The 288,358-nt window shown below is 35.9% G+C and overlaps 2 protein-coding genes, 2 long non-coding RNA genes and 1 pseudogene across 21 annotated transcripts; 2 read left to right on the top strand and 3 right to left on the bottom strand.

Moving 5' to 3' along the window:
* Positions 1–59,114: 59,114 nt before the first annotated feature.
* On the bottom strand, positions 59,115–117,951 carry ETNK1 (ethanolamine kinase 1). Its single transcript, XM_012457137.2, has 8 exons — positions 117,535–117,951; positions 99,755–100,014; positions 84,890–85,030; positions 82,873–83,015; positions 73,059–73,142; positions 71,127–71,287; positions 62,277–62,350; positions 59,115–61,960 (listed from the first exon to the last, which is right to left on the bottom strand). Exons 1-8 carry the CDS (start codon positions 117,688–117,690, stop codon positions 61,888–61,890), a joined length of 1,092 nt encoding a protein of 363 aa, XP_012312560.2. The 5' UTR covers positions 117,691–117,951; the 3' UTR covers positions 59,115–61,887.
* Positions 117,952–118,074: 123 nt separating this feature from the next.
* Positions 118,075–152,499, top strand: LOC110567434 (uncharacterized). The gene is made up of 4 exons (XR_002477849.2): positions 118,075–118,446; positions 131,845–132,022; positions 150,890–151,009; positions 152,420–152,499. It is a non-coding gene; the product is annotated as an uncharacterized LOC110567434 (long non-coding RNA).
* A 14,055-nt stretch (positions 152,500–166,554) lies between these two features.
* LOC105720528 (leucine-rich repeat-containing protein 34-like) lies at positions 166,555–170,753 on the bottom strand (annotated as a pseudogene).
* A 3,732-nt stretch (positions 170,754–174,485) lies between these two features.
* Positions 174,486–191,586, bottom strand: LOC135275406 (uncharacterized). The gene is made up of 3 exons (XR_010343016.1): positions 191,508–191,586; positions 180,105–180,244; positions 174,486–174,536 (listed from the first exon to the last, which is right to left on the bottom strand). It is a non-coding gene; the product is annotated as an uncharacterized LOC135275406 (long non-coding RNA).
* A 289-nt stretch (positions 191,587–191,875) lies between these two features.
* C2CD5 (C2 calcium dependent domain containing 5) lies at positions 191,876–287,855 on the top strand. Of its 18 annotated transcripts, none has more exons than XM_064377332.1 (29): positions 191,924–192,098; positions 192,239–192,357; positions 201,862–201,948; positions 208,866–209,037; positions 215,902–215,997; positions 216,968–217,123; positions 218,238–218,436; positions 223,710–223,861; positions 228,515–228,600; positions 229,251–229,283; positions 234,812–234,920; positions 238,561–238,626; positions 248,165–248,279; positions 251,268–251,363; positions 254,997–255,188; positions 257,178–257,364; positions 261,444–261,608; positions 263,892–264,032; positions 266,220–266,283; positions 266,680–266,741; positions 266,951–267,049; positions 267,843–267,932; positions 268,433–268,520; positions 269,676–269,762; positions 279,118–279,168; positions 280,077–280,178; positions 281,510–281,700; positions 284,657–284,803; positions 286,544–287,855. In XM_064377332.1, the coding sequence occupies exons 2-29, from the start codon at positions 192,268–192,270 to the stop codon at positions 286,673–286,675; spliced, it is 3,255 nt and encodes a 1,084-aa protein (XP_064233402.1). In that variant the 5' UTR covers positions 191,924–192,098; positions 192,239–192,267; the 3' UTR covers positions 286,676–287,855. The 18 variants fall into 18 exon arrangements, 17 of the variants coding, with proteins under 17 accessions (XP_012312557.1, XP_064233407.1, XP_064233408.1 ...); XM_064377333.1 differs by lacking the exon at positions 223,710–223,861 and adding an exon at positions 222,606–222,730; XM_012457134.2 differs by lacking the exons at positions 223,710–223,861; positions 229,251–229,283 and adding an exon at positions 222,606–222,730 and having other exon boundaries at positions 191,876–192,098.
* Positions 287,856–288,358: the final 503 nt, after the last annotated feature.

Below are 288,358 nucleotides of genomic sequence, written 5' to 3'. Positions count from 1 at the left end.
CTTTCTGTAGGGCTCCAGCAATCCTCCTACCTCAGCCTCCAGAGTAGCTGGGACCACAGGCATACACCAACACACTCAGGTAATTTTTGTACTTTTGGTAGAGATGGGATTTCTCCATGTTGCCCAGGTTCCTTTGAACTCCTGACCTCAATCAATCCACCCCCGTCAGCCTCCCAAAGTGCAGGGATTATAGGCGTGAACCAACGGGCCCAGCTTTGCAGGAATTTCCCCACTAAGATAGACTTGTCTGCTACAGTCTATTCTAATGTATTGTCCAAGAAGTACACATTATAAGCTGTTTTCTCCTGGGAAATCTTTATGGGCATCTTGGGGTGAATCCTAAGGGCAATATATCTTTTCCTTCATTGAATCTCTGTTTTTTATTCTTCTGATTTTGTGTTTTTATTTTTGTTTTTGGTTCTTGGCCGAGTCTGGTTGCTGTTGCTGTGGTGGTTGTTGTTGCTGTTTGTCTGTATTTCATCTAATTTATGGTTTTAGCCATGACTTTTTCTACCATCAAGGCCAGTGATTAGTAAATAATAAATCTTTACATAGTATCTAGATCATCTTGTGTACACATAAGTCTGGTCTATATATGGCTGATAAGTTATTACCCATTGGAGCCAATAATGATTGGAAATCTGATTTTATGGTATGACCATGTGACCTTTTTCAATATAATGAGGACCTATTCTTGTCAGGTAAGAGATGAAAGATCACCTAAATTGTTCAACTTTTTGTTTTGTTGCTTTGGCTTTTTGTGAACTTGGCCTACTTAGGAAAAACTTTATGCTCACTGGAAAGGAGAAAATTTCTTTAAGATTGTTACTAGTAAATTTTCATTTTTCTGTTTACTTTAGACCTTTGTCTGTAGTTGTAGAATTGAAGCAGCAAGCTCTCTGTGTGTCTTAGTGTCAATAATTGAGAAAGGCATTTCCTTTTTATTGTGTGCGTATGGAATATTTTCTACCTCTGGAGGGTATTAATACATTAAGCTATAAAATCTCTTAAATTAAAGCTCTGTTCTGCTTGGTTCATACAGAACAATAAGAACTGCATAAATACAATGTTTATATTCTTATAAAGAATTCTTATAAAGAAACTGAACTTCTAGTGCTGAGTGTGTTAGCCTTTAAAAACCAAAAACAAAACCTTTTACAGAAACTGTTAACTCAGAAGCATTTTTATATAAGCATCCAAGTTCATGTAATAAATGTGAATATCATTGGACAAATCAAAATAAGTTTTCATGATTTTGCTTAAAAAGAGCTTTGCATCTTTTTCCTAATTTTATCATTATGGAGTATAATTTAAAAATACCTTTTAAAAATCATATTGCTTTTCACTAAGAAACTAGGAATCTGAAGTTCCTAGTCTTTTTAATTGCTCTATAAGTTCAACTAAGCTACTATTCCTCTCATACATTTTTAATTGAGAAAAATATAAAATTATATGTTCAATGAAATAAAATTATAATTCTGATAAGCATTTTATATCGAGTTATTATGTCCTGTGTCCATTACAACTAATTTTCCAAGATAATTTTTAAAGTTTTAGACACAAAACTAATACTAAATTGAGTTAATTCATGGAAAATTCTTGGATATCTACAGTTTCTAAGTAAGCATAGTTTTAATACACGGTATACACTTTTGTTACTTATTTTTACACATTGTAGGGAAGCTATGCCTCTGAGCTCTGTCAAAAAATGTATTCATTCATTTGTGCTATTTTAAGAAAGTATAAAAGGGAGTGTGTGATCATACAAGTTGCATGTGCTCACGTGTTTTGTAGTTTGCCATAGAGCTTGTATATAACAGACAGTTGATATTTACCTACCTTCAATGTTTTTCTGATTAATAGAAGTTAGTTGCTTTGTTAAATGCTGAGTGGTTGAAGCTATACTATAATAATATAGAAGAGATGTACTAATGTATTAGAAAATAAAATGTGTGTGAGAGAGTTTTTTTTTTCAAAAGAAGAATGGTTTTGTTTTGAAGTAAAGTGTTTGAAAATTTGGAAGGAATTAATGAAAAACAAAATTTAAATGGATATAGAAAGTCGTAGAAGGCTACAGAAAGTAAATATTATTTGGTTTGGTTTTGAATACCTGCAAACAATGTCTAAAAAGAAGAAATGCAAAAACAGCATTTTACTGGTATGAAAATAGACGCACAGATCAATGGAACAGAACAGAGAACTCAGAAACATAGCCACACACCTACAACCAACTGATCTTCAACAAAGTCAACAAAAACAAACAATGAGGAAAAGACACCCTACTCAATAAATGGTATTGGAAAACTGGCTAGCCATATCCCGAAAGAAATCGGACTCCTACCTTCAATGAACACAAAAATTAACTCAAGATAGATTAAAGACTTAAGTTTAAGACCTGAAATTATAAAAATCCTAGAAGAAATCCTAGGAAGAATTCTTCTGGACATTGGCCTGGGCAAAGAATTTATGACTAAGACAGCAAATGCAAATGCAACAAAATTAAAAATAGGCAAATGGGACTTAATTAAACTAAAGAGCTTCTGCCAGCAAAATAAACAATCAACAAACTAAACAGACAACCTACAGAATGGGAGAAAATATTTGCAAGCTGTGCCCCTGACAAAGAACTAATATTCACAATCTACCAAAAAAAAAAAAAAAAAAGGAAATCAACAAGAAAAAAACAACCCCATTAGAAAGTAGACAAAGGACACGAACAGAGAGTTCTCAAAAGAAGACATACACAGGGCCAACAAACGTGAAAAAATGCTCAACATTACTAATCGTCGGAAAAATGCAAATTAAAACCATAAGGAAATACCATCTCACACCAGTCAGAATGGCTACTATTAAAAAGCCAAAAACTCACAAATGTTGGCAAGGATGAAGAGAAAAGGAAACACACTTAATACATTGTTGGTGGGAATATAAATTAGTTCAATGACTATGGAAAATAGTATGAAGCTTTCTCAAAGAACTGAAAATAGAACCACCATTGATCCCAGCAATGGGTATCTATCACTACTAGGTATCAACTCAAAGGAAAAGAAATCATTTTATCAAAAAGATATCTATACCCATATGCTAATTGCAGCACTATTCACAATATCAAAATCATGTCCATCAGCAGTAGGTTGGATAAATAAAATATGATACATAATGCACCATATACATATACACAGCCATTAAAAAAAAAAAAGAATGAAATCATGTCCTTTGCAACAACATGCATGAAGCTGAAGGTTATTATCCTAAGTGAAATTATGCAGAAACAGAATCAAATACTAAATGTTTTTGCTTGTAAGTGAGAGCTCAACCTTGAGTACACATGGGCATAATGATGGAAACAAGAGACACAGGAGACTCCAAAACGGGGGAAGGAAGGAGGGAAGTTAGGGTTGAATAACTACCTCTTGGGTACTATGTTCACTATTTGGGCAATGGATTCACTAGAGGACCAAACCCCACCATTACACAATATACCCATGTAACAAATCTGTACATGTAAACCCTGAATCTATAATTTTAAAAAATTAAATTAAAAAGAAGAAATGCAGTATGTAAAAAGAATGTCAGCAACATTTGCTTAGTTTGATGCACTAACTCCAAATATATGCTTTAATGAAAGGCTAAGAATTAGGTTTCTTTCTCACTTTGAAAATGAAAAATTATTCTTAGTCTGCTCTTAATAAGAGATAGTTAAAAAGTATTCTTCATGTTTTATGTTATCTGCCCCAGTAACAGGATTCTGTATCTCACCAAAATAACTTTATCTACTTTGTGCTGAATTTTTATACCCTTAACAATGTTTTACAAACAGAATCAGCAAACTTAGAAGACAGGCAATAGAAATTATTCAATTTGTAGCAGTAAGAGAATAAAAGATTGGAAAAAGGTAAGCAAAGTCTCAAGAGCTTGTAGAACAATATCGAATTGTGTAAATATGTACAATTGGCGACCCAGGAAGTGATCAGAGAGAAGTTAATTCTCTAAATACCACATGGCTCTAGATTTTTTGACTGTACTCCCAAGAGACCTATATATGCAGATTAGTATATCTTGCTGCATCAATATAAATGAAAAGGGACAAAACACAATGTAACTAACCTTTCATGTGATCAAGAATAATCTTCAGAGATTATTTATAATTGGGAGAAAGGAGGATTGTTAAGAAACAATTATCCAAAACTTGTAAATAAAGCAAAACAATGACAACTAACTGTTTTACTGTCCTACCATAGCATTCTCTCACAGGTCCACCCAAAACCTATTTAATTCTCTGCAAAAATGTATTTGTGCTTGACTTACTATTTGCCATTGATTGTAACCCATGTGAAGTTACATGCTAACTTGTAGATATATATTCAGCAGAAAGACAAATGATTTGTTTGATGTATGTTCATTTTGTACTTATTTATGTTCTATTTTTCATCTTTTGAAATATATAATTCTTGAAAGATGAAATGCCTGAAATTCAATTTTTGAAAAGTCAAATGACCACATATGAAGCTTTGATTATAAGCAGAAATTGACACCAACTCTTCTCCAAGGAGTAATTTTGTATGTTTGTTTTTAGAGGATAAACTCTATAGCCTTAGACAATTTCATGTAGTAGCTGATTTCAGGAGGCAAACAAAGCCTAGATGTATAGGATTAAATGCTGCTTTATAAATCATTAAAACCATCCTAAAATCAATTCAAAAACTGACCAGAAGCCATTGCACTTTGCTCCAAAGAGAAATAACATGCTGAGTAAGCAACACAAATGCTACTCACTCTTTTCCAAACTGAAGTGGCCTGCTGGGTCAGCATGGTGCCTGCTAACACTCTAGCCAACAAAGGCAGTAAAAGTCAAAGAAAGCAAAAACTACTGAAGAGAAGCCAAAATATTGGAAATTTCATTGAGTGCCGTGTTAGTAACTGTATCAGTATTCAGTTCTGGGAAAAGCAAAATGGTGGAATAAGATCATATACAAAATGGTAAAAGATCATATACAAAATGGTATAAGATCATATACAAAAAAACGATATTGAAATCCGTGCTAGGAAGTGATTTCAAGACTAGGAGAGATGCCACAAATTTCCATAAGATAAGAAAATCAGGTTTTTCATATCATCTGATATTGATTCAGAGACCTAAACTCAAATCAGTTATAGATTTTTACTTCAAAGAACTTCAGCATCCCTGGCACCAGAAGCTGTAGCTGTCTTCCCATGGAAGATTTAGCCTCTTTCCACTACTCTTTCCAAATCATTTCTTGATTCACCAGAACCAGCTCTTTTATGCTCATGTAAACATAGTACGGTCCTGCTGTAATGTTATCCTTGGAGCCCATGCCCTATGATGCTAGTGTCAATTATATTTTACAAAAAAATAACCTTCTGGTATCTCCAAAACCTAAATAGGCTTGGCTGGGTTTAATAAACATGTTCGATCATTCCTTTTCTCCCTACCCCGCAATAAAAACAAAACCAAAACAAGAAAAATTCCAGAAGATGCCCTGTAATAATGGGAGAGGCATTGCTAAATGAAGATGAGATACATACATAGAAAATCACCTGAGGGCCGGGTGCGGTGGCTCACACCTGTAATCCCAGCTACTCAGGAGGCTGAGGCAGGAGAATTGCCTGAACCCAGGAGGCGGAGGTTGCGGTGAGCCAAGATCGTACCATTGCACTCCAGCCTGGGTAACAAGAGCGAAACTCTGTCTCAAAAAAAAAAAAGGAAAATCATCTGAGAAAACAGAACACAAATACTCTCTTAAAATCCAATTTTTAAAACACTGTTTATTTGCCTTTCCAACTGGGCCTGAGAGTTCTACTTCTAGAGGCTTGTGCCAGCAATGCAACAACAGCACTGAAATGGATAATAAGTGGAAAGAGGGTAACATTTCAAGTCAGATTTTTTTCTCACAGAGAACATGGATTCTGGAAGACAAGTGAAAGATGTGAAGAGATAAGATATCATTCATTGGAGGGCATAACTTTGTACAAATGGAAATACAACTTTGTGATTTTTGAGTGTTTTGTTATGTTTTTATAAACCCACTACACTGAGAGCTCTGTGGGGATACTATTATATCCCCAACTTCCAGCACTTGTAGTACAGTAGGCACTTGCTGAAAACATGATAAAATTAACTAACACATGAACTATTTAAAAGTATAGTGATGATTACCCCACTGTAAATCATGGTATCATTATAAATCATGATTACCATTATAAATTAGATTTCAGTTAAGGCTAGATATGAAGAAGTGTTTCAGGCCAGAGCTTCTCAAACTTTAATGTTCTAACGTTCATACAAATCACAAATCATCTGCATATCATATTACAATGAAGATTCTGACTCAGTAGTCTAGGTTGGAGACAAATTCATAGGTGACACTAACTCTGCTGGTTCATGGACCTTATTTTGAGAACCAAGATTCTGGGCAACTCAATGCTTTGTGACAAGAGGAGACTCCAGAGTGGGGAGTTGGTGTGTAGAAGTCTTGGGGTAGGCCAGGCATGGGTGCTCACGCCTGTAATCCCAACACTCTGGAAGGTCCAGGTGGGAGGATCACGAGGTCAAGAGATCAAGACCATCCTGGCCAACATGGTGAAACCCTGTCTCTACTAAAAATACAAAACTTAGCTAGGCATGGTGGCATGTGCCTGTAGTCCAAGCTACTCAGGAGACAGAGGCAGGAGAATTGCTTGAACCCAGGAGGCAGAGGTTGCAGTGAGCCGAGATCACACTACTGCACTCCAGCCTAGTAACAGAGTGAGACTCTGTCCCAAATAAAAAGTCTTGGGGCAAGTGACTAGCAAAAAAGAAGGAAAGCTTGGGCCACACAGACATCAGTGGGGGACAGGGTGATTAACCATTCAAGGAGCATGTCCACTGTCTCTTTCCCTTTTCACTCCAGAAAATAAAAGCTTTGCCTTCTGTTTATTTTTTAAAAAAAAGTTTCAAGAATCAGTGAGCAAGTGGGAGAAACATGCAGGGAACAGGGCTGCTTCCTTACCCTTGAAGTCATGTTATAGCCATCCTCATGGCTTTATGAGGCTGGATGAGATGCCTCCCTTCTGGCACCTTCTCAAGGATCCTCATGTCCTGGAGGAGAGACCTTGGCTCCAAACACAGGAGATCAGTTCCCCAAGGACTCAAGAGACTGTTTAAGCATCGCAGATTCAGGCATCACAGATCACACCAATTCGCTGCCCCTTTCCCTCTCCCTCTTTCTACCCAGTCCTTAAGGCTAGTTAATGCCTACCCCTCTGCTCCAAGACTTGCAAACATTGAAGACACAAAGATGGTTCCCACCTCGCCTGCCCCACCCCCATGCCTGGTTCTTCGTTCTTCACCATGGCCATCATACCAATGTAGCACAAGATGCTCTCAAATAGATTGCCTCTTTTTGAAAATATCGTTTCAGGGTCAGAAGGACTGAATCTATTCAAGTAGACTACTGGCCCAGAGGTTAGGTAAATCTCTCATTTTAGCCCCTAAAATTATCTTTTAAGCTCAAATTTTACACAAACACAAAAAAGTTAGAGACTGGAGTTCAAGATATGGACAAGGAGGGTCGGGTGAGACACGTAGACACTGTGGCTATGTCCCATTTCTCACTCTTCACCCGAGATGTGATGTTTAATTGCTTCATGTCTCCCCTTTTCCTACAGTAGCTCAGATTGTCAGTGAGAGCCCCAAGGCTTGGGCCACAAGCCTCAGACGCCAGGTAGAACAATGCGAAGCAGGATGCGCTTGCCACACTGAGCTGCCACCCTCAGAGCAACCCTGAGGCACAGCAGTTGCAGGGAGCATTATAAATATAGAATGCAATGTGAAAGGGGTCCCTGGAGCTGTGCAATTCTACAGTCTAGGAAGGGACATTTGAGAGAAGAGGACCCACAGGAGAAGACTGCAGGAGGCAGAAAGCAGGAAGGCCAAGGAGGGTGAGTGGATTCCAGCTCAGTTTGATCTAGAACGTTTATCTTTAAGGCCAAGTGCAGTTGCTCAGGCCTGTAATCCCAGCACTTTGGGAGGCTGAGGCGGGCAGATCACTTGACATCAGGAGTTCAAGACCAGCCTGGCCAACATGGTGAAACCCCATCTCTACTAAAAATACAAAAATTAGCTGGGCGCAGTGGCGCAAGCCTATAATTCCACCTACTCAGTAGGCTGAGGCAGAAGAATTGCGTGAACCCAAGAAGAGGAGGTTTCCAGGAGTTGAGATGGCACCAATACACTCCAGCCTGGGTGACAGAGCAAGACTCCATCTCAAAAAAAAAAAAAAGACAGAGAGAGAAAAGAAAAGAATGTTTATCTTTAAATCTATGTGGGTATACAGACAATAATGGTGATGAAAACATAGATTGCCTCAAGAAAATATTGATGCTAGAAAACGAATGAGGTTATCCCTTGGCTCTGTAAAAACAGCTTAAATGATTGTCTCATGTTGTAAGCTTCTACGCATTTCCCCAATTATCATGCTTTTTTTTTTTTTTTTGGAGACGGAGTTTCGCTCTTGCTACCCAGGCTGGAGTGCAATGGCGCGATCTCGGCTCACCGCAACCTCCGCCTCCTGGGTTCAGGCAATTCTCCTGCCTCAGCCTCCCGAGTAGCTGGGATTACAGGCACGCGCCACCATGCCCAGCTAATTTTTTTGTATTTTTAGTAGAGACGAGGTTTCACCATGTTGACCAGGATGGTCTCGATCTCTTGACCTCGTGATCCACCCGCCTTGGCCTCCCAAAGTGCTGGGATTACAGGCGTGAGCCACCGCGCCCGGCCTTATCATGCTTTATAATAAGGGGTATTCATAACATTAAATGAGTCGTTACCTTGTTGGGATTCTTACTTTATTACAACAATAACCTACAGAGTGTATAGTTGCTGTGTCGCTGCTAAAAAAAATTAATTGGGAGGGCATTAGGCTGAGACAGCTCCAATGCTTTGGGTTCTTATAGGAGCAAACCAAAACCCAATGTAGATAGTAAAACAGCACTTCAGCTGAAGTAACAAAAAACTGCCAGCTAACCTCCAACTAGGGACTTTCTACTTTCACCAATAAATGTATTTTCTTTGTCTTGGTTTGGCAAATGCCTTATAAAAGTTTTCTCTCTTGTCCACCTCCACCCACCCAGTGGAGCACTGAACTGATCCTGGTCTGGCACTGCTTGGTTCATAAGCCACTGAATGCTCAAATAAACCTGTTAAAATTTTAATGTGCATAAATTTATTTTTTAACATGTCCATACCAGAACTTAACAAATCCAGAGGAAAAAATATTTTAAGTATCAACAAGAAATGCATGACAAGTTGGATACATAATTACCAAAGAGTACAACTATAAGGGATAGTTGAATTTTGGAAGAAATAAAAGACCAATCATGATGGACTAGTGCAATCTCAACAAAAATAAGCAATATTAAATGCACGCTCAGTGCCATTGTGCTTCGTCTCCTTTAACCCTCGATAATCCTGTAAGATTGGTCCAATTATTTTCTCCATTTTATCCCTAAGTAAAGCAGAAACAGGATAAGTAACTTGTTCAGAGCCATACAACCTGAAGAGGAAGAACTGGAATTCAAATCTGAGCTTTGTCTGCAGAGCCCAAACTTTTGCCCCTAAGCTGTAGACTCCCTAGCACCAGTAAGCAACATTTATTCCTTGATACCTGGCACCAAGCTGAGTGTTTCATATCTATTATCTAAACTATTAACATAAATAAATGGTCATACTCAGTTCTACTCCAGCCAGTCTGAAAAAGCAACATCAAGAAGCCTAGAAAATGGGAGTCCAAAGAGGGAGGATTTCTTAAGGTTTACTCAGGATACTCCAGGGGAGACAGCAGTCTAGCCAAACGGTGTGAGCAGTCCAAACGGCTTGGTCTTAGAGAGGGATGTTTCAGATCAAGGCCATTCAACCAACCCCTCTTGCTCTGATACCATAATTACCAAGTTTCCTGGTCATGGTCTTATTTTTTTGAGTTTGTTTGTTTTAAGACAGAGTTTCACTCTTGTTGCCCAGACTGGAGTGCAAACTGCAACCTCTGCCTCCCGGATTCAAGCAATTCTCCTGCCTCAGCCTCCCGAGTAGCTGGGATTACAGGCACCCACCACCATGCCCGGCTAATTTTTTGTAGTTTTAGTAGCGACGGGGTTTCACCATGTTGGCCAGGCTGGTCTTGAGCTCCTGACCTCAGGTGATCCACCTGCCTCAGCCCCCCAAAAGGGTTGGATTACAGGCGTGAGCCACCGTGCTCAGCCCATGGTCTTATTTCTCATGTTTTCTTTTTTTCCCCTACAAGAAGGGAATGAAGGAACCACTGGCATCACTTCATAGCTTTCTCAGAATAAATTAATAAATTGGCATCTGGCTTATACATCAGTATTTTGTGAGTTGGAATAAATCAAGTCTGTTCACGTGACTAAGCTGTCAAAGTTGAGTTATTCGACCTAAAACGTGGTAACCACACCAAAGTATTGCCATCCGGAAACTCTGTTGGGAAGGTGGCTGACCTCGTCACCTCTCTAGATGACATAGCTCTTATGTATCTAACTAAATACATGTGTGTTCATTTTTTTTTTCCATGCATCGTGTCTCCAAGCCAACACAATTTTTAAAACTTGGGAAACACATCTTTTGACTATGGGCTAGACGCCATTAATTCTAAATTACACAATGCAACAAAAAGATAAAGAAAAGGGTGGAAAAGTAGGAGAAATAACCACTGATTAACTACCAATGGGAGTGCTATTGGGGAAAAAAGACCCTGAACAAAAATTATATGTTTCCAACTGAAAATGCTGAATAGAAATACAAATCAAAGTCATGGAAAATCAACTAAATAAAGGCCTTAGAGAAAGTCAGAAGTTCTTTGGTCTATTCCTAATTTCCAGAAAAATGCTTTTACAAATGGTCAGGCAACTGAGCATCTGAGATCTAATTGTGTCACGTCAAACAAACTAGTTTGATGTTCTCCTTTTAGAAGAGCAGATGGAGTAGTCAAAAGACTATGAGAAACCCCTTAAGAAAGATGTGACAGTCTGAGGGACAGACTTAAATTAATGTTTAAAAAAATATAAATGCTTTGATGAATTAGAAAGGATTTTTCATCCCAGATCTAAATGAGATTTTCATCATTCTTTAAACAATGCCAAAGTAACTTTCTGGTTTCAAAGAAGAAAAAAGCATAAAACTTTATGAATTTAAACAAAAATTAATTCCAAGAAAGATTTCATTAAGAATGCATCATCAAGAAAAACATTCCAAATCATTTTCTTCTACTGAAAATTTCTTAAGAACATAAAGAAGTGCAAAGAATGATATTATAAACATATATATATCTACTATACAGTTTTAATAAATGCTAATCTTTTGAGATACTTTTTTAAGAGAAATAAAACCTTCCACATATACTTGAAGTTCCTTCTATTCCCCAGACTAGTCCAATTCTCCTTCCTTTCTCCCCAGAAAAAAAAAAAAAAGCATTATTATGAATTTTGGTGTACACTTCATCTACTATATATGTATGTGATATAAAAATACATAGTATTATATACACATAGTATACATATGAAGTATATGCAGTATTAAAATACAGATTGGGCATACACAAAACTTGTATATCTCATGCAACTCATGTATCTATCTTTTAAAATAGATTTTTAAAATTGCTTCTTACAATGAGATATTTTAAAGAAAACTTTTCAGAAGTAGTTGATATGACTAAAAACCAGTGACCATTTCTACTCGGAAAATAATTAGAATCCAAACAAAATTTAGAGAAAGGAACTTATTATAGTGAATTCTGAAATCTATTTTATAAATTCTGAGAAGATACTATGAATGGGAAAGAATTTATAACATGGTGAGGCGATTAAAAATGCTACCAAGAAGCTCATACTTTATAAACTTAAAATTAGAGATAAAATAAGTCCAAAATAGATGTCAAAGGTGAACCCAGATTCGGTAAAAGATTATGATGGTTCATTGAATTCCCTTTCATGCATGTGAAGCTACTCTCTGGGAATAACTTACACAGGTTCAGAAATTACATTAACTCTTCAAACCTCCAGGGTACCGTTTAGTAAGTTTTCATCTGATATACTAAATTTTCTTAGCACCTAAATTATTCTCAGAACTTCATCTATTCCCTGGGCTCAGGTTACGGCTTCCAGAAACCATATAGTCTCCTGATCACTCAAGAGTTCCTGTGACTTCCAACAGTGCTCATCAACTTATTGATAGAAATAATTTAGGCCACTTGGAAAATTCAACGAAACAAGTGAAATTCAATCTTAGGTCACCATGTTCACTTGCTTGAAGACAACAGAGTGGAAAAGGGTCAATCTGATATATTTAGATATATTAAAGATAGAACCTGTTGATCATATGGCCAGTCCAAATAGCCATTATGATTGGCAAGCAAAGCTAATTAAAAAAAGAATGGCTCACTTATTGGTTTTATGTAGTCAGAGTGTTAGTAAATAATACGTGCTCCATAAGTCTGGCTTTTAGTCAGACTTCTTGGGATTATTAACAGTCCCTTGGTAATTATATTAAAAAGAAAGGTATCCATCCTAGTATTCCAGCCAAATTCTAATTTATAGATTTATAGTCTACCCTTCCCAAATTCCCTCAGATTAAGTGACATACTCCCAAAGGACAACCAACTTGAGCTAATATGCTTCTCCCAACCACAAGCTTCCCTTGTGGGAAAGCCCCCCAAAATAAACTTTCTCTGGTCTAATCCAACAACACAGAAGTATTAATGGGTTTGGATAAGCCTCTTCAACTATCATACACCCAAAAATATAAATATATATATTTTAATCCTTTTTAGCAAGAGATGTATCTTTAGTCCATTGGCAGGAGCGAATGAACAGGACATTGATGTTTATTTACAGCTCTCTAATTTCTCTATAGACCATTCCATTTGTGATAGAGAGAAGGGGAAGTATGAGGAGCAAAGCTGTTGAGTTTTGACTCCTTCTGGAAGAAGAGATAATAAATAATTAGCCTTGCTGTTACTCCCCTTGGAAACAGACATCAGCCTTACTGGTTCAGAAGTAGAGGTTAGAAAACACCAATCAATTTCATTATTTTACCTAACTCAGAAATACGACCTTTACTTTTTTCCTAAGACAACCAAGGGTAGATATTCTTTCTTTTTCCAGTTCATTTTATATATATATATATATATATATATATATATATATATATTTTATTGCACTTTAGGTTATGGGGAACATGAGCAGAACATGCAGGATTGTTGCATAGGTGCATACATGGCAATGTGGTTTGCTGCCTCCATCCCCATCACCTAAATCTGGCATTACTCCCCATGTTATCCCTCCCTAACTCCCTACCCCCCACTGTCCCTCCCCTAGTCACTCTCCACAGACCTCAGTGTGTGATGCTCCCCTCCCTGTGTCCATGTGTTCTCGTTGTTCAACACCCACCTATGAGTGAGAACATGCGGTGTTTGATTTTCTGTTGTTGTGTCAGTTTGCTGAGAATGATGGCTTCCAGATTCATCCATGTCCCTACAAAGGATATGAACTCATTGTTTTTTATGGCTGCATAGTATTCCATGGTGTATATGTGCCACATTTTCCCTGTCCAGTCTATCATCAATGGGCATTTGGGTTGGTTCCAAGTCTTTGCTATTGTAACCAGTGCTGCAATGATCATATGTGTGATACATCTTTATAATAGAATGATTTATAATCCTTTGGATATATACCCAGTAATGGGATTGCTGGGTCAAATGGAATTTCTACTTCTAGGTCCTGGAGGAATCGCCACAGTCTTCCACAATGGTTGAACTAATTTACACTCCCACCAACAGTGTAAAAGCGTTCCTATTTCTCCACATCCTCTCCAGCATCTGTTGTCTTGAGATTTTTTAATGATCACCATTCTAACTAGCATGAGACAGTATCTCAATGTGGTTTTGATTTGCATTTCTCTAATGACCAGTGATGATGAGCATTTTTTCATATGTTTGTTGGCCTCATATATGTCTTCTTTTGAAAAGGGTCTGTTCATATCTTTCACCCACTTTTCAATGGGTCTATCTTTTTCCTGTAAATCTGTTTTAGTTCTTTGGAGATTCTGGATATAAGTCCTTCGTCAGATGGGTAGATTGCAAAAATTTTTTCCTATTCTGTTGGTTGCTGATTCACTCTAATGATTTTTCCTTTTGCTGTGCAGAAGCTCTGGAGTTTAATTAGATCCCATTTGTCTATTTTGGCTTTTGTTGCCATTGCTTTTGGTGTTTTAGTCATGAAGTCCTTGCTCATGCCTGAATGGTTTTGCCTAGGTTTTCTTCTAGGGTTTTTATGGTGTTAGGTCTTATGTTTAAGTCTTTAATCCATCTGGGGTTAATTTTAGTGTAAGGTGTCAGGAAGGGGTCCAGTTTCTGCTTTCTGCACATGGCTAGCCAGTTTTCCCAACACCATTTATTAAACAGGGAATCCTTTCCCCATTGCTTGTTTTTGTCAGGTTTGTCAAAGATCAGATGGTTGTAGATGTGTGGCGTTGCCTCCGAGGCCTCTGTTCTGTTCCATTGGTCTATATCTCTGTTTTGGTACCAGTACCATGCTGTTTTGATTACTATAGCCTTGTAGTATAGTTTGAAGTCAGGTAGCATGATGCCTCCAGCTTTGTTCTTTTTGCTTAGAATTGACTTGGCTATGCGGGCTCTCTTTCGGTTCCATATGAAGTTTAAGGTGGTTTTTTCCAGTTCTGTGAAGAAGGTCATTGGTAGCTTGATGGGGATAGTGTTGTATCTATAAATTACTTTGGGCAGTATGGCCATTTTCATGATATTGATTCTTCCTAACCATGAGCATGGAATGTTTCTCCATCTGTTTGTGTCCTCTCTTAGTTCGTTGAGCAGTGGTTTGTAGTTCTCCTTGAAGAGGTCCTTTACATCCTTTGTTAGTTGTATTTCTAGGTATTTTATTCTCTTTGTAGCAATTGTGAATGGCAGTTCATTCTTGATTTGGCTCTCTTTAAGTCTGTTATTGGTGTATAGGAATGCTTGTGATTTCTGCACATTGATTTTGTAACCTGAGACTTTGCTGAAGTTGCTTATCAGTTTCAGGAGATTTTGGGCTGAGACAATGGGGTCTTCTAAATATACAATCATGTCATCTGAAAATAGAGACAATTTGACTTCCTCCTTTCCTATTTGAATACCCTTTATTTCTTTTTCTTGTCTGATTGCTCTGGCTAGAACTTCCAATTCTATACTGAATAGGAGTGGTGAGAGAGGGCATCCTTGTCTAGTGGATCGAGGGTAGATACTCTTTATGGGGGTGCAGACCAACATGACATCAAGCAGCTGGGCCAGTAAGGTAAATATATGTAGTGTATTTACCACCAATCTGCAATATAACTTGGAATAAAAAGCTATGGACTAGATAATTTTTCAAGTCATCCCCAGTCTTACAAGCATGATAGTTGGATATTTTTTTATTTCATTTGAAAAATCAGTTGATTCAGTGTGGAAAAATAAGTTGAGGCTATGGGTTGACATCACATAGGCATTAAGGTTGACAGGGTTTGGTTTTTCATATGCTTATTTTGGTGTCATGGGCACATAGCTCAATATATCTATGAAATCTAGGGGGAGATTTCTTTGGTAATAAGGTTAGAGGCATTATTGTAATAGAAAACAAAAAAAATGACCATAGCTCAGAATGCATTAATGTCATTTCTATGCATTTAAATTACAGCATAGTTGTTTGTGAAAAAAAAAATACATCTAGTCAACACATAAGCATGTATTTTGGGTCTAAATAATAATCTTTTCTAAGCAATACTGACACTCATTAGCCCCTTTGAATATAATTTTATGCAATTTAACTTTTTATTTATAAAACTTTCCAGGTGTGAATACTTTTCATCCATCACAAGATGTATTTTTTAAAACAAAAAATGACAGCATTCACTTCTAAAATTTATGTATGCTGGTAGAATATTCTAATTATAAAACAAAGTAATTTTCTTCATGTAATTTTTTTGGTATTAGTTTACATTGCAGATGTTTGCAAAGTTAAAATAAATTAAAACTCCAAAGTTCAGGTATTTTCTATTAGCACGATTCACTATTTTCTTATGGATTATAACTATGTAGCTTAAGGGAATGTTTGCTCATTCTTCAAGTCTTTTTCTCAATCTGCCTAACAAGAAACCCCAAGCACAAGGAGAAACATCATCTTTGCAGGAGTATTGTTACCAGAGCCAACTGTGACAGCAGAGTATGAAAGAGTTACTTCAAAAATAGACTCCTAAAGTTGAGAAGCTCATGAAAATTGAAGACAGGCTTCATTTATTCGTGATTCTGGCAACAAAAGCACAACAAATTACCCCTAGTACTAAAGAACTCCAGAAAAATATTCCACTTTAGGTAGAAATACTATTGCAATCATTCATTCATTCATTCATTGAATTAATTCATTGAGCACCTACTAGATGACAGGTAATGTCCTGTGGTGGTGGGGATCCAAGAATAAACAGGATGGGTCTTTGCTGTCGTCTGGTGGGGTACACAGACACACAAGAAATTTGCTAGTGGTGATTAAGATTGCATGTGGAAGATGACCTTCTCCTGGGAATGATAGTTATTCAGGAAAAACATTAGTCAGGCCTGCTTCAGAGGAATATGGTCACCTTTAAGAATGACAAAGGGCAAAAAGTCTAGTTTCAGAGCTCCTGTGCAGCAGCCTGAGAGCATTAGAGACTGCCAGCAGAAACTCTGTGGTTTCCAGCTTAAAAGTTACCCCCACCCCACGCATTATGAATGCCCAAAGACAATGCCATCTATAGGACACTGCCTGACTGTGGAGCGTGGTGACATTTTCTGTCTACTGCATTGTTTATTTTCCCTTTCTCATAATTAAACCTCTTTCTAATCCTATAAGGTAATAATATTTGCAAATGGAGAACACCTGGCTATCCAATATGATGAATTTTCCAGGCTTCTGGGGAAAGAGTTGTTCAAGCCAAAAGAAATCTAACACGCCCCAGAAGTAACTCAAGCCCTTCATAATATGAATACATGGGTGCAGAGGTTAAATGTTATTTAAAGCAAAGAAACCATGAATATTGTGTCTCTGTATGTGTGTGTGTGTGTGTGTGTGTGTGTGTGTGTGTGTACGTGCAATCATAGAATTCTAAGCTTGTAGGGTGTGCTTTATATCTATATCATATGTTATCCAGATACCAGTTGTATATTATAAACTGCATATGCAATACCATATGGACACCATAAAATATCACATGTGTTGTCAAGATAATTTTATATTTAGTGCATGATTAAAATGTCCTATATTATATACCTATCTTTTCTGTGTGTACATAGATTTGTCTAACAAATTGCCTTCATTACCAAATTCAGATATAAATCAAAGTTAAAGTCTCTTTACTTAAATTTAATAAAAAGCAATATGGAAACGTGAATACAGTTTGTTTTTTCTTCACTAGATTTTTCTGCCATGCAGCATTTAACACTGGTGCAGCTGTCAATACCCATTCATCTGCTATCGGGCAGCTTTTTCCTTTCACTCACTGTGACATTTTTAAAGTGGCAAAAAAAAGCTTAAAACAGCATATTTGTCACTTTTTTCTTTCTGGTGACCTTTTAAGCACTAGGGAAAATTACTCTATATGTACTAAACCCTTTAATCATTACACATACATTTCACAATAGTTCTTTATATAAGGGTATCATTTAATTAAATTTAAGGAATTTACATTGTACACGCTGCTGTTCATTTAATTATTCAAAAATTTAAACATAAGAAAACCTCATAGCTTTTAGCTATGGCAACCCTGTAATGCAACTGTAATTTATATTAAGACTCATTTTCATAAGTGGAATTTCAGAAATAACTTGTGCATAACCTCAGCTTCCAGCTTTTAGATTCTGATAAATAGCTACATGAAATACACGTATTCAGTAAATAAAAAAGATGTGTTGATAGTGAGGCATGACAAGGGAGGTTTTGAGAGGGAAGATGTAAGATTGAGTCTCAACTCTGTTTTAGATCACTGTGTGACCTGGAGGGAGTTGCTGAATATCGCTGATTTGCACCCGGAATCTCATCATGTGGAAAATAAGATACTGATAGCCACCTCTCTCCAGCATGGTGTGATTATGAGGAACAAATTAGCAAATATTTGTATATATCCTCTGAAATCTATTTAAAAAATGAAGAGGAACATGATTTTTAGTTCAAAAACACAAATATTCTGTTTTCTAGAAATGGTGGAGAAATTAAACATTCTTATAACATGCCAGAAAGAAATTAAATATTTAAAACAAACTAAAATAACATTAGCAACATATTATTTAGTTACTGTCCTTTCTAAAACTAGAAACAGAAATACTGCTGCACCTGCTATAGAATGGCTTAAAAATTGCAAAAGATAATAATTCTGGATTGCCTATTTCGTCTCAGCTTTAGTCTCATTACTTTGAGATAATTGGCATATCTTTTAAAATGACCAGGTCTTTTTCCTCCTACCCTCTAAACTCCGTGGCCTGGCATAGTAGAAAGTGGATGAATTTTTCATTGGCAGCCCTAGTACAGAATGATTTCCTTCACCATTTACAAGTTGGTCACCAAGAGTAACTTAGCTTCTCAAAGCATCAGCTTTCTCATCTCCACAAAACAAAACATCATATCTACCACAGAAGGTTTTTTTGTGGGTCATAAATTGTGTACCAACTTATTGCCTGGTACACAATGAGCTCCTGATGAATGGCATTTAGTATTGCTGTTCTGGCAAGAAATCTCTTGGCACACTTTGCTGTAAAAGCAACCCAGTGAACTTATGGATTCTGCCATGCAGCAAAAATCCAGGCAAAGATCAAGATGCAGGTGTCCTCTTCCTCCATGAAGTCCTCTTGGAGCCCTCCTCATTTGTCTTTGACATGCTGGGAAAGCAGGATCAGGAAGGGTGCCCTCCCCTCGAGGCAAAGGATCCTGGTGTCTTTCTCTCCTCCCCTCCCACTCCTCATATAAACAAATTAGGGGTGGGGAATGGGCTCAGCTGGTGCCTGGCGGTCATAGGCCTGTTCTAATACAGTACATTGAGCATCGTAATAAAGATAATTACACAGATCACTTGAAACCATTCAAGTCGGTGAGGTTTGGAATAGAAACTTGGAGTAAGTCAGAAAGAATGAATGAAATTTTCCAGGCTGGCAGGAGGGAGGAGAAAGCTTCCTCAAAGACAATAGCATGCTCAACCCTCAGACAAATGAAATGGCATGGGTGGTCTGGTCACTGTGGCTGACGCATGGCTTGAGGGCAGATGAAGATCAACAGTGATTGTCTTATGTGCCATTCTGAGAAGTCTGGGTTTCATCCTCTATTCAGCTAGGACCCAGTGATGTTTTCAGCAAGGAAATAACATTCCCTGACTTGTGTTTTAGGAAGATCACTTTAACATGTATCTGGAGAATGGGCAGGAGTGATAAAAGACTGTACCGGCCGGGCGCGGTGGCTCAAGCCTGTAATCCCAGCACTTTGGGAGGCCGAGGTGAGAGGATCACGAGGTCAAGAGATCGAGACCATCCTGGCCAATATGGTGAAACTCCATCTCTACTAAAAATGCAAAAATTAGCTGGGCGTGGTGGTGTGCACCTGTAGTCCCAGCTACTCGGAAGGCTGAGGCAGGAGAATTGCTTGAACCTGGGAGGCAGAGGTTGCAGTGAGCCGACATTGTGCCACTGCACTCCAGCTTGACGCCTGACAACAGAGTGAGACTCTGTCTCAAAAAAAAAAAAAAAAAAGAAAAGACTGTACCATGAGGTACAATGAGGGTAGACTTTGGAATCGTCAAGCAAGAAAGAGTGTGAGCCTAAACTAAGGTAGCACTGGTAGAAGCAGGAGAAGGGGAAACCAGGAAATGGAACCAACAGAACTTAAATGATTGTGAGGAGTAAGAAAGAGAGAGAGATTGAGGATTTCCTAAGAGTTTGAGCAGATAGTAAACCAATTAAATATAATAACATTACATGTATTTCAAAAGGAAAATACTCAAACACAATTATATCCATAACATAAGGAAGCAGTCAGATGCCTGCACTTACTTGTAATAAATGTTTGCATTTAAGAGACACTTTTTAATTTATATTTGACATTTTTAAATGAAGGGTAAACAACTGTATCCCTATTACTTAAAATCACCTTGAATGTGTAACAACTACCAATGCTGGGTCATCTTATTGACAATGATATGCTTTTCCAAACTGGGGGATAACCCTTAAACAGGATATCATACTCAATAATGTTCTCAACAAAGTGTAGGGTAGTTTCCCTTCAGTTTACATGGCAGCTGCATTCTTAGAAAATTTCATGTATGTTTAGGTGGCACAAGCTTACTTCATGTTGACAGGTAAAATGAAATTACATTCCAAGCTTAGCAAACTGTAAGTGGCTTTTTTCACCAACATGAACGGCTAGGGGGAACATTTGAAGTTGTACAGAACACAGGACATTTCTTTGAGTGAGATTGTCCTGTGCTCCACAAGATCCTCAGCATTCCTGCCTTCCAGCATGCTATTGTTAATAGCCAAGCCATTGAGACACGTAAATCACTGATTAAAAATCTTCCCAGCGAATTTCCAAAACATCCTTAGGGAATGGTATCACTCTGACCCCACTGAAAACTAGAGTGTTTGGGGAAAGTTCCAGAGAAAACACCATAGTTTCCTCTTTTCTTAGCAGCTGGAGAGACCATTTTAGCTCAGAATTTTTTTTAAAAATCAACTCTTTAAAAAGAACTTTGATCCTGCTAGTTGAGAAATCTTTGGTATGACTCAAACTCTACAAGACACACTGATGGCCAATCAAAAAGGATGAGAAGGAAAAAGACAGTATCACATCCATGCTTCCATTTTTAAAGTTTCCTTTCTATTTCTGGGAGCTTGTGTTACCATAGGCAATTCATGAACTGTAACAGGCATTGCTTCATGCCCTGAATGTCCGGGGTAGAGCTGGGAGCAAGATATAGTGAATGGCTCTATCCTTTATTTGATGGGTGGGACTTGCCCGCTGGTTTGTTGGATCCAGTATTGCTCTGGAGCCAGCTTTCACCAGCTTTTGAGAGCCAATTTAAATCTTCAGGAATTTCATGAGCCAATTGACAATATGTTGGAAGCTTAAAATTGGCCATAGCGATAATATTTAAACCATGGAAATTGGCAAACACTAAAAATCAGGGTTCTCCCCACTCCCCAGAGCCAGTTGTTAAACATTTACCAGCATACCACTGGTTGAAGCTCTCCTCCGTCTTGTAAGAAAGGGAGAGGTCGTCACCCGGCAGGGGCCATTTTACATATGCCGATAATCCTCTGTGTTCTATCGGCCTCATAGGCTGCTCATTATACCCTAATGCTTGATAATAATGCTACAGTAATTTTGTTACTTATGGACATGCTGATGCAATTTTTCTGAAGTACCCATGCAAGTGTCTCATGGGTGGGCAGTCCCTGTGCTGGGCACTGATATAGACAGCCAAAATGGCTCGCCCTAAATAGACACCTCTAGAAAATCTCAACACCCCCATCTGTGGAGGAATGCATTCCAGTCCTCCCCTCCTAATCTTCTTACGGTAGCTAAGTTTTACTCAAAGCTTCAGCTTAGACATAAACACTAATTCACTCACTCTTCAATCAATCTGCCACTATGGCAAGACCAAGCTTGGGGAAAAGCCACAGTAGCCTCAAAAGCAACTTGAAACTGACAAATCCCTTAGCTTCCGTTTCTGGGCCAAAAAGAGTTAAGAGTTTGTCAGCTTCAAGTCACTAGAGGCTTTAGAAGTCAGTCAAATCTGCCGACTCAACACATTTTGCTTTAAATAGGAAAGATGCCAACTGAAGCTGAATGGTAAAAGAGATTTCCAGGGCGTGGTAAAACTAAGGAGAAGGCAGGAGGAAAGAATATGTAGTGATAGTAATAATTCCTTTTTCAAACAATGTGACAGTGTTTTTACTAGATATTCCATCTCCTTTCTCCATTATGTATTCTACGTTATGTATTATTTTGGCCATTTTGACAAGTGGCAAAGTAAGAATGGTCAGATAAATTTCCCCATGCGTTTGGGGAAATTAGAACTAAAATCTTGGTCTTCCGATATCTTCCTCTCAATCATTCTTTCTCTAGATATATGTTTCCCATTTGGTAACAGGAAGATAACATAACTAAAACATCCTTTGAGCCACATCCATACTTATGCTTTTATGCACATGAATCTGTTAAAAAAATAGTTGAAAACAGTCAAATATCCATTTAGTTCAAGTGAATTCTAGTATTAAATATATATATAATTGATAACTTCATATGCTATTTTCTCCTTATATCTTTTTTCTTTTTCTTTTTTTAAATTTTTACTGAGGTATAATATAACAGACATACAATAAACACAGTAAGTGTACAATGTGATGTTTTGATATATGTACAAACCTATAAAATAATTACCACATTCAAGAGAGTCAATACAGTCATCCTTCAGTATTGTTGGAGGATTGGTTCCAAAATCTCCCTCAGGTACCAAAATCCTCAGATGCTTTAGTCCCTTATATAAAATGATATAGTATTTTCACATAACCTATGCACATCCTTCCACATACTTTAAATCATCTCTAGATTACTCATAATACCTGATACAATGGAAATACTATGTAAATAATTGTTATGCTATGTTGTTTAGGGAATAATGACAAAAAATTCTGTACACGTTAAGTATGGACATAATTTTTTTCTGAGTATTTTTACTCTGCAGTTGCTTGAATTCACTGATGCGGAACCCACAGATGTGGAGGGCCAACTGTAGGTCCAACACATCCAGAATTCCTCACACCCTTTGTAATTCCCCTGTCTACCCCTTCCCACCCACATTCACCCCAAGAAACACCTGATCTACCTCCTTCTGTCAACAAAATAAATTTTCATTTTTAATGTTTTATGAGAGTGAACTCATATGATATGTGCTCTATGTCTGACCTCTTTCACTGCGCATAATAATCTCAAGATATTGCCATGTTGTTGTATTACCAATAGTTCCTCCCATTGTGTTGCTGTGTAGCATCTCATTATATGAATATGACACAATTTGCTTATTCATTCATCTATTGATGGACTTTTGATTTTTTCCAGTCTGGGGCTATTATAAATAAAGCTATTGTGAACATTCATGCCAAAGTCTATCTATTGATATATGACTTTAATACATCAGAGTGGAATGGCTAGGTCTTATGAGAAGGTATGTTTAACTTTTTAAGAAACTGCCAAACATTTCCAAACTGGCTAAGCCAATTTACATTCCCAAAAGCATAGTATGAGAATTCCCATTCCTTCACATTCTGGTCATCACTTGCTATATCAATCTTTTTAATTTTAGCAGTGCTAACAGGAGTGTAGTGGTATCTCATTATGGTTTTAATTTGTATTTCCCTAATGAATAACGACATTAAGCATCTGTTCATGTGCTTATTTCAAATCTATATATCTTTGGTTAAGTCTATCTACTGTCCATTTTCAGTTGTCTTATTTTTATATTATTGACTTTTGAGAGTTCTATACATATAATGGATACATGGCCTCTCCAGATATATTCTTTGCAAATATTTTCTTTCAGTCTGTGGCTTGTCTTTGCATTCTCTTCATATCCTTTGGAGAGCAGAAGTTTTTAATTTTAACGAGATCTAATTTATCCATCTTTTTGTTTTATAGACCACGCTTTTGGTGTCATATCTAAGAAATCTTTGCCTAACCAATGTCACAAAGATTTTACTTACATTTTCTTTTAAAAGTTTTATAGTTTTAGATTTTACATTAGGTTTATAATTCAATTTGGGAAACTAAGTTAATTTTTGTATATAGTTCAAGGTTTGGATTGATGTTTCTCTGGTTTCTTTTGCATGCAGATGTTCAATTTTTCCAGCACCATTTGTTGAAAAGACTATTCTCTCCCTACTGAATCATCTCTGCACCTTTGTCAAAAATCAGTTGTCCATGTACATGTGGGTCTATTTCTGAACTGTGTTCTGTTTCAATGACCTATTCGTCCAACCTTATGTCTTCATCATTGTCTTAGTTAGCTCAGGCTACCATAATACAAAACCCACTGTGTGGCCACACACTGAGAGAATTACAGAAAACTCGAATAACTGGAGAGCTCTATCTTGTTCACAGGTCTGAAGACTCAATATTGGAATGATTTCTTCTTTCCTTTAATAATGGAAGCTGCTGCATTTTCATTTCTCTTAGAGATAGGTGAGGCCACTTGACTCTGATCTGCCTAAAAGAATCTCAGCAAAAAAGTGTATATTATCTCCAGGTCGTATCTTTTTCTCTGTTTTTCTCTTTCCATAGGCTGGTCCAGATGAGGACAGCATCATAGTATAGTGCATTTTCAAGTGTAGTTCCCTGATGAGCAGCATCAGCATCCCCTGAACACTTGAGAATGCAAATTCTCAAGGCCCAGCCCTGAACTATTCAATCAGAAACTCTGGAGTTGGGGCCCAGCACTCTGTTTAACAAAAACCCACCAGTTGATCCAGGTACAGACTGCAAAGTGTCAGTTGGAACCTCCAAAAATATATCCAGCCATGTTGGAACCTGCAAAGTACCAGGTTCCAACATGGCTGGATATGTTTTTGAAGCAGTCATCTACTCTCCCAGGACTATCTCCACCCTCTTATATGATGGAGAAATAAACTTGTCTTGCTTGAGACTTTGTAATTTTGATCTCTTAATCTATCTCTAACTACACCTCCATTGTGCCTCTGTGTGATATTATCCTGACCTTGTATAGACAAGTTTCTCTTTCAGGACATATGGTGTATCTCAAAGATAGTATCAAGATTACCACTACATATCAAGGATTATATTTGCCTATACTGAGGGATACATCATGACAATTGGTAGTACCTTTCCTATATAGCTTGTGTTGTTTTGATAAGTTGGATAAAGAATAGAGCAACATAATATGCTATATTCAAAGAGATTATTTTATAAATTTTCATCTTTGTTAGTCTTAAAAATTTTGAGACTTACATATTTTCCCTTTCTGCATAATTTTTTCTCTAACTTTGAGGAGAAAATACAGGATCTTTTCCTCTCCAAACTATTTACTTTTTCCAGTCTGCTCTCATCATGTAGGTACTTTAGTTGTCAATAGCAGCCAGAATTACCCTCAAGACTTGTTCAAGGGAATTGAAAAGGGATGAACAGGCCTAGTGCTGAAAGTAAGAAAAATAATGTCTTAAAAAATATTCACAATAGATTGTTCTTCAATCAAGAAAAAAGAAAAAGAATTTTAACCTGGAAAAAATTAGTTATTTTATATATAAAATTATATATAACATTATTTTATATTTCTTATATAATCTGATCTAGATAGCTCAAAATACATACACACGTGTGTATTTTAAATATATAGATATAGTTAAAGTACAGTCCAAAAACTCTTGGTGGAAATTTTTCAATGGTATCATGAAACACTTCTTACAGTACTTCAATAAGCCTGTCAAAGTTGACTTAAGTACTTCCTGGTGACAGAAAGATTCAAGTGTTCACAGCTCATTCAATATTCTACTTATTTGCTAAGCACCTCCTCTGTATCAGACAGCCTCTTCAATTTTTGAACAGCTGTAATTGTTTAAAAGTTCTAACTCACATTAAGATGAAATCCTCCTGTAAATAACTTCAACAGAGCTCCTTGCAGAAACGCATACTGCTAAGTGCTGGGGATAGAGACACAGGGAACTCAAGGTGTCCTGGAGATAGGGACAGAGGGTCTGATGACAGAATTAATAAATGCGAATGTATGGATGTGCAGAGTGCTTTGAGAAACTGGAGGAAGATGCCCTAAAAGATGAATAGGAATCAAAAGAGAAAGAACATTCTGGTACCAGGAAGAGTATGGACACAAGCACAGAAGCAGAGAAGAGCAGGACATTTAGGAAATCTCTAGAAGCTTTGTATGTACAAAACTAAAGGTTGTGGAGTAGATGCCAAGACTGGCAAATATCTGTAAGATGCGTATTAAGGAGAGACTTGTACATCATGATGAGGGGTTCAGACTTTGTTCTCCAGGCAATGTGGAATCAGCAGAAAATGTTATATGAACGAGTGACATGATTCATTTTCTGATCTGAAAAATTATTCTGACTCAAGAGAATGAATCAGAGAAAAGAGAAAACATTAGAAAGAACAAGAGGATACCTGTAAAGAGTGTATGAGTTTCTTTCCCATTCTTTCTCCTACCCTTTCTCTGTTTTCTCCTCCTGCAAGAAAAAACATGTCTAGGCTAAGGTAGCAGAAGTAAGGATGTGGATGAATCAACAGATCCAAGAGTTATGGAAATAAGATTCTCATCAGTACTTCGTAGTCAACTTAGTATAAGAAATAGAGGAGAGGGTTGTAGTTCTGCCCCCAGAGCAGCATAAAAGTCTTTCCTATGACAACCTTTCAATCATTTAAAAATAATTATCACCTTCTTTCCCTTACCACTCAAACAAACCAATTCTTGTCCTATGATAAAATGCCATTCCCCAGCCCCTTACCTCCCAGTGTTTAATTGGGTATAGAAGGTGCCTTATCTAAAATTTCTCAACTCAACAACCCACTCAAAACTCAAGAAGTAGATAAATTTATTTCTCTAAAGCCTATAAGAATTCACACCAGCCAAAAGATCTTCCTCACTGTTCAGTTGTCAAAAAAATATATTAATGCTTCTAAATCAAGAACAAAAATAAAGTCACTCAAAAATAAAGTTTAACATTTCATATTTTTGGCACTTAAAATATTCTTCTATTTGTGCTTTCCTAACATGAGCATATGACTTGCAAAGCAAAGTAGCCATAAATCAGGCTACTCTAACACCCTCTTCACAGACATTTGTCAGGAAAAATAATTAGTATACTGGCTAAGAGAACACTAATAAAGTAGTGCATTTCATTTCATTTGGTCCTTATTCAACAATTGCAGAGTTCCAAAGAAAAAGACAAAGAAAATTAGAATTATTATTATCCTCCACCCAGCTTTCCTGATGGAGCATATTTCTTGATGCTGGCAAAACTCCTGGACCTAATCTTTATTTTTTAACCTATTGATCCTTTTCCATTAGTGACAGACTTGTTCTGCTACAAGGGATAGGTTTCCAAATTGGCCTGAGGGAGGCATGTGGGTTAGAAACAATATTGTCATTGGCCTAGTTTTGGCAGGATTGGTGGAAAGTCAGACAACTGTTATGTTTTGGAGTTGCAGGCTAATAGTGCCCTCTGTTTTCCATTTTTGCTCCCATCAACAGAATTACCAGATGGCCAAGAAGCCACTAGAACAGAAGTAATGTTCCAATACAGTGGAAAAAGACCAATCCAGTAAACACTCTAACATCCATCCAGTGACTTAAAATAGCAATCTAAATGTTCTAAAGATGAAGGGAAAAAATAGAAAACATAGCAAAAACTCTTTAAGCCTGACTCCTTTCACCAGAATACATGGTCTTTTCAGAGCAATAAATTTACCGCAGATTCCAGCACCCTCAAAATGTCCCACCCAACTTCCCAAATGCCCAACCTTGTAGCCCAGTTGACCATGATTGCTCAAAAGGTTTAGAAGACATTTCCTAAAGTTTCCAGAGATTCTCAGTCAATGAATCCAGGGTGAAGCATAGTAATCTGTAATTTTTTTTTAATCCAAAATATGCTTATTGGGATGGTTTCCCATTCATCTTGATAGAGGGTACTTTTAATGCTGCTTCCTCCTGAAGGAACATTCTTTTGTGAGCCTTGTTTTTTCTCCTGTAAGCTGGCAGAGAACAGTGGAGCCACCAACACACCAAACTACTATTTGTGCCTGGCTAAAGACCGTGGTGATTTTATAGCATCCCAGGCATTTCATATCGATGAAGTACCTGGGGCTCTGCATCAGGCCCTCCTTGTGTTTCCTCTTCTGGAGAAGGATAAAAGAGATCTTTTGTGAGAGGCATGTTCTCATGGATAGGTAGTCACCACTAGAAAGGGAAATATGTCATTTAAAAAAAAAAAATCTTTCCAGATGATTCTGACGGTCACATTGGGGAACCATTTAAAGGAATTTTTAATGGTCTATCTGTAGGAGAGATTTTCAAATGAGGTGCTAGACATGGAAGTAATCAGTTGGGTAATTTCAATTTTCATACATCCTCTGCTCCCACCTTCAATATCTTCCATGCTTCCCAGTGGATAGGGAGTATAGTGCATGGGGTGAGTAGGAATTGAAAACCAACTGTCTTTGGAATGGAAAGTTGGGGAACTTCTTGGAGAAAAATGAAGCAAAACAAAACAAAACCCTCTCACTCTGATAGTGTGAACTAGTTGGGTGCAAATATTAAACAACTGTCTTCACCACCCACCTCAACCCTGGTTCATTCTATGGGGCAAGTTCTTCCTCTGCTCCTGGAAGAAATTCTGAGAAGGTAAAACTGGTTTTTCCTGGCATTTTCAGATAATAAAGTCATTTTGCCTGAAAAAGTCTCATGTTTTAATTGAAAGTCAAAACCATAGAGTTTAAAGTTAAAATTTCTCTTCTCCTTCACTGAGGATCTGGTCCCCAAGTTTGGGCCTGCACATTCAGCCTCTTCTTAGTTTCTCCTCCTGCTTCTCCGCCTCCTCTAAGTCACTCAATCAGCATCCTGTTGCCCATGCAAGATTGAAGGTGGGACTAGGGGCTGGGATATGCAAGGGAGAGAGGTAAAGTTACAGAGAGAAAGGTCTTATCTGACTGATATTGATGCAACCTGACCCTCATTTCCCCTGGCTGGCTAATTCTTGCTCATGAGAGGCACTAAGCATTCTTTGAAGAGCTCCTGTCATCACTGGAGACATCTCACCTGCAGAACCGGGTGGATTCACTTCCTCTAGCTGGTGATTCATAATTCCCTGAGTACCTGACTTTCACTGTGCACCTTCAGCCTTACTATGGAGGTCTCCTCACCTTCCCTCTACGAGGTACACGGGCATGGCTTAAGGCAGTTCAAGGGCAGCTCTCTCTCTCACATGTAGCCCACATTTGATCCATGAAAAAGACTCATGTGTCATTTCCTGTCGTACCAACAAAGCAGGAAGCTTTGGCCAGAGCCTCTTGCTTTTTGGTGCTTTAACCATGTGTCCAATACCAGTCCACTGTATCCCTCAAACAGCAGGGAATCCTATCAGAAACCTTAATTTATCACTGTGAAGCCTATTTTACTTGACTTGAGGTAAGGAGGAAGCCCCTTCCTCTTACTCTACAGCCAAGAGGGCAGGGTATGAACAGCATACTAAAAACTCTCTCTACAATTTTTTCTTTAATCTCTAACCGATATCTTTTGATCTCTTCAATTTCTTTCATCGACTGAAGATAGATGGTCTGCAAAATCAGTTTATAGCACCATCTTCTCAAAATTTATGTGGTGCATCTATTGTCTTGAGGCCTTAAATGAAACAGGGATTTGGAGAGTCCCGTTTTACATTTTGATGGCTAAAGTCCTAGTCCTTTGGACTGCCACACCAAGACGGTCAATGGATTTCCATTAGAGGATCTGAACATGCCCTGGATTCCAGTTGGCTCTTTGACATCCAAAGTCTGGGCAGACTGGCAGGCCCCATTTGCCAAGGAGCAATTACTTCTGTAGTAATTAGGTCTGAAATCATGTTGCCTGTTTGAATCAAAAGCAGTTATCTGCACAAGATAACATTCAACCAGTGCAGACACGGAGGAGTAAATAAACAACCCATGTTTCCTCAACCAGGCACAGCATTGAATTTTACAGCAGTTAAAGATTCTAAGGGTATTAAAGAATACAAGAGTGTAATCACACAAATACCAAAAAGATTTGTAAATTAAAGCCAAAATCTGAAAGTATAAGCTGAAGTTATTATTGGTTTATAATAGAAAAGAAAAAGAGGCACAAGGAAGGGAAAAAAAAGAAATCTTAAATGGTAAACTGAAAAGCAAAATCATAAAAATTTAAATATATCGAGGATTCTAAAAATCAACTAGTATATCTTCGTCCTACATAAAATAATAAAAATAACAACAACCCTACTGAGCATTTGCTATGTTTTAAGCACTTTATAGTAATAATAAATGTTATCTCATTTAATCATCACATATGAATGGCTGTGGTAGATTAGATTATTGCTCTCAGGTCTTTGTTTACTCCCTTTTCCTGCCATGCAACTTTCTTTTGCACTGTAGTGGGCAGAGTACATTTCTCCACCCAACTGATGTTAGGCTTGATCATGTGACTAGCATTGATCAATGGGATGTTAACACATGTCACACAAATACAAGAGTAAAGTCTGCTTTCTAATTTTGTAAATTGTGTAATTTGACTGATCATCTTACATTCCTGAGACTGGTGTTGGACAAGGAGAATGAAGAAACATATGAAGCAAACCTAAACTCAACCTGGACCCTAGAGCCAAGGCTCACCAATAGGCATCCTGAAGCAGATCTCCCTGCAAACACTTGCAGGCCCATGAACCAAGAAAATTAATGCTTGTGGAAGCCACTGAGTTTGGGGCAGTTTGGTATATGGCATTATTTAGCAATAGGTGACTAATACAAAGGTCTAGACAAAGAGAAAGAATGTCTACTTATCGCCAAGACTGAAATAAATTTAAAAATCCTCGTATTCCCAGTTTTCTTTCATACTACTTCTTTGTCTCAGTTCAGATACCTTGGCTCTAACCTGTACTCATTGCTGGAAGTTAAGGATTTTATTGAAAAAGAGTTCTAAGAGTAACTCATAAACGCTCTGAATTACTAAAGAGCTAAAAGTTTACACACACACACACACACACACACACACACACCCCTTTTTGGGTATGCTTGCTTTGTCTGAGATGTAAAGAAAAACAAATGGACATCTATAATAGATCACCTTCAGGATGAACAATGTTAAGCTGACTAACAAGGGTTTTTCATACAAAATGTACCATCAACTCCCAGGATTAAAAGCACATAAAAACCTAGGCATTAATCAATGGGTGTTTATTGAGTGCTTATGCATTATTAGGCTGAGGGAAAGGTGGCGCTTGGGAGTGGGGGTTTGAGGAGTGGCTAAAAATAAAAATATGACAGACACCTTCCCCTGAGAAATTGTATTCTCATTCTCACAGAAACTCTTATAATTTCAAACTCCAAAACACTTAGAACTGCATGGGAATTCATAATTTGTTTCAAAAATAAATGTCAAATTTGCTAACAAACAAAAACATCTACCCCCCAAAAAATAAACTCTACAGCAAACATTTACTCAATGCTAAAAAAGTAAAAGCATTAACTTTAAAATTAGAAATAAGACAAAAATGCCTGATATCACTACTTATGTTCACATTATACAAGATATCAGAGCCAGTGAAATAACAAAGAAAAAAGAAGTCAAAAGTGTGATAACTGGAAAAGAAAAACGAACAACTATCATTATTCACAGAATATATGGCTGCATATATAGAAAACTAAAAAGAATATATAATGTTGGAACCATAAAAATTTTTTTTTTTTTTTTTTGAGACGGAGTTTCGCTCATTACCCAGGCTGGAGTGCAATGGCGCGATCTCGGCTCACTGCAACCTCTGCCTCCTGGGTTCAGGCAATTCTCCTGCCTCAGCCTCCTGAGTAGCTGGGATTACAGGCACGCGCCACCATGCCCAGCTAATTTTTTGTATTAGTAGAGACGGGGTTTCACCATGTTGACCAGGATGGTCTCGATGTCTTGACCTCGTGATCTACCCGCCTCTGCCTCCCAAAGTGCTGGGATTACAGGCTTGAGCCACCGCACCCAGCCCCATAAAAATTTTTAAATAGCCTGATACAAGATTATTGGTGTGAAGATCAATATTAAAAAGCCAACTGCACTTTTTTTTTTTATTTTTTTAAGTTTTTTTTAAAACTTTTAGGTTCAGGGCAACATGAGCAGGTTTGTTATACAGGTAAACTTGTGTTATGGGGGTTTGGTGTATAGATGATAATTTTTTACCAGGTAATAAGCACAATTATAGTTCTGTATACCAGAAATAGACCTTTAGAATGTATAACTTTTAGAGCTAGTTGTGGTGGCTTATGCCTGTATCCCATCACTCTGGGAGGCCAAGGCAGGCAGATCAATTGAGGCAAGGAGTTCAAGACTAGCCTGGCCAACATGGTGAAACCCTGTCTCTACTAAATATTCAAAAATTAGCCAGGTGCACTGGCATACTCCTGTACTCCCAGCTATTTGGGAGGCATGATAATTGCTTGAACCTGGGAGGTGGAGGTTGCAGGGAGCTGAGATCACACCTGCACTCCAGCTTGAACAACAGACCAAGACTCCATCTCAAAAAGAAAAATATAGTATATAAATAACTTTTTAAAATGCCACTTAAATCCAACAAGAAAACAAAGTTGTGTGAATTAACTTAACAAAAGCTTTCCAAGATTTCTATGAGGACAAACATAATACCTTACTGGAAGGCATGAAAACTTACAAAAATTAGAGACATACCATGTTCATGAATTATATAATAAGTATGTATTATAACAATGTCAATTATCCCTAATTATTCTATATATTCTATTTAATTTCAATCACAGTCCAATAAGATTTTTAAGGGACATTAAAAGCTAATTTTAAAAAATCTCATGTAGCATTAATGGACAGATAGAAAGATGGATAGTTATGTGACAAAGAAAAATAATAAAATATTAATGATAGATTCTAGGTGGTGGGTTCATGGGTGTTTGTTTACTGTAAAATCTTTTTAACTCTACTTTTTAACTTGAAAACCAATAGCTAAGAAAAGCCTAGATGCTCCTAAAAAGGAAGAACAAAGTGCTTTCCCACATGGGAAAACTCTGGGGGAACATTATACTAACTAATACAGTGTGGTATTGGTATGAGAACAGACAACTGAATCAATGGAATATGATAGAGAGCAGGCATTTATGAAAACCTAATTTATATCAGAACCTACATTAGAGATCACTAAAAAAAGGATAGACTATTCAATAGATGGTGTGAAGAAAATTGGTTATCCATATGGAAAAGAAAACATTGAAGACAAAACTTCAAAACTTTTAAGAAAAAGTTAAGAGAATGTCTTAAAAATATCTTTATAAAATAGAAAGATTTTTGAATAGCAAAAAGGTATAACTCATAAAGGAAAAGATTGATCAATTTTATTACATTAAAATTTAAAACTGCTATTGAACAAAAGTGGGCATCAAGAGAGTAAAAGTTTATCCCCCAATCTGGAAGTAGTTATTTTCAACTCATATAACTGAAAACAGATTAATATCCATATTTTATAAATTACTCTTATAAATCCTTGAGAAAAAGACAACTCTACAGAAAAAAATGGGCAAGTGCAGAAGGATGAAAGGATGTCAAAATCCAAAAAGCCTATCCAAGGGGAGGAAATACACAAACTCCTTTAGGAAAATTAACATTTTTAGTGGCCGTCAACTTTAAAAGAATCAAGCTAAACCAAAATTGGCACGTGCTTATGATATACTGCGGTAAATCTGCAAACCTCCCGTAAACTATAATCTAGAAGCTTACAAACCACACAGGACTTCATGAAGACTTATTTATTACTCTACCAAAAAAAAAGTATGAATTATGGCTAAGTATGCTTTTCTGTCATCGGAAAGGCAGCAAGGGAGACAAAATCATAACCAAATAACCTTTTTTTCTCCCTCCCTTCATTTCTTCTTTCATTCCTTCCTTTCTTCCTTTATCTCTTCTCATCTTCCTTTTCCTTTCCTTTCATTTTCCTTCTCTTCTCCTTCTATTCTTTCTCTCTGTCCTTCTGTACTAGTTTTCTAATACTGTATAACAAATTACAAAAAACTTACCTGGGTGCAGTGGTGCATATCTGTAGTCCCAGCTACTCAGAAGGCCAAGGAAGGGAAGATTGGTGGAGTTTGAGGCCAGCCTGGGCAACATAGCAAGACCCCATCCCTAAAAATACAACGACAACAAAAACTCTTAACAATACAAAACAAAATTATTTTTTCACAATGTCTGTGAGTCAGGAAGCCAGTAACAGATTAACTGGGTCCTCTGTTCAGGGTCTCACCGAGCTGAGAGTAAGCTGTCAGCCAGTGCTCTGATCTCATCTGTGACCCAGAGTTTCCTTCCCAGCTTATTCAGATTGTTGTCAGAATTTAGCTCCTTTCATTGATAGGACTAAGCATACCATATTCTTGCTAGATGTTGGCTAGGAGTAACTCTCAGCTCCTAGAGGCTGCCCTGAGGTTCTAACTACCTGACCCTCCTACAAGGTGCAGCTTACTTCCTCAAAACCAGCAGGAGAAGCTGTCTCATGCTTCAAATCTCTCTAACTTCATTTAAGAGTTCACCTGATTAGGTCAGGTCCTCCTAGGAGATCCCTTTTGATTAACACACATTCAACTGACTAGAGACCTTAATTACAGCCAGAAACCACAACTTATTTAAAATGCCTGTGGTATAAAGTGACAGGTGGCCGTGAGTAGGAGAGAGCTAGAGAAATAAAAGGCCAAGTCGCCGAGGACTTCACAAACCACATATGGAATATGACCTTCATCCCAGCAACAGAAACCAATGAAGCCTTGAAGGTTTTTAAGAACAAAAAAGTCAGAATCAAATGGTCAGAGCTGCGTTTCAGAAAGACGGATCTAGGGGGCAGTAAGAAGGAGAAAGACGGAGGCTCCACGTGAAAGGGGAGCGGGGGACAAAAATAACTCTAGAAGCTGCCCTCAAGACACTATGGCATGCTCTTAGAAATTCTTTAATTTGAAAAACAATCGCTGGACATCCATTCTATACCCCGAGACAAAGCTTATAACCAGAAAAATAGTCACATGCCTGTCTTCCTCTAACATGCCACAAAAGTACACGCATGGCTTTTGATAAAATGGTTGAGAGATGGCAAAATTCAAAATGCAGAAGAGAATCAAATTTAGGGGAGAAGGTTAGGACACCAAAATGTATACTGTATCTTCATTTATGGTTTCCACTTAGGATTAAATATTCCTAAATTTTTTTGAAGTCAAAGGGGTACAAGAAACTTGGTCAGTTACGAAGACATTGGGTCCACAGGATCAAATTGTTTAGTGGAAGAACCAACATTTTAGAGAGTGAGATCGAGCAAAACTTTTCACATGGACCATCTGCATTATTTTAAGTAGTCAACTAAGAGCTGGAAGAGGTCAGAATGAGGGAGTGAGCCATGCACAGCAGGGTTTGCTGAAAAAGGTCTTCTGATGAAGGGAAGACGGAATACAGCTCTGCAGAGAGGAGGGGCAAATCCTAGTAATGAATTTAGCTCTATACACAGCGTTCGATTCGTTCTCATTTGATTTGTCAAAGGGCTTAGGGGTTATCTTGTGATTGGAGTGCCCTGCATGTATAATAAATTGCTAACTTCATCTCTTGACTGACTTGTAAATCTTGAATCTTTTCAGGGATTAACTACTTGCTAAAATCATTTATCAAAATTAAAACCAGGTTTTCAGATGCTGCCCTCCAAATCCCAAGAAACTATGAAAGATTAACCTTTTGCTGAGCCTTCCAGGCTGCACCCCAGTGGGTGACATCAACACAAGTGATTAATAGTGGGTATCTAAGGTCTGGGGGAGATGCTGACAGACATTTCCCCCTCATGATGGCATAAGTCAGCTACTAATCCACCTAAGAAAATACACACCCTGATACTCTTCATACTAATGAAGCATTTCCAATTAATATTTAGAACATCCAAAGGAATTGTTTTGTACTAGAACCAGAGGTTTTAACAAATGTATCAGACCTGCTGAATGTTGTAAAACAGAATTCATTAACTCAGCCATTTTTAGTCATTCTAGAAGCATCAGGAGCAGTGGCAGAATTAAACCTCAAATCCAGAGTTGTAGTTTTTCTGTGATGCTGTTTTGAAAACAGAGCTTTCATTAACATTTTTTATATCAGAGACGCTTGCACCATTTGAGCCACATAGAACCTACGTGCTCATCATGGAGAAGAGCACCCCTCTCTGTTGTCTTTCTCCCTTGTCTATTTACAGCCTGTGGTGTCATTTTGGGGCCTTAGAAGCATTTCATCCAAATATCCACATTCACACAAAATGTTCCAACACCTTCCCAGTACAATCCTTGACATTTTCTCTTCCCTCCCTGAGTGGCATATGCTGTGAACCTGCTCCTTCTTGCATCTGAAATGGCAGCTGGGCCAGTTAATGGTCTCCTCAGAGCCTCTACCTCCATTATTCTTCTAACACAAACTCTTTGCCTCAGTTCATAACAGGCCTGATGATGCCCTAAAAAACGTGACACTGAGACTTTCCCTCCCAATAAAGAGTATAGGTTACACCCAGATGGAGGTATCAAATGGCATGAGGGCCAGGCACGGTGAGTCATGCCTATAATCCCACCACTTTGGGAGGCCAAGGCAGGTAGATCACCTGAGGTCAGGAGTTCGAGACCAGCCTGGCTAACATGGTGAAACCCTGTCTCTACTAAAAATACAAAACTTACCTGGGTGTGGTGGTGTGCACCTGTAATCTCAGCTACTTGGTAGGTTGAGGCAGAAGAATCATTTGAACCCAGAAGGTGGAAGTTGCAGTGAGCTGAGATCGTGCCATTGCACTCCAGCCTGGGCAACAAGAATGAAACTCCGTCTCAAAAACCAAAAAATAAAATAAAATAAAAGTAAAATGGCATGAGCCCTATCAAAGTATTCCCAGATTCCCTTAACTGTACTTCATGAAATCATTCCCTCTGAATTCTCTACATCAGTGGTGAGTAATCTTTTCTTTTTCCCTTGGGGACTACTAGCTTACAGGATAATCATTTAACAGGGGATCATAAGAATACAGGTCATACTAGTTCCATTCATTTTATAAGCATCTGGTAAAGCCAGCATTACTGAGCATTTATGGCTACCATGCACCATGCGAAGCAATTTATATACATTATTTCTACCAGTCTTTACAACAATTCTCTGAGATATGTTCAATTACCAACACCCATTTAAACATGAGGAGACTGAGACACTGGAGTGTAAGTAAACTGCCCAAAGCTAGCAAGTGCCAGGAGCGGGTCAGACCCTGGTCTGCCTGGCCCCAAAGCCTGGGCTGTCCTCACTGATGACTGCCTTCTCTTTCACCACTGGTGAAGCCCCCCAGTAGGCCCTGCAGTCACATGGATGATGAGTCACATGGATGCAGAAGATAATATTTCTGCTCCACCACCACCTGGGCTTATATTACAAGAAAAACAGGTTAAAACCTATTACAGAGCTAAGAACAGAGTCATAGTCCAGCATGGAGGATGCAGATACTAACTCAGCCTAGAGGATTGAAGAAATATTCGCCAGAGGAGTGACCTTCAAGCCGTGAACGTGGGGGAGCGTACTTAAAGCAGAACAGGTGCTGTACTAAAACACGCTGTTAGAAAAGGCCATGTGCTAGGAAAGGCAAGAAGCTCGACCTGACTATAATAACGGTGACAGAGGCAGGAAGAGGAAAGGGAGGAAGAGGAGGAGAGTGACAGGCAATGGAAAATGTTAGCTTAGGCCCTGGTGTCAATGCTTAAGAGTCTAGATGTTATTTTTAAGGTAAGGGTACCCATTGTTTTTGAGCAAAAGCATTGCATTATAAAGCCCTACTTTTGGGGTTCTTTAAAAAAAAATGCTAACTAAATTGAAGTGTGGTAGAGAAAAAGGCCAGAAGCAGAGGCACCTGTTTGGAGTCCAGGACAACAGTGAGAGCAGGCAGAAAGGAAACATCAGACAAGGTACATGCCAAAGTTTCTCCAATGCACTTATCATTGTATTTTATACCATACATTTATTTAATGATTTATTTTCTGTCTCCCACAACATTATATGTTCCATGACAGCAGGGATTTTTGCTGAATTCTTAGTGCTGAGGACACTGCCTCACAGCACCTCCATAAATGAAGTAAACTAAAAGGAGTCTAGGGGTTGATTGGATTTAATACATGAGAGAGTGGGGTGACTGAGAGATTACTATAAAATTTCTAGTCTGGGAAACTGAATGGATGGTGACGGAGATCAAGAATACAAGACAGAAGGGTTTTGAAGTATCTACAGGATTCCAGACTGACATAGGTGGAAAGCTGTTTGAAGTTTGGGGCGAGCACAAAAGAGAAGAGTGGAGACTGGTTTTAGAGATCTTGGAATCATCAGTATAGAGTTAGAGATGGTGCTGAAGCCATGGAGGTGGATTAAACCAGGCAGAGCCTACGAGGAGAACAGGGGAGAGGAGCAGAAAAACTATAAGCTAACACAACATTTATGAGATAGGAGAAGCCAGCAAAAGAAGCAAGCAAGAAACAGTGAGAAAGATAAAAGAACTGGGAGAGAAGGGTGTTCCTGAAAACAGCAGAGGAAAGTGTCCTGAAAAGATGAACCCATTGCATTTGGGGACAATCAGTTGTGCTATTAGCTACATACAGGAAAAAGAGAAGGAAGACAGAAGATAGACCATCTGTATTTAGAAAGGAGATGATCATTAGAGTCTTTATAGAGGATATTACGGGGCATGGAGAGGAGGACTGAATGTAAACTGTTCAAAGTTACAGAGAAAGCAAGAAAAGGGCTACCACTAGCTCACTAACCCATTTGTGTAAATTAGAGAAAAACACCCCTTCCTGGCAGAGGCACAAAGGCACAGAGACTGACAGGCGGAGCACGCCCTTCTCTCTAGCTAAGTACCTCTGTGCAGAGTGCAACCTGCCCGGCGTCATGCAGTGGCCCTTGCTAGGATTTAGGCAAGAAATTCATTCAAAATTGTGAGACCAGAATGCAAGGACCGGTGAAGAGGTCAACGTAAGATAAACAGAAGAGGTAGCAAATGGAGAATAGTGCAGGAAGAGATTTAAAAATAAAATGCACCTCAGAGTTTTGAGAAGCATGACAAACGTTTGAAACAGAAAAAAATAAAATTTATTAGCGGCAAGAAAAATGATGCTGTAATCCATATTGATAGTTCACCTGAGGCTAAATACTAGTACCACAAATTGTACAGGTATATAATTTTTTTTCCCCTGCAACATTCAGAAGCCAAGCTACAGGAACAAAGAAAACAAGTTGTTAGCTTCATCTGAAGTTTTTTTGGAAAATTGCAAAATGCTTCACTAACCATTTTAAAAGTTGACAGCAATCAGAAAAATCCAGACAGAAGGAAACTACAGAAAAATAACTGTTCCCTCAACAAATAAATTGCAAGTTGAAAAAAAAGAGACAGAAAGTGGAAACCTGTAGAATAAAAAATATTAAGAGAAAAACCAACCAATCACAAATTGAACTCTATTTGAATGCTGATTCCAATGGACAAATTATAAAATCATTTTTAATTGACATTAAAGGACAGTTGGCAATTTGAACATTAACTGGATTTTGTGATACTAAGAAATTGTTACTAGTTTTAGGAGCAATACTGGCATCATGGTTAGGTTGAAGAGTCCTCATGAATGATGAATATATACAGATATATTCACAGGTGCACTTGTTACAGAACTGGAACTTGCTTTCAAATAAAACAGGAAGCAGGAAAGTGAGTGGGATACAGGTGAAATTAAGAGGGGCTGTGAACTGATGACCTTCACTCTGGATAATTGACCTATGGTGAAGGCTGTGATCAGTTCCTATGATAGGTTGATAGGATTTATTATACTATTCTGTGCACTTTCATATAGGTTTTAATGTTTCTATAATAAACTGTTTAATGTAGTGACAAAACTAAATTCTATTCAGTGAATAATGGAAAAATTCCACTAGTTGTAGTGATTGCCAGTTAAAGAGATAACATGAGAAGTGAAGGAAAGAAAAAATTTCAAAAGAGGGATACATAAATTAGAAAAAGGCTGAAAAATTTAAAAGGCTAAAACACAGAGAGATAAAGGCATAAACATTAACAGAAAAGAGGGCACTACCAGAGTGAAAGCAACCACAAATTCAAAGACTCAAAAACAGACGTGAAATTACATTACCACCTTGTGGTCTTTCAGGATATTGCCCCTAAGTAAAGAATGATGTTTTTTCACACCTGTAGGCATTTGTGGGGGTATCGTCCATATGCTTGAACGAGGTGTAATTTAGTTAAAGGCCATATCTAAGTTTCAGATTGGAGCTTTCTCATTTGTGATGTAAACTTTTTTGACTCTTCTAATATTTTCATACTCTACCCCTACCTGTTACAAAGTCTCAATATTTCTATGCTTCATTGTCCCAATTTTTTTCCTTTATATATTCAGAGTTAGCTTCTAATTTGTTACTTCAAGACTTTATTAACAAATTCTTATTCACCTTCTATAAATACTAAATAATTTCTTTCTTTCTTTCTTTTTGAGATGGAGTCTTGCTCTGTCGCCAGGATAGAGTGCTGTGGCTTGATCTCAGCTCACTGCAAACTCCACCTCCTGGGTTCAAGCGATTCTCCTGCCAGCCTCCCGAGTAGCTGGGACTACAGGCGCACCACTACAGGAGGGCTTGCGCCTATAATCCCAACACTTTGGGAGGCCGAGGCAGGTGATCGCGAGGTCAAGAGATTGAGACAATCATGGCCAACATGGTGAAACCCCGTCTCTACTGAAAATACTTTATGATTTCTTGCCTTTGGTTTTATCGTATTTTCTTTTTACCATTATATTCCCGCCTGACTGATCTTAGAATACTTTCTGACTCTTGTCTTTTCGAGCATTCTGCTCACCTTTCTCTTACCCTCTCAACTCCATAGCAGTTACTTTCTTCCAGTATGTGACAAAGCAGCCTAATATATTCATATAATGTGGTACCATAAGACAGGAAAGGATTGGACTGTGGAACCAAAAGAAATCTATGGCTGTAATGGCCCTGCTATTCAGCCAGATGACCCAAGCCAGGACATTCTATTTCTCTTATACTCAACAGTCCAAGTAGCCCAAATGCTGTTATCATCCCCATGTAGTATCTTTTAAATTCACCCTCCTGTCCTCTCCTCCTGTGTGAGCCTCTGCAGTCCTCGTCTCTGGGCTGGACTGATGCACTAGGCTCCTAGCTAGCTCCGCTACTTCCAGTCCAAAGCCCCTCCAACTGACCCTCTGCATCGCACCAGTTACTTCTCCAAAATGCACAAGGAATCATGTCTTTCCGCTTAAGATCTTCCAGCACTTCTTAACTCCCACAAGAAAAGAACTCTAAATGCTGACAGCCAACTTCTTAATAATACAACTCCTGCTGCTTTCTAGGTTCATTCACTGCTGTTCCCCCAACTTACGCAGGCTGCTGCAGTCATACCAGGCCTTGCAGTTCCCAACTAGGCCACCATATACTCCACAGCTCCTTGCCTGGGTACAAGCTGTATCCCTGTCTGAAAACCCACTTTTATGCCTGGTTAATTCCTAATCTTGATTTGTCTTAATTCAGAGTTAACACTTGTGACTCAGCTCGCTTCCTGACTATTTCCACAGCATTCCCACACTGTTACACTTACCTCGCTGGATTGTAATGATGTATTTGCTGGTCTCTCTATAACTTCCTGTCCCCAGCTCCCCTAAACTCTAACGCAGGGTAGACTGAACTGTGCCGTATTTATTTCAGTAGTCCCGGAACCTAGTCCCGTAAGACATGGGTATGTAAGGAAGATTGGCTGCCTTCTACTCCGCAGCTGTTTGTAGGATTTGATCTCCACAAGACACAGGTGGCCAGAGCCTTAATGAAGAAAAGGTGATAACTTGGCTGGGCGTGGTGGCTCACACCTGTAATCCCAGTACTTTGAGAGGCTGAGGCGTGCAGATCAACTTGAGGCCAGGATTTTGTTGAGACCAGCCAGGCTAACACGGTGAAACCCTATTTCTACTAAAAATCACAAAAAATTAGTTGGATGTGGTGGCACATGCCTATAATCCCAGCTACTAAGGAGGCTGAGGCATGAGAATTGCTTAAGCCTGGGAGGCAGAGGTTACAGTGAGCCGAGTTTGTGCCACTGCACTCCAACCTTGGCAACAGAGCAAGACTCTGTCTCAAAAAAAAAAAAGGAGATACAATTTGTTGCTCAGCACACTGAACAGGTATTTTTTAATGATGATTAGGTAGTGTTAGTAAGGATTCTCAAAGTTCAGGTAAGAGTAAAAATTTGTTTAAGTCTTCTGGAAGTAAATACAGCAAATTATATCAAAAATATGCATCTCATTTGACCCAGAATTCCACTCATTGAATGTGAAATTGACAACGGATGCAAAGATTTAAATATAAGACTATTTTCCACAGCAGTGTTAATATGATTTAAAAAAGAAAAACACTAGAAACCTAAAATGTGCAGAACAGGCACTTACCAAAGTAAATCACGGTATAACATATAATAAAACTCAGGCAGCTATTAAAAACGAAATGAACATTTTTCTGAAAAGCAAAAAACAATGCTGTTATAAAACAACTTTGGTCAGTTTTTTAGTGTGCATCTGTATAGGTATGTGGGTTCGTTTCTATCATGGCCTAATGCAATAAAATGTACATATATGACTTCTGTATATAAACAGATACCCAGCATAACAAAAGGTTGAAAAATACGTATACCAAAATAAAAATACAGTTATAAATAATTTAATTTTTGGTTTCTCTGTAGTTTCTGATTTTTCTCACATGAGCGAGTATCACCTTTATAATAATAAGGGGGAGGGAGGTAATAAAGGTTATATTTTTTTAAGAGAAGAAGAAGAAAAGAAAGGAGGCTGAGTCCCTAAGGCCATCAAAAAAGAAGACCATAGGCAGCTCGCCTGAATTTTAAAAAGCATCTGAATCTTAATAACAGAAAGACCCATGGAGTTTTACAGGTTAAGCCAATTGGTCATGTGAGCCTTAGTGTCAAGTCCTCAAATCAATATGTACTTGAGGTCAGTGTCAGTGAATGGAAATTATTTGGAAAGGAGGAAGGTAGGGGAAAGAGGTGAGATCTGTCAATATTCTGGGTCAGATTATTCACATAACCCTTCTTTCCTTTGTTGCCCAACCCCTATCCCACCACTAGGCCTCCACTCTGACTACAGGGACTAGGAGAATAGTAAAGACTTGCCTTCTTCATGGAGAATAGACGATATCTGTGGAAGTAGTGCAAGAAGAATATCTATGCCACACACCTGCCCCCTCTATCTGGGTCTACATCACCAGCCTTGGACTTTCCTCCCCTAACTAGAGGACAGATTCTTTCCAAGTGCCTTGAAATTTGAGTTTACATTTCATCAAAAATTTTCCACTGATTGATTTACAAATAAAATATTTAACACAAAGAATCTCTGGTCTTATTAGAATAAATATAAATAAATATAAAATAGTTATGTGGAGAATTATTTTGTTCAGGCCAAAAAAACAATCACTGAAACCATAATAGATGAAAGCTGATGAACAAATGGAGATAGTAAGAGTACACTGAGTTTTCATGAGCTTCAGCTATGATGTTGAAAAGGGTGCAGGTAATGGAAAATATTTATTTCATGTTTTGTGTTTGTTTTAAGAAGAGAAATTTGCATTTTCCTGTCTTATGAGGAATGTTATTAAGAGGAAAATAATTGAACAAAGAAGAGAGGACGCAAAGGAAGTCACTGGTATTGAATGGGATAAAGGGCATTTTCACTTCAGTAGTTGAAAAGTAGATGAGGAGGATGCATAATATTTTTAGTTTTGAGGATGGAATGTGGTGGGACATTTTAATTGATTGTGAAGTCAGAGGCAAGGTCAACTGCTAGAGAGTGAGGGGTACAAGGGTCAGACAGTGGTTTTAGAAGAATCACAAGTTTTGGGGGGAAACACAGTAGATAATGTCTTCTTGAGAAAGATGTGTTGTCCCAGGTGGTGTTCTCTGGGAAGCAGAGACTGAAAGAGGGTAGAAAGTACAAAAGGTCATCAGGGAGTAAGACCTGTGAAACAGGAATCACGTCTTACAAGGGGCTCAGGGTTGTTTTCTATTGTTGGCTGATCAGAGCTTCAGAGGCAGCAGATGAGGCTTGGTAGGTAGGAATTCACGGTACAGAGCCTAAATATAGCCTCCATCCCTGCTAACGTGGCCACTTCATTCATGTGCCCATCATGTCAGACCTGAGGTGGCCACTGATGAAAGCTGGCTAATATGAAATGGCCCAGCCGTTTTGTCTACTTAGTTGTTTAGTGGCTCTTCCATGGTGGATTTCATGTTTGGGGCATGTTAGTGTATGACAGAAAAATCCTTAAACTTTGTGCCCACTCCCGTATGTCCAACTATATGTCTCTTGTCACTAATCTTCACATCTTGTCACTGATCTTCACGTCTTCTTTCCTTCCATCTCTGACCAGCTCATCATTGCCCATGAGTCCCTGTACAGCATAACCTCCTTCCACACAAACTGGATAGCCTAGTAAACCACCCAAAACTCTGTCCACTAAGAATATTTTCCTTCACTACTGTCTTTCAAGACCATCCTCAGTGGAGAAGTAAGTCAGCTGCTATCCACATCCAGCTTACATTCATATGAAGCCACCTGTTTATAAAGCAAGCCCAGGCTTTCTACTTTTCCTTCAGCTGGCGAGGTAAGACCTCCCATATATAAAGTGTGGGAAGGGTGATGGTGCCAATACGATGAACAGCATAGGGAGATGGATTGACCACCCATTCAACTTGTTTTTATCTTATGTCCTATTTATATCTAGTCCCCAATTTCCTATTTTAAATTTAAAATGAATTGCCATGGGGTCTACCTGAGTTTTTAATCTGGTAGGACCAACAGAATCCAGATCATGATGGCAAGTTCAAGATGCAAAATAATTGGGGGGTCCCAAAATCAAGTTCCCCATCTCTTGATTATTTGGGCTCCAATAGCACACCAACAGCTGTTTTTCAGAAGGTAATTAATTCTATGCTGCAGATGGCAAGACTACTCCAAAACCTCCGGGGAATGATTTGACATTCCTCCACTGGGAGAAACTCCACATTGCATCTTTTTCCACCATTGGCATCTCCAACACCATAGGGTCTACAACCATCAGTTCAAGTAGCTGGGCTACTTCCACCATAGGCTTGGCTTATTGAAAAGGGTTGACAGTCTTCCATATCATCAACGATGTGAGGAGAAACAGTATTCCTAGGTTTAGAATATGTTATCTCTGCAATTCAGAGATCTCCCAGGCACTATGATTTCTTCTTTGTAGGCAAAGATGCACAATAAAACATTTGAGGGGATGTCCCAGCATGGTCTTTACCATTGAACTCCTATTTAAGTCGTAGGTCCCTAAATGTTCTTCAGGATGATCACACAAGGCCTCTAACATGCTAGCTACCTCTTGTTCATCCTGCCTGATCAGCAGGATATCACTGATGTGATGGATCAGTATGATGATTTCTGGGGTGTCCAGATGGTCTAGATCTATTTGGACTGTATTATGGTACATCATGATGATGTTAACAAAACCTTGGCATATGGTTGACTCCCCATGCAGTATAGCAAGTCAAAGGGGAGAAATGAGAACTGGAACTCACGAGGGTCCTGGTCTAGTCTTGGGGCATCCCACCTGGATGGCAGTCCCAGTCTCAGTTGGTCCCAGCACCAGACAGAGACTTTTAAAATTACCAGTATGGTACACCAAAGCATGGGGACCACAGTGGGGGCTCTATTTGCTCATATCTAATGATGATAATAGTCTCCATAATTCTCAACTGGTCAGGCTCCCTAGACTGTTAATTCAAGCTTGTCGATTGTGTTGATAATCATTACCCCTCATTTCCAGGAGTTAAGCACCACCATCTGGCCTCTACACTTCAGAGCACTATCATTTCCAATGCTACCAATGAGACAAGTTCTATGATAGCCTCTCCTACCAACAGCATTGGCTAACAGAGAACTGTCATTGAACCTTCTGGCTAGTGGCTCTTCCATCAAATTATTCCTGATGGCCTTGGTGAATGATGTGTCCTCTGTGCGTCCCTGTAAAACATAACCTTCTGAAGTGTCTTCTGGCCTTACACATACAATGTTATATGTCCAGCATGTCCACTTTCTCAACCCTTTACTGTAGTATCTTTTTCTAATGCATGTCATGGCAATTTGGGCATTTCAACCTCATTCATTTGGGCCATCATTTTTTGCCCTGGTAGCAAGTTTGCTTCACCCCCTGGAGCCTTTACCAGAATGTTAAATTGCATATCCTAAGAGAGTACCATCAAGTCAATAAATTCATTGTAAGTTACCAAAGAGATCAGCTGTGTTATTTAGTTTTCAATTGTTTGCTAATTGACCTCAGCTTTTCTTTCTCCATCTACAGGGTATCAATGCAATTTATAACAACAATACAATTCAATTATCTTTGTATTTATCATTATCCTTATTCATTTCAAATTCCCAAATAATCACACTACACCAATGGATTTCAATCCACTAGCACACCATCCTAGTTCATCATTAGTGAAAGTATGGTCACAAGTTGCTTAACCATGAGGATATGTACTGAGAAATGCATTGTTAGGCAATCTCATCATTGTGTGCACATCATAAAGTAACTACAAAAACCTAGAGGATACAGCCTACTACACACCTAAGCTATGTGGTAGAGCCTATTGCTCCTAGGCTACAAACATGTACAACATGTTACTATACTGAATAGTGTAGACAACTGGAACACAGTGGTAACTGTGTATCTAAATACAGCTAAACATTAAAAACCTACAGTAAAAATATGGTGTGAAAGATAAAAAGTAGTACACCTGTATAAGTTACTTACCATGAATGGCGCTTTCAGGACTGGAAGTCGTTCTGGGTGAGTCAGTGAGTGAGTGGTGAGTGAATTTGAAGGCCTAGGACATTATTGTATACTACTGTAGACTTTAGAAACACTGTAGACTTAGGCTACACTAAATGTATTTTAAAATATTTTTTTCTTCAATAATAAATTAGCTTAGTGTAATTTTTTACTTAATAAACATTTTAATTTTTTAACTTTTTGACTCTTTTATAATACTTAAAACACAATCATTGTGCAGCTATACACAAATTTTTTCTTTATATCCTTATTGTAAATGCTTTTTTCTGTTTTTATTTATCCTTTTTTTTACTTTTTAAACTTTTTTGTTAAAAGCTAAAACACAAACACACACATTAGCCTAGGCCTACACAGGGTCTGGATCATCCAGACTAAGTCATAAGAATTTTTCAGCTCCATTATAATCTTATGGGACCACCATTATATTCTTTGTCCATCATCAACCAAAACATTGTTATGTGGTACATTCCTTATGAAATAATGATAACAGATATATTTAGTAACATTATACAATGATAAAAAGAACATTATTCCCAGTAAGATTATTACTTATATCCATTAGGAGGTATTTGATAAGGACATCCATTATTGTTTGTGATATCAAAAAGTTGCAGGCAACCTGACTGCCCTTTCTCCTCACTGGGAGAAAGGATAGGTGAAATGTTTTCGACGCACACTAAACGCTTGTACAGCTAACAGAAACAATACCTTAGAAACACATATTCACAGAGCTACAAAAATTAATCTTAAAAATGTAGTACTTGGTGAAAAAAGTGAGAATAAGAATGCCATGAATAAACTAACGTTATATGAATTTAAACGGCCATAAAACTATACACATATGGTAAAACTACATTCAAATTTAAAAATATATACAATAAAATGGCTGCTTATTAGGAGCAGGGGAATAAGAATGGAAGACATGGGTAAAAAGGAAATGAATTAATAAATTAGAGAGCAAACTGACTAGAAGTGCTTTACAAGGACAAACAATGATAACATGGCTTTAACAGAAGAGTATGATTAACTCGGCCCTCTATTCCTAAAGTCAACTGCTCTTAAAGGCACAGTCTACGGTGGAGACTTTGGAATAGAGGAGCATCAACTAGCAAAATTGTCATGGAGCAGGGCCAGCCCCAAAGGCAGGAGTGTTTGGATACATCCAAGTCTAAGAATTGGCTGGATATTGGTGAGAGAAAAATGATGGTGGCCAGTAGTTAAAAAGGCTGGCAGAAGGACCTGAGGTGACATGCCAGAGTCTAACCTAGATTATAATAGGCCAAAAGAGGGATATTTGGACAGAAATGAAAGTGGTCCGAAGTCTGGAGATTTTACGAGGTAAAAGAAAAGGTGAAGTGAAAGGAAAAAAATGAAAAAAGCTGGATGAAGAGAAAAGCATAGCTAAAGAGTGATGTTAGCTTTTACGTTTCAGTGGTGATGCATTTTTCAGGTTAGGAGTTAGGCACAATTATGACCATGCACATGGGATATTGATATAAAACGGATATGAATAATACTAAAATTCGAAGAGGCCCAGGCGCTTTCAGCCTGAGTTGCTGAAAGGGTCATTCCCAAGCAAGTTGCCGGTGGTGATGGCAGCAGTGGGAGATTGGGACTCAGAGACACTAAAGCTCTACAGCAGGAAGAAACAGCGACCTGAATAGGAAATGAGCAATGGGAAAGACAAGTCAGGTGTGACATAGCCATGTTTCAGGAACTTCACACAGGGCAAGTGTTTGTTGGCAAGAAATAGCAGTGGGAGGCTAAGAAAATATCCACAAGCCTCTGGCCCTAGATAAATGGTTAATGAAAGGATGAACAGACTTTGGGGACTGTGACTAAGTAGTATCTTCAGGAGAAACACTGTTCTCAGTTAAAGCAAGCAAGAAAGGAAAGTACTTTGCAAAATATTTCTATACTGCATCCCTAAACACCACCTTCAACATACACACATTTCTCTCATGTTCTTACAATAGAGAAGTCCCAAAAGAGTCCACATTGCTACCATCTCTGCTCAGGCTGCCATAACAAAATACCATGGGCTGGGTGGCTTCCACAACATAAATGTATTTCCTTACAGTTCTGGAGCCTAGAAGTCCATGAACAAGGTTCCAGCCAATATGGTTTCTGGTGATGGCTCTCTTCCTGGCTTGGAAACAACCACCTCAATGTTGTGTAGTCACATGGTCGTCCCTCAGTGTGTGTGATAGTGGGGCGGGATTATAGGCGGAACGCTCAGGTGTCTTTTTTAATAAAGATGATAATCCTATCAGGGTCCCACCCTTTATGACTTCATCCAACCTTAATTGCTTCCTAAGAGGCCCTGTCTCCAAGTATAGCCACAAGGGGAGTTAGGGGCTTCAACATTTGAATTTGTGGGGGACACAAACATTCAGTCCATTATACCATTAAAAAGCTAAGTGAAAATGACCCTTACTCAGGAAAAGCCTACCTAATATTTAAGACAGAAAAAACTACAGGAAATAAAATTCAAAGCCTGAAACCTCCAAAGTGATTTCCTTACGGTAGTCAGTGTTCCAATACAGCAGAGGCCACAGGGTCAGTCAGCTCCTGTATCTTCTGAATGAGTTGAAATTTTAAGTAGGGTGTACAAAGGAAAAGAAGTGATATATACAACAGTAAAAGAAAAATATTAGAAGATCTCAATTTCTATATTAAAAATTTTTAGTATTTTTGTCAGAGATGTTTGAACCAGAGTGACTCCATCTTGAAAAAAGGCTGGGCAAAACAAGGCTGAGTGAGACCTATTGGGCTGCATTCCCAGGAGGTTATGCATTCCTAGTCACAGGGTGAGTTAGGAGGTCAGCACAAGATACAGTTCACAAAGACCTTGCTGATAAAACACCAAGCGAAAAAGAAGCCAGCCAAAAACCACCAAAACCAAGATGGCAACAAAAGTAACCTCTGGTCGTCCTCACTGCTCATTATATGCTAATTATAATGTATTAGCACCCTAAGAGACATTCTCACCAGTGCCATGACAGTTTACAAATGCCATGGCAACGTCCAGAAGTTACCCCATATGGTCTAAAAGTAAGAGGAACCCTCAGTTCTGGTAATTTCCCACCTCTTTTCCAGAAAACTCATGAATAATCCACCCCTTGTTTAGCATATGATTGAGAAATAACTCTAAGTATACTAAGTCGGGCAGCCTATACCACTGCTTATGGAATAACCATTCTTTATTTCTTTACTTTCTTAATAAACTTGCTTTCACTTTACTTTATGGACTCACCTCAAATTCTCTCTTGCAGGAGGTCCAAGAACCCTCTCTTGGGGTCTGGATTGGGACCCCTTTCTGTTAACGTTTTGGTTACTGTATTTTAGCATGTTAGAACTAGAAAAGACTCTAGAGGTACTCTTATTTAATCTGATCATTTTATAAATGAAAATATGAAGCCAAGAAAACCCATGGTCATTAATAGGACTTCTTGCCACCTGAACAGAGCCTATCCACTACTTAACACTTTACCTCTACTTTCAGTCTCCAATGAGATTCTCAGGGTTGACAAGGATAAACAAGAGAAAACTAAACTCCATTCGACCTTTACAAAGACTGGTGCAATTAGCAAACCCCTCTCATCCTTCATTTGTATTGCAAAGGTAAATGAGCTGCTATTGTCAATACAATTACCAGGTAATTTAAGACAAAGAATTCTGCTCCTCTAACCAAGGAAGGAAACTCACTGGCAAATATGGTCAAATGGCTACATTTTCTTTCTTGTTAATGACTTTTCTGTTTTAGAATATTTCAAAGCTGTAACTCAAAAATATTTTTTAGCAAGATTGCTTTAGGTTCTTGTTAGGGATGTCACCAAGACAGCCTTTTACAAGGCACCTACACAGCCTTCTGTTTCCATGTGGAAAAAAAAAAAGAAAAAAGAAAACCTGCAAGAAGCACAATAACATTTTAAATTCTTTCCAAGTGTTACAAAACTAGAAAAAAAAAAAGAACAGTTTTAGTTAGCTTCTTGAAATGTGGTGAGAGGATTAAAATGGCAATCCTTATCAACTAATTGCTAAATACATATTTTTTTAAAAAAAGTCTAATTTTTCAACTATTAAAATTCATAATATAGTTGAGAAAACCAACTAGAGAAATTGCAGTAGAAACCAGAATGTTTGATTCATGATGTTGTGTTGAATTAAAATAATACAGTAAAAATACCTGATATGTCAAAGAAGAGTTTTAGGCTGATTCTTCTTTTGTGACATTCTCATTGAGAGAAGGGGTCAGAGGAGATAAAGCAGTGCAACTGCCAAATCTTAATGAGAGTCATTTTTAAAAACAAAGTTTTGGTATCAAAAGTTAATAATGCTTGACTTGGGTTTTATTTACTTTTATGTAATAGTATGAGAAAAACAATTATAGGCTTTGGCTGAAACTCATAAACGATAAAATCATTTAATGCTTGTTTCAATGTTATGGACACACATTTTTAAGACTATACACTGGTGGGACTTCAAAAGCTGCTGGGATGCTAGATTCTAAGAAGACTGAATTCTAGTTGCCTCTAGGAAATCAATTACAAAGTATTTAAATACTTCCCTCAATTCAGGCTCAACTAAATAAATTAAAACCAAACCATGTAGAAATATGTGGTTAAGAAAAATGAATTCATGACTTCCAAAGTAATGAAGTATAGGTTCCTCAGTAGCTTTGAGAGCATCATATCAACTCAGAAAAAAATTATTCTGGACAATTATTTCCAGAGTTTTTATCTCTCTCCAAAATCAAATCTTTTTATTTTATTTTTTTATTTTTGTTTTTGCTTGATTGGAAATATTTTCTAATTATTCAATACTTGTATTCATTTATTAACAAACATATATTGAAGCTCACTACCTAGCACTATGTAAGGTTCTGAGACTATAAACATAGTACATGTAATTAGAAGTCTACTCAGGTAGACAAACTCAAACAGAAAATTATAATATTAATATAAGTTTCTTGATAAGAGGTATTCCTAGAGCACTGCACTGAGACAGGGGATGAGGCCAAAAGAGGCAGCTGATGAAACAGAAAGCTAAATCTCTGAAAGTGTTATTTCCAAAGCAATTTGAGCAGAGTTTTTAAAAGTTTTTACAGATTAAGAGTTAACCTGATCAAGAGGAATAGAAGAAAAGGATGAACAACAACAACAAATGTATTTAATATATATAATTGTGGAGAGGTAAGAATCAAACAAGGTAGGGACATTGTTTGACTGTATGGAAATGTTACATGTTCTGACATATAAAGAAAGTTAATTAAATAAAATGGGAGAAAAGAGAAAGAGAGAAGTAGAGTAACATAACCAACTGTTCAACAAATAATTTGGAATCAAAGGATAGAATTTAAAACTGGCAAGGAAGACAGGAAAAGCTAAATAAGAGAAAAAGCTCCTATAAAAATTACATACACAAAGAAAACCACTAGAACAAAAATACAAACCTTCCTGAATACAAAAAATAGTAAAATAACAAGACAAACTATGTAGAGAAAAAAATAACAAAGTAAAATACATAGTAATTTTAACACAGACTTTTATGGCCAGAGTTGAGTCCAAACATATCAGTCATACAAAAAAAATGAATGGGTATATTAACATGAAAATTGACTCATAGGCAAAAATCCAATTACATATTGTATTTAATAGACACAACTAAAACAGTAACTCAAAAAAGTTAAAGGGATGAGCAAACATAAACCAGCAATTAGAAATAAGAAAGGAGGGTTATGATCCTAATGTCAAAGTAAAATTCAGACCAAAAAGTATTAAATGAGATGAAGATTGAAACATTACAATGGTAAAAGCCACAATTTACAATGAACACATAACAATTATGTATACTTATGCACCAATTAACACAGCAACAACCTATATGAAGCAGAAACTACAAGAGATACAAGGCGAAATTGACAGAATCACATAACGATCAGGAACATACCACTACCAGTGCAAAATAGGTCATAGGGACAAAAAAATGAGAACGACATTTTCCCAAATTCCACGAAAGACATAAATTTATAGATTCAAGTGGTTCAAAACCCAGCAAAGATAACAAATACAAAGTAAGTTGCACCAAAGCATACCATAATCAAATTGCTAAAAACCAAATGAAAAAAGAAAATCTTTAAAGTAGTCACTAAAAAGTAACACACTATATACAGAGTGACATTCATTTGAATGATCAACTCCTCATCAGAAACAATGGAGGTCAAAACAGTGTTTTTAGAAAATACAAGAATTGAGGAATAAAGGAGGTTTATGTATACAATTTGCTCTCAACTCACAAAAAGAAGAGAGATGTAGAGAGAAAATGACAAAACAAAGCAAATATTTATTGAAGGACATGGGGAAAAAATGGTTCACTAAATGATTCTTGTGACTTTTCTGTATATTTGAAATGAGTTCAAAATAAAAACTTACAAACACAGATGAAAACGTATAGAGGCATGTATGTGTATATTATTCTTCACATATTTACTTTCTAAATGTCCCCTGATGGAATGTAGAAGTAGCAAGAACTCAGTAGTAATAAGCACACCTGGCACCCAGGTTTTGGTTTCTAAGTACCATTCTCTCATAAACAGGAAAAAAAAATCAGAACTCCTTAAAGAAACAGCTGAATTGAGGGTTGGGGCAGGAAGGTACAAAATGAACCTGAAACACCTCATGTTGTTAGAAAAAGGAGTGCTCAAAAAATTACATAGGCTTATAGTGTAGGTACTAGAGGTTAAGAAATAATAAGAAATACAAAAAAATAATTATGTAGGTGAAGTGGCTACATTGTCTGGGGTAAATACCTGAGGTTCGCTGTCTCCTGCCAGAAAAATTTAGGATGCAGACACACACGAGTAGTTTAGGAGAGGAAGTTTAATAGGCAAAAGAAAGAGAAAGGAAAACAGCTCTCTGTCTAGTGAGAGAGAGAGAGAGAGAGAGAGGACTTCCCAGAGAAAAAGGCCCACCAGCTGTGGATGTCCCGATTTTATAGTCTGGCTTGAGGAGGCAGTGTCTGATTTACCTAGGGCTCACATATTGGTTCCATCATATTGCATGGGAATGCTGGCTGCCCCACCCTAATCTTATTATGCAAATGAACTTTCCCCTTGGCCAGCACCATCTTGTCTGCTCCTTACTGTACATGTGGCTGGCAGAGAAGGGAGCATGCAGCTGCCATTTTGAACATGACTGGCACAACTGCTGGCATCTATGTCTGCAGCTCAATTTTACAGGCTGCTCCTTGTTAGAAAGGAAAATGATTTGGGGCTCCTTTTCATTAAAAGGAAAACCTTACTGAGGACTTCTATACCCTCAATATCTGCATCAGGAATTTCTTCTTAACTACTGTATCATAGGCATGTTGAAAGGACACAGAAGCCAACTTGAAAAAGTTCCCAATTGCCAAAATAAAAAATTTGAGCAACAAAATTATTTTGTTGGTCAGCAACTTGATCAAAAAAATTACAGTAGTGGATTATAGGCCAGTGAATGGTATTTGAGTCCTTACTGATATAAATAAATAAATAAATGTAAAAAAGGTATAACTCCTTCCAGCAAAATTCCAAATGTAGAAGAGGGAAATGAAAAATCAATGTTAGACAAACACAATAATTGTTGCAGACAAAATGCACCAATGGATGCTAAAATAAACGGCAAAAGATTTGCATAGTTTCAAAGTATCCCCCAACATACACAGAATATTAATTAAAAGGAGAAAATAGGGGAGGAAAAGAAGGAATGAGGGAGAGGGAGAATTGGGAGGAATCCAGCAGATACCACTTTAATCAAATGATCAAAGTTTACAAAAATGATTAATTTGTATACTAACATCTTATACACTCTCATATGACACATTCTGAACAAGCCTATCAATTCTGTGGCATTCTTCATACACAAACATAATCATAGTGGATGCAGGGAGAAACAAATATAAATGGGAGAGGCAAGGAAAAATTCTACAGTTAGAAGCTGGAGGTATAACTTGGCCTTTTGGCTAAGATCAAGTATAGAAATTGGAGGTATCAGTATGAACTTAATATCTCTAAAAAGGAGATTTATATACAAATGAGTGTGTGTGCTTTCTTGCTCTGCAAGCCAAAAGAACCTAATTAAGATGGATCAGTGATATCTCAGGAGCAATAAGAATACCAAATTCTCAAATCTTGGTTTCTAAATACCATTTCTCCTAAATGGAACCTCTAGGTTCTTTGGAGTAATGGCTGATTTCAGGGCTGAGGCAGAAAAGGTACAAGATGAGTCTGGAATGTCTTCTTTTGCTAGAAAGTATGTGCTCAAAACATGCTGGGGACACAGCAAAAGGAACCAGATTTGAGGGGCTCCCTCAAGACCAATCTCAGACAATTTTAATGAAGACATGAATAAATATAGTATTGAGCAGATCATAATCCACTGAATAAAACAGAAATCTGTGAGCCTATACTTAAAATACAAATAGCTGATTGATAGGTAGGTAAATAGGTAGATAGATGCAAGTAAGAGGACAATTCCTTTCAGTAAAATGCTAAGAAAAGGAGAACATAGCAAAATTTTTAAAACACCATTTTGCAATCATCATAATAAAGATTGGATTGGGTAAGAATTATCAAGTATTGCTAAATCAGGGGAGGAAAACGGGATGTTTGTAGGGGAGCAAAATACTCAGTCTAAAGCACTTTCCCACAGATTGCCTATTTGTTGCAAGGGGGATATAGCTATACAGTGAAGTCACAGAATAACACTTTAACCAGGTGATCAAAATTAAAATCAACAAGTACTTCATCTCAGATGTGATACCTTAACAAGGACATATCACTTCTGTAGTATTTTGGTTGGGGATACATAACTGCAAGCTAATCATTAGAAAGACTCAGACCCAAACTGGAAAACATTGTACAAAAAAACTCCACACACAAACACAAATTAATGACTACTTTGGTTATGGACAACTGATCTTCATGGCAAATAAACATCACCTGAAGACAGAGATCATCTATCACACTGTCTGATAATTTTAAGAGTTTGTTGGTTGAATGGATAATCCCTGCCTAAATCATAAGACACTACGTCTCAGTGTCTTTATTCCTCTATGTTTCCCAACTCTGGTTCTAAAGAATAGTAAAGACGCAAAGCATAATAGTTAGAAGAATAATGAATTTTTAAACTAGGTAAACAGAAGGTTTATAACTTATATAATATTCCATAGTCTCATCTCAACCAAATTTTTCCAAAGTAAACATTTTTTCAAAACTTTTTAATGTATATTATAAAACCAAAAAAAAACAAAACACTAGAATTTAGAATTTGAATCTAAAGAATCACTCCACATATACATTTATATACTAACTTTGGAAAGTCTTGTGTTTGCAGATATTCACAAGGAGGAAACCTCAAAAATAAGTTGAAATAAGGATAAAATTTATGAATACACTGTAGTTAGAACTCAACTTTATTGTTACAACCAATTTTTATTTACAGAATATAAATCTCTTCAAAAAGATACATTCCTTCATTTAATCAATGGTAAAAAGCCTTATTAACAGAAACAAAGCCTAAACATCACTTATATTTAAACAGAAAGACAAATAGCTTTATTAAAAGTTTATGAACACACAGTGAAAATGTATTTTTACTTAAGCAGTTACATGAATGGGGCTGTTTTTAATTTTCCTCCTGCCAACCCCATTTTATCCACAGAACAAATTTTAACTTAAATTAACAGTAGTAAAAATGTAAAACTTAAATTTTAAACATGAAATTATGAAACAAAAAAAACAGGAAGTATCTTCATTACCAAACAGATTAACAAATTCTCAGACACTCAGATATTTTCTGAGGCATATCAAAACACCTACATCAAAAGTTGCATTCATTTAAGAGGTATCAATACATTTTCAGTGCTGAGACTATTCGTAGCACTTACATTATATACAAAGCAGCATTATACTACTATGGTTCACATTTGATAAACACGAATTTAAGCTTTATGCCACAATTTCCCAATTCAACATACAGCTAACGTATTGACAGTTACTCAATTTCATTTTTTTCTTCTGAAACTGAATAAGAATATTATCATTTAAGCACACGGAATAATGGCTATGTCTTCTTCCTTTTAGTAACAGTATATTTTAAAACTCAAATACTTCGTATCATGGAGATTTGACTAGCTGTACAAAGCCTCCTAAATACAGTACAGTCAAAAAGTATCCTCTTTGCAGACTCACTTTATAGTCAATTTAGTACAGATAAATACAGGAAACTACTTCAGATTATTGGACAATAAGAATTTCAATGTGTAACTACTTATAATTAAGTAGCAGCACACCACCACAGCAAGTAAACACTCTAATCTCCTCCACTGCCTTTTTGGGGTCTTTTCTAGTCACAGGAGCTAGTTTACAGGGATACCACTGGGTTTCAACCTATCTCAAAGTTCCTTTATTATGAGTTTTGAAATTTAACTAATTCAATACCTACAATTCTGTTGGTCATTTTTTTTCTTATTCTTCACTAATTAGTTCCAAATACAATATGTAATGTTTTCAAATTTGTATAAATATAGGTGTTGTACTAAAATGGATAATGTCATTCAAAGTACCATTAATGGGTAAGATGTTAACCAAAAAAAAGGGATTCAGATTATTTTAGAAAGCAATTTTTTGATAACTAGAAAAGCTACAGGATTTACCATGAATACAGATACAACATTTTTAACCCTGCTCTTCTATAACATCAGTAGTATAGTAAGTGCATAAAGTACAGAAAAGAAGAAAAAGAAAATTGCAGGAGAGAAACCTACAAGAAAACTCCAAGTTTGATGCATCAAACAAGAGTTTACAGTTCTGATAAGCACTATCAATTTTTTTCTATCCAAATAATTCAGGTCTTCATTCTATTTCAAATTGTAATCCAGAAATGAAGATTTTCAGTGTAAAAATTGTTCAGAAAAATCTGATGCATTATGTAATACATCTTATTAATTTCAGTTTCCAAGTATTCAAGTAAGGTATACCCAAGAATTTCCTGTTATAGCAACTCATTTACAGACTGAGCCTCAAACATGGGAAAAAATTCATTAAAAATAATTGATATACTTTTCTGTCCAATGACATCAACCCAAGACATGACACTGGAATCACACAAGTGGTATATAAAAGTTAAAAATTTTTAAATAAGGTGGTTCAATATAACCAATAATGTTTTCTTTTCAAAAAGAATTAAAAATAGGTTATCTTAATATGTAATTAAATTCCCAGTAAAAGGACATTCTGAAATCTAACGGACTAAAGAAAAAACAGAGTAAATCCATTTTGAAAGATGAGGCTGCTTTACCACATATATAAAATTATTTTTCCTCTGTGCATAATAATTATTGGCATTTGTCTTCTGCATAAAATAGCACAAGTTGCTGTCAATAATAACTTTCCTAGTACAAAGCATAGCTAACTTTGTCTATCAACGGAATGACTGATTGATTAAAAGCGTGTACCACTTTGGAATGCTTATTTAAAAGCAATTTAAAGCAAAAAATCGAAATGACAGTATTTTCATTTATATTATGAAGACAGGAATTCATAAAATGGTATAGAAGCCTTCTGTGTAATGTAAAAAAGAAATTTCTGTATAATTTTAAAAGTGGAGCGTTCTAACTTTTAATTGAGAGTGTTTGGGGGAAACTTTTTTCTTTAAATCTGGAAGCTGTAGTAACATATATTTATGAAGTTAAATATTTTTAGTTCAGCAAAAATGGAAATAGTTGTCATTACAAGATTACTTGTGTCTTTTATGATCCTATCATGATCAACTTTAAAATTAGAAAAGTCATTTGAGATATGCTTAAGTTGAACTAAAGACTTATTATTTGTCTTATTTCTGTATATATGGAACTTAGATTCACATGGGGATATATAAAATTTCAAGGTTTTCTTTTGTAGAAAAAGATTAACAACCCTAAAAATAGGAAATTACTAAATTATGTTTTTAATTTCCTTTCGCTTGGAATCATGACTCAAAGAATGGAGCTCTATTAATGTAACAGTGTATAAATTCACTGCTTCCAGGAATCTAACCTCACAAAACCTAACAGCTAACTAAAAAATAAAGAAAAGTCTTATTAGGCACTGAGAGGCTAAATAAATAAGTACTGACATTAACCAAAGCCAACAAACCCTATTTCCAGTTCCTGTGATCTCACTGTGCAGCCACAACTGTTGGTTATTTTTAGTCTAAAACCAACAAGCTGAATCATTTCCTTACAGAAAAATTTCTACAAAAGGGAAGATAATGCAAAACAATACACAATCTCATATGCAAGAAACAATTCACACTAATTTACAAATGTTTATTTACATTATTTTATATACATTCCAGGCAGACCTACTTGATGAGTTTTGTGCTCATATTGATCTCAGATGATCATGTGAACTGTATGATTTACTACCACGTCTCTTTGATTTCCAGAAAATGGTGGTAGCATGGGGTTAGGAGGGAAAGAAATCATCACTGGTCAGGTGAGATCATACAAGTATGAAGGGGAAGAAAGGAAAAAAATTGGGGAATTTTGCTTGTTAAAGCATCCAGGCCACTATGGTCTATTGACTAACATTGAATATACATGAATGCCACTTCTAACAGCCATTTTCATATTTACAAAATGAGCTCACTACTAGTTGAGTTATTAGGTAAGGCATTCAAGTTCCTTAGTTTAACATAAAAAGGCAACAGACATCTCAGCACGCCACAGGACACATTTCAGAGGGATGATTTTAGAGCACTTTGAGATTTACCCACTTTTAGAATTCCTTAAATGGCCGATATAAAAGGAAAACAATTCTGAACCCTATTGCTAGCCCACACCATGATCCCAAAAACCTATACAGGAAGTAAGAGCATCACAACACCCAAAATCTAGTTAGAGTGGGGAAAACAGATTAAATATCTTATTTTGTTCCCAAGATCCACTCCATAGTCCCAGGACTAAAGTGAGAGCCTTTATTCCTGGTTACATTCACTTCCCTATGAATCTTTCTAAAAAACTGACAATAGTGTGACAGCTAGCAGCTATGCACAGTTTATCAGCAATGGCTCAGTGAATCTCTATTCAAAACAGTTCAAAGTGAGAATATGCAGTAAGGTAGAAAAATTATCTTCTCTCCTCCCACGGTTCTACAGGATATACACTGTTGCACTTTAGAAGGCAGAAAGCAAAAAAAAAAAAAAAAAAAAAAATCAAGAATATTACACATTCTTTATGTTTTATGAAAATGTTCCAACCATAGACAAAAATTCCACCAAAAACAATTTTTCAAGTTCACATTAACATTAAAAAATGCTACTAGTTGTTTAATTGGTTTCATTCATTTAATCAACTAGGCAAAATTCTATTGATCTTACAGTAATAAGGTTTATAAAAACAAAAGTGAACATTTATAACATTGGGGAGGTAGAAACCAAATCTGGTCTAACACTGTAATAGATACAAACATATTTTAAGATTCTATTTACGTAACTAGAATTTACCATTTAAAATGGCCTGTGTTTCTATTTACTTTATTAGCTTTAAAAATCTTGAGATAATCCAAGTATTTTAAAGCATTTGTCTGAGAATATAAGTTATTTGGAATACATCAGACTCCCCAGAAGATTTCTCAGAGGATAAATTTGTAGTTGCATATTTTGAATATGCAGATCCAGTAAGCCAACTTTGTACATGGGCACCTATGTGACCGAAGTGCAAAGCTTATCAGGCTAATTTTCTAAGTAAAGTTAACCATGACTGCTCAACCACACACAGCACACTTCAAACCCTGAAGCCTGCTTATCTATCTGAAATATCTAACTCCTTCCCATACAATTACCTCCCTTTTACCATCAAACAAAATAAAAAATACAGTTAAACAAAAACAAGAGAAATAAAACAAACAAAAGCCCTCCTGCCATACTATTTCTGCTTAATTCACATTTTGTCATTTGTCAGATTTTAAGTGTACAAGATCAATGCCCTAAATGTTCCTTATCTAATTACTTAACTGCCTCAACATATAACTCTGAACTTACATGTATCAAGTAATCATTTGCTATCACTCTAAAAACACAGAACCAAACTAAAACATGAAACTGAACTGTAAGGAATGACTCTGGATAGGTAACAATTAACCTAAATAATATTTTCTTATTTCCACATATGATAAATTTTGTATATTTGTTTCAAAAATTAGCAATACTAGTGACTACTTAATAATAAAAAACACAGAGCATCTCTATAAGTAAAAGAAAATTTTTGGTTAGAAACGATTTGATACTGTAAAATTTTTAAAACTGAAAATAGTAACTTGACCATATTTAGCATTTGAAACATTATTTAATACAGATTTTGGTAACATTAATTCATACTTATTCCAAGATTATATGGTAAATATTCATATTTATACTACCATACTACATAGAGAAATGGGGATTTAATCCTAAATTATATTCCCCCCAAAAGAAATACTTTCTAATATTCAATTCAACAAGATGTACCTCCAACAGAGACAGTGAATGTATTTCACCTAAACAGATATTTTTATATGAAAATTCTAAGTTATCTACATCAGTCAATGACTGGCATTTCAAGAGTAAATGATTCATTTTACTTACAATGCATCAAGATAAAAAGGTTACAATGAACAACTAGAATGTTTACTGAAATTAATCTTACTAAAGTAAAACTTAAAAAAAATTATCTGGGACGTTTTCATTGTTTACACTTAACAAACATGAAACAAAAAGTCACAGAATTGTGTTAAGTTTATAATAAATAATTCACATACAACATAGGTTAAATTATCAAAGAAATGCTTAAACTGACATCTTTATACCTTTTGCAGATTTTACACATTTCAATCCACCACATACTGACAGCAGTAGGTATATTTCTTGACATCATTCAGTCTATTTAAAAAATAGATTGATTGTTTAGAGGCATAATTTATAAAGCAAGATAACCAAATTAAATAACAGAATTTAACTAATATTGGCTTTTTGGAATTTCTTAAGAAAAGATTCATAAGCGTTGCTCAGCTACTGGAGAATAATGAAATCTCTTCTTTACTCAGGCACTTTTAATGCAGTAACCTCAGGCTTCATTTTAAAGTACTGGTTAAAACGAACGATTGCATACCTAGTGAGAAAAGAGAACAACAAAAAAATTAGTCAAAGCTGAAAAACTTAGTTAGTCCTTCCCTTATTTCCACTCAGTCTTCTAGGCTGTTTTTTTTAAGAGTTTAAGATTTTCAAAGGATGTATTTTTAGTTTATTGCACCACCTACTGGACACTTTTCTAATCCTACAAGCACTTAACAGCTTATAGCAATTTCTTTACAGACCAATTACTATATATTTGATTGAAAATAACTACAATATTCCCTATGATTTCTAAGTGTTAATCCAAACAAAAGTAGAGACAAATGTAATCCATATAATAAAATTTAACTTACCCAAGGAAATCAAACTCAATAGTGGAGTATTTGGCTTGAATTAAAGCCCACAATCCCCAAAAGAAATGGGAAGCCTTAAAAGAAGAAAAAAAATTAAAAGTTATTATAATGAATCTCTCTGTAAAACACATATGAATCGTTAATTCTATCCTCTAAATCAACTCCATGCACACTTTCTTTCTTGCTGTTCTTTTTAAATAAAGTATCAAAAACCCAGATCATACCAAAGTGTACCATCTGTTGATGACTGCAGATCACTTTTGTCAACACCAAAAGAGGTTATGGTAAATTATAATCACTTAAAAATAGAGCCCAATTCCTCTGACCTGCTTTGTATGAAGCAGAGTTTACCATCGGCACTGATAGATGTATGTTAGTGTTTTTAATGGTTATAATTGCTAACAGGCTAAACACGTTATATCAAAGGCCTTTGTTTCTTGACATAAAAAATATAAACACAAAAGAAAATCCAAATCTCACAAGCAATAAATATATTTAAATGTGAAAAATGTTCTAGGGGTGACAAACATCTGGAAATTATTTTATTGGCTTAATTCTGCATAACTGACCACAACATAAGGTAACACAACTTATGTCAGGAAAAATATGGATTTTAGAACTTAAAGGGAAATTAGAATGTAATCAGTAATTGTAAAATAATTACGTGTACTTTACAATCTATTTTCAGTTAAACATGGTAATATTTTAAAATTTGAACAAGATTTTATTTCCCAAGAAATACTATATTCTAACTAGAAATACGCTAAGTAGAAAAAGTTTTAAAGACAAGGTTTTTGTTTCAGCTAAATTCATTATAGCGACACTAGCAAAGGGGCTTTAACTAAAAGGTACTCAACAGCCATGACTTCGGTATTTTTAAATACGAAGGTGAAGCGGCACAGTATACCAAAAAGAATTCTTAATTTGAATTACAAAATGCAGAGGTTCCAGTCCAGGCTCTATCTCTGAGTACCTTTGCAACTTTCAATAAGTCACAAATTTTAGTGTCACATCTATCATTTACAAGATGGGAATATTAGCCATTCTGTATTCTACATAGGATTGTTTTAAAGACTAATAAAAATAATATATGTAAAAAAAATTTTTTTCAACCTAAAGATCTCTATTTAAAAAGCACATTGCACTTACCTAATAAGATAAGTGCACTTATCTAATAAGATAATGCTCTTCTAAGAAAGTATATTAGGTACTGAGAAATAAAATTATGAAATTAGATGATTTCCTTCTTTTCAAAGTCTATATCAGAAGTTCTTAAAGTTGTCAATGAACCCATGGGAGGCTTCAGAGGCCCAAAATTATTTTCATAATTAGACTGATATGTTCCTTGCCCTTCTGACTATGTCAACATTTGCACCAATGGTTCAAAAGCAGTGGACGGTAAAGCTACTGTTACCTTAAGTCAAGGCAGTGGCAGCAAATCACCTAGTATAATAGCCTTATTCTTCACCATCACACAATTACAGTAAAAAGCCAATGTCACTAAAGAATGTCCTTTGTTAAGACATTAAAATTATTAATTTTATTAATTCTCTACCCTGGAGTACATGCTGTAGTATATTCTGTGGGAAGAAATAGGCAGTACATATAAAGCATGTCTACTGCATATCCAAAGTACAACGGTTGTTCAGGAAAAACACTTAGGTAACTGACTTTTGAGTTGAATTTGCATATTTTTAATGGAACATCATTTTTATTTAAAAAAAATGACTAATACACAAACTAGAGTTATCAAACTAGAGTTATCAGACTTTGGTATTTGGCAGACATTTTCTCAAATATAAAAAAGATAACTTGTACATTTCAGTGAAAATAACTGACAGTATTTGTTGCCAATGATAAAATTCAAGTTTTCACCCTAAAATTAGAACTTGAGAAAAGCTGTATGTGATTCTGTGAGCTTAACAGCTTCTCAATATAATACTATAAGTTTTTCTGATGACACTCGTGGTGATGTCAACATATGTGATCTTTAGCTATTTTATAATGAGATGTGTCAACATTTGGAAGATCTATACAATTCAATCAATTACTTTCCAAATAACTAATACTGTTAAAATTACAAAATCACATACAGGTAAAATAATCATTCAATCTGCAAGATAAACCAGAGGATTTTAATGTAATAGAGTAAAAAGTTAATTGACTGTTAAGATTATTCATGGCAACTAACCTTTAAGAAACTATCACTTGTTGAGTTTTGGTCTAGTATCAAAAAAGAATATCCACAATTATCTGAAAAGGCAAAATATTCCTCCTTTCCAACATGCATGTGTGAAATTTTTTTTCATATACTTCAAATGAAACAATCCATCACAAAAGATGTAATACAGAAGCAGATACGGGAAATCCCATTGTATTCTATTAGGCCAGACATTAAAGAAATTTGCAGAAGTATAAAATAATGCCATTCTTCTCACTGTTTTTTATTTTGAAAAATAGTTATTCTATTTATGATATTTATGTTAATGAGTTTATTTTAAATATATATACTTAAATGTTTTGAATTTTGACTTCTAATATGATAAATAATGCTAATTAATTCACAAAAACAAAAGCTTGTAGAGGTCTTCAAAAAATTTTTTAAGTGTGAATGGGTCCTAAGATCAAAAAAGTTAAGAACCACTAGTCTAAATCACCTTGGCATATTTCACGTTGATATAAAATCACCTGTAGATGTTATCCTAATCTCTTCTTCCTACTAAATTTGTTCTGTAGTGGAAAAGATTAAAAAATCAAGTCATTCTGCATTTTAAAAAACACACCAACTTAGCTCTTCTCACCATTGTCAAGCAGAGATGGTAACTATATTTCTCAATCAGTTTTATTCATATACTTACATAAATTAACTAAATAATTCTATACTTCTCTAGAGAAGCATTACCTATAAAACCTCACTGAAATCTCACTTTTGTAGGCAACAAGTTTTATAGGGGGGAAAGTGATAAATATATAACACTGAATTAAGCGAAGGCAGAAAACAGCATACTCATCATTGCATTTCCCAAAAATACAAGTACATAAAAAAAAAATAAATTCTGTAATTATACTATTTCTTTCACATTTAGAAGTTATGGATATGTTAAATCTCTCTGTTAAAGGGTATTTTAATTTCTAGACTACTCACCCCTGTTGCAAAGAAATATTCAAAGCTTTATATGGTAAATAACTAACTAAAAGAAATCCCCAGTGTTCATACAATGGGAAAAAAAAAAAAGAAAAACTCCTTAAAGCCATTAAGTATACTCTGTTTGGTTTTATAACACATATACCTACTTTTGTTCGCCACCTTCTCAACATTAAACAATCAAGGATGGGTGAAGTCTTATAATCTCATGGCCTGAGCAATAAACATTTTCTAACCATTTATAATATTTCAAAACATGTATACCCTGATCTTATTATTCAGACCTGCTTTTCTTTTAATCAAAGCAGCTTCATAATGTATATATGCTATCTTCTTAATGACAAGTGAGCAAGGAAGGAGGAAACTATTTAAGGAGGAAGCAGCACTTAAGACACATCCATAAGGAATAAGAGAAATCTGTCAAGGGATGAAGGGAAAAGGACATTCCAGGTAGAAGGAATAACCTAAGTATACAGGCATGAAACATCATGGAGTATGCAGGCACAAAATGACTCTGCTAGGGCAGAAGTAGGAGGTGTGAAGTAGTGAGAAATAAGAGTTTATAGATGCTATCATTTGGATTTCATTCTGTAGGTCACAGGGAGCCATAAAATAGAAAGTGACACAATCTAATTGACAAATTCAATTCTAGTTACTAGAAAGGATCACTTTTTTAATATAGATAAATTAAAGACAGAAAAAAAAAACAAGGTAAAAAGAGCAGCAAAGGCTAATGTAAGAGATTAAGTCCTCAATTAAAGGTCAAGAATAAAGAGAGAAGGAGCTGAAATCAAGAACAGAACTTGGAAACAAAAAAAAAAAAGTGAGGATGAGGAAAAGAAACACATGAGAGAAAATTTTCTGGTTTTGGTATATAATAAGTAAATTATATAAATAATGAGGTAAATAATGAGGTAGAAGAGTAAATAATGAGGTAGAAGACAGGGTGCACAAAATAAAAACTCACTGGATATATGGTTAGATACTAATGGGACTATGGATAAAGATAGTCTGGAGCTCAACAGTGGGAAGAAACTCAACTTGAGATCATTAATGGAAAGAGGAATAAAATTCTTGGGACTAGATCAGTAAATGAACACTATAAAGTGAAAGAAGGGAGTAGACCCAAATCAGAACACTACAGAATACTATTAACACGTAAGAGGGCTGAAAGAAAAGGAGGAAAGAGGAGCCAGATTAAGAGACTGAGCAAGACAGCAGAAAAAGAGAATTTGTCACACAGCTTTAAAATGATGTATTCTCCCTCCCTTCAAGAATATGGCCAGGTGTGGTGGCTCACACCTGTAATCCCAACATTCTGGGAGGCCGAGGTGGGTAGATCATTTGAGGTCAGGAATTCAAGACCAGCCTGGCTGACATGGTGAAACCCTGTCTCTACCAAAAATACAAAAATTAGCCGGTTGTGGTGGCAGACGCCTGTAATCCTAGCTACTCAGGAGGCCAAGGCTAGAGACTTGCTTGAACCCAGGAGGCAGAGGTTGCAGTGAGCCAAGAATATGCCACTGCACTCCAGTCTAGGCAACACAGAGACTGCATATCAAAAAAGAAAAAAAGAATAAGAGACATATCAGATCCCATTTGTAAGAAAATGCAACTACTCCCACTCAGGAGAATGTGAAGCCTTATCAGACTCTACGATAACTAATATTAGGTGTCAACTTATTTGGATTGAGGGATGCCTAGCTGGCTGGTAAAGTATGGTTTCTGGGTGTGTCTGTGAGGGTGTTGCCAGAGGAGACTTGACATTTGAATCTGTGAACTGGGAGAGGAAGACCCACCCTCAATGTGGGTTGGCATCATCCAATTGGCTGCTACATGGCAAAAACAAAGCAGGCAGAAATATGTAGGATAATTTTGCTTGCTGGGTCTTCTGGCTTCCTTCTTTTTCCCCATATTGGATGCTACCTCCTGCTCCTCCTGCCCTTGGACATCAGAGTCCACTTTCTTTGGCATTTGGACACTTGGACCTATGCCAGTGGTTTGCCAGGGGCCTGGGCCTTTGGCCACAGACTGAAGGCTATACTGTTGGCTTTTCTGGTTTTGAGGCTTTCAGACTTGTACTAAGCCACTACTGGTTTCTTTCTTCCTCAGCTTGCAGATGGTCTATTGTGAGACTTCACCTTGTGATCATGTAAGACAATTCTCCCTAATAAACTTCCTTTCATAATATACATATATCTTATTAGTTCTGTCCCTTTGGAGAACACTAATAAGGACTCCACATGTGAGTACTTGGAGTGAACTCCTTTCTCCTCTTGGGAATGTTACATCACACTTTCTCAGACCCATGTGAGTAGCCGACCTCAACTAGTGGACTTCAAAAGACATATAAACATAACAGTTTGACACTCTGAACACTAAGGCTGTGATAGGCTCCACTTTGTCAGCTACTTCTCCAAAAGCAGAGAGTTCAGGCCTATGCAGGCCTTGGAGCTTTATATATAGTCTCATCCTGACAACACTAACACTACCTTCTTGGGTCCAGGAACTTCAGGTGTCTACATGGATCTCTCCCATGTTGGTCAAGCTTGAGAAACTAATCTTAAAAAGGTACAGCTCAATCCTCTTCTGCTTTCATCCTAATTGGACTAGACTTTTAATAATTTGGAACTCACTCATTATATAGTTAATGTACCTCATCTGCTGAGTATATTCCCTGTGAGACTTGTTTAGGTTGTTCTTTTTCTCTTTAAGCACTGTGAACCTATGGGGAAAAGTTATCTTTGAATGGCAAAAAAGTGTGTGACTCGTGAAGCCATACTTTGATCATTTCCTTGTTTTTACCATACAGAAAGCTATCACAAAAGTCAACGAAAGCTTTTTAAATCAATGTTAAATACTGCCAAATGCTATAGACAGATCAAGTAAGATAAGGACTGAAAAACTGAAATTGGGCTTAGCAATTACATCATGATTGGTAAACCTTACCTGATTTTCTTTTTACAGTAGTGAGGGAAAAGGCAGATTGCAATGTCTGAGAAATGCATGAAGAATAAGGGAGTAAGATTGAGGGTTTCCTTTTATTTCACACTGCAATCACAATTATTGATTCATTCAAATACTTGAGATGTGACAGGCACATACTTAACATAACAGTGGGAGGAAATTAATAGTTGGTAAGAGAGGAAGGTAAACTGGTTAGCTAAAAAGAAGCTACAGAAAGTTTTGAAAAAGAAGAGAAGACATATCCAAAGAAGATAGCAACAGAGGCCCTGATGCAAGAAAGCTGTGACATCCCAGGACAGGAAAAGAGCACAATAGACAATCAGCAGAATTCTGATAAGAACAGAAATCGAAACAAAAAGCTGACTTAATAAATAAAGGGCTTTTAATGTTTCTTAATAAGGAAGAACTGGTAATTGGTATCAGAATCTCAGAGTATAATACTTACTATATGCCTTTATGCAAAAACTAAGTATATGTAAATTCAGAGGATGTGTTAAATTATTCGGAAATGTCATTTAAAAGGTACTAAAGTTTTATGTCTCTATCAATTGTCCTTTATCCTTTTTATCAGACCTTCTACTGAATATATATTTATTAATATATAGTATTTATTAATATATCATACATTCAGTAGGTCTGATAAAAAAGATAAATTAATAAATATTAATATATCTGTTGTACATTTCATGAAGATATTCTTTTTCACTTCAAATCAGAGTAAGTTTCCTTTTAATTCCAATTTACTAATAATTTTACACCAAAATGGGTGTTATGACTGGGCATATGGCTCATGCCTGTAATCCAATACTTTTGGGAGGCTGAGGCTGGAGGATTGCTTGAGGCCAGGAGTTCAAGACCAGCCTGAGCAACATAGCAAGACCCTGTCTCTACAAAAAGTTTTAAAAAAATCAGCCAGGCATGGTGGCGTGTGCCTGTAGTCCTAGCTACTCGGGAGGCTGAGTTGGGAGGAACCCTTGTGTTCAGGAATTTGAAGCTGCAGTCAGCTATGATTATACCACTGCAATCCAGCCTGAGTGACAGAGCAAGACTTTGTATCTAATAAAAAAATAGGCCTGGCAAGGTGGCTCATGCCTGTAATCCCAGCACTTTGGGAGGCTGAGTGGAGGAGGATCAACTGAGCCTAGGAGTTCGAGACCAGCCTGGGCAATACTGAGACCTCATCTCCACAAAAAAATTTAAAAATTAGCCAGGCATGGTCCTTGGGAGGCTCAGGTGGGAGGACTGCTTTAGCCCAGGAGGTTGAGGCTGCAATGAGCTGTGATCACATCACTATATTCCAGGCCCAGATGACAGAGCAAAGACGGTCTCAAAATAAAAATTAAAAAATATAAAAATAAAATTAAATTAAAAAGAAATGAGTGTGAAATTTTACCACCAAAAGTTATTCTGTACATCTTATTTGCCCTTCTGAATTATAAGCATTTTGAAAGAATGCACTTTATTCCTTTTTTATGCTTCCAATCTACCTGACTTAGAATAACAATAAGTACTTAGTATCCAATTAATGAATATTTATAAACAATTTGGTGATCAAATCAGAAGCAAAGGTTTTCTTCAATGCCATGTACAGATATAATCACAGTATCCAAAAAAATGTTAAATGTCATCAGAAGTTTGCAAGGGAATTCAAATTAGCTTTCTAATAGCAAACAGTGGGACCGATGACTAAGAAAATTAACAAATTCAATGCATAAATGAAATATTAGGTTGATTCTGAAATTCACTAAATGACCTAATGAGAAAGAAAACCCTACATTCTCTAAGATCATGCTTAAATAGAATAATAGAAACAGCAGGCATCCTCAGACCAGCTGTAGAGCATGTCATTAATTTAACTAGTAGTTGTACTGAAAACAGATTTAAGAACAGCAGGTAAAGGAACATTTCCAGACACCCTTACTTGAGATGTAGTGTGAGTGACTCTGGGCATACAGTACTTTAAGACTATGAAAATGGTATACTTGTGAACCACCACCACTAGGGTCTATTTGGATAGATAACAAATATTTCTCATGCTAACTGTACAAAATTATATTAAAAATTAAAAAGCAAAAAAAAAGAAAAAAAAAACTAAAAAGCAGCAGCACCTTAATTGAAAGATCATTCTAATATATCATATTCTCAAAAGATAATTTAATGAACTAATTTTTAAAATATAAATGCATGTAAAGAGAAGTAGGTCTTAATAATAAAGCTTTAAGACACCAATGAAGCTGTAAATAAATGCCTATCAAATGAAGGTCAAGAAGACAAAACACTGGATAATTCATGAAAAACACAATCCTACTGGTTCTTCCAACCTACTTTTATCACAATCCTATAAGATCTAACCATGAAATGTGTTGTGGAAAACCTCCTCTTCTGTAAAATCTGACTTTGATGTAAAGAAAGGAATAGACTAAGAAATTGTTTTATGCATCAATCTTAACCCTAATGAGAATCCACTCATTAAACAAATAATTATTGAGTACCTACCATATGGCCAGGCATTGTTCAAAGGGATGGGGATATAGTAGGGAATGAAACAAAATTTTTGTCCTTAGAAGTAATGCATTACCCATTGGTAATGCATACTGTAAATGATCATGTATTTTCATTATTTTGAACAAATATTCACAAAACTTAAAATAGGAAATTGTCTCATATGATGATGAAAATTTAGAGGCATTTTAAATTACAGTCAGAACCTTTCCTTAATTGTATACATTTAAACTTACCAATGCAAACTGATTGACTTGAATGAAGAGTATTTCTACCTCCTTTTCAGTAACTTCTGTCCCAAAGCCCTTAAATTCTTTGTAGGCTTCAAGGTAAGAACGCAGCCACTGGCTCTGTAGTTCTCTATCTGGATACAGACTATAGTCTACATCACTTACACCTGTAGAAGAAAAAAAAAGACACTGAAAAATTTTAAACCATATATTCTTCTGCTTACCTTAATAATCCCTAAAACCGCCTTTTTTTTTTTTTTTCATTAAAAAAGTTCCATTTTGGCTGGAATACCACATGTTAAGTAAATAGCATTTATTAAAATAACAAACTAAATAATCATTCTGTATTTCAGCTTTAACTCTAAGGCACATTACTGCTGATCACCAAATCAATTCTCATAGCTTCAATTTTTCCACAGAGTGTAGCTCCGAAGCAGCTGCATCACAAACCTAAAATATGCATTTTTAAGAAACATCCCAGGAAATTCTTAAGTATGCTGACATTTGGAGCACTATCTCAAAGTGTAGCTATAACACTTTTTAAACCATGACTCATGGCAAAAATACATTTTTATTGACACCTTATACATATAACCAGCTGAGACTAAATTTCACAAAACAGTATTTACCCCAACAACATTTTCCTACCTTGATATTTTGTTTCTCTTTTCCATTCCTTGCTTTAAAAAAAAAAAGTCAGTACCCCACAAATTTAATTTCATGATCTATAGTTTGGAAAATACTAAACTAGAAGACAAAGTTCATATTATTTTGCTTATCATCCAAGGTTCTATATAAGTTGGTCTAAATCTACCTCACTAGTCTTATAACCTTCTAGTCTCTTTCATGAATTTTATATCCTATAAAAATAAGTAATTCATCTTTAAGTTTTTTCCCCTTTCCTTCTCTTCTGTTTGCACATCCAAATTCTACCTAACTCACAGGGTTTAGCTCAGTTTTTCTGTCCACAAAACCATTAGAAGATCACTGGAGTTTTCTATTTCATATCCGTAGCAGTGACTGTCTATATTACTCACATGGTAATATTTCATTATATGCACAGCTAGGTTTCCTTTCCATAGATGAGATACGTAAAAACACGTACAGCATATATGTGGGGTTATGGCATGTATATGATAAGGCTGGTAGTCCAAAATAACTGGAAATGTCAAATTAAAAATTTTTCCCAAAGTATTTCCCAGTCTGGTAATCTGAAGTATATAAAAATACATAAATACATAAACTTATGCAAATATAAATTCAACAATAAAAAATTCCTAGTAGATATAAACCATCCAGGGGAATGTTCTAATCTTTAGTTTTTAGAACATTTTATGTTTCTAAATAAAGAGTGATAAAATGGATTTTAAATTATTTCAACTTACATTTAAAAAACTAGTAATTTTAGATTAATCTAATTGTAGATTAATAGGGGTAAAAACGACGGACTGTTCAATATTCATAGCCAAAGACAAAAATAAAAAAGGTTGAGCTTTTTAGTGAACCAACACTCCAAAAGCTCAAGTTTACAATGGAAACAGCAAAGGCTTTTCAAATGCTTAAAAATTAGCTTCGAATCTTAGTTTTCTGTATTTTACTGCAACCTTGGTGAGTTTCTTTCTTGATATGTAAACTGGGAATATTACCTTACAGGACTGTTGTGAAGAAAAAATGAGGTAAGATTTATGAAGCACCTTACACTATGTCTGGTCTCAACAGAAGCCACAATCATTATTTTTCTCCTATTACTTTCTAATGGCAATTAAGGAAGAAATTTTGGTCATCTCTGCTTTCCTCCAATAATAAACAAAAGCAAAGAAAAATGGTCAATGCATGGAAAAATGTTGCTCCTGCTCCCAGTTTATCTACTTTAAAGAAAGAATAAAATATTCTGAAAACATCATTTCAAAGCTAAATAAGTTACTCCAATTGTTATACCTGCAAATTCATTGAAATGATTTCCAATATCATATGCCAGGTAGTTGTATCCAGAATATTCATAATCAATGAACTGTACATCACCTATGTGAGACACAAAAACAAAGACATTAAGAAATCATACATAAGATCAGAAAATCCCTATGCTATTTGTAATTAAATAGCTTCCAATATTTTGTCTCATTGTACGTGCTTGATTACATGCACTTCTGAGACAATACAGGGTAAGGCTGTGAATTTTATGGCAATGAGCTTTACAAAATTCAAATTATGTCTCTTGGTCAACAGCTTCTTTGTAAACACTAATGTCCACTTTATTAAAAAAAAATGAAAAAAACAGTCATTGTCCAATGACTTTTAAAATACTTTTGTATTTTAAACAAAAGTAAAATACATCTTTCACCACATGGGGGCATCAGTTAGTTAAAAATTCAAGTTTAATTAGAAATGAAATTTTTATCTTTGGAAATTGTTAATAATCTGTGTAATTTTAACGAAAATACTGTTACTCCAACAGTAAATTGACAAGCTTATCTACATATGGAAATAAAATATAAACTTTTAAAGATCTGAATTCTGTAAATCTTGCAGAATTGCTATAATACTTGCTGAGCAAATTAAGTAAGATCACTAACAAGAAGTTAGTTACTATCATACTCTTACATTTTCCTGTAATACTACATAACTAAGGTTTCCATAACTGAACAGTGTTAAGATGCATTAAGGTGGTGGTTTTATCTTATAAAAAGCAAAAGTATGGTTTCTTTTAATGTTTATAAATATGAGAAATATTTACATAAGCTAAATAGATTCCTATTCTAAATTATTGCTACATATATAGGCATGTCATAATTCTCCAAAGATAATCTAGTTTTATCATACTACTACTCAGGAACTTTTAATTTTTGAGTAATTAATATTATAAAGGATTTGTGTTAACAAAGATATAGGTCCTACGTTCAAGAGAAAAAGAAGAAAAAAAAAGAGAGAAAACTTAAAAAATAAAAATCAATGTGGGTCACTGTCTTCACCAAGGATCACAAACTCAAAGGCTTACAGGGGCGTGGAGTTAAAATGGATATATGAGCAGAGATGGCTATAAGAATATAGAAAATGTTTAACACCTGTATAGTTACACGGTCTTTTAATCATCTGAAGTAAGAGAACAAACTCCTGGTCTTAACACATCGTTATGTATTTCTCAAATGAAAACAGCTTTTGAATTAGAATGTCTTGATATACATTTCTAAGTTTAATTTTGGGAAGTATTTGATCATCCCCTCAAACACAAAGAAAAAAACTGTATGACAAAAAAATGTCATGGCAAATAGTGTTTTACATAAAAGCAAATTTTTAAAAATATAATTGTATTTAATATATACTTCTAAACTTGTATAAGTCACATCTAGAATAAGTGAGAATAATCAAAGTATAATCCAGTTATCAAAATTAAATGCATATTATTATAATAAATATAACATTTAAAAATATTAGTGACAAATCACAGCAATTCAACTACCTTGAGTATATTTTTTTCTCTTTTTGTTTTTTGTAGAGATAGGGTCTTGCTATGTTGCCCAGGCTGGTAATGAACTCCTGGCCTAAAGTGATCCTCCTACCTTGTATACTCCAATTCACAGAACACTATTCCACAAAAAGTCTTAGAGTTAACCAAATTGCTTTACTAAACTGTAGAATAGGAAGCAGAAACATGTTTTAAAGTTTCTTTTACAGAAATCATTGGGAGGGGGAGAGTGAAGACAACCATTAGGATAAAATACTTGCGGGCATGAAAATAAAATAAAGCCATGAAGAAATCTCATTTTCAAAAATAATGACCAGGGAAATTACAAATGTCACATGAAAAGGAGACATTAAGTAGTAAACTGTGATCCAAATTATTAAAATATGCCTACAGAGAAAAAGTATATATGTAAATAATGCATGGGGGAAAAGATGAATGGAAATAAACCAAAATGTTTAAACTATTAACAGGTGATAGACAAGTGACTTTTTTCTTTTATTTTTGTTATTTTCAAATTTATTTACAATAAATAATAGAAATAAATTAGAGGAAAAATGTTATTTTAAAAGAGAGTAAGATAAATTCTCTATACAAAACTATCAGTAAAAAGACTAAAACACAATGATTTTGGAGATACCTATCTATCCACCAGCCTTCAGAAACTCAGGATACAAGACTTACTAAGTTATACAACTGAGCTAACCTAACAGTTTTAATATACATATATATTTTTAAAATTTGCAGCTGTTGATAGCTTTAGCTCTTTAAACCCAAATTCTTGTAGAGCTCATATTAACTGTTACATGCCAATAAAAATACACAGCCCAGTCCTGAAGCTTACTTTTGCCACATAAATAAAAGCTTCAATTTTAATTTTCAAAATTCTATTTAGAATTTGGCAAATACAGTTAAATGGCAGGTAAAACATGCCTGCTTGTAAATACAATTTAATTAAAGCATAGCATATTTTAACAAAAGTTAAAATCTGTTTCACTATGAAAATTTTAGCAATGACTTTTTGTAGTTACATTAATTCATTAAAACTAGCCTTTATTTTTAAATGCTATGTTGAGTTTATAAATAATGAAATTTTAAAAGTAAGAAAATGAAGCTAACAAGATACAGATGAGGCTGTTACCAGGCTCCGTGCATGTGAACAAGTGATGCGATAAACCTCCAGTCAGTGCGTTTAAGAAGCACGGGGTGCGCCGCCACATGGCAGCAACAATGGCATACCTAATCTGTAGCAGATGAAGAAAATTTGGCAAACTCACATTGTACAAGACACAAAGCTTAAAAGGAAAAAAAGTTTAAAAAAAAATCTGCATTAACTATTCTTTTTCAAACTATTGCAAACAAAGTGGAACTCAACCTTAAATTTAATCTTCTGCAACAAAGTAAAATTTAAAAAGCCAACTTCCCTTAGTTAGGGTGCCAGAAAAATCAAATTACTGGAAAATGCTTTCCTAACAACAGAAAATACACTTTTTCCTTCTATAAATTTAACTTCTGATTTCTAAAATTTCACTTTATTTAAAAGAATATCCACATCAGCCTTAATTTAATAATCACAAGTTCATATAGCATGACCATCTTGTCAGTTCTTTAAGACGTGAATTTTTAATTGGGCTTTCAAGGATGAAAAGACAATGAGAATACTCCCTAAAACTTTATGTGCATATACATTTTCTTTGGAGGAGATTCTCAATTTTTCAGATTCTCGAGGGACCCTTGACCTTTTAGAAAGTAAAGAACTACTACTTTAAGGACTAGGAGTGTTATTTTATTTATCTTTATGTAATTATCACAATGACAGGCACATAATAGGTAAAGTATACGATTGATGAATAAAAACATAATTTGAATTTTCCAAAGCTACATTTTGTTTTTTATTACTTTATTTCTTGTATATCTTTATCATAGTATTCCAATCCCCACACTACTGGTTAAACTGTTCAAATCTTAGTATACTGAAAACAGTCTGCCAATTTTTAAAAGTACTTTAAAACCAAAAAATAATAATGTATTACCTAAAGCTATATAATTATCACATGATTATGTTTGTCTGAATTCCTTTATTTTGTTGTTAGGAGAAATGAATTTTAAAAAAAGCAAAATAGTCAATATGATAACCTGAAAATCCTTCCAACTCACCCTACTTGCTCTGCAGTGTTAGACAGGTGGAAAGAGAACAATAAGAAAAGTAACTATAATCCTACTAATGTTAGAAAACTGTTTTCTATGTTATTCAGAAAAAGACAGGAAGTATTCTAGTCTGAAACACTTTCCCTTCACTCCTCATGCTGGTGTCCTGTAGTACTCTGCAGATCTTCACCATAGCACTCATCATTCTAAATGTAGGTATCTGACTCCTCCACTACATGATACACAGCCTCCTGGAGGGGCAGTAGGGTCCCTTTCCTCTTTCATCATGCAATACATAGAGCAATCCCTAGGACACAGAAAATATTTAAATGCTACCAGAAAAAATGGAAGTTTTGCAGAAAACGCTGACACACAATAACACATTTGCTAGGGGGATGAGGGAAGACAAAATAAGCATGCAAAACTAAAGAAAAAAGTGTGGTGTTTCTGACATTTTTATTCAAGTACAGGACTGAACACAGTGGGCTAGAATACATGAATTAAAAAAAAAAAAAACTAGTACCTATTTTAGGTCATTCTTTCTTAATAAGTTAAGATTTTTATGGTTCATTTAAGTTTTTTATTAACTGACTTACAGGTATTTTATTTTCTGCTAACTAGTGGTTGAGAATACAAATTAAACAGAGTTAAAGATTATACTATATTATACTATATTCAAAAAACCACTCTAGAAAACAGTTTACCAAACACAAAAATCAATATGTATTTATTTAAATGTTTAAATATCAATGAAAAACTCTTCTCAGTCATTAAGATATTAATAAAATGACAACTACAAAGCCTTCTCAGGAGTAGTATAGAATAGATCAGATTTAGAGCCAATCAAGTGACTATGGGGACTCACTCATTTTCTATTTATATTGTGTAGAATTGTTAAAACAAAACAAATAAAACAAAACCTGGTTTACTCTTTAATTCCCAGAAAAAGCTTTCCTTTTCTTCTACTCATGTGTATTTCCTTAAACAGCTGTAAATCAGCTTCTTATATTTTGCTAATAGAGAAAATAAACAGTGATTGCCATTACTGAAATTTAAAGTTATATATTAGGTATTTGCATGAGCTTTTATGAAGAAATGGGGGAGAGGAAGAGAAATGAAACAGTCACCAAAAGTCATGAGACCACTAAACAGTCTGAGAGAACATCAAGACATGAGATAGAAATCTCAACAGCTTTAGAAATTTCTTGACGTCAGTAGTTAAATGATCAGTTGAAATTAAAATATTAGATTTGAAGTTAGTCAATAGGTAATATTATAATTTGTTCTGCTTAATCCAAAGTCTATTAAATTAATGATTGATTTAAAAGATGACTGATAAGTCCTAAAGTTCTGGAGCAAGAACCACTGCCTTTGGTTTCCTTATTATACATCAAATTCTATCACCATATCATTAAGTATTCTTTTCTTATCTTTTTAGGATGTCATTTCATTGAAGGCAAGGAATGGGCCGCTGCTTACCAATCACCTAATTCCTGGCACTAACTTTTCAAAAATCTTGACAGCTACCATCAACTTCAGAAAGGAAGCTCACTCTTCTCACATGTCCTGAGTCCTGTCAACTGACATGGTGAGAGCAGGTGGAAGCGAAAGTTCTTCCTGTGATGTCTATCGGTTCCTATAACATTCGCATGTAAAAATGCCTACAAACTGCAGGCTGCTCATAGTGTGTGTGCCTTGTGTATAAAAATATGTTTTGTATGCACATACCCATATATATACACACATTTTTAATTCTAAATTAATCTCTCAAATTATACTTAAGATAGAAACTAAAAGTTGTACTTAAAGACAAACTGAATTATCATGTCATGTCTATCTGTTAATTAAGTCCTATAACGAGTAGATACTAGCCTATAGTAACCATTTTTATTTTTTTCAGAATCAGGTACATTTTGTAAAACAAATGCTATAAACATAATACAGGGTTGGCGAACAATGTACCCTCAGCCCAAATCCAATCCACCACCTGTTTTTGGAAATAAAGTTTTATTGGAACACAGCCACACTCATTTCTATATGTATGGTCTATAGCTGTGTTCATGCCTCAACACACAGCTGAACAGTTGCAATGGAGACTATCTGGCCCACAATGCCTAAAAGTTGTACTACCTAGCCCCTTACAGGAAACGTTTGCCAACGCCTATGTTAGTATAATAGCTACAACTAAGAGCTGGTAAGTCCTTGGTCCAGTGCTATATATTTTATATGCATGATCTAAAATCTTGTTAGCATTCTTCTGAAGTAGATATTGTCTCTAAGTTACAAATAAAGCAAACTAAAGTTCTAGACTATCAATAGTACAAAAACTGCATCAGAATCTGTTAAACACAAAATTTCTAAACCTAGCTACAAAAATTCTTCTTCAATGGGTCATGGGTGGGGCCCAGAAATCCAAATTTTTTTCCCAAGTACCATAGGTGACTCTGAAGTAAACTGCCAACAACAGTCTGTGTCTTTACATAAAGACATAAAGAGATAAAATGACATGTCTAATACTACTTACTTCTGTAAGTAACTGGGTAAGGATCTAAACTCAAATGTGCTTGGTCCCAAAATCTATGCTCTTTCTGACTTCTCTCGGTAGTAACTAAGCTTTAAATACATCTGCTTTTAAGAGTTAGAGATTTTCTAGTACAAAATCTAAGTTACTGTGGTTTAAACATATATGCAGAGACATCAAGATGATCCAGTATAAATTAAAGAAGTTTGCCTAAAATTTGTACTTCTGAGAAGAGTCTGAAACATATCGCGGACAAATATTGAGCGTGACGATTTCGAGGCCAGTCCCTTGGCTTTCATTGTATTATGTTTTATCTATTGGTAACTCAAAGTTGGGTACATAATAATGAATCCCAGAGCTCAAGTCATATGAATGACTTAAGAAGTAAGAACAAATCAAACATGTTTATGAATATGCAGCTTAATCATTTATTCTATATGGAAATTATCTTAATCTCAAAAAGACTCAACATGGCATTTATATGCTATAATAAAGCAACTAGTTTAAGAAGGTAAATAACTGCAGTCTGTATCTCTAGTTTTAATTAACCTTTTCAAGATTGCTGCCATAAGTGTTAATGCTATGCTACAACCCCAAATATATAACTGTTTACATATTAAATTTACTGAATTTTTGCCTATTAAGTTTCTTAAGTTATATAATTTATACTTTTTAAGTATGAGGCATGGGATATTCTACTTACAGTAAACACTCAAATATGTCATACAGTTAAATTACTTCAAAATCGTTAGCTCCTAATTTGAAACATAACACTAAAGACTAGACTAAGCTTCTTGCCATACTTTAGTTTTAGATTTTTATTTGAACATTCTAACCATATTTCTTAATGCTTATGTTTCAACTAATCACATAGAAATTACTTTTTTAAACAGATACCATGGGATCAAAACTAGCCTTCCTAATGAACATTATAAACACTGGTAAGGAGAGAAAAAAAAAGAACATTTCTGTAACTAAGATACATAAATAACCACAAAGACAAAGAAAAAACAAATGACACAAAATAGACTTCAATAAAAAGGGAAAATTCTTTAAAATGTATCAAAATAGTTCATCTGTGGAGCTGTAAAATTTTTCTGTGTAGGAAAGGAAAATTAGACACAAAAGTATGATTCAAGTAACTTGGCACAAAAACAAATAACAACCTTGCATTCTTAAAGCCAAACTGAACAAAGACTTCATGTGAAAACATGGGAACTTAGCACATAAGTGATCAACAGTTTAGAGGATAGGTGACCATTTAAATAAAAAAGTGAAATTGTATTTTTTAATACCCAAGACAAAGTAATCTGATTTTTTTGGTCCCTTATTTTTTGGTTTTATAAACAAGTTTGTTCTGTGAAATGAATATGCAAAAGAAACTTAAAAAATAAAAATATGAAAGTTTAAAATTATATTCCAAAGGAAATAACAGATTCTCTTTGATCAACTTGCAGTTAAAAATAAAGCTGAGTGTCCACTTCAAATGTAAGATGAAGTCCCTCACTTGAAATTCCATCATATAAAATGTGTTATTAGGTCCTGCACTGAATTTACAAGCTCATACACTGCTTTTATGCGTAACTAATGCTCTAGTCTCACAAATGGCATTGAGATTTGGTTACCAGTAAATAATGTAGTGCAAATGTACTATGATAATTATATATGATAAATAGACAACAAAACATTAAAGGACACTGTCAAGTACTTAATGTTTTAGGGTATGCCCGAAATTTTAAAAATGATTCCACACAAGCATTTCAAGATGATACAAAACAAAAATGTTAGCTCAGTATGTTTTTGAAAAATAGAATCTCTAATTGACATTGAAGTATCAAGCATAACAAATTCTCAAATGTACTTTTGGAAATATGTGCTTAAGCCTACTACTCTTGACAGTGTACCTTGGGTTTTCTTAAAATGAAAGTCAGCTGTATCTAACAACCTTTGCATTTTAATAGTCCCGCCTTACACTGTAAGAAGGGTCATAAATAGTAATTTAATATAATTATGACCATGCTAATGTGAATTCTTAGGCTTTAGTATATTTACAACAGCACTATTTTGATTCAAAACCTGGTCTTCCAACTATAATAACTATCTTCAAAAACTGGTTTCCAGGCCAGGCACAGTGGCTCACACCAGTAATCCCAGCACTTCAGGAGGCCAAGGCATGAGGATCACTTGAGGTCACAAATTCAAGACCAGCCTGGGCAACATAGCAAGATCTCATCTCCATACATACACGAAACTTGAAATTAGCCAGGCATGGTGGCATGCACCTGTAGTCCCAGCTACTTAGGAGGTTGGAACAGGAGGACTGCTTGTGCCCAGGAGTTGAAGGCTGCAGTGAGCCATCATTACACCATTGCATTCCAGGCCTGGTGACATAGTGAGATCCAGTCACTTAAAAAAAAAAAAAACATACACCAAAAAAACGTAAGGCTGAGTGTGGTGGCTCATGACTGTAATCCCAGCACTTTGGGAGGCTGAGGTGGTTGGATCACCTGAGGTCAGGAGTTCGAGACCAGCCCGGCCAACATGGCAAAAACCCCATTTCATCTTTATTTAAAAAAAAAAATACAAAAATTAGCAGTGCATGGTGGTATGTGCCTGTAATCCCAGCTACTCAGGAGGCTAAGGCAGGAGAATCACTTGAATCTGGGAGGTGGAGGTTGCAGTGAGACAAGATCACGCCAATGCACTCCAACCTGGGCAACAAGAGCAAAACTCCATTTCAAAAACAAAACAAAAAGGTGGGGGTGGGGAACTAGTTTCCTATAAAATGAAAACACAGTTTCAAAAACATTTTTTAAGTTAATAAGAATCCTTCAACCAAAATTATATTTTTAAATTTCAATTTAGCATTGAAGGACATCTATCATTTAGCAACCAAACCTCAAACCACTTTACCCAATAATATAATACAACCAAATGTTTCTTAAATATGGAAACAGAAATAAATTGAATACAGTGTACAAATATGAACACTCACAAAAACATTCCACCAAAAAGTATCAGTCTACCTCAAAAAATGTTGAAATTATTTACTAAGGTTTCGATTATTACTTTAGTAGATATAAACCTGAGCAACTGCAAATAGTATCTCCTCCATCTGTGGCTCTGTCCTTAGCATCAAAATATCTAACAAATCAACATAATAAATAGATAGTGAGAAACCTGGAGACACATTTGTTTTTAATACTGTTTTCCTTCCCAACACTGTGTATTTATAAAGCAGTTTAATCAATGTTGACTTGTTGATTTTCCACATCCCCCGTTACAAGTGGGTACACATTCAACTCATTAATAACCAAATAAGTTTTGCAGTTAAATTTATGAACAAAATCATTTCATCATTTTATATTTTAAAATCCCACAGAAACCACAAACTGTTTCTAACAAACCAATTCTAAAAAACATATTTTATACAAATATAAAAAGAATATATATTCTCACTTATCACAGTTACTGTAACTTGATAACCTAAAAGAAAATCTTTAAAGGTTTCATGCATGATCTTACTCCTTGCATTTGAATTTGTTTTTTTGATACAAAAATCAAATGACCATTAAGAACATAAAAGAAATCAACTTTACTTACTGCTAAGGTCAAATACCTACCTTGTTTCTCATTGTAGATTATATTCTTACACAATAGGTCATTATGGCAAAGCACAACAGGTGAGCCCAGGTTGGAAAGAATCTCCTTCATCCAAGTCATCTCTTCCTGAAGAATCTGAGAGCTTGGGATATCACTTAGGAACCTTTTAGTTTTAAAAGAAGAGTTATATCTTGTGTATCTTAATGACGTTTATTTTCAAGTTTGAATAAGGATTATAATCTATTTTTAATAAATCCCTTCAATTTAATTGCATATCCTGCTGAATTCAAAAGGACCAATTATTCTATTTCAAAAGTTAGAATAAAGAAAACCTTTATAATAAGCTTAGACATGAATAAAAGAAACTGAGCAGCAATTAAAATGTAGGACAAAAGTTAAAAAAAATCACTAAAAAATTGGGGAGAAAGTACTAAGTACTATTCTAAGTAATTTACATTTATCTCCATTTTATAGAAGACAAAATTAAAACACAAAGCATTTAATCAACAGAGATTTAAGTATATTATTTAAAGTTACACAGACTATTTTAAAAATTAAAAATACATATTTCAAGGTTGAAAGAGTGAATGCAATATAAATCTAAATTCTCAGAAAAGTCAATAAACTACTGTCTACAGTTGATAAGAAATACAGTTATCCTTATTTATATAAGGATATAAATTACAGTTATATTAACTACAGTTAAGTCAAAACAGAACTATTACAGAAATTGCCTCAGGGTAGTGAGACTGTGAAGGGTGGGAGGCAGCATGGTGAGCTGGACTAGAAATCATGGCTTTTTATCCTATCTTCATCTATACTGATTATTATCTATATTTGTATTAATTTGATTTAAAAATCAAAAGAAACACAAATGGGCTGCTACCGCTAATTTCCCAGTAGCACCAATCAGGCTTATAAAACTCCTATACTCCTTCCCTCCTTCCCTTAACACTGTAAATCACAATTTCTTGATTCTTTTTCCAAAGTCTCTCAAATTACTCCTTGCTTCTCCATTAACAGTATAAAACAGATTCTTTTTACGTTACTTAATTTGCCTGTTCAGGTGGTTTCTACCTACATTTTCCCCACTACTGCATTCAAAAGTAACCCTTGTACGCTTTTCTCAAAACGGTATGACTGGTCAAAAATGTGCTTGCTTTTTTTTTTTTTTAAAAAAAAAGGTAGTATTGAATGAAAATTGTGGGATTCAAAGGATTATAAACCTTATAACCATGAACAAACAAAATGGAATAAAAGAAATAAAAAATGCATTTAATATTTAAATTGTGTCTTTTGTTCTAGCTGTATTATTTTCTATTGGGGCAAGTGTTTTCTTCCTGTTTTTTACCATAGTACCTCTCCAGCTTTTCCAAAGCATCATTAACCTCAAGGATTTAAACTATATGTTGGAGAGCCTAGGAAATATAACTCAACCTTCTCTGAATAACAATAGTAATTATTAAAACAGCAGCTACCTCACTTAAGTGATGACCAAACACTGTTTCAAAGAACTTTACATATACTAACTCAATCCTCACAAAAACCCTATACGGTTAATATACTACTATTATTTCCATTTTATAAATAAGAAAACAGGTAAGTTCCCTAGTTGAGTGAATTACACGAAAGAAATGTTAACTAGCAGAACTGAGATTTAATCTCAGTTTGGCTCCAGGCTCTTGTGCTCTTTATATAATATTAGACTTGCCTCTCAACTCTGCAATATCTTAAAAAGTCAAGAAAAATCTTGCTTCACCATTACCACCTACCTCTTTATTTTTAAATAGTGTTCCCCTACTTCCACCCCTGACCCTTGCTGTTGTAGGGTGTATTTTTTGGGAGGGGACGCTGAGGGGGATACAGAGGCAGTTATTTCTGTAGTGCTATCTGCAGCCAAAGAATCAATGCTAATTTTACTTCAATGTAAAGAAAGAAAACCACATTTTCTACAATGAAACTTTACAATTACCTTTGAAACCCTATCATACAGCAAAGCAACGTAAAACATAATTTCAAATGTAAACATAATTTTACCTTTTATTAATGTCTTCATCTGCAAATCCTGTGGGAATGAGAGAGAAATACTTTCCCATCTTTAGCCATAGATTAGATTTGGGGATCCAGCCATTGTGTGCATGGATAGCATGGATTTTAGCAAGCTGACGAGCTATTAGCCTGTTTAAAACAAAATGGGTAAAAAGAAAAAGTTAAGCATCATAAAGGTCATGTCTATTGACAAAGATTCTGATCAAACTTTAGTCAGTCTCCTGAATCTTCTTGTAGGACCTACCTGTGCTTTCCCTTATAAAAAACAGTTTTAGCAAGAACCCTACTAAGTCTGTTTAGCAAGGGTACCCCCAGCCTTGACATCTGATCAGGTTCCTTATCCTCCACCATTCCCCAGATTAATTACTCTGATTACTCTGGCCATCTTCAGCAAAAACCATTAGGTTGTTTTACCCAGAAACCCCATAGTCTGATGTTACTCTTAGTAATTTTCCATCTGCCAACCTTACCCTGCCCCTTGGGGATAAATTCCCACTTGCCCATGCTGTATTTGGAGTTGAGCCCAGTCTCTCTTCCCCAGTATCAAAATCTTACTGCCGTGGTCCCTATACCTGTATCTCAATGATTCTGAAGAAAGTCAGCCTTATTATGCTTTAAGAAGTATCACTGAATAATTTTCCCCTTAACTGTTGTGATGCTGTGATTCAGAATCAGATTCATCATTGGACCCAGGACCCTATGTTTGCACTCCTGAATTCACTTCTGACTGACTGATGGGGATCCACTGGTGAGTCAGATTCCTGAACCACTGAACATCCACTAAAGCTGGCAAGAACTTTGATTCTTCAGATTTTGAGTGTACTCTTTAAAACTAGATCAGAGTCCCAGGCTTCTTTTGAAAGGTACCTCCTAGGCTGGAGGTCCTTCTCCTGTCTTTCTGTGAGGCCCCTCTGTTCTCTTCATTGGATCCTTCTTCTCCCATGTGAACTTCTCTGTCTCCTGAAATCCCTCTTTTTGAACCTTGGCTCTACCAACTCTGTCTGCCTAGTTTCTGTTAGCATGATATTCCTAAGGAACTTCAAAACAAATTACACAGGCTTAGGTACTAAAGAAACTCTGATTTAACTGGCCTGGTGTGCAGCCAGGACACTGAGATATTTAATACCTTCCCAAGTGATTTTAATATGCAAAAACATTTGAGAACCACTAAGTAAGGCATACAGAGAATCTAGCATTATAGCAATCCTTAAATAGCACATTTTTATTATTACATTTCTATATTATCGTCTGAATATTCTTGTTTTTATCTTACTCCTAGTAACTAAAGAGTCCTGATTTTCCTTTGGAGAAACTTGTATCCCTCTCACTTTTAGTTCATTTCATTACTGCAGAGCTGATCTCAATCCTAACTGCATCCCATGTGCATCACTCACTTCAGTAGCGAGTGAACATATGGTCCAGACTTGCTCAGAGTATTCTATCATTCAGGCCACAGTGACTGGTTTAGCACATTTACCCAAGCTAAGCCAGAGACTTGATCCTACTTTTGTTGAAGCTATAAACTTTATTTGAAGCTATTAGAAAATTGGAAAAATTTCCCCCTGGAGTGGTTAAAAACAGTTAGAGAAACCTACTCATTATTATTATAAATAGTCCTAAGGAAAGTTTGTCAGGAAATAAAAAAAAAAGCTAAAACAATAAATGAATAAAGTGATATTCTTAATGACATTGCTACAGTCCCTTGATTTACCCCATGTTTGAAATCAGTATTCTTAATTATATGTACCAATAAATTCCTTCTCCTTTATGTCAGTGTAAATTGCCAAATTATCCTCAATCAACAGTATTAGCCTCATCCTTAATCTGACTAATGCATTATTAAAATATTAAAACCCATAATCTTTTTATATGTGTACTTTGGTTCATACCTTTCAAACAAATGAGTAAATAAACATTTATTTCTATAAACTAAATCATTTTGACTGACCCTCCCTAAGACCACATACTCATGCCCACAAGAATACAGAAAACAAATCTATTTTTATGTCAGTCTCATAATATACACAGAAAGCTAAGCCCTGATACTTAAGCACCAGGTAACTTGATGAAAAGGCCAGGTGGTGATAAAATCAAAAAAAGGAAAGTGCAAATGCATGCATGTACACACATGCACACAAAACAGAAACACATACACACTTTAAGCCAGTTAAAGCTGGTTTTAAAACCTCAGAGAAGAGGGGGAAACAAAAGACCTGAAGAAAGATAAAATCTGTGTTACATGAAACACAAGGGGTGATCTATGTCAACAGAATATTATGTCTTAGAAATATTTACTGAACAAATGAAACAGATGATTTAGGAGAGGGATCACATGTATTTAACTCTAACAAATTTTATTTGCTGTGATTTTTTAAAAACAAATGAATAATAATACCATTTCTAATAGTTTCACCCCAGGGTTTGTAAGAGACTCTGATTTGGGGTCTCTTACAAAATATAATTTTCCCCTTTCCAAAGGGGACACTCGTGCTGGAACCTGTCAGAACTCCATGACTTCCTCGAGTGCACTATGCCGGAATCTGAACAGGTGTAAAGAGAAGCAAATGTCTGGGACAGCAGAAGGCCCATGTCACCAAAGGGCTCGGCACAATAGTTCTGGTTTCAATGAACAGGCAAAACTCAGGGAAGTAACAGTCATCCAATGCTGCAGCTATTTGGAAATACTTTCCGAACAGTCTCTTTAGAACTCAGTTGTTTCTGCTCTTATGGTCTGAAATGATCACTGTAAGCTTACTGAGATCAGAAGACGAGGAGGTCCTGTACATCACATAGATAAAGTCAGACAACTATAATACTTTTGCTGCCTAAAGTTGTTTTTTAAATAAAGTATTTTGAAATGCATGAGAATCATGCTGCAATATGGTCATTCCAGAGCAAATATATATTTCAAGATGAAACTAAAACAGTTTTAAATTACTTTAATTTTCTGTGTATTAAAAAATATATATAATCTTAGAAGTTGTCCAGTTTCAGCTGATAGTAACTGAAATGACAATTCTACAGTAAATACTTCAAAAATGAATAAAACAGTACGACCACAACTCCAAGGGGCATTTACAGGTTAATGAAATTTGTTGAACATCAATAGCTCCTAGAAGAGAAAGTATTAACTAATTTTGAATGTCCTGCCTTTTCTAGCAAGAAGGTAGCTAACATGCTAAGCTAGGATTGAACTGATAATGTGATGCAAAAGGCAATTTGTACCACTACCGACCACCCCTATGACGCTGCACAAAATTAGTTGGGTTTTCATTGTGACTTTGCCACTGTATTTGCATTGTGAACTTAAATAATTTATCTGGTTATTGGGTTCCTTACAAGGAAAGCAAAATATTTGGTCCATTATATAAAGTTATCTTTCAGATCTAACGTCGTATGTCCCCAAACACCAGGAAAAAAATTAACATCTACAAAAAATTTGATCTCTTTAAACTTTAAAGTTCAATAATGACAATATGAACTTCACATTCAGATTCATATATAAGTATCTTATAGACTACTCATTTCTCACTAAATTCCTACAAGTTAGCCGGGTGCAGTGGCTCATGCCTGTAATCCTGGCACTTTGGGAGGCCAAGGAGGGTGGATCACCTGAGGTCAGGAGTTCGAGACTAGCCTGGCAAACATGGTGAAACCCCATCTCTACTAAAAATACAAAGAATTAGCCGGGGTGGTGGCAGGCGCCTGTAATCCCAGCTACTCGAGAGGCTGACGCAGGAGAATCACTTGAACCCAGGAGGCGGAGGTTGCAGTCAGCTGAGAACCCACCATTGCACTTCAGTCTGGGCAACAAGAGCAAAACTCCGTCTTGAAAACAAAAACCTACAAGTTACAATAGAAAGATTAGATGCACACAAACCATGGAGCGACAGAGGTAAAATTTTTCCAATGATAATAATTTTTATTAAAAATGTACCAAATTACTCCTTTGAACAAATTTCTAAAATTATAAATGATGAAAATTACTTTTATGTAAAATTTTAAAACATCTGCCACATAAGATGATATATTGTTATTATTTTAAATGCTAGGCAGCATTTTCTTATATAATTCAAAATAGAATTGCAATAATAATAAAGATTGCTTTATTAATACTATTGATAAATACAACCACTAAGTCATCCTTCAAGGGGCAAAGACCATGTCTTATTCTGTTATCTGTTCTAGTGCTCAGAACTTAGAGGAGGTACTTAACAGGTATTTTCTAAATTAGAGTCAGTTATCTTAGCAACAGACTTGAGTACATTTAGAAATTCACCAGAAGACCAAGGAAGTCTTTCACTATTAGGTTTATTGTCAGGTGGATTAAAATTTCTTTTGGAATTTTTAAAATCTCACGTATTAATAATTGTAACAAAAGTAATGTTTTCTTATAATACTGTCTATTCTTTGATAATAAAGTCACATCTTCTTCTCACACTCCAGAATTCAAGCCAGTATCTACAGGTCTCAGAATTACGGGTCTTTTTATCTTTTAAATAACAAAATTAATAAGTAAAGTGTCTTAGTCCTTTCAGGCTGCTATAACAAAAATGCCATAAACAAGGTAGCTTATAAATGACATAAATTTCTTTCCCACAGTTCTGGAACTGGGAAGCCAAGATCAAGGCATTAGAAGATTTAGCATTCAGTGAGAGCTGTTCCTCACAGATGACAGCTTCTTGCTGCATTTTCACATGGTAGAAGGGGCAAGCAAATTTCTTTAGGCCTTTTTTATAAAGACATTAATGCCATTAATGAGAGCTCCACCCCCATGACTAATACTGCCAAAGGGCCACACCTCTTGGTACTATTTCATTGGAATCAGGTCTCAACAAAAGGTTTCTGAGGGGACACAAATATTCAGATCATAGCAGAATGGAAGGCAGTTGATTTACAATACAAATCTTCTCAGGAAACAAGTATACTTCAATTGTAACCATGGCACCCACCTATATACTTAAAAACTAGGCTTTGTGAAGAGATTTAAAAAATTGACTATGGCCTAATCACAAGTTCCTTACTCATCTAAAATTTCTGATAAATAAGGATTGAACAAAGCATGAAATTTGTAAAGAATGATTTTAAGAAAATTAAGTTTTTACTAAAAATCAAATTCAGCAAAGTTGCAGAACAGAAAATCAATACACAAAAATCAGCTGCATTTCTATACTAACAATGAATAATCCAGAAAAGAAATTAAGAAAACAATTCCATTTACGATAGTATCAAAAAGAATTAAATACTCAGGAATAACCGTAATCAAGGATGTGAAAGATCTGTAAACTGAAAATAATAAAACATTGCTGAAAAAAATTAAATACATAAACAGAAAGACATCCCATTTTCATAGATTGGAAAACAATGTTGTTACTATGTCAATACCACCAAAAGTGATCTACAGATTCAGTGCAGTCCCTACCAAAATCCCAAAGGCAATTTTTGCAGGAAAAGAAAAACCTATCCTAAAATTCATGGATTCTCAAGGAACCCAAGTAGCTAAAATAACATTGAAAAAGAAGAGTAAAGTTAGAAGTCTTGCACTTCCTGATTTCCAAACTTATTACACAAAGTTACTGTAATCAAAACAGTGTGGTGCTATCACAAAGAAAAACATACAGATAAATGGAATAGAGCAGAGAACCCAGAAACAAATCCACAATTATACAGTCAAACAGTATTAAAAGAGGGTGCCAAGAACCTTAAATGAGAAAGGACAACAATGGGAACAGAACAATGAGGAAAGGACAACAAAAAGTACTGAGAAAACTAGATATCCACATGCAAAAGAATGAAGCTGGACCCTTTCCTTATACCATATATGAAAATTAACTCAAGATGGACCAAAGATCTAAATTTAAGAACTAAAACTATTAAAACTCTCATGAGAAAACATATGGGGAAAGCTTCATGGCACTGGATACTTGGCAATGATTTCTTGGATATGGCACCAAAAGCACAGGTAATAAAGTAAAAATAAACTGTACTGCATCAAAATTAAAAAACTATGTCCCAAAGGACACAATCAACAGACTGAAAAATCAACCCGCAGAATCAGATAAAGTATTTGGAAATCATATATTTAACAAGGGATTAATATTCAGAATACATAACAAACTCCTACAACTCAGCAACAAAAAGTAACAAATAATCCCATGAGAAAATAGGCAAAAGACTTGAATAGGTGTTTTTCCAGAAAAAGTAAACAAATGATCAATAAGCATATGAAAAAATGTTCAACATTACTACTCATTAGGCAAATGCAAATCAAAAGCACAATGTGATACCACCTCATAGCCATTAGAATGGCTACTGTAAAAAATAAAATAATTGTTGGTAAGAATGTAAAGAAATCGGCACCCCTGTGCACTGTTGATCTGTTGGTGGGAATATAAAATGGTGTAGCTATTACAGAAAACAGTATGGTGGTTCCTCAAATAATGAAAACTAGAATTACCATATGATCCAGCAATTCCACTTCTGGGCATTTATCCAAAAGAACTGAAAGCAAAGTATCAAAAAGATATTCACAGCAACATAATTCACAATAGCCAAAAATGACTACAGCCCAAGTATCAATCCATGGATGAATAAACAAAATGTAATACATAAAAGAATATTATTAAGCTTTGAAAAAAGAAGAAAATTCTGACACATGCTCTATAACATGGATGAACCTTGAAGTGTTCATGCTAAGTGAAATAAGCCAGTCACAAAGAGACAAACATTACATGATTCCACTAACATGATGTATCCTAAGGAGTCAAATTCCTAAGGATAGAAAGTAGATTATGGTTGCCAGGGGCCAGAGGAAGGAGGGAAGAAAGATTTTTAAAAAGCACAGAATTTGCCAGGCCTGGTGGCTCACACCTGTAATCCCAGCACTTTGGGAGGCTGAGGCAGGTGGATCACCTGAGGTCTGGAGTTCAAGACAGCCTGGCCAACATGGTGAAACCCCATCTCTACTGAAAATACAAAAACTGACCAGGTGAGGTCGTGGGCACCTGTAGTCCCACCTAACCTACTCTGGAGGCTGAGGCAGGAGAATCGCTTGAAGCTGGGAGGCAGAGGTTGCAGTGAGCCGAGACCACCACTGCACTCCAGCCTGGGCAACATGGCAAGACTCCATCTCAAAAAAAAAAAATAGTAAGTATAGAGATGAGTTTTACACTATAAAAAAAAAAATTCAGGAAATTAGCTGCACAACCATGTGAATGCAATAACACTACTGAGCTGTACATTTTAAAAAACAGTTAAGATGGTGATACAAGAGCCAGAAAGAAATTATTTAGCAAGAAGAACACAAGAGCCAGAAAGAAATTATTTAGGCAGATAGTGAGGCTAAAGAAGTCCTCAGTAAAGGGCTCCCCTTTAATAGAAAGCAGCCCCCAATCACTTCTAACAAAGAGCAGCCTGAAAATTCAAGCTGCAGACATAGATAAGCAAGCTAGAAGCTTGCACGGGTGAATGCCGGCAGCTGTGCAAATAGAAAAGGGTTACCTGGAAGCCAGGTATGTTTTACATGGAGCCTCTATCTTCCTTTTTGTCACCATGTGTCCAGTAAAAGAAGCAGGCAAAATGGCACTGGCCAGGTAGAGAACCATCCGCATAATAAAAGATTAAAGTGGGGCAGCCAGCTCCTACGCTTTATGCAAAAGGCACACCTAGTCCGACCAACATTTCGTGCCGTATGCAAATCAAACACTGCCTGCTCAAGCTAATCTATAAAACCCTGTGCATTTCACCACACAACTGGCAACCCATTTTCTCTGGGACCCCTCTCTGCACAGAGAGCTCTTCTCTTTCTTTTGCCTATTAAACTTCGGCTCTTAACCTTGCTCTGGTGTGTCCACATCCTAGTTTTCTGTGGAAGTGGGACAATCAACCTCAGGTATTACTCCAGACAAAAATGGCTTCAGTGGCAAATTTTATGTTGTATTTACCATAATCGAATTTTTTCAGAACAGCTATAAAAAAATCAAATTTTTATTAACCAAATAAAATGCTCATTCAAAAAGAAAACAGTTCTTAAAAACACTTGAATCAAGTGTACCTCAATTGTTTTCTATTAGCAAATATTATATACAACAGAAAATGCTACATTTTCATATTTCCTATTTATTTAAAAGATTATTTTCAAATTTTTTAACAATATATTTGTTGACACAAAATGTAAGCAAATCAAATCCAACAATGTATAAAAAGAAATTATGCACCACAATCAAGCAGGATTATCTCAGGTATACAGGGCTGGTTGGATATTTGAATATTAATGCAATCCATTAAAAAAGAAAAATCACATGAACCTATTGACAAGTGCAGAAAAAGCATTTTGCAAAATCTAGTATCAGATCAGAAATAAAGAAAGAACATCACTTTTCACCAGTCCTTCTTAATACTGTACTGAAAGTCGTAGCTAATACATTAAGAAAAGAAAAAATAAATAAGAGGTAAGGGGAAAAAAAAATCAAACTGTCTGTTTGCAGATAACATGATTTTCTCTGCAGAAAATCCAAAATAGACCAAAAAAACCTCCTAGAATAAGCAATTAGAGCAAGTTTGCAGGATTAAAAAAAAAAAAAATGAAAGTCAATAGCTTTCCTACATGCCAGTAATAAGTAAGTGAAATTTGACAGTAAAATGCATTCCTTTTACAGTAGCACCCAAAAACCTACAATACTTAGGTATAAATCTAACAGATGCACAAGATCTATATGAGGAAGACCAGAAAACTCTGATAAAAAAAACCAAATAACTAAATAAGAGATATTCCATGTTCATGGATAAAAAGACTCAATACTGCCAAGATGTCAGTTCTTCCCAACTTGATCTACAAATTCAGTTCAATCCCCATCAAAATCCCAGCAAGTTATTTTGTGATATTGAAAACCTGATTGTAAAGTTTACATGAATACTATATCTCAAATATATACAATTATCTGCCAAATAAATTATTTAAAAGTTAATAATTTTAAAATGTAAAAAATAAAGTTTATAGGGAGAGGCGAAAGGCCCAGGATATCCAACACAATATTGAAAGAGAAGAACAAGTTGGAGGACTAACATTACCTGACTTCAAGACTTACTATAAAGCTACAGTAATTAAGATAGTGTGACATCTGCAAAAGATTAGACAAACAGGTGAAGAAACAGAATAGAGAACCCAGAAATAGACTCACATAAATACAGTCAACTGATTTTTTAAAAGGAGCAAAGGAAATATAAGGAAAAAAAGATAGACTTTTCAATAAATTGTGCTGAACAACTAGACCTTCATGTGCAAAAACATGAATCTAGACATAGACCTTACATCCTTCATGAAAATTTGTCAAAATGGATTATAGATCTAACTATAAAATCCAAAACTAAAACTCTGTGAGAAGATAACATAGGAGAAAATGTAGATAACCCTGGGTTTGGCAATGACTTTTTAAATAAAACACCAAAGGAATGAGCCATGAAAGGAAGAACTGATAAGCTGGACTTCATTAAAATTAAAACTTTCTACTCTGCAAAAGACACTGTTAAGAGAATAAAAAGGTAAGGCACAGACTGGAAGAAAATATTTGCAAAACCCATATCCAATAATTTATTATCCAAAACACACAAATAACTCTTAAAATTCAGCAAGAAGAACACAAACAACCCAATTTAAAAATGGACCAAATATCTTATCAGACATTTCATCAAAGATACACAGATGGGTAAATAAGCATATGAAAAGATATTCCATATCACATATCAGGGAAACGCAAACAAAAACAATAAGAGACCACTACACATCTATTAGAAAGGCCAAAATCCAAAAGACTTACAACACTAAATGCTGGTGAGGATGTGGAGCAATAGGAACTCTCATTCATTGCTAGTGGAAATGTAAAATGGCACAGCCACTCTAGGCAACAGTTTGGCAATTTATTACAAAACTAAACATACTCTTACCATACAATCCAGCAATCATGCTCGTCAACATTTACCCAAAGGAGTTAAAAACTTGTATGTCTACATTAAAATCTGAACAGAGATTCTTATAGCAGCTTTATTCACAATTGCTAAAACTTGGAAGCAATCAAAATGTCCTTCAGTAGTTGAAAGGACAAAATAGACTTGGTGTACCTCCAGACAATGAAATATTAATCAGCACCCTAAAACAAAATCTGCCAATGAGCCATAAAAAGACATGGAAGAAACAAAGTCAAAGAAGCCAATCGAAAGAGGCTTTTACTAAGTCAAAGAAGCCAATCTAAAGAGGCTACTTAATTGTATGACTCCAAATATATGACATTCTCAAAAAGGCAAAACTATGGAAGCAGTAAAAAGATCAGTGGTTGCTACTGGTTAACAGGGAAAGAAGGATGAATAGGCAGAGCACAGAGGATTCTTTTTTAGAGCAGTGAAACTACTCTGTATGATACTATTAACAGTGGATACATGGTTTATATATTTGCCCAAACCCACAGAATGTACATCATCAAGAGTGAGCCCTAATATAAACTGGACTTTAGGTGACAATGGTGTATCAATGTAGGTTTATGTATTATAACAAAAGCACCACTCTGGTATTGATAATGGGGGAGGTTGTCTGTGAAGGAAGGAGGGGATCTGGGAAATCTCTGTACCTTCCCCTCAATTTTGCTGTGAATCAAAAGTGCTCTAAAAAACTAACATTTTTAAAAGGAAAATCTCTTCAGATAATTAGCATTAATAACCATTAATTTATGTTTTGTATATATAAGAAGGTAATCAAAAATCATTTAAAAGATATCTGATTTTCACTATCATATACTGATCCTTTTCCTACCTAGTAAAGCAAAGCTTTACTACAGTAACATCAAGTCAAAATGCTGCTTTAAAATCCCATACTCTTTAAAGCCAAACGTCTAAAACTCTCAAGGTTGCAGAGTATTTCTCAAATATTCACTAATATTAATTGCTACTTCTCTTGAAAGCTTAGCTTTTAAAAAATTAAAAGTATTCTAACAATAATATTTTGAAACTGAAAAATCTTTAATCCTACCATCCCAATAGTATTTCATTTTCATATACACCCTCTGAGTTTTTGAGTTTTTGCATGAGCAAATTATTGCCTAATGGTAGCCACAGTTAAGCTATTTTTTTTTTTTAAAAGATGGGGTTTCACCATGTTGGTCAGGCTCACCTTGAACTCCCAACCTCAGGTGATCCACCTGCCTTGGCCTCCAAAGTGCTTGGATTTCAGGCGTGAGCCACCACGCCCGGCCCAGTTAAGCTGTTTTTAAAGCTGATTTTTCCTCTTGGCCCTGCATCAGTCATTTTTCATGTATTAGACAATAGTCAAAAAGTAACATTTCAACAGTAGCATAATACTCCTTTGTGTTGAGGTACCTTATATCTGAATATAGGAGACTTCTAAATTGTTGCTGCCAGAAATATAGCATAAAACTTTCTTTTGAGTTATTATATATCATCCTTTTGATTTCCAAGAGAAAATACTACCAATTTTACATGCACGCAACCCACAGGGTGCCAGTTCCACTACAATACCCTCAGTATGCTGTTTTATAAACTTGCAACAATTGATTTGAAACTGCATTTCTACTATTATGTCTGTCACTGGGTGGTCTGTAATTAAACTTCAGCCAGGATTCTTGACAAGAGGCAAATTTCTGAGAAATATCTGATAAGAAATTGGAAACATTCCTAAACACTTTTGAATTTTAAAAAATGTTCTGAAGGTCTCCATAATAACTGATTGCTACAAAAAAGTTCAAATAAAACAAAGAATGATAAATTTCCCTAAGTGGAATTACCAGTTAGGCACTAACAGCGAAAGCTGCTAACTTAGTATAGCTCATTGTCTTTACTTATACCATTCCTCACCTCCTGCAGGCTGTCTTGTCATTTAAAGTTCAGTTCAAATGTGATCACAGTGAAACATACTAATTTCCCAAGTATGCCCAAAATCAACTACCTGTACTTTTTCTCAAAACCATTTCTGTTCTTCTTGGTATACTACTTAGCTCATTTTTTCCCCAAGGTTACTGTATGTCACAAACTGTAAGTTACTAAGACAGTGGGGACAGTTTAGATTCTTCTTCCTCCCCCAAACTAGTCCAAACATAAACATATGCCTTTTACATTCAAATGAGATACCTTTGTCATAATCATAATATAAACCATACAGCTATGGTTGAATGAGCCAAATCAAGAAAGTAGTAGACTTTGATCTAAATCACTCATCAACATTTACTGATGAATCAGTCCAGATCACTGGATGCATATTAGGCTGACCAAACAATCAATAGTGTCTTGAAATTTTATGATTATATTCAAATATTAAAGCTCATTATAATGATGAATCAAAATGTGACAACTAATCCCAAATTGTCAATAAGCCCCTATTAATTAAAAACAAAGATTATTTTTAACCATAGAATATGAAATTCATTTAAAAGGAGAAAAGCTAAATGAGCACATCAACCTAAATTTACATCTCTAACCTCCTCCTGGGGCTCCAGACCAACGTTTATTAATTTGCTTCCTTGGTATTTCAGAATTATTTCACTGTATATATTTGAAAACAATAAAACCACACTCCTATTTAAAATCATGTGTAATTTAGATGTTTTGTTAATTAAAACTTGCCTTTTCCTCCCTTAGCTTTTCTTTTAGTATTTTCTGTTTTATAGTGACTAAGACTTGCATAACAATAAAAAATGCCATAAGAATTAGAATACAATCTGAAATAAACTTAACAGCAAAACAAATTAAATAGCAAATGTTACTACTCATAATGCCAACTAACAGTAACCTATCACACAAGGTTCTTCACTGTCATTCTTTTTCTCACATTCTCAGTCTCCACTCTGCTTCTCCTCTGCAAAATTGTGGGGCAATTCAATATATCACTTATTACAAGCCAATTCACAGAATTGAGAGGATTGATGTTTTGTTTCCAACAGAGTATATTATTTTTATGAAATGCATACATGCCTGCATTACTAACACTTATATATATTCTAACTAAGTAGATCTAGGAAGAGGGTGATGAAAAGAGGTTGGTTAATGGGTATGAAAGTACAGTTAGATCAAAGAAATAAGTTCTAGCATTCGATAACACAGCAAGAAAATTATAGTTAATAATTTATTTTATATTTCAAAATAGCTAGAAAATGAGAACTATAATGTCCCCAACACAAAGAAAAGTGTTTGAGATAACAGATATACCAATCACTCTAAATTGATCATTATACATTGTATACATGTATCAAAATATCACATGTACCACAAAAATATGCACAACTATGATATAGCAATAAAAAATATATTTTTAAAAAGATATAAGTAGAGAAAAATAAAAAAAGGCTTTGGCACTTTGAAAAGAAATAATAAGTAGATCTAACAAAAAGTACAGAGAAATATATTTTTACTGAAAACATGTTTATAACATTGTATCAAATATCAAAGTCAGCTCTGACAAACCTTTCTTGATTAAAAACTATAATTATTTTATTTTTTCTACTTGAGGTTACTAAAAAAGATAAATTGTGTTTTACTCTCTGCTTCAGTCACAAGGAAACTCATGTGGCCCTTCTCTAGGAACTTTATGAAATATTTTATATATATATATATATATATATATACACACACATACACAAAACCAGCTTGTTGGGAGTCCAATTTATGCATCTATTCATTTTTAATGCTGTTACACAGGCATTTCTTAACCATTGTGAATAAGATTGAGGATTTATAAATATATGCATGCCTAAAGAAGACCACTAAAAAATTGACACAAAGAGTAAACACAAATATATTAATCAGGATCTTTCAATACATCTAAAGACTAGACTCATATAAAAGAAGAAAATATATATAATGGCTAAAAACTAGGGTTTGAACGATTTCTATGCCAAAATATTTTAATATATTATTTGATATATGGTTATAATAGGTAAGCAATACTGGTACATTCCACTTTTATCAGTGTGTTAACTTAGCAATTCTTAAACTACAATCCAGAAACCTCTGGTGACCCAAAACCCTTTCGGGAGGTTTGTAAAGTTGAAACTATTTTCACAAAATGTTATTTACTTTTCTCACTCTCATTCTCTCACAAATGTACAGTGTAGTTTTCAAGAGTTATATGGTATGTGATAATTTCATCACAATGATAGCTAACGTATACTTCATATTCTTGTATTCTAAAAAAATTGTTTTAATAACTAATATGGTAAATATTGATAAATGCTAATCAAATATTAAAACAACACTCTTTGGACTCAGTCTCAAAGAGATCTGGAAACCAAAATGGTTGTGAACTGCTGATTTAACCTAAGAATTAACCTGCCATTTTCAACTCAAGCCTATTTTCCGGAGTTTTCAAGATCAGAAAGAGAATTTTTAAGGTTGGCAATTTTAGAAAAATGATCAAGCATATATGACAATATTCTTTTTAGAAAATATAATAAATTAAATATGAACAACTAAAAGAACAAAGAATTGTTAACCAAATTAATAAAACTTTAATAAGTATCTCTGAACAGTTAAGTAATAAGCAAATGGCAGTAAGAAATATATAACACTTCAACTGAAACACTAACTAGAAAAAATTATGCAGCAGCCTTGACAGCTGGTTAATCCAAAAGCTCTTGAAGGTTTTCCTTTGCAAAGAGTCAACAATGAGAACTGCAGATATAAATAAATTTACTTCTTTCTCTTTAGAAAAAAACAAGAATAAAAACAAAAACCCTGGCTAAAGAAAGTGTCTAAGTTAACCAAATAACTGCTCAAAGAAAGAAAAGGCAATTAAAAATAAAATTTCCTTAATGCACTTACATGCCCAAAAGGAAAATTTTAGAAAAGAAAATGTACCTGAAAATGGCTGGGTTGCAGACGTGCTTTGGATCCAATGCTTCTCCTTGTATAAACTCATAGCATAGTCCATTATTGAAGGTACAGTAGAGTTGTGGTGCACACCCATGAGCCTGCAACACTCGAAAACTCTTTACTTCCTCATCTCGATCAACTAATAACTCAGTCTTATTGCCATAAATTCTCACCAGGACTACATCCTCCATGGTATTTCCCACGTAACAGCCAATAAGTTTATTTGTGATTCCATCTGTGAAGAGCTGCCAAAAAGAAAAAAAAAATGGGGAAAAAAGCAATTATTTATCTTTACAGAATAGTAAACAGAAAATAATGAGTTAAATCTAATTAAAGAAAACACCGACCTCTTAACATAAAAGAACCATCTATGAATACAATTTTATCCAACATCTATAATTTTAATTCTAGATTTAAACAAAGAGGACTGCTAATGTTAATATGTTCCCCCTAATTCATATAACATGTCTTCCTTGATCCAAAAGTGTTAATTATTCACTCTGTCTTCAGTATTTCTATATACGTTTTTTGATACCTGCCATGTCTCACAGTCTGCCTTGTATCACAATTTTTGCACATTTGTGTGTGTGTATGTGTGTGTGTACACATACAGAGACTCTCTCCTATGTACAACAGATTGGAAAATCTCTGAGAATGGGAACAGTGTCCTATTCCTAGTATGGTTCATTACTTATAGAAGTCCTTAAAAACATTAATAGATTAATAAATATACAAATATAATCTACAATAATTATATTATGGCAAGTCTCCAACTTACTAAAAACTAAATTTTAAATATTAATTTTAAAAATTATTTAACATAACATGCATTAAACATTGTCTTATGCACTCAGGGTGCAACAGTTTCAACTATTATAATGTAACCACTACGGCTATAAACGAAAACACAACCTTACAGGAAGATAAAAGAGTTAAGTAGAGATTTCTATGGTATTTTTTAAATGAGACTTTTGGGGCTTGTCAAGACCTTTAAGTCAAGTACTTCAAATCCTTTTTTAGATCTGAGCACAGAAGGTATATTTCAAAATGAAATAGGTAATTAGCAATACTATTTACAAAAGTCTATTAAAAATTGTAATTTTCATTTTCCTCTGTATTAATCTGACACTAGAATTAACACTTCTATTATAACTCAGAACTTTTGGGGCTCCCAAGTGGAACAAAGAGAGAAAAGAAGAAAGTGAAAGCAAAAATTAGGACTTTTTTTCCATGTAAACTGGGCAAGAATAGGAAAAAAGAACAGAAGTTTTAAAAGTATGTATACACATTTAACTAATGCCTGAGAAAGAAGGTAAGCATTTCTATCTCAATTAGATTTTTATGAAAATAAATGACATATGAAAAAAAGATGTGAAAGTATTTACTAAAACTATTAATAATATACAATTAACCAGTATTTACATAATCGTTTTTATTATATACAGGGCTTAGCTGTTATCCTTATTCATATAATGCAGTAAAACTTCATGAATCAGTGAAAATGAATGTATTTTGAATACCCCTGTTTTTTAGATATGCACATATTAGTACTGCTTTCCACCTAGATTTCAAAAAGACTGTATGAAAGACACTGCCAGGAAGTATATATACTGAATGCCAATCATAATTGTATTAAAATCTGCATTGAAAAGTGTGTTATTTCCTATCACAATGCCATTATCAATTCACACATGCTATTCTGTAACTTCTTCAGCTGTCATAGATAAAATATTTCAAATACAGTTTTTAAGACTGAGAAACCATTTAACATCCTGAAATGCTTATAATGAATGAAACTCTAGGCTCCTCAAACTCCAGAAATCATCCTTTCCATTTTCTGAATCTTCATAGTAAATAGTAGGTACTTAATACTTAAACATTAGAACCCATATACTTATCAACATTAATGTTTTAATCTAGCTTATAAAAATTGCATTCTCTTATTCTTACCTATAATGATCAAACATATTCCTTAACAGAGCATGCTATATTATACATTTATTTGTACATACATAAAAAGATGTATGCATTTAAGGGCTAGAGACAGAAACTTTACTAAATATAGATTACAGAACACTAATTAAACATTTATAAAGATGACAGTGTCACAACTCCAATGACCCTAGCCCTAACTTTCTGTATTGCACAATGACTATGCAATTGGTAATGAAATGATAGGCAAATAAATCTTTAGAATAGGTAGGCCACAGTGGTTCATGACTGTAATCCCAGCACTTTGGGAAGCTGAGGCAGGCAGATCACAAGGTCAGGAGATTGACACCATCCTGACTAACACGGTGAAACCTTGTCTCTACTAAGGTACAAAAATTAGCTGGGCATGGTGGCACACAACTGTAGTCCCAGTTACTTGGGAGGCTGAGGCAGGAGAATCACTTGAACCCAAAAGGCGGAAGTTACAGTGAGCCAAGATCAATGCACAACTGCACTCCAGCCTGAGTGACAGAGCAAGACTCCACCTCAAAAAAAAAAAGGCATCTCTAGAATAAAAAGGATGTGAATAACATAATTACACATTTATGAAAATATGTTATGTATAAAGATTTGTCTACAAAGATATTAGGTAATTTAAGTCTTGTTTCTTTACTTTCTTGTTTCTCCATAAGTAGTTAAACCATTTTTCTTTTGGCTTATGTATGTTTATTAACTTATATTTTTACAGCAATGAACCTGGTTTACTAGTGGAAAAATTAGTAGCTAAACACTGGTCTGGCACTCACTAGGCCTTGAAGTCATGCTGAACGGAAACAGTATCACAGAACAACAACATTCAACATTAGATGAGGTCACTCTGTGATCATAATGTATCAAGAAACAACAAAACCACTCTATAATCATGCCTCAAGGTAGAAAAAAACACAAACTTCGTCCAAACAACAAAAATTACCAAATATCCCCTTATCCTGGCTAATAAAAGTGACTGCTGCTTCTTTTTCAGTCACACTTTGATCCTGCTTCATTTCTTCAGCCTTCTAGGTAAGATTAAGATATCCATAAGTCATAGACTTGTCCCACTTCCTTCCTGACAGCAACCAATCCAGAGAACACTGTTACCTTGAATCCTCCTCCAAATGACAAATCCCTACCATTCTCAATGATGTAGTTCTCCCTTACTGCAGTGAGCAATAAACCCAACTTTTTCAGCTACAGGTGACTTTCTACTGATCTCTGGCTGGAAAACAATGACTTCAGTTTAAAGATGTACAGGTAATACTTCTTACCTTTGCATTGTTCCCACCTCACATATAAACTACTATGTGCTGAACCATCTAAAATATACTATTAAAATACACTGTAAGTACTCTAGCCATGTATACTATATTAAATATATACTAGAAATATACAATTCTACCTCAGTAGAAGTGAGACAAAATATAAATCTTTGTGAGTTCCTTTTAATGGGGTTTATCCTGCACTATTTGTCAAGTATTTCAGATAGTAGTGGTTGAGAGGATGAGCTACAGAGCCAGAGTTTGAGTTTGAATCCCAGCTCTGTTACATGCAAACTGAATAACCTTAGGCAAGTTATTTAACCTCTATGTTTGTCTATCTTGTATATAAAATCAGCATATTAGAATCTACTTTTTGCATTGTTATGAAGATTAATCAGTTTGTGTATATATATATATATAAGTGTTTAGAACAGTGCCTGGCACATAGTAAGCTTGTAAATGTAGTCAACGATACATTTAAATTTCAATACAAAACAGCAAAATAATGATGAAATTATAAAATAATAATTAAGACTAAATTTTTGTTAAAACGGTATTTAAAAACAATACTTTTAATATGCCTCTAAAAGTAGCTTAAATCCAAATAGCTAAATGTTAAGTATCATTTCTGGGCAACTTATTTTTCACATCTAAAACAAGAAAAGGCTTTCAATTTAGTTAGAAATGCCATTCAACGTTATTCTCTCAAGTTAGTACTACCTTATATGCATTTGGTTTTGTATGACTAATTATACCCTGATAAATAATCCCTAAAAATGTATACAACTAAGCTAGTGAATTTAGTTCCTAATCACTTTTAATGTTTAGTTTAAATATTAACAGCTTTTAAATATTAGGGAAATTAATAATGGATTCTCAATTTGTTCTCTGCCTTACCTCATTCACATGATTTTTAAAAACAACATCCACATTGTTTAAAAATACAATTTAAACTTACCGTTTATAAAATTCCAACAATCCAAGAGTCTCTTTATTTTTTAATTGCTTAATATTAATGAAGTTATCACTGTTACTCTGAAAACCAGCAATTGAAACAGAATTAAGCATTTATCCTACATTTTCTATAAACCGTATTTCATAATACCCAACCCACTCTAATTAATGAGAGAAAGTTATCTACCAAAGAATTCCAGTTAACAAATGTGGAAGAAACAACAGAAAAAGTAATCAGGAAACAATCTTCAATGAATAAAACCATTAGATAAAAGATTGATAGGTAATTTTATAATGGTAGGAGTCATCTGTCACTTCCGGATTTCATAAAACAACCTGACATGTTACACCTTCTGATGTGATGCAATATGAAATACGCTGTACTACCCATGATTTGAAATCTAATCAAGCTTCTATATCTTCCTATTTTTAAGAAAAAATAGAGGTTAAAGAAACACCACATGGCTGGCCATGGTGGTTCATGCCTATAATCCCAACACTTTGGAAGGCAGGCAGATCACTTGGGGTCAGGAGTTCAAGACTACCCTGGCCAAAGTGGTGAAACCCTGTTTCTCTAAAAAATAAAAATAAATTAAATTTTAAGGATAAAACATACACACAAAGAAGAAAAACAAAAAATATACAAATCCAGAATATGAGTCTGTCTACACAAATGAGATAGGAAACAAACAACATGAACCTTATGACTGCCCCAGCTTAATGTCCTGAGAAAATTCTCAGTTCCCAGCAAAGAAAAAGAGAACCCAGATGGAGATGTGTGAAATTCATTAGTTGAGATAAATTGTGAACCGGAGAATATCAAAACATCTAGAATATGCAGGACAGAGTAATATTAGAGTGGAAAGACAGAGACAGACAGAAAGGACAGAGCATTTCAGCGGATCTGCAAATGGCCCCACTGTATCCCCAGAATCTACAAATGCTCAAGTCTTCTGGGTTCAAGTGATTCTCCTGCCTCAGCCTCCCAAGTAGCTCGAATTACAGGCACGCACCACCATACCTGGCTAATTTTTGTATTTTTAGTAGAGACATTTGTTATTTGTTTTGTTTAAATTTTTTTATTGATATTATTTTACATGTTCTGAAAGGCTATTATATAGAATGGTGTATTATTTGCATACAACCTATTTATAGTCTGCTGTATACTTTAAATCATCACTAGATTACTTATAATACCTAATACAATGTAGATGTTATGTAAATCGTTGCTATACTGTATTGTTTAAGGAATAACAAGAAAAATTATCTGCACATGTTCAGTACAGAAACAACTATCCTTCTTTTCTCTTAATATTTTCAGTCCACAGTTACTTGAATCCATGCAGAACCCATGGATGTGAAAGGACAACTCTACATGCTACTTACAAAAGACATAGAGAAGAAAGCTGATGTAGTTATCTCATATCAGATAAAATAGACCTTAATGAAATATTACTAGAGATAAGGAGGGACATTTTATAATGACAAAAGGGATTGATCCACCAAGAAGATATAAAAATTCTAAATGTGTATACATCCAACAATATAGCTTCAAAAGATATATAGCAAAAACTTACAGAATTAAACAAATCCCATAATAAACGTTGGAAATTTGAGCACACCATTTAAAACCTCATTTTTAATTTTTTTAACATTTATAGATGACACTAATTTTTTTCCAAGACCTCATTTTTTTTTGAGTGGAGAGAAATCATGTAATAAGAGCTCTAAACAACAAAATTAAAAATCCAACTTAATTGACATATACAGAACACTACACTCAACAACAGAGTATTCTTTCTTTCTTTTTTTGAGAGAGGGTCCACTCTGTTCACCCAGGCTGCAGTGCAGTGACATAATCACAGCTCCTGCAGCCTCGACCTCCCAGGCTCAAGCAATCCTCCCACCTCAGCCACCCGAATAGCTGGGACTAAGGCGTGCATCACCAAGCCAGGCTAATTTTTTGCATTTACTTGTAGAGACAGGGTTTCGCCATGCTGGCCAGGCTAATCTTGAACTCCTGGAGTCAAGCAGTCTGCCCACCTCAAGCTCCCAAAGTACTTGGCCGTGCCCGGCCAAAAACATATAGTCTTTTCAAGGCTACAGAAAACATTACCAAAATTGACTACAGGCTTCATTATAAAGCAAGCCTCAACAATATCAAAGGATTAAAATCACTTAGAGTATCTTCTCAAACTACAGAGGATATAAGCTAGATATCAATAACACACACACCAAATAAAAACAGTTAAGATTATAAACTTTTATGATTTTTATAACAATCTTTTTTAAAAATTAAATATGCATCAACTCATTGGAAATGAATCAAATACACATGTAAAATGCGTGAGATAAAGAAAAAGCACCACAATGGCGATTAGAAAACATTTTGAACTGAATGATAATAAACACATATTGTTAAGCAAGTGGTATCTGTCACCTAATATCAGTAGTAGAAGTCTTAGAACTTCTGTTCATTGTATCTTGGTATCATAGTCACCAAAGAAAACACAACGCACCATCAAGCACTGCATGGAACAACGCTTTACTCACACAGAAAGGAGACAAAGCAAGATCAGCTTCAGTAATGGGTGTTGGTCCCCCACGGTAAACAGGTTCCTCCCAGCAGCTGATGCCAACAACAGGCCTACACATAGCCCTCGTGTGCTACAGCAGACCAACCACATCCCTCCATCCCCTCCCGACTGGGGAGATACTGTAGGTGAGCCAGATGACATGACACACATGCTGAAGCAGAGCAAAGGAGTACACACTGAGTCTAAAACAGGGAAAAATATTCCCACATAAAGTGGTAAGTCCAGCACAGACTGTGAGGACTCTACCTCTTGGTAAGGTATTTCAGGTCCAAGACCCATTTTCACACAGTGAAAAGGGGTGGAAAGCTGTGTGGAGACTGGCTTTCCCAACACATGTCAAGACTTGTGGGTACTTACAAAGACATGTAATAAGTAATATATTAGAAATTTAAAAGGCAAAAAATTAGTGCTTCCAGCTCAAGAAGCTAGAAAAGTAACAGCCAATTAACTTTCAAAAACAACAACAAAAAAATGGATTATGAAGGAAATACCAAAGAACAAAACTATCAATAAAATAGAAAAATTCAACAGTTAAAAACTGTTATTTGGGCCAGATGTGGTGGCTCACACCTGTAATCCCAACACTTTGGGAGGCCAAGGTGGGCAGAATACTTGAACTCAGGAGTCCAAGACCAGCCTGGACAACACGATGAAACCCCATCTCTACAAAAATAAATAAATAAATACAAAAATTAGCCAGGCATGGGGTGAGCACCTGGTCATGGCCCTGATTATGGGCCATGATCACACCACTGCACTCAATTCTGGGCAACAGAGTGAGACCCTGCCTCAAAACAAAACAAAAACAAACAAACAAAAATTGTTATTTTAAAAGATTAATACAGTTGATAACTTCTTAGCTAAATTTATGAAGACAATAAAACTATACAAATCATAAAGAAATGAACTTCACTACAGACCTTGAACAGTTATTAAAGTAACAAATGTATTATTAAAAACAACTCTCCCAAAAACAGAAAAAGAAGAAACACCTCTGAACTTGGTACCAAAACTTGTCAAGGACTATATTATAGAAAGGAAAATTACAGACCAATTTCTTTCATAAGCACAGTTGCAAAAATCCTAATCAAAATATTAGTAATTGATAGAATGGTATATTAAAAAGAGAATATATCACAACTAAATAGAGTTTACTCCAGGAATGCAAAGGTTACTTAACATTCAAATTTTTTTTAAATCAAAGTAATTCACCTCAATAAAAGAAAAATTAAGAAAAATCTTATAATCATGATGAAATGTAAAAGCATCTGGCCAAATTCATCATTCATGAAGAAAATACTTAACAAAGTAAGAATAAAAAGAAACTTGCTTAACATGATAGAGCCACCAAAGAAAACCTATAACATATATTATACCTAACAATAAACTACTGAAATGTTCTTAAGATTGGGAAATAACGGATGCCCACTATCCCCTTTCATCTTCTTTTTCAAGTGTGTTAGAGAGGTCTTTGCTAGTGCAGTAAGACAAAAAGACAGGAGAGAGCAACATATAGTATTTTCAGATTATATACAGAAAAAAAGCAGTAAGAATCTACATAAAAAATATTAGAATAAATGTGTGAAGAATTCAATATACAAAATTAATTGTATTCCTAAAAACCAACAACAAAGTTAACAATTTTTTAAATGATACCCCATACAGTAATATCAAAAAGCATCAATGCCTAAGGATAAATCAAATAAAACATGTGAGATCTCTACAGTGAAAACTTCAAAAGTTTGAAAGAAATTAAAAACCTAAACAAATGGGATAGAGTGTGTTTATTGACTTTAAGATGCAATATTGTTAAAAGAATTCACTTCTCCCCAAATTTATCTATTCATTCCACAAAATGCTAATCAAAATTCTATCCAGTTTCTTTTGTGGGAATTCCAAAATTGAGTCTACAACTGTTATGGCAACTTAAAAAGTCAAGAATAGTCTTCTTAAAAGAACAAAGCTGGGGTCCTATACCCAAAGCCTATAATAACTACATCAAATACCAAGACCTGGAGTAATGACTGAGAGCAATCCACACAAGTGGTACTGCTGCAGTCCAAAAAAAAAAGAACAGGCCAGGCACTGTGGCTCACGCCTGTAATCCCAGTACTTTGGGAGGCCAAGACAGGCAGATCGCTTGAGGCCAAGAGTTCAAGACCAGCCTGGCCAACATGGTGAAACCCCATCTCTACTAAATACACACACAAAAAAAATTAGCTGGGCATGGTGCTGGGTGCCAGTAATCCCAGCTACTCAAGAGGCTGAGGCAGGAGAATCCCTTGACCCTAGGAAGCAGAGGCTGCAGTTAGCCGAGATTGCGCCACTGCACTCCAGCCTCGGTGACAGAGCAAGATTATGTCTCCAAAAAAAAAAAAAAACAGAACAGAATTCATAAACAGATCTACATATAATGCCCCCTGACTTATGACAAAGGTGACACTCCAATGGGGAAGTCTTTTCAACAAAGATACTGGATCAACTGACAGCCATTTGGAAAAACAAAAAATGTATCATACCCTCCACCTCAAAGTATAAAATACGAAATAATAAAGCTTCTAGAAGAAAATAGGAATATCTTCATAACTTTGGCAGTGGAAAAGATCTCTTGTTCAAAACACAAAACATACTATCCATTAAAAAAATCCATTAAAAAAGGTGGAGGTATCATACCCTCCACCTCAAAGTGTAAAATATGAAATAATAAAGCTTCTAGAATAAAATAGGAATATCTTCATAACTTTGGCAGTGGAAAAGATCTCTTGTTTAAAACATAAAACATACTATCCATTAAAAAATTGAAAAATTAGTCTTAAGACTATCAAAAAACATTATTAAGAATGAAAGTGCAGTCAGGGGCAGTGGCTCACGCCTGTAATCCCAGCACTTTGGGAGGCCTAGGCAGGTGGATCACCTGAGGTCAGGAGTTCGAGGCCAGCCTGACCAATAGGGAGGTGAAACCCCATCTCTACTAAAATTACAAAAATTAGCCATTCATGGTGGCATGCACCTGTAATATTTCTAAAAGATGACTCATCTAGAATGTACAAAGAACATCTACAAACCATTGAGGGAAAAAAAACAGATAATCCAATAGAAAAATCAGCAAAAGGCTTTAACAGGCACCTCAAAATGTAACACATCGAAAAAACCAACACACACAGAAAAAAGATACACTAGTTGTAGACACAAGAGTGACTTTATTTTAAGTGTTTATCTACCAAGTAACTTCTGACTAACTCTTGTGCAGGAATGCCTAAAAAATGTCTAGTTGATGTATTACTTTCTGTAGAAATGCCTATTCACTGTAAGTTTCCCCGAAAACAACCCTTGATGCTAGGTTGCAGAAATCATAAGTTGTGACACCCATAGCCACCTACACATTCCTTCCAGAACATGCACACTTTCCCCAAGATGTAAGCCCTGGGTCTGAGGGGATGTGAGGCAGAGATCTACCTGTTTTGCAGCTACTCAAGACCACCCTTCTGTCTGTAAATTCCCCTAGTAAGTCACCCAAAACCAACAAACTGGATTTGTCTGCCTCCTTTTTTGGTTTCTCAGCTCCTTCCACATTTAGAGGTCGCTTTGCATATATGGCCCTTTCACAAAACAGTAGTTATCAAGAATATGAAAATTATACCTGGAATAAGATACTCCAATACCCGCCAGAAAGAAAAAAAAAAGAGAGACAATAGCAATCATTGGTAAAGATATAGCATAACTGAAACTCTCACATGTTGCTGTTAGGAATATAAACAGGACAACCACTTCAGAAAACTAAGAAAGTATCTAACAAAGCTGAAAATACACAAACTAGATGACTCAGAAAGTCTACTTCTAGGTATCTACTTAACAGAAATGGATAGTCGTGTTTAAAAAAAGTGTATTTATAGAAGCATAATTTGTGATGGCCAAAACATGAAAACAACCCAAGTGTCCATTAACAGTAGGAGACAAATAAATTGAGGTATATTCTTAAAACGGAATGCTAGTCAGTCATGGAAAAGAACTACGACCATATACACATGAAAAATCTCTTAAAATCTGGGCATTTGCCAAACTAAAATTTTTTAAAAGACATGTATTTCATATGATGCCATTAAATAAAATTCAAAAAGAGGTAAAACACTGACACAAGGCACAGTGGCTCACACCTGTAATCCCAGCACTTTGGGGGAGGCTGAGGCAAGAAGATCACTTGAGGCCAGGAGTTCAAGACCAGCCTGGTAACACAGCGAGATCACATCACTACAGAAAATTTAAAAATTAGGCAGGCATGGTGGCATGCACCTTTAGTCTCAGGTACTCTGGATGCTGATGTAGAAGGGATTGCTTGAGCTCAGAAGTACGAGGCTGCAGTGAGCTATCATAGTATCACTGCACTCCAGCCTGGATGACAGCACAAGACCCCATCTCTTAAAAAAAAAGAAGTAAAAATTTAAAAAATAAATAAATAATAACTAAGTCACATTACGGTTAACAAGATTATCAAATATTAGGTTTGTGGCTATCAAAAAGTATAGTCAATACCATTCAAACATGGGAAAATGTTTATAAAGGGCTAGTGAAAAAAGAATATAAAATTATACATATGATTGCAACTATGTAAAATATGTTTAGGAGAAGTAGAAAGTAATAAACAAAAATAAAAGTTGTGAATAGAATATTGACGATAGGAAATTTTTTTCCTCCTATTCAATTTCAATATTGTGGTACAACCTTTTAGTAAAACTAAATTATTTCATGTTCACGTGGTCTCTTGTACAAAGACCTTCATGCACTTATTATTTTCTCATAGTACTCATTTTCAAAAAAGAACTAATTCAAAACATTCTATTTTGTTAATTAGGAAAAAAAAAAAATCTGCTATTATAATTACCACTAGAGGGAGGGAGAGATCAAGACTGAGAAGGAAAATGAAGGCACTAGGTTGCTGGAAATTAGTTTTCTTTCCCTGGGTGGGTATATGTTTTACAATAATTTATGATTCATCCATTTTTCTGTATGTTTGCTGTATTTTACAATTTTTAAAAGAATGCTAAAAATGTATTTATAGCCAATCTGGTATATCAAAGAGTAAAATAACTCCTTAGAAAACAAAATAAAGAGAAACAGAACCTCTGATTTCCTAAGTAAAGGTCTTCTACTACTTCCTTATCTTTGTTACCCACTCCTTTCCCCACAAAAAAAAACCTTAGTCTTCTTTCTTCCCTAACCTGTAACCAATTAACAAGTCCTCCACATTTATTTTCTGCAATGTAAAATCTGTACCTTATTTCCATCTCATCTGTCATAATCTATGCCCCAGCACCTCGTTTGGACTAACACAACAGTCTCTCTCAAATTATTTCTCAGACTTCTTAAATGTAATACACAGGAAGAAATGTATTTATCATTTGATATAATATGTACATAGATACTTTTATATAAAACTAAAGCACACTTCATAAAAGAATACTTACCTTATTACTTGCAAGGCTCTGATGTATCCCCTACCTTAACTTATTCTAACTCACCTTGTTAAACTGTAGTGGTCTCAAGACACTATATTGATTTGGCATCCTATTAATGTATGATAACCACCAATTTCAAAACCAGTGTCCTAAGTGATCACTTATTTCCCAATTTAAAACATTTTCCTCAAACAACCCTCCTCTACATTGTTGCCTGTCACTTCTCTAATACGTGATATAATTCACCTGCTTAAAAACATCCTGGCCAGGCGAGGTGGTTCACATTTGTAATCCTAGCACTTTGGGAGGCCGAGATGGGTGGATCATTTGAGTTCAGCATTCAAGACCAGTCTGCCCAACATGGTGAAACCCAACTCTACTAAAAATACAAAAATTAGTTGGGCATGGTGGTGCATACCTGTAATCCCAGCTATTTGGGTGTCCGAGGCATGAGAATCACTTGAACCCGGGAAGCAGAGGACAGTGAGCTGAGATCAGGCCACTGCACTCCAGCCTGAGCGACAGAACAAGATTCTGTCTCAAAAAATATATAAAATCAAATACAAAAATAAAAACATCCAGTGGCTTCCCATGATGTCCTAAATGATGAGTAAGCTACTCACCAAGCTACTCAATCGAAGTCTAGCTTCATTGCCTTTGTGAGATAGTTTTCCTTGCCCAGAAATGTTGCCCCTTTCAATGTGATCTCATCTATCTTTCAAAGCTTAGCTCAGGTACCCCCACCTCTATGAAGCCTTCTGTCCTACATTCTTCCATGCCTACCTTGTGCTACAGTTAGTTGTACAAGGACTCTTACAGAAAACTAGCATTATATCTAGTACAAAAAACACGTGTCAGAATTACTGAATTTTAGGAGCTCACAATTCTCTCAGTTGGCATGGGAGAATTGGAAATGAGAGGTGGAGGAATGCAGTACCAAAACACGCTATGCATAATTGCAGGTATTTCACTTAATTCTCATGACTATTTTCCAAGGTAATCCCATTTTACAGAGATTTTAAAACTTGCCAAGGATTACAAATGGCTGGAAATAATATTCAAAAACCATCCTCTTTTCACATTATGCTCAGTCCCCCAAAAAAGGTGACACAGTTTGCACAGTCTAAGTTACATGGCCATTATAAGTGAAAACAAACTAGCACTGTAGGCTCCTGACTTCATAGTCACATCTTAATAAAATGCATGGGAGCCTAACAAACATTTCATGTTCTTTATGGGAGTCTATTAAACATTATATACTTTATTATTCTAAAACACTGAATACAGGGAAGGAATAGGGAATAGAAAACTGGATATAACCACTGATATTAAAAGTTACACTGAAACTATGACCCCTTATTTGTATCTACAGGACTCAAAATTCCCATACATTCTTAGAGAAAGTAAACTAAGATACTGTTTACTTTTTTAATATATTAAAAAACTAACCATAACTTAATATATTAGCTTACCTAAGACTTTCAGAAGTTACTGCTTAAAGGAACAAACTCATTTTTTTAAAAACAGAAAAGAAAATCAATTATTATATTAGAACACTAAAGGAGACATAATAGTGCAACTCTATAAATCTGGCTTTTCATTCTTCAAGATAAAGACCAATATAAAATATAAACTATCAAATTAAGGGGGTTTCAGGTTTTTAAGATTATTTAGGTAACTACTTCCAACACTGTTAGAAAAAGAAAGGATATAAAAACTGCTGTGTAGCTACACAACCTAACAGAAAGATTAGTTTCCATGATCGTATACATATGCTTAAAAAAATACAATGAAAAGATTTTTTAAATCATGCATTCAAAAACATGCAAAAACCTGTAGTAAAGCAGAAAGAACAGTACATTTTTAAGCTTCTTGTGTAATCTTTGCATGTGAACAAAATTTGAATGGTCATTCCATAAACATTACATTGTTACAATTTTCTTATTTTGTCTTCCCCATCAGACTAGGAATTTCAAAGAGCAGATATTTGTTTTTTGATTCAAGCATCCAATATATAGTAGGTGTTCAGCAACAATAATAACAATCATGAAAGATAGCATTTATTTTACCCTCACAACAACTCATTGAGGTAGGAACAATTATTGGATCCATTTTACAGCTAAGGATACCGAGACAGGAAGTTTAATGATTTGACCAGGGTAACAAAGCTAGTAAAGTACAAAGTTTGGACTCAAAACCAGCACTGTGTTCAAACCCCATGCTCTTGGGCACTGTAACATATTGTTATTGAAAAACTAAGTTAATATAGTTTTGTAACTATATAAGTACCATATAGCAAGCAATCTCATTTAGACCGCACAATAAGAATATATTAGTTTTGTAATGTTAAATAATAATTATGGTTTTAATATCCTACCTATGAAGCCTTTGCCATTATCTACTATAGGTCCCAAGTAATGGAAAAATTCATAGTGACAAGTTAGTGAGAAAAACAACATTGCTTAACAGAAAGACCCTGAGAAAACATAACTGGAATATTCTAAACACTAATTCATCAGCTCTTTTAGAAGGAAAAACAATTTTAAGAGTCCATTGAGAATTATTTTGGACCTGAGATCTGACTTGATTCTTTATTCCTTTATACAATGACTATACAAAAAAAAAAGTATAAAAATCAAAAATCAAAATCTTCAAATAAGAGAATTGTTAACACAACAAAAGTCATTATGGTATAGGAAAACTGAAGAGATCCCTTTTTCCTAAAATGGTGTCAGATATGAAAAAAGTAATGCAAATTTATGTTCAAGGGAACTTTAAGGCAGAATCCTTCATGAGCCAAAGCTTTTAATAAATTCAATTTATACAGAAGCACCTTCCCTGCCTTAATCATAATATACAAACAAAACTCTTAGTCAAAGAACAATAATTCATAAGATTGTTTCTCATCCCAGATGTGCCATTTGTAAATGGCAAAATCAGTTTCATTAACTATACCATATGCATTAACAGTACCGTCTACATCTACCTCACAGGATAGTTTGGAGAATGTATGTGAAAGTGCTTTAAACAGTAAAGTATGATTAAATACAAAGCATTGTGGCTGGTATTGTTGTGTTAGATTTACTCTGTCTATTCTGTTACTTTACTCCAAAAAACTCACCACCTTCTTTATACTTGTTCTTTTAATCTAGTAAGAACAGGAATTCTATTAAAATGAGATATTATTCCATGTGCCCACAAGTTTTGATCAAAGACTGGGCCTTCTATCATTTTTTTCTCTAATAATTAGTCTTTTTTTGCCTTTTTTTTTTTATTATTTTCTGGTATGTTCTGGATAGTTCAGCTTGCAGGAATAATCAATCACCAGATAAGTATTACTACAGTAAGTTTCTAAAGTATGTTTAAAGCATAAACATACAAAAATGTTAGAAAAAAACTGAGGAAAAAAACTGGCTAAATACTGATATTTGACTGTTCTAAAATTACACTATAATCTGTTAACTATATGATAGATACTTCCCCTTCTGAAACATGAGGTATGATTTTTATCTTTCTACTTCAAGGGAAATACAATAAAATTTCAAAAGAAAGTTTATTGAATCTTCCATTGAGATTTACTAAAGAACTTCAGAAGCATCATGAAAATAGAGTTGTAATGACCTAGAAAAGCAAGGAGTCAGCTCTATTGAGTTGAAAGGTGAATAATCATCAATTTAGCTTAGCAGATGCTTTTACACCAGCTTTAGACCAAAGCTTTGCTTGCACATGGAGGGAATGTATTTCTAACTAATAATCGTCTTAGGGGAAAATAAATGGTAGTATTTACCTGCACTAACAAATATTAAAAATTCGGATTATAAACCCAAAGGTCTTTAGGTTAAAAGCTGCTACACAGAAGCCAAGATTTAACCACACATAGTTACCTTCCAACAAGCAGAAATAGTAATGTCACTACATTTTGCCCTTTTTACCTACATCCTGGCTTACTTCACTGAGTTTCATCAAAAAAAGAGACAGTGCCTACTTAATGGGTTGTATCGGCAACTAAGATAAAAAATATATATAAATTACTTAACCCCACAGTAGCTATCATTACTATTCTACAGACAAATACATGAAAGGAAATTACAGTCTTCAGAGCTTCAAACTTTGAAGTCGCTGCTTAAAAGTAATTGATTTGCCAATACTACAGTTTACCAGGAAGTAGCACTCTTTAATTAATGATCCGTTTTATGTATAACTGACTGCCAGAAAATAAATCATCTTACTAAATTTTAGAGCCTTATATAATAAAATACGAATAAATTGATAAACTAAACAAGTACTGAATTTCAATTTGGAAGACAGATTTCCTTTAAAGGAAATATATTTTTTTAATGACACATAAAAATTATTTTGCATTCGCTATTTCCTATATATTCGGTTAACAAATATTCCCTTAAATTTCAAAATATATTGTCTAACAAGTTTCTTTTCTAAAACATATGGGTCCTTTTGATCTGCTTAAAAACTCTTCTAGGCAATAAGAACTGAAACTAACACATGAAAACCCAAGTGTCAGGAACTGTTCTGGGCCCTAAGCACTGCTCATGTTTTATTCATCTTTGTATGGGTGGCTGCCTAGTTTAGCAAAGAATTTAGAAAATAAGTCAACAAATATTGGTGAATAAATTAGTCATCAAAACGAGGCAGATGATTTGGCTAATTCAAATGAATGTTCTTACATTATTGCTCAGATTTAGAACAAATTCCAAATATCCCAGCCTTGAAAATTACTGTTTTTTGTTTGCAAGGGAAAAGAATAAAAAGAGAAGTTATTAGAAAACTCCTAGAGTCTCAGGGATTTTTTTTCCTCCCAATTTTTTCTCTATCTAGCAATACGGTGTCTCAGGAAAAGGAAATAGTCACAAGCCATTGCTCCTTCTAGAATCAGGTATTAATTTCACTAAGACGACTTTAATAATTCAGAAATATCGATTCAAACAAAACAATGTGGGTGGTGCTACCTAAGAACCGACCTAGCGATGCATGGTCGTGGTCATTACTTTGGGAATAGAGTACTCTCGCCAATCCGAGGGTTTGGGAAGACAAAACGCAGTGTGAGGCATCAATGAAAGCACGTCGCCGGGGGAGGGGAGAGGAAGGAAAAGATCAGAGAGGATTAATGACTGCATTACTGGTGGGAGGGGAGGAGGTTACTTGAGCCAGTAGGCGACAACCCGTGCAAGGGGAATGGAAAGATTAATTTTGCAGTGACCGTGGACTGGAGAGTGGGAGGAGGGGCAACTATCAACAGGAATCTCCCCCTGTGGATGGGTGCGTCACTTACGCAGCCGCTTCGAGAAAGAGAAAATGTGCCCTCTGGTCAATCTCAATAAGCAACTGTGACAGGAAGGGGGAGTGACCTTCCTAAATGTGAGAGGAAATATGGGGTCACTTCCCAATGGACTTAGGGAGGAGCTGTTGCCCTAGGTCCTCCTCGGTCATCGGGGAACAGAGACGATAGTGGTGAGGACCCCCAGAGCCGCGTGAGGGACATAACAGACGCAGAGCTGAGGTGTGGGCGTTACCTGCAGGGTCACCTCCTGGGGGTCCCAGTGAGGCCGCAGGTGTTGCAGGAGGCTCAGGGCCCCCTCCCGGCAGCGCTGCTCCTCCTGATCCTGAACAGTGACGTTCAGCTTGGGCACCTCCGGGGAGCCAGGAGGGACGTGGATGTAATTGGCCATGGCCCAGGCGACGGCGGAGACTACCACCACGACGACGGCGACGGCGACCACGAGAACGGCGGGCGCCGACAGACTGGTGGATCCTTCCGTCCCGGGGCGCCCTCGCGGGAGGGCTGGGGGCGCTCGGACGGGCGGGCGAGCTGCAGGAGAACGTCTGGAGGCGGCACTGTAGCCGATCCGGGTCTGGACAGCAGCTGAACTGAGCCGGGGCCGCTCTCGGGGAAAATTCCTGTTGTCGGCGTTGGACCGCGGGCGGCCGCGAAGCATGCCGGGGCTGGCCTGACGCTGGCGTCACGCGCGGGGAGGGGCCTGCGCTGCGTCAGGGGGCCGAGGCGGGGTTTCTCGCCTCCGGTCACAATGGGACAACTGCTCGGCGCTGGGCTTGTCGGCCTGCGGTTAGCACACACCCATCCCTGCGAACTGCTGGTCTGGAAAGGGGGGCTGGTTCTCAGGAATGAGCTTGAGCCCAGCCAAGCCCCGCAAGGCATTGAAGCTTTAGCTTACCTGATCCGAATGGTCTTGGGCCTCTGGGCTCAAGTTACGACCGAATTTTTCTGGGAAGCAAGGGACACGTTCTGAAATAATCTCAGGATCACTCTCCGAACTTGGCCTGAGTCTAGGCAAGCAGTGTTACTCGGTTGCCTTGATCTTGGAGCTGCTGTGTACTGGGGACCGCAAACTAGTTGGATTAACTGTATTCCCATTAGCAATATACGGGATCACAGTACTCGAGACAAGCTGAGTTCAGATATTTGGGTAAGACAACTGCCTTCAGAAGTTATTTGTGGAGTAAGATGTTCGACCATACAGAGACTTATGCGAAGCCGGGAAGAAAAGGTTAGAGTCTGGTCTAAAGAAGAAAGGGAAGAAAAGCAATAGTTTTGAGGCTTAGCACTAGAACTACTCGATGTCCGTGCCAGAGTACCCCAAGAGGGCCTCAAAACCTTGCGTCTCAGTGCCTTACAGGGAATGGTAGAAACTGGATAATCATTAAGTAAGGTATTGGGGCCTCCTAATTTTCCTTTTTGATGGAGGAAAATGGGCTGGGAGTCCCTACAGCACTTAGTACATGGTGAATACATATGTTAGTAGTAAATAAAACCCTTAATTGCACTGAGTTTAATTAACATTCAGAATGTTTAATTGCTTCACTAGCATTAAGTTTACATTCTGATTGTTCAGAAAGAACTTACTTACCTTTGTAATTCACAAAATAATTACTTCACGGATAACAGTAAACTTCCTAAACTAAAAACAGAGGTGGAAATGGAGCTTTATAATACGGCAAAGAACATTTTTCAAGTTCAGGTTTCCTTTCTTCCTTCCTTCCTTCCCTCCCTCCCTCCCTTCCTTCCTTCCTTCCCTTACTTTTTGAGAAGGAGCCTCGCTCTGTCGCCCAGGCTGGAGTGCAATGATGCAGTCTCGGCTGACTGCAACCTCCACGTTTCGGGTTCAAACGATTCTCCTGCCTCAACCTCCCTAGTAATGGGATTACAGGCGCATGCCACCACGCCCAGAAGATTTTTGTATTTTTAGTAGAGAGGGGGTTTCACCATGTTGGCCAGGCTGGTCTCGAACTCCTGACCTCAGATGATCCACCCACCTTGGCCTCCCAAAGTGCCGGGATTACAGGCGTGAACCATTGCGCCAGGCCAGATTTAGGCCGTAATTTTCTACAAGAAACGATTGTGTGTTCCTTCCACTTTGGGGAGAAATCACTATACAAATACTTTCACATTTCAGATAGTATCTCCTGTATTTTTGTATAAATTGTATTTTTTATTAAGCAGTTGACATTTTAAGAATTTTAAAACTATATTTTGTAACTGTAAAATAATTTAATTGAAAATGATGTTGGAAACTGCACTAGTTTGTAATGGTAAATAAGAATCCAATTACAAGTAGAAGAAAAAAAAAAAACAAGTAGTAGGTACCTGAGAACAAAAGAAAGAAAAAATGTACAGGATCCATGGATAAAATTAATGGAGAAATAAACCATATTCATAAATGAGAAAAGATTAATATAAAGGCCTCAATTCTCCCTGAACTAATCATTATCTATAATGCAATTCCAGTTTAAATCTAAAAAGAGTTTTTTTACTGAACTTGTTAAAGTGACATTCAAATTCATATCAAAACTTAAGGTCCAAGAAAACCACTGTAATTGGGGAGAGGGAGATGGGGACAGATAGGATTAGGGAATAAATTGGGAGGACCCTTCCCACCAGGATTTATTATATATCGGTTTAGGTATGGACAAATAAACCACTAGAACATAAAAAAGACCTGGAACAAAACTTACATACATATGAGAACTTTGCATATAACAAAATTAGCATTAAAAATTAGTGAGAAAGTCCAGACTGAGCAATGAACAGTAGTGGTACAATTGCTTTTTGTATGAGAAAAAAATTTGATCCCTCCCTCTTATGTATAAAAATTAATTTGGGGAATATTAAAAATCTAAATGTTAAAAATGAAACTTTAAACATGTGCAAGAAATGTCAATTCTTATCAACCTGATCTACAGATTTAATTCTAATTACCCCAGGTTACTTATGTTGTAAATTGTCAGCAAACCAGTTCTAATGTTAATCTGCAAAGCCACAAGAGCCAGAATAGCCAACACAATATTAAAGAAAAATAAAGTCATAAAACAGACAGACAGACTTGAAGACAGTATAGCTGAGTACAGTGGCTCATGCCTGTAATCCCAGCACTTTGGGAAGCTGAGGTGGGAGGTTTGCTTGAGCCCAGGAGTTCAAGACCAGCCTGGGCAATGCAGTGAGACTTCATGTCTCCAAAAAAAAAATTAATTAGCCAGGTGTGATGGTGCATACCTGTAGTCACAGCTATTCAGGTGGCTGGGACAGGAGGATCACCTGAGCCCAAGAGATTGAGGCTGCAGTGAGCCATGATGAAGTCACTGCACTCAAGTGCGGGCAACAGAACGAGACTTTGCCAAAAAAGAAAAGACAAGCCACAGGCTGGAAAAAATATTTGCAAAACATATTCAATAGAAGACTTCTATTCAAACTATACGAAGAACTCTTTAAATTTATCAATAGAATACCCCAATTTTAAAATGGGCAAAGGATCAGAAGAGACATGGCACGAAGAAGATACACAGATGGCACAAAAGCATGTGAAAACATATTCAACATCTAAACAGTGAGATACCATTACATATCTATTGGAATTGCTAAAATCAAAACCACCACCAACCAAATGCTAGGAAGATGTCACTGGTAGGATGCAAAATGGTACAGCCACTTTGGAAGACAGTCTGGCAGATTCTTACAGAGTCTTAACATATAATCTAGCAATCTAGCAATCATATTCCTTGGTATCTACCCAGATGACTTGAAGACTTATATCCACAGAGAAATTTGCACTCTAATGTTTCTAGCACCTTTATTCATAACTCAAAAATTGGAAGCAACCAAGCTAATATTTGATTGTACAATAAAAACTGTGCTACATCCATAAAATGGAACATTATTGAATGATAAAAAGAAATGAAGGACCAAGTCACAAGAAGCCATGTTGGGACTATGTGACATTCTAGAAAAAGCAAAACTAGAAACACAGTAAACAGATCTGTAGTTACCAGGTTTTCTGGGACAGGGAGGGAAGAATGGAGCATAGGAGATTTTTAAGGCAATGAAACTATTCTGTATCATATTATAATGGTGGATACATGACATTATAAATTGGTCAAAACCCATGGAACTCTACAATACAGAGTGAACCTTAATATAAACTGTGGACTTTAGTTCATATTTGTATTTTTGGAATCAACATACTGCCTTGCTGTAGTGGTTAATAAATGTAAATGAATGAAAAAAAAATCAGAAAATATAGGATCAGATCTCAATGATTGTAAGTTAAAAAAGAATTCCCAAACAGACTCATAAAGCACATACTATGATGGAAAAGGATTGATAAATTTGAAAACATTAAAATTTGAAACCTCATGTCCAAAAATACTATGAAGATAAATGACAAGCCATAGAAAGATATTTGCAATGTGTATAATCAAAAAAGTATTTATATTCAGGACACTACTAATAAATAAGTTAAACCACCTAGTAGAATAACTGGCAAAAATAGAAGTTTGAAGAAAAGGAACCCCAAATAGCCTATAAGCTTTTGAAACCATACCTCCCCATTTGTAATGTATACTAATCAAGATAATGTAAATTAAAATAATAAGGAGATACCATTTCACACCCATTAGATTGGAAAAAAATTTGAAGTCTGATAATGTCGAGTGTACATTACTTGTGGGGAAGTAAATTTATTTGTAAAAACTTTGGAAAACAATTTTGCAGATTTTTATAAAGTTAAAGGTAGACATCCTTTACCGCCCACCAGTTTCAATTCCAGGTACATGCAAAAATCCCATACCATGTACATGATAAAGTGTGTACAAGAATGTTCACTGCTGGCTTGCTCCTTGTTTTGCTAAAAACTGGCAACAATCTAACTGTCTCACAATATGAAAATGATTAGATGGATGGATAGTTAGATCAATAGATCATTAGATGTTAGACAAATAGGAATGAATTATAGCAGAATATAGATGGCAAATTGAACATATGCATCTACTTTTTTTTTTTTTTTTTTTTTTTTTTTTTTTTTTTTGAGACGGAGTTTCGCTCTTGATACCCAGGCTGGAGTGCAATGGCGTGATCTCGGCTCACCGCAATCTCCGCCTCCTGGGTTCTGGCAATTCTCCTGCCTCAGCCTCCTGAGTAGCTGGGATTACAGGCACGCGCCACCGTGCCCAGCTAATTTTTTGTATTAGTAGAGACGGTGTTTCACCATGTTGACCAGGATGGTCTCAATCTCTTGACCTCGTGATCCACCCGCCTCGGCCTCCCAAAGTGCTGGGATTACAGGCTTGAGCCACCGCGCCCGGCCAATATGCATCTACTTATGCACATATTCAGAAGGCAATAGGGACCCTAGAAGTCAGAAATGAAGCACTTATTCAGGAAACCCAACAGCCCTTCTGGTTAGTTGAGTTCTCTGTCTCTTCTCTCCACCTGTTTTTACCTCTCTTCTGTTTCTAATTATATGTTTTTGCTTCCTCATGATTTCTGCCTAGTGGCTTCTTTTCATGTGTTTCCTATGATTTAGATCTTACTCAAAAGTTGTTCCCTAGGGGGGATCTTTCCGTCCAGCACTTCTCTTATCAAAACAACCTGGTTTTTTTTTTAATGTATCATGAAACAATGTGAGTTACCTTGAAATCAATGTATTCACTTTTTTTCAGCAAAAAGCAAAAGTTTATTAAGCACAGTAACACTCCCAGAGAGGGGAGAACATGCTGACCTATGTGAAATGAGAACAGCCGAAATCAATGTATTTTTTTATTTACCTTATTAGTGTCCCTCTTATATATTAGAATGTTAGTGCCAGGAAAGCAGAGCCACAGCTTGTCTATTGCCACATTTCCACTGCCTACAATAGTGCCTAGAACATAAAAGATAATAAATGCTTAAGCTCACCTAATTAGTCCTGAAACTATATCAGTGTCACATAAGAATAGCCCTCAGCCAGGGGTTGTATCTGCTGATCACCATAACTCACTATGCTGAAATCACCTGCCTGACCATTTCCTAGGCCACTGGCCAGCCCTTTAGTTACCTTTGAGTATGGAAAAAAACCTTAGCTACAGTGTGTCAGTAAAATAGTCCAGCATCTTGCAACGTATGTTGAGAGAATATAACATAGCTATGAAGATACAATATTATTTTGAAGTATCCAACACACTAAATAGTCCCTTTCCCATACTTCACATGACATTGGGACCCTCCAATACCTGGAATGTCCTGCCTCCTATGTCTGCTTCTTAAACTCTCACTCATCCTCCAAAGCCTAACTCACCAGCAGTCTTCTTCATGGAGCTTATCTGGATTTTCCTAGTCCAAATTTACTTCTCTCTTTTCTATATCTGTTAAAACACCTACAAAATTCTGCCTCATGACACCCACACTGTGAATTTAAGTCATAATGATTATGCCTCATATAAAAGACTAGAAAAGCTGTTTCTAACTTGTTACATAATGAGCATTTGTGTGAGGGAATAAAAGGATCACTGAATATAACGCCAGGGGGGCTCTGGTTTTTACATGACAAGAGTACGGATTCAGACTCCAAGAGAGGGTTTCTGGATCTCATACAAGAAATAATTCAGGATGAGTCTGCTGTGCAAAGTGGAAGCAAGTTTATTAATAAAGTAAAGGAATCAAAGAATGGCTATTCCATAGACACAGCAGCTCCAGGGGCTGCTGGTTGCCTACTTTTATGGTTATTTCTTGATGATATGCTAAACAAGGTGTGGATTATTCATGCCTCCTCTTTTTAGACCATATAGGATAACTTCCTGACATTGTCATCACATTTGTAAACTGTCCTGGTACTGGTGGATGTGTACCAGAGGTCACTCTCATCACCATTTTGATTTTGGTTGGTTTAGGCTGGCTCATTAACTGCAATATCAGCCATTCCTCATGTTTCTTCTGAGCAGCAGTCAGAGATCACTGGTTGATTTACAGGAATAAGCAGGGTTAGTCTAAATTGCAGAAACGAAAACAACTGATGAGACTAGAATTTAATAACAAGTGTACCATAGTTTTTGAAACATATTTCTGTTCTCCAGTTTCCCATTTTTACTGAAGACAAATTATGGTAAGGCCAATTTGCTTTCTTATAATTGGCCTGGTTATTTGCATAAAGTGCAGCAAGAATAATTATTTGCCATATAGGCTTTTTAACTGGCTCTGATGGAACTTTTTTCCATAAGGAATCTCAGATAAGACATTTTTAGCGCCAACTCCTGCCATGGGTTTGTACCCTTAAATACCTGAGTTGATTAAATTCCTTTCCTTTTGGGGTCCCAGTATAACTTGGGACTCCTGAACCTGCGAGAAAAGTGACATTCTTTACTTACCACAGATCAGAAACCCTGTACAAGGAACTGTGTATGCAAGGTATGAGGCCAGTTCCGCAAAGGACTTCTGTTAGCTTTACAAGTGAAGTTTGATTCCTTAAAGGAAAGCATACCATTCCAGTTAAAGCCTTGATAAAATAACCAATTTCTCCAATTGCGTTCTGTTGCAAAAGAAAACTGAATCTTATTGCACTTATGCAAATAATCACATTGCCATCAGTTAAGAATACTCACAAATAGTCTCCAAATTCTGAATAAATCAGGTAGAGAGAAACAAATATGCTCCAAATGTTACTCAAAGCAGTATAGTTTACTCACTTGCTACAAGCTGTAAATAGCTCAAAAGTTTTCTTGACTCTGGAATACAAAACAAAGGATAAGCAATGTTTTAAGCAAAAGTCAAAAAGATTACTTCTGTTTGTTATTGGTTTTGTTAACTCCTGTTTTGCTTGATATTCATGAACATTTTAGCTCTCTATGAGAGTTCTGGAAGTTGTTTCCTCTATTTTAATGTCACAATTTCCAAAGTTATCAGAAACCTGCATTTAAGAATACCTGTTAGAGTTTTATAGTGGATTATAAGCCACCTTTTAAAGAGGGCTAAAATGAGACAAAAATTGTCTGTGGATGACAAAACGTCTTAGGACAGCCACAGTCAAAAACATGACTGACAATGAAATTTTGGTTACCTCTGTGGCACATAATGATTTTATGTAACAATTATAGCTACTAATAACATACACTAAGCCATATTAGAATTGCAGAAGTTTCCCATAATTTTGGAACATATACTAATAACACATTTATACAAATACAGCCCAAAGAAAACCAAACAGAATTTCATATTTGATAATTCTTCCTATATAACTTTTATACCAAATAAGCCAAATATCACTGTTGCATTAGTGCATTATTTATGTCAAACCAAACCCAATTCTTAATAAAACCTTATCAATAAATGTATTTAATTTTAATCAGTTTAACCATAGGTAAGATTTTCATAAACCTTTTATAACCCTTTATAATTTTTTGTTAAAGAGGAGATCATAAGCAGCTTCTTCCTTTAAGAAAAACCTGTTGGGCCAAGTGTGGTGGCTCATGTCTGTAATCCTAACACTTTGGGAGGCTGAGGCGGGTGGATGGCCTGAGGTCAGGAGTTCGAGACCAGCCTGACCAACATGATGAAACCTCATCTCTACTAAAAATACAAAAACTAGCCAGGAATGGTGGTGTGAGCCTCTCAGGAGGCTGAGACAGGAGAATCATTTGAACCCAGGAAGCTGAGGTTGCATTGAGCCAAGATCACATTACTGCACTCCAGCCTGGGCAACAGAGCGAGACTCTGCCAAAAAAAAAAAAAAAGGAAAACCTGTTGTGCTTTTATTCCAATGTTTAATTTGCAGAAACACTGAATAATACCCTTTTTAGCCAATGTCCACACAGAGTTTTTTAACAGGATTAATTTTTCATGAACCATTAGAATTTTTTTCTTTCTTAAAACAATGCTTTAACACTTTAGGCAGAAAAAAATTCACCTTCCCATGACTTCTTACAATCTTTCACCAAAAACATATTTTACTGTCTTTACATACTATGCATGTAAAATTGTTTCTTTGTAGTTTTAATTACACGTTATAATGTTAACTTTTAGCGACTTCTATTTTTGATGAAAACCTTGGTAAATCTGAGATTTTAATTGTGTACTAGATGTGGAGCCTAGCCTAAGACACACCAGGCAGAAGTGCATATAAGAGCTGACTCTCCAGCACAGCTAGGGGGTGGCTAAAACTATATGTCCCCAGGCCTTACCTTACTTAAGCAGGCAAGTTGTACAGTAAGTGTCATAGGGGCATTGTATGAAGCATTTAGGAGACCTAACAACCTTTGAATTGTACATTTCTTGCATAAATTCCCTTTCACGAATCCTTTCATGAGATACACAGGCCATCAGAGACATTCTTGGACTTTCTGACTTGCCCTAAACTCCTTCCTTTTAAACAACCAGTCATTTTACTTTAAGACAAGAATTTACCATACAAGATCCTTTCTGAAGGCCGGGCATGGTGGCTCACGCCTATAATCCCAGCACTTTGGGAGGCTGAGGTGGGTGGATCACAAGGTCAAGAGATCGAGACCATCCTGGTCAACAAGTGAAACCCCGTCTCTACTAAAAAATACAAAAATTAGCTGGGCATGGTGGCTCAGGCCTGTAGTCCCAGCTACTCGGGAGGCTGAGGCAGGAGAATTGCTTGAACCCAGGAGGCGGAGGTTGCGGTGAGCCGAGATCGCGCCATTGCACTCCAGCCTGGGTAACAAGAGTGAAACTCTGTCTCAAAAAAAAAAAAAAAAAAAAAAAAAGATCCTTTCTGATACAAAATCTCTTTCTTATAATCTTCTTTGTATAGCTAGGGTGCATGGCAAATTACACATGTCCCCAGGCCTTATCTAGAATCTAATGGCTTTAAGGTAGGTAAATTGAACAATTTTCAAAGCCTAAGAAGCAGTTTATGACCTTAAAGCATTAAGTAAATTTAATATTTGACCTGCGTAATTTAGATCAATGTCTTTATTTTCCCAATAATTTTACACTATCTTTAGTTCCCAAGGGTTACTTAAGTCACATGAACTAAAAAGCATTAAACTTTTAAATTTTCTGATAAAATATTTGATTTAAGCTCTTATTATTTTTAAACTAAAGCTCTTTCATATGTAAGCATCACACATATAATGCATATAAATACATAGACAAACAGAAGAAAAAGGATCATACCCTAGGCCAGAAATTGAACCCTGAACCCAGGCTGCCACTTTGAAAAGAGAAGGCATGGTCACATGGTTACAGAGAGAGAGAGAGAGAGAGAAGCCAGAAATCTGACTGGTAAGAAGGTCTTTCCTTTTGCCTGCATACCAGGCCTCTGAGTTCCCTTTTCCTGAGCAGCCCTAGTGTCCCAGCTGGCTGCACACAGCCCTAGGGGCCAAGCCATAACACAAAAGAAAATTATCTTTTTCTATTCCGGCCAGAGCAAAATACACGTAACGAAACATAGACATTAGCCACTCTTCTTAGCACCCACTATTAAACTTGAAAGGCTTAAACTTGCCTTTAGTTAGGCTCCCTCATGGTTAATCCAACCTCTGACCAGAAGTTTCGACATGTGGTCTCTGGGCAAGATGGTCACCCTGAATAATAGAAAAGATAAGAAAGAGAAAGGAGAGAAAGAAAAGCATTGCCTGTGGCGGGGTGAGAAAGGCACAATGATTAAGGAGGCCAGAGAAAGGCCCACCCATGGCAGCAACACTGAAAAGTTCAGGTGGCTGCTGCCAGTCGAGCAGGGATCTTTTCCAGCAGTCCTAACAGCTCTCAAGTTTCTCATTTTAGGGAGGAAAATGCTCCCCAAGTCACACAAACCTGTACATGCCTAATCCTATTACCCACAGCTGTTAGCAAAGAGTGCAACATACATTAATCCAAAGAGAATAGCAGTTAACATCCCACAGTGCCAAACCTGTTCTTAGCCAAGAGAGATTTTATTGAGAGGGGCCTCTAATCCCCTAAATCTTAGAAGGGACTCTAACCCTCCTAAGTCAGACCTCCAACCCAAGGTCACTCAAGCATCCTTGGCTTTCATTAGGAGGGGCCTCTAACTCACTCTGTCTTAGGAGAGACTCCAACTGCCCTAAGTTAGGCCTCTAACCCAATCCCATTCTTTATACAGGTCACCCACCACTTACCCAAAGTCATCTAATCACTGCTGCAGTCTATTTCCTTTGGGTTGGTTGGTGGGGGGAGAGTTCTTAAGTATTGTTCCTTCAAGATTTTGCCAGAAGGATGTTACACGACCCCAACACTTACCCAAAGGTAGCTGTTGGGTCAGGGTTTCTGCACTATAATCCCTTCTGTGGTCATCATGAATATGTTACAGGACAGGGGTCTGGATTCAGACCCCAAAGAGAGTTCTTGGATCTTGTACAAGAAAGAATTCAGGGCTCAGGGCAAGTCTGCAGTGTAAAGTGAAAGCAAGTTTATTAAATAAAGAAATTGAAGAACAGCTACTTCATAGAGCATCCCTGAAGGCTGCTGTTTGCCCATTTTTATGGTTATGTTTTGATGATATGCTAAACAAAGGGTAGATTATTCATGCCTCCCCTTTTTAGACCATATAGGGTAACTTCCTGATGTTGCCATGGCATTTGTAAACTGCCATGGTGCTGATGGGAGGGTGGCAGTGAGGACAACCAGAGATCATTCTCATTGCCATTTTGGTTTGGGGGAATTTAGGCCAGATCCTTTACTGCAAACTGTTTTATCAGCAAAGTCTATATGACCTGTATTTTGTGCCGACCTCCTATTTTATCCTGTGACTTAGAATGCCTTAACCATCTGGGAATGCAGCCCAGCAGGTTTTAGCCCCATTTTACCCAGCTCCTATTCAAGATGGAGTGATTCTGTTTCACATGCCTCTGACATGGTCATAAATGTTTTAATTACAATGGGATTAGATTTAGTTACCAGAGTAACAACATAAAGAATTTGCAGAAAAAAATATTCTGTGAAACAAGATTATGTAGTCATGTCTAACAGCTAGATCATCCACCAAATTACAAACATGTTTAAAATGAAATCATTCTTGTACACCTCATAGAAAATCAGTTAATTCATGTCCTTGTAGAGTGAACTGAATATTCAGGAATTAAAAACATCTGTGATACCAGACTTCAAAGACAAGCATGCTCTACCCCATCTCCCATGAAAACAAGGGAAAAAGAAGGCCACTATGAGCTTAGATTTTCAGAAATGCCATGTTGAAATGAGGCTGTCCCTATTCTGCACTTTTCAACTAAAATAAACTAAGGAATCTGGTCATCTATAAAACTGCTGCAGCAACCACATTAATCGTCTAAGAAAGGCTTGCTACTTATTTGTGTGCTCAGTTATAACACTTAATATTTAACTCTGTGCAACCCGCCTCTTGGTCCTTGTTCTATCTTGTCTTGTTTTTTTTTTTTTTTGTATTTCTAGAATCAAACATTATAAATTATAGAGTTATAAATTATAACTCTATTTCATACAACAGATTATCTCGAGAGCTGGAATTCTATAATTTTCCTCTTTATATCTGTTGCAGTCTTAAGATAGTGTTTACATAATATAAATTACAACTATGGGTTTAATTGAACAAAGAAGCATACCAAACTGTCCCTAATTTTCATCATCTAAAATATATTTTAAAAAAAAGTTTTAAACATTATGTACCTTAAAAAGGATGTACCTTAAAAATGTTACATCATATCTTTAAGCCATAAATTGTGAGGTCAGCACAGGAATAAAGAGATCAATACAAAACTAAACAGTGAAGTATATGCTGATATGTAGTATGTAAAAAAGGCAGTATTTTAAATCAATAAAGGAAAATTATTAAAAAATAATATTGAAGCCAGGCACAGTGGCTCACACCTGTAATCCAAACACTTTGAAAGATAGAGCAAGGGAGGATCACTTGAGCTCAGGAGTTTGAGATCAGCCTGGGCAACATAATAAGACCCCATCTCTTAAAAAAATAAATAAGCTGAGTGTGGCCATAGCACAAACCTAGAGTTCCAACTACATGGAAGGTTGAGCTGGGAGGGTTGCTTAAACCCAGGAGATTGAGGCTGCAGTGCGCCAGCATTGTGCCAGCCTGCATGACAGAGCAAGACCCTGTTTTAAAATAATAATGATAATGATTACTTTTCACAGATTTTGGTAAAGTTGGTTTAGTAATCAATGTTATTTATTTAAGTGGTAGTAATAAAAAACATTCACAAGTGCTAATACTTCATCATAATTATATAAATATCAAATATATGCATATATATTTGCATATATAAATACAAACATAATATTCTAAATATACATTTATACATATTTATATATTACACATACATAATATAATGCACATATATATTTTTATTATGTATATATCTAATATATAAATATGTTCATATGTAGGCCTATATAATATTCTAAATATATATTTATGTGTATAACAAATATAAACGTACCTCAGTGGCAAATATATCACTCTAAAGATGAAAAAAGAAGATACTTAGCTTGCTTAACTATTGGAGATTTCTTAATCCATTTTCCCCCAGGACTTAGGTGATGATTGGCATTTAGTAGGCATTTAATAATTAATTGTTGAATGATAAAATAGGTGACAGACTAAATATGTTCTGCATTATGGTTTAAAAATTGTTTTCAGACTCTACGCTGAATTGAATTATCAGTCTTTATTGTTTTACTGCCATTCCAACTTTCCCCCAAATGCATGTAATCACTTTAACACCAATTCCTAAAGTAAACTTTTAATATCTTTATACCTATCTGGTTCTCATGAAGAAAGTTTCTTTGAATATCTTTATACGTATTTGGTTATTTGAAGAAAGAATTTCAGAGCAATTATGTGTAGCCACAAACTACAAAAGGCTAATGCCTACTACTTGTGTGACTGCAGTATCTGAAAGACACACAAGAACCATTTTCTCCGGCTTCAGATTCTATGTGGCTTTGCTCCAAAGGATGCAATTTTTTTTAAGACTTTCTCATTCTTTAGAGATGTAGTGAAGGGGATTAAAAGGATGTGAGCTTTGTAATTAGACAGTCCTGCGGTCGAATTTGAGCAATTTATTTCATTTCTTTTCATCTCGGTTTCCTCTTCTCTGTTGTTATCACTGCAAAACTGTCGCAATGACAACAGAGATACAGAGAAGATTTAAATAGATGATTATCAAGTCTTCGAAATAATGCCTGGTGCTAGTAAGGGCTCAAATATGGTTAGAGCTCATATTATTAAATATTTATCTTGCTTAAATAAAATGGCACATAATAGCTATTATTGCATGAGTTATGTTCTTATTATTAGGTAGTAGGAGGTAAAAGACATTCTTAAAACAGGGAAATTGTTCCAATGTTTAAGCCCTAGTTAGTTCCGAACCCAGAACTTCAAAATCTAGAACTAAGGTAAAACTTTGGGATCTGCCTAACCCAATGATGCTTTTCTCTTCTTTCTTTGGGGTAGGTTTATCAGAGGCTAGAGAGGAATATGCTGGGGAAAAAGTAAAGAGAATATCAAGGACCTACTTTCTCTGATCCTTTGTTATCTACTAAGTGTGCTCACGTTACTCTCCTTTTGTTCCCATTGTATATTTTAAAGCTGCTATGAGTAACATGACCTAGAAAGAGGGCACTAGCAAGGAATGAGGAGTGATATAGTGACTGGCGGCTCAGAGATAATGTCTACAAGTCACCTAAAACCATTGCAGATACAGGGAGATTGGCTGTTATGAATTTGGAGGATTTCTGGTTGTGAAGACTCTGATGATTGCTAAAGAGTTAAATGAAATACTAGTGTTATATATATATATATATATATATATATATATAAAGTAACCCTGTGAATTATAAACTGGCAAGATAAACTAGGATGCCCCAGTAACCACTAGATGATAGACTATCAAGAAATCCAGTAATAACCATTCAAAAGAGTTTAAAGTACAGTGAGGCAAAATCCTGATGGCTTTAAAAGAATAAAGCCTACTGTACTAATTAATTGACTTTTATGACAGTGTTAGACCATTAGTGACAATGAGGAAACATTGGATTTGATCTATTTAAACTTTGGTAAGACATGATTCTTTTTTTGTCAACATATTAAAACCATATGGTATAGAATCCAGTATTATACATTAGAAAATTGAGTGGAAATATTATCCATTTTTGCATTACTATAAAGAAATACTTGAGCCTGGGTAATTTATAAAGAAATGAAATTTAATTGGCTCACAGTTCTATGGGCTATACAGGAAGCATGGGGCTGGCATCTGCTCAGCTTCTAAGGGAGGCCTCATCAAGCTTACAATCATGGTGGAAGGTGAAGGGGGAACAGGCACATCACATGTTGAAAGCACGTGAAAGTGAGAAAGAGTGGAGTAAGGAGGTGCCACACACTTTTAAATGACCAGATCTCATGTGAATGTAAAGTGAGAAATGACTTATCACCAATGGGATGGCCCAAGCTGTTCATGAGGGATCCATTCCCATGTCCAAACTCCTGCTGCCAGGCCTCACCTCCAGCATTGGAAATTAAATTTCAACATGAGATTTAGCTGGGGGCAAATATACAAACTATACATACATTAAAACTATTTTCAAATCTATTGATATAAAAACTATATACAAAAATGGGCTATTGCTAAAGTAGAACTTTTTTATTATCAGAATAGAAAAAGAGAAAATAAGCACTGTGCTTAACATTTAAAAAATATTGGGGCTGGCTCACACTTGTAATCTCAGCACTTTGGGAGGCTAAGGAGGTGAGCAGATCGCTTGAGCTCAGGAATTCGAGACCAGCCTGGGCAATGTAGCAAAACCCCGTCTTCACAGAAAATACAAAATTAGCTGGGCCTGATGGCCTGTGCCTGTAGTCCCAGCTACTTGGGAGGCTGAGGTGGGAGGATTGCTTGAGCCTGGGAGGCAGAGGTTGCAGTTTGCTGAGATAGCACCACTGCACTCCAGGCTGGGTGAGAGAGGGAGACTCTGTCTCAAAAACAAAAACAAACACACACACAACAAAAAACAACACACACAAACACAGACACACACACACACACACACACACACACACACACACACACACACACCTGCTGGGAGGGGAAGTGGGGAGTGCAGTCTCCAGAAAACCAATCTCTTTTTCAGCTCAGCCAAGGCTACCTCAGCTATACTAGAATATGCAAATAAAAATGGGATTCTGTTGTGCCACTAACAGCTAATTTGAGTAAAAATATTTTTTTCCAAAAAAAAAAAAAAGATTGTATAGACATATGTAGCATAAAGAGTAAGTTGTTCAGGAATAAAGATGTGCAAGAACTTTTTCTTCTTTGGTACATGTTCTTTTTTTAATTATAAAATATTAAAATGTAAAAAGAAACTTTTTTTCTACTCAGCAATAATTACAAATAACATTAGCTCCACATGGTTTGTTAAAAATAATTTAATTCAAACAGTGATTAGTCAAAATGACAAAGTCATAAAAACATATTCTCAGTAACAACTTTTACACATGATGCTCCATTCACCAATTTCTCAATCATGCATCTTTAATAAATTTTTTCTGGTTTTGGAATTTTTCAGATGGTTTTCCTGTTTTTCTTAAGTATTTTCAGTTAATTCTATAGGTCTAAGCTATATGAACACTGAAATTTTAAATAACCTAAATACTAAGTGGGAAACAAGAAATTTGTGTTATGCCCGGGCTCCATAAACTTACACATTCATTAAATTAAAATGTAGTCACAAAAATTATCCACTGAAGTGAAAAACAAAATAAGGTGATCAAACTGTATATAATGTGTTTTCAAGTTAAAAAACTAAAATAAAAAAATATATAAGCATGTACATATCTATATTTATGCCCAGAAAGGGATTTAGGAAGGTAGAAGTCATTGTTCAACATAAATCATGATTTTTTATTATAAATTGACAAATTACCATTGTATATATTTATGAGGTACAAAGTGATATTATGTCTCATATATACAGTGTGGTATGATTAAATTAAGCTAATTAACAAATCCATCACCTCAAATACATATCATTTTTTGTGGTGAGAACATTTGCAATTTACTGTCAGCAATTTTTAAAATCTTTTTTAATTTTTTATTTATATTTATTTATTTTATACTTTAAGTTCTGGGATACATGTGCAGAACTTGCAGATTTGTTATGTAGGTACACATGTGCCATGGTGGTTTTCTGTTCCCATCAACTCATCATCTACATTAGGTATTTCTGCTAATGCTGTCCTTTCCCTAGACCCCCACCCCATGTCAGGCCCCAGTGTGTGATGTTTCCCTCCCTGTGTCCATGTGTTCTCATTGTTCAACTCCCACTTATTATTATCTATGGTCATCATGCTGTGCAATAATCTCAAAAAACATATTTCTCCTAACAGAAACTTTTAACCTTTTAACCAACATCTCCCCCATACCCCGCCTTTGATAACCACCATTCTACTCTCTACTTTTATAAGGGTGAGTTTTGTTTGTTTGTTTGTTAGGTTGGATTTTTCTTTTTCTTTTTTTTTTTTTTTAGAAAAGGAAGGAAGGAAGAGGAAAGGAAGGAAGGAAGGAAGGGAAGGAGGGAGGGAGGGAGGGAGGGAGTGAGGCTTGCTCTGTCACCTAGGCTGGAGTGCAATGGCACGATCTCAGCTCACTGAGGCCTCTACCTCTTGGGTTCATGCAATTCCCCTGCGTCAGCCTCCCGAGTAGCTGTGACTACAGATTCATGCCACCATGCTTGGCTATATAAGTGTTTAATTGTTTTATACTCCACATTAAGTGAGTTCATGTGTTTTTCTGTTTCTGGCTTATTACACTTAGAATAATATCCTCCAGGTTCATGCATGTTGTCTCAAATGACAGAATTTCCTCTTTTTTTAAATGCTGAATGCTATTTTATTGTGAATACATACCACATTTTCTTTATTATTTCATCCACTGATGGACACTTAGGTTGATCCCATAACTTGACTGTTGCAAATAATGCTGCAATGAACATGGTAGCACAGACATCTCTTCAACATACTGATCTCACCTCTTTTGCATATACACCAAAAGTGGGATTGTTGGATCATATGGTAATTCTATTTTTAGTTTTTTGCAGAATCTCTATACAGTTTTCCATAATGGCTATATTAACTTACATTCTTGTCAGCAATGTACAAGGGTTTACTTTTCTCCAAATCCTCACCAAATTTTATCTTTTGTCTTTTTTGATAATAGCCATTCTGACAAGCGTGAGGTGATAGTATTTGTGGTATTACACTGCATTTCCCTAATGAGTAGTGATGTTAAGCATTTTTTCATTTGTCTGTTGGTCATTTGTATGTCTTCTTTTGAGAAACGTCTATCCAAGTCTTTTGCCCATTTTTCTTTCTGTTGTGTGTTTTGTTTTTGTTTTTGTTTTTGTTTTTGAGACAGAGTCTCACTCTGTCACCCAAGCTGGAGTGCAGTGGTGCCATCTTGGCTCACAGCAACCTCTACCACCCAGGTTCAACCAATTCTCCTACCTCAGCCTCCTGAGTAGCTGGGAATACAGGCGCATTGCACCACATCCAGCTAATTTTTGTGTTTTTAGTAGAGAAGGGGTTTTGCCATGCTGGCCACACTGATCTTGAACTCCTGACCTCAGGTGATCTCCCTGCCTCAGCATCCCAAAGTGCTGGGATTACAGACATGAGCCACTGCACCTGGCCCACCCATTTTTGTTTTCTTCTTATTGAGTTTTCTGAGTTCCCCATACATTTTGGGTATTAATCCTTTATCAGATGTATGTCTTGTGTTTGGCCATTTGTACATCTTTTCTGAGAAGTATTTGTTCATGTCTTTGGCCCCATTTTTGATGGGGTCATTTGTTTTTTGCTTGTTCAATTGTTTAATTCCTCATAGATTCTGGATATTAGACCTTATGTGAATGCATAGTTTGTGAATATTTTCTCCCATTCTGTAGTTTGTTTACTCTATTGATAGTTTCTTTTCCTATGCATAGGCTCTTTAGTTTAATTAGGTCTCACTTATAAATTTTTGTTTTTGTTGCAATTGCTTTTGAGGTCCTAGTCATAAATTCTTCCCAAAGGCCAAAGTCTAGAATGGTGTTTCCTAGGTTTTCTTCTAGAATTCTTAGAGTGTGAGGTTTTACATTTAAATTTTTAATACAAGCCAGGTGCAGTGGCCCATGCTTGTAATCCCAGAATTTTGGGAGGCTGAAGTGGGGGGATCACTTGAGCCCAGGAGTTCAAGACCAGCGTGGGCACTGTGGTAAAACTCCATTTCTACAAAAAATAAAAATATTAGCTGGGCCTGGTGGGATGTGCCTGTAGTTCCAGCTACATGGATCGTCCTGAGGCAGGACGATCACCTGAGCCCAGGGAGGCCAAGGCTGCAGTGAGCTATAAACATGGCACTACACTCCAGCCTGGATGATAGAGTGACTGTCTCAAAAAAAAAAACCAAAAAAAAAAAAAACCATAAATCTTTAATCCACCTTGAGTTAATTTATATATATGTTGAAAGACAGGGGTCCAGTTTCATTCTTCTACATTGGGCTAGCCAGCTATCCCAGCACCATTTATTGAATAGGGAGTCATTTCTCTATTGAATATTTTTGTCAACTTTGTCAAAGATTAGATAGCTGTAGTGTACAGCTTTATTTCTGAGTTTCCTGTGCTGTTTCATTGGTCTATGTGTCTTTTTTGGTACTAGTACCAAGCTGTTTTGGTGACTGTAACCTTATAGTATAGTTTGAAGTCCAGTAATATGATGCATCCACCTGTGTTCTTTTTGCTTAGGATTGCTTTAGGTATTTGGGCTTTTATTGGCTCCATTTAAATTTCAGAATAGTTTTTTATATGTCTGTGAAAAATGATATTGGTAGTTTGATAGCAATGGCATTAAATCTGCAGATTGCTTTGGGCAGTATGGCCACCTTAACAATGTTAATTGTTTGAATTCATGAGCATGGAAGTTTTTCCATTTGTGTCATCTATGATTTTGTTTAGCAGTATTTCATAGTTTTCCTTGTAGAGGTCTTTCACTTATTTGCTTAGATGTATTCCTAGGTATTGTTTTATGTAGCTATTATAACTGGGATTGCATTCTTGATTTGGCTCTCAGTTTTAAAATTAATGGTATGTAGAAATGCTACTAATTTTTTTTACATTGATTTTGTATCCTGAAATTTTATTATAGTCCTTGGCTTTTCTGTGATAGGAGACTTTTTATTCAATCTCTTTTCTCATTATTGTTCAGTTCAGATTTTCTATTTCTTTTATTTATTTATTTGAGGTTTCTTCTCTTTCTGCTTAGTCTAGCAATGTTTGTCAATTTTGTTTTTAATAAGCCAATTCTTAGTGTAGTTTATATTTTTCTATTTTTTCTAGTCTTTATTTTATTCATTTCTCCTCTAGTTATTATTTCTTTCCTTCTGTTCACCTTAGACTCAGTTTATTTTTCTTTTTCTACTTCCTTGTAGTATAACATTAGATTGTTTGTTTGAGATCTTTCTCTTTTTTGATATAGGCATTTATTGCTATAAATTTTCCTCTTAGAATTGCTTTTGCAACATCCTATAAATTTTTGTATATTGTGTTTCCATTTTCATTTAACTCAAGATAATTTTTAATTTCCCATTTGATTTCTTCTTTGACTCATTTGCTGTTCAGGAACATGTTATTTAATTTCCACATATTCCTGAATTTTCAAAACTTCTCTAGTTATTTATTTCTAGTTTCATACCATTGTGGTCAGAGAAGTTACCTGATATGTTTCAATCCTCTTAAATTTGTTCAGACTTGTTTTGTGGTTTAACATATAATTTATCATAGAGAATGTTACGTGTGTGCTTGAGAAGACTGTGAATTGTGTTGCTGTTGGATGAAATGCTCTGTATATGTCTGTTAGGTCTATTTGATCTAAAGGGCAGTGCAAGTCCAATGTTTCCTTATTAATTTTTTATGTGGATGATCTGTTTGTTATTGATAATAGGACTTGCAGTCTCCTATTATTATTATATTGCAATCTATCTCTTCCTTCAGATTTTTAAATATTTGCTTTATATATTTAGGGGCTCCAATGTTGGGTGCACATAGATTTACAATTGTTATATTCTCTTGATGAATCGGCCCCTTTATTATTATATAATGACCTTCTTTGCCTCTTTTTACAGTTTTTTTTAAATTTAAAATCTGTTCTATCTGGTATAAATATAGCTACCCCTGTTGTATTTTGGTTTCCATTTGCATGGAATATCTTTTTCCATCTCTTCACTTTCAGTCTATTTGTGTTCTGAAAAGTGAAGTGAGTCTCTTCTAGGCAGTATATAGTTGGGTCTTTTTTTGCAGGGGGGGTCTTATTTTTTTTTAGTCCATTCAATTACTCTTTTATTGGAGAATGTAATCCACTTACATTTGTCTTAGTTTACTTTGTACTGCTATAACAGGACACCACAAACCGTGTAATTTATAATGAACTGAAATGTATTGGCTCATGGTTCTGGAGGCTGGGAAGTCCAAGGTCAAGGGATTGGCATCTGATAAAGTTCTACTTGCATCCTAACACAGTAGAAGGCATCACATGGATGACAGACAGAGCGAGAGGATGCCAAACTCATCCTTTTATAAGGAACTCATTCCAGTGACAATGGCATTAATTCATTCATGAAGACAGTGCCCTATGACTCAAATACCTCCCCATAGGTCCTACCTCCTAACAACCTCCACATTGGAGGTCAACTTTCCAACACATGAACTTCAGGCAGCACATTCAAACCATGGCAACATTCAAAGTACTTATTGATAGATAATGGCTTACTAATGTCAGTTTATAATTTATTTTCTGGTTGTTTGTAAAGACTGTATTTATTTCTTCCTCTCTTGCTGTCTTACTTTGTGGTTTTGTGATTTTCTGTAGTAGTATGCTGTGAATCCTTTCTATTTATGTTCAGGGATCCCCATGAGGTAAAACTGAAATGGGCTTCTTGGAAAGCTTCTTTGAATGCTAGAGAAGCTGGATATTATTCACTTCTTACCTCTTTTAAAGACCACAAAAATCAGCATAACTAGCATCATTGTTTAAAATGTATTTAGATATAAAAAAGTGGAGAGAAAAAAAGAGTCAGATAATCAATATGTGAAAACTAATGACTAGGAATATTAAGGTTGGAACAATTTTTTTTCAAAATATTTATTTACCTGGGTGTGGTGGTAGATGCCTGTAATTCCAGTTACTCAGGAGACTGAGACAGGAGAATCACTTGAACACAGCAGGTGGAAGTTGCAGTGTGCTGAGACTGCACCACAGCACTCCAGTCTGGACAACAGAGTGAATCTTCCTCTCAAAAAAAAAAAATATATGTATATATGCATATACACATATTTATTTACTATATGTAACATACAACCATAAAATAGACATGAATTTATGGATTTGCTTATATATAATTTTACACACATGTATATCTTACATCATTTTTATCATATTGTATATTAGGTTTTGCATAATACTTTTTTCATTCACATTATATCATATGCATTTTTTCATGTCATTAAAATTCACAGAAAGTGTAATTTTGTTGGCTACACATTATTGTGTCATATAACTTTTATTTATTTATATTGTGGTTAAAAACACATAACATGAAATTTACCCTTTTAACCAATCATTAAGTGTAGAGTATTGTTATCTGTATGCACACTGTGGGTCTAGTCAGCCTATTGGGCTTGCTCAGCTGGCTTTTGGAAGAGAGTTCAAGGCTTTCTTAGCAGGTAGGTAAAGTTAAGCTGGTGTAATAACTACTCACGCTCAGTTTTCACATTGTAAAATATGAATAATATTACTAACCACCTTGTCAGATTATTAACTAGATTAAATGCAATGCATAAATCACTTAACACAAAAGCACATAGTACCTACTCAGTACATACTTCCTTTTATTAATAGTATCGGTCAGTTTATGTCAATCTGAACTATTAATACTGGTGGGGACTTTGAGATACTTAGAGGCTTAGATCACTTAAATTTATTTTGCATCAATAAAAATGAAATATTTTGTTTTTACAAACTAGCACCATGGTTTCACCTTTTTAAAATGTGCTACATCCAAACGAAATCTATTTGTGTGTGTATGTGTGCTATCATTTGACCTACGTCATACGGTGTCTGACACAAAGTAAGTAAAAAACCTTTCTTGAATGAGCAGTGTTGTACAGTTATAAAGCTGCTACCACAAACTACAAATTGTGTATTCTGAGTTCATGAAAGGCATACATTACTGAAAGCCTTGATTGGTAATGGTAGATAAAAGTCTTAATAGATTCATTGACTTCCCATAAACAAATAATGAAGTTCATACTCTATAGTTCTTTATACCTGTGCTGAAGAAGACTCTACCATAGTTACCTGTCAAGAGCTCTAACTAGATGTGAAGGAAGGAGTTTCCCTTCCCATTTCAATTCCTTCAGACCACAAGTTGGCTAACTGATGGGGAAGGGGCACTCATGCACAGAAGTAGGTCAAACTAGGCTGAATTTAAAATAACTGGATATGACTGAAAATCTATGGGATTTTCCTGAGGTATCATTAAGAGATTAGTCAGGGGGATTTGATAAAACAGAGTTGAAGCCATTTAGAAAAAAAAGTTTTATTTTCATACCCAGAAAAATTTCTTATTAAACTTGTTATGCATATTTTGCTGGCAGAAAGACTTTTAAAAACTTTTAGAGTCTATGGCCATACCAGCCTGAGTGTACTCAATCACATCTGGAAAACTTTAAGAGCCATTAAAGAGTTTAAAACCTTAAAACCAAGAAAGAATTAATGTTACTTATGGACATACGATACTTAAGAAGAAAATAATTTACAATATATGTAAATCACCTGATATTAACAACAGTGTCATGAATATGTCATGTACTAAAATTGTTATATTGCTTCATTAAATTTTATCATGCTAGAAATATCACTTGTAAATTGTTCTTCCTAATTTATAACAAAGACAGTAGGATATCTGAAGGATATCCCTCCTTCAGTTTGCTGCCTGACAAAACCTATATTTGTATTTCCAGACCAGCACAAATGCCACCTCTAGGAATGTTATAAGTAATATATTTCCATATCACATTGTATTATAATTTTCTGTTTATGTTTTTTCCACAACTAGATATGTGTTCTTCAAAAATGATAAAATATCTTATTTGTTTTTGTATTCCCTACCTGGTATAATGCCTGACGTGTAGTAGGCAGTTAATAAGTGACTAAGTTAATTAATGAATAAGTCACATATACAGTCATTCATTGCTTAGCAATGGGATATATTCTGAGAAATTTATTGTTAGGTGATTTCACAGTTGTGCAAACATTATAGACACAAACCTCGATAGTCTATCCTACTATACACGTAGGCTGTATGGTATAGCCTAAGGCTCATAGGCTACAAACCTGTACAGAATGTTTCTGTACTGGATATGCAGGCAGCTGTAACACAATGGCAAGTATTTGTGCATCTAAATATGAAAAAGCTACAATTTTTAAAAGAAATAATAATCTTATTTTCCACTATCATATATGCAATCTGTCATTGACCAAATATTGTTATGTGGGGCATAGCTGTATTTTTCATCGTTAAAGAGTTGAAATTAAGTTTTGAATAACTAGCATATTTTGGGAAAGTCATTGATGCTCATGAGCATGAGGTGCTCAATGTACTAGGTTAGTATGACCTTTTTAAATAAAGTTACAAGAGATTTACTGGCAGAGCTGATAATTGACTTTATTGCTCACCAAATTGCTGACCCTAACATAGGTATTAAAAATTATGAAAAACATCTAAACTGATGGCTTTTTAAAGAACATTCTGTTTACTTCAGGCTGTGATGCATTTATTACTGTGAAGTCAAAGAACAGTTCTAAGAGATCTTAATTTCCCAGTAACATGATAGTGAGCTGGATGGTGGAATATGACCTAAGGCTTGCAATTCTACACGAGTGTTTAACTTCCTCAAGTAACTCATTAACTGTTTGTCTTACTAAAGCAAAGTGCAGGATGATTCTGAAATAACTCAGTAGACTAATAAAAGTTTTTGCAACAGGGAAATTTTTCACACTTTAATGCTGTTATGAAAATAGATACTCTACTGTAGATGAGTTGTCTTAATTCACTGAGATACTGCGTCAAATTTTTTGCTTGGTGTGTTTCTTTCTCAGCTTCAAATGTGCTGCAGGCAGAGTTGTAAAGCCCTCATTTTAACTTTGCAAGCTTTCATTCAATATTTCTCAAAATAATGGAGTTTTCTACTTAGCACATACCCAAATGCATGCAAGGAAATATTCTTCTAAGAAGTAAACATGGTAATGTAGTGATTAATTTTTAAGAAGATTCTACTTAAAAAGTAAACAATATTGTTTTGTTTATAATCTTATATGGAATGGTATACCTGTTAAATTCTAGAATGACATTGGTACTAATTTGGCTGCTATCCTAGTTTTACAAGCCTGGCTACAGGATTTTAGTATCTGTAGACTTGAGTAAAGTATCTGATATAAAGATAAAATTTCTTCAAGTGAAGATAAAATATTTTCAGAAGTAGTTCTAAGTGAAAACTCAGTTTAGCAACAATCTAGACATTTATGTCTGTCTTGTTCATCTTTTGTTTCCTAGCACGTAAATGAATCTACCAAAAAAGAACCTGAACTAATTGTCTTACAATTAAAGAGTACTTAAACTGAACTGCAATTAATGAATTTTCTTTTTTTTTTAAACAACATAATGGGTTTATATTTAATATGCTACTTCTCATCAGGAGGATGTTACTCAGTCAATATAAAGTTTCTTTAACATTAAATCTCTTTCCCATGTCAATGACTTTAAATCTTTTCTGATTTCAGTATTAGATACACTGAATACATTTTTCTAAATTTTTTCCCCCAGAGATTAAAAAGTTCCCTTTTTTGGCTATTTGGTATCTAAATACAATATTAACTTGGGAGATAACAAGATAAAAATCTAATAAAAATATGGAGAAAAGACTCTGCAAAGAATAGAAGACAGTGACTACAAGAGAACAGTGGTGATTTCCTAGAATTCTGGGCAAGAACTTCCTTCTATTTCATGTCCTTTGATAATTCCAAAACTATGAAATATTATGAAAATTTCAGTCATCTTACTTCTTTGGTCTTCCTTCTGACCAGTAAATACAAATCAAAGGCTGCATTTTTCAGTGCATTATTTGATGTAAAGAAAACTTTTCTTTTTCCATATATATACATATCCAATTCATGAAAACAATAAAGAATGTAAAACTCCCCTATTTATTGATTCTTGAAGACTGTCAGACGCTAAAGCTCAGGTTTAGCCTCAATAGCACAGAGGTTTTCAGGCTGAGGTTCGATTCAGCAGGCCTTTCAAAGTCACATCTGTCCATATCTTTCTAGAGCAAATATCCGCAAGTAAACACAAATGCCTGTAACCCTGAGAACCACAACTAACAAGAGAGCAATTATATTATGGGCTTCTTCTGCTTCAACAACAGGCAGCACCAAAACAGTGACAGGAGAACCAAGGACAACTATGTTGAAATTGAGGTCATGCTGTTGGAATCTTGAGGGCTGAAGGTTCCAAAGAAATGGTATATATAGAATTATATCTGGCTTGAAATGTTCCCTTTCTGGAACTCCGGATGCTGAGACTAAGAGGTTCCATGTGACACTGCCTTCCTGGAAGCAGTCATTACAGGAATCAAAGCACTTTCTTTCTTTTTGATACATAATTATCTTTTCCATACACAGATGATATGAATACAGAACAATGTTATTTCTCTTATTTAGTAATGATTGTAATTTAAAACAAATCCTTAGGTTACACTAAAGGAAACATCTCAATCAAGAAAAGTAATAATTCCACTGGATTCAGTTCAAATCAATCGTTTATAGAATTGTTATCAATTAAATTATTATTTTTATTTTTTATTTTTTTAAGACAGGGTCTCACTCTGTTGCCCAGGTTGGAGTGCAGTGATGTGATCTCAGCTCACTGTAACTTCTGCCTCCTGGTTAAAGTTATTCTCTTGCCTCAAGCTTCCTGAGTAGCTGGGACCAAAGGCACGCACCACCACGCCCGGTGAATTTTTGTGTTTTTAGTAGACAAAGGGTTTCCCCATGTTGGCCAGGCCGGTCTCAAACTCCTGGCCTCAAGTGATTCACCTGCCTCAGCCTCCCAAAGTGCTAGGATTACAAGCGTGAGCCACTGTTCCCATCCTGTTATTAATTTATAATATCACTAAAATAAATACAACAGAATAAGACTTTTAATGAGGGTGTGGAGGAATATAACCAGAAAATCTACACTGACTATATGTATGCCTCTTGGCTGGTAACCCTTTAGGAATTCTCTATGGATAACAGGTCAGGTGGGAAAGATGTCTGGGGCTGGCTGGTAGTGGGAGGCTGGGGCTAAGAGGGAAGGCCCAGGTTTGGGAGCCCAGAGCCTTGCCTGACTCTGGCCTCTGACTTCTAGAGCCCCAGCTGCTGGCCGCTTTATAGGATTAAAAGGCCTAGCAGAGCTCAGGGCCCTCAGTGGCAAAACAACCATGTCCAACCCTTGGTCTCCTCTCTTTACTCCTTCAGTTAAACAGCATCCCAGTTGGTTTTTCCCACCAGTGGTACTGTTGAGATTTTTTAAATATTGCCTCCGTTTATAAGGATAGAAATAATAACTAAGAAATATACTACTTAAACAATTTCTTTTTTGGGTGCGTGCGGTGGCTCACGCTTGTAATCCCAGTATTTTGGGAAGCCGAGGCAGGTGGATCACAAGGTCAAGAGATCGAGACAATACTGGCCAACGTGGTGAAACCTTGTCTCTATTAAAAATATAAAAATTAGCTGGGGGTGGTGGTGCATGCCTGTAGTCCCAGCTACTCGGGAAGCTGAGGCAAGAGAATCACTTGAACCCGGGAGGCAGAGGTTGTAGTCAGCCAAGATCGTGCCACAGCACTCTAGCCTGGCGACTCCATCTCAAAAAGAAAACAAAATCTTTTTCTAAAAATATGGGAGCCACGATTCCATTCATTAAAAAAAAGACAAGGCCAACCCCTTACCCTCAGAGAGGTCCACCTGGTTTGTCATTGCAATGCTTTTTCTTTTTCTTTTTTTTTTTGTGTTATTTCATTTCAATTCCATCCTTCCATTCTTCTTAGTCTATATCCATAGACCAAGGGGCAAACAGACACTCAGATAAATGCTAAAAGTAATTAGTTACTAATATATAATTAACATTTATTGAACATTATGCCAGTGTTTTAGATACTTTATACATATCATTTAAAAATTTTTTATTTATATATTATTTTTTATTTTTTTGAGGTGGAGTTTCACTCTTGATGCCCAGGCTGGAGTGCAGTGGCACGATCTCGACTCACTGTAACCTCCACCTGCTAGGTTCAAGCAATTCTCCTGCGTCAGCCTCCTGAGTAAGTAGCTGGGATTACAGGCGTGCCCCACACCTGGCTAATTTTTTTTTTTTTTCTATTTTTAGTAGAGACGGGATTTCACCACGTTAACCAGGCTGGTCTCAAACTCTTGACCTCAGGTGATCCACCCACCTTGGCCTCCCAAAGTACTGGGATTACAGGCATGAGCCACCATACCCAGCCTAAATATCATTAATTTTCACAACCACTCTATCAAAGAAAACTGTGATGCAGTACATAGTTCTCTTTGAGGAGAGAAAAACTGCTTACTAAAACTGAGCAATATTAGGTAATTGTGTGAATCCATTCCTAAAGGGCATTTCCTCCATAATGGACAATTACTTGCAGCTGTAGTCATACAAATGCTATATAATGCCACAGCTAAAATCCTGCTGTTAGTTCTGAGAAAATGAAGAGTGCATCCAGAGAAAGTTGAGCAGGTTAGTGAAGCTGTCGAAAATGCTGTTGCTTGTGGAAAGGTTAAAATCACTGTGGCTTTTTAGCATAAAGAGACTACTTAGGCAGCTATCTTCAGATATTTGAAGGGCATTTTTTACAGAACAGATTGGATCTTATTTTTGTATTGCTGCCAGGCACAAATAAGATACATGAAATGGGGCAGGGAAACTTTGTGAGTCAATGAGTTCTCTTTGCATTGCTAAAAGTGCTCAACATTATCATTATCAGGGTAGAGCTTGTTTTTGTTCTTTTTAAATTTATTCCGAAACAAATACAAAACAGCTTTACCAAAAAACGAGAGGAAAGAAATGAAGCAGGAAGCCAATGTTGATGGTACATGTTGATGGATAGTCTCATATATTTTTGGTGGGATTATGTACATTGATACATTTAAATAAACAATAATTTAACAAAATATAACATTTATAACTTTCACACCATAATTCTACTGCTGTGAATCTATCCTAGTGAAAAAAATCTTAAGAAAGAAGCTGTAAGCATAAGTATATTCATCACAGTGTTTTTTAAATAGCAGAAAGTTGGAAATAATATAAATCCAATTATAGAGGAATAATACATTAACTGCAGTACATTCAATGGCTAGAATGCTATGTTGCCATCAAAAAGATGTTGGCCAGGTGCCTGTAATCCTGGCACTTTGGGAGGCCAAGGCCAGTGGATTGCCCGAGCTCAGGAGTTTGAGACCAGCCTGGGCAACATGGTGAAACCTCGTCTCTACTAAAATACAAAAAATTAGACGGGCGTGGTGTCGTGTGCCTGTAGTCCCAGCTACTTGGGGAGGCTGAGGCAGGAGAATCACTTGACTACAGGAGGTGGAGGTTGCAGTGAGCCAAGATCGCAATCCTGTACTCCAGCCTGGGCAACAAAGCGAGTCTCTGTCTCCAAAAAAAATAAAACAAAAATGAAAACAAAAAATCATATTGTCAAAGAATGCGTATCAGCAAAGAAACAGTTTGTGAGCTAGTGGATGGGGGGAAAAGGACTTGTCTGACCTGCCCGGACCCTCGTAACTTGGACCCCAAGGCGCGACCGAATTAGACCAGATGAAAGAGGAGTTCAGGCTTTATTGGAGAGTCTCCGGGCGGACTGGACTCGTGACGGGGGAAGAGTCAGCAGTCTTGCGCCGGCTTTCTTTGTTCGGCGGTTTTTATAGGGGTAGAGGGACTGGGGGAGTGGGAGAGCTAATCTGGCAGGTGGCAATTGGCCAGGTTGGCTGTCGGGCGGGGAGTCTGCCGGGCAGGGAGCTTGTTGGGCGGGAAGTTACTGGAGAGCTGATGGGGCGGATGGTGATTGGTTCGGTTGGTTGCCAGGCGGGAAGGTTGCTGGAATCGGGGCCGAGCCAAGACGGTAGACAGAGTGAGATAAGGGACCTTCCTTGCGAGGGAGGAGAGGCTTTCCTTATCGGGAAGTTAGGTACTTTCCATGTGGCTAGGGGGCCCAAGGGTCCTCCACCAGACATTCCCAACTCCTTAAAGAGGAAAAGGGGCGGCGGCTTTCTTTCTGGCTACTTCCTGCTGATTTTGGGCGGCGAAGGGAAAAAGGATAAGGAGTTAGGTCGGCTGGAGGAGGCTAGGGGTCGGGAATGAGGGGCTGCAGTAGCATTTGATTGACGGTGGCACGAGTAAGTTCCTGGAAGCGCCGTTGTAGAAACTGTAGAAAACAAGGAGCAATGAGTAAAATTAGGCAGACAACTATTAGGGGCCCGAGCAACGGGGATAAGAGGGTGTACATTGAGGAAGACCACCATGCTGTGGCTTCAGTTGAAAACTTTTGGTTTTGTAGGTTAGTTTTAATTTTTTGGAGGTTTTCGATTCGGGTTTCTACCAGACTGGATTCATTGATGTAATAGCAACACTCCTCTTGTAAGAAGATGCAAGTACCTCCTCGTTCAGCAGTTAACAGGTCCAGAGCCCTTCAGTTCTGCAAAGCAACTTGGGCAACAGAGGTGATTTGCCGCTGAAGGGAGGCTAAAGACTCAGCAGAGTTATCAATGGCTGCTTGGAATTGTGAGGTTAGTCGAGCTAAGGCTTGGTGAGAGTGGATTAGTGCTCCGCCTCCTAACCCAGCTGCTAGTGCTGAGCTCGCGAGGGAGACCCACGGCGAGAGGTAGAAAAGCAGCCCGTCGGGTGCGGTGATGTGGTATTTGCAGCATTTGAAATTCAGCCAGGGAGTATACAGTGAGCCGGGGGACTAGGGTTACTGGGAGACACAAGAGAGTTGATGGTTGGCATTTATGGAGGGTTTTGGTCAGGGTATTGTTACACCAAAAAAAGGTTCCCTGTGGAGCTGTTAGATTAGTGGTTACCAGTATAGTCCTGTTACAATTGGAGTAGTTCTGGCCTAGGGAGTAACATATTGGTAGCTGCGTGAAATCAGGTGGAGTATAGAGATTTACTTCCTTGATGGGGGGAAAGGGAGAAGTTGAGACTGAGGTGTTAAGAGGAAAGGGATAGGCGACAGCAACGAAAGGGGTCTGTCCCAGGGAGGCACACATGAGGCATGAGGTTAAGTTGGTTAATCCTGAAAGGTTAGCTAGTGCAATACCTTCCTTAAGGAAGGTGAGCCAGGAAAACGGAGATGAGTGTGGCTGCAAGTGTGTAGTTAGGGTCTGTTCTTGCTGGCTTATGGCTGTATGGACTTGATGTGCTGTACGCTTATATGTTCGCCACATGTACAAGTGGGAAGAAGTATAGGAGGTGGTGTCGGTTTTGTACACTGATGCTTTTTGGGGGGATGTCCAGCGACTTGTAATAATTTACTTTGTTCTCTTCTACAATTGTGACTAAATTCCATTCATATACCTCAGTAACATTTCCCACATTTTCCTCTTCTTTTCAATTCTCTGCAACCCCACATTATTCTGGAGCCTCTTATTTATAAACCACAATCCAATATTCCCTTTTCTCCTTTTCTCAGCTGCTTTCTCTTTCTCTATACCCCCCTCTATCAGTAATTTTTAAAAATTATTTCAGATTGATTTAGTTTTTCTCTCCCTACCTCCTCCCTTTCCCAATTTTGAATTCTACATCTCAAAAGTCCATCACTACATCCTCGCAGAAGATGACTCTTCTCTGGCGGAAAAGAGGGAGAGGCTGGAATGAAACAAATCAACATTCTCTCTTGTGGCAGAGGGAAGGTCATCTCCACATTAATAATTTTTTATTCTGTTTAGTTATAAACAAGCTAACAAAATTTAAGTTACCAAATATTGAAACGTTGTACTCAAGTATTACTGTCAAACTGGTTGTAGTTCAAATATATATACTCCCAACAGAAATACATGAAAATATCGATAATATGTACTTTATCAATATTGGGCATTTTATTTCTTAGTCTCCTTTTTCAGGTAAAACTAACAAAAATTATGTTAAAATACTGATAAATACACAGTTATACTATCAGCATAAGTGGTAGTGCTAACATGTAAAGGACTAGAAAGTTCTCCCAGACAGAAGGGTCAGGATTTTGCTGTAAAAATAAAACTTACTTGGAACTATGTCCTAGGACCCTGCCAATTTCTTGCTGAGTTAAGAAGTATGATTTACATAGATCTTGGTTACCCTGAGGGGCAAAAGAGATGAGAAGTAGCCAGTTGTTAATGGGGAATATGTCAAGAGGAAGGAAAACAGAAGTAAGGGCTGTACAAATACTTAAAATGCTTCCTTATTTTTGACTTTTTAAAAATTTCCATTTCTAAACATAATTGATTTTACTAGAGCCCTGCTGCTCTCTTTGATTAAATGAGAAAAGATTAATTGCTTTTCTCAGAGTCCTGCACCCCACTAGATACTTCCTGTAATATCCTGTTTTCTGTTAACTACTTAATCAATAATTTAATTAAAAATCAGTAGAATTACTGGTATGTAGGATGAAGTCCCAGGAGGCTCTGGAGTGGCTTTCAAATACTTTAGCAACAAAAAGAAAGAAAATGAGGATAGCTAAATTTTTAAATCCAGGTGGCGCATTTATAAGAGTTCATTATGCTAGTCTTTCTGTAATACTTTTGTGAATGTTTAACATTTTTCATAATATTTAAATCAGTAGTATGTTGAAGGGAATTCTGAGCTGTTTTTAAAAAGTTTTTAAAAATAAAGTTTTCTATCAACAAAATCGTTTTATATTACATCTTGATTTATCAATTTATCAATGGATGAAAAATTATAGATGACTTCCTGACAAATGAAAAATGTCTAACTATCCAAGGGTAAAAAAATACATATGATAAAGATCAGATTCAAGACATTTTAACATTGAACGTTAAGAAGTAACCCCAACTTGCGCTTCTTATTACAAGCAAAGAATCCAATGTACCTTTGAATTGTTTCCTAGATTCTTTGCTTGCTCTTTCCCATCTACTGCCCCACTTTTCTTGGTTTCATACCTCAGTCTTGGATTTAGCTTTAAACACCCTTTTTCTTCACTCTATTGTTCTCATGTTGGTTTATTTGAATGGAAAAATGGAAAATAAGCTATGTAGGATTCAAGATAAAACAGCTCTTGGATCAAAAATACTCTTAGAAGAACTGGGACTGATACCAGGAATGGTGGTAACCAAAGAGAGAAGTCAAAAGAACTAACATGTTTTGATCCGTCTACTATGTGCCAAGGCAGTATTATGGATATATACAAATAGCAGAGAAAGACATTTTAAAACATTGATTGTAAAAGAAGCTTAGTATTATTTTATTTTTTTGTTTGGCAGTGTCTCTCACTCTATTGCCCAAGCTGGACTGCAGTGGTGCGATCATGGCCCACTGCAGCCACGACTTCCTGGGTCTGAGCCATTATCCCACCTCAGCCTCCTGAGTAGCTGGGACCGCAAGTGTGTGCCACTACACCAGCTATTATTTTCTTGTAGAGACAGGGTCTCACTATGTTGCCCAGGCTGGTCTCAAGCTCCTGAGCTCCAGCAATCCTCCTACCTTGGCCTTACAAAGTGTTGGGATTACAGGCACAAGCCACCACGCCCAGGCTATTATTTATTTCTTGAAGAGTCACTAGAGTAGCCCTATTCTTTATGCAAATGTAAGACAGGCAGGGATGTTTGCCCTGTAATGAGAGTATAGCAAATATCTTTTATGACTCCATTGCATCTGTCACTCACTGTGATTCTAGGAATGTGAGACTGACTACTGGCTTAAAGGTAGATCAATTTGCTTAAGAAACCCAGAGGCTTCTGGGAGGGGAAAAAATCCTAACTATTTTCTCTGGGGATATACTACTCCCTCTTTCTTTGAGATGTGAATACTACTGAGAGAGAGAATGTAATCTTTATTCATCCAAGGGCTAGGGGTAGGGATAGGCAGCACGTCTCCTAAGATTAATATAGAGAAAGGTGTTATCTGAACTGGTAACTCCAACTCTTGGCACTCAAATTAAAAAATAATACAGAAGCAAGTAGAATAATAAATATATTTATACTTTTTTCCACATAAGAAGTTCAATAATAAATATATTTGTACTCTTTTCCACATAGAGTTAGTTGAGGTTGGGTATGCTAGCTCATGCCTGTAATCCTAGAACTTTGGGAGGCCGAGGCGGGTAGATTGCTTGAGCCCAGGAGTTCAAGACCAACCTGTACAACATAGTAAGACCCTGTCTCTGTAAAAGAAAATAAATTTTATCCTTCTCCAGAACAAAACACAACTTTCACCTCACATTGGATTTTCCCCTCCCTTACCTTCCATTTCATGGAAATTTAGCTCTAAATTTTTCTCTGTATTTCATACTTCTACTTCTCAGGAAAATTACCTATGTGTAAAATAGTGTTGTTTACACTTAAAAAATAATAATTTGGAGTTAGTAGAAGTGAATAAAGCAAGAGGTATTCAAATCCCATACTGTCTGCTCCATGGTCAGACTTCCTCATCCTAAATTCTGACTTTGTTTACCCTTACCTTATCTGAATAGTTTTTACCCTTGATTTCCTACCTCAAGTTCCATTTTCCTTTTGAAATCTCACCAGCCACCTCACTCCACAGAGATATTTTTCTGCTTCTGAATTCCTGTTATATTTACCACTTATTTTCATACTCTCCCCTATGGTTATATTTTAAGTATGTAAACTAAAATTTGAGTTGGAATTTATTTGAAAGCAGTGGCAACATTCTAGATCTCTCTAAACTCTTCCAAGGGATTAATATGGTGTTCTATATGTAAGCTGAACATTAGATTGAAACTCAGTTTTCTCAGAACATATGAGTTCTTCTCCTCCCTCTTTGGCTCTGTTTAGCTTAGTAACAGTCATGGACAACTGCATGTGAATCTTAATGGCTGTTATTGGTCAACCTAGCAACCATGCCGGTTCCCAAGGATACAAACTCTGAAGACACGCCCTTTTGGTATGGTAATGAATGAAGCTAAAGAGGTAACTGAAATCAAATGTCAATATTAGAACTATTGTATAATAAACTGGTTTTTTGGTCTCTGTAGGAGTCAATATTTCCCTCTCTAAATCAAACATTTTGCATTAGTCACACAAAACAAACATCTTAAACTTTTATAAAGTGAAATAATGAGGACATGTAGAGGAGTATCAAAAATAATACAACAACTAACCATGTACACATAAGTCAGTGTTAACTAATATTATCATTCAGCCATTTTTCCTGAGAAATAAAACATTATAGAACTTAAGCCTTTCTCTGGGTGTGGTGGCTCATGCCTGTAATCCCAACATTTTGAGAGGCCGAGACAGGCAAATCATTTGAAGTCAGGAGTTGAAGACCAGCCTGGTCAACATGGTAAAACTCCAACTCTACTGAAAATATAAAAATTAGCCAGGCGTGGTGCCGCAGGTCTGTAGTCCCAGCTACTCAGGAGGCTGAGGCACAAGAATGGCTTGAACCTGGGAGGCAGAGGCTGCAGGAAACTAGATTTTGCCACTGCATTCCAGCCTGGGTGACAGAGTGAGAGTCTGTCTCAAAAAATAAAAATAAAAGAATTTGAGCCTTTCCAAATCATTAACTGTCCTCTTTCCCCAGCCTAAAGATGATATGTATAATTTTCCCATCCATGTTTGTATGTTTTTTTAAACAGATATGTATACATTAACACTATGTAGTATGATTTTGAATATTTACAAATGTTACACAATTGTTACATTAAAAATAGTAATCTGCAAACTGCTTTTTATTAACTATTATAATTTTATTAAAAATTAAATCAGTTTCTTAATTTTTTTATCTCCTTTGCTCATCTTTCATTATTTTCTATCCTTATTATTTTTCTTTCTATATTTTTTTTGGCTTTGCTCTCTTATTGTTTTTTGTAAATATTCTATTAATATGTGTGCTTGAAAAAAATATACATCTTTTCTACATTAGTTTACCTTAAGAAATACACAGAAAGCCTGGTAAACATAGTGAGAGCCCATCTCTAAAACAAATTTAAAAATTAGCTGTGTGTGGTGGTGTCTGCCTGTAGTCTTAGCTACTTAGGAGGCTGAGGCAGGAATGAGTTCAGAAGTAAGAGGCTGCAGTGAACCATGATTGTGCCACTGCACTCCAGCCTGGGTGACAGAAACTCTCCTCCCCCTGCCTCTTTCCCCCACAAAAAGAAATACACAGAACATAGGTTTACCATTAAACCTAAAATGAGGCCAGGCGTCATAGCTCCCACCTATAGTCCTAACACTTTGGGTAACAGAGACTGGAGAATTGCTTGAGGTCAGGGGTTTGAGGCCGGCCTGGGAACCCTATCTCTATAGTTAAAAAAGAGAGAGAGAGAGAAAAAAAAGATACATTTGCAATTTTGATAGCTATGTGATTAAATGGCATGAGAAATAAACAATTGTGGAAGTTTAAGAAAAAGATTATTCTATATCAACATTTAGAGAGAATTTTTTCAGCTACATTGAATATCTTTTTTACTTTTTTTTTTCTCGAGACGGAGTTTCACTCTTATTGCCCAGGCTGGAGTGCAATGGCATGACCTCGGATCACTGCAACATCCACCTCCCGGTTTCAAGGCATTCTCCTGCCTCAGTCTCCGGAGTAGCTGGGATTACAGGTGCCTGCCACCACGCCCAACTAATTTTTTGCATTTTCAATAGAGTTGGGGGGGATTTCACCATTTTGGTCAGGCTGGTCTTGAACTCCTGACCTCAGGTGATCTACCCGCCTCGGCCTCCCAAAGTGCTGAGATTACAGGCATGAACCACCTTGCCCGGTCTGTTTACTTTTAAGATAATCTATTTTTGCTTTTACTGTGATGAGTCTAGGTGTAGATTATTTTATTTTAAACTTTGGTGTACACTACGATTTTCAAGATTCATGACATGCTTTTATTCTAGAATATCCTATTTATTATCTCTTCAAATACTAGGTCTCACCATACAATTTCTTCTCTTTTTTCTTTTGTTTTAAAGGATACAAATGAACATCCAGATAAAGAGGTTCTGAACTTCTGCCAGTACTGTAGGTATCTTTAGGTTTGTGGATTCTTAATAAGCACACTGAGTTGATCTAAGAATGCAGAGCAAACTTCTTTTCTTTTTTTCTTTTAATAAAAAAAATTTTTTTTAGACCAGGTACAGTGGTTCATGCCTATAATCCCTGCACTTTGGGAGGCTGAGGTGGGTGGATCACTTGAGGCCAGGAGTTCAAGACTAGCCTGGACAACATGGTGAAATCCTGCCTCTATGAAAAATATAAAAATGAGCCAGGTGTGGTGGTTTGCACCTGTGGTCCCAGCTATTTGTGAGGCTAAGATGGGAAAATCTGTTGAGTCCAGGAGGTTTTTTTAGAGATAGGACTTCCCTTTGTCACCAGGCTAGAATGCAGTGGTGGGATCACAGCTCATTGCAGCCTCAAACCTCTGGAATCAAGCAATCCTCCTGCCTCAGCTCCCAATTAGCTAGGACTAAAGGTTCATGCTACCATGCCCAGCTAATTTTCAAATTTTTGGTAGAGACAGGGTGTTGCGATGTTGACCAGGCTTCCTGTGTACTTCTTAAGGTAAACTATTGTAAAAGAAGATACTCCAACAGACAATGACGTAAAATGTAATTATTTAGTTTTCTTATATGTAATCCTGAGGTTATTGGATCAAATCTGCTGGCTTGTTCTGCTCCACAAGGTCATTAATTGGCCCTGATTTTTTCCATCCTGTGATTTCACCATTGCCTAGGTCAAGGATTCTCAGCCATGTTTGTGCTGTAGACTCGGTTGGCACTCTAGTTAAGTGTATGGACTCCCAGAATAACGTTTAATGCATAAAATGAAATACATTTGGATTCAAAAGAATGATGAATAACAGCCATCGTGTGATTTGATTATCTTCTATGACTCACAATCTTTAGTTGTTTAAACTCTACTTTTGGGGAGAGTATGATCTTCTGCAACAGAAAACTCAGACAGAATTAGTACTGGGTGTGGAGTTCAGTCATAACAAAAATTTTAAAATACACAGCAATGGTTCTTGAACTAGGTAATGGACAGAGAATGAAAGGATGCAAGGAGACTTTTGAAGGAGGCTGGAAAAGCAGTGAGGAGGCTGTTAATAAAGACTGGAGAAATAGCAAAAACAACATTAGAGGAGGCTGCAGAGGCTGCAGAGGCAATTATTGGAAACTAGAAAAGGGGAACCCAGAGTATGTAGTAGCAGAACAATTAGCAAGCCTGTAATCTGTAGAAACCAGTTTAAGCTCTGATTTATCTAACGGTTATTTATTGAAACTCTATGACGTGCCAGACACCATGATAGGAGCTAAGAGACAATGTTAGTGTTGCAAGACAACTGAATTTTACCAGTTGGCAATTTTCAGAATATTTTTGTAAATATAGGTAGCTTCTAGCAATTAAAGGTAGGCGGGGTCCACCTCCCTCCACCAATTTCCAATAGCCTTGATGTCAGTGTATTGTAAGTGGTATCTTATAATAAATGCAAGACATAGACCAAATTCTGACAAATATATATTCACTAGACTATCCTTTTAATATACACAGAATTATAGTCCTTCCATGACAAATACAACATAATTCTATTAAGAAATATATAGTAAAATAATGAAGCAGACAAAAATCACAGCATTAATATTTTTGCAGTAGGTTTGAGAATAAGTTGTTTGTTGTTGATATATTTTACTGTTTTATGTTTTAAGAAGTTTGGTATATTTGATATCTTACAGATTAATTTTATGATTCCAATATAAAATGCCTCATTTATTCAGGCTTGCAATTTCAAGTTGAAAAGTATAAGGCAATATTATAAAGGTATAAGGCAATGTTATAAATGGTATTTTTACCCTTAAAATAAGTTAAGATTCAATTTTATACATACTTATAAGTATGTATACATATTTAATTTGCTAGACTTAGAAGTCATATACATCCTTGGGAAGTTTTGTCAAATGGACAATTTAACTAAAATTGTAAATGAGACCAAATATAAATCAAAGGCCTCATAAAAGTAACTGTTAAAATTTGTCAGATTTATAAATTGATAATTTGATTCATAAGTTAAAAGCTTAAGAAGAAATAGGTTTTTGAATCTGTCACATTAATAAATCAAATGTGAATTTAATAACCTCAAGTAATATTTTCCTGAGTCATTCTCAAGAAGATCAAAATATTCTCCTTGACAAAAATGAATCAAGTTCATCGGTGTTAAGTAATAATGTTACCAAAAAGGTGTCTCGATCCAGACCCCAAGAGAGGATTCTAGGATCTCAGACAAGAGAGAATTCAGGGTGAGTCCACAGAATAAAGTGAAAGCAACTTATTAAGAAGTAAATAGTAAGAATAGTTACTCCATAGACAGAGCAGGGCAGTCAAAAGCAGACAAAGCAAGAGGAGGAACACATCCTCCTTAGGTACAAGGTTTGGTTATACATAATATAATACAATGAAAAAAAAATGGGGAGCACACGATGGGGGTGATGTGCTGTCCTACAAGGGCTTGTAACAACGGATTGTTAATCTTTGTGTAACTATGATCTTCTGCGATAATCTATATTATCTTTCCTTTTTTTTTTTTTTTTTGAGTCAGAGTCTTGCTCTGTTGCCCAGGCTGGAGTGCAGTGATGCCATCTCGGCTCACTGCAATCTCTGTCTCCTGGACTGTAGTGATTCTCCCATCTCAGCCTCACCAGTAGCTGGGACTACAGCATGCACCACCATGCCGGGCTAATATTTGTATTTTTGGTAGAGACAGGGTTTTGTCATGTTACCCAGGCTGGTCTACAACTCCTGAGCTCAAGTGATCTGCCTGCCTCAGATTCCCAAAGGGTTGGGATTACAGGTGTGAGCCGTCGTGCCAGGCCTGTATATTATCTTTAAAGTGAAACTTAAACTAAGAATGTTTTTGTTCTTAAGATATGGGACATCAAGACATTTCCTGAGTCTGTTATTTTCCGTGTCTGTTAAGTCCTGAGTCTGTTCGGTAAACATTAATTTGTTTCCTTCACTGTACATATCCTGTTGATTAATAATGCCTAACCTGGGAATCCAGCCCAGTAGGTCTCAGCCTCATGCTACCCAGCCCTTATTCAAGATGGTGTTGCTCTGGTTCAAATGCCTTTGACAACAGCTTTCATCGAAAGGGAATACAATACTATCATTTATGTGTGTGTGTGTGTGTGTGTGTGTGTGTGTTCTTTTGCCTTGTTTTTCCATTTAATTTAATAGCTAAAATTTACAATACTAAATTTAATTTGAGTTTTTAAGCATTTTAAGTAATAAACTGCTAAAGAGAGAGGGTTTTCTTTTTTTTTTTTTTTTTTCATTTTTGAGTATTGCACTTCAAGGATCAGCATTGTCCAAAAGTAACCCAGAGAACTCACTGTAAGCTTCTCAGACAATTAACAGCTCCCTCGCTGGTGGTTTCTTATTCCCCAGCAGAGAGGTTACGATTTCCCATGGAACCCAAGATCTCTAGGAAGTAGTGGATCTAGGTTTTTGTGGGGCCTAAAGTTTATATGTCTCTTTTTGCCACCCCCTCCAACTTTTTTTTTTTTTTTTTTTTTGAGACAGTCATGATCTGTCGCCCAGCCTGGAGTGCAGTGGTGTGATCTGTCGCCCAGCCTGGAGTGCAGTGGTGTGATCTCACTGCAACCTCTGCCTCCCAGGCTCAAGTGATTCTCCTGCCTTAGCCTCTGGAGTAACTGGCACTACAGGTGTGTGCCACTACGCCTGGCTAATTTTTTTGTATTTTTAGTAGGGACGGGATTTCACCATGTTAGCCAGGCTGGTCTCCAACTCCTGACCTCAAGTGATCTGGCTGCCTTGGCCTCCCAAAGTGCTGGGATTACAGGCGTGAACCACCATGCCCAGCTTGACCCTTCGTTTTGTTTCTCAAATAAATCTTATTCCTTAATCCATACCAGGTCACTTAGTAGAATTTATCTTTAAGTGGTAAGATGAAAAGGGCAAAGATAAATTCTACTAAGATGAATAGTATTTGTGTGTTGATTCAGTGCTATTACTTTACCTCTGTTTCACATACAGCTATGGGGGAAATTAATTTGAAATTTTATTCTGGGCAAATATAATGGAATTGTAAGACATAACTCTGTAGTCACAATTATGTGTAAATAGAATGTAAGAAAGATTTGAAAAATAGTTAAAATTACAAGTTTTCATTCCTATCAGCAAATTATGACAGATCTAAAAAATGTCTTAGGAATAAAAGTGTCTATTGCTACAAATTATGTGTTTTACATTACATGATTGACCTTTGAGCAGCATAGGCTTAAACTCCCCAGGTCCATTTATATGTGGATTTTCTTCCACTTCTGCCACCCTTGAGACAGCAAAACCAACCCCTCCTCTTTCTCCTACTCCTCACTCAGTGTGAACACAACCAAGATGAGGACCTTAATGATGACCCACTTCTACTTAATGTACTTAGTAAACATATTTTCTCTTTCTTATGACTTTCTTAACATTTCTTTTCTCTAGCTTACTTTATTGTAAAAATACAGTGTATAATACATATAACATGTACTCAACTGTTTATGCTATCAGTAAGGCTTCTGGTCAACAGTAGGCTATTAGTAGTTAAGTTTTGGGGAAGTTATACATGGATTTTCACCGCAAGTGGGGTCAATGCATCAACTGCCACTTTTCAAGGGTCAATGGTATAGCCTCCCCTTTTTTTGACAGAGTCTCACTCAGTTGCCCTGGCTGGAGTGCAGTGGCATGAACTCAGCTAATTGCAACCTCCGCCTCTCTGGTTCAAGCTGGGATTAGAGGCTCCTGCCACCACACCCGGCTGATTTTTGTATTTTTTAGTAGAGACAGGGTTTTGCCATGTTGGCCAGGCTGGTCTCGAACTCCTGACCTCAGGTGATCCGCCCGCCTTGGCATCCCAAAGTGCTGAGATTACATGTGTGAGTCACTGTACCTGGCCTGGTATGGCTCTTTTGCACTTATGCAATTAACTTTCCTTTATTATTAAATACAAGATTGTAGTTGAGACTACAAGTGTGTGCCACCATGCACAGGTAATTTTTGTATTTTAGCAGAGACAGAGTTTCACTATGTTGGCCAGGCTGATCGGGAACTCCTGACCTCAAGTGATTACCTACCTTGGACTCCCAAAGTGCTGGAATTACAGGTGTGAGCCACCACGCCCAGCCCTCTGTCTCTTATATAGTGTGACTGGTGCTTTTGTGAAGAATGTGTTGTTTTTTTCCAATATGGTATTTTAGTATGTTTTTCATAACATTTTTCTGTGATCTTTCTGAGGACTGCCTTTAATTAATTTGAAGCTATTGACTTCATCAACTGCACCTTTTCTAGACAATGTATAATCATATAATATATATTCTTTTGTGTCTGGTCTTTTATTCAGCAAAATTTTTTCATGATTAATCCATGTTGAGACATATATCCATATTTTTTTTTATTTCTGAATAGTGTTACTATGAAAGACTATGTCACAATACAATTTGCTTATCCATTTACCTCTTAATGGATATGTGGGTTGGATCCAGTTTCTAGCTGTTACGAATAAAGCAGCTACACATATTCTGATTCAAGTTCTTTAGGATTTGTGAAAATATTCCAAATATTAAATGTGATGGACATTACATAACTATCATGTATCAAATCTCATATAACTGTATACCTAAAAAGGATGATTTTTACTGGGTGTAAATTATACTTCAATAAACCTGACTCTACTATTATATGTATATGTATGTGTGTGTGTGTGTATCTAAAAGAAGCATAGCACTAAGGTGAAAATGGTGGCTACTAAATTAAGAAACTTATGAGACATAAATATACTTGGAATTGGTTGCAATACATACATTATTGATAATTGTGTAAAAACAAGTTACTATATTCTACCAATAGAAATATGTAGTTATCAAAAATTGTAATTAGGGCTGGGCATGCTGGCCTGTGCCTGTAATCCTAGCACTTTGGGAGGCTAAGGCAGGAGGATCACTTGAGCTTAGAAGTTCGAAACCAGTGTGGGCAACATAGTGAGACCTCATCTCTATTCTATTTTTTAAATTGTAGTTATAAAAGTTATAAATATCTGTATTTGTCTGTCCACCTATCTATCTATCTGGCCATATCTCTCTCTATCTATCTACTCAGATAAACTGACTGCAAAACTTTTGTTATAAAGTTGATATTGGGCCAGGTGCAGTGAGTCATACCTATAATCCCAGCACTTCAGGAAGCTGAGACAGGCAGATTACCTGAGACCAGGAGTTTCAGACCTGCCTAGCCAATATAGTGAAATCCCATCTGTGCTACAAATACAAAAATTAGCCAGGCATAGTGGCACATACCTGTAGTCCCAGCTACTTGGGAGGCTAAGGCATGAGATTGAACCTGGGGAGTGGAGGTTGCAGTGAGCCAAGATTGAGCCATTTATGCCATGAGCTGAGATCGCACCATTGCACTCCAGCCTGGGCAACAATAGCAAAACCCTGTCTCAAAAAAAAAAAGAAAAAAAAAAGTTGATATTGAATACAGCAACCAAAAACTTTAGCATTACAGTATGTATTTTCTCTTTGTTCTCAAATACCAATAAGATTTTTTAAACAAGCCTTTGAATAATTACCTTGTGAACCAATTTAAGTGTTTTATAATGGTATTGAATGTTTTGTAAACTAGTACTCTACATTTGGGTTTAATTTTGTTCAAAATCAGTTGCAAAATTTAATTAAAATATTGGAGCATCAAAAGACTTCAGTTTTTTACCGATTATTAAAACTAAGCTTTCCAACAGGAAGACATTAAAATTGTCCCTATGAAAGCAAAGAAAAAACAGAACATTGAATGAGAATGTAAAATTAACAAAAATTGAATTCCGTCATAATAGATTTATTCTTTGAATATATTTTATAATGGAAAGAATAAAATTGATAAATCCAATAATTTCGCTGCAGTTACACTTGATAAATTATTCTTACAAACCCTAGAGACAAATTAGGAAGCTTTATCTTGAAAAAAAAAAAAACTTTTTTTAAAAAAAGGTACTATGGAATAGGCATGGTGGCTCATGCCTGTAATCCCCAGCAATTTGGAAAGCCAAGGCAAGAAGACTGCTTGAGTCCAGAAATTTGATACCAGTCTGGACAACATAGTGAGACCCCATCTCTACACACACACACACACACACACACACACACACGATACTATGAATGGAGGAATAAAAAATCTTTACTTCTGAAAATATTTGAGCCAAAAGTATTCCACATATCAATACAAAAGAAATAAAATGTATAATATCCTCCATTTAGCAGAATTTTCTCGGAATTTCCCAAGTACCTCAGAATCTGTAGAAAGAATATTTTCTGTATTACAAATATTATGGTCTAGAAGAACAAAGTTGTAGGACTTATGCTTATTGATTTCAAGGCTTACTATAAAACTACAAAAATTAATAAAGTGTTCACCCTAATTTTCTTAATTTTTGTAGCTTTATAGTAAGTTTTGGCATTTATTATATGAATACATGAAATATACATAGAATATATATGTGTATATATATGACATGCATATATATACATAGAATATATATGTATATATATGATATGCATATATATACATATATACATATACATACATATTATATAGAATATACACACATTCTATATATACTCCATATATGGCATGCATATGTATACATATATAGTCTATATATTTCATATATTCATATAAATTATATATATTTATATAGAGAGAATATAAATGTAAACAGAATAAAAGGCAGAAATACAACTATACACATATGTGGCCAATTGATTTTCAACAAAGATGCCAAGGTATTACAATGTGAAATAAATAATCTTTTTCAACAAATGGTACTGGAAGAATTGTTTTTCAGAAGTGCTATAGTTTGGATGTGGGCTGTTTGTCCCCAGCAAATCTCACGTTGAAATTTGATCCCCAAGGTTGGAGGTGGGCCTAATGGGAAGTGTTTTTGTCACAGTGCAGATCCCTCATGAATAGATTAGTGCCCTTCCTTGGGGGTGAGTGAGGGTGAGTGAGTTCTCACTCTATTAGTTCCTAAGAGAGCTGGTTGTTAAAGAGAACCTGGTACCTCATCCCTCTCTCTCTTTCCTTCTCTTTTTCTATGTGATCTCTGCAACACCAGCTCCCCTTCACTTCTGCCATGAATGGAAGTAGCCTGAGGCCCACACCAGATGCAGATGTTGGTGCCATGTTTCTTGTACAACCTGCAGAACCACGAGAAAATAAACTTCTTTTCTTTATAAATTTCCCAGTCTCAGATATTTCTTTACAGCAACACAAAACAGATTAAGACAAGAGGGAAAAAAATGAAGCTTAATCCTTAATCTGCATTTCACAAAACTTAACTTGAAATGGGTCACAGAATTAAATGTAAATCTTTAAAGTTATAAAAGTTCGTGACCTTGGCATAAAGATTTCTTAGATGGTACATAAAAAGCACGAGCTATAAAATAAAAAAATGGAATCCCAGCACTTTGGAAGGCCGAGGTGGGTGGATCACCTGAGGTCAGGAATTCGAGACCACCCTGACTAACGTGGTAAAAACCAGTCTCTACTAAAAAAATACAAAAATTAGCCAGGCGTAGGGGCAGGTGCCTGTAATTTCAGCTACTCAGGATGCTGAGGCAGGAGAATCGATTGAACCGGGAGGCAGAGGCTGAAGTGAGCTGAGGCCAGCCATTGCGCTCCAGCCTGGGCTACAGAGTGAGATTCTGTCTCAAAAAAAAAAAAGTAAGAAAAGAAAAAAAAATGAATACATAGGACTTTATCAAAATGAGAACTCTTGTTCTGAAAAATACAACCAAGAAAATAAAAGGTAAGTTATGGAGAAAATATTTGTCACACATGTATATACTGATAAAGAGCTTTTTTTTTTTTTTTGAGGCAGAGTTTCGCTCTTGTTGCCTAGGCTGGAGTGCAATGGCTTGATCTCGGCTAACCACAATCTCTGCCTCCCAGGTTCAAGTGATTCTCCTGCCTCAGTCCCCCAAGTAGCTGGGATTACAGGCATGCACCACCATACCTGGCTAATTTTGTAGTTTTAGTAGAGATGGGGGTTTTTCCATGTTAGTCAGGCTGGTCTTGAACTCCTGACCTCAGGTGATTGCCCTGACTCGGTCTTCCAAAGGGCCAGGATTACAAACCTGAGCCACCTCACCTGGCCTGACAAAGAGCTTATTCCAGGCTGGGCGTGGTGGCTCACACCTGTAATCCCAGCACTTTGGGAGTCCAAGGCTGGAGGATCACGAGGTCAGGAGATCAAGACCATCCTGGTGAACATGGTGAAACCCTGTCTCTACTAAAAATACAAAAAATTAGCTGGGTGTGGTGGAGTGCACATGTAATCACAGGTTTTCGGGAGGCTGAGCCAGAAGAATGGCTTGAACCTGGGAGACGGCGGTTGCGGTGAGCTGAGGTCGTGCCACTACACTGCAGCCTGGGCAACAGAGTGAAACTCCATCTCAAAAAAAAAAAAAAAAAAGCTTATATCCAAAACTCCTACAATTCACAAAGACAAAGAAGCCAGTTCTTAAAACTGAGCAAAAAGCCAGGGATGGTAGCACAGGCCTGTAGCTCCAGCTGCTCAGGAGGCTGAGGTGGGGGGATCGCGTGAGGCCAGGAGTTTGAGGCTGTAGTGCACTATCATCACACTTGTGAATAACTATTGCACTCCAGCCTGAGCAACATAGTAAGACTCCACCTAAACAAAAAAAAACAGAGTGGCTCGTCGCGGTGACTCACTCCTGTAATCCCAGCACGTTGGTAGGCTGAGTCAGGGTGAGTGGATCACTTGAGGTCAGGAGTTCCAGACCAGCCTGGCCAACATGGCAAAACCCTGTCCCTAAAAAATAAAAATTTAAAATTTTAAAATAAAATTTTAAAATTAAAATAACTGAGCAAAAGATTTGAAAAGACACTTTACAAAAGAAAATATATGAATGGTAAGAAAAGAAAACCAAAAAAAGTCCATTGTATTAAGTCATCACAGAAATACAAATTTAAATCACAATAAGATACACTGACCATTCATTAGAGTGGCTAATATTAAAAAGACTGACAACATCAAATGTTGGGGAGAATGTAAATCTACTAGGACTCACGGATTGCTGATGAGAATACAAATGGTATGGCAATTTTGGAAAATAGTTTAACAGTTTCTTATAAAGTTAAACATACAGTTCAACCCAGCAATTTCACTGCTAGGTATTTATCCAAAAGAAATGAAAACACATATCCACATAAGAACTTGAACCTAAATTTTTATGGAAACTTTACTTATAATAGCCCCAAACTGGATCCAACCCAAATGTCTATCAATAGATGAATGAACAAACAAATTTATTTCTTAAGTAGTATGTCATTGTGTGGATATAGCATTTTTTTTTTCATTCACAAGCCAACAGACATTTAAGTTATTTCCAATTTGGTGCTACTATAAATAAAGGTGCTATAAATATTCATGCAGAAGCCTTTGTTTTCATTTCTTTTGGGTAATCACATAGGACTGGGATTGCTGGGATTAACATAAATATAAGTTAACAGTATATTTAGCTTTGTGAGAAACTGCCAAACTGTTTTCCAAAATGGTTGTATTATTTGGATCTCCATTAGCAAGGTATGGGAGTTGCTTTGTATTTTAGCCAGCATTTTACATTCCTATTTTTTGTTTTTTTAAATTTTAGTCTTTCTAATAGGTGTTGTTATGAACTCAGTTGTGTCCTCCCCAAAATTCATCTGCTGAAACTTTAACCCTCAATGTGACTGTATTTAGAGACAGGGCCTTTGAGGAGGTAATTTAGGCTAAATGAGACATCACATGGGTGGGCTGTAATCCAACAAAACTGGCATCTTTATAAGAGGAAGAAATACCAGGAATACATGTGCACAGAGGAAAGGCCACGTGAGGCCACAGCAAGAAGGCACCACCTGTAAGCCAGGACGAGAGGTCTCCCCAGAAACAAACATGCTGGCACCTTGATTTTGGACTTCCAGCCTCTAGAACTGTGAGAAAATAAATTCCTGTCACAGCCCATTCTGTGGTATTCTGTTATGACAGCCAAGCGGAGTAATACAGATCGTATAGCGGTATCTCACTGTGGTTTTCGTTTGTACTTCTCTAGTGATTAATGATGTTGAGCATCTTTTCATGTGCTTATTTGCCATCTTTAGCTCTTTTTATGAAATACGTGTCTGCACAAAATTCATAATTTTGTGCACCAAAAACAATTCTAAGTACATTTTGCTCCACAGAGTTCTTAATTCGTTAGTATCATTGTCTTTACCATGATTCTGTGACTCACCAGTATCTGTGTTTGGATGAATAACTTTTGCAAAAATTATGTTTCAGTGCTGAAAGCTTTCTTTTTCAATGGACAGTTTTACAAAGTTTAACATAGTGATTACCACCTTTTATACATTTGAAAAAAAGGAACTTGTTTTAATTTATGAAATAAAAATGTAATAAGCTATAAAAATCTCTGTGAAAGCATTAAGACAGGTGTATAAAAATGATTTTAGATTTTCTTTTTCATAGATGTTGACTTACTGGAACAAGAGCAAAATCTGCATTAGACGAGAGGCTCTAAACTTCTCTATAAGTTAGTGTTCAATCATAATGCTGTTTAAAGCCATTGGAGACTTCTGTAAGCATCCATCCACCACAAATAAAGGTGCTATAAATCTCCATATCTGTATTGTCTGTTTTTATTTATTTACGAGACAGAGTCTTGCCCTGTCGCCCAGGGTGGAGTACAGTGGTATGATCTCAGCTCACTGCAACCTCTGCCTCCCAGGTTCAAGCAATTCTTGTGCCTCAGCCTCCCAAGTAGGTGGGACTACAGGCATGTGCCACTGTGACCAGCTAATTTTTGGATTTTTAGTAGAGACGGAGTTTTCTCATGTTGGCCAGGCTGGTCTTCATCTCATAGCCTCAAGTGATCCACCTGCCTTGGCCTCCCAAAATGCTGGGATTACAGGCATGAACCAGTGCACCTGGCCTATTGTCTGTTTTTAGATGACCTATTTGAATTATGTCTGAACATGGTACACATGCAGCCTAATCAAATTTGTTTTCATTTTCTTTTGTTTTGAGACAGGGTCTCACATTGCTCAGGCTGGAGTGCAGTGGCACCATCACAGCTCATTCCAGCCTTGACCTCCCTGGGCTCAGGTGATCCTACCACCTCAGTCTCCCAAGTAGCTAGGACTATAGGCATGCACCACCATGACCAGCAAATTTTGTATTTTTTGTAGAGATGGGGTCTCACTATGTTGGCCCAGGCTAACTTTGTTTCCCTAAATGTAGATATTAGAAAATGTGGGATTTGTTTTCATTGATTGTGAAAGTTCAAGTCCTTCTCTATGTTGTTGCTGACTTCTGACAATGCTTTAAAACTCCCAGTGTGTGAAGTAAGAATTTCACTGAGATACTTTGCTCCTTCATTTTCTATTCTCTTAAAAGAAAGATCTACTGCTTCTAGGGTAGTATTGCTTTTACATCAGCCAGATAGATCATAACATCCTGAGCTATTTGACTGCAGCTGACATCAAGGTAGCATAGGCTACTAGGCTACTGTTCAGATACAATGAGTCACACATAAATGTTTTATACCACATTTTTTTATATCATGCTTATACATGTGTAGTTGAATAAGGCAGTGATTTTCTTTCAACATATGGCCTAGGTGGGCTGTGGACTCTTCCTGTTTGCCATACTGCATAGATCAGTTTAGGTTTATTCCCTTAATTGCTTTGTTTTGAGTTAGTACTGTAGCAAATGCTATCACACTTTACATTCCCAGATCACAGTAACACAGACCTACTTTCTCTAAGGATGAATTAATTTGCAGCATTGCAGCAAAAAATATTCCACTCTTATTTTTAATCTTGTTTCCAGTCACTCTTAGGTATTTCAGCGTTGTGTTCTTATTTAGTGCTTTGCCAATCAATTCTCCACCTTGGCTGGCTGCAGTGGCTCATGCCTGTGATTCCAGCACTTTGAGAGGCTGAGGCAGGTGGATCTTTGTGAGGCTAAGGCAGGTAGATTTCCTGAGGTCAGGAGTTTGAAACCAGCCTGGCCAACAAGGTGAAACCCCGTCTCTACTAAAAATACAAAAATTAGCCAGGGATGGTTGCACATGCCTGTAATCCCAGCTACTCGGGAGGCTGAGACAGGACAATCGCTTGAACCTGGGAGGTGGAGGTTGCAGTGAACCAAGATTGCACCACTACACTCCAGGCTGGTCAACAGAGTGAAACTCTATCTCAAAAAAATAAAATAAAAAAAAAATTCTCCACTTTCAGTTCCAATATCATCAAACATAAGGTTTAAGCAAATAAGATTAAGTTATTTCTGAAGCAGTTTTACTCTATAGGATGTGCCAACATCACTTATGAGTTTATATCTAACATCCAAACTATTAATATATAATTGATTCTTTAAAAAAAAGAAAAGAACTAAGATCATGGAGTGGCACTATCATGGCTCACTGCAGCTTTGAACTCCTGGGCTCAAGTGATCCTCCTTGCCTTGGCCCCCCCAAATTCCTGAGATTACAGGCATGAGCCACTGCACCCAGGCTAGTTAACTATTTAAAATTCTAGAAATAATCCAAAAATCTTCATCTGTTAATCATTTTACTGGCACTAAGTAATTATTAACAGTAATATTTAATGTACTTTTTTCTTTAAGTTGTGCCCATTGGGGCCAATGCCAGAGTTGTGTGGCCAGAACGGGGGCCAGATGCGTTGAACGAGCCAGGGCAGAGACGGCATCCTACCAGCTGTTCCACGTACTCCTCTCACCCCACAGGCCACAGCAGCTGTGCCACTATTCAATGCTGAAAGTTATTTTTTCTTTTTTTTGAGACAGGGTCTCGCTCTGCAGCCCAGGCTGGAGTGCAGTAGCATGACCATGGCTCACTGAAGCTTCAACCTATCCAGTTGAAGTGATCCTCCCAGCTCAGTATCCCAAGTAGCTAGGACTATAGGTGCACACCACCACTCCCAACTGTGTTTTTTGTTTGTTTGTTTTGTTTTTTTTAGCAGTGAGGTCCCACTGCATTGCCTAGGCTGGTCTTGAATTTCTGGGCTCAAGTGATCCTCTCACCCTGGCTTCCCAAAGTACTGGAATTACAGGCGTGAGCCACCACACCCAGCCCTGAAAGATTTTTTAAACAGAATTTACAATAGCCTTCACAATAATGTTAGATATTTCACTTTAGACAGAATAATGGCCTTGCAAAAAAAAAAAATTGTTTTGATTCCACAAATTGGATGAAGAAACTCTACTACTGAAATTAACAGATTTTCTATTTTAAGTATCTGATAACACTGACAAAACAACAAGAACAACAAAAAATAGCCACCATTTAAGAGTTTGCAAAGTCTTTCCTTCTGCTAATGGAATCAACACGTTAATAGCTATTGCTCCATTTTTCATAAGTACACAAAGTTTCAATAAAACCGAGCAAGGCCTGGCACAGTGGTTCACACCTATAATCCCAGCACTTTGGGAGGCTGAGGTGGGCAGAACACCTGAGGCCAGGAGTTCAAGACCAGCCTGGCCAACATGGTGAAACCCCATCTCTACTAAAAATACAAAAATTAGCCAGGCATGGTGGCATATGCCTGTAATCCCAACTACTCAGGAAACTGAAGCAGGAGAATCATTTGAACCTGGGAGGCAGAGGTTGCAGTGATCCAAGATCATGCCATTGCACTCCAACCTGGGCAACAAGAGCGAAATTTCATCTCAAAAACAAACAAACAAACAAACAAAAAACAAGTAAAATTAATTGAAACATTTATCCCATCTAATCCAAAAGTGTGCTTCACAAAGTGATATGTAAATAGGCTTTCTACATTTTCATATTTAAAATTTTTGTCTCTGGGCACAGTCTTGTAAAATTAAGTATTCACTTTTAAAGTAGAAGACAGTGTTTCTTTAGCTGATTTGTTTCTTCTGGATTTTCAGTAGTCAGTGATATTACTACGATTCCTATAGTAGATGTAAATAGTGGCAAACATGCTGTTCAAATAACACTTCCACCATTAATGTTAAGAAATGAAAACACAGTAATTTTTCATTAAATGTGTATGTTATGGGTTGAATTATGCCCCACCCCACCCCCACAAATATGTATATTAAAGTCCTAGCAACAGTACAGCAGAATGTGATCTTATTTGGGAATAGGGTCATTTTAGGCTTAATTAGTTAAGATGAGGTAATACTGGAGTAGAGTGCCCCTCTAATCCAATATGACGGTGTCCTTATAAAAAGGAGGAAATTTGGACACAGACATGAACACAAAGGAAATGCCATGTGAAAATAATGGCAGAGAATTTTGCAAGACATGGAATGCCAAAGTTTGCCAGTAATTCACCAGAAGCTAGGGTAGAGGCATGGAACAGATTCTTTCACAGCCCTCAGAAGGAACCAATCCCACTGACACTTTGATTTTGAACTTCCAGCCTCAAAATTGTGAGACAATGGGTTAATGTTCTTTAAGCCACTCACATTGTGGGTACTTTGTTACAGCAACCTTAACAGACTAATACAGTGTGCTTATATTATTTTTAAGTACATATTGTTAAAAGGGCTTATTACAAAATAAAAATGCATTACCACTCAACATTATAACTAAGCCATTTTATATGTGAATTGTGTAATGAATGACAAAATATAGTAGTAGAAATTCCCAACTGGGCACAGTAGCTCACACTGTAATCCCAGCACTTTGGGAGGCTGAGGCTGGCAGATTACCTGAGGTAGGGAGTTCAAGACCAGCCTGACCAACATGGAGAAATCCTGTCTCTACTAAAAATACAAAATTAGCCAGGCATGGTGGTGCATGCCTGTAATCCCAGTGACTCGGGAGGCTGAGGCAGGAGAATCACTTGAACCTGGGAGGCAGAGGTTGCAGTGAGCCGAGATCGAGCCATTGCACTCTAGCCTGGGCAAGAAGAGCAAAACTCTGTCTCAAAAAATTATTCCCAAAGTTCTCGATACACTTTTAGAGCAGGACTGTGCCACCTCTATTCCCTGCATGTATCTCATATACTTTGAACCAGCAATTTATTATATTTCTCACTCATCTCCAGGGACTGGCAGGCTGGTGGTATGTGCATCTTGCAAGCTAAAACACATGCCAGGCACAGGTCATGGCACAACTGGCTGATAAACTAAGTGAGTGGAAGGAAGAGATGTGTTAATTAATTATTTCACTCATTGCCACCTGAGACCAAATTCAGCTGACCCTCACCGCTCATGTCCAAGTGAACTTTTTTGTATTCACAGATTCTTTGAATGGCTATGTTCAAAATGGAACATAAGTTATTCTATGTCTGGAAAGGGCCGGGGAAAGAGTGATAACCTGATCATATTTAAGATTTAACATGTGTTTAGCTGAAGTCTCTGTTTGCTGCACTTACATCTCACATACTACTAGAAGAGACCATGACAGCAGCTGGAAGTCTTACCAAAATCATCTTAAATTATTAAAATCATCTATTGCATTATAATATTTTATTTAAAATGGTAATCATACTTTATTTAAAATGAAAAATCCAGGATGATGCTAAAGTGAACAGGCAGTAGGATATGTGGTCACTTTTTTTTTTTGAGACACAGTCTCACTCTGTCACCCAGGCTGGAGTGCAGAGGTGCAGTCATGGCTCACTGCAGCCTTGATCTCCTAGGCTTAGGTGATCTTCCCACCTCAGCCTCCAAGTAGCTAAAACTACAAGTGCGTGCCACCACAGATGTCTAATTTTTGTATTTTTCATATATATGCTGTTTTGTCATATGGCCCAGGCTGGTCTCGAACTCTTGGGCTTAAGTCATTTGCCCACCTCAGCCTCCCAAAGTGCTGGAATTACAGAGGTGAGCCACTGCGTTCGGCTTGTGGTCACCTATTACATAAAGCTTTGTGGTAGATTGTTTCTATAATGGTTCCAAGTGAATTATGCTACCTTGTATCTATACCAGTGGTACATCTAGTACATTTGACCCACAGAACAATTTTTTTAACGAAAATTTATTGGTAATGCAAAATAAACCACTATTATGTTTAGGCTCTATATAGGTATGAGTCCCCTGTTATTGACTTTACCTAAAATACAGCAAGCTTTTCTAATTTATAGACTCAATTGATAGTTTTCTTTTTCTTTTTCTCTCTGCAATGTTTTCCTTAGTTACATCTTTGAAATTTGTTTCTGTTCCCATTGTTCTCATTTGCTTCCCAGGCAATCCGATACTTATTAAATTGGATTTCTTTTTTTTTTTTTTTTTTTTACTCTTCTCCATCTTCATCATCTCCTCTTTCACTATTTGATCTGTTTTTGTGGCTCTTTTTTTTTTTGAGTCCGAGTTTCACTCTTGTTGCCCAGGCTGGAGTGCAATGGCACCACTTCAGCTCACTGCAACTTCTGCCTCCTGGGTTCAAGTGGTTCTCCTGCCTCAGCCTCCTGAGTAGCTGAAATTACAGGCGTGTACTACCATGCCTTAAGGTGGGGTTTTTCCATGTTGGTCAGGCTGGTCTCGACCTCCCGACCTCAGGTGATCTTGGTCCCCTCCACCCCCACCCGCCAACTTCTGCCTCCCAAAGTGTTGAGATTACAGGCGTGAGCCACCACAGTCAGCTGTAGCTTTTTCTTTTCTTTTCTTCACTACTTTCAAAGTTAACTTACAAATAACAAATATAAAAGATACTTAGGTCCCACCCCCGGGGATTCCAATTTAATATTCTGGAGTGTGGCCCAAGTAGTTTTTTTTTTAATTGTGGTAAAATATACATGGCATACAATTTGTCATTTTAGCCTCTTTTAAGTGTGCAATGCGGTGGCATTAAATACATTTACATTGTTGGCAACTATCACTAGCATCTATTTCCAGACATTTTTTCATCTCCCAAGCAGATAATTTTTAACAACTCTGTCTTTGAAACATATATGAAAAATGGTTTTCAGATATAATCACAAAATGAATCATAATAATGACCAGAAAAGAAACATGGTAAAAATGTTATTCTATTCAACTTTTATACAATCATGCTAGTAAAAAATAAAGAGAAAATATATACTAAAAAAGCACAATGACTAATTTAATGGCTTTTCTGTCTGCCTAACAATTTGAACTTTGACCCTTGGCTCAAGCAGTCTCCCTACCTCAGCCTCCCAAAGTGCTGGAATTACAGGCATGAGTCACTGTGCTTAGCCTCATTTCTAATTTAGAATCTACTGTATAAACTCAGGAATAGGTAGTGCTACCGGGATTGGAGACAGGAATCAGGATCCAAAGGAGCTCAATTTATTCATAAATGTTGCAAATGTAATCTTGAAACCAACACAGGTAGCTGAGTCTCTGTGTGCTGGAGGCAACTATATCATTGGAAGTTCTCTGGATTAGTTACCATGTAGAATAAAATGTTTATTTAAAAAGTAATAAAAATGTGGCTGAACATAGCTGTATTTCAATAAATATTTATAAAATTAAGCAGTGGTCTAAATTTGTCCTGTAGACTGTAGTTTGCAGAACCTAGTCTCCATAATAGGCAGTATAGATATCTTCAAAACCATAAAACAATACCAGTTTTCTCACTAATTTGTTTTGAAAAATATAGTTTTTTCCATAAAAATTGTATTTAGGTTTTGAAAATGTAGCTATTTTTTAATAAAAATCATATTTCTGTTAATATGTAGTAGGTTTCTAATTATCATTTTTAAACAAATTAATCAATAATTTTTTTAAGTCTCAACTTTAATTTCTGATGCAGTTATAATTGATAGATAAAAGCCACAAAACCAAAAACTCTTTGAGAACTTCAATAATTTTTAGGAGTGCAAATGGGATCTTGGTACCAAAAAGTTTGAAAACTACTGGTTTATAGGCAGGAGACATGAGAAGCAACCAGTAAATGAGACAGTGGAGGAGTGCTCCATTGAGGAAGGAGGAAAACTGGAAGTGGGATATCCTGGAAACCAACTGAACAAATTGTTTCAAGGAGGAGAGTGTGAGATTAACTGTGTCAACTGATAATGGCATTATCAAAATGCTATTGGTAAGGAGAGCCAGGCCCAGTGGCTCACACCTGTAATTCCAGCACTTTGGGAGGCCAAGGAGAGAGGACTGCTTAAGCCCAGGAGTTCAAGACCAGACTGAGAAACATAGCAAGACCTCATCTCTGTTAAAAAATTTATAAAATTAGCTTGGTGTTGTGGCACACCCCTGTGGCCCCAGTACTTCGGAGGCTGAGGTGGGAGGATAGCTGGGGCCTAGGAGGTCAAGGCTACAGTGAGCCATAATTGCCCCACTTCACTCCAGATACTGGTCTCAAAAAAAAAAATGCTAATGATAAGGAACCAATAGACAGGGAAATGTTGAGCTTCAAGAGACAGAAGGACTAATCACTGGCTGTAGGACACTGAAGAAGAGGAAGGCACCCAGGGCACTTGTCTTAGTCATTCGGGTAGTGGAGGCCTTTGCTGAGGGTGAGAAGACCTCATCTACTGGCGAAGAGGACTGACTAATCAGAATTTATGGACTCAAGGTCCCTAGGTTCATCAGGGTCTTCCCACATGTCCCCATTCCAACTTATAGAATCTCATTCTTTCCCAGTCAATTTCTATACTTTGGCAGTAGGTACCCTACACTAACAGAAATAAGGCTGTCCTTTATGGCACACCTAGAAGCTCTTAGGTCATTTATGCTGTGCTTGACCTGGGAATTTAGATTCCTGAGCTCATTATTTTCTTTCATTACTTTAGCCAGTGGCATTAGTAGCAAACAATGAACATCATTATATTTTTCAGTTTTACAAAAATGTTTGAAACTATCATATACAGAGTTACTTACCTCCTTGCCTCTTGTAAGGGGTTGATTAGGAGTATCCAATGCAGATATTTTGCATATTTCTAAAAACAGTTGACAATATAGACTATTAGTGCTTTCTTTACTACTGGAAATGAAAACCTTCACATTTTTAGATTTAATCAGATTAAAGAGCCAGTTCTAGAAATCTCAAAACCAATTCAGAAAATTCATTTTAAAAATTCTGTTTCTCTAGAATCACTCTTGTTACCAAAATCTGTATTAGTTAAGGTTCTCTAGAGAATTACAACTAATAGGATACATAGAAAGTTAGATATCTGAGAGGATTTATTATGGGAATTGGCTCATGTGATTATGGAGGACAAGAAGTAGCATGATACACTGTTTTGCAAGCTAGAGAACCAAGAAAGCTAATACTGTAACTCAGTCTGAATCTAAAAGCCTGAGAATCAGGAGAGCCAATGGTGTAGGTTCAAAGGCCTGAAAGTCAGGGAAGAGTGGGGTATGTGTATAGGGGTTGCTGGTGTGAGTCCTGACAATCTGGAACTCTGATATCCCAAGGCAGGGGATGATGGTTGTTTTGGCTATACAGGACAATGAGAATTTGCCTTTTCGTTGCCTTTTTGTTCTATCTGGGCCCTCAAGGGATTGGATGGTGCCTGCCAACATTGGCAAGGGTGGGTTATCTCTACTGAGTTTACTGAGCCAAATGCTAATCTCTTCTGGAAACACCTTCACAGACACACCCAGAAATGTTTTATCAGCTATTTGGGTATCACTTAACCCAGTGAAGTTGACACATAAAATGAACCATCAAGGCACTGGTTGAAGAACTTGCTTTAAATTACTGAAAATTTCCCACTTCTGAAACAAGAGGTAGTAAATAATGGACAAAAGCAGCTGTGGGCAAATTTGTAGGTGCAGTAGCAGGAAACTGAGGGAGTGTGGATCTGATGGTTTCTATTTTCACTTTGAAGTAGGAGTGAAGCATCTCTTGAAATGAGGAGGTGAAGTGTTTTGGAGGCTTAGAAAGGTAGACAAAGTGAAAGGCTGAAGAAATGAGGAGAGAGAGCTGACGAGGAAAATTGGAGGCTTTCCAGGTAATGTTGACTTTCCAGGTGGGGTTAGAAATTATGAATGCATTGTGGCACCAATCTGTATGATTGATGGATTTTCTCTAGCAAATATTTAACAGCCTGGGTATTAGTACAGAGAAGATAGATAATAAACCTGCTAGACCAGGAGTAGGCAAACTTTTCCTGTAAAGAGCCAGATAGTACATTTTTTAGGATTTGCAGGCCATACAGTTTTAATCACAGCTATTCAACTCTGCCTTTGTAGTATAAAATCAGCCATAGATAATATATAAACAAATGGGCATGGCTGTATTCCAGTAACACTTATGTTCAGTAAAAATCTGAATTTAACACATTTCATGTCACAAAATATCACTCTTCCTTTGATTCTTTTCAACTGTTTAAAAACATAGAAATAATTCTTAGCTTGTGGGCCATACAAAAATAGGCAGCAGGTGAATTTGGTCTGTGGGGTCCATAGTTTGTAAACCTCTGCCCTAAATTATGCGGCAAATTAGAGAAAGGCACATGCTCAGGACAGATGTACCTAAGCATTCTGAGCAAAGCTTGAGTTTGTTTCCATTTGTCTCCTTTGCTGGGCGCTTTTGTGTGGTGCACAAACTGTTCTTATGCTTTCAGATTTGGGGGTTTGTCAGGTGATATGACAATAAGAAACAGCATGGAAAGTAAGGATATTGGCACAAAAAATGGCTGAAAAGACGGGTCACTGCACTGTCATGTGAATGGGGTGGGAGGTAAGGTGGAAAGATGCTGATAGTCATCCATTCAAATGGATCGGGGCCACTTCTTTTTTGAGACTGAGTCTGGCTCTTGGCTCTGGTTGCCCAGGCTGGAGTGCAATAGCGAGATCTCAGCTCACTGCAACCTCTGCCTCCCAGGTTCAAACACTTTTCTTGCCTTAGCCTATCCAGTAGCTGGGATTACAGGTGACTGCCACCACACCTGGCTAATTTTTGTATTTTTAGTAGAAATGGGGTTTCACCACTTTGGCCAGGCTGGTCTCAAGCTCCTGACCTCAGATAATCTGCCGGCCTCAGCCTCCCCACTGTCCCATTAAGTATTTATGAGCTCAAGGAAAGGATATAATAGGAATGATTGAGGGAAGAGCTGGAAGATTAAACTCCTAGAGAGGTATGTTTGAATATATGATCTAAAAGTGAAAGAGTTTACATAATTTTTGTGGCTCATCCAAGGGGTCAAAGTCTTTGATGAGAAAGACAAAATGGCCATGTTGTCAGTGTACCAACAGAGATTAGAGGTTGACACAGCTGCTGTCATGAACCATAAAGAAACAAAGAGAGTGAAGATGTAATGATCTGGAAATGGTTCAGGGACAAAGGGAAAATTAGTTACTCTAACACATGCCTGACACTCTCTTGTCCTCTCTCTTCCAAAATTAGGTCCCAACTTTTGCTTCTATACCCCAAGGATTTAGGTTCTTTAAGATCCTTTTCTTTCCTCCCAAGGAACTGGTCAGGAACTGGGAAGAAAATATTAGTGAATAAATTTAGAGGTTAACAAATAAAAAATAGAAAAGCTGGGGATGTTTATAGGTAACAGGTTTTGCTTCACTGTATTTACATATTTCAACCGCCTACTAGAATCTCCCAGTTGAATGAATCAGAGGCTTCTTAAGCTCAATATGTGCAAAATAGAACTTAATTTCCTCCTTGACACACTCTGCCATGCTAGCATGTAAACTTCTGCCTGCTTTTGGGTAGCTCTCTCAGTAAAAGATATTACCAGTCCCCTCCCCTCACCCAACTCTTTCCATAGGTTTCCTTAGTCTAGCCAACTATCTTCATATCCAGTGCTACTGCTCTGCTTCAGGCTTTCATCATCTCTCTCTTGGATTATTAGAACACCTTCTCAATAAACTCCCTAATAATCCTGCTTTATTTAAATTTTCATAAGTTGTTCATCATGGATTTTTTTTGTGCTGATTTTCTAAAATATTGCATTAAAATGTCATTTATTGGCTGGGTGCGGTGGCTCATGCCTGTAATCCCAGCACTCTAGGAGACGAAAGTGGGCGGATCACCTGAAGTTGGGAGTTCGAGACCAGCCAGACCAACATAGAGAAACCCCAACTCTACTAAAAATACAAAATTAATGGGGTGGGGTGGCGCATGCCTGTCATCCCAGCTACTCAGGAGGCTGAAGCAGGAGAACTGCTTGAACCCGAGAGGCAGTTAGGATTTGCAGGCCATACAGTTTTAATCACAGTTATTCAACTCTGCCTTTGTAGTATAAAATCAGCTATAGATAATATATAAACAAATGGGCATGGCTGTATTCCAGTAACACTTATGTTCAGTAAAATCTGAATTTAACTGAATTAAATCAGTTAAGAGATCTCGCCATTGCACTCCAGTCCGGGTAACAAGAGCAAAACTCCGTCTCAAAAAAAAAGCCATTTATCTTGATTCCCAAATCTTTTGGTACCTCCTTAAGGTGTGCACGGAAAGCAAGTGCTGTCCTCACTTCCCTCTTGTTCTAGCTCTTCTCCTACCTCTGGTCTTGTCTCCCTCAATCTGCTTTCCATTTAGCCAGCCAGCCAGTCAACTAAACTACATAAGTGATCATGCCACATTCCTGCTTAAAATTCATCAAAGTATTCCCCTCAGGCTAATTCAACAAGACCTTACCAAGATCAATCTTGTTCTGGTCCCTGCTTTCTATTTCAGCCTTTATTCTGGATTTCCTCTTTTTCCTCTATTTGTCATTGCCACGGCTAACATTACGTACTGACACAGAATGAACACATAATGTTCTTAGAGCTTTATATGTATTATTTTATCCTCTGTGATGAGGTGATATAGATACTATTATGTTATTTCTATATTATTTTCTAGCCAAAGACACTGTGTGAGTCCATTTTGCTATAAAGGGTTACCTGAGGTTGGGAATTTATTTTAGAAAGAAGTTTATTTGGCTTACAATTCTACAGTCTGTACAAGCATGGCGCCAACATCTGCACAGCTTCTAGTGAGGCCTCAGGAAGCTCACAATCATGGTGGAAGCCTGAAGGGGAGCTGGCAGATCACATGGCAAGAGAGGGAGCAAGAGAGAGAGAGAGAATGAGAGGGAAAGAGAGAGAGAGAGAGAAAGAGAGAGAGAGAGAGGGAGAGAGGTGTCGTGCATGCTCTTTTAAACAACCAGCTCTTGTGTTCTCATGTTCTCATAGAGAACTCCATCATGACCATGAGGGCAGCACCAAGACATTCATGAGGCATCCATTCCCATAACCCAAATGCTTCCCCCTAGGTCCACCTCCAACATTAGGGATCACATTTCAGGATGAGATTTGTAGTGAACACACATCCAAACCATGTCAGTCACTAAGCTATATAGTTTCAAAGCTCCCTTCCCTGGATCTTTTTTAGGCTATTCTACATTTTCCCTTCTTGAAAACTCTTCAAGCTCCTTCTGTGTTTACTTCCTGCAGTAGGATGATTAATGGCTCCCCTAAGGCATTCACATCCCAATCCCTGGAACCCGTTACCTAATGTGGTAAAATGATTTTGCAGTTGTGATTAGATTCAGAATTTGAGATGGGAAAATTATTCTTGCATTATCTGAATGGGCCCAATGTAATTACAAAGGCCCTTACAAGAGTGAGGCAGGGAGATCAGAGTGAGAGAGAAGACATGATGATGGAAGCAGAGGTCAGAGTGATGTCATTGCTGGCAGGGGGCCATGAGGAATGCAGGCAGCCTCTGGAAGTCAGAGAAGGCAAAGAACGGACTATTGCATAGAGCCTCCAGAGAGAATGCAGCCCTGCTGACACCTTGATCTTGGACTTTCAATGTCCAGAACTGCAAGCTAATACATCTCTGTTATTTTAAGCCATTAAATTTCTGGTAATTTGTTCTAGCAGCAATGGGAAACTAATACACGTCTTCTGGAATACCTTTCCTGGTCCCCTCAAACTATGTTAGATGCTCTTCCCATATGTTCCCACAACTTCCTGTCCTTGCTTCTCACCCAGCACTTGCCGTGTTGCATTGCATTTCCTGGTTGTGAGCCCTTCTCTACTTCTAGATAGTAAGTTCCTTAGACAGGGATCTTGTTCCTTTGTATCCTCACAATTTTACTTAAAGATACACAGCTGGAGCTCAACAGGCATTTGTTGAGTGAATAAACAAATGTGATTTTTCAAAGAAAGAGAGTTCGGGTTATGTGTTTATACTAAAATTATGTTTACAATGATGACTATTAAGTTTTAAGTGCAACCAAATTTGCCTTCCTGTTAAGAAAAAAATAAAAATATAAAGAGCACAGAGTGGGCTTTTTTCCTAAGTATCCCATGAACACTGAAGGGAGAAGCAGTTACCTTTATAATGATGAGAAACTTGCTTTCTTCAGAGAAACAAATGAAGCATTAAAACAAGAGAGCGTAAAGTAATTAAGAAATTCTGGGCTGGGCATGGTGGCTCACACCTGTAATCCAAGCACTTTAGTAGGCCTGGGCGGAATACCTGAGGCCAGGAGTTCGAGACCAGCCTGGCCAACATACTGACACCCTGTCTCTACTAAAAATACAAAAATTACCTGGGTGTGGTGGTGCACGGCTGTAGTCCCAGTTATTCAGGAGGCCGAGTCATGAGAATCACCTGAGCTCAGCAGGTGGAGGCTGCAGTGGGCTGAGATTGCACCAGTGGACTCCAGCCTGGATAAGAGTGAGACTCTGTCTAAAAAAAAAAAAAGAAAAGAAAAGAAAAAAGAAAAGCGAATAAAAAGAAAATCTGAGTTTAATATAGGCTTATATGTTTTTTACATAGTAAGACACATACTTAGAAATGACATATGTGCCAGCTACAAGAAGTTTTTATTCATGACAGTGGTGAATAGAGTGGGACTGTGCTTGGCTTTCTACTGTTGAATACGACTCAAACACAAATCAGGAACACTTGACACTTTATTCCTATTTTCCTTTTGTTGTAAGTCTTTATAATGCTCTATGTCTCCGTCTATTTGGTTGCTATAACAAAATATCATAAAACTGGGTAACTTATAAATGATATTTATTTCTCATGGTTCTGGAGGCTGGGAAGTAGAAACTCAAGGCACTGGCAAATTTGATGTCTGGTGAGGGCCTGCTTCCAGTTCACAGAATGACGGCTTCTCACTGTCCACACGTGGTGGAAGGGCAAGAAAACTTTTGGGGGTCTCTTTTATAGGGGAACTAATCCCATTATGAGGGTTCTGTCCTCGCATCACCACATGGCCCCATCTCTTAACATTATCACATCAGAGATTAGGTTTCAACATACGATTTTTAGGGGCACACATTCAGACCACAGCACCTAATTTCACAGTGTAATTTCATATGCTGATTCTCAAAGGGAGAAGTCATTACAGAATCACCTGTTTCTCTCCCAGCCTGTACCCCACCAACTGTTTAACATTCTGTCATGGTTGACTGGGTGACTTGCTCAGGGTGTCATAAGGCTTAATCCAAGGTATTAGCCAGACTGAGTTTTTATTTGGTGGCTCTGGGGAAAAAAAATCTGCTTCCAAGTTGAGTGGTACAGTTGGCACAATTCAGTCCCTTGTGGTTGTGGGACTGAGGTCCCATTTCCTTGCTGGCTATCAGCTAGGAATTGCTGTCATCAACTAGAGGCTGCTTCTAGGTCCTATTCCTGTGGCCACAATTGTCACTTTACAACACAGATGCTATGCCTAAAAACTTAACAACAAATACTATAAAATATCCAGGCAAGATTAAAATTTCCCTGATTGTCTCAGAAATGCTCTTACAGTTTGTTAACATGAGGATCCAATTAGGATTCAAACACTGCCTTTGCTTGAATTATGTCTTAAATCTTTTAAACTATAAAACGTTTTTCTAGATCTTTTTTCTTGCAATGCATTTGTTTAAGAAACAATAATTTCTTTACATAATTTTCTTTATTTTAGATCTTCCTGATTGCATCCCAATGGTGTTATTTAACATGCTCCTCTGTCTACGGTATTGTTTATAAAACTGGTAAATAGGTATAGAGGTTTGATTCAATTCAAGTTCAATTTTTTTTTTTTTTTAAGTAGGAATATGTCACGAGAAGTATTGCATTTGTACTATTCCCTCAAATCAGGAGACACATAAGCTTGGTTCTCTTTCTGTGATATCAACAACAATTAATCATCATTGCTTGAACCCAAGGTTCCATTAGAGGTTGCAGACTGGTGGTATTTTAATTTTACCAATTCTTCTTCATTTGTTAACTCAATATTTCCATATAGAAAAACTTCCTCTCATCAACTATTCCCTTAAGTTACCCTGAGGTGCAGTTCTTCCAGGAAAGGCAAGGTAAACACTTGATTCATTCTTTTTGTTGTTTCCTTTTTTGGAATAATGTATTGGTTTCCCAGCATTTTCCCAAGGGAACAATAAGTTTTGTTGGTCATTTCTGTAGTTGTTGTTGTTGTTAATATCATTATGAACTCTGGATTATTGCAAATTTGATGTGTTCCAATTTATTGCAGGTATTGATCTTCTTGATGCTCAAATTGCTCTATCTCTGGCCACTGGGAACATCTTTTATTGGCTCCTGTGTTCCTTTGTTGTGACCCTATTAGTCTTGGATAGATTCCTTGCTTTCCAGTATGACCAACACATTTTGCTCTAGTCTTCCAACTAGCCTTTTCTCTATTAGATGTTTCTTTGTTCTTTTAAATGGGAAATACAATTTTGAGTAGAGACCACAACCTCAACACTGGGTGAATTCATTGTTATTGCTTGATAAATATCTCTAAGATATTCCCATGAATATAGTTAGAAAACACTTAAAAATAAATAAATAAATAAAACATCATGCCTGTAATCTCAGCACTTTGGGAGGCCGAGGCAGAGGACTGCTTGAGCCCAGGAGTTCCATATCAGCCTGGGCAACATGGTAAGACCCCGTCTCTATGAAAAAAGTTTTAGAAATTAGCTGGGTGTGGTAGTGCGTTGTCTGTTGTTCCAGTTACTTGGAAGGCTGACCTGGGAGGATCACTTGAGCCCAGAAGGTCGAGGCTACAGTGAGCTGTGATTGCACCACTGTGCTACTGTACAGCCTGGGTGACATGGCAAGACCGGTCTCAAGAGGAAAAAAAGAAGAAGAGAAAATATATTATAAATTCATACTATTCCTAATGTTATTTCTAACTATAAATTAGGATGACTGTGTTTATTTAATTTTTATATGGTATCTCTTTTTTCTAACCCTGAAAATCTTGGTTCCCGATGAGACTGAAATAAGTGTGTGAAAACTCTTTCTCTATATACACATATATATAATTATATATATAATTATAAATATATATAAATATATATGTGTAAATATATATATGTAAATATATATATAATTACACATATATATAATTTCAGAGATATAATACTGGTATTACTAGTGATATGATCACAAAACACAATTGAAGATTTTTTTGTAGTTACTTTTGTACTTAGGCTATTTCCCACTAGGAATGTATAGATAAATTCCTATATTGTAAAAGAGTTTAAAATAATTCTTTTCTGTGTGGTTAATTTTCCATATCTCTACCTTATTAAGTTTATTCCATTTTGTTTTTAATTAAAATTTTATTTTGGTTTATTTTACTTTATAATGATGTAAAAGTCTGTTCTTGCATTGCTATAAAGAATTACCTGACACTGGGTAATTTATAAAGAAAAGAGGTTTAATTGGCTCATGGTTATGCAGGCTTTACAGGACGCATGCTAGGGAGGCCTTAGGAAACTTTCAATCATGGCAGAAGGCAAAGAGAAAGGAGGCACGTCTCACATGATCAGAGAAGGAGAAAGAGAGCAAAGGGGTGGGGATGCTACATACTTTTAAACAACCAGATCTTGTGAGAACTCACTCACTATCAAGAGATTAGCAAGGGGGAAATCTGCCCCTATGATCCAATTCCCTGTCACCAGGCCCCTCCTTCAATACTGGGGATTACAATTCATTATGAGATTTGAGCAGGGACACAAATCCGAACTATATCAAATGATATAAATCACGTACATGCTTCCAAAGCTGATACTATCAAACGAGGTGCTTTCAGAAAAGTTTAGCTTAATTACATTTTTACCCATTCTGTCCTCTCTGTCCCCCATAGGTTATTGTTTATCCTTCATTTAAAAATAATATATGCAAATAGATTTCTCTATATTATTTTCCACTCCTTTCTTAAAGATGCTTTTTTTCTCTAGACATGCTTGTTTTTTAATGTTTACCTAGTAAACCCTAGTGATTATACCACACTCATATGTAGATATTTATTTTATGGCTGTATATTATTCAAATATGCAAAATCACAGTTTATTCAACCAATCTTTTTAAGGTAGGCATATGCATTGTTCCTAGTCTTTTGCTATGTCAAAGAGTGCTGCCATTAATAGTCCTGTGTACACAACTTTTTGTGTTTTTGCTGGTGTTTCTTTGGGATAGGTTCCTGTAAGTAGAATTATTGGGTCAAGCACAAATCCATACCTAATTGTGCTAGATATTGCCAAATTCTTCTCTATAGGGATTATATCATTTTGCATCCTTAGCAGAAATGTTTGAGAGTATTTCCCCACAGCCTTTTCAACAGAGTATGTTCTCAAACTTTTGGATTTGTGTCTAATATGCAAAAAATTTACAACATTATAATATCAATTTGCATCTTTCTCATTATGGCATCTCTTTACATGATAAAGGACCATTTGACTTTCTTTTTTTGTGAATTATCTGTTTATATTTCTTGCCTATTTTTCAAAAGGATTTTTAGCTCTTTTAGAAGCTCTATATATCAGCCATTTACATATTAATTATTTGTTATATAAGTTCCAAGTATATGAGAGGAACACATTCAACTTTTCATTTCTTCTTCTAGCTATCCAGTTATTTCAACATCAATGATTAAGAAATTGAATATGGTGGTTTTTATGCAATTGAAATAAGACCAATGTAGTTGGAATAGGGCAGTTGGAGAGTCATGTGAAATAAAGCTAGTAAAAAGTAGGTAGGGACCAGATCATATACAGTCTTATGGTCTACCCTGAAAATTTTGGTTTTTATCTTAATGGCAGTAGACAGCCACTAAAGAGTTTCCAGCTAGGTAATATGTGTCAGGGGATGTGTGAGCAAACCTCCCTTAGCTGGAGATGGTAGGTTTATTTGCTCAAATAGGAGGCAAGACACTGATGACCTGGTAGTCAAGTCACAAGGAGGAGAAGTAATGACTAAGTCCCAGGGTTATGTATCTTTAGTATTAAAGATACTAAAGCCCCAATAGCTTTAGTATTAGAAGACATGTATTGACTTTTCTCATTCTAATATGTTTCCCATAAGTATTGCTACTTAAGGTTAAAATTTTAACTTCACCTAATTTGAACTGCAGTAGCTGCCTGTATATATGGTACCTGTAATGTGTGAAGCTACCTCATTCTGTGGGAAACAACACAACCTATAGCAAATTTAGAAACTTCTTTTGCAGCTGTCTGGAACAAACTGGATAGGTGCCATATCACACGGGCTGTATAGGGACACTAGCCATGGACTCAGCACACTTTTGCTCTTCCCATCAATTGCAGTAATTTGTAACTGCCCACTGGTCAGCACTCCTTTAAATAATGCTAGTGCATAGTGAGTTCAGCTGGAGAGCCACGGTATTCTACTCTTCACAGATTTAGCAAATATATCTAGCTTTTCTTTTCAAGGAACATTGGATACGTTATTAGATTGCTCCTCTAACAACGGGGAAAGACTAGAAGTTAACAAGTGGGTTGGGAAATTGTCAATTTAATTAACCTAATTAACTTTACAGTTAGTGCCTCTGTGAAGATAATGGCTTATAGGACTATAAAAACTCTAATTATTAGTGCCATCTAATTGGCAAAGGGAAAGGGGTGTGAATAAGAGAAAATATGTAGTGTTGGACTAAAATTTTGAGATTAAAATTTTTAAGAATCAGGAGTATAACTTGGATCCCTTGAATGGAGATGAACTGGGACCTCCTTCAGTTTGTAGATAATGTTAAATTAAAATGGAACAATCTAGTACTAGGTGACAAGCTAACACAAGGTGGAGAAGCCATAGAGTTTAATTTTTATTTAATTTTTTTTTTTTTTTTTTTTGAGACAGAGTCTCAGTCTGTTGCCCAGGCTGGAGTACAGTGGTGCAATCTCAGCCCACTGCAGTCTCTATCTCCTGAGCTCAAGTGATTCTCGTGCCTCAGCCTCCTGAGTGGCTGGGACTATAGGTGTGTGCCACCACTGGGCATGGTGATTTTTGTATTTTTAGTAGAGATGAGGTTTCCCCATGTTGGCTAGGCTGGTCTCAAACTTCTGATCTCAAGTGATCCAACTGCCATGGTCTCCCTAAGTGCTAGGATTAAAGGAGTGAGCCACTGCACCTAGCCTAGAGTTTAATTTCAAACAAACCCAACAAAACAAAAATACAATAAAAAAATCCATAGCTGATCGATCTGTTTCTTGAAGTTTTAAACATACAAAACACTTTCTTATAACAAATAGGTCTGACAAGAATCAGGTCATATTCTAGTAAGAATAATATAAAGGCCTGATCTTTCCTAAAAAATTCTCCTAAAACAGAGAGACAAATTTGCTATATAAAAAGCTGACTTGGGCCGCTTTGTGGTGAAAAGATTAGAGAAAAGCAAGAGTGATACCAGTCTTCCAGGTAATAGATAATGGTGGGAAATAGACGAATTTGAGCGATCTGCAGGAATTATAAACAATAGGGGCTGGGCGCAGTGCCTCATGGGAGTCCTAGGCAGGTGGATCACCTGCAGGAAGGAGTTCAAGACCAGCCTGGCCAATACGGTGAAACCTCATATCTACTAAAAATACAAAAATTAGCCAGGCATGGTGGCACATACCTATAATCCCAGCTACTCAGGAGGCTGAGGCAGGAGAATTCCTTGAATCCACAAAGTGGAGGTTGCAGTGAGCCAAGATCACATCATTGCACTCTAGCCTGGGCAACAGAGCATGACTCTGTCTCAAAACAACCCCCCAACCCCCCCAAAAAAACCCATAGGAATTGGCGATTAATTGGTCAGGGGTGAGGAAGAGTCAAAGATAAATGTCAGTTGAGGCTAGGGTTTCCACAAAGCCCTCATGTAGACATAAATGGAAAACTTGCAGGCTTTGCAGTACTAGCGTGAATAAGCGGAACTTGTCTTGGTGTTGGCACAATAAGGAAGTGTCTGCCGGCCGGGCGCGGTGGCTCATGCCTGTAATTCCAGCACTTTGGGAGGCCGAGGCAGGTGGATCATGAGATCAGGAGTTCAAGACCAGACTGGCCAACATGGTGAAACCCCGTCTCTACTGAAAAATAAAAAAATTAGCTGGGCATGGTGGCAGGTGCCTGTAATCCCAGCTACTCGGGAGGATGAGGCAGGAAACTCACTTGAACCTGGGAGTCAGAGGTTGCAGTGAGCTGAGATCATGCCATTGCACTCCAGCCTGGGAAACAAGAGCAAAACTCTGTCTCAAAAAAAAAGCAATGTGTCTAATCTTCCAATTTAGAGAATATTTTATTTGATGTGATCCTTATGCCCATAGTACATTAGGTATGCCTTCATGAGATACAAGGGAACTAATGAGATAATGAGTTTACCTAGATGCCTACTTAGCTCACTTTTACTCTTTACACAGCTGATTTACTGCTTTAATCAAAGCAAAAGTGGGCCACATGGTGGCTCACACCTGCAATCCTAGCATTTTGGAAGGATGAGGCAGGCAGATCACTTGAGCACAGGAGTTCAAGACCAGACTGGGCAACATAGGGAGCCCTCATCTCTACCAAAATATAAAAATTAGCCATTTGTGTGGTGTGTGTGCCTGTAGTCCGAGCTACTCAGGAGGCTGAGGTAGGAAGATCACCTGAGCCTGGGAAGTCGAGGCTGTGGTGAGCTGTGATCTTGCCACTGCACTTCAGCCTGAGAGACCCCATCTCAAATAAAAAAAAATCAAAGCAAAAGTAACTGAACTGAGCCCAAGTTGTCATTTGCATCATTATGTCTGTAATCCCTGTGCACCTTCAAACTTAAGTCAGTGAGTTTCTGGCCTGAGCAACTGACTATGTAGTTGGTGTTGCTGTCGCATGGACTACCAGGACTTTTGTTCTTGTTGTTGTCACTGTTGTTGCTGTAGTTATGAGGAAGGTAAAGAAAATTAGGTCAGTTTTGGACATTTGGACGTTTGAGGTCACTTTGATACTCCAAACGGAATTAGTAACTTGGCAGGTGCATATATGGGTCAAGATCCTAGAAGCGAGTTATAGACTAAAGATAACGATTTGAGAGTCCTTGGCTAAACAGATGGAAACTGAAATTATGAACACGGATGAGATCACCTAGGGAAAGAGTACAGTTGGAAGAGAATACAGACAAAAACTGAACCTTGAGAAAAACACATATTTAATAGTTAAGGACAGTGAGTAGGCTGAGAAGACAGATGTATATACCAGAATAGGTAAGAGAAGCTTGGTTTCTGAATACCAAGAAGAAGATTATTTTAAGGAGAGCGTGGTCAACAGCGTCAAATGCTACTGAGAGTCATATAAATGAAAAACTGAAGCCAGGCATGGTGGCATGTGCCTGTAGTCTCAGCAACCTGGGAGGCTGTGGCAGAAGGATTGTGTGAGTCCAGGGGTTTGAGACCAGCCTGGGCAACATACCAAGACCTCGTCTCAAAAATAAAAACTTAAAATAAAAAGCGTCTACTGCATTTAGCAATCAGAGGTTATTGATGGCATTAGTGACAGCTGTTTTTGTAGAGTGGTGGTGGCTAAACCCAGATATTAATAGTTTTTGGAGAGCTTAGGAAGTGAGGAGAGGGCACCAAGTACTGACAACCCTTGAGAAATTTAACCTTGAAGGGATGGGAAAGATTAACAGGAACATTTTAGGAAGCCAGGAAAGAGAGATCCAAGTAATAATAGCATGCGTGTTAACTGTTAATTTAATTCCACAAGAATTTGATCACATGAAGGGCACAGAGCAAAGAACTGAGAATTGAGAGATAAGTAAGATGCAATCCCTTCCCTCAAAGTGCTCATGGTTTAGTAGGAGAGAGAGAGAGGGATGGATAAATAATTATTCATGGAAAGTACAATAATAAATGTATTAGACTTGATAGTAGTATAGGTGGGAGTGAAGAGCATATTTATTAGAAAGGAGAACAGAGAAGATGTAGAAGTGCCTTTTGTAAGAGGCAAAAGATTTATACTCTCTGAAGAGAAACCAGAGTACTGACTTTTGAACTGAATTATGAATTCATATGTGTTTGCTAGGATGACTATCAGAAAGATACTCCAGGAAGAAGGAAAAGCATAGTTTATTGGAAAACTACATGTAATCTTTAAAGAGGTGGGTTCTTGGAATCACATTGCCTAGATTTAAATCCTGCCTCTATCATTAGCAGCTTCGTGTCCTTGGGTAATCACAGCTTGAAAAGCCACAATTTCCTCATCTATAAAATGAAGGCTGATAATTCCTACCTCAGGATTTTAGGGAGCCTTAAAAGCTGTGAAACACTGAATTCAGTAGCGGGCATGCAGCAAACCATCAATACACATTAACTCTTGTTATTATTAATTTAAAATGCAAAAAGAGAGGCAGGGTATGAAGCCGAAGAAGGTAATCTGGAGTCACATCATGGTAGATTTGTCAGGAAAGTTAGCACTGTTCCCAGCATTAATTAAAACAAACGAGAACAATTATTAGGAAACAGTTCAACTGAAGTCAGGCTTAGGTCTACTAAAAATAGATTTCAGGAAGCATCTTAATTATAATCTCTTGTTGATGAAGCCTAAGGCAGCAAGTATGTACAAGTACCTTAAAGTCTACTAATTAGGAGGCTGAGATTGCTAACCTCTAATTGTGCAATTTGCAAATTTTTTTACATTACATTTTGTAATGCAATGTATTATTTTCCATTAATACTGGTGGTGAACTTCATTTTTCTAATATTTTTTCTTTATACATTTCATATTTTTAAAAATCATTTGGTAATATGGTAATACTTTGATTTCATCATAAAAATGGTTTCAACCCTACCACCCAAAACAACAAAAAACACTGATCATGCCAGGCAAGATGGCTCATGCCTGTAATCCCAGCACTTTGTGAGTCCAAGGCAGGAGGATGGCTTGAGCCAGGGTTGAGACCCACCTGGGCAACACAAGGAGACCCCATCTCTACAAAAAATTAAAAAAAACTCGCGGTGCATGGTGATGTGTGCATGTAGTTACAGGAACTTGGGAGGCTGAGGTGGGAGGATTGCTTGGACCCAGAAGATTGAGACTGTATGAGCTATGATCATGCCACTGCACTCCAGTCTGGGTGACAGAGTGAGACTTTGTCTCAACATAAATAAATTAAACAAACAAACAAACCAACCTTGATCACATAGTGTAGCTAACCTTCAGAATGTTGGCAAGGGCATTTTAAGGGTAGAATCAGACTCCAGAAAAAGCTGCAGATAGATCTAAGGAAATTGGTATGGGACCTATGACCCCTATCCTTTTGACATAGTTTGAATTGATAAAGGCTTCCCTAGTCCAAAAAGTAAGCGATTTTTGTTTTAGATTTTTATTTTGAGAAAGTAGTTTTCTCTGTAGGAGTTCGACTTCTCACTTATATGAACAATATTCCTTCCATAAAAAGAATTTTTGGTTTGAAAAGATAATTCGGGATCACTACTGTTTGGAGTATTTATTATTTTTGAAGCTAAAACGTTCATGTGGATATCTTCACTTAGGAATGAAATTTCACAGTCTTTGAGATGGCATGAACTCTGATTTTGTTGATACTAGTTATATTGTTAATGCTGATTTTGATATTTCGTATGGACTGGTTTATGTTACAACCTATGTGTGTGCCTCAATTTCCCTAACATGGTCTGAGCCTGTAGATAACACCTCACTTTATGTATAGTTGGGTTAATTCTTCAAGATGTTTAATGCTCTCTGAGTTCATTTCTTGTGGTTGACTATACTTTCCATGGTAGGAGGTCTTGAACTTCTACTACTACTTAGCTCTTATCTTTAGGCTTGTGGATGCTTAATAAGAACACTGAGACAATCTAAGAGTACAGGGCAATTTTTTTTTAAATTATAAAACAGTTTTTTAAAGAGACAGGGTTTCGCTCTGTTGCCCAGGTTGGGGTGCAGTGGTGGGATGGTAGCTCCCTGCAGCTGCCAACTCCTGGGCTCAAGCAATTCTCCCAGATTCTCCCACCTCAGCTTCTTGGGTAGCTAGGACCACAGGTGCACCACCGGCCCAGCTAACTTTACGTTTCTTGTAGAGAAGTGGGGCGGGTCTCACTATGTTGCCCAGGCTGGTCTCGAACTCCCAGCCTCAATCGATTATCCTGCCTTAGTCTCCCACAGTGCTGAGATTACAGTTCTGAGCCACTATACCCGCCAACACAAACTTCAAGAGGCAACTGTGGATTTCAAGGTGACCTCCTCCCACCCCGCCCACAGTAACATCTATGACCCAATACACAGATGGGTCACAGATTTTTTATGACCGAATAAAAAATTTCATCTAATATTTATTCCACTATCTGAGATGTGCCTGGTATCTCCATTTCTTTCTTTTCTTTTTTCTTTTCTTTTTTTTGGAGACAGAGTCTCGTTCTGTCTCCCGCCTGGAGTGCAGTGTCGCGATCTCGGCTCACTGCAACCTCCGCAACCCAGGTTCAAGGGATTCTCCTGCAACAGCCTCCTGAGTAGCTGGGATTACAGGCACTCGCCACGACGCCCAGCAAATTTTTGTATTTTTAGTAGAGACGGAGTTCCTCCATATTATCCAGGCTGGTCTTGAACTCCTGACGTCAGGTGATCCGCCCGCCTTGGCCTCCCAAAGTGTTGGGATTACAGGCCTGAGCCACTGCGCCCGGCCATCTAACTGTACTTCATAGAAAACTGAAACCACAACACGCACCTGTACCCCTTCCAGGTAGAAACCAGCTAAATTAGTTTTACGAATCACTAAACGGGTCGCTGAAGGCCTACTGAAAACGCTCTTCGCGGCTGCTCCAACGGTACAGCCCATCCGAAATGCGGCGCTTACAGCTGCAAAGGCCCAGGCTGGAGGCTAAGTCACAGAGCAGCACTCGCGCTTCGCCCCGGCAAAACGGAGCGTTAGCTTACAGGGAAGCAGCGCCTCACCCACCTACAGCCCCGACTCGGTGGATGATGCAGGACTCAGCCCATTTCCCTGCCCTCCAGCTTTCACAAAGTCAGCCCCGCCCCCTTATCTTTCCCCGGAGAGTTTAGTTTCGCCCCCGCTAAGTGGGCAGAGCGCCGAACGATCGATGCTTTCCTCCCCGCCCCGAGATCCGCCATTTTTGAGGGCGGGGGAGGAGAAACACGCCGGGGCAGCAGAGGCTCATCTGGATGCTGACTAAGTTTTGCCTCTCGTCCCAGCCCTCTGGGGCCGAGGCGGAAGAACCTATCAAAGCCCTTCCTCCCGCCGCCTCTCCGGAATGAGGTGTCAGCGCCTGTGCGAGACAGCCCCCTTCCTCCTGCGAGAGTGAGTGGCAACCTGCGGCTCGACTGCCGGGCGCCCGCGCGCGCCCCCGCGCGCCCCTTCGCTGTCAGTTACCCCGCGCGCCTCCGCCCCTCTCCCGCCGGCTCTGCGCTCGGCGCAGACTCGTTTGTTTGTTTCTGCAGGAGCCCAAGAGGAGGCCGAAACCGAGACCATGCCTGGGAAGCTGAAGGTGAAAATCGTGGCCGGGCGCCATTTACCAGTGATGGACCGTGCTAGTGACCTGACTGATGCCTTCGTGGAGGTTGGTGCTGGGTCCTGCCCCTCAAAACACAGGGAGCGCCAAGCCCTCTGAAGGATCTACCCACCTCGCCCCCAGCCCCTCAGCCCGTTCCCTTCTCGACTGCCCTTCCGTCGGCCGTGGTTGCCCAGCTCTCCCACGAGGGATGACCGCAGAGACCTCAGCGCTTGCGATGGGTGCACGGCTCATAGGCGTGCACGGCTCATAGGCGTCCGCGGCACATCCCGTTGCGCCGGGAGGCTCGTACATTTCTGCATGCCGGGGTGACCCTGATGTCAGGATTCATTAACAGGCCACCTGCCACTCAGGAGATCCCAAGGCGTGGCCGAGCAGCCACACACACACCTACACATCCACACCCACCCACACACACGCACACACACACATGGACGCCGGGTTGACTCTGATGTCAGGACTTACAGGCCACCTGGCACTCAGGAGATCCCAAGGTATGGCCCCGCAGCCACCAAAACATGCACACACACCCCTTGGGATGGGTGGCCAGATTGATGGACCTCACGTTTAAGAACGTGCATGAAGCCCTTTATGGACACTTGGAGTCCCATAGTGCTAGGAAATCCACTCTTATGCCTGACATTTTGTGAATCTGCCTTGCAAGTTCTAAAACACAACTGTAACACTTCCTGCTCCTGTATGGACTGGTAGGTCTGATGAGGTGTTTCAGGGTAATTTAGGCCTTGAGGTAGGAAGTCAGTTAATTGCCATGGACTTAAATTGCAAAATTGCTTTTTAAGTCTAATGATTAGTTTAAAAGTCATGCAAATTAGTAAAGGCCTAGGGCCCGGAAGGTAATAACCCAGACTCTGAAAGAAGCCAAGTAAAGATTGTAATAAAAATTGGCGTGATGAGCCAGACCATTTGAGCAGTAATCATTTGGGTTATTAGTGCCTAGAGTTGATGGATAGATACATCATAATATATAGCCCGATTTCATCTCAATATTCCTCATGTTTCCTAAATGTTCTCTAACTTAATAATTGCAGTTCACTGCACCCCCCACCACCTATTGTCATGGTGATTCTTAATTCATTTGAGAAAGTTCTTGAGTGCTCTTGTGCCAGATATTAGGTAATAGGAATCCACAAACAACCAAAGCATAGTATTTGCTTTCAGGTAGTTCAGACATCGACCCACACAGCCTATTTAATAACTAATAGCTAACGTGTTGAATCTAATAATTGCCAGATCTATGCTAAGTACTTTTAAATTCTTAGTTTTCACAACAGTCCTGCTACAGGAGTATTGTTACTGTCCCATGTTACAGTTGAGGTAACCGAGGCCCAGGAAAGGTAGAAAATTTGCTTAAGGTTACATAGCTTGCAAACCTCCATAGCCTGACAGTCTGTTCTCTTAACCACTGTGCTAATACAGCCTCACCAAACAAAGTGATGAATATTGTATTAGAATATGGAAACAGTTCTGTCCCTGAAGGTTGAGAAAGGTTCCCTGTAGAAGTGACATTTGAAGGGCACCCAGGATTTTACCAGGAAAAGGGAACACCAAAGGCAAAGGCATAGAATGTGATATATAGTATGTTCAGGAAACTGTCTTAGTTTGGAATGGGTCTGGAGTAAAGGGAGAGGATATGTGGGTAGTGGAGCTTGTTAGGGATGAGGCTGGAAAGCCCTATTTTCTATAAAACCTCCTTTTCTGTAATATTTATAAGGAGGGACAACGAAGCTTTTTTTCTTTCTTTCTTTTTTAAGGAGACAAGTTTTGCTCTGTTGCCCAGGCTGGAATGCAGCTCATTGTAGTCTTCCACTCCTGGCCTCTCAAGCCATCCTCCTGCTTCTTCCACTTCGGCATCCCAAAATGCTTGAATTACGGGCTTGAGCCACCATACCTGTTTAGGGGAGTTTTTTTGTGCAGAAATAAAATAAGATCATATTTGTATTAGTTTGTTTCTTTATAGAATGGCCTGAATGAGAATGCTATTGATGGACTAGACAGATGGGCAGTGAGGCAGGGAGATCAGTTAAGAAGGTGGTAAAATTATCCAGGTAATAAATATGTGGGAATGGTAAAAGGAATGGATTTGAACAGAAGGATCTGTGGGACATTTCTTAGGTTAAAATTGTCAGGCCTTGATAACTAGATGGATTTTGCTGGTGAGGAAGGGGGCTGATTCACAGGTTACTTATTATTTCCTTCTTTGAACAAATTGAGTGTCTGCTGTTTGCCAGGTCCTGGGCTAGTCACTGGTCTAGCTGATATGTATACATGATGAATAAGACAGACTTGGTTCCTGCTGTTTTTTTTTGAGATGGAGTCTTGCTCTGTTGCCTAGACTGGAGTGCTGTGGTGTGATCTCAGCTCACTGCAACCTCCACTTCCCGGGTTTAAGCAATTCTCCTGTCTCGGCCTGCTGAGTAGCTGGGATTACAGGTGTGTAATTTTTGTACTTTTAGTAGAGATGGGGTTTCACTGTGTTGGCCAGGTTGGTCTTGAACTCCTGACTTCGTGATCTGCCCGCTTCAGCCTCCCAAAGTGCTGGGATTACAAGGAGGAGCCATCATACCTGACCGGTTCTTGCTTTTAATGCAGCTTATATTTTAGTGGGAGAGATAGACTTTTAAAAGGTAAATAAATGACTAAATATATAGTTACAAATTGGGATGTGTGCCATGAAAGAGAACAATAGAAAGAGAACAATAAGGAACACCTACTTTAGGTTGAGTAATCAGGGGAAGTCCCTGAGAAAGTGCATCAAACCCAAGATCTGCTGGATGAGGAAGAGCCTGCTGCTGAGGGAGTATATTTGTGTGTGTAGGGGAGTGGAGATTTCATGTAGAGATTTGGTGTGTATTAGGAAGTGAAGGATGATGCATGTGGCTGGCATGTAGTCAGTGAAGGGAAGAGTACTATAAGATAAAATTGGAGAGTTAATCAAAGAGCCAGTCTTGCAAGGACAAAGGCCATGATTGAGAGTTTGAATTTTACCCTAAATTCATTGAGAAGCAGTTGTTAAGATGAGCACTGTTTTTATATGGAAAATGGATTGAAGGGGAAAGAGTAGAAATTAGGCAGTTATTGAGATTCTGTAATAGTTCAAATAACAGGTGATATGGGATAAGGTAATGGTTTTGGTAATGCAGACAAGTGGATGAATTGCAGGTATATTTTGAAGATGGACTAAAAGATGACTCCTAGCTTTCTTTTTTTTTTATTGCATTTTAGGTTTTGGGGTACATGTGAAGAACGTGCAAGGTTGTTGCATAGGTACACACATGGCAGTGTGATTTGCTGCCTTCCTCCTCTTCACCTATATCTGGCATTTCTCCCCATGCTATCTCTCCCCAACTCCCACCCCCAGCTGTCCCTCCCCTATTTCCCCCCAACAGACCCCAGTGTGTGATGCTCCCCTCCCTGTGTTCATGTGTTCTCATTGTTCAACACCCGCCTATGCGTGAGAACATGCGGTGTTTGATTTTCTGTTCTTGTGTCAGTTTGCTGAGAATGATGGTTTCCAGGTACCGTATTCATAAATCAAATCACTTCCTTGAGAGCTCCAATTAAAGACCCTATAGATATCTTAAACCTAACATGCTGAAATGGAAAATGATCCTCCTCAATCAGAAAACCAAATACCTCAGAAAGCTAGGAGTCCAACACATCAAAAACGATGAGTTCGACTCCTAGCTTTCTGAGGTATTTGGTTTTCTGACATTCCATTGGGATAATAAAGATTGAGGAGGATCATTTTCCATTTCAGCATGTTGGATTTGAGATATTTATAGGGCCTTTGATTGGAGCTCTCAAGGAAGTGATTTGATTTATGACTACGGTATTCAAAGAAAAGTCTGAGTTAAAAATGAGCACACTAGCCACTGTTTCTCAACTATGAGAACCAGTACTCCCTTTAGATACCTGGTATTTTGAAATCTACCTTTTCTATCCTGGCATGATATTTTTTTGGTTATACAGCCTGTGTATACTTACAATTAAAAAAATCAGTACGATGGTCTAACTATAACAGAGAAATAGAAGTATTTGTTGTTGTTGTTTTTTTTTGAGGCAGAGTCTTGCTCTGTCGCCCGGGCTAGAGTGCAATGATGTGATCTTGGCTCACTGCAACCTCTGCCTCCTGGGCTCAAGCGAGTCTTCTGCCTTAGCCTCCTGAGTAGCTGGGATTATAGGCTCCTGCCATCGCGCCTGGCTAATTTTTATATTTTTAGTAGAGACGGGATTTTGCCACGTTGGTCAAGCTATTCTTGGACTCCTAACTTCAGGTGCTCCTCCCGTCTCAGCCTCCCAAAGTGTTAGGATTACAGGTGTGAGCCACTGCACCTGGCCTGTTATTTTAATATGAAAGTACTTTTTCATGACCATAATAGAAAATATGAAGTAATTAGATGAGTCAATGAATATCGGTCTTTGTATGTATTAGATACTGTACTGGATGCTGGGGATATAGCAATACATTTAAAAAAAACAAAAAACTTCAGTCATGGAACTTACATTTTAGTGGGAGGAGGGAGTTCATAAGTAAGATAATTAAATAAAAGATATAGTATGCTGGGTGGTGAGAAATGCCCCATGTGGAGAAAATAAAGCTGGGACATGGGATAGGGAGTGCCTTGCCTATGTGAAAATCGTGCAAATATGACTGCTTCTCAAACAGAATGAGACACTTGTGTAGTTTTGGGATCTCAGATCTTCATTGCCATCGGTTATCTGATTTTTCCAAAATAGTCAATTCATGGGAAAAAGCAGAGTTGCCTCTTGATTTACATGATGGTTGTAGTTCTTGACAGTTACATACCTTGAAACCCGATTGTAACACTTTTATCTGTAAAACTGAATTGGGTTCTAGGTAGGTTTCTTCTTATTTCTTTTTTTTCTTTTTGAGACGGAGCTTCGCTTTTGTTGCCCAGGCTGGAGTGCAATGGCACAATCTCAGCTCACTGCACCCTCCACCTCCCGGGTTCAAGTGATTATTCTGCTTCAGCCTCCCAAGTAGCTGGGACTACAGGCATACCACTACACCTGGCAAATTTTTTGTATTTTTAGTAGAGAAGGGGGTTTCACCGTGTTTGTCAGACTGGTCTTGAACCCCTGACCTCAGGTGATCCACCCGCCTTGGCCTCTCAAAGTTCTGGGATTACAGGTGTGAGCCATCACACCCATCCTTTTAGGTACGCATGTGATTATCTAGTGAGACATTGGAAAATCATGACATGGTAAAAGTCTTCATTGTTGATAACTCTTTTGTATTGAAGAACACCTAGCATCTTCGACCCATCCTCAGTGCAATTACTGTTTTCCCCAAAAGCATTGCTAGGCATTTCTAAAGCTTCTTTAGGAGTTGGTTCTGTCTTTTTTGCAAACCTGCGACTTAGGGTGAGGGAGAGAAACAGGATAAATCCTTGAAAAAACTTGATATTAAGAGGTTTATTAGAGGAGGAGGACTAGAGGAAGGAAACTGAGATTGTGAGCCATTGGGTGGGAGAAAAATGGGGAACGAAATGTCTTAGAAGGCAAGAGGAAGTTTCTAGAAGGAGGAAGCTCAACTGTTAAATGTCACTGAGGTCAAGTAGGAAGACAGAAAAATCATTGGATTGGACAACATGGAGGTTGTGACAAGAAGTGTGATGAGGATGGAATCCCATCCTGTAGTGATTTAAAGAGAATTAAAGTACATGGGAAGTGAGGAAGTACAAAGAGCATGAATAGGCAACTGTTTGAAGAAGTATGGCTATGAAGTGGGGGAGGAAAAATAGTGGGGTATTTGAGAAGTAGTTTTAGTACTTAAATTAAAAGATACAGAACTTATTTGTGTGATAATAGGAATAATCCAGTAGAAAGGGGAAAAATTAATGCAGGAAAAGGGGGATAATGAAGGATTATACTATAATAAAGGGATAAATGGCTTGATATAGACTGTAAGTTCGTAGAAGAGGGAGATAATGAAGCTTGGGCTAGTCATGAGAAACCTTTATCCTGGGCCTGGAGGTTGGTAAAATTTCCAGAGGCAGAGAGAAAAAGGAAGACAAAATTTTCAGGTGACTAGGACAAACTTGGTAAAAGCAAAAGAAGAAATAGAGTATGTATTGATGTAATTGAATGCATTTCAGTTGAATGAATTTCATTCATATGTAATTGGAAGTAGGATTCTTGTTGAATAGAAGTGGGAAATAAATCTGGCTAGGAAAAGGGGATACAGATTGTTGAGTAGTCCAGAAATTAAGAGGAGACGTTTATACAGTTGAAGCTCTCTTAACAACTTCTATTAACTGACTCATTGCAATCCTCAGCGCTCTGCATTCCTTCCAAATAGTGTATTTGTAACTACTCCTCTGAATAAGACTGCTCTCCAGTGTGTCTGAAGTCTCCCATCAGTTGGCTGATAATGCTTTACCAAGAAGCAGTTGGGTTTATTCCCAAATCTGCTATGTCAACTGTATTTATTACTATAATTTATTTAAACCTTATATAAATCAGTGAATGTAAAGACATGGAAATGGTCACTAAAAGTTGCTCTTGAATTGGTGGAGAAAAGATTGTAAAAAATAGAGGATTCTTTGTTCATATTTTTTAAAGCTGCCCAAACTGGAAATCATAGATGAATGTGGCTTATGCAAAAAAGATGATGTAGACCTCGAAGCAGTTGACCTTTATGCAAAGAAGAGGCCTTAGCCTTACATTAAAGACAGAGGAATGAATGTTTATGTGTTTTATCTTAAAATGTTTACAGTTTGTATTCTTTTTAGTGATTCTCTAATTTAACCAAGTTATTTGATTGACTGATCAAGTATTGGTCCTGGTTGCATTCATTGAGAGAATTTCCACTCTGTATGATGTCAGGAGTGTAGGGACCCAGTGAAGACCAAGTAATACTAAAAGATGATTAGTGTTGCAGGAATCTCTAAAGTAAGATGGGGTGCTGTACAAGGAAGTATTAATGGAAATATATCTCAATATTAATATATATTACAATTGTTTGGCATTGTTTGCAAGAATTGTTTGCTACATTGTCATCTTGTGTTTTTCCAAGAACCTTTGAAGGAACAGGAGAGGCAAATAAATATTTAATGACTATTTCCTATGTACAGACATTTTGCTAGGTCTCTACATGCATTATATCATGTAATGTTCACTTAACAATCCCACTTTTCAGAGGAGGAAGCCAATTTAAATAACAGGTTAAATAACTTTCTCAAAGTAATTTAGCTAATGAGTGGGTAAAGAGAATGCTTTACTTTACTGGCGGAATCTCCATTAAAATCCCTGATGTTATTTAACAGAGTATAAGGCATTCTTTTAATTGCTGAGTAATAAAATATCCTTTTAATTAAATAAGACTGAGTGAACCGAGATTTTCTTGTACTAGAATGGAAAACATCCAATGTTGGCAAAATACACACTCCAGCCTTTTTCTTTTTGTTTCTTGTCCTTTATATGTTTGTTTGTTTGAGAGACTGGGTCTTGCTCCGTTGCCCAGGCCTAAATGCAGCAGCCTCAAACTCCTGGCTTCAAGCAGTCTTCTTGCCTCAGATTCCTGAGTAGCTGGGACTCCAGGCACACGCCATCGTGCCTGGCTGATGCCTTTTCCTTTTTTTCTGAAATCGTTTTTGTTTGTTTATTGCAGTTTGTGGACTATCAGATCTTTATTTAGAATGAACAGTTGCACAACAACGAAAAGGCACAGTATAGTACAACTGTTATAGTGGGACAAAACTGTAGAGTGCTCTAAACTTGTCACTTAAAAAATCATGTGCTACTTTTGGCAGTTGAGCCAAAACCCTTAAGTATATTTGGCTTTTGAATGGTTTTATAAATCCTAACAACATTTTACTTCATATAAAGCAGCTTTAGATAAATTAAACAATAAGTATTTCCATTGTGCCTTGAATATTGAAATGGAATGAAAATTAAATTAGTAATTAAGTAAGAACCTCTGTTCTTCCTAAGTTTTTCTCATTGTTTCATTTCTTTATTGTTGTGATTAAAAAAAAATTATACAAGTAATACATGAATACTTCCCATTAAAAAAGATTCAAACAATCAGAACTGTAACTTGAAAACCCCTTACTTACTTCTTACAACACTGTACTGTATTCCTTACATCCTGTCAGTCCCTTCTTCAGTGATAATTGCTGTCAGTTCTTTGGCTTATGTTCATCTATTCCTCATCCTCTTACAAAAAATGCTTGTATATCTACATTGCATTTTTAGAAGCAAATATCATACTTTATACATTTTGCTACTTGTTTTTTCAGTTATTGTGCCATCGATATCTTCTCATGACAGTACATGTAATCGACTCCATTCTTTAGTAGGGGCACATGATTTATTCTGTCCCTTTCCTGTTGAATGACTATTTTTATAATTTTGGTGGGGAGGGCTTATGTGAAAATACTTCTGTAGGTTAAATTCCTGGAAGCAAATTTAGGATTCTGTAATTTGAATGAAAATAAAGTTATTGCCATTTGAATTTTAAGTTTTGATGTTTTTGAATTTTAAAATAACACATTTAAAATAGGTAGTATATATGCATGGTTCAAAACTCAAAAGCTACAAAGTGAGTCAGCTTCTGTCTCACAGCCTTTCCTTTAACCAACCTCTTCTGCTCTTTCTAGTGGCCACTGTTACTATTTCCTGTATATCCTTCTAGAAATAATGTGTGCATATATAGACATATACCTATTATATTCATTCTTTTTTTTTTTTTTTTTTGCCAAAGAATGCCGTATGTCTGCAGTAGAAAGATATATCTTGGAAATTTTCCTTATCAGTGCATGGAGAACTGCTTTATTCTATTTAGTGCTATATTGTGTTGCTTTACCATAAATTTAATTAGTTCCATATTGATAGATATTTAGGTTGTTTCCAAGCTTTTGCTATGGTAATGCTGCTGATACATGTCATTGTGTACCTCCATGGGATAAATTCTGAGAAATAGAATTGCTAGCTTAAAAATGGATTTAAGGCATTTAAAATTTTGGTATATGTTGTCAAGTGGTTTTCTGTAGAGATTGTTCTACACTCCTACCAGCAAAGTATGACAGTACCTCACCAATTCTGTTTTCAAACCTTTTGATCTTTGCCAGCCTGATAAGTAAAAATATTTTAGTTTGCATTTCTCTTAGTATAAATGAGGTTGATCATCTTTTGATGTGGTTAAAGACAGCTGTATTTCCATTTCTGTGCCTTGTCTGATCATATCCTTTGCCTATTTTTTCTATTGGATTATTGATCTTTTATTGCTCTGTACGTGCTCTTTAGAAATTGGGGAAGTTAGTTCTTTGTGTTATGTGGAGCTGGTCAAGCAGAACAGTGGGTAATCCCTTGTAGTGGGTAATCCCTTGTATAGTGTAGTCTATAAGCTTACCTGGGCCCATCTGTACCTTCTTCCCTTTGTCTCAGAGGATAATAGTCTTTTTTTCTCCTTTATGGTTAATCCTTCTATTGGTTGGCTGACATTAAGATTTACTTTTATTCACATTTTTGATATTTATATGTGAATAATTTCTTATTTGTTTTTAGGTAAAATTTGGTAATACCACCTTTAAAACAGATGTGTACCTCAAGTCACTCAACCCTCAGTGGAACTCGGAGTGGTTTAAATTTGAGGTAAGTTTTAAATGTCAGCATTTTTGAGTGTATTTTTTCGAGGTGACTCTTTTCCCTCAGGAATGATGAGAACCCTTTATTTCAGGCATAGTAGTTTTTCTGCATCATAAAAATGTTTTCTTCTCTGCTTACCTAAAAGTATTGAGTCTAAAAAAAGTTATATTACATTTAAGAAAATATAGTGTATAATAACACATGAACAAAAGAAGTCCTCAAGTGTATCATATTATTATTGTAATTGTCTCTAGATTTTAGCATATACCAAAAATTACTTAAGAACAATATATGGATTAAAAGAAATTTTAAAAATTGTGGTAATGTATATCGTGAATATTGCCATGTAAATCATTTGTAATTGTACAGTTTGGTAGCATTAATTATATTCACAGTGTTTTGCTACCATCACCACTACTTCCAGAAATTTTTCTTCACCCTAAACAGAAACTATACCCATTAAGCAGTAACTTCCCATTCTCTCCCTAGACTCTGGTAACCTCTAATCTACTTTCTGTCTCTTTGAATTTGCTTATGTTAGATATTTCACATAAATGGAATCCATATACTACTTGTCCTATTGTATCTGGTTTCTTTTAGTCAGCATAATGCTTTCAGGTTGACCCACACTATAACATGTATCAGAATTTCATTACTTCTTATGGCTGAATAATATTCCATTGTATATATATGCCACATTTTATTTTCTAGTTGAGTTATTTATCTTTTTGTTGTTGAGTTGTAAAAGTTCTTTGTATATTCTGAATATTAATTCATTATCAGATACGTAGTTGCAAATATTTTCTCTCATTCAGTAGGTTGTCTTTTTACTTCCTTGATAATTTTCTTTGATGCACAGAAGTTTTTAATTTTGATGAAGTCCAATATGTTTAGTTTTGTTTTGTTGTCAAATGAAAGAATCCATTGCCAACTCTAAGGTCATGAAGATTGCCCCTGTGTTTTTTTCTAAGAGTTTTATGGTTTTAGTTTTTATATATAGGCCATGGATTCATTTGGAGTTAATTTTTATAATGGTGTGAGGTAAGAAGCCAACTTTATTCCTTTTTCATTTTTATTTTTTAAGACAGAGTCTTGCTCTGTTGCCCAGGCTGGAATGCAGTGGCACAATCTTGGCTCACTGCAACCTCCGCCTCCTGGGTTCAAGCGATTCTCCTGTCTCAGCCTCCCTAGTAGCTGGGATTACAGGCATGAGCCACCATGCCTGGCCAATTTTTTTTGTATTTTTAGTAGAGACAGGGTTTTGCCATGTTGACTAGGTTGATCTCAAACTCCTGACTTCAAGTGATCCACCCACCTTGGCCTCCCAAAGTGCTGGGATTAGAGGTGTAAGCCCCCATGCCCAGCCCAGACTTCATTCTTTTACCTGCAGAAATTCAGTTGTTTGGGCACATTTATTAAGAGAATGTCCTTTTCCCATGATTGGTAGTGCACACAGAGACAGAAGGTAGTTATGTTCCAGTGGCTCATGGCCTGGTGATCTGAGGGGACTTCTCCAAGAGAGGAGCCTCCCATCTCCTCACCCAGGTTTCTTTTCATTCCTCCTCTCTTCCCACGTGTGCTTCCTCCCTCTAGGCACTTGAACCTGGAGGTCCCTATCATCCATGTTCTCCTCCTGTGCTCTTAGAAAGTCCGTTGTGTTGCTGTTAGGATGTCTGTTTCATGTTGTGCTCCGCCATCTCCCTGCAGTTTCTGCTGTCTTTCTCTGCACATCTGTATATTTTTTTCACGCATCAATTTGGTCTGTCAGCATGCCCAAATCCTCCAAGAGATTATAGGGACTATACTAGGCTTTGGGAACAACAAGATGACATACTAAAGGAGATATAGTTCTTACTTACAGACGCTTATTATAGCCCAGACACTGGTGAAGTGCTTTACATGTGTTAATCTCATTGAATTCTCACAATGCTGTTAAGGCACCTTTTATTTTAAGATGACTCAGAAGTCCAACTCAGAGCTAGCTAAGTGGTAAAGTGCGAAAGAATCATGTGTCAGACTTCAGACTAAAGTCTGTTCGACTGCAAAGCTATTAGCAGACCACCACATCTCCATCTTACATTCTCTTATTCTACCCACCACTCCCTCCCCAAATTAAACATCCCTATCAGTTATTATTCCTGTGCCAGCAATGTTTTCCCTGCTTTTTTTTGTTCTTCTTCACTGCTGTATCCTCAGCTCCCAGAAGAGCATGTAATAGGCTCTCAGTAAATATTTGCTACACATATTGCCCATCTTCTCTGATACTACTTCCTTTACCCCTCAGCTGGAAGTGAAATTTTCTTGTTTGAAATTTCTGTTGGACTACTTAAGAACCTTGTGAGGACCAATTTGGTTTTCCTCCCCTGCTATTTCATGCCAGCCTTATATTGGGCAGCATTGTGGTTGCTGTGCCTTTTTTGAGGTCTATATTATAGCCTTTGTGGAGCCTGGGTAAAGTTTAGCCCTTGCAGGGTAAGATGTGTTTTTCATTGAAAGAGAACAAGGGAAGGAAAGCATTAGTTTGCTTGAAAGATGCTTTGATCATGCTTGGGAACCTACCTAACTCATACATGAAGGTGGAAGAAATGACACTAGGATTTTTAGGCACTGCTTTGCTTATGGTTTATATTAGGACCTTGATCTTTCTTTTAGTGCTGGAAGACACATTCTCTAGTGGTTGGGATACTGGGGAGCAGCCCTCTATTGGAAAAGCTTAAAGGTCTGGATTAAGAGAACAAATTCTATTTCTGGTGTCTGCTAATTTGCAGATGACCTCAGACAGCCTTACTATTTGGAGCCTCTGTGTTTTTCAAATGTGGATCTTTTCCAGAGTAATATTGAGGTGGCTATAAAGCATGTTGTTTATAGGAAGGTCTTTGTATATGTTAATATGAGTTGGAACTAGTCAAAAAAAAAAGGGAAATAATATTTTTTAATCACTCAGCATTTTGGGATAGTCATTCAGCGTTTGGCAGAAAGTGGGTTTGAATATTGGCATTTTTGGGTATATCTTCTTTTCTTTAGTGAATGTATAGTTTAGTTAGTCTGAGTGGCATAGGTGTGCTAAAATAATAGAACTGCAGTTTGAAAAGCTTTTGTGGCCATACTTAAATGTCAGTTTGCATAAGAAAGGTGTACCTCATCTGTAGACTCAAAGCATTTATGGGCAGTGGCAGCTTTTATTTATTATATTATCTCTGTGGAATACAACTGCATTTCTCAAAATTACTACCTCATCAGAGTAGCTTGGCTGTGTCTCAATTGTCTACCAAAAGGATTCAGTTATAGAAACTGTTATTAACCTCCCAGTAGCTTTCACCCAAAGGTTTTCAAGCAGATGGATCTAAGGAAGATAATTTCTAATTTCCGTAAACTCCAGCTCTTTTAAAATGAGCTTCCATGTTATCTGCTAGAACATTGAACTAGAAGTCAGTAAATTTTTTTTAGGACTTCACCTTTGAGGCAAGTTAAAAAAAATCAGTTGGACATAGATGTAAGGATTTATTTCTGAACTCTCAATTCTATTCCGTTGGTCTATATGTCTATCTTTATATTCTTACCATACTGTTTTAATTACTATAGCTTTGTAGTGAGTTTTGAAATCAGGAAGAGTGAGTCCTACAATTCTATGATTTTAGTTGATATTTTTGTTGTGAAATATTTTGATTTTCTTCTCATTTTCTTTTGTGTATATGTACAGATTTTTCTTTTAGCTGTTTCTAAAATCCCACTATGTATTTTGAAAGACCTATTACACATGTAGTCAGTCTATTGTGCCATTTTAAACTACATTATTAAGATTAAGATGTGGAATATATGAGTCAAAAATAATCAGAGTAACTTGCTTACATGATTTCAGATGGAATTAGAATTACAGAGTCCATCTTCATAACCCAAGCAAAACACTGGAATGCTTATATAGTTTTATTTTGATGGCCTTTTCCCCCCACTATAACCTAGAAATGATTAAAAACAAATAGTTTTAATTATATTGTTATTGGAATGGTGGAAAGAGGCAAGCTTAATGTGTCAGAGTAATTTTCATGGTACTAGGAAATACTAAAAAAAAGATACTTCATTTTATTGATGATGGTAATAAACTGGTAATTTTTAAAGCTAATGAGTACCCAAGCAGCTTACTTAACAATATAAAAAATAATATATTTATTTTATGAAATAAGGGATTTACCAGGCAGTTCCCTTAAAATTTAGTAAGTTACTAGCCAGATGCAGTGGCTTATGCCTGTAATCTCAGGCCTTTGGGAAGCTGAGGTGGGTGGATCACCTGAGATCCAGAGTTCAAGACCAGCCTGGGCAACATGGTGAAACCTTGTCTCTACTAAAATGCAAAAATTAGCTGGGCGTGGTGGCATGTGCCTGTAATTGGGAGGTACTTGGGAGGCTGAGGCCTGAGAATCGCCTAAACCCGGGAGACGGAGTTTGCAGTGAGTCGAGATCACACCATTGCACTCCAGCCTGGGTGACAGAGCGAGACCCTGTTTAAAAAAAAAAAAATTAATAAGTTACTGTTTTGACTAGTCTTCCAGAATAATATATATGCTGTGAAAAATGTGCTTAAAGCTTTGTGTTTATAGTTAACATTGGTTATGTAGTTCTTTTTTTAATTCTGATCATCAGTTGTTAATTGCATTCAGTTATATATATATTAACTATATCTATTTAGTGAGTATTCAAATAAATGTCTTAAACAAAATGGATGTTTTTATGTCAAAGAAATGTGCCAGGCATTGTAAGGGTAGTGTGGTTGCTCCATGCAGTCATTCTGGACTTTGTCATCTATACATAGCTTGTTGTGGCTTCTCTTAAAAAGATTCAAGGTCCTTTTGGCTCCAATTCAGCACCTGGAATTCCAGTGAGCACATGAGTGTTCCAGGCTGGCAGAAGGAGCTAGAGTGAAGGGGAGTCCAGGAGGAGTGGGTGAGGAGTTAACATAACACTTTCAACCGAGCAAGCCTTCTTTAAGAAGTTTTCCCCCTTCCTACCAAGCTCTGTGTAATGATTTATGCTTGTATCACATTTGGTTGCAAGGGAGGCTAAGAAATGCAGTCTTTTGGCAGTACATATTGCTAATTTAAACATTTAAAACATTTCTCAGAGAATCTTAATCTAAAATACTTTGTGATTTCAGATAGGCTCCATTTAATCTATTAAATATTCTTAATTATCTCATTATAATTAATTCTTGAATTTCTCTATTCAGGTTATTCATATTGTTAGCTATCTATGTATGTATCAGAAGCTATTTTTGGTCACTTAGTTTTTAGTATAGTGCCCTCTAATGTCAGGGAAGGGATACCTAGTGTGCTATGAGAAAAAAATGATAATACTCAGAGGTGAATGTACAGGTGGTTAAAAAAGTATATACAGAGAGTATTTTTAATGGTGTTAGAAATTGGGGGGAATGCCTTGGAATAATGGTTAATTGTTTGGTTTAGGATTCTTTCTCTTTTATTAAATGTGTAAACAACAGAATAGTAGTGGAGAGAATGCCATTGGATGACAGATGATTCTGAATGGATTGGTATTGAAAATAATCATTTTATTTTAACATTTTATTATGGAAAATCTCAAGCATGCACAAAGGTAGATTAGTATATTGAACCACCTATCAGTCACCCATCTTCAACAACTGTCTACATTCTGCTGTTCTTGTTTCGTCTTTTTAACCACCCACCCCCCCGTCCCAGTTTTCCTTGTGGGGATATTTTAAGGCAAATTTGAGATGTTATATAATTTCATCTATAAATTCCAAATTATATAACTCTTATAAAGAAGGACCCTTTATAAATAAAGCCTTAGATCATATTGTCACACCAATGATATCAATAATAATTCCTTAATGTACTTCAATTCTTAAAATTATCTTCATAGACTGGTTTATTAGCTTAACATTAGCAAGAAATTAAATAGGGGATAGGGAAAGGCCTAATGTTTCATACTTAAGTTTAAAAAACCAACCAAAGTATAAGGGTTGTAGAGCTCTCACTTGACCAAAGCATGTATAAGAATGATACAGAGATTTTAGCCAGCCACAGATTCAGTCTTAATAGTATGATATGCCTGATGTAAAGAAGAACATCCACAGACTGCATTTTAAAAGTATAATATTCTAATTATAGAAAATAACAATCCCTTTGTATTCTGTCCCAGTCTTAATATGTTCCCTTCCATCATTTTGAATCCTAACTGTCTATAGTATGTTCCCTTCTAGCTACTATATTTGTTGAAGGGTGCTGGCAAATTAGATAATAGCATGATATCCAGAAAGTGGCAGCCAAAATAGTGAATATGTCTTCCATGAGGAAGAAATCATTTTGCGCTGTTCTCCATTGTAAATCCCTCTGTTTGGCACAGTGTTTGACGTATAATACCTCAATAATGACTGAATAAAAGGAGAGAGGGTAGGCGTTTATATCATGAACTTAATTCATGAACTTAGATTGTTTTTTCTTACACATAATGTTAGTTTTGCTTATGGGTTTGTTCTCTGAAATTGTCCTTAGAAATTGTGGTGTAATTGTGCTCAGTTAGCATTCTTCTTTCTATAGATAGTACATGAACTGTGATATGGCATTCCTTAGGCATTTTTGCTATATATCATAAGCAGAGTTGTAAAACACAGGATAATATGTAAAAATTGAGATATAATTTTTTTGTCATTGTTAATCATCCCACTCTTGTGCTGGGAAATAAACTTTTTTTCTTTAGGAAGATGGGATATTGTGTAGGAAAAGGAGTTATAACTTTTTTGTGTTAACTCTTCTCTCTACTTTGGTGCTTAGAAATAAATCTGTAAGATTTTATTTGGAGATATGTCATCCTTTTCATTTGGTATAGGTATACATTTGTAGTAATTAAGATTTAAAAACTATATGAGATTTAATTTTAAGGTATACTTTTAGGTGGATGATGAAGACTTACAAGATGAACCTTTACAGATCACAGTTCTTGACCATGATACTTACAGTGCAAATGATGCCATTGGTAAAGTGTACATTGATATTGATCCTTTACTGTATAGTGAAGCTGCAACAGTCATCTCAGGATGGTTTCCAATTTATGATACCATACACGGTAAGGAATAATAAGAAAGTATTATAAATAACAATCTTAATCTTTTTTATTTGTCCTTAAATATGTTTGTACTATATTTGGTGGTTTAAAATATATGTCTTTAGGCTGGGCTCAGTCCTGTAATCCCAGCACTTTGGGAGGCCGAGGCGGGCAGATCATTTGAGGTCAGGAGTTTGAGACCAGCCTGACCAGCATGGAGAAACTCCATATCTACTAAAAATACAAAATTAGCTGGATGTGGTGGCACATGCCTGTGATCCCAGCTACTTGGGAGGTCGAGGCAGGAAAATGGCTTGAATCTGGGAGGCAGAGGTTGTGGTGAGCCGAGATTGCGCTCCAGCCTGGGCAACATAGTGAAACTCCATCTCAGAAAAACATATATACATATATCTCTTTAAATGATGCCTTTTAAAAAACAGACAAATAATAGTAAATTATTGTTAGTAAAATTCTTGCTTCTCTGAACATAAATTGAGATAATGCCTGCTAAATTTGTGCAATATTATAGGTAAATGATTTAAAATTGATCTAGTATTGATATTGTGTTTCTAAAACACATTTTCAAACTGATTACTAATGATTTTTGTACTTAAAAATTATTTAAAAGTATTTTGCCTGAAGCAGAGCTCTCAAACTATAGTCTGTGAACACATAATAGTAGTTCCGTAGAGTCTTTCACAGAGTCTGTGAGTTGAGAATTGTTTTCCATATAATACTCATATGTTACTCATTATTCTTTTTCTTTCTCACAAAGGTATAATGAAGTTTTCTAGAGGTTTTTTGATATGTGATATTATCACACATTGATTGCAGAGCAGAAATGAGACTCTGTGCATCATTAGACATGATAGAAAATTCCAAAAATGTAACAGAGTGTCACTCTTTGCACTATATATTTTTTTTTTGAGTTGGAGTTTCACTTTGTTGCCCAGGCTAGAGTGCAGTGGCGTGATCTTAGCTCACTGCAACCTCCGCCTCCTGGGTTCAAACGATTCTCCTGCCTCAGCCTCCAGAGTAGCTGGGATTACAGGTGCCCGCCACTGTACCCGGCTGATTTTTGCATTTTTAGTAGAGGTGGGGTTTCACTATGTTTTGTAAATATATTTTTATTAAAAAATATTGCTTATGTTAACACAAATGAGTTTATTATTATAACTTTATTTATTTATTTTTTTCTTATTTTTTTTTTTATTGCATTTTAGGTTTCGGGGTACATGTGAAAAGCATGCAAAGTTGTTGTATAGGTGCATTCATGGCAGTGTGATTTGCTGCCTCCCTCCCCCTCACCCATATCTGGCATTTCTCCCCATGCTATCCCTCCCCAACTCCCCCCCCGCTGTCCCCCCCCCCTCCCCCGCAACAGACCCCCGTGTATAGTGCTCCCCTCCCTGTGTCCATGTGTTCTCCTTGTTCAACACCCTCCTATGAGTGAGAACATGTGGTGTTTGGTTTTGTGTTCTTGTGTCAGTTTGCTGAGAATGATGGTTTCCAGGTTCATCCATGTCCCTACAAAGGACGCGAACTCCTCATTTTTAATGGCTGCATAATATTCCATGGTGTATATGTGCCACATTTTTCCTGTCCAGTCTATCATCGATGGGCATTTGGGTTGGTTCCAGGTCTTTGCTATTGTAAACTGTGCTGCAATGAACATTCGTGTGCATGTGTCCTTATAGTAGAACGATTTATAATCCTTTGGATATATGCCCAGTAATGGGATTGCTGGGTCAAATGGAATTTCTATTTCTAGGTCCTTGAGGAATCACCACACTGTTTTCCACAGTGGTTGAACTAATTTACACTCCCACCAACAGTGTAAAAGTGTTCCTATTTCTCCACATCCTCTCCAGCATCTATTTTCTCCAGATTTTTTAATGATCGCCATTCTAACTGGCGTGAGATGGTATCTCAATGTAGTTTTGATTTGCATTTCTCTAATGACCAGTGATGATGAGCATTTTTTCATATGTTTGTTGGCCTCTTGTATGTCTTCTTTTGTAAAGTATCTGTTCATATCCTTCGCCCATTTTTGAATGGGCTTGTTTGTTTTTTTCTTGTAAATCTTTTTTAGCTCGTTGTAAATTCTGGATATCAGCCCTTTGTCAGATGGGTAGGCTGCAAAAATTTTTTCCCATTCTGTTGGTTGTCGATTCACTCTATTGACTGTTTCTTTTGCCGTGCAGAAGCTGTGGAGTTTGATTAGGTCCCATTTGTCTATTTTGGCTTTTGTTGCCAATGCTTTTGGTGTTTTGGTCATAAAGTCCTTGCCTACGCCTATGTCCTGAATGGTTTTGCCTAGGTTTCCTTCTAGTGTTTTTATGGTGTTAGGCCTTATGTTTAAGTCTTTAATCCATCTGGAGTCAATTTTAGTGTAAGGTGTCAGGAAGGGGTCCAGTTTCTGCTTTCTGCATATGGTTAGCCAGTTTTCCCAACACCACTTATTGAACAGGGAATCCTTTCCCCATTGCTTGTTTTTATCAGGTTTGTCAAAGATCGGGTGGTTGTAGATATGTTGTGTCGCCTCCGACGCCTCTGTTCTGTTCCATTGGTCTATATCTCTGTTTTGGTACCAGTACCATGCTGTTTTGATTACCGTAGCCTTGTAGTAGAGTTTGAAGTCCGGTAGTGTGATGCCTCCTGCTTTGTTCTTTTTACTTAGAATTGACTTGGCTATGCGGGCTCTCTTTTGGTTCCATATGAAGTTTAAGGTGGTTTTTTCCAGTTCTGTGAAGAAGGTCATTGGTAGCTTGATGGGGATAGCGTTGAATCTGTAAATTACTTTGGGCAGTATGGCCATTTTCACGATATTAATTCTTCCTAACCATGAACATGGAATGTTTCTCCATCTGTTTGTGTCCTCTCTTATTTCGTTGAGCAGTGGTTTGTAGTTCTCCTTGAAGAGGTCCTTTACGTTCCTTGTTAGTTGTATTCCTAGGTATTTTATTCTCTTTGTAGCAATTGTGAATGGCAGTTTGTTCTTGATTTGGCTCTCTTTAAGTCTATTATTGGTGTATAGGAATGCTTGTGATTTTTGCACATTGATTTTGTATCCTGAGACTTTGCTGAAGTTGCTTATCAGTTTCAGGAGATTTTGGGCTGAGATGATAGGGTCTTCTAGATATACAATCATGTCGTCTGCAAATAGAAACAATTTGACTTCCTCCTTTCCTAGTTGAATACCCTTTATTTCTTTTTCTTGTCTGATTGCTCTGGCTAGAACTTCCAGTACTATATTGAACAGGAGTGGTGAGAGAGGGCATCCTTGTCTAGTGCCAGATTTCAAAGGGAATGCTTCCAGTTTTTGCCCATTCAGTATGATATTGGCTGTTGGTTTGTCATAAATAGCTTTTATTATTTTGAGGTACGTTCCGTCGATACCTAGTTTATTGAGAGTTTTTAGCATAAAGGGCTGTTGAATTTTGTCGAAGGCCTTCTCTGCATCAATTGAGATAATCATGTGGTTTTTGTCTTTGGTTCTGTTTATGTGGTGAATTACATTTATAGACTTGCGTATATTGAACCAGCCTTGCATCCCCGGGATGAATCCTACTTGATCATGGTGGATAAGCTTTTTGATGTGCTGTTGCAATCGGCTTGCCAGTATTTTATTGAAGATTTTTGCATCTATGTTCATCATGGATATTGGCCTGTAATTTTCTTTTCTTGTTGAGTCTCTGCCGGGTTTTGGTATTAGGATGATGTTGGTCTCATAAAATGATTTGGGAAGGATTCCTTCTTTTTGGATTATTTGAAATAGTTTCAGTAGGAATGGTACCAGTTTTTAAATACCCAGTTTTAATTTTTAATATGGTAAATATTGATAGATATGACCCACCCATATAGACAAAAGGTCATCAGTGATTTTTTTTTTTTTTTTTTTTTTTTTGAGACAGAGTCTCATTGTTTTGCCCAGGCTAGAGTGCAGTGGCACAGTCTCAGTTCACTGCAACCTCTGCCTCCCATGTTCAAGTGATCCTCCTGCCTTAGCCCCTCTAGTAGTGGGGATTACAGGCACACGCCACCATGCTTGGCTAATATTTGTATTTTTATTAGAGATGAAATTTCGCTATGTTGGCCAGGCTGGTCTCGAATTCCTGACCTCAGGTGATCCACCCGCTCCAGCCTCCCAAAGTGCTGAGATTACAGGCATCAGCCACCTTGCCTGGCCTGTCGGTGATTTTTAAGATTGTACAGGGGTCCTGCAGCTGAAAAGTTCAAAAACTGCCAGCTTACACATAGAGTCTTCGTAGAATGGCAAATAAACCCATTCATAACTGGTATTTCTCTACCCAGTCCTTCATCTTTCTGCATTTTCTTTTTCTTTCTTTCTTTCTTTTTTTTTAACATTTTTAACTTGGGAATTTTATTGAGAGTAGTTTGTTAAAAGGAAATAAGATGTTTGCTGGGATTTATGTATAATTTTTTTATGATATTATTTATATCCTAGTATTCACTAATGTTAAAAATGGTAAATTGAAAAACAGCATTTTTAAATAAATTAGGGAATATATAAACTCTGAGTTATACAGTCAGAAAAAGTGTATTTTCAAAAACCAATGTCATAAGAAAATTATACAGTATATTATGAATCACAGAATTCAGGTTACAAAACATGATGATTTAAAATGTGTTTAGAAACAAAAGAATTGCATATATGTGATATCAGTGGAGAAGTTACAGAATACATGATAAAATATTTATCCCTGGATAATTTTATTTCTGAATTATAATTCTGTTTTCCTTGTTTGCCTTTCTCCATATTTTCTACAATGTATATGTATTTTGTTTGTAATTAGGAAATAAAATTCAGTCAAATGTTATATTACTAATTAAAAAAAGATGCTGAAGAAGTCATCTGGGATTAATTCTTGGGTTTGGATTAAAAACAATAGCTGTATGAATGAATTTTCCAAACATTTTCTGTTAAGCATTGTTTATCGTTGGTTTAGCATGTTTATGGGCCCTTTCTTAGGAATATAATGCTTTCTTTTTCTTTTCTTTTTTGTTTTGTTGAGGCAGAGTCTCACTCTGTTTCCCAGGCTGAAGTGCAGTGGCAAGAACATGGGTCACTGCAGCCTTGAGCTCCTGGGCTCTGGTGATTCTTCTACCACAGCCTCCTGAGTAGCTGGGACCATGGACGTGTGCCACTGAACCTGGCTAATTTGTTTTTTAACTTTTTGTAGTGATGGGGGTCTTACCATGTTGCCCAGGCTGGTCTTGAACTGTTGGGCCCAAGCAGTCCTTTTGTCTTGGCCTCCCAAACTGTTAGCATTACAGGTGTGAGCCACTGCACCTGGCTCATACTGCCTGCTTGCTCTATTTCTTGTTTCTTTTCTTTCTTTCGTCCTTTCCTTTCTTTCTTTCCATTTTTTCTTTCTTCTTTCTTCTTTTGAGGCAGGATCTTGCTTTGTTACCCAGGCTGGAGTGCAGTGGCACAATCTTAGCTCACTGCAGCCTTGACCTCCTGGGCCCAAGTGATCCTCCCACCTCTGCCTCCCAGGTAGCTGGGATTATAGGCACATGCCATGACACCTGGCTGATTTTTAAATTTTTTTGTAGAGACATGGTTTTGCCATATTAGCTAGGCTGGTCTTAACTCCAGAGCTCAAGTGAACCGCTCACTTCAGCTTCCCAGAGTGCTGGGATTTGCTTTCTTAATATTTTAGTAGGTAAATTATTGAGTCAGTTTTCTTAGGTTTTCCACCACAAGTATGAATTTGACATGAAGTCAGGACAGTTAAGTGAAAATATTCAGTAAATGTTTAGAGATAAGAGCTGGGTCATTCTTATTTATCAGAGCATGTTTTGAAAACCCTTATTCTTGGAATTTATTTAATTAATTAATTTTTTTTAATAGAGACAGGATCTCACTGTGTTGCCCACACTGGTCTCAAAGCTGTCCTCCTGCCTTGCCTCCCAAAGTGCTGAGATTACAGGCATGAGCCACTACTCCTGGCTTGGAATTTTTTAGTTAGCTTACTTTTAACTTGTATTCATTGAGATGAATACAACTTCTTTTGTTTTAAATCAGATTCTTGCATTAATTGTTAAAAATATATAATCTGAGATCATAAAGATCTGAATTTTAATCCTGGACCTGCCACTTAACAGCTATTGACACTATGAAAAGTTTTTAACTTTTATTAATTAAATATTAATTTCTTTCTTCGTAAAATGGGGATGATACTACTACAGAAATTACCTTATTGGGTTGATGTGATCACTGTGAGATACAAATATAAAGCATTTAGTACATCCTCTGTCAGTGCTCAGCAAATCTTGTCACCATAATCATTATTGTCATCTTCAATTTAAATTGGACTCTTTTCTGATTAGTCTTGGGTCAAAGTGGAGACTTGTGGTGAAAATGAAAATTATTCATTTTCTAATGCATACATGTTAGGCTTCAGAAAATATACAGAAACTACTGAGAATAAAATAATTAGGAAACAAGGCTGGCATTACTATTATAATCAATATGTTGTGCCTTGATTTATGATGGGATTATTTCCAGATAAACTCATCTTAAGTTGAAAATGCATTTAATACACGTAACCAATCGAACATTGTAGCTTAGCCTAGCCTATCTGAAATGTGCACAGAACACTTGTATTAGCCTACAGTTTGGCAGAATTAACTAAAACAAAGACTACTTTTTAAATAAAGTATTGAACATCTCATGTAATTCATTGAATTCTGGACTGAAAGTGAAAAATAGAATGGTTTTGTACCATGTTAAAGTTCAAAAAGTTGTAAGTTAAATCATTATATTTTAAAATCATTATTTACCATTAACTTGCTTCATTATTTAATTGTACATTACTTTCTTAAGGTAGAAACTTGATTTTCTTTTTAAATTTGTAGGTATCCGTGGGGAAATCAATGTAGTTGTCAAAGTAGATCTCTTCAATGATTTAAATCGGTTTAGACAGTCATCATGTGGTGTCAAATTCTTTTGCAGTAAGTAAATACATTCTATTACTCAACAGGAAATGTAATAACTGTAAAATATGAGAAATGAAATTAACATTTCAGAAAGCAAGTAGAAAAGGTATTATTCTTGGTTTTAATGACAAAGAGAAAATTGTTAATTTTCTAGAAATAGTTACGATAGTTCTGATTTGAGTATAAATGGTGTCTAATTTTTGAAAATTTATATAAATTTTCATTAGAAAAATCCAGTGACATTTTACTATAGTATAGAACACTGAAAGAAAGGAGCAGAACACTATGGCTAAGTACTATGGTGCTATCCTAAATGACACAGGCTTCTATGGGTATTGAGTCTAGAGAACTCCTTGAAATGTGTGAGTCTGAAATGGGCAGGTCCGGATTACTCACAGCCGATCTGCAATAGTAGAATTGAAATCTCTAAGTAGTTGAGTTAGCGTCAGTGCACAAATGTTTATTTTAAGAGACTAATTTGGTACAGATGTATCAGGTTCTCTCTTTTTTGAATTTGAACTTGACTCCTCAGGTTATGTCAGAAAGGCAGTGGTTTGATTTTTGTAACTGCTTTGTGGTATACAGAAGTACTTTTATAAAGGGTTTTGAATAATGAAAGATTTAAAAAAATCATTATCTGCTTTCTACCTATTTATATAATAATTAGCTAGTTGACTTTAATTTTGATTTTTTTAAACTTTGTATTGAATTCTATTTAAGGTTGTCTATAGCTGTTTTCCGCAAATACAATTCATATTTACTTACATGAGAAAGGTGAGAGGCCTCATGGAAGAAAATGATTATTTCTAAGAATAAAATAGATCTTAGAAGACTTATTAGAAGTATTATTATAATTACATTGAGAATATTATAGTAAAAGATGTTCTTCTATTATGTATCTAAAGGTCAGAAAACTGAGATGTACATTTTTTAAAAATTCAGTTTTACCTTTCGATAAACAGAAGCATAATAATTGTTTTAACAGCAACATCTATTCCAAAGTGCTATAGAGCTGTGATAATTCATGGATTTGTAGAAGAACTTGTGGTCAATGAAGACCCAGAATATCAGTGGATTGATCGAATTCGCACACCAAGGGCGTCAAATGAGGCCAGACAGAGACTCATTTCGTTAATGTCAGGTATTTAAAAAAAAAACAAAACTTTATTACTGACCAATTTAATACTTTCCTAAATTTTTCACTTTCCTTTGTCATGCCACCTCAAATTTTACAATGAAGGCTATGAATTATAAGTGACTAAATGCCTTCCCCTGGCCCAGTCTTCCTGAACACACTTGGATTGCCCTCTTTTAACAAGTGGAAATGTGAATCAGAAGCTTTTAGTAAAAGGAAATTGTGTTGATGAGGTAGTGTAGTGGAAAGAGCCCTGAGCAACGGGGTTAAGGAAGGAACCCTGAGTGGGAACCTGGATTCTAGTTTTCCTCCATCTACCATTTATTTGTCAGAGCTTAAGCAAATCACCTCCCTCTATCTCTCATTCTTTCTATTCAAATGTTGCCTTTTCACAGTTCTTCCCTGGGTACTGTAGGTCCCGCTATCCCTTCAACCACTTTCCCTGCCCCTCTGATCTCATTCCCTTTTTATATTTTTCTTTGAAAAATGCACTTACCGTTTTAAAGTTTATATTAATGTTTATATGTGTATATATGTGAATATATATGCATGCATATATTTTACACAAAGTATCAATGTTATATTTATATAATAAATATTTATATTTGTTTTTATTCTATATATTTGTGCTGTATAAGTATATATTTTATAATTATGCTATATTGTAATAGAATTATGTTCTATATTTTATAGATTATGTTTGTATGATATATTTTCTCTGTGTGTGATATTAATATATGTTTACTTGTTTTTTATCTGTTTACCCCACCAGTATGTAAAATCCACTAGATTTGAGCTTTCTCTTTCTCATTCACCCCTATATCTTTAGCACTTAGAAGAAAAGAAAAATACCAGCATGTAGTACAGAGCCAAAATTGTTTGGTAAATGAATGCATGAGTGGGTGAACCTTACTTGCCACTTCTATAAAATGTAGCTAATAATATCTTACCTCCCCAAAAGTAGGAGGCTGGACCAGATTATCTTTTAGGTTTCCTTCAAGTTCTGAAAATCTGTGATTTTCTTGGACTTTTTTTTTTTTTTTTTTACCGCTACCATATCCAGTCTTATAGTATATAATGTAAAGATACGAAGCAAGAATGAGATTTCCCTTTTTTGTAGGTGAACTGCAGAGGAAGATTGGCTTGAAAGTACTTGAAATGAGAGGAAATGCAGTTGTGGGGTACTTACAGTGTTTTGATCTGGAGGGCGAGTCTGGGTTAGTGGTACGAGCCATAGGAACGGCGTGTACTCTGGATAAATTAAGTAGCCCAGCAGCATTCCTTCCTGCATGTAATTCCCCATCCAAAGAAATGAAGGAGTAAGTATGAATCAATGAAATTGTTCTTGCCAAGATTTTTATCTTTTATCTATGCATTTTCATTTGATTTGAAACATTTCAGTAGGGTTGTTCAGCATTTACTCTGTGATGATTTTTATTGGCAATGACTGTCAAAATTTAAACTTAAAAATATTTAAATATTCTAATATTTTATTTATACTGTCTTTTTTTTTTTTTTGACAGGGGTTTGCTTTGTTGCCCAGACTGGAGTGCAGTGGCACAGTCTTGGCTCACTGCAGCCTCTACCTCCCAGGCTCAGGTGATCCTCCCACCTCAGCCTCCTGAATAGCTGGGACTACAGTGGTACCACCACACCCAGCTAATTTTTGTTTTTTTAGTAGAGATGGGGTTTCACTGTGTTGCCCAGGCTGGTCTCAAACTCCTGGGCTCTAGTGATCCATCTGCCTTGACCCTAAAATGCTGGAATTTACAGGTGTGAGCCACTGTGCGTGACCTATACCATCTCAATATGAAACTAAAATTAAGTAATATAAAATTAAACTTATTCCAGATATTAAGACACTGTACATATAAAGCATAAAATGAATATTCATGCATTGTGTGGCATTTTATTTTCTGAGGAATGCTTAAAACCCTCTACCAGACAATCCAGTTATGCTTATTAACAGCCACATAGTAAGTATATAAAGCAGAAAAAATTGATTTGTGCATAAGTCTTAAACTCAAATGTCTGGAGGCCAGGCAGTTTGTATAAATAATCTAACTGGGTGCAATTAAATAGGGTATATTACCATCTGTAAAGACAAGGTTGGCAAACTTTTTCTGTGAAAGGCCAGTATTTTAGGTTCTGCCCATACAGTCTCTTGTGTTTATTTACAAAAAAAGGAGTTTGCTGATCCTGAATCTAAAGAAATTTAGAGTCATACATTTTAGAAAAACTATGTGTGATCCTGCAAAACACTTCTCTTGGCTTGATTTGGCCTGTGTGTGTGTGTCATCATTGTGTCAGAGGCAGAGGTTTTCAACTTGATGGTGGTGGTGACTGTCAACACAGAATATTTGGAAAAAGATTTTTCTGTCATAATGATTAGGGGGCTAGGTCCTGTTGGGGACTAGAGAGGCTGATTATCCTGCACAGCAAGGGACAACCCTATACAATAAAGACTTGTTCTATCCTAAATGCCTGTATTACTTTAGTTGAGGACTACTCATCTACAGATTCTTTTAAGTCAAGGGTTGGCAAACTTTTTCTATGAATGACCAAATGGTACAGGTAAATAATTTAGTTTTTGCTGATGCTACTTCATAACTGTCATTGTAGCACAAAAGCAAGCATAAACAGTATCCAAATGAATACAGTGTGGCTATGTTCAAGTAAACTATTTACAAAACAGATGGCATGATAGATTCAGCCTGCAGTCTGTAGTTTGCGGACTCTTGGCCTAGATAATCAAGGAGTCAGAATTGTGTAGTCAGAAAACCTAAAACGTTTCCCAGTTCAGCAGTAGTCAGGAGGGGTTGAATAGAAAGGTATCATAGTTTGAAAAAACGTGTTTTTTCACAATCATTTTTAAATGAAATTTTCATCTAAGTGTATTCTTTTTGTTTGGCCATTTTATTTTTGCTGCTTGTTAATCGTTTGGGTTGAATTTTATTCATAAAAGGAAGCACAGTGTTACATACTGCTTAATTTTACTTGGAAACACCTTGGCATATGAAATAATTATTTTAAATAAGTCAAAGAATGAATTTGTTTTATATGCCATTTAAAATATCTCCTAGAAAGATGAGAATTGCCAGCTGCCAGCAGTAGAGTCAGATTGCAGGTTTAGCTTTTTGAGGGATTCAGATTTTTTTCCCTCTTTGTATAGCAAATTTAAGTAAATATTTACTAGCAATTAAAGTGCAAGTTTAAGCAAATTTAAGTAAGTTACTTAGTGGAAAGAGAATGACAATGCTATGTTAACTGTTAGTTTCTTAGAATGAAATATGGATAGCAAGGGGATGTGTTTTGCATGCATTCAGGAAGAGTTCTATTAGTGTAAACCTTCTGGGATTGTATATGTTTTCTCCTTTTCTAATCTTCTTATGGCCTCATGATGAACATAAGTTGCTTCCTTAGGATTTTTCTGAAAGGCATCTTACTAATTATTTTTTAAAAACTCCTCAATACTCAGGCTGTTTTATTTCAACTGGCTTCATTGTATTTTTGATAATGAAGCAATTTGGGTTCTATTACAAAGCCTGTTTTATGATTCAGCTGATTATAACTATTCTGGTATTTAATTATCATGTAATATTGTTGAATCTAGACAGGAATTTGATACAAGGTAGTTTAGATTATGTTACTGACTGACTGGAAAGAAATATTAATATAAACACCACAGGATATTATTATGAGGCATCCTTTTATTCAGGGAGACTGATAGAATCAGAAAACTCCAAGAATACATTATGGTGATGTTCCACTGTATTTGAATTTTAATTTGATGCTATAATTTGAACATTTTACACTGTTCATTTTAGTTTTTTTCATTTTGTTTTACTATATTAATGGTGTGTTCTACTTCCTAAGGTTGTTTTATTCTTTTAGATGTTCAGTATCATGCACATTGTAAATCCCTTTGGTGTTTTCCAGCTTAACTCCCTTGACAATAGAAAGTGCTTTTAAGTATAATTTATTGCTTCTCTACTTAAAAAAAAGTACCAAGAGACAAATTCTCCTGTGTATAGTACCATAGCATTGTTTATTTTTTAAGTCTTGTACTTTTTAATTCTTTATGAGAATTCTTATACTTTTTCTCACTTCAGTGGAGAAATAAAAACAAAAACAAAACCTTATTCATTTTTTTGTGTAAAAGTAGACCACCAATGAATTGTTTGATTTTTATCAGTTACAGTAAATACTTTTTAATTTCTATTAACAACAAAGGCAGAAAAATTTCTCCTATTGTAAAATCAGTAATATTTTCAGAAAGTAGTCTGTAGAGCTTAGAAAAGACTATTATGATCAATTATGATTTGATCATAATTGTTTGAACCTTGACAGATTGTGAATTGGGGAATGTTCCTGGGCAGTCAGTAATATAGCAATGGAAAAGAAAAAAAGTCAGGCAAAGTTGGGCTCTTGGCCTGCCTTTAATTTGTATTATAAAAAATGAGAATGATAGTTTTTCAGAGCGTACTTACATACGATTCATATGATTCTGTTACCCACATTGTGTGTTAGCAAAGGCATTGCACAGTGAAATAATTGCTAATATGAAATTCAGGATTCTTATTTATATAATACACCTTTTTACAACATTCAATGTAATCCTTTAAGCCAAACTTTTTCTTAAAAATCTCAAATGTTATCTATGAATATACACTTATATAACTGATCTAAGTATAAATATACACACACATAGATATGGTTTATTATAGGACGTAAGTTGATAACTTACAAAATTTTGATTTGGAATATAGTTTATATAACATTCTGTATGAGGGCCAAAATTATTGACATTACTTTATGAAGATGTCTTTAAAAGCATGGTCTCCTTGTTTTGTTTCCAGTGTAACCTGATTTTAAGCTATATATTTGGTGTATCAAAATACTGGAACATGTTTATCTGCATACATCCATTCAGTTCACTCATTTCTCTTTATGCGGTCATCTTTCATATTCTTAAGTACTCCTGTCTTATTAGCCTAGACAGATATAGTTATTTAACTTTCTTTATAGAGAATGTAATTAATTATGTCAGCTATTCTTATCTCAGTTTCAAAGGTAATATAAGAACTTTATATTTGACTTTTTACTTTTATGGGTATCCTTCCCCATAAATAGTTCATAGTAAGTTCTATTGTGATAAAAATAATAATAAATATGTTAAGGAAACTTAAAATACAGATCTTAGTCTTGTTCTCATTTAATTTCATTGACTGTTCTGCTTGCTGTTTTCTTATTCACAATTAATAAATTATAATTAATTTATTAATTGGATACTTTAAAATTATGACTATATCCTAACAAATTAATATTTAGCTATTTTTCAGTTTCAACTTGCTTTTGCATGCTAGGGATTAAAAACAATAAGTTCTCTTCCCTAACTAAAGCTCCTTTGAAATTATTTTAACATAACTCTGCAATCTGTTGTATGTATTGTTTTCTTTTCTTCCACTTTGACCACAAATTCCCTCAGGTCTCCGCTGGTTCATCCTCCAAGCCATGGATGCCGTTCGACTCACAACAGCCCAATTCACACTGCTACTGGCTCACGACTTACTCAGAACTTCTCTGTGTCTGTTCCCACTCTCATCTATACTGGTACGAGACTGCTCAGACTCCAGAGCTGGGGAGATGCAGGCCACAGGCAGAGTGGCTGCAGAGGCAGGCAGGCAGGTAGTGTAGGCAGGTACCACAAGTCCTTCCTTCATCCTTTTCTTACTCAAAGTTCAGCTGCAGTGAGAAACTTCTGTATTTAGCTGCCACATAGGCTCTAACTATATGGAAGTAAAGGTATCCTTTCAGCTTCCAAAGTCTCTTCCACAGATCTTCAAATAACCCTATCTTGTATATGTGTACCATGAATTTTGAGGAGAATCCTCCTATGTATATTTTTATAATTATTTCTGCATTTGTTTAAAAATAAAATTGATGATTAGATTCTAAATGAAATAACTGCCAAAGCTTCCAATTTGCTTATTTTCTTTATATATAAAGCCTATTACACTAGGTTCTGTTTCATTCTGTGGAAGAGAGCTATTGGAGAACAGGTAAGCAACTATTCTGCATTAAATGCAATGTTTCTGTGTAGTTGTGTTCATTTTTCTCTCTGCTGTGTTTTTAGCTGTGGCACTCTTGCTGCTATAGGATAAGGAAACATTTTTTTATTTTGAGGATATCTATTGTGTGTGCAAATATAAAAACAATTATGAATATTTACACACACCATTTGTAGTTACCATTTTTCTTTTGTAACTTACGGCATTGTTTATTTGAAAATATTTTGTCATACATTCTTTTGATTTGTCCTTTTGATATTTTTTTACCCTCTTAGTCTGTCATTTCATGCTTTTTTGCTTTTTCACTTGGCTTATTAACTGTTTCAATGCAGATAATATTTATCTGGAGAGTGATGAATGGTTAAACAGCAATTGCTTGTCTTTGGCCTTATTCCCAGCTCCACACGTAAGAAATGACTGCTGGCCCTGCCCCAGTTCTTTCCTGGTGTTTGGATCATGCTGCCTCCCGTCAACCCCTTTGGCACATGATTACTTAATATTTCTCCACCTTCTTCTGGCAGGATTCCCTTCAATGAAGATCCCAATCCCAATACTCACTCATCAGGACCCTCAACCCCTCTGAAAAACCAAACCTATTCCTTTTCACCTTCCAAGTCCTACAGTCGACAGTCCTCTTCTTCTGACACAGATTTGAGTTTGACACCCAAAACTGGTAAGGCGCTTCCACCCACCTTTTGGTTTTTCTTTTTTTAAAAATTTGTTTCTATTTCTTACTAGCTTTCCATCCAAATCTTTTCTCTTGTTTTTGGCATTTAAATTAAAAGAATATGTGAATACTGATCATTTTCAGTTACTGCCATTAAAATATGAAAATTTTGTATAATTCAGAAATTATCTTGTCTGGAGATATATTTTATTGATTTAATGATAGCATAGATATCAAAGTCCAAGATATATTTTGGCATATAGACATTTTTCATTTTATGCTCAAATTAAGAGGAATAACATCTTTAAACATTTGACTAAAAAGTAACACTAGTAGCTTGCAATCAAATTTCTCATGCATATAAGCATTTTTGAATTATTTCTGCCTATTAATGAATATAATTCTAATATTTTATTATGAAAAAACTCTTAACCACTGAAATGGTTATATTGGAGTACATCTATTAACTGGGTATTTAAAATGTTTGGTTTTACTAGTCTTTCTAGGTTAGAAAATAGCATTTTTACTTATTCTTAAATTTTTTTGTTTATCAAATTTATATCTTTCTTTTGTATTTTGATGAATGATTTCTGGATTTTTATGAATATGTTTTATGATTAAAAAGTTGACAAAAAATCAAATTAGATTTTTACATTTTAGAATAGAATTAACTTATTTAAATCACCAAATTATTATTGTTCAGAAAAATCTAAAATAAATTTAAAAATTTAATAGTTAATGGTGTGAAATTTTTATAAACAGTATTTTTGTCTGACAGTTTTCCCATCAGATGATTAAAACTTAGTACTTATTTGTTATTTTTAATTAATATTTTTTAAATAGCCTTATTTGTATGTTAGAAAAGAAATTTATGTAACAATTCTAGATTTTGTGAAAATAAGGAAAAGAAGTCTAAATCCAAAGCAATGCCACTTCTAAGGAAAGATAAATTTTTTAAAAGCCTATAGATTTAGTTTGTTTTTATAAATGAAGTTATAAAATATAATTATGAACACCTATTTTCTTGAAGATAACAGCTTCATCTTTCTAGGTAATTCTGAATAATGTCTACAAATAACGTAGTTATTTCATAGTAATGATAGCTTTGGAATTTGGCACCTTATCAAGTTTATGCCATAAAAATTGAACCGTCCAGATTGTAGTGAAAAAAGTTTTTTTTTTAATAAAGAGTAAGAGACTCTCTCCTTAAACCTCATGACAATCAAGACAAGACAGACTTACATTACTATTTGAGTAATGTTTAAAAAAATATATTTTTGAGACTTTGGTCTACTGACTGCATATTCCAGGCCTTTTTTTTTTCTTTTTTTTTTGTCATACCACAGATAAAGTTTGGAAAGCATTTCCTTGATCTTTCTGTTTCTTTCTTTTTTTAAAATACACCAAAAAGACCAAGCCTAAAAGATTGTCAAGTAATAAATTAACTGAACCAGACTTATTTTCTTTTAGCTTTCTAGTAGACAATCAATTGCTTTATCAATGAACTTTTTGTATTTTGTCTTCTAGCTCCAAATTTTTAGTTTAAAAAATGTTATTTACAAATGGGGTATTATTCTCATGTATTTCTGTATTTATAAGCTACCTCTAAATAATTTTGTTTTCCCTAAAATTATTTATTATTTCCATAGTTTATTTATATAATATTAGCAATTTTCAGCCCCTTGGCCTTATTATGAGTTTCTAAATATCTCTGAATTGTTTGGAGGAGCACTCCAATTTCTCATGGAGACTTTAAATAGCAAAACTCTGATTGTTATCAAAATTCGAAAACTGTAATTTCAGCATGTACTTCCTGATTCTCTGCCTTCTAATTTACATTTGTAGAATCCGTGTCTTGAGAAATTATGGAGATAAGCTGATTATGATTTATTTGGGAATCCAAAAGCAGAATAAAGTTAATAAAATTTAGACTGAGAATTTTTTTTTTTTCTTTTTGTAGTTAAAGCTATTTATTATGTTTTTTCTGGTAGGTCTCTTCGTTTAAAAAATTTTATATTTATTTCCGTAGATACTAATTGTTTACATTTACAAGGTTTTATTTTTATATGTTTCCCAAGTATTTAACAGGAGTTGAATTTTAGATTTACTAGTGTTAGAATATTGATTTAACACCTGATTTTAGCTAATTTATTTTTAGCCAGGCTTTTGACTATGTATAGTTTTTATAGAGGGTATTTGACCCTTAGGGTACTTATATCTCTGTAAATGCAAATAATGCTATGATCAGAATAAAGTGTAAATGCAAATAATACTATGATCAGAGTAAAGTATTAAACATTTTAGAGGAAAGAAAAGTACTAATATACATCTTAAAACTGGACAGAAATAAGTTAAAATTAATACTGACAACTGTCTTCCTAATCCAATACTGAGTATTTTTTTATGGATATTCAATTAAAGTGCCCATAAATGCTGTCTTTTAGTTAGTAACATTTGAAGTACTGTATTTTTATCACTTTAAATAAGTGTTTATATTTTAGGCATCAAGTTCTGGCTCTAAAAATTTGAAAATGTGGTACATTTTAATTTTAAATTCTTAAGCCCAAAGGGCAGGCAAGTTAAGTATTTTGAAGAAGTCAATTAAAATTTACTAGAATCACATAAAATCCTAAGTTAGTGATTTAAAAAATTTTAATGAATGTGAAGTTTGTAAAGGTTTTGTTAAGTTTTAGACTATGCCTTTTATTTACATTACGTGGGATAGATGGTCTTGCTAGTGACTTTTTATTTGCCTAGTGTAATTTGTCTATGCATTTTAAAGTTCATTTTTACTGTTATATTTTGCCTCATCATTGCTTTCCTTAGCCTGCATTTTCTGATCATCTTCTGAATCTGCATCTTTTCTCTGCTACTTTCCTCCACAGCACCTTACCCACAGGGACCTAGGATTTACCTGTGTCCCAGCTCCCCCTCTCTCTCTTGTGGTTCCCTTCATCTTAAAAAGTCCTGTCTCCTCCTCTCGGAATCTAGCCTTATCCCTCATCATTCTAGCCTTGTCAGCCCAGTTCTGAGGAAAAGTGTTTCTTTCAGTGAAGAGCTGTTCCTGGCTGCTTCTGGTAGGATCACATTATGTCAGCTTTTTAATCCCTTTATTTTTCATGCTATAAAGAATTATTGGGTATTTTATACAAGATGCATTTCTATTATTTTTCTTACTGGTAGACGGAGTTAAACAATTGGAAATATAAGGATATAATCGAGGATTACTTGATGGCTAATAATGAGTATTCTACCAAATTATATATTTAAAAAATTACATGTCTAAGGACATAGATCTGGATATTTACAATATTATTAGGTTCTTATTACTAGAGTTTCTGTTTTAGATGCTTTACTTTCTTTTCCTTCATACCAACTCCATTCACATTGGACATTTATCATCATGTTGCTAAACCATACGATTACATTAATAAATTATTCTGTTTGAATCAGTTTAAGTCTAATTTTGGTGATATTCTTTGATTATCTTTTTTTTCTGTCTGTTGCATTAATTATTAAATTTTTCTGCTATATTTTCTGATATTTCACTTATCACTACAAATTTACATTTTATTTTCTGGCTTTTAATATGCTTCATATAAAGATCTTAGTTTCATTTCTATGTTTAGTATTGTATAGTCTCTAAAAATAATGTTCAGGTTACTTTAAGAAAAACCATTTTTTTTTGTTTTTAAGAACAGAGTGGGACTATACACATGCTAACCTTTGTTTCCTTATCCAAGAACAGCTAAAAATGTAAAAGTTAATTGGTTCCTTTTTAAGTCATTGTAATAAATTTGGCTGTATGCATCTTCAATTTTGAAAGGGATGGGATTAATTCTAGTCTGTAGAGCACTGGCTTCTTACCTGTCCCCTTGCTTTCTATGATTCTTTGATAATAGTTGATCTATTAGTGTGGTCAGAACAATAAAATAAGGTAGGGAAAGAAATTTAAAATTAAGCCTTAAAAAATACATCTAAGAGCTTGGGAAAGATAATTCTTTCATCCATTACTGTGTACATTTGTGATGTATCTATTACATGTCTGTGGTTTTTTGTTTATTTTAAAAAATTTTATGTTGATTTTTGTGAATGAGCATTGACAAGTATGAAATTACTGTTTTGTCATGATATGTTTAGAAATGGGAAGTTACAAGAAAATAGATTTGACTTTATTTCAAAATCACCTAAATTTTATGCTTTTTAGAGAATTTTGGAATATTTTAAGTGAGCACAGGTATTGCTTTTGTCTCTATTTACATTTAATCAGACATTTAATATTTCTCATTTTTTAGTATTCTTAAATTGTTAGCTTAGTAATGTTTTTATCTTGATTTTTTAAATTATGAGTCAGCTTTTAAAGTGGAATGTTTTGCAAAGATTCATCACCTTAACATAATTTTTTTTATAATCTTCAGAAAAAAATTAAGTCCCAAACTAGCTGTGGTCAGTAGGACTCTGACATCTTGCATCTGTAGAAAAGTTTGTGGATAAAAATAGAGTTAAATATGTGCTTTAGTTGTCATCTCCAGTGCTTTAAATGTTTTGATCATTTTATCATATTTCTACTCATGACGTTTATGAAGATGAATGCAATTAAACTTTGTTTCTATAGTTGTTTTTTTTTTTGGTTGTTATTTATGTACTGATGTTCTGTAGGAATGGGAAGTGGTAGTGCTGGAAAAGAAGGGGGGCCATTTAAAGCTCTTTTAAGACAACAGACTCAATCAGCATTGGAACAGAGGGTAAGATTCACTTGATATTCTATATTCTTACACTGTGAATATGACTTTGTTATCTTATGCTTCCATGTATTTACATGCTTTCATGAACTGTTTTGATTACATATCTATAATATTGCAGTTTTGAAGTCCAAAATGTAGTTAAGGTATCAAAGTAATTTGTTTATACATAACTACTTTTGATTTGGAATAATTATATAAAAATTTTTGTTTTGTCCTCCAATCTTTTATCAGAAATACTATTTTTCAGAATACCTATTGAATGCTGAAGTCATTTTCCATTACATTTATTATTGGAAAGGAGATGGTAAACATTTTTGCAGAAAAAAATATTCCAGTAGGATTTTATTATTTTTAAAATAATTCCTTAGTATATTAATATATTTATTCGCTGAAATTACTTTTATCATTGACCAATCTCTTAGGAATAAAAAATGTCCAGATTCTGTATTTCTAAAGATTAATACAAATAATATGGTTGCATTCACTGCAGTATCTAAAAAAATAAATAATGTGGTTATTCAGTGTAATGCATCTATTTTAGTTATTGTAAGTTTAATATTTAGTTATATTTGTTGATTAGGAAAATAAGCAGTTACAGTTTTTGGATGATTTCTCTCTCTCTTTTCTTTTAAATAAACTTCATTGCTAAGGGAGGATCACCTCATAGGTTCTGTAGAAGGCGGGTATGTTTCTGAAAAATGTGTGAGAGCCTATTTCTTGTATTGAAAGCTTTTCTAGTTTTAATCTTGGTCATTTAAGTTTTATTTAAGCTTTTAGCAAATATTGACAGCTTTTTTCTTTTCATAATGTAAAGTTCTTTTTTTAATTTAGTAGCACGTGAGGCTCATGTTCTTTTTTCTACTAACTAATATGGTGCATGGTTATGTCATGTCAATAATTTTAAGACAGTTCTATAGCTTTCATTACGTCTGATTTGGAAGCTATAAGCATTTACAGAGTTTTCTTTTACATGTTCTGTATTACACTAGCATTTGAGGGAAAAAAAGTGAAAGAGTAAATACCTGTAAAAGGATACATTTCATAAAATAAAGGTATTTCTCCTCTAGAGGTTGGTACAATTTATTTTTCTAGACTTTTCCCTCCTTATGCTGACAGTATCTGTATATGCACTGTTTACCTAGACAAGGCTGGAGAGAGCAGAGCTGAACTAAGCAATGATGAGACTTTGGCTCATTTTTTGCTTCGTGCCCTATATAAGCATCAGTTACCTTTCAGCTACTCTCGCACCTTGCAGGCAAACCTACAACTGCCACCAAAAGGCCCACCTACACATTCAAATCAACTATTAAAACCAAATGTAACAAAAGACTGAAAATGTTGAAGAGTGTCAGAGTGAAGGTGTGTGTGTCTGCTTATCATTTTTTTAGGCCAGAATGCTCTTACCTCTTTACCTGTCCCATTTTTATGTTCTCTACAGAGTTTTTCACAGTAGGAATATGATTTTTTTGTAATCAAATTACCATTCTGGAATTCACATCAACAGAAAAATGTGGGTTCCCTTGAAATTCGATATAATACGATTTTACTTGGATATGTACCCTTGACTTTACTACCTGTACCAAGAATCTTTAAAAACCATCTCACTTTAAGAGAAAAAAATATTAATCAGTGAAAAGCATTTTGAATTTAGTTTGGATAAAATTTGTGTTTTCAAATATGCATTTAAACATTCTTAAAATTTCAGACACATTTACACATTGGAGATAGATTACTAAATAATCTTCATGGAATTAACAGCAACGACGTAGAGAACTATAGTTTTCATTTACAACTTTGTCAGTCCTGAGTTGGCAGTACGTCTACATTGTCTAACTTACTTAAGTAACTGTTCTTAGGTAAGCAGCAAAAGCATTACCATCTTTGGCTTTCCTATTCACTCGTGACTGCCGTTAGTATGGCTTTTGTTTTGGGAAAAACAAGGAGTATGAAGAATTCTCCCCTTATGTGTTGAGATATGATTTAATTCTGCCAGCCTGAACACTAGATTATGTCATTGACATGATCTACTTATGTGATGTTTTATATTTATTTCTTTAATTTTCATTTTTATGCCTTGGTAAACCACCCTTAATCAATTGTATGGCTTTTTTTTTCTTGAGGAAAGATAAACTTTATTTGCCCAATCTCTTTTACAGATGATTCAAGTAGTAGTTCTTAAGATTAAACAGAAACATTAAAAAAAAGTTGACAAAATATTGGCAATAGTTGCCAGGTTTTTGGGAGATGAGAAATAGAGATAAAAGTTTTATTTAGATTTACGTTCCACCTATGAATTTTTTGACGTAAAGTAAATAGATATTTAATTAATTAGAAGAGAGGCTCTCACTATAATGCCCAGGCTGGTTTCAAACTCCTGTGCTCAAGAGACCCTCCCATCTCAGCTTCTCAGAGTGTGGGGATTACAGACGTGAGCCACCGTGCTCAGCCAGATTTGTTTTTCAATAAGACTCTTATTTTACCTGTGAGAAAACATGGAAGTACTTTTTTTAGTTCCTTCAGCAAATAAACCTAGTTAACTTAGTTTAACTTAGCATTTCCTAAATATATTCTGCCATAGAACTTTTCTTTTAAAATACCTGTTAGTGAGGAACATACTTTGGGAAATATTGATATAAAGTAAACTCTTGGAGAATTTTGATCTTTTCAGAAGTGGGAGTAAAATTGTACAATAAATCATGGTAGAAATCTTTTAGGGATTTTATACCTAGAAAGTTTGGTCTTTCACAATAATAAAAAGAGTATTTGATTTGAAGAATTAACTATGTAAGTATCCCCAAGAAAAATCCTATTTGAATCTCTTTTTAAAAGAATACTCCCATTGTGCTCTGATGATTTTTCAACTACCCTGTCTTTGAGCACACACTATTAAATATTTTTATGCTGCCTGCCCTTGGCTTATGACAAAGCATCAGCATGTAAAGTTTATGTAGGTACCACAGGGAAAGCTGCTTTAAATATGAAGACTTTCTGGAGAAAGTTTCTTCTGCAGTTCCTGAAATTCACATCTAGGCATTGAAAGCAGGGTGTGCTTGGGCTGATCTTAAGGAAGCTTTTCTTTTTGTTTTTCTTTTTGAAATGAAGTTTTGCTCTTGTTGTCCAGGCTGGAGCGCAGTAGCACAGTCTTGGCTAACCGCATCCTCCACCTCCTGGATTCAAGCGATTCTCCTGCCTCAGCCTCCTGAGTAGCTGGCATTACAGGCTCCTGCCATCACACCTGGCTAATTTTGTATTTTTAGTAGAGACAGGGTTTTACCATGTTGACCAGGCTGATGAACTCCTGACCTCAGGTGATCCACTTGCCTTGGCCTCCTCAAGTTCAGGGATTACAGGCATGAGCCACTGCACCCAGCAGAAGCTATTCTTTTACACAGAAGAAAAGTCTATAAATTCATCAAGTGTAATAAAATCAAGTCCTTAACTCTAAATGATAGTGAAACCAGATGATAAAGTTTGTTGCTCAGGAAGAGTCTAGGAATAAAAGGCCCTCTTGGCTTCAGTTTTTCATATAAAAAAATGAAGATAATAGTACTTCCCTCATGGGAAAGGTTATAAAACATAGGCCACAGAGCCTGGCACATAGAAGCACTTGACAGTGGTTGCCAGTTATGGTGATGATGATAGGTACTTAATAATCTGCTATAGATTTCAGCAGTAGCCCTTCTAATGAGAGAATTGTATGAAGATGGAATTTTGGCTAAATAAAATGACATTTTAATTCATTATAGGTTAAATTTTGTGTTTTAAAGTGAATTGGTGTGCTGATACCTGTAAGGTAGAGTTTAAGTCGGCAGAGTGGGTTGTGGCATCTTTGGGCAGCCATTGCCCTGTGTGCTTCTTTCTGACCAACTCCAATATGATGCTTTCCCTCCTTTCTTTATCTCAAACAAAGAAACCTGGGGGAGAAGGGTAAAGAACCCTGAATTGAGAAGTCATTTAGCTTCATTTTTTCATACTTACATAAAATCTTACATGAAAATATTTTCTAATATATAATTTACCTATTTTCTTTCTTTTAGAAGGAAGAAGGAAGTACTGTCTTCCATTTAACTTACAAAAATGTTATTTTCAGTGGCTCTTGCCTAGATATTTAAAAGATTTAAGTATAAAGATTACATATAAAGCGATTTTTTTAATTCTTTGAGACCACCACATGCCTCAGATAGTTTGAGGAAATATTAAAATTTAAGTGATCCTAACACTGAAAAAAACAAATCTGAAAGATCTCATACATTACTAATAATATAAGCTCACCTATATGTTTCTCATTTAAAACTCATATTTACAAAGTTCAAATGGACTTGCTCTGTGATTACCAAACTGTTTTCCCAAATTTTTTAACACTTAATATTTGTTGTGTAATTACCCCATATGTGCTGTACCTAGGAATAAATCCATTCACATATTTTTATGATTCAAAACTTCATTTACATTCAGATTTCCTAACAATAAATATGAATTATTATGAGGTAATCTTCTAGTTTGTACAATTTTTATTAGGTTTCCAGAAATAAAACTTTGAGGGCAGAAAAAAAAGTTTAAATGGAAATAAGGATGCATTTTGACTAAACATATTGTAATACATTTATTATAAGTGACATATTCTCCTTCCATCCTCTTCCTTATTGTTCCTCTACCTGTCTCCTGAGCCAAACCTAACCACTTTCATAGACTAGTTTTTTGCCCTTTTTTCCTATATAGCCTAGATTTTTCTTTCTCTTGTTTAAAGATTACTTCTAAATTTGAACTGAATTTATTTCTAAATATGTGTGTGTATACACACACACACACACACACACACAAACACATACTTGTTTATACTCAACCTTCATGGGTTACTGAGGTGTGCAGGACTGATTGCTTTTGTGCTAAATGATTCCAAGTTGCTGTGCTTTGTGATTCTGCTTTTGTGAGTTTGTATTCTCCATGCTTGAAGCAGCCAGTGAATAATTCTTGCTGCTTTTAATGTGCCTGCTTCTGGTAGTATTCTGTGTCTCTTTACCAGCTTTTTTTTTTGTTGCATTTAATCTGTGGTGGTCTTGAAAATAAGATCATGATAAATTTTAGAATTGTATGTTCTTAAGATACATATTTGTAACTACTATAATATTATAGTATGAATATGATCTGTGGGAATCTGCTATGAATAAAGTATGTGAGCTCTAGTGCTTGAGACTGTAACAGTTCTTTTGACTGTTGAGAGCCCTGTTTGCTTGTTTTTCTCAATTATGTCCAAAATAGCTGAGGCTAGTGGTAAGTGATTCAGTTAAGTGAGGTACATTAATCTTGGAGCCAGATAGGTCAAACATCAAATTTTCCTTACTTGCATCCAGTATGTAAATGTGAGGGGCCTCCATGTTTTCACAGTAGCTCCCTTTCCTTATTGGGTGCTATTTCAATGAATTTCCTTTCTTGGCTTTTCCATTTCTCTTTGTTGTGTTTCTCTTTATCTCTAAGTTGATGAATTTCATGTCTTTGAGAGAGAAGGGGAATAAAGCATTCAAGAACTTGTGGAATTTTATTCTCTCCCTAGCTGTTATCTATATACCTTTCACCTTTCCTTAATATACCTTTATGCACTTGCATTTGTTCCTGCCACCATGGCGTTGATAGAGTAAGGAGAGTAAATAACTTCACACAGTGATTCTCTACCCACCTCAACTTGATACTTGCCCCTATCCTCTTTCTCTTAACCCACACTACTTATCCTCTCACTTACCCTCCCTTAGTCCCACTTTCATTTAGGTCTCTTGGCCCCAGGTTTTTAGCATCTTTACCAGTATCTTAGATTAGGTTTTCATGTGAAGGGGATGTCTACACCACTGAGAAATAGATAATGGGGTATAGGGATAGGGTAGTTTCCTCATCTCATTGAGAAGTTGAATCAGAGTTGGAGATTGAGAGGAAGGAAGAATGTGTTTCAAATAAATTGAAAGAACGCTCTTTTTTTTCCCTCATTGAGAACTGATGAAATGGGTCTTTGGATTCTGTATAACATTGTATATATGGGAAAATGGATTTAGAACTCTAAACATTTAATAAAACTTTTAATTACAAAGCGTGTGTAATATATAATGGGTGGCCTTTTATTTCAAGAGATGTAATACATTTGCTTATGACAAGCTTTTTAATAAGCAATTTTTTTACACTTTACACCCGGTGAGTTGTATTTTTCCCCTATTCTTTTCACTAGGAATTTCCATTTTTTACCTTGACGGCGTTTCCTCCTGGATTCCTTGTACACGTTGGGGGTGTAGTCAGTGCACGTTCTGTGAAGCTTTTGGATCGTATCCACAATCCTGGTATGTTCTTAAAAAGTTTCAATGTTTCCTTTATTTAAACTGTGGTTACTAAAATTGATGTTTATGAATTTTTAAAGCCAAATGTATCTGAAAAGAGGAAAGTATAAACTAGCATGTTACTTAAATATATTTGTAGTAATCTTAATTATAAATAATCAATCTAAAGGATATTTTAGTTACTTTTCTGTAAAAAACAAATCTTGGTTTATTTTTGGTCACAGTATCATTTTAAGGAAATCCTTAAATAACTTTTATCAGCTATTTGCTTTGACCCAGGGGAGATAAAAAATTTATAAGTTGACTGTTATGGCCATTAGTTTAAGATGTTAATTCTTTTCATTAGCAGTAGCTCTTTATAGACTACCTAATTTCCTTGTTCCTAAAATAGGTATTGAAAAAAATATAATTGTAAAGCTGGGCACAGTAGCATGTGCCTGTAGTCCCAGCTACTCATGAGGCTGGAGCAAGAGGATTGCTTGAGCCCAGGGCAACATACTTGGGCAACAGCCTGGGCAACACAACGAGACCTATGTAAACACTGTGGGTGTCATAACAGATTGGTAGCAGAGGGAACCAGATGAGTCTATGGGTCAAAGACCCTCTTCCTGAGCAGGCGACTGGAGCTGTCATTTCTTAGAGCTCATTGTGTAACTTGAACACACTGTCTTAGACCACGGCCATCTGTCCCCTCCAGCCTGCCCAGGCAGCCCTCAGGAGACATAGAACCCAGATCCCAGCACTGTGCTGGGATTCCACTCTGTCATTGGTGGAATCCAGCCTGGGCAACAAAGTAACTGTAAACATTGTGTAGAGTATCTAAGAACTGAAAAACAGACCAACCAACATCGGTCCCACAGTTTCTTTTATGTAGCTATTTGTTCTGTTTAAGCAAACCAGTAAGCATAGTAGCTCACTTCTTTAAAATATAGGACCATAATTACAACAGCAAGTAGGAATGAAAGTCCCAGTGGATTCAGGCCCTTGGATCAGAAATACTCTGGTGATTTTTCTCCGTGTAAAACAAGCATGATAGATAGTGGGAACTTTCCATATGGAATGTGTTCTTGCATTTCTCATTGACTAGATGCTCAATCAACATACGTTAAACCTGAAGTTATGTTAGTATTCTTATTTGGCATATATACATATGTATTTTTTGAAAATTTTAAATTGTCACATCTAGTAATCTCTTTGTGAGACTTGTATTGACAGCTACAAAAAGAAGAGTAAAATGCTTTGAAGTTATTGGACCAAAACATTGTAGATAATGACTATTTTTGAGAATACAGAGTGTTATTATTCTTTAACATTTTTTCAAAGTTTAATTTATGCCTTGTAGTTTGATGTCATTTGAGTTTATTACAGAGAAGACTAGAATTCTCTGGACCCTGAATGAGATTTCAGAAAAAGAGTGCAAGTCAGGATTATTTAACTCTAAAGCTGGGCAAATACATCTTTTAAGCACTGGTTTTCTCTTTTTTTTTTTTTCCTTCTTTAGTCTTTTTTCTCCCGTTTCTTATTTTTGTGGACAATATAAGATGTTTATTGTAGTATTTGTGTACAGTACTTAAAGAAAAATTCAGACTGATGCCAGTTTAACATATTGGGATCTTGAAGACTATGCCAAATTCTACATCTTTGTGTTAAGGAACTTGAATTATTTGGAAAATGCAAGGAAGTACTCAGTTAAGATACCTGACATCAACCTTGTGACCCAAGGCTAGTTACCTGTGTTTCTATGGACCATTGACTCAAATATTCTAATATATGGCACCCACTGATCTGATAGTTAGAAACATGGTTTCAGGAATATATTTAATTACTGGTGATATCTTCTGCTTATTGAAAAACATTTTGGGCCAGGTGTGGTGGCTCATGCCTGTAATCCCAGCACTTTGGGAGGCCGAGGTGGGTGGATCACCTGAGGTCAGGAGTTTGAGACCAGCCTGACCAACAAGGTGAAACCCTGTTTCTACTAAAAAATATAAAAATTAGCCAGGCGTGGTAGCAGGCGGCTGTCGTCCCAGCTACTTGGGAGGCTGAGACAGGAAAATTGCTTGAACCCTGGAAGCAGAGGTTGCAGTGAGCTGAGATTGTGCCACTATACTCCAGCCCAGGCGATGGAGTGAGACTCTTGTCTCTAAAAAAAAAAAAAAAATTTTTTTAAATTTTATTTTGTTGCTTCCATGTACTCTGAGTAAGGTATAGAGTCTGGGAGAACAAATGAAATTTACTTAAATATAAGGTAGAGAGTTGTATTTAAAATGTTACTACTTAAAAAAAAAAAAAAACTAATTGCATTTTGGGGTTTATTTTACCTGCCCGTTCATGCTAACTTTGCAAGAAATGTAAGAATCTAATCCCAAGGGAAGAAAATAATAATTCTTATTACGGAATGTATTTTGTGTATTATAATTACCAGCTCACCCATTCTCTTCCTTTCCTCCCAGTTCAGAGCATTTTTTCAGTTTACATGTAGAAATTCTCAGTTATTAATGGATTATTTCCCAAAAGATCATGGACATACATATAAGTGCTTTCAATGGTGTATGAGTTACATTTTCATTTTGTTTTATTTTTAGTTAAATACATATAATTATTCTAATGGTTCCAATATTATATTATTTTGATTTAAAGTATTACATTCTGACTGGGCACAGTGGCTTGCACCTGTAATCCCAGCATTTTGGCTGGCCAAGGTGGGCAGATCACTTGAACTCAGGAGTTCCAGACCAGCCTGGGTGGCATGGTGAATCCCTCTGTCTACCAAAAATACAAAAATTAGCTGGGCGTGGTGGCACATGTCTGTGATCCTATCTACTTGGGAGGCTGAGGCAGGAGGATCACTTGAACCCTAGAGATGGAGGTTGCAGTGAGCCAAGATTGTGCCACTGTACTCTAGCCTGTGTGACAGAGGGAGACACCATTTTAAAAAATAAAGTAAAATGTCACATTCTTCAGCTTCTTTTATGTATTATGCACTAAAAAGCAACATTTTCTTAAGAACATTTACTAATCTCCAGGCCTCTTAAGTAATTATTTATGAAGAAATTTTAATATATTGAAGAAAAGGTGAATCTTAAAACTCTAGATTAACATCTACTCTAATGATGATGTTTTAATTTTGTGACACTGAGTTACTCTGCTGAGAGAAACTTAACAGTGGATTGAGATGCATGTGCTAATGTTAAAAATGCCGTGTTTGCATTCTCAAATGAATTTTGCAGCTATTTTTTGACTAGTGAATATGGGAAATTTTTGTTTCATTCTCAGTATAGAAGGGAAAAAAATCTTATTTTAAAACCACTACCACCTGCTAACTATGGATTATTATTTTGGAGGCTTTTTTAAAGAACCACCCTCCTTTGGTAAATATTGAGCAAACAGGTGACTATGACAAGGGAAAGAATGGAGTGGTTTTAAAAATGAAGGTAATTAAATAATTAGATTAATGTTAGATTACTATAGCATGCTCCTTCTCCCCTTTCTATTTCTACTTCTTATTAACTCTGCTGTCTGTGTCTTTCCAGTTCCTGTCGAGTGGTGTTTGTCAATTGTGTTCTTGTTTGTAGTGTTTTTTGTTTTATTCCTACTATTCTGCACCTAAAACTGATCTACTAATTTGCTGTTTTGAACTCAGCCTTTGTCGGAATTATGGGTAACACAAGATCTTACAAACTGCTAGACTGGAATAGTTTCAATTCAGGTATTTTAATGGTCATTCAGTACTACATATGCTGACAAAAATTATGGCAGCTCAGTGAAGTTTTTAGAAATGTTCTAGATGAAGTAGGTTTAAGGTCAATTCAGTTATACAGATATATTCTGTGCTGTGTATGTAATAACTCTTGTAATTTCAATGGAAATACAAATAAAAAATGTGTTAACGAAAATGAATTAATGAAAGCCATAGAAATACCATAAATTATCAACAACTTTTCTTAGGTGATTAACTTCAGAATGATCATTTAAATTTATATTTATTACATTTTTGATGGTTTTTTTATATCAGGTAAATGATGTAGGTATTAACTTTATGATTAAGCAAATATTTGTTAAATATTTATAAGTAATTTTTCATAAATTAAAAATAAAGTATATTTAGATTTGAATAGACTATGTTTAGCGTTCTATAGAATACTGTGAAAGTATAACTGTTAGCATTTTTATTTATAATTCTAGAAGTGTTCCAAGATTTGATAACTAAGAACAGACTTTTTGGGGATTAACAGCTTTCTTAAACTTTCCTCCTTCCCTTTCCACTTGTGAATATAATTTTTAAAAAGTAACTTAACATATGAGTATAGTTTGTAGCTTTTAAATAAACCAGACTAAGATAGAGAGCTTTACAGCTGATGATGTGCTTTAGAGTCAAAGCAATTAATGTTTTTTTGATAAAAACATATTAATAATGTATATTTCTAATTGTTTATATTATATTTTTTAGATTGAAATAATACAACCATTTTGATTCAGTGTCAGAAGCTGGTATGTTGCCTAAAGAAATTTTTCAGTTGTTTGTCTCAGAAAGTATATCTTACAGAAAAGCAAAAGCACCAAGGGGCTCAGAATTTTAGATAATATCTCATAATCTTTTCAATATTGAAAACTTTTTTTGTTCTCAGGAGTTCAAGATATAAGTTTTGATGTAAGTAATGCATGTTTGACTATGAAGTAAATCATGTTCACCATGTAGATTAGCCTAAATTCAGTCTGGTAAACCATGTAAGTCCAACCTTTGCAGATGTAGATTGATATCAATTGGTAAATCTTCAGGGAAATTTCCTATTCAGGTTTTTACCAGCATGCTGTCATTGATTAGAATTAAAGTGATCATTTGTTAGTGTAATATTTTATAATTGGATTTTAGTGAGAAATTGAAAAATACCTTGCTAGGTTAATTTCTTAAAAATAAGAAATTTTAAAACATAGGCAGATTAATATAGTGGAAACATATATAGAAAAAGAACATTAAGAGCAGATTGATCATTAATAATATAAGGAACTGATATCTTGTCAGGGCAGAGATGTTTAGGGTGAGACATGTGTTGGTCAAATGATGGAACAATCTTGGAAATGGAAATAGTAATAATTAAATCTTATAGATGTTACAAGGACATTGTCCCACATAAGCCGAATTACACTTTGGCAGAGAAAAACATGGTTGAGGAAGCAGTATATCTTGCCATCATTTAAAATAATGTCACGTAGGAAGTGTATGAAGAAAAAAGGTGGATATAAGTTATAGAATGTTAAAAGAACATAAATGACGACACCTTGTAGTGTGCTTTTGATTTAGTAATTAGAATCTTTCTGGTAAGAGCTAGTATATCTTCAGAAAACTGATTTTCATACTTGTTTAGGAAAAATAACTTGATAATTCTGAAGAAAAATTTAAGATAGGTAAACATATGCAAATCATTTATGTATTATTCTTTGTAATTTGAAAATATTTAGCCATTGTTCTCCTATGTGGAAAATCAAGAATGGACCATGTTAGGAAAATAATTGTTGAGATACCATTTTTAGGCCGGGCGTGGTGGCTCACGCTTGTAATCCAAGCACTTTTGGAGGCCAAGGCAGGTGGATCACCTGAGGTCGAGAGTTCAAGACCAGCCTGACCAACATGGTGAAACCCCGTCTTAGAAAAAAAAAAAAGGGAGATATCATTTTTATTAGGGATAGAATTGATCATTCACACTGTATTTCCTGGCTTCTTCACACCGTGTATTATGTGAGGCATCATCATTTTAATAATAACCTTCCAAGAGAAAAGAAAAATACATACCACCATATTAAACATACCTATTAATCATTAGACATTCTTATTTCAGAAACATTAAAATGTGGAAAGATATAGGAAAATGTTATTATACAGTCATATTGTATAAAATATGACAGATTATGCAAGCTTATATCAGAATTTATTTTGTGCCATGCAGTTTGCTAGGTACTAGGGTGGAAAGATTGCCAGTCCCCCTGGCTTCATGAAGCTCATATTCTTGGAGGATAGAAAAACATTAAATAATTTACTGTGTGGTATGGTGTGATACAAGATAAAGAGTTAAAGAGGAAGCCTTGATTAACTCTGTGTATGAGGGAAGCTTATAGAAGTAATTTTTGAGCTCAGATTTGAAGGATACATGGGAGAATCACATATATTTATATTTCAGTGTTTTTGGACCCATGTTTATACGTACTTTGAGTATGGTTTTGAAACTTCCAGCATTTACAAAATGATATCCTAGCCAGTACTTATTTGATAATGTTTACATAGTTACTTCATACTTACTAGGTTGCTTGCCACTGAGTACAAAATATCTTGGTTGGTTTAGCATTTTTTTTTTTGTTTTCTTTTCTTCTGCTTTGCTGCCTTAGTTTATGTTAACTACAGTGTACTGTGTTAGAATTTTTTTTTTTTTTGGAGAGAGTCTTGCTGTGTGTCTCCCAGGCTGGAGTACAGTGGTGGGATCTCAGCTCACTGCAATCTCCGCCTCCCAAGTTCAAGTGATTCTTGTGCCTCAGCCTCCCAAGTAGCTGGGATTACAGGCATGTGCTACCATGCCTGGCTAATTTGTGTGTGTGTATGTGTGCGCACATATACGTGTGTGTGTGTGTGTGTTGTATGTGTGTGTTTTGGTAGAGACGGGGTTTCACCATGTTGGCCAGGCTGATCTCAAACTCTGACCTCAAGTGATCCGTCTGCTTTGGCCCCACAAAATGCTAGGATTACAGGCGTGAGCCACCACACACAGCCTTAGAAATGTTTTTATAGAGCAGGAAGAAGGGAACAAATATTAAAATTTATTTTTAAAATGTTGCCTTTACTTATTATACTGCTTATGTTTCTGGCTTGGTAACAGACTTTGAGAAAGGCCAGGCAGGCAAGTGTTGCTACTAGGAAGGAGGATGCAGCATTTACAAATCTTGTGTGTGACATTCTAGGAATGGAAGTACATAAGAATAAGGGTAGCCTATGGTCACATTTGCATTAGATCATTGACAATAGAGTGGAGAATAGGCTTAAAGGCAATAAGACTAGAGACAGGGTGACGGGTTAGTAGACTGTGTGGTAACCTTGGCTACATAGGTAACCTAGGTTTTGGTGGTGATAGGAGAGCTACATTTATCAAGAACTTACTATGTGGCACGTACTCTTTTAAGTGCTTTATAATTGTAGGCCATTTAATCCCCAAAACAGATCTGTGAGGTTGGCACTGATTTCCTATTTTGTAGGTGAGCAAAGTGAAACAGTAGTTTTCCAAAGGTGAATAGTTAGAAAGTGGCTGAGCCACAGTTTGTACCTGAGTACTCTGGCTTCAGAACCTATGCTCTTAACTATAAATTAATGAGACATTTTGAATATAATAACAGCAGGACCTAGTAACTAGTGAAATGTGGCAAATGAAGCAGGTTCTTCTCTGCTTTCAAGGCAAGAGAAAGAAAGGGGAATTATTCCACATACCTACAGCTCTAAAATTATACTTAGCAGTTGAGTTCTACCCTTTGGAAACTCAAGTTTATTTGAAAGTTGAGATGATAAAATATTTAAAGATATTTTAATAGTCCTAACTCATTTTTCAAATGAGTATGATCTTTTATTTTTTTCCCCTGAGTTACCACTAGAAGTATTTGAGTCGCTCACATATATACTTTTTAAATCAGTGATAATCTTGATAGTTGCAGATAATTTGCTATTTTTTCTCTGTATAGATTGCATGTCAGCTTAGATATTTTTTCAGGAAGTGGCAAGAAGAAATAAAGTAGTTATATAGTATGGTATCAAAATGTAATTATATATTAGTTGGAGATAGCTTTCGAACTTAGACAAAATTTTTGAGTTTATATTTTAAGTCCTGAGTTAGTAAAACAAGTTGTTTAACACTAGATAGCCTTTCGTTTGTTTTTGAGAATATTTTTAAAGGGTTTTTAAACAAATTTTATTTTAGGCAGATTGTAGATCTTAGGATATATTATACTTAAGATTTTCTCAATCATATAATAAACTTTTACTAGTAATAAGGCAAGCTTTGGATTAATGGTTCAAAATTTGAAAATATTAGTCTCTTTTGTTAGCCATCAGAATTGTAGTTGTTTCGAAAGTTCATTTTATTTTAGGAGCAAAAGTGAGTAGTTATGTCCTGTAAAAGTAAGTACAATGATTACTTTAAAAATATTTAATGGTAACAAAATGTGAGTCACCTGATTATATAAGGATATATTTATAGAATGTACATATCAGTCTGCTCATCTGAATGAATTTTTTTTTTAAGTTTCAATTTGGTTAAGTTTTTATTCAGTGGATGTTTGTGGAGTGCCTACCATGTGGAACACCATGTTGGGTACTGGAAACATCATTGTTAAGCCAGGCGGACATCCTGTACACACAAGTCTAGGGTAATTCTTACATTATTTTGGTGTATGGATATGTGTGTATTAGTTAAATGGAGACAGATGGTAGGCTCTCTTGGAACTTAAATTCTGCTGATAATCCTCAGAAATTATTATTTTTTTCTGAGAGATGCTTATGAGCAGATGTGCAGACTATACCTAAAGTAGTTACACAGCTTTTGGTTTTCAGTATTTTAATAAGGTTTTCAGGAATTAGATAAATAAGAGTTCAAGATCCAAGATGGCATAAATACAGCATGTGTGATATGTGAGCTTTTCTATATTACCAGTAATTTTTAGAGTAATGAAAATCCAGTTACATTGTGTGTGTGTGTGCATGCATGTGTGTGTGCAGTGAAATATCACAGTTACGGAGTAGATTACACATTTGACTTTCTAAATTTACAGATAGTAAAGACTCCAGTATGGTCCAACATGGATTATATCTTAGCTTCATCCTGACATCCCAAATTTCTAGGTCTTGATGTTTGCTCTGTATTTGCACATGACTTCCTCTGTAATGAGAATCTTCTTCGTAGTCTACTGATCCTCACCCAGTTTGAGGTTATATACTCCCTTGAACCTGAACTCTCTAATTTCTTTTTCATTAGGGGAAATTTATCTTCTTCAAGAGGTTAGCAGTTGGAATGTTATTTTCAGGTATTTGGGAATATAGCTTTTTATACTGTCCTTTAACATGATAGATTATCACTGTATTAAAACCCATTGATCCAACCTAACATTTTATCTCCTTTTGTTGATTTATAAATTAGGTTGAATAACTGTCCACTTTTTAAATGTTTTTTTAATTGATATATAATATTTGTTTATATTTATGGGGTACATGTCTTATTTTGTTACATGCATAGAATAAGTAATGATCAAATCAGGGTATTTGGAGTATCCATCACCTTGAGTATTTATCATTTCTACGTGTTGGGAACATTTCAAGTTCTCTTGTAGCTGTTTTGAAATATACAGTACAGTGTTAACTATAGTCACTCTGCTTTAAAACATTAGAACTATTTCTTTTTTCTTCTAACAATATTAGAAGAATCTGCAAGACAGTTATTCTTTCCCAGAGCTATATAAAAATGGATTGAACTTAACATTTCACGTAGTCGGTGTTTCTTAGTTGCCAAATGTGTGATTGCCTAAAATCTCAAAGAGGTTGAATTTAATAAAGGCATATGATGTTGAGTTGTTCACATGGTTATTTTCTGAGATATAAACTGCCATTTTAGAATTTTACCAGTTTCACCTGCACTTCAGAAACAAGATAAAATATTAAAAAGATGGCAAGATATCAAGCTATGGCCATGATCTAGAAATGTAACATAGTAAAAATGAATGAATGTTGACATCAACCCAAGTGTACTGACATTGCCCCTAAAGAGACATCAGTGAGGATTGATTTAGAGTTCAGTTCATGCCTGCAATTAAAAGGATATATTAAAAGATTTGCGATATTATCTACAAAGAGTTTTAATCCATAGAAGAAATACAAAATAGTATAAAATATAATTTGTATAATAATTAAATATTTATTTCTCCTAAAATGATAACCTTTTATAATTATAAATAATTCTGTAGATTATCAGGAGAAACATGGTGTTTAAGGTGAAGAGATTTCAGTCTTAACATCTTTGAAATGTTTATTAAATGTGACCTCACATCTCAGCTGTATATTCTTCAAATACCTAAATTGTATCATTTCATGTGTGGCATATATAGTTGCCACAAAGTTTTAAACCAGACTCTGTTTGCTTTTATATTAGTATAGTATCCTCTAAATTTGGTACTTTTGTAGGGTGAATAAAATAATTCAAATTCATTAGTGTGTTTCTTATAGGAAAACACAATATATTCCTATAAGACTGTAGTTATCAGTTTTTAAACCTTAAACATTCTATTATAGGGATTAAATACTATGATATCTCTGAATTTTTATTGGTAATAGGTTAGGCTGAATCATAATTACTACTTGAGGATTCTCTAGCTCATGTCTGGCATGAGTATAAAATAAGCTTTGAAGATAACTTTAACTTTTCTTTAATATTAAATAAATTAATCTTAATTTTGTTTTAATTAAATACCACCTAAATTTAATAGCCCAAATTTTTCCTTTAGTCTCTTGCTTACAGTTGTAGATAATTGTTAATACAATTACCAGTTTGTGATTAAGTGCTCCCTACTGTATGCTTGCCTTGCTTTCACCTAGAATCTAGGGCCATTACTTTTTGTAACCATTTCAGTGAGCTGCCATAGTTTTCAGTCTGTACTGTCACCTGATCCAAGCATGCGCCAAAATATCCACTGTTTCTGGCTCCTGTATGCTGAATCTGCTTTGCAAACCCTTCGTTCTTTGAGCTTTCGCTTTAGCCAAAAACCAAATTTAGAAGTTTTCTGGAGTGTGGACATATGCCATTTGCTTCCTTAGCTCCCATGTTATGTAACTCTTTAGCTTTGTATTAAACTTGTAAATACTTTATTAAATACAGTAATGGCATCCCCATGTGCAATTGTGTGGCTCATGTGTTAAAATAAAGGCTGCTTGTGAATTTGTCAGAAGAATATGAATGCTCCACTTGCGCTGCATTCAGCTTTTTTGTTTGTTTTTTGAATCAGCCACTTATTCTTTCATAGTGTTTGGTTTAATTATTTGATTATTTTCTGTGTTATACTAAGGTAAGTTTAATGTAAATGAACTTTGTATTCTTTATGGTATCTCATAGGAATTGTTATAACATACTTTCCCATTTAGACATGCTGGCCTTTTAAAAATAAATATATGTAGAACTTAAGTAGCTTCCTCCATTTTTCATTAATTTTTAAAACACTGTTTTTGGATTACTTTCTGTAAAATTCATTTTTAAAGCAGTAAAGCTACCATGTATTACTTTACAGATGTAGGCAAACCTAATGTGAGAAAAATCTATTCTTAAAAAATACATAGTACATAGTTGTTTGATTTAGAAAATAATATTTTAAACTTCTAGAATGGTTTAAAAAGTAAGTAGTAGGTTGTATTAGTGAGTTTAAGAAAAGTTAGACTTTTTATTTCATGCAGTCTTTTGGGAAAATGGGTATTTTCTAAACTGAGATACATTTCTATAGTTATTTGTGATAATGATTTTCTCAGAATCTTAAATAATTTAATAGATAAGGGCAACCACTTGAATAATAGTTCATCTTACGATACAAAAATTCTCTTTTAGGAAAGGCTGATGTTAAATGGATGTTCAGATTGGTCCATAGTGTGTACGTCTTAGAAGAAAAAGAGAGTATGGATTTGGAGGTGTATTTTTGCTGTTAATACATACATTTCATTTAGGAATATGAAGAAATTCTTTAACACAAATGGTATTTGTGTAAAATAGGGTCATGTAATTGTTCACACATTTCTTAATTTATAACATTGATTGCTAATACCATATTGTAGTCTTTCCTATTTCTCTTCATTTTATCTTGTACTTTGATCTTTTCCTCAGTTTCCTGAATTCTGCATTACTTTCTTTTCTTCTGAAAGAAAGTTTTAGGGTAGCACTGTCTTGGAACCAAAACTTTAATTCAAGAACTGGCTGGCATCATTTGTAGTTCTGGCTTTTATCTCCTTATTTCTCCCTTTTGCTGATCTTCCTCCCTGTGGAGGAAACAAAAATTTCATCATAGGAATGTGAGCTATAACACGCCTCTTAACCTTTCTTTACTTTGCTGTCTTCACTATTTTGCTAGTGAGTATAATTCTACTTATTCTACTAATTTTAAAAAACATATTTTGAAAATTGAATATATATTGCAATTCAAAAATGGAAACTTTGGGTTTTTTTGTTTTTAGATTTTGAGTAGTGTCTTTTATGTGGAAAATTTACAATAAGAGCTTAGCATTCTAGTTAGAATTGATTTTTTTTTTTTTTCTATCTCAGGTTGTTCCCAAATGAGAATTGGTCACAAAAAGAAATAAATCATGATATGCTAATTACATACTGTTTCTGTTTTTAACATCATTGTACATAAAATTTTACTATAATTTGCAGCTGCTGTCACCAGTAGTTTGCAGCTAAATGCAAGTGATTAGGAAAATATGTATGACATGCTACATTTACAGTGCTCAATTACAAGCAATATTGGACTTCTCTTTGGTAATAAAATACAATTCTGTGATTCTAAATCATTTTTAAAAATTATAGACCAATACATGGAATGTTCTATCTGAAATTGGCCCTTATATACATTGACAAATTATTTATGTTAAGTTTTTAAGTGTATTTGCTTTCTTTTTTTTAAAATTAGTTTAGTCTATTTATTTCTTGTACTTTGCCTAAAGACCTACATCTCTGTAGAAGGATGGCTTGCAGATAGCTTTCTCTTTTTAACATTGACAAATCTTTGCCTTGGAAAGAATCTAGAATATAGTGAGTTATAAAAAAAATAGGTACCAAGAAATGAAATCAGAATTAAAATTAAATTTATGGATATAACACATAAATTGTTCACTCAGTGAGGTGAGACGTAGAATATTCTCTTAGTCTAATTCTTAGATTCTAATCATAGTTAAGGTTAGAATTTGGAAACTCTGGGTCTACATTTAAAATTATATCTAATAATCTATTCCTATAGGTATCCCTTAAAGTAATAAAGCAAATGCAGAAAGCTAGTTTGTTTCCAGTCATTGAGTTTAAAATGTTAAATCTCATGCCTTTTGAGAAGTAGCATTTTAAAGATGTGAAGTTAAAAAATCCATTATAGGACAATACATCTTTACTTCCCATGGTATGTTTAGTTTAAACATTTCATGTTCATATAGATAATGTACTATTGAGTAATAAACTGATTTAAAATTTATTTTTCAGATGAACCAGAAACTCGAGATGCATGGTGGGCAGAAATCAGACAAGAAATAAAATCACATGCTAAAGCATTAGGCTGTCATGCTGTAGTGGGCTACAGTGAATCAACTAGCATCTGGTAAATGATAATAACATCTTGATTTTCTAGACACTGTAATTTAGATTGTCATCTGAAAGGGGAAAAGCTTTATGCAAATAAAATAAAAGAGAATAGCAAAGTGATCAGGAACATGGGCTTTAGAGTACATTAGATCAAGGTTTATATGACGTCTTTGCCACTTAATGACTGCGTAACTTTGAGAAAGTTATTTAACTCTTCTGAGCCTCAATTTGTACATTAAAATGGAGATAATACCACAGATCAGTTAATCATTTAAATCAGTGATTAAATGAGAATATAATACTGGCACATATCAAATATTAACTCTAAGCTTACTTTACTATAGTGTGGATAACTGTATTAACTTTTTCCACTGGAACCTTTGGAACCCTTGATCTACTGTAAATAAATTGCCATGTGTCTTTAAAGTTTGTCCATAAACTCATTCTGCCTCCTTGCACCTACTGTAATGTAACTTTCTCCTGCTAACAAATCATTCTTCCTAACACTGACAAATTAGGAAGGGGCTTTCATACTCTTGGTTCTCTATAACATTTTCTCCTTCCATTCATTTGAACAGTCTCTTCTCCTTTGAAGTGTGTGCCACTCTACTGTTTGATTAGCTACCTCCAAAGCATTCTTCCTTGCCTTTCTTAGTTACTTCTCTGCTATCTCCTCCAGTTACATACGATTATGTTCATTCTAGCAGCTGGCATTATAGTTTCTTATTCTCAAGTCCTCTGATCTCATTTAACTTTCAACCATATTTTGGACCTGAGTATCTCTTGAAACTGTTCCGCTTTAAAATTTTGAAACTATAAAATTTTACTCTCAGATCACAACTTAATATTTTTCTGTCAATATCATTTGCTCTTTTATATCTAGTTTATTTTGAACCTTATCTTAACCAGTTGTTTTCTCAGCTCCTTACTTAGGTTCTGGCTTTTCTTGTTCTTTTGCCATCTTTGAACCCTACTTTCAGCCCCTTCAAAAGTTTACAATTGATATTATCTAGAAACTGTTTAACCTTCTGCTGTCTTATTTGTCTACTATCTATTCTTAGATAATTCTTACTTTCAGATCCTCTGCTCTTGTGGTGATCCTTATTGTTAGGGAAAAATCATTAAACTGTAGTAAATGTGGGCATCACAGAGCCATATTATTTAATCTTCTGTGGGCTTTTCTTTTCCTTTGCAGATCATATGTTATACTCCTGCACTGTTTATTTCTGTAGTAGCTGTTCTACTCTTGTTAACTACTAACTTTGTCATGCTTATCTTGCCTTACTCCCTGGTTGTCTTCCCTCATTCATGGATTTAATGTCATAAACTTTCAGGGCTTAGAGATATGTGTGTGTGTGTGTGTGTGTTTGAGATGGAGTTTTGGTCTTTCACCCAGGCTGGAGTGCAGTGGTGTGATTTCAGCTCACTGCAACCTCCGCCTCCCAGGTTCAAGTGATTCTCTCACCTCAGCCTCCTGAGTAGCTGGGATTATAGGTGCCTGACACCATGCCTGGCTAATTTATGTATTTTTAGTGGAGACAGGGTTTCACCATGTTGGCCAGGCTGGTCTCGAACTCCTTACCACTCCTGAGGTGATCCGCCTGTCTCAGCCTCCCAAAGTGCTGGGATTACAGGTGTGAGCCACTGTGCCTGACCAGAGATGTGGTTTTAAAAGACATAGTTCTTGGTATCATATTTACATTCATTGGAGAATTATGATGTAAAATAATTTTTAAGATTGAGATATAGGATGCTTTGGTATCCTAGAGGGCTGAAAGCTTGAAGTAGAATTGGAAGAAAGTGTCAGTGAAGTAACTGATGCTTAAATTGGATTTTGGGGAGTGAATATGAATTATATAAATAAAAAGAGGCATGAGGAGAGGTTTCAAAGCTTAATAGATGCATTCAACTCTTGAAAGTGTAGCAAAAAAAAAAAAAAGAAGGCCACAGGATGTAGACTCAGGATGGCTGAAGATAGGTCACAGATGGAGGAGTCTCCAAATGAATTGAGTTAACTTACTTAGAAGTTTGAGTTCATCTGACAGAAGCTTTTCTTCCTTTTAGACCTCAAAGAAATCTTTGTATTTAAATTTTTAATAATCTTTTCTGTTCCAACCCATGTTACTTTCTGTTACTGGATTAAACTCTCTGAAACACACTTCTGCTCTTGTAGCTTCCTGATGCGAAGGCCTCAGTGGTTCCATGTTACTCCTTCTGACATCCTTAATTCCTACCTACACTTTAAGACTGGTCTCCGTTTATTTATTTACAGTTCAAGTGACTATTCCTTCCCTGTTCTCTTAGGCTTTTGTTTTATTTTTAGCTTGTTTTCAGCATTTCATCCCTAGGTTGCTACTTTTCTCATTTGTTTCAGTGATCTCATTCAATAATTATGTTGATTGTTTGATTTTTTAGCTTTCAAATTGGGTGACATATAAGAAAGAATTTAAAAATTATTTTGAATATCAGTTTTCTGTTATATGATATGGTTTAAGCTTCATGTAGTGTATTTTGTATATTGCAGAAACCTTTATAATTATTTAAATTTAGATTAAGCTATATAAATCACCTATATAAAGATATTTACATAGTTATACTTTTAGAATAATTTTAATAAAACAATATACATTTAAAGATAATTTTCATATAATTTAATTGATTAATGCTAGATTCAGCAGTATAATTTATTACTGGTTATATTTTGAAACATTTCATTCTTTCAGCCTTGCCATATTTTAAATGAAGTTATTGTCTTTAATATTAATACTTTATCTTTTTTTCAATTTTTAATTTATAAGGAGTTCTTGCCCTCTCCATTCAAATAAAGTTACTTCTGTTTTTTAGGCTAGGTTTAGGAGGTTAATCTTATAAATATTATTTATTATTTAGTAGAGTCTAACTTGAACTTAAATTGTCACTGTTATAATAATCATTTTGATATTTAGCATTTTCCAGAGTTACACTGTTTGAAAATGTTAACTTGCTTGTGTTTTTTCCTTTATAGTGAAGAGGTCTGCATTTTATCTGCATCTGGCACAGCAGCTGTACTGAATCCTAGATTTCTGCAGGATGGCACCGTGGAAGGCTGTTTGGAACAGAGGTTGTCATGGCAGCCTGGCTTATTTTTCATAAGGGCAGAGTAGGGAGAGGTTGACTTTTTTTCTCAGAGTTGGGATAATTCTTCTCTGTAGTGTGGCTTACAGTAGTACAATGTAAAAATCAGGAGCAAGCACTTGACTGGTTTTTAACTAACTCATAGTAACAAAGGAGTATTGGATTCTGCACTATACGGCACACATTATTGTTTATTGTTCCTAGTATCTTGATAAGTGACATGTACGATTACCAATTGAAGAATTTCAAGTGTACTTTTTTTTGTTTGTCATGATATAGAAATGATATCTCTTGATTTTTTTCTTCCTTTCTTTTCCCTCTGCCTCACCTCCAAAAACAGAAAGAGGTTATGAAATAATTTTTATAGAAACAATTCTTAATTTACAAATTAATAAAAGTACTATATCTTATCAAGATTATATATAGATATAATATATATTGTCCTTCCTTGTCCATAAGGAATTGGTTCCAGGACCTCTTGCAGATACCAAAATCTGCAGATGTTCAAGTCCCTTACATAAAATGATGTATTTGCATGTAACCTATGTACATTCTCTCCTATACTTTAAATAATCTCTATATTATTTATAATACCTGATATAATTCCTGTTTATCATTTAATTTTCATGGATTCAGTGTAATGCTTAGCATATGGCAAATTCAAGCTTTGCTTTTTGGAACTTTGTGGGCTTTTTTGTTGTTTTTCTGAGTATTTCCAACCTATGGTTGGTTGAATTCACAGATGCCAACCTCATGGATATGGAAGGCAGACTGTATATTAGTTTGGTACCAGAGTTTACCTGGATAATACAGATTTTAATTACTCCTTATTCCACAGTGTGCATATTTACTTTTCTCCCCAGTATTAATATATTAAGTATGTATTAAGAAAGGAAGCAAGGCCAAGTGCAGTGGCTTACACCTGTAATTCCAGCATTTTGGGAGGCTGAGGCAGGTGGATCACTTAGGTCAGGAGTTTAAGACCAGCCTGGCCAACATGGTGAAACCCCATCTCCACTAAAAACACAAAAATTAGCCTGGCCTGATGGCGAGTGCCTGTAATCCCAGCTACTCAGGAGGCTGAGGCAGGAGAATTGCTTGAGCCTGGGAGGTGGAGTTTGCAGTGTGCCAAGATGACACCACTCCTCTCTAACCTGGGCAACAGAGTGAGACTATCTTAGAAAAAAAAGGAAGCAAAAAAATTCTGTGTCTTGTCAAATTTAATATAAATTTGCAAGCATTTATAACTAAGATATTCTAGTTCTGGTATTCACAAGAGGAACTTGGTCACTTTCTTTTGTCAGTATTATAATGGAAATTGACTATTATAAATTCCATAGCCTTAAAGGTCATTGTAAATAGTAAAGTGAAGGTGGGGCATTTTGAAGCACACTAAATAATTAGAATGTTCTATTGAGAAAACTCTCTTTGGCAGTGAGTTGTACCAGTGATGCAATATAGTTCTTACATGTCTGTAGATTTCATTGTTGAGTTGATAGGAAGCCTAATTTAACAAATGACCTTCCCATGTAGCTTGGTTTTTTTCTGTATTGTGGCTTGGATGGATACAGTACATTCTCTTTCTTACATGGTAGTTATAAATAGCTGCCATCCCTAGTTGAAAAAAAAAAAGGAAAATATCTTTTCTTTCTGCTATAAAATTACTATTGCTTATTAGAAAAAATTTGGAGAATGTAGGAGGGTAGAAGGAAGAAAAGATTCCTTATGATCTCACTATTCAGGGATAATCCCTGTGTATATTTCATATTCAAAATGCTTTCATAAATTTTAATACTTTTATTTTTATGCCTTATATATACCACTAATGTTGAAATTTGTGTGAGCTGTTTAGTTAAAAATTGCTTCAGTTTTCATCCTTTTGTACCCCCTTATAACACATTGATTTTGGATCCAAACAAACTGAAATTCAAACATGAGGCCTGCTAGTTAGTGCTTAGCGTGACTTAGCAAGTTATCTCAGGTTGGTTTCAGGATAGGCGGAACTATTTGCTGCTGTAACTGAACATTATACTGGGAAGGTGAGTGTGTTTAGCTATAGTTTTCTTATTTAATCTCCAAAGATACCCACAAACTTCTCTAGGTACATTATCAGTTTTATAAAGGAGGTTCTGAGAGGTTAAATAATTTACTTGTTCAGGTTCACACAGTTCCATTCAGATGTCTGACTTCTCTGTTAGTTCTAATATACCAGAATGCCACCTTCACAGTAAAATAATGGTATCTGGGAGTAATTTAATGTGATTTAAAGTGTGATGAAGATTCGGTTAAAACTCCTGTAGTCCCACCTACTTGGGAGGCTGAAGCAAGAGGATCACTTGAGCCCAGGAGTTGAAGGCTGCAGTGAGCTATGATTGCACCACTGCACTGTAGACTGGGTGACAAAGTGAGACCCTATATCAAAAAAAAAAAAAGTTTGTTGTCTCCCTGGTATATATATATATAAGTTTTCCTTTCCCTTTTAAATTTTTCTCTTTGCCAGGTTTCAACTTCTAATGGGTTACTTTAAGTTAGGGAGTATTGAGACTCACATCTTTCCAGAGCTCTGGAAGATATAGTTGTGTGAAAGTATGGAGTTTTTCATGGAGCTTCTCTCTTGTTTCCATCCTTATTGTCCTCAATGAAAAAATGCTTTATCATTTTAGAATGATTTCACAAACAGCATAATGCAACAAGCATTTTACAATGGGTGGGGAGGTTATGATTGTTTCATTTGTGGTTTATGTATGATATGTATGCCATTTATGAAATAGATGTTTTGGTTTTTCAAAAAAGTTAAAACTATCATAGGAAATTAGAAATCTTAGAGTATGCCTATTTTTGACTTACTGTTTTTCTTTTTTAATACTTTTTTACATTAAATTAAAAAATTAATACGTTTGATTAATTTTTTTTTAATTTTTAATTTTTTGGGGTACCTAGTAGTTGTGTATGAAAAATTTGATATAAGCATGCAATGGATAATAATCACATCATGCAGAATGTGGTATCCATCCCCTCAAGCATTTATTCTTTGTGTTACAAACAATCTAATTATACTCTTAGTAATTTTAAAATGTACAATTAAGCTATTGATTATAGTCACCCTATGGTGCTATCAAATGCTAGGTTCATTCTTTCTACTTTTTTTGTACCCATTAGCCGTCCCTACTGTTCCTTCAGCCCTCCACTACCCTTCCCAGCCTCTAGTAACCAAAATATTTTTTTCTTTGGGATTGTTTTTTTTTGTGATTATATTTGTCAACCAGTGGGAAAATGTCATCATTATCATCTAACCATTTTTTAAAAAATGTTGTATCCCAGAGAAAAAACTCTGGGGTAATAGTGGTGTTTGTCAGGTGGTAAGTCATCAAGCAAATAAATTGGCGCAAAATGACTTTGCAATTGATAAGTCTTTTCTCTCACAGGAAAAATGTATGATTCTGATTTCATGGTCGTTTTTAATTCTTATCAGTCATAGTGGTGCTCTTGTAGCCTACAGTGGTAGAAGTTGGATAGTTTGTATACAAGTGGTGTGTATGTAATATCAGTTACATAATTATTTTTGAAAAAATTTATACGTTTTTAAAGAATGTCTTATTTTTTTTCTTAATTTATATAGGCTTGAAGAAAATTTGCCTACACGTTGTGGATTTTGCCATATACCATATGATGAACTGAATATGCCATTTCCAGCTCATCTCACATATTGCTATAACTGCAGGAAACAAAAAGTTCCTGATGTTCTGTTTACAACTATAGACCTCCCAACAGATGCAACAGTAATTGGAAAAGGTTGTCTTATTCAAGCAAGGTATGTTTGTGAAAACATTATTTGGTGTTCCTGAAAAAGTGTGAGATATGGAGCCATAAACCTATTTTCAGGTACCAGTTCTGCTGTTTCCTACCTGTTTGATCCTGAACAAACTGGGCAATTCTATTGGAGCTTTGTGTTTTATTGCATGTAAAAAAAAAAAAAAAAAAACCCGTCTCTGTAAAACTCAAATAAGTTTGTATACAAAAGCAGTTTTTAACATTTATACAAATATATATTATTATGGAAATTATTAACCTGCTACAGGCTAGGTAGGTGACTAAGAATAGACTGCTTCAATGACATTAAATATGTAACACGTTTTAGAAATTGAATCTCTTTCTTTCTTTCTTTTAAAGAATAGTGCCATGAAGTGTTTCTTTTACTACTTTAATTAGCTAGTAAGAGTTTCTTTTAAAATGCACCGGAGTAGGAAATCCTAACTGGGGCTGTCATGACAACAGCTGCCAGGTTACCAAATCCATCAGGTACGTCTGTCCTCATCTTACTTCTGACATCTCAGCAATAGTGACACCACTGGTTATTTTCACCTCGAAATTCCTTTGACTTCATGATGCCTTGCCTTCTATGTTTTCCTACCTTTATGTATAATCTGCAGCCTCCTTCTTGACTTCTCATTTCTTGATCCTTGAGAGCCATGAGTTTGGACCCTCTTCTCGAAGCTCTCTCCCTAGTTGAACTAATCAACTCATATAGATCTGTATGCTATCTATGTGTCTGTGATTCCCACATTTATAACTGTGGTCCAGAACTTTCTTCTGAGCTTCAGACTCATATACCTGTTTACTTCATACCCCCATTTTGATATGTCATAGGCATCTCATACTTGTTCCACGCTGAACTCCTGATTGTCTCCATTTATTAGCCTCATCTGTTTTCATAAATGGTACCTTTATCCAGTTCTTCATGCCAAAGTCAATATTATTTGACACTATCCTCTTTCTCAACCTCCCACATCAAATTTATTACAAAGTCTGTTGATTTTTCTTCTAATGTGTATTTCTAATCCATTTATTTTTTTCCCTCATGCGTCTTAGACCTTCCATTTGGGATTGTTTTCCTTTTGCCTTAAGTGTAATCTTTAGTATTTTTTTTTTTTTTTTTTTGATAGGTCTGCTGGTGGTGAACTCTTTTTTTTGTCTGTCTGAAAAATGTGTTTATTTTACTTTTATCTTTAAAAAATATTTTGGGCTGGCAGCTGTTTCTTTACAGCACATTAAAGATAGATACTCTTTTACCACTGTCTTCTGGTTTTCATTTCTACTGTTGAGAAATAATCTATTAGTCTAATTACTGTTCCTTTGAATGTAGTCTATCAGGTATAAAAGTATAGATGCTCAAGTGACTTTTGTATTTTTTTAATGAGTAACATTTTTCTTCTGCTTTGCATTTATTTTGAACACATGCAGTTATAATACCTAAGATTTTAATTGATATTATCTAGTGATGTTGGTCATTATTTCATTTTTAGAGATTTGGAGATTTTTTTTGTTTATTGAAATACGATTTTTAAAAATATTTAATGTTTGTGGGTAAACAGTAGGTGTATGTATTTATGGGGTACATGAGATACTTTGATACAGGCATGCAATGCATAATAATCACATCATGGAAGATGGGGTATCCATTTCCTCAAGCATTTTTCCTTTGTGTTAGAAACAATCCAGTTATACTTTTTTACTTACTTTAACTGGCACAATTAAAGTATTATTGACTGTGGACACCCTGTTGTACTATCAAATACTAGGTCTTACTCATTCTTTCTATTTTTTTGTACCTGTTATGAAATATGATTTTTGGTGCAAGTTTAAACAATGACAAAAAGCAGAAAAGATTATTGCTATAACTCAGTAAGTCCATTAGAAGCAAGTAAATGTTTTATTCAGCACACCTTTAGAAAGTTTTCAAAATTGGAGATTTTTAAAGATGATACCAAGAATATGTTCACTGAGTTATTTTCCTTTACAGGTTATGTCGCTTAAAAAAGAAAGCACAGGCAGAAGCAAATGCTACAGCTATCAGTAATCTCTTGCCATTTATGGAATATGAAGTGCATACTCAGCTAATGAATAAACTAAAACTCAAAGGAATGAATGCTTTGTTTGGACTAAGAATTCAGATCACAGTGGGTGAAAATATGTTGATGGGCTTAGCGGTAAGTTTAGATGTTTTTGGTTTTGTTTTATTATTTTCTTAATTATAGTAGACTCTATTTTATGTGATTCAAAGAGACTTTTCAAAGACTTAACGTAAAGAATTTGACATTAAGACCTTTGTGGGATGAGTAGATTTTAAGAAGTAAAAAATATGGTGATAGGTTTTCACATATTTTAAAGGGACTGTAATCATAACTTTAATAATTCTATTTCTAAAAATTATCATGTGTAGCTTGCTTAATAAGTTGGCCACAGATTTTCTGGACTTCATTACTGTTTACATATTGCTAAAACAGGGTTCCTCCATCTTGATACTAGGGCAGGATACCTCTTTGTTGTAGGAAACTGTCTTGTGCATTGTATGATGCTTAGCAGCATCCATGGCAACTCCCCACTGTATGCTAGTAGCATCTCCGCAGTTGTGACAACCAAAAATGTCTTCAGAAATTGCCGAATGTCCCTTGATGGGCAGAGCATGTGCTACCCCCACATGACGTGGACCATGTGCTAAAATAATCTTTAGTTTTGATGGAGAAGATAAAGCAAAACATGTGAGACACTATTGGACAGACAATTAAGCTTTATCATAAATTATGCACCTATGGCCAGTGGTAGAATGTGTGATAAAATACAGGTGTTTCTAGCCAGGTGTGTTGGCTCACACCCATAATTCCAACACTTTGGGTGGCTGAGGTGGGAGGATCACTTGAGCCCAGGCATTAGACCAGCCTGAGTGAGACCTCTGTCTCTATAAAAAATACTAAAAATTAGCCAGGTGTGGTGGCAGGAAGCTCAAGTGGTAGGATCACTTGAGTCCTGGGAGATTAAGGCTGCAGTGAGCCCTCATCATATCACTGCACTCCACCTTAGGTGACAGGGTGAGACCCTGTCTCAAAAAAAAAAGTATGTTTCTTAAGTGCTGATGAAATATGAGAAAAGAGAAAGTTGTGTCTCAGCTTAATATTCACCTTGGCTTGTTAGCAAGTAAGTTCTGACTGGAAAGATGTTAATGAGGAAAGTCAGTGCTGCTTCTATAAGTAGCGTAGGACTCAGAGAACCAGGTGCCTGCAAAATGCACATTGATCATGTGGAATCTGATCAACCACATTTATGGAAATTCTCTCATTTTCTAGTTACTTTGCTGACCAGCATTTTGTTTGTGTTACTGGAAGTTTTCAAATTTGAATTCTCTTGCCATCTTTTTGAGACATGCATAGACATTTGATTTTAAGAAATTTATAGAATTTGACTTTTTTGTCTCAGTATACATTTATAGGTCAAATGCACATTTGTTTCCTACTTCATCTTTCTGTAAGAGCACATATGTAAAATTTTGTATGTAGAGGATAATTGTGTGATGATGATAAACTGATTAGGTATTACAGTTTTCTAACAATAGAAATTTGTAATAATTAAGTCACCTGGTTCATATTAAAATACTTGATACTTAGTCTGGGCACAGTAACTTGTGCCTATAATCCCAGCACTTTGAGAGGCTGAGGTGGGCAGATTGCTCAAACCCAGGAGTCTGAGACCACCAGCTTGGGCAACATGGCGAAACTCTGTCTCTACTAAAAATAGAAAAATTACCCGGGTGTGGCAACATATGCCTGTAGTCCCAGTGACTTGGGAGGCTGAGGTGGGATAATCGCTGAGCCTGGGAGCTTGAGGCTGCTGTGAGCTGTGACCGTGCCACTGCACTCCAGCCTGGGTGACAGAGTGAGACCCTGTCTAAAAAAAAAAAAAAAAAAAAATTCTCTTTTATACTTAGAGTAACTTCGAGAAAAGTTCTTATTTTAATTCAGTGGTCTAAAATTTGCATCCTTAGTGAGGACATAACATAAATGTATAATTTGTGCTTGATGTAAGACTGTAATGGTTGATAGATGCCTATGCATGTCAAGAGCTGGATTCAAATTGAGGGGTTTAAAAAACATTCTGCTAACTATACCAAACATTTTTGATGGTTGAGCTCCAGGAAACTAGTTTATGACACTGATATAATTCAAGACTTGCCTCAAATATTGCTTTCCTGATTCATACTAATATTTTCCTTCTTGATCACTAGTGCTGTTAATTGCCAGTTTGACATTTCATCTTTGTGCTGTGTTATAGTTTGTGCACCTAAATCCTAAGGTCTCAAGACTATCTTCTATGTTAGGTAATCTCAGATGAATGCTGACGAGGTGTCTGGCACTAAGATATTACAGAAGGACTGTGATATTATCTTCACTTTACAGGAGGAGAAAATGTGTACTGTGATAGGTTGAGACTGCAAAGTGATGTGGTTACATGTGTTAAAAGTGGATTTCAAATCCAGGCTTATCTGATTCCAGAGTCTGTGTTCTAAGCCATTCAGGGCTGTTGCCTCATTTATGAATGGAGCTAAAATCGCATTAGAGATGTTGGACTGAGGCTTCATATGGCATGGAGAAGTGGGGGTTCCCTGGTTGAATATCAGAGACTGGGTCATCTATGCAGTGGTGAATACTAATGCACAAATCAGGAGTAAGCATTCTTGAGGAACAGTTTCATTTGCTATGCAGACTTCTTCATCAATCCCTTTTTAGGATTGATGTTTATAAAATTGGCAATGATTAATTAAAAAAAAATAACACTTCAGACAGTTAAAAATTACACAGATATCTAGAGTTAAAAGAATTGTCTTTTCTCTTTCCCATTCCACCCGTTTGATGTTAACCATTTGATGTTTATACTATTTTTTTGCTTTGCTTATATTAGCATATTTACACATAAGTGCACATAAGTATATATATAAATGTTATCTTGTTTTGTATTTTCCATAATAGTTTCTCAGAACTAGTGATATATAGTACTCTTTCAGAGTCAGATATTCATAGTAATTTAATTTGATGATATTTAAAATAAATCTGTATTAAGCAAAAAAATTTTTCTGCTAATTGAAGGTAGGGCAATATAGTGAAATGTGTTTGGGTTTTGGAGTGAGAAACACTCAGTTCAAATCATTTGTCCACATTTATTGACTGGGCTTAAGTTCCCTGTCCTTTGTGAATTTCAGTTTCTTGCTTTGCAAAAGTTTCCTTTTTACTTTTGCCACCTTTAAAGGTGTCGTGTCTGCTCATTCACGAAAAATTTATTTTTTAGCAACCTTTAATTTTTTTTGCTATTTTAAATTCTAATAGTATTTTATAAAATTATGAGGTAGGTCCAGGCCCAGTGGCTCGTGCCTGTAATCCCAGCACTTTGTGAGGCTGAGGTAGGCAGATCACTTGACGTCAGGAGTTTGATACCAGTCTGGCTGACATGGTGAAAACCCATTTCTACTAAAAATACAAAAATAAGTTGAGTGTGATGGTGGGTGCCTGTAATACTAGCTACTCAGGAGGCTGAGGCAGAAGAATTGCTTGAACTTGGGAGGTGGAGGTTGCAGTGAGCTGAGATCGCACCATACACTCCAGCCTGGGTGACAGAATGAAACTCTGTCTCAAAAAAAAAAAAAAAAATTGTGAGGTAGAATCATAAAAAATATAATTGGGTATGCTGTGAAAAGTAAATCCCCATTTCATAACTGTCTCCCACCTACCCAGGGTTCTCCCCAAAAGAAACCAGCCCTTGTTACCAGTTGTTTTTGTGTGCCTTTCCAGATATGTCTTATATGTAAACTGATGCTGATTATATTTTTCCTAATGGGCAAAGACCACATTCTTGTTTTTGTTTTTTTCTTTTTTTTGAGACAGAGTCTTGCTCTGTTGCCCAGGCTAGAGTGCAGTGGCATGATCTTGGCACACTGCAACCTCTGCCTCCTGGGTTCAAGTGATTCTTCTGCCTCAGCCTCCTGAGTAGTGGGATTATAGGTGTACACCATCACGCCCAGCTAATTTTTGTAATTTTAGTAGAGATGAGGTTTCACCATGTTGGCCAGGCTGGTCTCGAATTCCTAACCTTAACTGATCTGCCTGCCTTGACCTCCCACAGTACTGGGATTGCAGGTATGAGCCATTGCGCGCAGCTGTTGACCACATTCTTAAATGTGAAGACTTAAGGACAGCTATCCTATAGATATTTTTTCTGATTATTTCCCTGTTATTTTTACAAGTCTGCCACAGGTGTATATTTAGCAGCTTTACCAACTCCTGGTGGTATTCAGATTGCTGGGAAGACTCCTAACGATGGCTCGTATGAACAACACATCTCTCATATGCAGAAGAAGATAAATGATACAATTGCTAAAAACAAAGAGTTATATGAAATAAATCCTCCAGTAAGTAAAACAAACCTATGTTGTGAATACATCAGTTATTGTTTATTAGTGTATTTTTAGGTTATCTTATTTAGGACACAGTATTTTTTTTCACTGTTTAGATTAGCTCTCCTTATTACTCATTCTTTCACCTCCCTTTATGTCTTTGCTCAACTGTCTCTCTTTTAGGTAAGTGTACTCTAACCACATCCTATTTAAAAATTATGACCTCATTTTTGGCTCTTTCTATCACCTTTCCCTCTTTTATTGTTTTCTATAGCTCATATTTATGTGTGTGTGTGTGTGTGTGTGTCGTTGGTTTATTGCCTGTCAATACCAGTAGAATGACGCTCTGTGAAGGCTTTATTTCTGATGCCTAGAAAACTTCCTCTTGGTAGTAGTCTCTTAATAAGTATTTGTTGAATGATGAAATAAATGGTTTAAAATTTTCTTTGTTAGTAAAAAGAGATTCTTTACTGTGGTGAAAATGTGAAAGAATACAGTTTTTCAGTTACAGTTTCTTTTTTACAATTCTCTTCCCAGTCATTTTCTTTAATCAGTCTTTTTATCAACTTTGCAATAAGTATTACAGTTACTCCTCTGTGGATGCCTTATGGCAATAGTCTGAATTGAAAGAAAAATGTGTTGGAGTTAGAATGAAACTATTTGTTTTTATGAGTCTCTGATAATGAAATACTTTCATGAAAGGAAAGTATTTGAATAACATTATTATTGTTGTTTTTATTACTTTAAATGTCTTATCTAATTTTGGCTGGTCTTCTGGAACAGTGTGTCTGGATTGTTGCATCTCATGTATAGCTTTCATCATATTATTCTAGCATAGTTCTTAATTTGGAAGGAATTTTAAGGTTATGACCTAGAATTGCACTGTTCATTATTCCCTGTGGTAGCCACTGGCCACATGTGATTTTTGAGCAGTTGTGACTAGTCTGAATTGAGAGTTGTGACTAGTCTGAATTGAGATGTGTAGTAACTATAAAATATACACTGGATTTTAAAGATTTAGTGTGAAAAAGTGTAAAATATAAATATTTTACACTATTAAAATATCAAAATAAGATGCACATCTCTTAGAATAACAATACTAGTGATGAAATTTCATTATGAATTTAGAACATACTAAATACCAGACAGTTACATTTATTAAGTCTGTGGTGTTGTGAACAAAGGCATAACAGAATTTAAACTACTGTAAAATTATAAAAGATAGTGTGGTATCTAGGGCAAATAACATTGCACTGTGTGTCAAAAGACTGACCTAGACTGGCTTTACACTTTCTCGTTTTCAAATCTAGGCAGACTACTAATTTACTTCTGAATTTCAACTCTCTTCCATTTTGTAGTCATTATAATGTGTAACTTATCAACTTTATAGAGGGCAGATTAATTTGGAGTACAAATAAGATAAATGGATGTGAAAGTGGTCCATAGATCATTACATTATGAAATTGTGCTGTGGTAGTCTTTTATTGAAGATATGTACTAGCAATAAACATTCAAAACGATATGTTTTTGAAAAACTTATGAACAATTTCCTTGTTTATTAAAAAGATAACTGTTTCATCAGCAGTAGTCTATGCCTTTTGCTTTTGTATTCACATATTCACGTTCTTCCAGCATTCTTTGTGACCAACAGATACTTAGAACCTCTAGTAATATTTGGCTGTGTAACAGCAAAAAGCTCATTGAGCCATACAATATTGCACCATACACTGACCTTAAAAAGATCATTATTATAACTACCAAAATTTATTTAGCTTAATAAATTGAATAGCAAATACGTGCATAGTTTATTTATAAATGTATTCATGCTTATACATTTATCATATTCCACATTTTGCCACGTGGAGCTTTGAAAAATTACCAGTGGATAAGAAAAGATGTAAAGGATTAGAATTCTTTCTAGGATCATATATCTTTAAATTTTTATGGTGTATTAGGACTTTCATAATGCTGAATAGAAAATGTGCACAGCCAGGAGTACCGGATTTCTGAGCTGTAAGGCCTGCCAATTCCATACACATTGTATTGTCCTGTATGTACACTAGATGTCAGTTTTATCTTGTTGTGTCTGTGACAGTTATATATATTTTTCTAATTCGTGTATCATTAAAGCTGCTATATCCTCTTTAAAAGTTTAGTTATAAAGATTATACTTAAGTACAGACTTCACTGAGTATATTTTACAGGCTTTTTCTCCACAAGTAGGTGTCTACTAATATAAAGATGCAAAATTTAAACTGGAAAAGACAATCTCATATAAAGCAATTATATTTCTTTTAGGAAATATCTGAAGAGATTATAGGATCACCCATCCCAGAACCTAGGCAGCGCTCAAGACTTCTAAGATCTCAATCAGAAAGCTCAGATGAAGTTACAGAATTAGACCTTTCACATGGGAAAAAAGATGCTTTTGTTTTGGAGGTAATGTTGCATTGGACTAATTTCTTAAAGGTTTTGGAAACTAACATACACATTTTTTCATTCATACTAAATTAATATACTTTTATATTATTACAACTGTTATAAATATTTTAAAAATTATTATATAAATTACAATAAACTTGAAAATAACAGAACTTGGTACATGTTTGTTCAATACCAGGTGACTGATAAAATAATGCAGATGGTTCTGAAAAAATTACTGTATGGGTTGATATAATGGTAAAATAGTATTAAACCTTTGAAGTTATTTTTGTAAACTTGAATGAATTTAAATAAGAAATTAAAATGTCATTCTTTAACTTATTGTAATTATTACTTTTGTATGTTATGTTACTATAATTGTAATATTTTTGCATTTAATCACTATGAATTCTGAGTATTTTCTTACTGAATTCAAAAGATATAATTGATCCATCTTCATAAAAAAGATACTAAGAACACTTTAGTAACTTCCCCAGAGAGTAAATGTCACATGAAAATTTATGAAGACTCTTTCCTCACAGATCTGCTTCCTCTGCACTCTCCCATAGAATGGTTAGTTCCCAAAGAGATAGATTTTTCTTTTTCATATTTAAGGAGAAAATAAATGAGTAAGATGTAAGTTGAGAGAGAAAAAAATAGATGCTTTGATCTCAGTGTAGCAGAAAGCTGGTGGTAGCATTGTATTGGGATGGGATTGGAGGTTTAAAGAGTCAGGGACAGTGCCAGTGGCTGTACCAAGGGTCTATGAGAGACACACAAGACTTAATCAAGGTGAGAGTGTCAATCTGTAGAAAACACAACTTATGTGGTTTTTTGTCCCCTACTTTTTTCCCCACATTTCTCTACAGCCTGAGAATGGAAAATATGTCAAGGAGGGTAAAAGTTCCAGGGTACTTTTTAGAGCAATGCTATTCAAAGTGTGACGTGACTACTTGTGGCATCAGTCAGCTCTACCTGGGAGCTTGTAAGAAATACAAATTCTTGGGCCCCTACCTCAGACCTAGTAAATGAGAATTTCAAAGTGGAGCCCAGGAATCTGTTTAACAAACTTTCCAGGTGATGTCAAACATTACCTGAAGTTTGATCCTAGGGCATTATCAATATGTCTGATCTTGGGATCCTGGCTAAGTAGAGAGGCACATGAGAACAGTGTTTCAAACATGGACAGAGGGCTAGTGGAAGATTCAGTAAAAGAGGACAGAGAGACAGGACTGTAGTTAGAGAATGCTCAAGATTCTGGGTATGGAGCGTTTTGGGGAATAATGGGTTGAGGTATGGCTGTGACTATGGGTAGCCATATGAAGTAGAGGTGAAAGTGGTTCTTGAAGTCCTGAGGGTGATGCGAGAAGAAGTTTAGCAAGGCTGCAGGTTAGGACTTAGAAACTGAGGTGCAGTTGCATGTCAGTACATGTCCAGCTGGATATTTTCCCTGTTTATTATTCACAGTGGAATACAGTAAGAAAAATAGAATTTAGACCTATTCATTTTATTAGAAAAATATAATTTAGACCTATTATTAGATATGCCTTTAAATTTATCTAATTCCATTGTAAAGCAATTCTGCATTTAGTCAAAGGATTTGATTACGCTTTATTAATTTAAATTGGAATGATTGCTTATGATGTCTTTGTAAGTCTTTAGAAGCATTCTTATAAAGGCTTGAGAAATAGCTAGTTTTTTTTTAACTTAGCGTACTTTGTATGTAAAATATTTCACTTAGAAGTATTTGGTTATTACTGTGGAGGAATTTACTAATACTAGAATTTTTTTCTTGTTATACATTTTTACTTAGGGAAAAATGACTCTACTTTTTCTTGATTCTAATAAACAGTTGTTTTGTTTTGTTTTGTTTTGTTTTTCTTTGAGATGGAGTCTCGCTGTGTCGCCAGGCTGGAGCTCAGCTCACTGCAACCTCCGCCTCCTAGGTTCAAGTGAGTCTTCTGCCTCAGCCTCCTGAGTAGCTGAGACTACAGGTGCCTGCCATCAGGCCAAGCTAATTTTTGTATTTTTAGTAGAGATAGGGTTTCACCATGTTGGCCAGGATGGTCTTGATCTCTCGATCTCCTGATCCTCCTGCTTTGGCCTCCCAAAGTGCTGGGATGCACCCAGCCAACATTTTTTCAAAAATGTGAAATAATTATGCATTTACTACTTATATAATAGTTTTAATCTCTTTATTTTAAGATTGATGATACAGATGCCATGGAAGATGTCCACTCTCTACTTACTGATGTTCCTCCTCCTTCAGGTGAACAAAAAAATTACCTTTGAGATGAAACTAGCTTTACATATAAATGTTTTAGCTCATATTTGTTATAGTACTAATTTTACTTTAAAAGAAGGAATTATCAACAGCTTGTCATGTACTTGCTACTCCAAAGTAGAAAAACAAAAGTTAAAAATATTTATGTTTGAACTTATATTTATGTGGTGGAAGTGATTTTTAGTCCTTTTATATTTATACATGCAAAAGAATCCCTATGATAATTTATTAGGATGGTTTAAAGTATCCTGCAGGTATAGTTTTAGAAGAAAAAAAAAAGAAGGATTTTATAGTTAGAATTTCATGTAATAATGGAAAAATGTCATTTAACAGAAAAATCAATGAAATATCATATATTTTGATTATAATTTATTTTGACAGGTTTTTATAGTTGTAATACAGAGATTATGCCCGGTATAAATAATTGGACATCTGAAATACAGGTAAACCTTTTTTTCTTAATTTTAAGCAAATAACACGTAAGTTATTTTAGTAAGTTCCATCCATCTGTTTTCTTTTTGACCTCTTTATTGCAATTAAAATATCCTTATTCTACTGGATTAGTTAAATTGGTAATTATTTGGCAATTTATCAACTGTTCAAATATTTAGTTAAAAATAATAAAATGACATGTTATGTCACCCACATTTAGATGTTCACTTCAGTAAGAGTAATCAGATTAAGCAGCCTCAACTTGACTAATCAAGCTCTCAATAAGAACTTTAATGATCTCTGTGAAAATTTGCTCAAGGTAGGAACCTTCTGACTAAATTTTATTTCAAACATCTAAGATAATGAAATTTTAAGTGTCTGTTTTCTGTATTATCTGTAATATCTTACAAAGCTATGGGCTGAATCATTCCTACCTACTTATCTTACCTCTGTCATCAGATGAGATACTAAAGTTGTCCTCTCCCCCTTACTATATCGTACTATAAAAGGAATCTAATTTAAGTTAGTTAATAGCTTTAGATTTCATAAAAATCTAATGTATATGTGTAAATTTTTAAAAACTTATTTTTTGTAACTTATTGGCAAATGATTAAATCTTATAGTCTACTTCAATATTAAAATATATATATATATATATCTTTTTTTTTGAGATGGAGTTTCACTCTCGTTACCCAGGCTGGAGTGCAATGGCGCAATCTCGGCTCACCGCAACCTCCGCCTCCTGGGTTCAGACAATTCTCCTGCCTCAGCCTCCTGAGTAGCTGGGATTACAGGCACGCGCCACCATGCCCAGCTAATTTTTTGTATTTTTAGTAGGGACAGGGTTTCACCATGTTGACCAGGATGGTCTCCATCTCTTGACCTCGTGATCCACCCGCCTCGGCCTCCCAAAGTGCTGGGATTACAGGCGTGAGCCAACACGCCCGGCCCAAAAAATATATTCTTAATGTAAGAATACACAAAACAAAAATGGACCTGTTTTGTTTTAATTTTTAACTCTCCATTTGCTATAATATTATGTACATTAAGAAAATCAGCTTTATAAATTTTTAAATAAAACAGTAACATTACTAATATTTTCTATTGTATAGAGCCTGTATTTTAAACTACGATCTATGATCCCCTGCTGCCTTTGCCATGTAAATTTTACAGTATCTCTGCCTGAAGATGAATTAATTCAGGTAATTAAGATTTAGTCCATTATTAGAGAATAGTCTTTATCTGATTGGTTTTATTATTTTTATTATCTGTTTAATTATTATAATTTTGCCATAATTAAATAACTTAAGCATATACTAGTTTACCTCACAATACTAAAAGATATGTTAGTATGTATTAGGCCATGTATGCTTCTTTTTTCTGGATTTTAGTTATCCAAGGGAGTAAGCACATGTATGCTCTAGCATGTATACAGTAGGACCTGTACTCAATATGTGGGATTTCACCAGTTCCCATTTTTTAAGAGAAGGTTCTTGAGTTCTTTCTGGGATACTTAGTTTTAGGTATACCTGTTTGACATAGTTGTAATTTGTGTATCTGAATTTATATTTAATTCTGGTTGAGAATTTTAACCAGAAAAGGTATTTGGTATAGGTTGTTGCATGGTACTGAAAAAAAATATGTAAGAAACTTAGTTTTGGCAGTGATTATTGTGCTAACCGTATTGTTTCTGTAATTCTAGGTTACAGTTACAGCAGTCGCAATAACTTTTGACAAAAATCAGGCTTTACAAACCACCAAAACACATGTTGAAAAATCATTGCAAAGAGGTAAACCTTTAATAGATAGGAGGTTCAGTTTGTGTTTGTCTGTGTTACGGTTCAGTGATAAAATATAGAGGACAAGTGAATTCAATAAATGTCTTGTTTCTTGAAGAATATTTGCTGCTTTTTCTGTTGATCTTTATCGATAACTGTGTGGATAAGCATATGGCTGACTTGATTTTTTTCACACACAACTAGGTGGTATTTGACTGGTATTTACATAGGGAATGCTGCTGGTTATTTAGACTTAAGTTGCAGCATATTAATTCTGCAGTAATATAGGGGTTTCTACACTAAGATCTCTAGCAAGGTCTTCAAGGCAAAATTGTGTGCCTATGTATTGTTCTCAGGACAAGTTCCATAGTGTTCAACAGATTCACAAAGGTGGCCCTAATCCAGTAAAATTTAGGAAGTACTATTCTTAATAAATTCTGAAGAAATTCAAATAATTGGAAACTATGTATTCTGAAAAACACATAAGGGAGGATACTATACTTTCTTGTATAGTTTAGATGACATACTGGCTAAATGAAATATAGGCAATCTTACTAACCTTGAGGTGAAAATTTATCCTTCATTCCCTCATTATATGTTTCTTAATATTCATAAAGGAGAGAAATTAATGTTCCTCTTATTTTAATTTCTCAAGTAATTTCATTATAAGTTATTAAGGTAATTTTTTTCTGTGATATTCCATGATTAGTCCTAAACTTTTAAAAGTTGATTGCATTCTACATGTATGGCATTGATAAGATTTGAGCAGTGAGTTAATGTCAGGTAGATGTATTAAATGATTATGTGTTCAGATATTTATCAAAGAAGTCATGTAACTGGTTTAAGTATTATAAAAACTAGTAATGGACAAAGTGTAGGATATTAATTATTATCTAGCATTTATTATTTGCAAAGCACTGTGCTAAGTGATTTGCCGGTATTAATCTCTTAAAATCTCACAAGAGTCTTACCAGGGAAGGTAGCACCACTCCCAGCATCATGTAGATGGAAGGTTTCCGTAGGAGAAATCAAGAAGAAAATAACCACAATAAATTGGGGTGGGGAGATGGAGCTAAGAATATGTATATGTATGTTGTCACAGATTCTTAATTTTAAAAAATTAATAATAGATCATTACTAAATAACTTATTTTTCTTGCCTTTCTAGCCTCTACAGATAATGAAGAACTTTTACAATTTCCACTGGAACTGTGTTCAGATTCACTTCCTTCACATCCTTTACCACCAGCTAAAGGTAAGGGAAAAAGCAAACACAAATCCTAGTTTCTAGTTCCTTTCACTTGATTCTTCATTATAGGCAATCTTACTAACCTTGAGGTGAAAATGTATCTTTCATTCCCTCATTATATGTTTCTTCATATTCGTAAAGGGGAGAAATTAATATTCCTATTATTTTAATTTCTCAAGTAATTTCATTTTACGTTATTAAGGGAATTTTTCTTACGATATTCCATTGTCATACCTTAATGTATTAAAGCTTTATTTTCAAAGATTTGGATTTCCCAAGTAACCATTCACACATAAAACACTTGATATTTATATTATATTTGGTACGTTGTTTTCTAGCAACAATTAAACCTTCACAAAAATTTTTCGATTTTCATGGACAACAGAATGCTTTTTTTTCTTCCAGAAGATATGTGAAGAGGTTTTGAGTGGTATTAGTACAAGTGAGAAAGGGATGAGCTTCCTGTCTTTGCTGTGGTGATAACTGAAGAACATTGTTATGTGCTTATATAAGACACTGCCATTTTTTTTTCCAGTGCAAATTGATAGCTTCTTAATTTAATAGCAATAAATCTATTTTGATCTGCATAATCTTTGGAGAAAAGTGAGAGGTATTGTTTTTCATTTCTCATCTTATTTTAGTATAATTTTTATTACAAAAATTTTTAAATTACTATTTTTTATTTTGTAGCATTATGTATTCGATATGTTTTTCATGAAATTTGAGAAATGATACAGTTATTTGAAATCAGCTATTCTAAATTTTATGTCTTATAATTGATATTATTTTATTATTCCGACTTGTTATTTGATATCAAATTATGTATAATATAGAATAGTTTTATATTCACTTTGCATATATGTCAATAGAATCTTTATTGAATCAGTACAAGATCTGTTTATATAGATAAACAGATCTTGTCTCATATTTTGAAGATGAAAAATAAGCTGCTTCCAGGTTCTGAACTTTGTAATGTGGTAACTTTGGTCCTTTTTCCTTTTTGTCATCACCTACAATTCTGATTTAGAACTTTATAGAGAATTGTAGTGTATCTCAATGTCCTTGAAAGAACAGAGAGGAAAAATCAAATTCAAAAATAATGTGAGTTCAGATTTATAAATTAAATACAACTTCCAGACAGAAAGCAGAACTGTCAGGAGTCTTCCTTAGGCCAGGCCTGTTGGCTCAAATCTGTAATCCCAGCACTTAGAGAGGCTGAGGCTAGAAGATCGCTTGAATCTAGGAGCTTAAGACCAGCCTGGGCAATATAGAGAGACCCTTACTCTACAAAAAATAATTAGCTGCATGTGGTGGTGTGCACCTGGATCCCAGCAACTTGGGAGACTGAGGTGAGAGACTGCTTGATCCCAGGAGGTTAAGGTTGCAATGAGCTGTGATTGTGCCACTGTACTCCAGCCTGGGCGATAGGGAGAGACCCTCTCTTAAAAAGAAGAAAAAAGTCTTCCTTGGACTCACTATACAGCAAGTTTTTTTTTCCTTTAACATCTAACGTCTACTTTATACTGAAACTTGTATTTATTCAGGGTTAGTTCCAAATCACTTCTAGGTATAATTTCATTTATCCTTATTCTGCAGTAGGGGCCCCGCAAAAAACCCCTAAAACCTAATCAACAAAGGTTTGATTGATTGCTAATCTGTAGGAATAGATATTTGTGGAACTGGGGTCCCTATTAGCTCTGTTTTGCTATGTTGTTATTACCTACCGAATTCTGCAAAAGATCAGATTTAAACTCTAAGTTTGCCTTGTCTGTCTATAAGGACAACTTTTCACTTCTGCTATAGTTTTCAAAGGAATTAAAACTGGTGCTTATGCAAATGTTAGTATATGGTATGCAAAATGATACTTTGTGGACTAAAAAACAAGAAAATACGAATTTGAGTAGAGTAAGTCCTATTTGAACAGTACCTAAAATATTTGCAACTCATTTTAGGGAGAATAGAGAGGGACCATGAGGTAGGGTGAAAAAGCAACTAACCTGGATTCTTTTCTCAGTTCTGCTACTGATTAGGTGTGAGAACTTGAAGGGCCAATTGTGTAACCTTTTTGAGCCTCAGTTCCTCATGTGTAAAATGTGAAAAGATTAAGATTCTCTCTAATCTCTAAAATTCCTTGGGTTTCTGTAGTTTATGGTTCTTCAATTATTAACATATTTACATTTTCAAAAAGTAAATCAAAAGCTAAATTAGTCCCCAAGGTCACACCGAGCTTGTGTATTTAAGTGTGTTCACCTGGGCGCAGTGGCTCCTACTTGTAGTCCCAGCACTTTGGGAGGCTGAAGCAGGTGGATTGCTTGAATCTAGGAATTTCTTCTCTACAAAAAATAGAAAAATTATCCAGGCATGGTGGTGTGCCTGTGGTCCCAGCTACTCAGGAAGCTGGGGTGGTAGAATCACCTGAGCCTGGGGAGGTCAAGACTGCAGTGAGCTCTGATCATGCCACTGCACTCCAGCATGGGTGACAGAGTGACCCTGTCTCAAAAAAAATAAAATAAAAAATTATTTCAAATAACTTTTAACCAATTAAATCAATAATTCTAATTTTAAATTCTGCTCCTCCGAACCATGAGATACCATGTCAGAGGTATCTCATGGCCTTTCAGGAGGCAGGGTGAAAGGGAACAAAGAAAGATAGGAGTGATAGGGTAGATTGGATTCCCTACTCTTTTGAAACAGAGCAGCTTAGATTCCATGTGTTTTTTTAGATGGAGTCTTGCTCTGTCACCAGGCCGGAGTACAGTGGCACGATCTTGTCTCACTGCAACCTCCGCCTCCCAGGTTCAAGTGATTCCCCTGCCTCAGCCTCCCAAGTAACTAGGTGCCACCATGCCCAGCTAATGTTTTGTATTTTAGTAGAGATGGGGTTTCACTATGTTGGCCAGGATGGTCTCAATCTCCTGACCTTGTGATCTGTCTGTCTCGGCCTCCCAAAGTGCTGGGATTACAGGGGTGAGCCACCACACCTGGCCGATTCCATGTGTTTTTACATATCCGTCTTCTGTATGTGATTTCACTTGAAGAAAGGGGTCTCAAAAAGTTTGAAAACCATTGATTCAGATCATGCCACCCTTTGTTGTCATCATCATCTTCATCAGACCATCATATCCAATATGAATGTATGTAAAACTTTTATACTAAGTGCTTAACTGTAAAACCTATGTGCTTTTCCTTGAATATTGCATTGTAAGATCATCAGTAAACACTTAAAAGTGTATCTGTACCTTTCTGTAAATATTTCTGTAGTTTGTAAATTGTGGTTTATGTTGCATGCTTATTTATTGTCTTGTGCTTCCTCAAGTCTTTTCAGGAGGACATGAGCTAAACATAGTTTTTAAAGTTATCTCAAAATATTTTGGAAAATTTGAGGGTAAGATAGGTTTTGAAAAGGCCTGAAAAATATAATAGAGTCTTACAGTATAAATGGAGTAATCGAATGTTGTAACATGACAGAAGGCAATGTTTTGAAAAATTAAGCATAGCAATTTAGTGGAAATAGGAAGAGAGGAAGGTAGAGTGTTAGGGATAAATGCTCAAAAGACTTGTCTGATTTTTAAAATATGCAACCACAAGAGGCTTAAAAGTCAACTACTAATACTGATAAACAAAAGTATAGTTTTTAAATCATTTTGTTAAGTTAGATAAGGTGATAGTTTTTTTCTTTCAGTAACTTTGAATTCCAGTTTATATTTCATGTTTTTAATCACAAATAGGATGATTGTTAAAATGTTTTATTTCCTTTTATATTGACTGGGGGAGTAGTTTCAAGAGCCAAGCGTAGTATGTTTATTAATACTTCCATCTTTTTACTTGTAGATAAACCTTTCATTATCTTTTTGTGTTATTGAAAATGGGTGGATGTCATGTAAAGAAATGTTGCTTCAGTAACATGTATCTTAATTCACTGTGTAGAGTAAGCCTGGGCCTGAATTGTCTATCCATGTTCAATTTTTTTTCTTCCATCATTTATTATATTTGGTTTTGTTTTTAAAAGTAACAAAGTAGGTTGATGTGTGTCTCAAATTTATGGTTGATTTGGTGTTACCTTGCTGGTTATCTTGATTTTTCTGATTTGATATATTAACTAGTGCTGAGCTTAAATAATTTATTAAAGGATAGATGATACGGTATCAACATGAATTACTTATGTTTATACAAGAGTATGTTATGAGAAAAATGATAGCTATAGCAAATTTTAATACAATTTTTATGTTTTTTCTCCTTATTGATATCCAAACCTGAGTTTTTCTCTGAAATTATTTTTAACAGGCTTTAAAATAATGTGTATATATATATTTCTATATATATATAAAAGAAAGAGCAAAATGGAGGGGGAGTCGGTGGAGGTAATCTGGGAGAAGAGTAAAAAAAATCAGCAAGATTTTTTTCATAGACTTCAGTTTATCTCAAGAATTTTATACATGTAATTTTTAAAAAAAGTTAGCATATTACTTGAGAGAAATATTTAAAGGCTTATATCTTGAGCTATTGGTTGCTATATTGTAGGGCTTAAGAACTTAGATTAGACAAGTGTGTATAAATCATGTACCACTTTAAATATATTTTAAATTCTTAAAAAATATTAGCTAAGGTAGGATAATAGTTTTCATTAGAACACTGATCTTTTAAATCTTTAAAAAGGTTTAATTAGGTCAATTTTAGTTTTAAATATTGTTGAGTAAAACTGTATAGAAGACATTTTTTTTTTAATACCCACCTTGTTTCTTGTTTTGCTTTGCTAGAGTACTTTCCTCATGTTCAGTGGCATAAGCTATAGGCTGGCAGGAATATTCTATTTATTACATTAGCTGCTGATTGCTGTGGCAAGCAGAGGTTAAAATCTGAAATACGACATAAAAGAAAACAAGTTGGCTTATACCCACAATACACTGTACTTCAAAATTAGGTGTCTACATTAGAAGTTTTTTATTGTAGGCTAGAAGAGTTACTTTTTCTTTTGTTAAGCCAAATTAGACTTTTTTCTTTTTAGAGACAGTCTCACTTCTAGATTATAGTTTAACTGTTTCAATTTAATGTCTTGCTAACACTCTTTTAGGCTAGCAATTAGAAGTGTACATTTGTTTAAAAAAAAGTGTACATTTGTAAAAAAAATACAGAAGTTAGCTTTTACTTTTCGTGCCAATGGTTTGAATTCTTAATGACTATATATAATTCCTTATACTAATTAAAAGCATTTTTATATATTAATAGTCCATTGCACCTCTGTTGTTTCTATTTTTTTAAAAAGTATATTTTTTCACTATGACCAAGTGGCAGCAACAATAGAAAACTGCTAAAATTCTCCATGTTTTTGGATAGCCAAATAATAAATGGCTAGTTTTAAAAGGAAAGAGATGCTCAGGGGAAGAGAATGCAAAAAATAGAAACTAATTAGAGAAAAATGTGTGAAAAACTCATCCAAGAAATGGGAAGGAAGGAAGGCAAGAGAATGGATGGAGAAGTAGGAATAAAGATTCTTTACCTCTGTAGCTTCTTCAAGGCAGCTTGAGGACAGTGAAATCCACAGTTAGAAGAGGGAGTAAAAAGCAAAGAAAATTGAATTCAGTTACTGACAGAAAACAGATTATTTGGAAGAGAAGCTATAAAAAGATAGGAGCGAGAGGAGGATTGCATACTTGGAAATGGAAGCAGGAAAATCTAAGAAGGGGACTGAAGCAGAAAGACAAGTGGTTTAAGATGTTGTACACCTTTAATTAGAAACTTAAATGACCCAAATAATAAAGTTAATTGTCTTTGTTATCTAATGTATGTACTATCTAGGTATCACAGTTGAATTTTTCCTTTATAAACTGTCCAAATTGAAGCTAGTTCTGTCTTTCTTTGTGCCTTAGTAATTTACAAGTGTAATATGGCAATTTCCTCATCAATTCATTATTATTTGAGAATCCTCATAGATCAGGTTTATACTGAATGTTTAGAGATATCATTTGTCTACCTCAGTCATTAAGTTAGATTTAGTAGTTATAGGGCATAACTAATCAATGCATTATTGATTGATGGAAATTCCTAAAGAAACATAAAACCCAGTTTTGATCATAATAAAACTGAGAATGTTTAAATAGGAAAATAAAACATAAATTATAATGATTCCCAATTGCATATATTTTAATCTGCCAGAGAATTGTTTCCAAATTTGTAGAATTTTTTTTAGTTTTAGTAATATTTAGAAGACAAGATTTTCTCAAATATTCTTTAATTATCTAGAGCAAAGATGATCTGTAAATCCTAATGATATAAAGTGAATAGTCAAAAGATGTACTGATCAGTGTAGAAATTTATTACTGTAGTTGTCTTAGTTTCTTTGGTACTACTGTGACAAAACACTTGAGACTGTGCAGTTTACAAAGAAAAGACATTTATCGGCTGTCAGTTCTGGAGTTTGGAAGTCCCATATAAATGTATTACCATCTGGCTGGGGCCTTCTTGCTGTGTTATAACAGGTCAGAAGGGCAAAAAGAGAGGAAAAGGATGTCAAATCCCCCCTTTTATAATGGCATCAATCCCACCCATGAGGGTGGAGACCTGTCCTAATCAGGCTTTAAATGTCCTACCTTTTCTTTTTTTTTTTTTTTTTGAGACAGTCTCCCTCTGTTGCCAAGGCTGGAGTGCAGTGGCGTGATCTCACTGCAACCTCCGCCTCCCAGTTCAAGCCATTCTCCTGCTTCAGCCTCCCTAGTAGCTGGGATTACAGGTGCCTACCCCCATGCCTAGTTAATCTATTGTGTATTTTTAGTAGAGGTGGGGTTTCACCATATTGGCCAGACTGGTCTTGAACTCCTGACCTCAAGTGATTTGCCTGCCTTGGCCTCCCAAAGTACTGGGATTATAGGCGTGAGCCACCGTGCCTGGCCTTTTTTTTTCCCCCCTTTTTCTTTTTTTTGAGATGGTTTTACTCTGTCCCCCAGGCTGGAGTGTAGTGCTATGATCTTGGCTCACTGTAGTCTTTACCTCCTGGGCTCAAGTGATCCTCCTACCTCAGCCTCTTTAGTAGCTGGGATCACCGGCACCCCCATGCCTGGCTAATTTTTGTATTTTTTTGTAGTGATGGGGTTTCATCATGTTGTGCAGGCTGGCCTCAAGCTCCTGAGCTCAACCGACCTGCCCACTTAGGTTTCCCAAAGTGCTTGGATTACAGGCGCAAGCCACTGCCCCTGGCCAGAATGTCCTACTTCTTAATACTGTTATAATGGCAGTTAAATTTCAACGAGTTTTAGAGGAGATGTACATTCAAATAATAGCAGCAGCTAACAAATACATTTGTCATTGGTTATGACGAGTTATTTAGAAAAATGGAAAAGTCTCAGACTTTAGATGTACTGGAGAATGTCTGAGGGAAGAATAATCCTTTTTGTCAATATGCTCATTTCCACTAAACTGCTTTTAACCTGGGTTAGTTTCCCTCCCACACCACTAGACATAGGGCTTGTTAAACATTGCTAGGGTGCACTCGGGGAATAATAAAACCATGGTCCTGTTTTGGTTTGCTAGGGTTGTTTATTTGGGGCTTGTGAGGTTATCACTTAGTAGTGACTTCTAAAAAAATGCAAAATAATCTTCTTACATTAGATGGGAAACCACATTATAAGTGGACTGTTGTGTGGCTTAATTGAGACTCTGTTTGCAGCTAGAAGGGGGATCTAATATAAGAAGCATTTGTTTCAAACTCTTCTGTATAGATCTACAAATGGCACACAACTGTGCACAACTCAACAAAGCCTGAAAGACTTTGAGGAGATTTCTACCCTTGAATGGTGAAATCTGATGTTTTAAATTTAGTATTATCCTAGAGACTGCATGTCATTTTATTTCTTTTAAACCAGAACTACTGGTTTGTCAGTGAGCCAGACTGCATATATCTTCAGTACCTTCTCTTTTGAAAAGCCTGTCACTTGGGAAACCAAACTGTGATCAGGAGGAGCAGAGGGTCTGGGAGTCTGAGGTCATCAGACATTTGAGGTGTTCAGACCAGTCCAAGGTGCTGATGTCTATCTGCTGCTGGGACCAACTGGCCTTGGACCTCTTCAGCCTTTTTTTCTGGGAGAAATATTAAGATAGCAAGCATGTTAAAAGATGAACCTGTTCTCCCTAAGTGAAATCAAAATCTTCTCCCTTAAACACTTTGGTTTTTCAGATTTTTATTCAGATGCATTTATATTTGAGGGCAGGGAATAAACATTTTCCCTCTCTTTTTTCCCTCTTCACCCCTTACAGATTTTAGGGGGTAAAAGTAATAAACATATATAGTGAAAAATTCAAATACTACAAAAATCACGTAGTCCAGAATAAGGCTCCCTTCTCCATTTCCTTCCCCAAGAGGCAGCTACTTTGAACAGTTTACCATCTGTCTTTCAAAGATACTCTATTCATCAATTAAAAAAAAAAAGTATTTTACATATCATTGTGTGCCTTGTTTTTTCCACTCAATATCAGAGATGAGAACAGATACTAAAAATACATACTAAGTAAATACCTACATATATTTAAACTGACCAACCCAAATGATTCTCAGTGGTTTTCATGAGTTATTTCTAAATTGGTAACACTACTCTTTTAGTTGTAAAATTCTTTGAAACAAAAATTTAAATATTCTAATGTGGATAGAATATGAGCATTAAAATAGATTGTGAAGTTTTTTTATAGTGCTATTTAAATTTGTACATACCTGTAACAAAAAATATCAGGGAAAATTCTGGATGCTCCTGTCATGAGGTTACTGGAAAGGGAGTGATGCTGGCTTGGGATTCCTAGTTATCTCTGTGATGACTCTTAGTTTCACAAAGTCTTGATACCACCAGAGGGAGCTGTTGATACTGAAGTCCTCAAATGAAGAAGGTGGTGGTGAGGAGAGTTAAGACTAGGGAGTAGCTTATGCTGATCTGTGAAGCATAATCATTATCTTGTCTGTAATTTTTAATTTTATAGGCTCTTCCCCACAGCAAACATTTCCCTTCCATGTTCCATTTCAGGTATTCTTCCCAACACATTAACACTTTTCTCTACCCAGCCTCACATCCTGCTTTCATCATACTCACATTTGTTACTGTGTTTATATTTTCTTGTGACTATAAAGTTTCTGAAACTCTTTTTGTGTTATAGTAAGCAAGTAGCCTTCTTTGGCATGGTATTTATGAACTGAGCTAGTTTTCATGTATCAATAGAAACTGCATTTTAAACCTAAATACTTCTATTTGGTTTGCTTTTGCAATGAAGCCATAAAGATTTCCTTCTATTCTTCTGGCTTATAGAAGATATTAACAAATAACAAAGAAGAGGTACTGGCTTGTACTTAGCATCTGAGCTAATGTTGTTCATATTGTCTTATTAGAACACCTGGAGAGTGCAAGTTCTAACTCAGGTATACCAGCTGCACAGAGAGGTGAGTTTGTCTAATTAAGCAAATAGTCACCAAAGGTGTAAAATTCTAGTTTGGTGGTGCATAAAATTATAGACATCAAAGAAATGCACTGGACAATATGGAATAGATGCCAAAATCTGGCTTTTTTTTTATAGGTAGAATATATTCTTTTAAAAATCATCAATTAAACTAATATTTAAAATTTTAGTATGTTAATGGTTTCCCAGTTTCTAAGCATAAAATTTTAGCTCCTTAAAATTTTTTTTCCAGCTTAGCAGTACTAAAAGTTACTCTTTTTAAAAGGGGAACTTGTGAGGCTCACACCTCCCCCAACCCCATGTTATCAGAGGCTTTGTTGCCCAAAGTCACACATGGAAGCAAAACATTAACAAAAATGACCCTTCGGTTTTCCTGTTACTGATGGTAGAAAGAAGATATTTTAATAACAGATAAATCAGCTAGTGACTTTTTAAAATGTATTCTTCAACTTTGATTCTCTCTCTTTTTTAAAAAAATTAGGGTAAAACTAAGGAAAGGAATGATTCACAAAGTTTTGTTTATAAAGTTCTAAAATAGAAACAACAGAAATATTGTAAATTAAAAAGAATGGGAAATAATGTTAGTTAAAGCACAATATGTGGCCCTTTCATAGATATTTATGTTAGACCCCACTCAGGCTCTCCCTAAGAGACTTCATAACTACGACATCACCAAAAATGCTCAGCCTGCTAACTAAGAACTTGGTTTTGGACAAATCAGTGTCTAAAGCTTGACTCTTTACTATCTCTCTCTTACCTGACTTGAAAAGGACCATTCTTTTTCTGAGTTACAGTTAAATTACATCATCGAAAGGAGTGTTAAGACGAGTAAGAGACATCATCCATATTTTTTTCTTTGTTTTTTCTTTTGTTTTCTGTCTGTGTTTTCAGCAACGTCAGTTGATTACAGTTCCTTTGCAGACAGATGCAGCAGCTGGATAGAGCTCATTAAACTGAAAGCTCAGACCATAAGGCGTGGATCAATTAAGACAAGTAGGCGGATGTTTCTACCACATTATGATAATCTGAGAAACATATCCCTGATTTCCCAGTGGTGAAAGCTAGACCTTACTACCCAGTAATAACATTGCCAATCCATCATGTACTAGAGTGTGAAAGCTGCAGACTCTAATGGTCATTTTGACAAAGTTATTGAGAGGCCTTTAGATTTATTAATTTTACCTATAGAATTGTGTTTTTAAAATTTTCCTTTTTGTGCAGGTATTATTAAAAGTATATAAATAGATACTATATCATTGTAGTTGGAAGGAAATTACCAACTCTCTTATTGAAGAGACATGCTTCCAGGACCCAAGGTACTATTAATATGTGGCATCTGTTGGTTTATTAAGTGTGATATGCAGAGGGCTAAACGAATAAAGAATTTCTGGAGAGAAAGTAGTTACTTCTTACCTTACTGCTAGGATCAGAATCATTACGTATATGCTATCTATATCCCATGTGTTTTGGTAAATTTTGAGATCAGTATATTTGAGTGAAAGAGCTTACCATACATTCAAAGGGGAAAAAACTACATTTCAGAGGAAAGAATATAGGATGTGAAACCCAGACAGATCTGGTTCTGAATCCTAGAAGTGCTACTTTAGTAGCTATGAGACCTTGGGCAAGTTAAGTAACTTCTCTAACCTTCCATTTCCTCATGCATGAAATGGGGATGATGATAACCTATGTTGCTGGGTTGTTGTAAGGATTATATATATATGTATATGTCTGGCTTAATGGCAGTTATTTAGTAAGTGGTAGCTATTTTTTTTTTTTTTTTTTTACTTTATAAACAACTTTTAGCTAGCAGAGGTCATTATGTAAAGCTTTTAAAATTATGAGTTGGTTTATCGAAAAGGTTTGGAAAACAGATACCTTACAATTAGTTAATATAAGGTTTATCTACAAGTTGACAATGATGAAGTCGTCTGAAAAAGATGGAAAAATTGCACTGGGAAATATAACAACTTTCACACTCTCCTTGTAATAATTTGTTCCTACAGCAGATAATTTTAATGCTCTGCCGCTTTTTCTTTTTCTTCACTTTATAACCAATCATTGTGTGTGTAGCTACACTGCATCAACATTTTCTTTTGCAGGAATGCCATTTTTCTTCCAAAAGAATTCCATTCCAGCATTTCCTCTCATGTTTTCTGTCTCTCTTTTTTAATTGCATGCAGTGCATGATAATTTCTTTTCTTTCATGACATGGCTTAGCCTCACAGACAGCTGAATGTTGTCATCACTTATTTGGAAACCTCAGGGAATAATTGTGTTACCAGCGTCTGTTCTAAATGTTTTCTCCTTTTCTCCAATTTTAGCTGTGACAGTTGAAAAAGCAAGTCCAGTGGGTGATGGAAATTTCCGGAATCGTTCTGCTCCACCTTGTGCAAATTCCACAGTTGGGGTTGTTAAGATGACACCTCTTTCTTTCATTCCTGGAGCAAAAATAACTAAGTATCTCGGGATAATTAACATGTTTTTTATTCGAGAGACTACTTCTCTTCGGGAGGTAATTTTATAGAAGTTATTTCATTGTTTTTTTGAAATTTCTCTGATTGAAGATTTTGTAACAAAACCAAACAAGTTTCAAATTGTTATTTTTTGCCAAAAATAATTTACAAATATTTATTTGTATTTTAATAATCTATCTGGATTGAGTCTAGATTAGATTTATTTCATTTAGCAGCTGGGATTATCACAAGAATTGTGTTAGTTTTAAACCTATTTACTTTTAGAAATCTTAGAACCTTATCGTATAGTGAATAAACAAATATCTGTGTTTGAATAGAAGTTTAAAATGCCCTGAAATAACACCTTAGGTTTCTCAGTAGTTATTTGCCTGTTATCATTGAAGTAGTAATTTTAGATGTTATATCTAAAATATATATATTGCCTGTTATAAATATTTTTAGAAATTCTTGACAGATCACATTTAGAAATAGTAGAGAACTGTATTATAGATACATGTCTAAACAGATAGTTTATATAATTTAACTCTGTTGTTTCTTCCTCCTGAGAAAGGAATGAAGCTACTCATTTTTTACTCTCTCCAGTAGTGTATGAGGATGACATTTCTTCAGTCTTATCTCACACTGAGTGTCATTAAACTTTGTAATATTTTGTTTGATGTGGGAAAAGTTCAGAATCAGAGTCAGCCTGTTATATATCTTTTATAACACAGGAATTTAAACTTAAGAAAAATTATGTTGTGTCATATGTTATGGAACAGGGCTACCAAGCACATTAATGTTGTGAATAGGGACATTTTTTAATTACTGAGGTGTGACATCCAATAATCTTTTCAAATTTTATTTTAGCTGCAGTTTGTATTTTTTAAAAATATATTCATTATGAAGATGACTTAGCTGTGCTTTTTCACCAGCAGTGTTTCTATACTTTCTTAGGAATAACATCCTGCATACTCTCTTTAATATTGTGCTCACCATTCTGTGCCTAGCACACAGAGTAAACACAATATATTTTTGTGTAAAGGAATGAATAGCTCCTGATAGATTATTTAATTAATTAGGTGGATGTTTTCTTTTAGGTAAATTAGGTCAGGCACCGTAGCCCACGCCTGTAATCCCAGCACTTTGGGAAGCTAAGGCGGGTAGATTGCTTGAAGCCAGCAGTTCAAGACCAGCCTGGCCAACATGGTGAAACCCCTTCTCTACTAAAAATACAAAAATTAGCTGGGCATGGTGGCTCATGCCTGTAATCCCAGCTACTTGGGAGGCTGAGGCACGAGAATTGCTTGAACCTGAGAGGTGGAGGTTGCAGTGAGCCGAGATTGTGCAGTTGCACTACAGCCTGAGTGACAGAGTGAGACTCTGTCTCCTCCCTAAAAAAGAAGATAAATTTGTTTTTATATCATTCTAATTATGTTAAGATGAAAAATAAACTATCAATTAAAATAGATGATACTTCTACATTCATTTAAATTTGACAAAGATTTGGTGTGAAAAGCTGGCATATATTACGAATTAACCTTTTCCAGTTGCTCTTGGTAGCACATGGATATTACATTATTTTGAATCCATAACATTTTATTTCCTAAGCCTTTTTGACTGCTTAAGCTCCCATACCTCAAAATGTTGCTTCTTGTTAGATTTTCCTTCAACAGAAACTTATAATATTAACTGTGAAGCACAATATCCCAAATATGTTAATTGCCTGATGAGTTGTTTTGTTACATTGAATTAATATTTTTAAAATTAACCCTCTGTAGCTACTGTCATCAGAATTTATTGATTTGATAAACAGGAGGAAATTGATAAAAGTCAAAGAAAGAATATACTGAACTATGATTGAGTTAGAGGCAGGCTGAAGCAACTCCCTTAATTTTTTAATTACAAAAAGAGAGATCTTTACAAAACTATATGTAGGATCCTCAGGGTTTTCAGAAAGATGTGATCTAATAAAAATGGTTTTCTAATACTGCAGTCATTTTCCCCCTTAACTTTGAGTTTAAAGTTGGAAATTTTTTCCTAGACTATAAAGTCCCAATAGAATTTGTGGAAACATAGGTTAAAAAGCATTTTAGCCTATTGACTAGCCTTTAATTTCTGTTTTGCTTGTTTTTGAATATGGAACAAATACTCTGAAATACTGGATTTTATTTCCTAGCAGTTATATATGGAATTCTTATTATATGTATCTGTTGAACTAAATGTTAGCATATAGTTTTGTGCAAAACAGATACAGTTCCTGACCTAATGGAATTTACAGTCTAGTAGAACTGGAGCATAGTGGACATAAACAGTTATTCATGTAATTAGTATATAATTACAAGGGAGAGTAAGTAATATAAAGAAATTGAACAGAGGCTATCAGAGAGTATAATAGAGGACTTTAATTTAGAGTTCACAGTCAGAGAAGGTATCTATCTCTGAAGACATATGTAAATTGGGACTGAGGAATGAATGAGTTGTCCTCTTAAAAATTGAGTGAAAAGTCTTCAGGAGCAACATGTGCAGTGACCCTGGGGTAGGAAAAGTGCTTGTGCATTTGAGAAACTGAAAAAAGGCAAGTTTGATTGGAACACAATTCAGGTTCAGAATGAGAGGTATGAATAGTAGGTAAGTTTTATTGTTTAGGCTTACCATCAATTTGTTTTAATGATGATGAGCATGATTTGATGGAGATACTGAAGGAGGAAGCACAATTTGAATGCTTGCCCTGCCATTTGCTAGCTATTTGATCATAGATAGTCATGGGCAAATTATAAATTCTTTGAGCTTCAGCTTTATCTTCTGTAAAGTAAGGATAGTAAATCCTTGTCTGGACATGTGTTCAGTAAATGTTTGTTCATTCATGCAGTAAATTCCCATTGTGAGGGAAGTTTAAGTTATTTGTTATATTAAGATAATTTAGGATGTTTTAATATATATTCTTTGACGTGTTGTATACATTGCTATATCCACACATGTGTATATAGTATGATTTTCTTGTGCATTATTATTTAGGAAGGAGGAGTTAGTGGTTTTCTCCATGCTTTTATTGCTGAAGTATTTGCAATGGTGAGAGCTCATGTTGCTGCGTTAGGAGGGAATGCCGTCGTCTCCTACATAATGAAGCAGTGTGTCTTCATGGAGAATCCAAATAAAAACCAGGTAAGATGCGGTTAAAAATTCCTGATTGGCAGGAACCTGAGAATTTCTTCCATGGCTTCCTACCCCTAACCTCCTTTAAATGAGAATTGTTCTTTAGAGCTATTTGAGTCTAGATGCTTAAGACATTTTAATGAATTTATTAATAACCATGGTCATACGTAGTCACCAGTCAGTACATGCTGTTTTGACATCTCAGGTGACTAGGTATTATTCTTAATCATGTCTGGAATTTGTGCTCCTGAGTTACTGTTTCCACCCTCTTTTTGGTGAGTGTTTGGAAAAATATGGATGAAGCCTCAGTGGGCCTGTTTCCTCTTTTAACTGAATGAACCATCTTAATTTTGTTGTCATGCTTACGCATGCCTTTATATCTTAAAAAATTAATTGTAGTCTTATTTGGTATCTAAAATGTTTCAATAGGTAGTACATGATTCAAAATTCAAAAACGTATGAATGGAAAAGTCTCTCCCTGTCTGCTGTTCTAGCCAGTTTTCTGCCCCACATGCAACCAAATTTTTTAGGTTGTTATTTTTATTTTTGTTTTTTGGTAACTTCTAGAGATATGACACTCCAGAGTATGTAACCAGAGAGATTTTGGATACATACAGGAAAATATATATATAAATATAGTCTTTTATCTCCCAGTTTAAGTGGTAGCTTTACAGTACATGCTGCTCCTCAGCTTGCTCTTTCACCTAATTTTTCTTGGCAACGTTCTCATTTCGGGTCATAAAGATTACCTTTATTGTTCGTTACAACCACATAACACTCCACATAATAGGTCGACCAGAATTTTTTCAATTAGTCCCCTACTGGTAAACGTTTAGGTTCCTCTCAGTAAATGTTGTGCTAATACATACAGTGCTACAAAAAAAATGTGATACAAAAGTGTTTAGCACAAGTGTGAGCATCTCTATAGGGAAAATTCCTTAAAACAGAATTGCTAGGTCAGAGTAGTACCTTTGTAATTTCCATAGAGATTTCCAAAGTTCCCCTCCATTGAGATGTTTTGCACATTCTTTATATAAATATATATGTGTGTATGTAATTACATAAATGATTTCATATTGTATATATCATTTTGCAAATTGTTTTTGTCAATTTTTCATAAGATTTACTCTATTGATCAAGCTTTAGGTTATTTTTTACTTCCATATAGTATTTCAGGCATGAATATTCCACAATTTATTTTCATTTCCCTTTTGATGGACTGTTAGGTTATTTCTAGTATTGTGCTATTGTAAACATGATGCAATGCAAAGTTACTTATTAATCTTTGTTGCATACATGTCCAGGATTTCTTTAGGGAACACATATACATGGAATTGATGGGTCACAAAGTATGTGTTCTCTTTCTCCTTTAAGGGATGGTTCTTTTCTAGATGGTTTGCGCTTCCCACTGCAGTGTTAAGTGTGTTGCTGTTGTCTCATGTCGTTAATACTTGGCAACATCCAGCTTTTACACTTTTTTGCCAGTATATATGAAGTAGTGTGTCATTGTCATTTTAGTTGTATATCTCTAATAGAGGGCTTGAATATGTTTTCATATGTTCACAGGAGCTCTTTGAGTTTTCTTCCCTCTGCCCTCTTACCCTTTTCTCATTTTTCTGTTGGATTGTCTGTCTTTATCATAATGATTTAGAAGCCTGTGCTTTTTCAGCTGTACAGCGCTGCCCCTTATGTAACAGAATATGAACATGTTGAGTATAACTGAACCTGTCCTGCTTGTTGTTCTTATAGGCACAGTGTCTTATCAATGTAAGTGGCGACGCAGTGGTTTTTGTTCGTGAATCTGACTTAGAAGTAGTGTCAACTCAGCAACCTACTGCCAACTGCCAATCATCGTGTACTGAAGGTGAAGTTACAACCTGAGGAAAATTAGGAAAAAAGAGCTCAGCTAAATGGAATTTATCTGTGTCCGTTATTTTGTCATTAATTATCTTCTTAGACTTAAAATTAAACTTAATTTGAGATAAATAAGAATTGAGTAGATTCGATTTGCCTCGAGTCTTTTGGAGGCATGAGAATTTTCTATTCTTGACATTTTGTTTGCCTGTTCTAGACAGACAGGCCCTGTGGGATCTTGACCCTTCAGTAAGTTAAGATAAATTTTTAAGTGAACTGTAGCAAAGATGGAAACTTTGTAATTTATGTTGATTTTAATAAAATCATAATTTAAAAAATGAAATGGGAAGATTATCAGGAAATGAGGATAGCTACTGCAGTGTAATTTAAAAGACTAAGCAAGAGTTTTGCCAATTGTTAGTGAGTATGCAGTCTGATTTGGGAAATGTGTGGGGACAATGGAGAAAAGTTTTCAGAAAACTACTATGTAGATTTCTGAATGTGTTTTATTTTGATGAGGAATTCAATAACAACTGGAAAGAAAAAGTGCTTCAGCCATTTTTTGAAAACAAGTTAAAATTCTGCAACTTGTATCTGTAATACATCCTAACTCTTGTAAAAGAAAATAATTTATAATAGCTGGTGTCCTTTCATTGAAAGTTTTAATACTGTCTCTAAGGAAGGAGGAAAAAATTATTATAGAATTTTGTAACTGGCAACATTTGAGTTAGTATTGAATTTGTCTAAAAGAGACTTGACTTCAACTGGGAAGAAGATGTCAGTGAATTTTGTTGAAGTAGTGAAAATAGTTGATCTAATAGGAACATAGAATTATTTTCTAATAAGTTAATATTGCACTCCTACCAAATAAACAGGATTTTAGTAATATCTGAGGGATTTTTGATGATGAGTTAGACTGTATTTGGCATAGAATTTGGAAATGTAACTTGAATGTAAATATGCTGCAGAATGTTGAATGTATACATAGAAATACTTTTTCTGTTGATGCCAAATGCCCATTGTAAATGACCCTTAAATACTACATTCCTCCTTTGCACAGTAATATTTCTTTACAAAACTCATGATTTTGTTCCCCCACGACAACAAACTGCCCTTAAGAGTCATTTCCTTGTTATCACAGGTGTCAATATTTTTCTGTATTTTGTTTATAATTTTATTTTTTAAATAAAAAGTTTATAAAAAGAAACTGGAACATTTCTAAATCTCTTTTTTACCTCCATCATGTAGTACTGTTAGTTTTCTGAATCACTTTCCATCTGATCATCTCCATTCGTTTCTCTAGTAAAGCACCTATTAAATACAAGTCTTAATTTTGGAGGGGTGTGTAGGTGTGCTTTTGGCTCTTTCATTGTTTCAGGTTAGGTAGGTGTTCATTCAGCAGCTGTTTATTGAATGCCTGCTAGATGGCAGGGCACAGTTTTAGGCAGTGAACAAAACACATATAAGTTCTTCCTACAGTCAGTGCTTAGACAAGTACATAATTTCTAAGACGTGGTAATGTAGTATTTTAACAATTGCTAATATTTATTGAATGCTTACTATGGCCAGGCAGTCTAATAAAGATATTTTTGTATTAACTCTTTTAATCCTTATGAAAACCTTATTGTTAGGCACCAGTTTATAGTTGTGGAAGCTGAATTGAGAGTTTGTGTGAGTTGCCACAAAGGCAGTAAATAGTGGAGCCAAGAT

This window comes from Aotus nancymaae, unplaced genomic scaffold (assembly GCF_030222135.1).
Source record: "Aotus nancymaae isolate 86718 unplaced genomic scaffold, 86718_ANA_hifiasm-v0.15.2.pri h1tg000016l, whole genome shotgun sequence".
NCBI classification, from domain to species: Eukaryota; Metazoa; Chordata; class Mammalia; order Primates; family Aotidae; genus Aotus; species Aotus nancymaae.
This window is presented reverse-complemented; position numbering and strand designations above follow the sequence as displayed.

Bases quoted from the DNA above. Each gene is read 5' to 3' on its own strand.
- ETNK1 (XM_012457137.2), bottom strand. From the start codon at position 117,690: ATGGCCAATTACATCCACGTCCCTCCTGGCTCCCCGGAGGTGCCCAAG. The intron at 100,015-117,534 runs GTAACGCCCACA...TCTTTTTGGCAG, and splicing joins CCCAGGAGGTGACCCTGCAG to CTCTTCACAGATGGAATCAC. The intron at 62,351-71,126 runs GTAAGTTTAAAT...TCTTCTTTTAAG, and splicing joins AAGTCAATCAGTTTGCATTG to GCTTCCCATTTCTTTTGGGG.
- C2CD5 (XM_064377347.1), top strand. From the start codon at position 192,268: ATGCCTGGGAAGCTGAAGGTGAAAATCGTGGCCGGGCGCCATTTACCA. The intron at 217,124-218,237 runs GTATTTAAAAAA...CCTTTTTTGTAG, and splicing joins ACTCATTTCGTTAATGTCAG to GTGAACTGCAGAGGAAGATT. The intron at 234,921-248,164 runs GTATGTTCTTAA...TTTATTTTTCAG, and splicing joins GGATCGTATCCACAATCCTG to ATGAACCAGAAACTCGAGAT.